A 283,262-nucleotide genomic window follows, 5' to 3' on the forward strand; every position below is an offset into this window, starting at 1 on the left:
CCCACCAAACGGCCTCTCCTTTCCAGCCGCATCATAAACCAGTAAGCCCTTGGAAAAACTCCCCATTTCCCTGGGCCGTGGTGGAAGCAGCAGCTGCCAAAGCTTAACCCTACAGTGCACTACGGCAGCAGCTCCACCTGCCCCGGGGTTTGACTGCCTGGCACAGTCTGAGTGTGAGGAACTCCAGGGGGCACGACAGCATGCAAGATACCCATTGTAGAATAGAAAAATAAGCTATTTACATCAACAGGCGTCATTATTTTATTTCATTTTTGCTTCATTTCAAAAATAATTAAGGGACACCATAACCAGCAGTAGGCACGTCAGTGGGGTTTGCAGTTTGAGTCTCTAAAGACTGGATCTCTCATGCCAAGTGCTGTTACAGGCACAGCCACAGCGAGCCACTGTTGGCTTCAGGATGAATATCTCCAAGGCATTCAGGGCCCCAGCCTCACTCAGCTGAAATCACTATTAAAACTATGAGTAGATTAAAAGGAATGCAGACAGGATAAAATAGGTGGGCTTCTAAACATTCCCTCCCTCCCTCAGAAGAACATTGGAAAAGATGCATCAAGCAACACGAGGAAACTGTATTTCTCCATTGTCTTAGTCCGGTATCTTAACTGTTCCCTGCCCACCTCTGTCCTCACCTGACCCAACACAAGCAGAAGCATCGTGGGAAGTGTGGCTGAAATATTGTAGCATAGGAAGGATCAAGCTCTGTAGCCTTTAGGAGCTTGTGAGCCATTCGAGTCAGTCCTGGTCACTGTAGTTTATGATTTCTTTTATCTACCAAACCAGAGCCACTTCCAGCTCAGCAAAGCAATCAAGATCACGCTAAAGAGTTCAAAGCATTAAAAACCCCACAGGATTGGTTCTTTAGGAACACAGGCAAGTGTCTAATCAGTTCAAGTCCTGCTTTGGACTGCAGTCTGCTCTGGGTATCACAAACCACAGGAGCTTGGCACATCATCCCCCAAGAGGAGGGTCTCCAGTTTTGTGATGTTAATCATTATTGTAGGGGTTTCTTGAAGAAGATACCCAAGGGTCAACCTGCTAGTGCAGATCTCGGGTGGTGCTCCGGGCTTCAGCGGTCATTCTCCGAAATTTCTGCAGGTAAACAATGATGAAGATAACCAAGATACCCTGGAGGAAGAGGAGGATGAAGAGACAGAGCTGAGAGAGGAGAGCCAGGCTGCAGTACCAATACTGGCACGTGGAGTTGACCTCGTCCTCTGTGAGGTAGGCAATGACCCGGTCCTGCAGGTGTGTCGGGGAGCTGCACCTCACATCCCTGTACAGGGTCCGGTTCTGCTGCCACTGCAGCCAGGAGCGCAGGTAGAGGATGTCACAGGTGCATTCCCAAGGGTTGCCCTGCAGGTAGACTACCTTGAGGCTCTTCAGGTTGTCAAAGAGCCCATTGGGAATAGAGGTGAGCCTGTTGTAACCGAGGTGGATAATTTCAGCTGAAGGACGGAAAGCCACGGGCAGGTTTGCTACAGTGAGGTCTTTTGAGGTGCAGTCAATGATGGTGCTGGTACACTTGCATGGCACAGGGCAGGTGGGTATCACGAGCGGGAGGAAGCCAAGCAGGGACAAGAAGAGAATTCCCCTGTTCATCTTCACCTGCAAACACTTCCCTGGTGAGACTGAATGAGGTGAAGACCAGGCAAGCAGACACCACACGCTCCAGGACTGACACCACAGCCCCGGGGCCTCTGTTGGCTTGTTCTGAGGATGAGTTCCCAAAGCTGGGGGAATTTGGTGTCCTTCACAGGAGTGTGAGAGCTCTGAAAAGAACAAAGTTAAAAGAGATGTGCAAAATCTTGGTCTCTCTTTACAGGAGAGGAAATGTTCCTGGTCTTCCAACCCTGTATTTGAGGAGGGATATGAACACATAGCTACTGGGAAGCTTGGCTGCAGCCATCAAATACATTTTCACTAGTCCTCCGAAGTGTACAAGAGCTGCTTGTATTTTCAGCATTAGTGAAGGTGAATTACTAGAGCAGCCAATAAAATTTCTGTCAAGGAATCAAAAACTAAAATGTGAAACAGCTCATGCCTTATCATAGCTCTGAATTACACCTGTAAGCAAAGCTTAGTTCATGCAAACTGCAAGAGGAGATGCAGAAATAAATCTACTGTTACCACAAGCAAAAAATTGCCTTTCCAGTTTTGGAAAGAAGTGATGAACAGTCCTAGGCCACAGAAAGGGTACTGATCACTGAGGGTGGAGGCCAGTGGAGTTTTCCACGGTAGACGCTGCTCCAGCAGGTGAATAATCTCCTTCTGGAGCTGTGGCTGTGCTGGAAGACATGGGTCAATGGGCTGTCTTTTTATTAGCCTCGTGCCACTGATGAACATGAGCTGCTATAATTCTGCAGAACAACTACACGTATCTGCAGCAAGGCAGGGCTTTGCTGTGCTGTCAGCCAAACAACGAGAAAAACCCAGAAGGCAACTGTGGACTTACCAGAGGAGTACAATGCCTGCTTTCCCGCTGGCTTTCCAACACAAGAGGAAGGTCTTCAGGCAGCCCAGCCAGTGCAGGAGTGTGAGCAGCTGCACAGCTGAGCTCCCGGATAATGCCCTTGCAGCTGGCTGGCCAGATAAGGGTCAGGCTCAGCCCAGGGGCCTCCCACACGAGGCCTTCCCCAAGTCTGTGTGTGTCAGCAGAAGCCGATCCTTCATGAGCAAGTCTTCCAAGAAACAGGAGCTGGCAGTGCCCACGTGTGCTGGGAGCGATGCTGACAGCCCTGATGACTGTGATTCTGGGCCCAGCACAAACACTGCACAGTCTCACTGCACAGTAACCCAGAGTGCACTTCAACCTGGAAGGTGGCACTACTGCTTGGTACTCCCTGAGCTCTGGGGCCTTTGGCTTCCCATCTCATCAGGAAAACTGCACTTGGCAAAGGGATGAGAACTAGCACTTCTCCAGGTGCTGACCCTCAGGCTTCCCTTGAAACAGGGACACAAATCTACTCCTACTTAGTAGTGTAAGATCTGCTGATAGAAACGAGAAAGACTGACACATGCGTTATTCTGAAGCTGCATTACGCAAACACTCAAACAGGTAAGTCCAAGGGTCAGAATACATTAGGTAGAATCTTGTGTTCTCATGGCCATCACACCCTCACAGACAATTCTGTGCCACCAGCCTGACCAGGCATTCACTGTGCTCCTTAGGCTAAGGCCACCAGAATTACGCTGTGAAACTGCTGCCCCGCTGAGCACAACTCTTACCTTGTGCTGTGCACATCACGGAGCAGAAAGGATGAATGCCCTGAATGTGCTCATGTTGAGGAGAACTGAGGGTGCAAACAGTGGCAGGATTTGGCCCCAGGAAAAATTTTTGATGCTCTAAAGAAAATTAAGCTTTAAATTTCTATGAAGGTGGGGCAGATCATTTCACTGTGGTGGGCAGGCAGAGTGGGAGAGAGATCTTAGGCCAACAAACCAACCCAGTTCTTCCTGCAGGGCACGCTTTCCACTTGGGAGCAGCTCAACTGCTACAGGTTAAGTTTGCTAAGCAACCCTACCTCGTCTCGTGCATTTGGTGCTGTGTTTATTCCAGGCAGGTGCTCAGGCCAGGTGGGCATGGAGCTGATCCAGAGCCAGGTCCACTGTGGCTCCGCATGCACAGACTTGGCAGCGCTCCTCTGGCTACTTACAAACTGCATTTCCTGGGGCTGCATCCTGCCCAGCTGCCCACTGCTGATCTACACACCACTCCTAAGGGAAGCCTGAAGACAGAAGAACTTGAGGATCAGCTTGCTAGCTTCTGGCACAAACAGGCCAGAAATCCCATGCAGGAAGTCCTGCCTGGAGCCTGTTCTGACAGAATTAGATAAAAGGAGAAACAGGGTGAGTTTTGCTCTCTCCTGCCCACAATGTATCACCAGTGCCGCTGAAGAGGGCTGAAAATTAAACAGAAAGAGGTTGGGTTTTTGAATGTATTTATTTCACTGATCAATTCAGGTAGTAAACATTAATAATAATAACAATAATCATTTAATAAAATGGATATGTTTTAAAAGGTTTCATTTTTCTTTGTTCACAATGACAAAATGTTCAAACAGAAATTTACAAAAAAATATAATTATAATAACCCAAGAGATGGAGAGGAAACAAAGAGCCTAGGAATGGAGCAGGGGGTGAGGAAGGTGCATGGCAGGAGCAAGCCAGCAGTACAGCACAGCAGAGTTTGGGAGGAGGAGCAGGGAATGCAGAGCATGAGGAGTGGGATCCCCTCCCTGGAGGGAAGGCATGCAGGGAGGCTGCAAGGACTGACAGCAGGACCAGCACAGCAGGACCAGCACAGCAGCAGCACACAAGGACTTCATGCCATGGCTCCATCCCAGCAGGCACAGGGGCAAGATGGACCGACAGCCCCCCTGGGGAGAGGGACACTGCCCTGGAGAGAGGGACACTGTCCCTGGAGAGAGGGACACTGCCCTGGAGAGAGGGACACTGCCCTGGAGAGAGGGACACCACTCCTAGAGAGAGGGACACTGCCCTGGAGAGAGGGACACTGCCCCTGGAGAGAGGGACACCACTCCTAGAGAGAGGGACACTGCCCTGGAGAGAGGGACACCACTCCTAGAGAGAGGGACACCACTCCTAGAGAGAGGGACACTGCCCCTGGGGAGAGGAACACTGCCCTGGAGAGAGGGACACTGCCCCTGGAGAGAGGGACACCACTCCTAGAGAGAGGAACACTGCCCCTGGGGAGAGGGACACTGCCCTGGGGAGAGGGACACTGCCCTGCAGCCACTCAGGCAGGACAAAGCTGGGCAGAGGCAGGGCAATGTGCCTGGGGTGCAGGATGGCAGAGGCAGGGCAATGTGCCTGGGGTGCAGGATGGCAGAGGCAGGGCAATGGGCCTGGGGTGCAGGATGGCAGATGAGGCTGTGCAGGGTTGGTGAGGGGAGGTGTTAAATTACTCTCCTATCCACACTTCTCACTGCCAGAGCCAAATGGCCAAGCTACATGTGTTCAGGAGTCTCTTTGCTTACTGTGTGACCTGATGCCACAGTACCCTTTAATAAACACATGCCACCTTCCAGGCACCTCCCTGGAGCCCCCAAAATCAGTCTCTAATCCCTTTCCAAGCAGCCCTCAAACTCTGGCACTGTAGGGAGCCTCCTACACGGAGATGTGATTTCAGTGGTACTACTGCCTCTCTGCAGAACCATCTCTGGTGCCCCACTCCTGGGTGTTTTTTCCTAAATGCAACTTGAACCATCTTTGCCAGCTGGTAGCCAAAGACTTCAGCTCTCTGTAGAGGACAGACTTGTGACTGTCAACTTGATGTAGGAGCCACGTGCACTGAGCTGATGGAGACTTCCTCAGAGGGACAGGGGCCGATCCACCCTCAGCAACCCCTCCTGCCTGGGACCAGTGTGCCTGTGCTCTCACCAGCACACAGCACCTCTGTGCACAGCCCACAGTAAGAGCTGCCAGCTGCTCTATGTCCTTGCTAAAGGGAAAAAGTCTCCTTTATCTTCTAGGAATAAATGTGTTTGAAGGAGGAACATCTCCAGATGGAAGGGCTCATCTGCAACAGAACATCCTCCTCACTAACAAGACTAGTGTAAGAAAAGAGGGGACAGGTAATTCAGGGTGTTCCCTGTTACACCAGCACAGAAAGATGAGAACTCAGTAGACCTACAGCTTTGGCTAAAAGCAAACCAGCTCCAGAAAACCTGGGAGGAAGGTTTGCAGCCACTCCACTGCTCAGGTAAGCACACTGCACAAAGAAAGGTTTGTTTCCTCCTTAGGCACCTTGGTCCTGCATGTTATTGAAGCCAAGCTGAATCCTTCTGCTCTCCTAGGCTGGCACTGCCACTTTTGAGCCCAAAATAGGGGAGAATGAAAAAACCCAACATTGTTGGACACTGCTCTTGCCCAGCTTGCACAGTTCTGCCAAAGGGCTTCTGCCCTCACTCTGCCCTTCCACAGGGTGCCAGGGCCTCTCCCCTGCCCCTGCAGCCCATGGCTAAGCACAGGCTCTGTACAGTGAATAACTGGAACCAGCCAACCTACTCACCACTGGACAAGCCCTGAACCAGGACTCTAAAGCCCCACAGAGGAATCAGACAAGTGCAGTGCCTAATAACAGAATTTAGGGCCTGGCTATTCCTGGCCAACACTTCCTACCCAGGGAGATCCACTGGGGAGATCCAGAGATGGAGGAGCAGATACAAAAGGGCAAAGGGGATAGAGGAATCAGCCAAGGAGCAGAAGGGTCCAGCCCATGGGAGAACTCCCTGGAGTCAGAGAGAAGAGCCAAGTGTCTCTCCCTCCAACAGCCCTGATTCCTGTGAGCGTGGCAGTGTTGCTGGCGAGCCCTGCCCTGTCAGGCACATCACACTCCAGGGCTCTGCTCTGGCTGGGCTAGAGTTAAAAATACTGCAGGAAGCAAGAACAAGACAGGAGCTGCTGCTCAAAAGAGTGCTCTTATCTCTGCCCAGCAGATCCACCAGCCTTCCCAGCATTAAGACAGGAAGAGCCTTGGACTAGGGAGGGGGAGAGGGGCTGAGTCCCAGGGGAAGGGCAGAAGAGCAAGTGCCAAGTCTGGTGGGCTGTGCTGAGCCCCATGCAGCGACAATCCTGCTCCTGCCACACTGAGGGAACACCTGCCTGGACAGGCAGCCTGCAGATCTTGGGTACAAGCCTACAAAAACTGCCCCTTCCCCCAGGAGAAGCTCAGAGCCAGCAATGTGCTCATGGGACTGCAAAGCCTGGAGACAGGACACAGGTCTGTATTTGGGGTTGGATTTCAGCCCTAGAGTTCCTACCTCCTGCAAAGCAGTCCTGACCAAGCACTCTGGCTGCCACGGTGCTTTTCAGAGCAGACACTGAAGACACACTGCAGCTGGATGACCAGAGCTAAACCAAGAGATACCCTCAGCCAGCTACTGCAGGGCCCTGGGGTTCATCTACCAACACCTCCAGCCTGCCAAGGAAGGAAACCATGGCAGTGAAGGTGCTCACTCCCATCAAGTCCTTGCAGGGAATAGACAACTCATCCCCTCTGCCAGAAAGACATAACTGGGAGCAGGAGAAGCATTTTCTTCTAACCAGCCTTGAGAGATTCAGTCCCTTGCTGCTCAGTGCAAATATCCTGGAGCTTCTTGATAGGAAGAACAAAACCAACCAACTAAACAAAAAACCCATAAAAACCTAGAGAGGAAACCAGGCAACCATCAGTACCCCTGAGCAGGTCAGTGCACAGAGAAACCCCCAGCCCCAGCTGTGTGGGCCAGAGCTGTGCCCAGGCTGGGAAGGCCGAGCAGGTCAAACTCACAGGAGGGTACGGCTGCCTTGGCAATGCTGGCCCCAGACAGGGGGAACAGGGACAGGGGCACAGCACCTCAGTTTTGAGTAAACACTTACGTGCATTGACACAGACAGTCTTGAAGTTTGTACACCAGAGAAACCAGGACTTTAAATACCAGAGCATTCCCAAACAAGAGATTAGTACACGGGAAAGGGGGATCTTTTTCTTTTCTTATTTTTAGGATGCCTTAGAGACTTCCCAGGCTAGTTTCTTTAAAAAAAAAAAAAAAAAGAAAGAAGGAAAAAAAAAAGAAACAAAAGCACATTAAAAAAGAAAGAAATACACTTCAGTAAACTGTTAAGTGAACAGCCTCCTCCATAAGCCAGCTGGCCGAAAAGCCAACATTGCTGCTAATAAATTAGAGGGTGCGGGTGCAGCTCTTGCCCACAAGTCTCTATACAACAGGAAACCTTTTCTAAACGTTCACAGCTCTTGCCAGGTCTCAGGTGGTCACTGGGGGATTCCCTCTGCCCTCTGGGTACCTGCCTCTCACTGATCCTGCATCTGCTGCTGCATCTTCTGCAGCATCTCTTGCATCCGCCGTAACTGCAGGAGACACAGAGGAGAGAGTCAGAAAGGGACCTGCTGATCCTTTCAGGGCAGCCCCCTGAGCTGGCCAAGGGATCCCTCAGGGAGTGTTAACTCCTGCATGCACAGAGGCACCTGCAGCTGGGCTGCAATTAGCTGCATTTCCCTGACAGGCAGCCCCAGCTTTCACAGCCTGTCCTGCAGCAGGAGCCGGGCTGGGCAGGACTGGGCAGGACTGGGCAGGACTGGGAAGGCTCAGGACAGCTCTCTGGGGCAATGCTGGAGAGACACCTTAGACTCCAGCTCCAGCACCAAGGAGGAACAGGCAAAACGGGTCTCACCTCCTCATCCTTCATCTTGATCAGCTTCTCTGTCTCAGTGTCTGGTGTTGGCAGAGGCAGGATAGGAATGGGGCTCTCTATCCTGTTGTCCTGGGTCAGCTTGCTAAAGAGACACAGAGAGAGGAGCGCGGTCAGTCGTGGGGCAGGCTTTGGTGTCACCACACAGTGACTGTCACTGCCCATGGCAGAGCAGCCAGCAATGCAGCAGCATTCACCCAGCCAGGTGGAAGGGCTGGGGGCAATCCAGCCCAAAGGTGTGGGATGCACTTGGATACAAAATGTGCCGAAAGGCAGTGACAGTTTTCAAAATACAAGTGTGTGAGTAGCTAACAGAAAATCCAAACCAGAGGTTTACACTGAGAGCAAACACAGAAGGGCTGATATTTCCAACCACCTTTTGTAATTGCACTGGCAAGCTGAGCAGAGATATTAACAAACAACTTATCTGGTCTCTTTTGGCTCTTCTGTCTGTGTGCCTACACATCACGCAGCATCAGCACAAACCATCAGCATCCCTAGTGCACCACATGCTCACCATCACCCTTTTTTCTCCAGGAAGATAAAACCAGAGGAACAGTTCAGTTGCTGCAGGTCTAGTAACAAAACCTGCCCTCCTATTCAGGAGGTGGGAGGCAAGAAACAGGCAGGGCACAGCAGTGTTGCTGTGAGGGCTGGGGAGATAGAGAAAGCAGGTGACTTTCTTCCAAAAGTCAGAGGAGCTCTCAGTAGGTGAGGAGGGGATGACAGTAGCCACTGACATCTGGGCCGAAATTGGAACTTCAAGATGTCACTTGCAGGCGTTCACCACTTGGAGTCACCGCTGCCTCATTATTGAGACAATTCCAGCCCTGGAGCTTGGGATCTACTCCCAAAAGGACTCTCTAGAAAGGGCCCTGTTCTGGTTCTTTGAGACTTGTTCACTGGCATGGTGTGAGAAATGGCACCAAACTGTAGCTTCTCCTAAGCTTAGCAATTGCTTTTTCACCGTGCTCTTCTTTTAATAGATACACAGCCCACCTAAACAGCAGCTGTGACACTGCTCACACAGCCCTAGCATTTAACATAGTTATTTTGGGACTCCACATACTCACTGCTGAAACAAACAGGCTTGTCTGCTATGCAAAAGGACTGGGATACGCTGTGTGTCAAGAGGATGTGCCAACCTGCACGTCGGCACACCCCAGGACTGCTTCTTGCTGAGGCACAGCCACTTCTGCTCTGGCCCGTGGCAGCACAGACACCTTTCCATGGCAGCACAGACACAGCACACACACCCTGCCATGGCAGCACAGACACCCTGCCATGGCAGCACAGACACCTTTCCACGGCAGCACAGACACCTTTCCACGGCAGCACAGACACCTTTCCACGGCAGCACAGACACCTTTCCACGGCAGCACAGACACCTTTCCATGGCAGCACAGACACCCTGCCATGGCAGCACACACACCCCACCATGGCAGCACAGACACCCTGCCATGGCAGACAACACCCTGCCATGGCAGCACACACACCCTGCCATGGCAGCACAGACACAGCACACACACCCTGCCATGGCAGCACAGACACCCTGCCATGGCAGCACACACACCCTGCCATGGCAGCACAGACACCCTGCCATGGCAGCACAGACACCTTTCCATGGCAGCACAGACACCCTGCCATGGCAGCACAGACACAACACACACACCCTGCCATGGCAGCACAGACACCCCACCATGGCAGCACAGACACCCTGCCATGGCAGCACAGACACAGCACACACACCCTGCCATGGCAGCACAGACACCCCGCAGGGCCGGCAGGAAATGAAGGGGCTGGTCCTCAACAGAGAAGCCAAGACCTGCGTCTTTTGTCATGTGTATGTCATGTGTTTGACTTTTGTCACCAGTGTATCAGTCGTGGAAGGGAGAAGGAAAACCAGAGGTCTCAAATGAGAAGCCCATTTGTGTTCTCCCTTCTGTTTTCTGATCACTGTGACTAAAACCATGGAGAATCAAATGCAATGGGAAGACAATGCAGAGAAATCTTTGGAGACGTGTTGTCTTACTAATTGCCTGGGCTTTGTTGTCTGAGAAACAGCAGCGTCCCAAGGGTCATGCTGTCACTTGGACAGAACTGCAGAACACCTTCCTCTTCAGCAGTGCACACAGCTATCGGTCACCAGAGATGGTTTATCCCATTTTATTAGGCTGGATGTATTGCACCCAGTGCCAGAAACAGCTCTCCAAAATAATCTGGGAAACATGCTTGGATTTGGTACTTTAGTCCCCAGTGCCCCCACCCAGGCTGCAGCCCAGCACGTCCCCAGCGGACCCACAGCCCCCTGACCCATGAGCTGTTGTGAGACATCCCTCCCACCGCAGGGGGCACCCACCTGGTCATCTGCTGGATGCACTGAGCGCGATAGTTCTCGTAGTGGACGTCGCAGGTGACGTCCTTCAGGTCGTGCATGTGTGTGCGGATCAGCATGTTCCGCAGCTTCACGAAGTCGCAGTGCGCCTGGTTTTCCACTGAGAACCAACACGGAGAGTGTTTGCACGTCACACCTCACCAGCTTACTCCAGGAAGCCCTGGCACCCAGGCTGCACTAAATCCCCACCCCAGGGCTCCCTCCTCATCCTCCCCACCCTCCCCTCCACTGCCCTGGCACGGCCTCCACGATGCTCTGCAGTTCCCGATGCTGAGGCCAGGCTGCTGAAGTCACTGTGTTCCCAGGACTTTTTCTGGGTAAAAGGATTAATTAAGCATGAGAGAGGACCCCAGGTACACGGGATGTCGCTGTTGCAGCTGGCGCTGCAAGCAAACTGCCTGTCTCATCAGAATTCAGGACTTCTCATAAGGCCCCTGCAGACAAAATGAGCCCGAGGGGCAAAGCCAAGAGCGGGAGGGAGAGCTGAAAGAGCTGCTGTTGCCATGGGCAGCCTGGCTCCAGACAGCACTGTGGGAAACGCTGTGCCTGCCACGGTGATCTCCCTTCACCTCCCCGCGGGGCTGGGGGAGCCAGCTGTGTCAGGCACAGGCACTCACAGAGCTGATCCTACTGCCAAGTGCCAGCATCCCAACAGGCCCAGTCCCCTCTGGAGCCAGCAAAGGACCAGAGCCAGCAGCTGGGCAGCCAGCACCACCAGCCTCGAGTGCACACACAAGCTTTTGGGATCTAAAGCTGCAAGGCCTAAAAGCAACAAACCAGCATGAGGGAGTCAGCAACAGCAGCAAAAGCCATTCCAGGGCTTTAGAAAGGAAGGAAGTTGGAGACAAACACAGCCTCCAGCCCAGCAACTCCAGGCCTTACAGGAGAGGCAGCAGAGGAAGGAGTGCAGGAGGGTTTAGCATTGTTCGGCTGAAGGCAACAGCTTCTCCCTGGAAACTAAACGGGCAATACCTGCCCCCTTAATAAGAAGCCAAATCCTAGTGCACAATAAAGCCCAGGCATTCTTCCATTCACACTGGAGCCTCTCTTCAGCCCGTCGTGGCAGGGTTATTATTCACTCCCAGTAACAGACCTCCCGAGCTGGTCCCTCTGCCTCGTGATCCCCGCACGTGCCAAAGGCGGCACAGACAGCCCAGCTCTCCCTGCCACCCCTGTTGTCAGTGCCCTCTCCTCTCAGTGCCAGCTCCCAGACCGCAGGCTTACCTTCCACAATGCCCCAGGGGTAGAGCCGTCCTCGGACTCGCTGGCCTTTGGCCTCCACCACGGTGTTACTGCCGATGACGGCGAAGGGAGCGCTCTCCTGGAAGCAGAGGCACCGCTGAGCCCCTCGCCCCCCGCCCACGGCCCTTCCTCCAGGGGCCAGGTCAGGCACCGAGGAACAGGAGGAGGAAGGTGCCGGTGGGAGAGGATGTCCACACGTGCCACCGAGCAGGACACAACTCAGCTGGCAGAGAAAAGCCTCAGGCACTGGGATCTACAGGCAGCCTGATTGCCAGCCGGACCTCAGCTGCCCTGGGGGAAGCTGTGTCTCTGCAGGTACCTGCAGCCCTTCTCTGAAGGGAAGCTGTGCAAGGAAGCCAGAGCAAAGAGGCTGGGACACCAAGCAAGGGGGACAATGTAGGGGAAGTCCAGGCAAGAATGTACAGGCTGTGCTCCTCTCTGCTCAGAAGGGAGTCAAAGCCCATTGCCCCCTCTGACAGGAGAAACAAGGCCATACTTCCTGCACTCACAGGGCTGGCTCAGCTTGGGAGGGGTCAGGACTGGGCTGCTGGGGCCTCCAGACATGCCTGTATGATCATGTGTTCCCCCATGCACCTTGTGTGTCACAGTGGTGTCTAATCACTCGCAGCTCTCCTTGCTGATGGCATCACTCCGAAACAGGTGCTCAGAAATGCTGTACAACCCAGCCTTTATCTTAAATATACAGGCTGGAGTAGATGGAGGACTGACACTGCCTGCAGGGAGAGCAGAAGTGCCATGTCTTCATGCCACACTGGACTTCATGGCACCAACAAGGACATCTGCACCTTCTCCAGGCCACCTACCACATGAGCCAAGGCTGTTCCCTGGGTCTCCATAGCAAAGGCCTTTGGCACACACAGGGTAGCTCTGGCTCCTTCTGGAGCAACCCACATATCCATGGAGTCTGAATTCCCAGCCCTCTGCTGAGCGGGTTCCTTACCTTCAGCTCTCTGTCCTGTTGCTTGAACTCTTCATCTTCATCGGAGTCACACTCAGGAAACTGGTACACTTTAATGCCAAATTTGTCAATCTCCTCCCGGATCTGTGTCCAGGCAAGACAAAACCAAAAGAATTTAAAAGTGAACAATACAGAAATACTGGGTTTATTCTGTTTGTGCTACCAGGGGTTTGCTAAAGCCTACAGATAATAAAAAGATTTGATGTTTCTTCTAGAGCTGGCCTCTCTGCTGACACCACTTCCCTCTCACAGCAGAGCACTGCTGCAGCTACATTTGCAGGTACTGTCTGTGCACAGATGTATCTGTACACACAGACCAGCTCTACAGACATATAAATACATACCTACCTGTCTCCCCTCCCTCCTCAGCCCTGTAGAGAAAGGGCACCTCACCCTCTCCTTTAGCTTCCGGATCTCAGAGGGGATCAGGCAGTCGGCTTTGGCAATCAGGGGCACGATGTTGACCTTTTCATGCAGAGCCTTCATGAACTCAACATCCACAGGCCTCAGCCTGCAGCAGGGATGAGGACAGACACAGTTAGGAAGGGCACACTGGGCAGCTCCCCCTGCAGCCTCCCTCCCCCACTGAGCACAGAGTGGAAAGGACAGCGCTGACACGAGGGCCTGCAGCAGCACTGGGACTGCCCTCAGCTAGGGCTGTACCTTCAGGAAAGCCATCTCCAGTTTCAGCTGCTGAATGCCTCACAGAGACACAGGCTGGGTATTGGCTCCCCTGAAGGCCAAACACTGCCCAGCCACAGCCTGGGGTCTCGCTCCAGCTGTCCTGTGCCACGGGCAGCTGGCACGGCCCCTGCACTGCTCGGGCTAGGCTGACATGTGAGCCAGCAAGGGGCAGGGACAAAGGCAGCTAAAACTCCCTTTCCTGTGCATCACTCAGGCTCAGCTAGATAGGAACATGCAGGTCTGCGTGGCATTGTTTCTTCTGATGTCCAAAACAGGCTGCAAGGCCTGAGGGAGATCTGCTCTGCCTGATCACAGGCAGCCTGTCATGCCTGCGAGGGACAGGGAGTGGTGCGATGCTCAGCCGAGGGAGAGCATCCAGACAGCTCTTCTCCTGTGCCAACAGCCCTGCCAGTGGACAAGCTGCTATAGGGCAATCCTGGGGCACAAGGGACTTCCCTCTGGACTGAGTCACTCTCCAGGCCTGGAGCGTGGGCTCTCACCCGTGCCCGAAGGGGGAGATGAAGTAGAGGCAGCAATGCACTCGGTTGTCCTGGATGTTCTTCCGGTTGAGGCCACTCTCATCACGGAAATACTGCTCAAACTGCTGGTCAATGTAGTCGGTGATGGGCTTCCAGCTGGGAAGAGAATTCAGTCAAAACAAAACCATGAGTTCAACAGGACAGTGTCTCCTAGAGACTCAGAAGCCAAGGACTCTAAGGAAAGCAGCAGTGCCCTGCTCACCACTCAGTGTTGTTAACAGCATCTCCAAAGCCTGGTGTGTCCACTATGGTCAGCTTCAGCTTTACACCCTTCTCCTCAATGTCCACCGTGTGCTTGACGATTTCCACTGTTTGATTGATTCTCTCTTTGAACAGGAACACTGAGTTAAAGCCAGGCAGTAACACTGGGGATCCCCTCTCACACCCACAACAGGCCCGCTCCCTCCTTATCATCCAGCACAGGGACTAACATGGGTCTCAAAAAACCCCAATCATCCTCTAAGGAGCCTCAAGGGAGTGGTACTGTGGAGGCCAACAGCAGGCAGACAGACTTCAAGAAGACACCCAGACCTCTGAAGTGCCTGTAGCCCAGCTGTTCTGAACATTTGGTCCAGGCTCTGGGGAAGGGCAATCCCTACCACACTCCAGCATCCAAGAACTAAAGACAAATCTGAACATCTCAGCCCAAAGGGTTAGTGCTGCTTTGCAGCCTCATCTTCCCTTCATAGGATAGAGGAGGCCTACAGCCAAAGCCTTTTTGCTGGAATAGCAGTGCCTCTGCAGACACAGAGGAGAGCAGAGCCACAAACAAGAGGGCTGGGATCCAGATGAGCCTGTAGCTGCTTCTGAAGCAAGGAATCAAAGTACTAGTCCTCAAGAGAGCCCCATTCACCCTCTTTGTCCCCAGCTTACCCTCTGCATTGAGGAGCTTTCTGTCCTTGTAGAGGTCTGTCAGGAACAGGCTATTCACCAGCGTGGATTTGCCCAGACCCGACTCTCCTAATTGACAGAGCGCAAAGGGGAGGAGGAAGAAGCAAGCAACATGACCCTCTAATTGACTTACAAATGAAACTGAATGAGGCTTTGAATCCCGAGCCAGAGGAAGTGAGAGAGACGAGCTGTCAGGAGCTATTTATTGGCATTACATTTTTCCAGCAGTGGGAGGACTTTTGCTGCAAGATGTCTCAATCCTTGTACAAATGTGATCTCCCAGCTCCCCCACCCTCCCTCTCCTTCCTTTCCCCTGGTCCCTGTCTCGCCCTGCCCTCCCCACCCAGAGCAGTCACTGCTGGCAGAGCAGTTTGCTGGATTGAGTTGTGCGGGGTCAGGAGGGGCCTGTTCCTCCTGGGGGAACTGCCACAGGCTGGGGAGGAAAGCACGGCCTGAGACAAGACCAGAACAGAGCGAGGGCAGGACCCAGGCACTCTGGGAGCACCTAAGGGAAGTGAGGACAGCTGGTTCCCTCCACGTCCCCACCCCGTGGCCCATGGGCAGCCTCACCTGCAACCATCAGGGTGAAGTCGAAACCCTTCTTCACGGATTTGCGGTGGACCTGGTTCGGCAGAGTGGCAAAGCCCACGTACTGCTTCTCATGGTCCTGCGGGGCACAGGGGATGGCAGCAGGTCAGGCGTGCCAGCCCTCCTGCTGGAGCGTCACAGCCACAGGGAGCGGGACTCAGAGAGCACCTGGGGCAGAGCCAGGGGCTGCAGGAGAGGCCAGTCCCTGCCCTGGCTGCAGTGTGGGGCACACAGCTCCTCTGGGCTCAGGGACTCTGCCCTTCCCACAGGTGGGCACAGAGGGACACCTGCTCCCAGCCACAGCCCTGCTCAGCTGCTCTCACAGCAGCTTCCCGGCACAGAGCACAGGGGAAAAGGCACATCCCACCATTCCCAGGAGAGAGCACTTCTGGGGCTGCTGCTGACACACAACCTCCCTCTCTGTGCTTCTCCTGCACAGTTGAAGGTACCCTTCACAGCAGGGTCACCAAATGCCACCTCTCCCCAGGTCATTTCTACATCCCTCCCTCCAGAGGCACACCAGGTACATGACAGAGAGCTCTGTAATTAGCACCCTGGGGCTTGTGGTGTTCTGAGCTGTGTCTAAAGGAAGATGCAGTGGCTCAGCTTCTGCTTGACCTGAGAGGGGATTATTTCTTGCTGTGTCACAGCCACCCCTGGCTGAGTAAGAGGAAATCCTGAATAATCTCTTGTGTTATTTCTGAAGAGACTGAAGTTTAAGGGAAGAGGGAAGATGTGGAAATACTGATAACACAGCTGAGATACTTTTGGTGAGGATATTCCATTTAGTATTACAGGGGTGTTACCTCTGCCCAAGCACCCCCAGCCGCAGCGCTGTCACTGCGTGCTCCCACAGCCAAAACCCAAAGCCACCCCACAAGCCTGGCACATGCTCTGTGCAAACACACTAAGCCACTCACAAATGCCTGAGCTAGAGACACGACAGACTCCACTTTCCAGCATCACTGACAATAATCATACCCCTGTGGATCCAGAGAAAAATCCACGGAGCCAGGAGCTCCTCAAAAACAGCCCCAGCTCCCACTCAAAGATCACCTGCTCTCTCCAGTGACCTGACACGTGAATTAGTACTCTGTGCTAATAAAACCAGAGCTGAGGTGCAGGGTGTGTTTCTCCTGCTTTCTTTGGGTTTTAACCTGGATGACTAAGGGCTGGCAATGGAGACTCTGGGGAGCTGAGCTCTGGTGCAACTCCCCTTATTTCTGCCAGGTGCAACTGGCTGAACCTGATCTCTTGTTTCTGTTCAAGCCCAACCAGGACACCGTGGATTTACCATTCCTCTGGCTGCCTCCCCATAGCTCGGTGGAACCACCACCTTCAAAATGAGCAGATCCCAGCTGGTGATGGACACTGCCCTTTGCCAGTGACTCACACAGTCATTCCCCTCACAAGAAAGGAAGGTCAGTGCTGAGCCCAGTACCAAGAGAGGAGCTTCCCTCACTGTGGGAGGCAGCCAGAGCTGCAAGGGGAAAAGCCCCGTCCTCAGCCAAGCCTCCCTCTGACAGCCATGGACGCACTGCAGAGCCCTGTCGGGGGCTGATGGTCAGTGTGTCTGCCAAGGGCAAAGGCAAGAGATCAGGGGGAATTGGAGGAGGGAGCCCCTTCTTACAAGAGCCCTCTCTCACGGGCAGCAGTGTGGTCCCTGCACCATGGCCAGCCTTGATCCACAGTTCTTCAGCAGGGCTTTGAGGTCCCCACTGTGTTCCTATCCCAGCCGTATTCAGGCACTGCGACAGGCACGTGCCGCTGTCTCTGCCAGCGTGCCACCAGCAACAAAGCACTTAAGGAGCCCAGGGAGCCTCCTGAGCCATGTGTGCCCTGCTCAAAGCTCTACACCACTCACTACCTCCGTTAGGCCCAACAAGGGCAGTATATGCAGTGCAACTGTGCATGGGATGGAGAACACTGAAGAGAATGCCGAGGCCTGGGAGGGCTACTGAAGGAGGCAGGAGGCTTTTTGGGTTGTGAAAAGCTAAACTCATTAATTAGATGAGAGGCCTGGACTGAGGGAGTTCCTGGAGGCATCACTGCCCCCTCGTCACAAGCCAGCTCCCATCAAGCTGACACAGGCCAGGACAGCTGGTCACAGCACCGCGCTTCCCTTGCCAGCTCCAGCTGTCGGGAAAGGGCCCGGCCAGCCGAGCCAGCGGCATTCTGAGCCCCTCTCCCCACCGCCAGCTCCGTGGTGCTGCCTTTGTTCCTGCTGGCATCCCGCTCCCACATGCCTGGAAACGTGCCCCATGCACCACAGCAGAGGCCACCCAGAGCAGCGGCCAATCCTGGGGACTGTCACAAACCAAAGCCCCGCAGGCCAGAGCAAACCACGCCTCGAGACGTCCCTCAGCACACACTCCTGGTTCGCCGGACATGACAGCAACATGTCACATCCTCACATCCTCCACGGGCTGCCAGGCAGGCAGTGCTCTCCCTGGGAGCCCAAGCCAAGCAGCAAAGCCCTGGTGGGTTCAAGCCCTGTTCCTGTTGGGGGACAGAAACATTTGGGGTCTGTTGCTCAGAGGAGAAGCTATCCTGGTACCAAGGTGTTGGCAGTGCTGTCTGTACCTCCAAGGCAGAGCATGCTGCACAGCCTCCATCACTCCTGTCCTTCCCAATACCCTCCTCACCTTTCTGGTGGAGATGCTTTTTAAAACAACCCAGGACTCGTGACTTCTCCATTCAGCCAGGGGATAAATGGGGCCTTCCTGGGTATATTCAAAAGGGCTAAAATTAAACATGATGGGACCGCAACAAATATGAAGAATAGCCCCTATCAGGGTCTGGAGCAAACCCCAGGAAGGATGGAGCTGTGCTAGGATCCTGGTACTTCTGGCTCCACTTCTTCAGGGAAGGGGCCTGTCGGTGTCACAGCCTCCAGCACAAGCCATCCAGCCCCGGCCCGGGCGGCCCTTCCTCCGGCCGGGCACGGCCGCGCCTGCACGACCCAGCCCAGCTCTGCGGGACAGCCAGACCCTCCGCCTGCTTTCACTGCACGGAGCTGCATAAATTCGAGACGCAAACAGCCACGGGGCATCTGCCGCGGACATCTGCCGCCTCGGGCCTGGGGCTGAGACCGGAGCCTCGGCAAAGCCACTCGCCCACCAGCACTTGCTGCAGAGAAGGAACACGGGCCAGCAAAGCACAGCATTAACACGCTGCTAATTAATACAGACCGGACTGCGTATGGGCACACAGCGCTGACTCCCGCCCTGAGCCCCCCCAAGCGCACAAACGCCATCCACAGAGGGAATCACCGCATCAAATAAGCACACAACAATGTCGCCCATCTCCCAGCTGCGCCACTCGCCCCTCGGCCCCGCTCCCGCGGGGGCTGCTGCCCTCCCTTCTGCCGCCGCCATCCCTCCCTTACCAGCGTCTTTCCGCTCCTCCGCTCCTCGGAGGGCTCATCTTGTGCCGCACACGCCTGCTCGGGCACCATCCTCCCCCCCCGTGTCCCGCTGCTCCCCGGATCGCGCAGTGCTATAAATACCTCCCGTACCTTCAGCCGGCCCGGGTGGCTCCGCGGTGCCTGCGGCCGGGGGGACAGCAGCCGCTCCACCAAGCGCTCCTGCAGGATGATCGCGTCCATGAGCGCGGCTGGCAGGACGGACGGACAGACAGCCACCGCGGGCCAGCCACGGAACCCCAACCCATGTGTTCCCTGCCAGCCTCCGCCAAATCCATGCGGCAGCCCCCCCGCCCACGCGTGCACACACACGCGGGGCTGGCTCGGCTCGCCCGGTGCCGAGGCGAGGCGAGGAGGAGAAGCGAGGAGAGGCGAGGGAAGGCTCCCAGGCAGCTGCCGGGATTTCCTGCCTCCGCCTGTGCCGCGGGAGGAGCCTGCGGCAGGACAGGACAAAGGCCGGGGCGGCCGCGGCGATGTCGCCGCAGTGTCCTGCGGAGGGGCTGCCACGGCCCGGATGCTGTCCCTGCCACGAGCCCGACGCCGCCCGACAGATGGGCTCATTCAGCTGGGGATTTCATTAGATATCCTGCCTGACGCGGCCGAGACAAAGGTTTGCTGGAGGAAACCTGCCCTCAGCAAAGATGTGCTGATTATGGCTGCGTGGGTGAAGGTCGCAGGGGTCCAGAAAGCTCCCAAAAAGCAGGGCCCAAACGTAGCCCCCAGATCGTAGTCTTGCTTGATGTGGATCTGCTTCCACACGGTGCAGGTTCATCTGTTGTCCAGACAATTGCAGCCTCATCTCTGAATCCAACTGGAATAGCAAAACAGATGTATTCTGGACCTTAAAACCACTAAAGCTTTGAAGACATTTCAGAACAAAGAAGTATCTGCGTGTTTGTTAAGCAGACAAACCCAGCACACCACAGAAGTAATTTAAACTTCAAGTCTGGGTTCTGAACCTACCTATAAGATCTGCTTTCCACCTTTCTGTGCAGCCATAGAAACCAGCTGGGGGGGTAATACCACAGCATGTATAATGAAGTGACAGGAGATGACGGCACTGGTGCTGCTGGAGGAACCTGTCCCTTGCCAAATGGCTTCCTGAGCAACTCTGCTCACCAGCGGGAAGGACACATTCAGCCATACTCCTGCCTTGCTCCCAGAGCTCCCACTGCTTCTCTGGGAACTGCAGGTCTCTGGCACTGGCTCCACAGAGCACCTGATTTGCAGGGTCAGCACTGGTCACCCTTGGGCCACAACGCGGTGCCTCCAGCCTGCACCCCAGGTCTGGCTGACCCTGGTTCTGCTACAATGTACTGAGCCATACAAGGGCCAGTGGCCCCAAGTCTCGGAGCAGCTGAGAGAGGAAAGGTCTTAGAAATATATCCCACATGCTGAAAAAAAGGAAAGAAGAGGGAAAAACCCCCAGTGCTTTCCCTATGCTGCCACCCTGTAAGCTGAGGGAAGGCAGCGTCACAGGCACAAGGTCCTAAAGGCTGAGAAAAATAAATGGAGGAGAACTGGGAAACACTTCCAGAGCAGGAAAACTCCCACCATACAGCAGCTGTCATACCACATGCACAAAGCTCTTCTCCAAACCACCCTGCTCTGCCAACAGTGTCCTTAAATTACACCCACTGGGTTTTGCCCCCAGTTGTTTCTGCATGCAGCAGAAGGCCTGGACTGAGATCCAGGAGTGGCAGGAGTTGCCATTGCTCAGAACACGTCCCCATTTGGCAGCTCTACCCCTGCTCTGCAGTACTGCTCCATTCTTTGGGGAGCTGACAGCCCTGCATGGGTCTCCCAGCCCAGTGCCAGGTCAAGCCATGCTCATGACACCTTTTTTTCCTTCCCAGATTCCCAGCAGCTAATCCTTGCTTTCCTGGCCAGAGGACTCAGCGCTGGGGCCTGCAGCTCCACAGGAGCGAGGAGCAGTGTCGGTACCGCGCTGCCTGCACTGGGCAGCACGAGCAGTGGCTTGTGGCTCACCAAAGATGCATCTCACGTGAGATAACAGGAGGTTTCACACCAGTCCTTCTACACCATAAACCACAACAGCTGCAAGCAAACCTTCTCCAGCCCCCATGATTTTCATGGCTTGGAAAACCCTTGTCTGAGGGCCACAGGCCACACAGCCACCAACCACAAGTATCTTCTAAGTGCACATGGAGATGTGCTGTGTCCCCACGAGCCCACTGCACCAAATCAGAGCATTCCTCTGAGCTGGGATCACAGATCAGCAATGATTTAGTTACGACAAAATCACAGTGTTGTTCATGGTCCCAGGAGCTGTGCTGACAGTGCAAAGGAACAAGGAACTACTGTCTCCTGAGTGCCTTAAGCTCTCACACATCATGCATGCTCTCAGGACGGGCAGTCAGGGAGGAATTCCAGTCAGAATGCCACGTCTGCGAACTCGGAGGGCAGATTAGGAAAAGAAACTCAGAAGAGTAGGTCTTGGCTACAGAGAGCATCTTAAGGCTGAGTGGCCAATGCAATGGCTTCCAAAATGATGAAGGACACTCAACTGGTCCCAGACTCAGCCTCTTCTGTCCCTCCTAGAGATGCTCATCTTGCCTCCTCAGAGTCACCAAGCCATAAATGACAGACTCGTTCGTGTCCCTCAGATGTGCCCCATGACACTCCCGGAGCTGCTGGCTCAGGCTGGGCTGTGCAAACTTCTCAAAGACAGATGAGCCACTCTTGTTTTGCCCCTGTCCTGATTACACTCCTCTCTTTCCACACAGCCCCTGGAAATGCCCAGTGTAAACCCTGGCCTGCTCCTCCAACAACAAATCAGATGTATGACATCCTCAAGACAGGAAAAACAGCACATCGGGCCTGAGCAGCAGAGCTCAGCAGAGAAAATCTTTGCCCCTTCAATATCTAGAGCAAAACCTACAATGTTCTCTTGCACTGGCACCTCTAAGCTACCCTCCAGGTAGGTGTTAGCAGCAGCACTCAGGGGTGAAGTGGAAGTCCAGACTGTCAGAGCAGAGCCTGGCCTGGCCCCACCCTGCCAAACAGTCAGCAAGGGCTTGGGGTGCATCATCCCACCTCACGGACCAGTTCTTCTCTGTCAAACTGTGACAGCAGAGAGAGGTCCCCCACCCACAGGGAAGCTGGTTTCTGGCAGATATGCTAAGTCATAGGGGCTGCAGTGCTCAGGCTCCATCCCTGGTGAACAACAAGGAGCATGCCATGGAAGGAAAAATCTTCAGCCTGATCCAGACAGACGCTCTTGAGCGGCACAGAGCTGGGCAACAGGAACAGGGTGGCACCAGGGATGCACCCAGCCAGGCTGGCCTGAGCAGAGCAGCTGCGAAACTGCAGATCCATGGCTTGGCAGGGGCAGCAGAGCCATGGAATAACAGCATTTATGTTTTTTCCTCTGAAGCAGACAAAGCTATTTTCAGAATTCCCCACAGAAGGGCAATTTTCTTCCTGGCTGTTTTCTAGGACAACGGGAAGGGCAGTTCCAGAGGAGCTGTTTGCTCAAGTTGAACAGGAGCAGCAGCAGGCAGTAAAAGCACTCCCAGCTTGGACCAGGCAATGGAAGATGAGGAACTGCAGATATCTTCCTTGCAGGTGCAGAGCTGGGAACCTCCAGGACTTAGTTCCCACCTTCTCCTGCTGCCTCCTCTCCCACTCCATGGAAAGTCAGTGCTGACTTCAGATGGATGAATCTCATGGGTATCACGAGGTCTGAACTCTGCTGCTCCATCACCAGCAGAGCTGCACACTCACCCTGAGGCTCCTGCTGGCCTGATCCAAGGGAAAATGCCTTGCTGATCTAAACTCTGATGATTAATTTAACCTTGAACTTGCAAGCTCCATGTGAGTCGCTACTGGAAGCATCAGAGCCCTGACACTTTAGCCAGGCTTCATTCTTTGATGCTCAAGGAAAAGCAAGATAGCAGACCAGAGATGAAGCAATCCCAAAGCACAGGATTAATACCCTGTACATTCAGTGCCACAAGCACAATCCACACAGCAACCAGATCTTGTCTTTTCTTTTACCTACCCCACAGGTCAAGATTTAATTTCCGCTCAAGGATCACTGCTGTTTTGTCACCTAATCCCTCCAGAAATCTATCGAATTCCATTTCAAAGGTATTTGTGCTCCCTGCTTCCACTTGAAGTGCCTCGTGCTTCCCAAGAAGCACTGTGTGACTCATGCCATGCTTCCACTTCCAGCTCTCAAAAGGGACCAACAACCATAAATTGCCTCCTGCTTGTTTAAACTCGTGACTCGCTCTGGAGTGAGCTCACAGCGCTTCTTACACCCATCTCCTCATTCAGGACAATCTGCACGGTGTAACCAATTGGGCAGGCGTGGAGCTGGCTGGATGTCTTCCCAGCTGGGTCGCAGGGGGTGCGGTACCAGCGCGTTCCACGCGAGGGAGAAGCCGGCCCGCGGAAGGGCCGTGTGGAGCCCGGAGCGCCCAGGCGGCTTCCCTGGCCACGCAGACATCAACGTGCAGCTCAAACCTGCCTCCCTCCTTGCTCCCACCTCGCACGGGGTCACAGGCACTGACATCTCTGACTGAGAACGCATTCAAAGCCTTAGCACAGGGCAGAGGTTTCCAAATTTAGCCCGTTCAGACAGGAGGAGAAACCAAGTGGCGCAGGAAGGTCTGCGGCAGTCTCAGCACCGCCACTGCTCATCTCTCCCCCTGCTTCATCCTCCAGCTCTGCAGCACAAACCAGGCTTAAACAGAATCCCAGGCTCTCAACTCAAAGCTACAGCTGGGAAAACCAGAGAGAGGCAGAGCAGAGCCCTGCCAGCTCTGGGAAGCCAGGAACAGCAGCACTTGGGAGACAAACAGGTACACATTGCTCTGTGGCACAGAAGCTGGCTGGGCTTGGAGCTCTTTGGCAGGAGAGGATGGAAAATAATGGTGATTTATCCTCTGAAGTGCAAGGGCACTGCTTCTTCCAGCTCTCAGGTTCTCCATCCAAATGGCAAGAGCACCAGCAGTTTTGGAAGCTCTCGATGCATGTTAGCATACCTGAACAGGAAAAGGCTGGGGACAGGATCCCACAGAAGGTCCGGTTTAAGTTACAGGTAGTGGTCCCAATCCTGCGATCCTTACTCACCGAGTAGTCCCTTTGAAATAGAGACGACTGCTCACGTGAGTAAGGGATGCAGGATCAGGCCTGTCTACCAGAGGCTGAATCCTGACCCGGAGAGGACAGCCCGGCCCCTGAGCACCGTGAGACCCTCCCGCCTGGGCCAGCGGGAGTGAACCCAAAGGCATCCCCAGGGAACACGATCCAGGGTGGGGCAGCACCCCTGCAAGCAGCACACTGAGCACTGACATGGGAGGCAAGGCAGGGGCAAGTAAGATGGGAAAAGGGATGCTTCACTCAATCAGGGATGCTTCTGGTTCATCCCCAGTTCACCCATCTCACAGATACTCCCAGGTCTGCAAGGTCTTTCTGAACCCAGCTGTCCTCCCAGCAGGCTCCTGAAAACAGTACTGGGAGAATAAAAGCAAACTGTCTTGGGACGGCTCCCAACCTCTATCTGGATCTCCCAGCTACAATTAACAGAACTTTCGGAGTAGCTGACGCCCACAAGAGAGGAGAATAAGCCCACTCTTAACTCACCAAGTAATTTTTAATTCCATTAGTTAAGGGGTAAAAGGCATCTCTCTAAAGCAACCTTCACTCCTGGGAAGCACCCAAGGAGAAGAAAGCTGGCTTTAGCCCGGGTGAGCAATAACCCCAAAAAGCTCTGCAGACAAGGAGGTAGAAGCACCTTCTCCTTCCCAGGGCGTCTCCTGCAGGTCTCCATTCAGTGCTCAGACCTCCAGGCTCCCACCCTCCCTCCCTGCTGTCACTGGCCCTGCGCAGTCACACCGAGGAGCACAAGGCACAGTCCTTGTGCACGCTGAGCTGGCAGGGGCACACGGGCACCTCCACCTTCCTTCCCTCACCCTTGGGCTGGTGGCACCGGCCCACCCGACCACGGGGAGCCTGCTGAGAGGAGCCAGGCACGCACCCTCCTCCCTCTGCCCCCGCACAGCATGGCCAGGGCTGGCTGCAGAGCCTGTCCCTCACAGCCCAGCACGGGGCAGTGGGCCCGGCCACAGCAGCTCTCTGGCTTCAGTCTCACCTGGCTGCCCATGGTGTGCGGGACCACCTGCAGAGGGGACCCCCAGGAGACCCTTCCCAGCCCCACCACAAAAACAGTCTGTGCAAACGTCACTGCCCACACCAGTCTGCCCAGGCTGGGCCCTGCATCAGCACCAGCGTCGGTCTTTGCAGATGGATAATTAGATTCCCTTCCCATTTCCTTTCCCCTCCTGATGGTTTCTCTGGCTGGCAGTTCCCCGCAGCCCTGCACAATCCAGCAGCATTAGTCAGAGGGAAATTCTGCTCCCTTCTTCCCCTGGATGCTGCTCTTGGTTCAATACAAACAGCAGAAATGAACTGTATGAGGATTTGAGTGCTTCGCTGCAGCAGCATTTGTCCTTTTCAGCCTGGCAAACACAACTTTCCCTCCCACACCTGCCCCTTCTCCTCGAGTAACACAGAAATCACAGCGTGAATTCAATGACCGTTGTTGGCAATTGGAAGCAATTAGCTAATCCCCAGGAATAACAGTGAGCTGGGCTGGGGTTGCAGCACACCTCCATTTATGAGCAGTGGTGCAAACACTCCTTTTGGGCAGGGCCTAAAGAAGCGTACCTGATTCTCAGCCATCGTGTGAGGTGCTCTCAGAAAAAGATCATAACACCCTCCTGCAGGAAACCTGAGGAAGAGATGGAGCAGTGATAAAATTGGGGTAAATCAACACAGAGCTGCCTCTCAGAGCTCCCAGAGAAGGGAAGGGATGTGTGCCCAGATGAAGTATCCACAAAAATCCTCACTGAGCATACGTGTTTGTCCTCCCCTGCCACTAAGCAGTGGCTTTCTGGGAAGCAATATTCGTACCTGAAGCCCTGGTGGTTGCACAAGCAGCCCCAGGACCTGCAGAGATGCACAGACACATGGGCTCCACCTGACAGAGGACAGCAGAGGAGTTATCCTGCTGGGATTAATGACTCCCCCACAGATCCTCCCTCACAGGAGATGTACAGCCTCAGGTTTCCAGGGACAATCTGTCAATTCTGATCTCCTGTACCCTGTAACATACTGTGTTCTCTATGGGCAGTGTCCTGAGTCCATGCAGAGCACAGATCTCACAGCTCTCCAATGCCAGCTGTCCAGACATCCAGCATCCCCACACTGCTGCCTGAGCTAGACAGCTTCTATTCTGCACCTGGCTGCCCCAGGGAAGGGGCTCTGAAAAGCCTTTTGGAAGATTTCAGGAGCTTGCAGCTGACTGTCTCCCCTCTGATCTGTGCCAGCCCATTGCTGGCTGCCCACCAAGAGCCAGCTGGAGCACTACCCAGCTGTGCCAGGCTCGCAGACACGAGGCCTGAGACACTGCAGCCCTTGAGCAGTAGGTGCCTCTTCCACCGTTTGCAGCCTGGCTGGCCTGGCACACACCAGTGACTGTGCTGGATCAGAGCTGCTGCTGCACAGCAGGAGTGTGGCTCGGTGTTCCCAAAGGCATCACAGTCCCGGTGCCCCAGAGGTGCCCAGCACAGCTGGGGGGCCCTGGACAGAGCTGCAGGACCGGCCAGGCAGGCACAGAGCATGGCACTTTGCTGCATGAAGGAAGAGGAAAAGGTAAGGGCTGCGAGGCAGCTGGGGCCCAGGATTGTTCCCCACTTGCCTGCAGCTGTGCAGCCACGCAGTGTTCACCCCAGCTCCTTGGACCAGCCAGCACAGACACTGCGGCCGTGCCTGGGGGAGCCGTCAGAATAATCAAAAAGGGAACTGAGATGCTCTCCAACACCTTTCTCTCCCCTTCTCCCTCACCCACTTGCTCCAGCAAACACCAAGCCTGGTTACAGCTTTGCCACTTCCCTGTGCCCTGCAGCATGACTGGAGATTCACATTTTATTAAATGTTGTAATGATGGGAGAAAACTTCAAGTCACCGAACATCTAAATCAAACTGTGCTGTCAAAGGGAATTTAAACAGTTTCTTCCATACTTAAGAGTAATAGTCAGTAACTGCTGAGTGTTGCTTCTCCTTATCAGAGAGATGCTTACCAGTATGGAAAAAATGAGACTAGTTAGTCTGAGTTTGTAGTGAAACAGAGCAAAGACCTTGGATGAAGAAGTATCTGGCTCAGAGTCTCAGCAGAGACTGTGTCAGATAGCAGAGAGCCCCCCATGCCCTTCCACAATGCAGGTGTGAACTGCAAGGTCTGGAACCCAGACTATGGACCCTGACAGGTCCTGATGGCTCTGTGGGGCCCAGATGAACTCCCTGCCTGAGGCTGCTGTGGACACAGCGCAGCTCTCGGGAACGGGAGGCGGGCTCAGCAGTCACAGCTCCTGCAACAGAGGGGTGATGGCAAGCACCCCAGGCACAGAGCCAGGGCCAGCCCCCCCACCAGCACAGCAGCCTCGTCTGATCAGTCCAGCCCCAAACTTCTTCAGCAGTTTTGCAGCAGTGAGAAATTCCTGCTGACCACTGAGATGGTGCCATCTGTTTCCATTTATGTGCTGGCTCACAGGAGCAGCTCCAGAGCAAATGACTCCAGAGAGACTTTGCTCTCCTGAGCAAATAGGGACTGAACAGACAACCAGTTGGGAAATCTTTACCAAGACACCCTTTTCATGCTTGCATTTTTATGTGCACCTGCTTGGGCCAACCAACATACCCACCTGCCCCAAAAAAGAGCAGGATGTACCAGTGGTGCTTGCACAGCTCTAAACAGCACAAAAAGCACAGAAAGCAGAGAGTGGAGATGAAAACAGCAGCGTGTGGCATGGGAGAGTCTAGGCAGCTTCTGAAGAGAACAGCAGGAGGAGGAAAGGGATAAAAACTGGGGACACCCTGTGTGGGGAGGGCTAAGGAAATACTGGCCCTGTCTGGCAGCTGAACTGAGCGAGGACTTTGCCACCTCGGTTTACCAGTCACACCTGCCTTGGGAGGGAAAATAGTCCTCTTGCTCAATAGGAGGTTTCATACCATAAAACAGATTGCTTAATTCTTGGCAATTTGTGTTCAGCAACTACCCTTTTCCTGTGGTTGCTGCTTCCTCTCTGAGCACACATTTTTTCAGAGCCAGAAGAGACATTATGCTGGAGGGCTGGGGGAAGTCTCTTGCTAGATCCTATGAATGGTTAAACTCTCCCCATTTAGCAGTGTTGTGAGGGGAATTTCTCTCCAAGTAAGAGCTGATACCACCTGGGATGAGGCCAAGAGAAAAGTAAATTCCTTTTGTGAACTTATCCCCCTCTGTACTGCCTACCCAGCTCATGGAGCTTCCTCCACAGCCACACAGCTGCAGGGACATGAGAAAAGACTGTTTCTATCTTCCCACCCATAGCCCACCACAGCCCAGCATCTATTCAGCTTAAGCTGGAGCCAGAAGACAACTATGCTTAAGGGGAAGTGGCTGGCCTCCCCCACAGGGCTCGTGAGACAGCATTTGGAAGCCACCCTTACTGGAAAACACGGCCATTTCCAGAAGCCCAGAGCTGTGCCTGGCAGACCAGCTCCAGCAGCCAGGGTAGAGCTGGCTGGCTGGACACTGGCAGACCCATGGACTCCAGGCTCCAACTGTGCAAGAGAAAATCCTGGCCACCTCAAAATAGCAGAAATCGAGGCAGGAGGAAGAAGGGCCCTTTGCCATGTCAGGAAGGAGAAATCTCTGGTTGTTTCTGCAAGCAGCATCTGCCTGTGGTCTCCTGAGCTCCCCACCACTACCTGAACCTGGAGCTGACACCCCAGCTGGCTCCCACCCCATGCTCCAGATCCTCAGATCTCCCAGATCTCTCAGTGACATCTCAGGTCCTAAAAAGCAAAGCCTCCGGGCTCTGATTCCCTCTTCCACTGATCCCTGGGGCCCTCGGATACAAAGATCCCAGCAGGGACTCTTCCAGCCAAGCACATGCCTTCAGCACCTTTCCACACCAACACACAATTGCACTGAGCACATTTTGCAGCCAGGCACAGCTCAGCGCCCTGCAGGACAGGACAGGACTTTTCATCAGCCCACCTAGCCAGGTACAGCCCTTCCCTCAAGCAGACACACAGGGCTGGTTCCCAGCACTGGTGCTGCTCAGGGCTGTTCTCTCCACCAGCACAAACAGCACAACACCACACCTCCTGTCCCCTCCCTGAAGAGGCCAAACCACTGCAGAGAGCAGCCCTAAATCCTGCCAGCTGGGGCAGACACGACCTCCTAGGGCTGGAGCTGCATGGCACCATACCCACACCCAGGGGGCTGCATGGCACATACCCACACCCAGGGGGCTGCATGGCACATACCCACACCCAGGGGGCTGCATGGCACATACCCACACCCAGGGGGCTGCATGGCACATACCCACACCCAGGGGGCTGCATGGCACCGTACCCACACCCAGGGGGCTGCATGGCACATACCCACACCCAGGGGGCTGCACGGCACCATACCCACACTCAGGGGGCTGCATGGCACATACCCACACCCAGGGGGCTGCATGGCACATACCCACACTTGGGGCTGCATGGCACATACCCACACCCAGGGGGCTGGCAGGCTGCAGGAGGGCTCGGGGTGACAGCCCCCTGTACGTGCCCAGGCTGAGCAGGAGGCACAGGGCTCTCCTGGAGCCCCAGCCCTGGCCTGGCCGTTCCAAGAGCAGTGTGAGCTCTGGTGGTGCCTCCAAAGGCTGCTCCACCTCAGAGCTGGAGACGGATGAGGTCATCTCCAGTCTGAAATCACTTCCCTTCTCAAACTGCTCTCAGGACTGTGCCACAGATTAAAAAGAGCGGGATGGGTGGGGAGGGAAACCCAAACCAACCGAGCATGTTCCCCATTAAGAGCTCAGCACTTTATTTATTTCTGCCTCCCAGTCGACTGCCGTCTGAACCCTCCACCCTCCCTCCTTCCCCTGCAACAACAAACCTGGCAGGAAGTGTTTCAACAGCAGGGGATGGCACAAGCTGCACAGGACTACACTTCACCCCCAGCTCCCCAGATCCGAACCCAAGCAGAGCAGCACTGTCAGACCAGACCAGCCACACCCCTCTGCCTTGTGCCCAGCTCCGCAGCAGCCCAGCTCTTTCTCCACACACACTGTTGGAAATGGTTTGTACTGGCAGTGCAGCACTGAGCACCAGCACCACAACCCTGTGGTTTCTGCAGCACAGCCACATTCTCCACTGTACAAGTGCCACACCACTCTAGGTGGCAGCGGGATTCCCCTACCTGAATCAGGCAGTAAAGTGCCTGAGGAAACACATTGAGAAAGGAAAGTGAAAATTCAGGTCACCAGCACAGGGGAACCCTATGGAAAAGAGCCTTGCAGTGGTCACACTTGGCCAGAAGAAACCAGACTGACAGATTAGTGGCATTATTTTAAAAACACACTGACCACAGATGAATCAGTGCCTCGTTCTTGGAAGCTCTAACCCGACCACAGCACCCAGCAGCGCCTCAGGCAGTAACGGCCAAGACATCACTGGCACACAGTTCCCTCCTACACAGTCATGGGTTTTCCCCCTCAGCCCAGGTTTTGCTCAACACAGGAAGGCACTAAGGTTCTGGCCTCTGCCAAAATTCCCAGTCTCCCTGTGATGGCAGATATTGGATGGGGCCATTTTGTGAGCAAATGCAGCTGCTCTGATCCTACACGCTTTGGACCCAGCCCCACTGCAGCCCCCGCACATGGCCTTGGCCTCCCTGGTGCCACACCAGTGACTGGACCCAGCCAGCCAGAGCTGTTCTATCCTGGGCTTCAGTTCTGTCACCTCTAAAGCAGAGGGAACTTCACTGCAAACACCCACACCTGACCTGGCTGGGCCAGAAGTGCCTGTGGATCCCTTGAGGATCCAGGGCTGGAGGGCACTGAGGAAGGTCTGCGCCCTGCAGAGCTCTGAGCTGTGTTCTCTGTCCCCCAAAAACCCCACCAACACCAGCTGTAGGAAAGTCCTGCTCTCTGTCAGCTTCACTCTTTTCCAGTACCCAGCCTTGTGTGCAGGAATGGACAGACACTTCGTCTGCAAACAAAACGTAAATAATCCTGCCAGTGAGAGCAGACCTGCACTGATGCTGACACAGAGTCTTCCTATATGTTGAGGGTTTTCTCTGTTTATTATTTTTATTTTTAAATTGCTCAATATGCAGGTAAAAGCATTCAGACTGAAAGCAAAGGCTTCACTCAGGGCAGCTTGGTAAGGATGGGACTGTACTGTATTTGAGGAACTGACAGATAAGATACGGGTAACCACACAAAACCACACCCTGAGGTTTCCAAAACTATAGGCTGGAAAGATTCACTGAGGGACTGTTGAATATTCTGGGCAGCAGGACCTGAGGATATGGAAGAGATGCTGTGAAAACATTACTATATTAAGAACAACATTAAGTAACCTAATTCAAGAAAAGACTCTCTTCCCAGGATTTCTCTCTGCAAAGGAATTCCACAGACGTAAGGACTTTGGTACCCTGGTGAAGTCAGAAATGAAGGTTTTATTTTCCTTTTCCAGCAATACTTAGATTTAACTATATAAACTGTTCCCCTGGGAGCAGATCCTATTTCACTGTTTATGCAAGAGCCTTAGAGCTGGACTTTAAAGGTGAAAGCACCAACTGCCCAACTGCAGGGAGCCCAGTCAGTACAGATGTTCTCGCTACAGCAAACAGCTGCTTCACTGCAGTTCTCTCAGTTCTCTGCCCTGCTGCCATTGGCATATCCAGAAAGAGCAGAGCCCAGGGGGACCTCAACCAGGCAGGTGTGGCTCAGTTATCAACAATGCAAAAGGTGAGATCAGATCTCCAAGAGCAAAGCCTGCGAGGTTTTCCATGCTGTGAGAGTCTGGTGAAGCAGAGACAGGCACATGGGATGCAGGAGCATCCAGCCTCAGGGCAAAGCTGGCTCTCAGCCTGGAGCTGTCACCCAGAGAGGGGGCTGCAGGCAGGGACTGCAGGAGCACATCCCCACGGCAGAGCAGAGCAGAGCAGAGCAGAGCAGAGCCCATCCTGGCCACAGCGGGCTCTGCGCCAGAGCAGACAAGAGCCAGGCACAGGAGCAGTCAGAGCACAGCCAGTGTGAGGAACAGGGACCACCCACCAGCCAGCTGCTGCCAGCACACACAGCAGGGGTTTAAAGACGAGTTTGAAGGAGGGTGAAGGGGACAATTTTCAAAAGAAGCAAGGTAGGATGAGGTTAAGAGCACTAGTCCACAACGGAGCAGCTCTACCAAACAAAGTCCCTAAAAAACGAAGCAGCATTGTAAAACTTTCAGTGTCAATAAAGAAACCAAAGTGTTAGAGCTACAGCTCTCACTGGTTTTTTTGAGGCAAAGATGAAAGGGCCATTCAGAACAGCCTGGAACATACTTCCTGCAATATTTTCACAGTTATTTTCCTACTTACCCCTTTCCTGGACCTAATCCATGGACCACGGCACATGAAAGGCAACTGCAAGCCTGGCACCAGGTATGTAAATTCCACAGCAGCAGCAGCAGCAGCAGCATCCTCATGAGAGGGTGAGAGCTCTGGCTACACAGCAACCGAGATCAGCCAGAGGGATGGAGGGCAAGAGCAGTGGCAAGGCTGCTCCCCAGAGCCAAATTCATAAAAATACAGGAGGTACCTCGCTCCTCTCAATTTCAAAGGACTTGGGCACTTTCATCTGTATTTAAAGAAGGCTGCCTCTTGGTTCATGTTATTGCAAACTGAAAAATTTGCCTTTAAAACAACTATATTGTACAATGGCCTTTGTGGAAAAGCTTATGTTTCATCCTATAGCCTTTCATCTCCACACCACCAACCCAGACAAGGGAAAGTGTCAGCTCCCTGGTTAATCCAGAATATATATATATAAATATAAATATATATATAAAACTGTCTCAGGCACTGCGAGGAGGATCACTTCAACTGGGGCAGGGACAGCCCCCAGTTCTGGGCTGGCACAGGGGGAAACTGCAGGGCTGTGGCCCAGGAGAGGCTTCACAGACACCATCACCACACAAACACTCAAGAACCCTGCCATTGTGCCACAAGGCCACATCGAGCTTCACACTAGAAACAAGATCAAAGCTTATGGTCTTCCAAAAAAAGGCAGGAGCTTAGAACCCAACTCTGCCATTTTGGCAAATTTCATCACTGATGCAGGATAAATATAAAATACTGTGGCCAGACAAGGCAACCCAGTTAGACCAGGACAGACCTGGAATACCAACAAAGTCCTGACTAAGTCTCAGGAATGGTATTTTCTACCAAATTCGAGTTTGCCATTTTGCCTCTCTCCTTGCCAAAAATCACAGGCTTAGGAACAAACCTTAGCATCCAACTGGATTGCAGGAGACAGAGACTGAAGAACTAAACTTTGCAGAGGGTCATTAAAAGACATGCATTCGAAATTATATTGCTCCAGCCCTCCTAAAACCCTTTCCACCTTCTCCCCTGAAAAAATGAGGGAGAAAGCAATCACAAAAGGTTAGTGCTGAATAACTGATGTCCTTGCATCAGGGACACAGCCCAGTCACGGAGCAAGCTGGGTTCTCCATGACATCTGTTCTTTGTAGATAACACCGCTGTGACACTGGTTTTTGCTGCTATTCCAGTCTTGATTTCCACTGGAAAGTTTATCCAGTCAGAGTCATCACTATACTCTCTACTTGCCCTGCAGCAAAACTGTTAACAGTCCTGATCAGAAGGAACAGACTATTGTGGAATCCTTCCTCCTGTATGTTTTTCAGTAATATTGCTGATTTCATAAATCTCTTTCTGGGGTCCACCTGAAAGTAACAAAAAGGTAGAGTGCATGAGATATAAGATGGGAGATGCTAACACAGCAGGCACTGGAATAGCAGAGTTCATGAAAATGTCACCTTTGAAATGATTATAATGGATTTACAGAAGTCAGAATGAAACTGGACTAAAGAAGATATTAGACAAGACAGAAAGTCATCTGACTGTAAACGCTGTAGCTGTTGGACACACAAGGGGCAGCAACACGCCACGTGAGAAAGAACTTGGAAGCAATGGAGTGGAAAGAATTGCATTTGCTAGACTGTGTTTTCCTAGGAGGCAACCAGAGGAAATGGAAACAGCCACAGAGGTAGGGCAGGGGAGCAGGCAGGGGGAGGAATGGTCAGCCCTGTCAATAGGTCAGTGGAGAGCCAGCACCCATGCAGTGTCAGCTCCAGCGACAGCCCCAGCAGCCCAGAGGAACCTGCCACTCACAGCCCTCCCACGAGAACGGGGTGCAGGATCAGACAGCTACCCACAATAGCTCTGGGGACCTGCAGCCAGCGAGGCAAACCTTCATCTGTCTGAAGAATCCAAGGATAACTGATGTCACATGCAGAATGAGGAGGGGTTTTCTTGGGCTCCCAGCCTGGGCTCTGGGACCAAACAGCGATCTCTTGGGATTTATTCTCTGTGTGGGATCTTGTCCCACGTGGGAAACATGCCAGCCCCTCCCAGACATGCTACATGTCACACCACACAGCCAGACTTGGCAAACTGAGTCCCCAGTGCCCCAAAAACCCTGGCTTAACCCAGAGACTTGGCTGTCCCTGCAATTCACAGTAGCTTCATGTACTCCTAGAATACATCAAGTTCTTTCCCTTCTTATCACCAATTTCAAGGGTGTAAGAAGGGAAAGAAATATCTCTAACACGAGGATTTCTAACCTCCAGTGCTGAGGGACATGGCAAAGATGGAGTAGGTCTGGTTCTGTGAGCAAAAGGGAACATGCTCCCTCACCTGCACACCTGTGGAACACACTAATTCCCCTGTACAAAACCAAATCAACAGTGTCAGGCCAAATTCATGGCCTAGTTTTAAGAAATTTTGATAGGACTCTTTCTTGATGTAAATCTGCCATAAGTGGGGAAATCAGTTTTTCTTTTGAGGCTCATTTTTAAACCATTGCCTTGCAAACACAAAGCAGGATCTGCTTCCTCTGCTGGAGAAAACACAAGCTGGCCCATTACTGCAGGATGCCAGCCAAGAGGTGGGTGGATGCCCTAATTATTTGATTTTTTTGAAAAATAATAAAGGAAAATGGTTAGTTGTCATGAAGGAAAATCCATAAGCCCCTCAGGGACAAGCTCTAGGTACCCAATACACATGGATTCACTGGAGCCACAAATGAGCTCGGCCCTGGGGCATACTCAGGGTGTCTGAGGAAGCAAGAGCAGCAGTCTCATCCAGACATTTCCTGGATGTCCACTGTCATTAATGTCACAAGTGGGACCTGAGCCCTTCAAATGCCCATATCTGTGCTGTGAGCTCTACCTTGCAGGGACACATTTCAGTACCAAACACACCCAGAGCGAGATGCAGCACAGGAAGAGTACACGGGAAGAGGCATCCACACACTTCACAAAGAACCAGAAGATGGCTCATTAAGCTTTCAGACTAACAAGGCCCATGATATCCCTCATTAGCAACCCCATGCACATAGTGCACTGCTGCCACATGAAGGGCAGTTCCAACAACACCATCGCTTGTTTACCAAGAGAACAATTCTGCTATTGCCTGACACCTGCCCATGACAGTGCGACCACGAGAGGAGCAGGGAGATGTTCAGATGACACTGAGCATTCAGACAAGGCAGCAAAATGCCTGGCACTGCCTGGAACCTCTGAGCAGCTACTGAGGACCAGCCCCACCACCTCAAACAGAAAGGCTTTCACTGACATTAATGAGAGCTGCTGCAAATAATGCCATCCCACAGCTCTGAGATGGCAGCAGCCTCTGTCTGGGGACTGGCAGGCTGCACAGAGCGGGCACTGAGGAAGGGAACGCTGGGCTCCATCCAGTCACTCTGGTTTGCTCAAACTGCTGTGAAGTCCAGTGCTGTGAACCTGGTATGAGCCCAGTGTGGTGGGGCAGGGCAGATGAGGCTCATCCCAGCAACAGGAGGACATGCTCCTGCTGCTCAGTGATGGTGAGCAGGGTCCCCAACAGGTCCATGTGACAGTGCTGGGGTGCACACAGCAAACACCCCTCTAACTCACTGAGCTCCTGGGCCTGTCTGAGCCTCCCAAGTGTCAGCCCCAGGGCTGCCAGCAGACCAGAGCTGATGCAGAGTGTTCAGCTGCTCACTGAACCTGGAGTGCTTCCCAGGCATGTGCCAGGATTAACTGCTTGGTAAAAGCACCAAGTCCTTTTCAGTAACTGTCCTCTCTGATATGCACTTCCCTCGTAAATACATGCTCTGCCAAGGGCTCCTCTCAAGGGGAGGAGAGCCCTTTAAAGGAAGGGACGAACAGGTATTAACCTCAGGAGTGAGACAGGAGCACTCTCCTGTCTGTGAGCTCCAGCTCAGGCTGCAGCTGCATCACAGAACCCATCTGTAAGTCGGGGCTGCGAGAACAACCCATGGGAGATGAGAGATGAGCAGCATCTCTGCTGTGCCGATGACACATCCTGCTCCTCTCAGCACTGTGCAATCACAGCAGCGAGGCTTTGCTGCAGGCCAGCTGCAGCACTTGAATTTTAACCCCTGATGCCTTGATTCACCCCACTGCCTACAAAACAGAACAAACACCAGCTCCTGAGCTCTGATGCCTCTCATTACTGTCTGATCCCAGCTGGCACCAGACCTTCTAAGCAGCAGGAACCTCTGAGAATCTATAGCATCCTAAAAGCCATAAATCTGCCTGACAATTTTTACATCAGGCCTTGGGCAGAGGGAAATTACTACTGGTACAGATGAGCATTTCCAATACTGCTTATCCACATTTCCAGGACTTCACCTCACTTAATACTCAAAGCAGAGACTCAGGAGAGCTTTAAACTAAACAGAAAGCACAGCCAAGGGGGCCATGTATGTAGGGCAGGCAGATAGCAGATGTCTCTGTGACTCACGTTTCACCCGAATATATAATTAATGCAGTATGTAATTTATTTGAAAATAAAAGTGGATGTAAAACTGCAGGATCTAAAGACACTGCATGTGTGTACATATCACACCAAGAATGAGCCCAGTGCGTCAGGCAGGATTAAAATAGTTCCCACACTGAGGAAATAGCCAGGAGACATCACAGGAGGCTGAACCAAAGCGACTTGCCTGGGAAGTGATCTTAAAAATACTTGCAATACAAACTAAAGCAATAAAAGGCCTGGCCTGTGCTCTCATGTGTCTGTTCACACAGCTCCAAGCACCAGGGAAATGCAAGGGAAAATGAGACACAGTCACTGGAGCCCTGACCACATCTGTCCTGCCACGAGCTTTGCCTCACAGCAAGCAGGAGGAAGATGTTCAGCCCTTGGAGATCTTTTCCCACAAGTCGATGAGTGGATCTCTCTTTCCCCTCCCTTGCTTCTGCACTGAGAACGTCCAGAGGTCAGTGGGCCGGGCTGGCTCCTCATGGCCAGTCTCCAGGAGCTAGCACTCATCATCCTGTGGTTTATTTGCTCAGCCTGCACTCCCAGCTCCCCGTTTCCCTGCCAGGAGTCATCCTGGGAGAACGGCACCGACTGCCTGGGGTGGGGTCAGGCAGACACTCTGCACACACACCCTGGACACACTTGATAACAAGCTTGAAGACAAACAGGGCACTCCCAAAGATCCCTCGAAGAGCCAGGGCTGAGCTGCACAGAGCTCAGGTCTCCCCCTGCACAGGGCTGGCTCAGCCCGGGCAGTCCCGTCCCTCCCTCCGAAGTCACCCCTGTCAGGGTGAGCTCGTGAGCCGTCACTGCCATCAGCCAGAGCCACCCTGCAGAGACACAGCCCAGCTTTCAGAGCTCAGTGAGAAACTGGAGTTAACTTCTATGAAGGGCTTCCCACCTCTGACTGACTGACAACCACCCTGGCTCACAGCCCAGAGAGCCCCAGGCCAGCCTGAAGCGCAGCCCAAGATCCTCCTGCGTTAGCCCTGAGCCTCTGTCAGCCCCGGCTCACAGCCCAGAGAGCCCCAGGCCAGCCTGAAGTGCAGCCCAAGATCCTCCTGCGTTAGCCCTGAGCCTCCGTCAGCCCCGGCTCACAGCCCAGAGAGCCCCAGGCCAGCCTGAAGTGCAGCCCAAGATCCTCCTGCATTAGCCCTGAGCCTCCGTCAGCCCCGGCTGCCACGCAGGGCACCAGGCTGGGGCAGTCCAGGGCTGCACAGCTGTGCCCACAGAGCTGTGTGCCACCTTGAGCATCCCTGCACTGCCCTGCACAGCACAACTACGTCCCTCTTCTAGAGCTCAACTTCAGCCTCAACTTCTCGTTTTCCTTTTGACTTCAGGAGTGGACAGTTGTATTAAAGCCAGAAACTGAACAATTCTCCTCCCCCTCCTGGCATTACACCCTTGCAGATGCTTGTGCAGGGTTTCACTTCCTCTTCAGCTCTTGGCCAACACTTAGCCAAGCTCTGCTCAGCAGCAAGCCAGTCCCTGCATCCTTCCAGCACTCTTCTCTCAGCCACCCCTGGCATCACTGCTGTGATGCTGCCGGACCAGTGGCAGGGGCTGGGAGCGATGACCAAGGGGAGGGCCAGCAGTCTAGATGTGAGTGTTAGCGGGCCCTAAGAGATTTCACTTAATGCACTGGAAATACAGAAGAGAAGGAATTAAGAATATCACCCCATTCAGCCCTCAAAACAAAGAGGACTCTTACTTAAGTCAGGAGCGACAGATCTGCTCCATTTCCTGCAGCCCAGCCCCTGTGGGCAGCACTCCATCCAAATCCTTCCTCTTGCACCCTCAGTGCCACCTCCTGCTGTTGATGCTGAACAGTGTTACTGGAAGCCCCAGTTTTGGATGAACAGCAGCCCACATACACCCTGATGAGGAGCATGTGTTCTGGCATCCCATCCCAGCTCCTCAACACTTCTGTGGGAACAAGATGACTGCAAACCTCTTCGCAGCTCTGGGGACAATTCTCTGGGAGAAAAGGAATGTTTAACAGCAGACAAGCATTTTTGCTGTGCTTCAAGGCTAACCACACTGTAGACATACACACACATGCACACTCACAAAATCCAGCCCTTATGGGAATTACTCCAGTATGCTGTCAAACAACTTGCATATGCTTCACAAACAACTCACACACACATTAGACATGCCACATCCTTCTTTCATGGGTATTAGAGGTATATCCTGTGTGGTTTCACTGTCTCAGGGAAATCTCTGCTTTCAGTAAGAAGGGGACAAAGGCTTAGCGTTGGTCAGGCAAGAAAGCTCTGCAGGTAAGCAATGAATGTGTATTCCAGTTCATGCTCTGCTATCCAGGAAAAAAAACAGAGGCCACTAACTGGAAGAGGAACAATGGGAGAGGAACCCTTCTGGTCTAGCCAAGAGGTATCTCAGCAAGAAGTGCCTCAAGGATGAAAGATGGAGCAGATCTCTCCAGGCCTGATTCCAGCCCGTGTGAGCAGTAACTGCAGCATCGTTACAGGAGCCACCCCTGTGGACAGGGGAATGTCCCAAAAGGGCAAGGAAAACCCCATTTAAAGCTAATTTGGCAAAGCTCTAGAGATACACAGCAGGGACCCCGCCTGGCCTGGCACACTGAACAACCAGCTGGCTGAGGTGGAATCTCCCCTGGCTTTCCAAGATGTCCATTTTACTGGTTATTTAATGAACAGCAAATTAAACTGGAACTGGGAAATACAGGTTCTAGAAGAAACTAAACTGCACCAGTTGTTTCTCTAGACTTGCCTTTCCTCAGCTTTTCCAGGGAACTGCCATAACAACCCCCTTACACTTATTCCTAGAACCATCAAATGAAGAACAGCACCCGCATGAAGGCAGTAACATTGTTGAGAGCGTAAGTGGCTGTAAGAGACTCCTCAACTTTGAAGACTAAAAGCACCTAGGGACTGTTTCTCCTTCATCCAGATGGCAACACTTTCTTCTCCGCAATTGTGAGCTGCCTTTTGCGAAGCCCCAGCAGTCTGCAACCCCACAGCTGAGCAAGCATCACAAGCGTCTCTTGGGGTTAAATGAAGGTTGTTCCTACTTCCTTAATGTCAGCAAGGATCAGGCCCTAACATCTGTCAAACTCACACATTTGGTTAATGTTCCTGAAATAGCAGCCCTGCACAACTCACACAAGAGCAGCAGAATTTTGCATTTGCACACAAGTAGTTGGGCGGGGAAATTCAAGGGACAAAAATCCCTGTGCAGGAAACACTTCCTTCTCCTTTCTCATAAACTGCAGATTGCTACTTGCACTGAGGGCTGAACCTCTCCCTGCCCTGCCCTCACAACCGTTTCAACCATTTGGAGCATAAATAATTGAAGAGAGACATCAGCAGCAGCAGGAGGCAGATTCTGTGCCCAGCTCTCCAGCAGTTCCGTTTCACCACCGAGTCCGTGTGCTGACCTCTTTTTACAGTCCTTTTCCAAGATGCCGAGCAAAGAAGGGGGGGGAAGAAGTGCCCAGGACGGGCTTCCCTGCCCAGCCCAGAACAGCCCATGTGTGTGACCCAGGCCTCCTCAGCAGGGCTCTTTGCACAGATGCACAGCAGAGAGACAGGCAGGGCTGGACCTCCTGACCTGCTGCAGTCCCACCCAGATCCCGACACTGTTCTGAGCACTGAGCCCTTGCCCAGCTTGGAGGGCAAAGGACCAACACTGTCTTTTGAAACGGGCCAAAAAAATTAATGAACCACACAAGGCTTTTCACAGAGAAGTAAAAGCTTCCACTCCTATGCTACGTCTGACCAAGATACACTGAGACATCAGAAAAACAAGCAGGGATGTGCTGCTTTAAGAGTGTTTCCAGTATTTACGTTCAGATTCTGTGACTAATTTGCTACTCCCTTTCTGGCAGGCGCATCTTGGTAGCCAGGATGCAAGACCAGGGTTGGAAAACACAGAGGTTGGAAGAGACATTAATGTGGGGAGTCAAAGAGAAACAGCCTCACCCAGGGCGAGCTATGACACAGTGAGAGACCATCCAGCTGGGGTGAAATATCCCACTAGACAGCTGCAAATATAATTTTGCTTTCTCTGAGGAAAAAAAAAAAAAAAACCACAACAAACAAAACCCACGTCATCACAACCACCCTGAATTGATACAGAGCATGACAGGCAGCACAGGAACACAGACCCATACTGCTGCTCCCAGTGACTCAAAGAATCACAATTATAAATAATAGCTTTAACTCCGAGAAAATCAGAACAGTCAGTGATACTTTGTTCTGCTTTCAGGTTTCACGGTTTTCCACACAAGCAAGAACTTTCCTCTAGTTTCAAGACTACAAGAACTGTTATTGTAAGGAAAACAGCAAAAGACAGGTGTCTTTCTTAGGTGAAAGACAGCAATGACTCAAAGTTACAGGGCAGGTACAAATCCTCTAAGCTGCTCCAGCAGAGACTTTGGAGAGGTTCTGTAAAGACCAAGTTCTGCTTCTGGTCTTTCCTGTACTGCTGCTGTCCAAGGGAACCTCGCACTCACACGGTACTTCTCATCACACACGTCACAAAACTCAGCTAATCCATCTTCCCCACATGGGCACCTACACAGAAAGCGAGGGTCACAGCAGGTCATCCTCAGCCAGCTCCAGACAGGAATCACCCCCTCTCCCTCCTCCTGATCTGCTCCTGTCACCAGCAGCCTCCTGCACGGGACTTGTCCTCAGTGTCCAAGGGCAGTACCTACAGCCCCCAGGTGCCCCTGCACTATGCACAGTGCAGCTTTTCAGAGGATAAACTTTCTTGTAAGCCCACCTGGGATTATTTTTCCGTAAGCAGAGAAAAGGAGAAGGCAGTTCAGCACACACTAACAGGGAACTGGGGGATTTCCATCAGCCCATGTTCTCTGGTAAGCAAGGGGTTGAAGGTTGACCTTAAAGTGATGCACTGTGTTGGCACAGTTGCTATTTTAGATAGAAGACATCTTTGCTGTTGCAATATCTACTGTTTCAAGAAAGATGGAAATCTCTGCTCTTTTTTTTTTATACAAAAAACCCAAAGGAGTCTGAATACAAGTTTTTAAGATATAAACCCCAGATTGTCAAAAACTGAAACACAAAAGTAATGGATTAAGTTCTCAGTGTCTCACAATGACTGGCACTAAAATCACTTCTCCAGTCAAACTACCTTTAGCACAGCATCTTCTCTATACACAGCACCCCATTTATATTTTTACTGACAAGGAAACCACTTCAAAATATGTTCAAGTAGGAAAAAAGAACCAAGCTCAATACAAAAGGCACAACCCTGTAATTTCAAACCCACTGAAAGAACTGGATCCACCAGATAGTCTCTTCTCCCACACCCAAACAACTTTGCAAATTGATGGGGTGGGGAGAGATCAACTTGGGAAGGAGAAGTTCCCATCCTCCTGATTTAAAAAGAAACAATTACTTCAAAGAACATTAGAGACATGGGCCTGAATGAGCAAGAGCCAGTTTCAGAGACAAGGCAAAGTAACACCCCAAACACACACACGCCAACAGCACGAGCTGGGAGGCATGTTCTGCAGGAGTGTGCCAGGACACTCCAGTTTAACTGGGTACTTGGGTGGTTTCACCTCTACTCCTCCCACAGCAACCTCGGGCTTTGGCAGAGCACCCACCCTCTCTGCACTTGCCCTGTTTGGTTCTCAGGTCAACAGTCCTGACAAATTGCAAGGTTTCCCTCGCACGGGGCCCACGCACCTGGGACATTTGTCACGGCTTCAACTGCCGACCCGGCCTCACCACGGGCACCCTCGCAGTGATGCAGGAACTGCTGGAGGCAAACCAGCCCTCTCCAGCCGAGGAGCCTGGTCCAGCAGGGAACTGCTGCAGAGCTTCACACCAGAGACTGCATCCCCCCAGCCCGGGCTCCTAAACCACAACCCCTGCCCCTGGAAAGCTGGATGCTCTGCACAGAGACCAGCAGCGAACTCCAGGGACTTCCACAGCACCTGCGTTCAGTGTCTAATTAATCAAATAAGAGGTTGGAAATCAGAGAGGTGGAGAATCTACCGTTATTTTTCCTTCATAAATGGTAGTAATTAGGAGCCCAACCTGCAAATCAGAGTCCCCCGGAGCCAGAGAATGTATCAGCCCTGACTACGCTGGGAAGGAGGATGAAGATACATTCTTTGACACCACACTGTTCCATTCTTTGGACTCAGTAAGTCCTGAACATTATTAAGACTTACCCAAATGCTACTCTGCTTACATGTGACTTATTGTACTGCTCTCTCAGAAACTCACTTTATTTTCCAACTATTCATAAAAAAAAACCCATACATTTTGAAAAATTGGTTCAGGCAAGAATCACAGCTTTAGTACATCTTTTTAATTGTTACCTGCTGCCAGATGTGAGCAGATTGGGGAAAAAAAAAAAAGGGCACAGGAAAAAAATCCTGCTCTTAAAGGATGCTAAATAAAGTTAAAATTAAAGTGAACATACAAACCCACAAATTAACAGATTGCTTTGCGTTCACAGCTCATTTTCCCTCCACCACCCACAAGTAACATGGTTGGTCCCAACCCATAATGAACTGTGCTCTGTCATGCAAGGCTGGCTCCACACTGAGCGGAAGATACAGGGACACACCTCTGCATCTGAGGGAAGCCCTCTCTGGCCCCAGCAGAACACTGCCCTGTCCTGCAGACACGGGCTCTTTGGGGCACAGACTCCAGCCCCTCTCGCCTATGCAGTGTGACCAGGGCCTTCAGGAGACACGACAGTACCTACAACAGACTCCTCTGATCTCTACCTCGCTTTTTGCCCTGGGGAATGAGCAGAACGGAGCCTTATACCTAACCCGCTTCCCTCGTCATTTAAAAACAACTGAACTAAAGAACAGCATGTTTCCAGTGGGTCACAAAGCTTCTCCCCAGTTCACAGCTCACTAAATGTTCTGCCATTTCAGAACGCGTTCTAGAGTGTTTTCTTCCAGAAATAAAGTAAGAATTAGCTGCAATACTCAGAAATAACTACAAAATACTAGCGAAACTTTAAGTAGCTTGGGAAAAATGCATCTGGTGATCCCATTATCCTATTACGCCTGGATTTACTTTGTTCTTCTCATCGCTGCCATCAGCAGCTCACAAAAATGCACAAGCATCTTTTCACAGTGCCCAAGTCTGCATTATACAGGGAAACATCACCTCTTGCCATGGCCAGGTGAATGCCCAAGTTGCTACAATGCTAGTTTGCTTTTCTGTGGCCCAGAAAGGCTGTGCAGTACCAGGGTCTCAGCAGGCAAGGTGTTGGCTTCAAGTGGAATTGGAGCCTCAGAGAAAGACTGGCCCCAAAGGCAAGCGTAAGCCAGGCTGAGAAGGGGTGGGCTACTCCCCCTGCTGTGTTACCATCGCCTCCATCCCCACCCTTGTGAGACAGAAAAGCTCTTCCATCATCACAAAAAACCCTCTTGTCTACATCACGATGATGGGTGCTAAGGAACACACACGACTCTGATAAGCCCTTACCTAGGCATTCAAGGTCTGCAGAAAAGGATTCCTCTTCCCGTCAAATATTCTAAATCCCTCCAAAGACCAAACAGAGAACAAAAAACCTGTCGATGTCATCTGATTGCATCACTCCTCCTCTCTCTCCGGGACTCAGAGGCATGTCTCCAAATAGCTATAAGCCTTGCAAAGCAAAACAGATGTTCCCTAACACCCAAATCCTGGCCGCCTGCGAGGTGCCGATCGGCTGCAGCACCGAGGAGCGGCAGGACTGGGGTTGTGTCTGCGCATCTGTGCTGCGGAGGGGAGAGGGATGGGAGACGTGCTCCCAATACCGAAACGCCTCTGCCAGCCCTGCGCTGCCTTTCTCCATCCGAACCCGCTCGACACACCCAAAGGCAGCGACAAAAAAGAAACCCAACCCAGGGATGCGGCAGGCAAAGCGCCTATTTCCCGGCCGAGCCCAGGTAGCTGCCGCATCCCGCGGAGAGCCCCGGCCGGAGCCCACGTACCTGCTTCTCCTCTGCGGGGCGGCGCGGCCAGGGCGGGATGCCCGCGGCGGGGACCGGCGGCGGGGAGAGAAAAGGAGACACAGTGAGGCGGGGGGGACACTCCGGGCCGCGGGGCGGAGCGGCCGCGCGTTCCCCCCGCCTCACCTGCGCTGCCCGGCTTGCTCTTGAACCGCATGCCCGTGCTCATGGTGCCTCGGCCGAGCCGCGTGTGCGAGCGCGGCTGCGGGGCCGGGCGAGGCTCTGAGAGCGCCGGGGCCGCCCCGCGCCGACAGCGAGGGGCCGGGGCCGCCCGGGGCCGCCAATCCCCGCAGCTGAGCCCGCCCCGCGCCCGCCCCCGGCCCCGCCGGGCACGGCGGCACCGAGCACCGGAGCGACCCCAGCCCGGCCCCGCCGGGCACGGCGGCACCGAGCACCGGAGCGACCCCAGCCCGGCCCCGCCGGGCACGGCGGCACCGAGCACCGGAGCGACCCCGGCCCGGAGCACCGGAGCGACCCCAGCCCAGCCTCGCCGGGCCACGGAGCGACCCCCGCCCAGCCCCGCCGGTGACAGCGGGCCGGGGGCTGCCGGGGCCGGGCAGGGTAACCCACCGGCCGGAGCATCGGCGCGACCCCCCAGCCCCTCGGTGTGCCAGCCCGGCCACCCGGAGCGACCCCCCAGCCCCTCGGTGTGCCAGCCGGGCCACCCGGAGCGACCCCCCAGCCCCTCGGTGTGCCAGCCGGGCCACCCGGAGCGACCCCCCAGCCCCTCGGTGTGCCAGCCCGGCCACCCGGAGCGACCCCCCAGCCCCTCGGTGTGCCAGCCCGGCCACCCGGAGCGACCCCCAGCCCCGCCGTGTGCCGGCGCAGCCCCGGGCCCGGAGGATGTGCAGCACTAATGCCCCTGCAGCTGCCCCTGCACGTGGACACCTCCACGAAGGTTTAAACACTACAAAAGGCAGCACTGCCTGCTCTCGACACAAACACAACAGCCAGAAGAGGGAATACAGCGTTAAAAAATAAGTAAATACAAAACCCAAACACAAATTGAATAAATAGGAAATGTGTTTCCAGATTTAGCGTCTCGAAATACAGTGGGAAGCCCTGAATCATACTGCAACTATGCTGGGTGAAGTAGGAACGTGTGCTCTATTTCCATTAAAAAATTTTTAGAGAGGTTAGATGGAAAGTTATTTTAGGTAAAAGCTGTCAGTATAACTCTTAAAGAAAAAGCAAGAGAGAACTCAAATGAAAAGCAGTTGCACATGATTTGAGAACAGCTCATAGAAACCTCAACAGCAGAGGAGACAAGTGGGATCCTTCCCCTGCCTTCCACGGCTGCAGGGAGGGGTCATGTCTTCCACATTCCAAGAACAGGTAAATTATCAGACATGAAACTCTTCTCAAAATTATCAGACATGAAACTCTTCTGAATACAGGACAGGATAAGCTTGGCAGGGTGATGGCTGCACAAGTGCAAGGGCACTGCCCTGCCTTGGAACAAATCTGACACCAATGCCACAATACTAACTTTTCAAATCCTTGCAGTCATCAGAGCATTTCTCTTGGCATTTCTTCCACCATCTCATTCAAAACATCCCTGGTATCTAAACAAGGAGACACTTCCAAGACCAGAGATTGGTAATCCCAGGGCCATACATTTTAAAACCCCATTAGCTCATTCTGAGTTCACTTTTAGCCTTTGATTCAATGTATCAGAAAAAAAATAAATCAGGTAATTGTTAGCAAATTTTCTTGTTTTTAAACACTAGAGAGCCACAGACCATTAGAGACCCTGCACCACCATTAAGGGCACCAACGAGGCAATCAGCCTTTCCTGAGTTGTTTTACAGTCTGCTTCAGTGTTCCAAAGCTAATGAAGACAAAGGACCACAGTCAACTCTCCTCACAGTCATTAAAATAGTTACATATGGGGACTTTGTCCCAGTGCTGGAAAATGTCAACCTGGAGAAGGCCGGGGTGGAATTCCAAGGAAGCAACTCGTCTTCCATGGCCCTGGCACTGCTGACACCGATGGGAGTGGAAATGCAAGGGCAGAAAAGTAAGTTCTAGGCAGTGTCCTCTATCCAGAGATCTTCATACGAGCAGAGACTTGGCTTAACAACTACACATTCCCCCAGTAAGCTGTGAAGTATTTTAACAAAACCACGTTTCAACGTAACTGAAAATTAACATCAGACAACATCAAAGAAGTAGTACAAAGCATATGGGATCAGTAGTACTGCAACCCTTCTGGGACAATTATTAAAATAGATCTCAGATTTTGAGCCAAAATGCTCCATCTGGAATCCACAAGCCCAAAGAAGGTAAAGACTACCAACTCATAATCAGTATCCACTAGTGAAAATCTGTTCACTAAGGCTTCCCACATGAGAATTGTGACAGTGACAATTGTGACAGTGACATTAGGCGCCTTGCTTTGAAAAGAGGGAGGGAAAACCCCTCTGTTTTTTAATAAAATTAAAGACTGGATGCTTTTGAAAGTCTGCTTGCCCATTGTCCTAGCTGGCTTTGAAAGGTGAAGCTTTCATATATTCCCTTTGCTCAGAGAGCCAATCCAGCACACAACCAAGGTCTGGAACTGAACTCTGGGTTTCTCAGGAAGGGTGTGGCTGCCCTGGCTTTCACAAGCACAAACGGACAGCCTATCATTTTAACAAGGTTGCAAAATATGGTGCAAAATTCTGGAAGAGAAACATTAAGAAAGGTGCAAATAACAGCAAACTACCAATGAGATGCAGTTTTCCATTAAATGTCTCCCCTTGGCCCTCTGGACAGACACACTTAAAATTCAAATCTTCATAAAACCTGAAGAGACCGTGTGAATGCAGATCTGTCACTCCATTTCTTCTGCCGCCTTCATGATAGCAGCCACGGAGGTAACAAGGAAATGTCCTTTTTATGCAGTTCAACTCCAAACAAGCCAAATCTGCATCCCTGTGATGCCAATCATTTGTGAATCCTATCCTGAATAAACACTCATTGCTAGACAGCAAAATTAAGGCCAATCATTACATGAGAGACACCCCAATTTAGTACAGAAGACAAAGTGTCTCAATCCCCTATTTGCAAAGTAATTTACACTTATGCATATAAAAAACACATAAGACTACAAAAGCATGCAGAAGGGAGCTATACACTCAGTAATGACAGAAAGGAAACACTTTATAAATTCATGAATGTTGCTAAGATGTGCAAACAGATTTTCCAAGGTATTTACCCACCTAAAAGACATCAGTAGGTGCCTAATGAACTTTGGGAAAAAAGTGGATGCAAAGCCTTGCTACTTAACTTCCAGGTAAAACACTTTTATAGTTATTTCAAAATGAAATCAAAGCAGTTTGTATGCAAAGAAATTTTAGAAAATGCCTTCGTTCTCCAGAGTAAACATCACCATTCCTTTGAATACACACTATCCACAACACCATTGCAGCATTTCACAGATTAGCTTGGAAAAGCCAAAATACAATAAAAGAAGAAAAACAAACCCCTCCAAAAAAAAAAAAAATCAACATTTTCCACATTCATACAATTTATTACAAAACTTGAATGAAAATTAGTGTTATGGAATATAAAAAGTTGAGTACATGCCATCGCTCAGCTGACAGATAGAAATGCCTGTGACAAGTTCTTGCCATCGACACTTGAGAGCCGCAGCCAAGCCCTCAGAGCACTCACGAGTCGTGGGTGTGTGCAGTGTCTACGGGACGTTAAGGCACGACAATTGACAAAAGTCAGCTTTTCTGTACCACTGGTGAATCATCAGCTTTGCACATTTTCTCATACAATCACACAAATGCAAATCACCAGAGATGAAGCTTCAAAAGCAACAAAAGCAGAGAGAAAGTTCTGAAAAACCGATATGATACATAATGCTTTAAAATGGCAGGTGAAAGTTATGATACTGTGCAAACACACATTTTACTGTAAACAGGCCACAAAGTCTTAGTATTAACCACGAAACTGCTCAGAACAACCTATCAGATACACGATTAACTCCTGAAACGCACCACAATGACTAGGCCATACAGAGTACTCTTACCAGCTTCTGAGAAAGAGATACAGGAAGGATAATAAACCCACATTTATAAGTATGAACACAGCATTATCAAAAGAATCCAAAGAAGATACACTACAAGTTGGATAACATTGGATATATAAAACAAGCCTTTTACAACACGTTCTTCAGCCTTTGTTTGTTTTAGCAGGTCTTGGTCTGTGGCATCCAGCTTTTGCACTGGAACGGTCCCACTCGGGCAAAGAAAACAGAGCACCCATCCACTTAGAGAACCGTCTGCTGCTGGGAACAAAATGGAAAACAAAGAGCATTAGAAAGGACAAACTCCCAGCACTGTCAGAGCAGTTGGGGCAGCCTGAGCCCCTCCAAGCAAAGCAGCATAATCCAGGGAACGAGGAGCTTCAGTGCCTGCATCACAGGGACCTGCCTTAGAATGAGATCAGCTGAGCAGTTTGGCCCCAGATGTTTACCACAAATGTCTAATAAGAGCTAATAAATGAGAACTTATTTTTAGCTACATACTTTCTTAAGCACCCACACCCCCTCTCTGCCTGCAAGAACACTAGAAGTGAGTTACAGCTCAGCCCCAAAGTGCTGCACACCAGGCACCCAGCTCGCCTGTTCTGTCAGGCATTACTGCTGCTGGAGCAAACCAGCCACCCAGACAAACAGGGCTGGAAGGAAGCAGCGAGTCTGATGTCATGCACCAACACTCCTATGACACTGCTTAGGTAAAACAGCAAAGAAGATTTTTTCCAAGCATTTGTACAGCAGTATTCCTAAGAGGCAGAGTGCAAGGTGCCACTGCACATATTCACCAGAACTGGGAATGCCACTGCAGCCACCACGCTGGGGATTTCATCTGTCCCAAGGCACCCACACACTACTGAAAGCAAATAAATGTAATTCCATTCACCCCTGACAACAACAATTTCTATCAGAAGTCTGTTCTCTAAAGGAGACAAAACCTTGTGCCAGCCCGTCAGTGCAGGGTTTGCTGCACAACCCCCCAGGCAGAGGAGCTGCAGAACGATGGTGCCCCCCTGGCCAAGTCTCTAAGCCAGAGGAGCTGCAGAACGATGGTGCCCCCCTGGCCAAGTCTCTAAGCCAGAGGAGCTGCAGAACGATGGTGCCCCCCTGGCCAAGTCTCTAAGCCAGAGGAGCTGCAGAACGATGGTGCCCCCCTGGCCAAGTTTCTAAGCCAGAGGAGCTGCAGAACGATGGTGCCCCCCTGGCCAAGTCTCTAAGCCAGAGGGGCATCCACCGGCAGTGCCACGCAGTTGTTCCAAATACTACAAATTTGCCCAAGCTTCACATTCTCCGGGTTCTCAATTTTAGCTGCCAAAAACTGCAGCATGATCTCTACTTCCTCAAATGACATTCTCATCAGATCAGTTCAGCATTCAGCAGCATCGTTTGAAGGCTGGTTGCTATGACAATGCTTTTGTGTTCTTCTGTTGGATGATGTCAATTCATTGGTAGAAAGAAGGGGCTGTTTAGTGTCTTTAGCACTGTTCTTATCAAGAAGCAGTGTTAGCAACCTCAGGAGGCTTTAAAATAGTTGTGGAAATTACAAGCTATACTAAAAGAATTTTCAATATCCGACAGATATTTTAAGTGCAAGATGCTTGGGTTTCTTTTTTATCTGAGCATATTTCCCTAATTGCAGCTACATTTCCAGATGGCTGTATTAGCTTTCCATAGCCTGACTACTGTCACTGGCTTGTCCCAGGATGATCTTGAGGTTGAGTGAAGACAACAAACCAGATTTGTAGTAACAAATAACAAGAGGAAAACAGATTGCAAAGAGGGTTTGCAGAAACAGAGAGGGAAAGGGAAGAAATATCCTCCAACAACCACTTAATTTGATAAAATATTTCCAGCTTTTCACAATAATTGCTCATCTGAGATGGACAAGTTCATAAACTGGTAAATATGCTCCTGGAATTACTGCAGGCTTATTTCAAAAGCATTTTGTATTGGAGCACCCAAATAAAACTAAGCCTGTTTTAGGTTTTGGTAACTTACTCCCCCTTCCATCTTTCTCTTCAAACCTTTATTTGAACTGTCAAGTATAAGAAACTTCTACATTTCAGAGCAGTCTTGTGTTTTAGAAGAAAAAAATCCAAAAAATATTAGTAAGGTGAACCTATCAAAAGTTAGGGTAAAAAAAACTGTTACTGCTTATTCCAAGAATACTTTGGTGTCCAGCTGTGCTCTCACTGCCTGCTACAATCTCCTCCACTGCACTGCTTGTACACAGAAGCTATGAAATGTTTCGAGGAAACAGAAGGGCAGGTCACACACCTTTGTCAGGCTGCACTGGAGATCTGCCACCACCACCTGTATTCACAGGCCTTTGTCAAAGCCTGCAGCTGCAAACAGGAATGGCCAGTGTGCCAAAATCACCTTCCCTTCCTCCCCTAACCCAGGCTCCACCAGCATTCCCTTCCCTCCCTGTCAGGATTCTGCTTCCCTAGAGCGAGAGATGTGTCCATGCCCTCTGGGAACCTGGAGCACATTCCCTGGGACAGTCTGTGCTTCTGTCCCTCTCCATGTGCTTCTCCTGCTTCAGCCTTGGGAGCAAAGGAGACTGCTGGAAGGAAATCCTCCCTCTGCTCTTCCCACAAACCCTTTAAAGCTGCCCCTATTCAAAAGGGATCAGGCAAACCAGACCTTCCAGTCATCCCATCTACGCAGCACTTTATGGTAATATAGACCTGTCGGTCTTTTTGGCAAGGTTTTAACACTTTTGAATCATTCTGCAACGCCAGACTCTTCCAGAAAACCCCAAAGCATCCAGCAATCTCCTCCCCACCCCAAAATACGTCTGAAACCAGAAGTGGGTATTTCACATACTTGGATATCAGCACATTTCATGACCCTACTGCTTTTTCTCCAGCTCTCATCTCTGAAGATTTTTACACCATACTTCTCTTTTCCCAAAATACCCCAAAACATCTTTATATCTGTGCTTTATGTAGGGAAAAATATTTTAAGGGACTTTTGAATAAAATAAAAAAATATGCATGTATCCAAAATTAAAAGGAGTGAAAATGGTAAATTTTATATAAACTGTCTATAAAGTCACATACTTTTCTCAGCACAAAGGGTGTAAAAGAGCAAATGGAAAAGAGACTGTGCTTTCAGTAGCAGAGCTGATCCTTTAAAGTTCTTGTAAAACTAGAACCCGAGAGATGTTCAAGATAAGCTGCGACAGAACAAAAAGATTGATATCAAGTGTATTTAAATTTGTTGTCAGTTTGTTCTGTTAACCACCGTGTTAATTACAAGTTTCCTGGTTTCTCTAGAAATAGCAAGTTAAATAAAATACAGCAAATAAATCTGATGGGAATGCTGGAGGTTGAAGTCCTTCTAAACTGCAAAGTCAGTTACCATGCATGAGAGAAACCTGCCTAAGGGTAAGTTCTGGGTAAGGATTCACCTCATCCTGCTGCCAGCATCATATAACAGTACCTGGTTCAGCAGGACTGCAGCTGCAGTTCTGACTGGGCATACTGGCCAGCAAATTACACTAAGAGTCTATCCATCAGCATCTCAAGGGTAACAAAAAGTAACTTCAAAACTCCTTCCTGAAAGCCATCTGTCAAACATGATTTCCACAGCAGCTGCAGAAATGGAGCTTAGCAAATTCCAAAGAAACAGCAGGACCTCCACGTTCAAATCCTTCTCGAATTTGTCCCCACTCGGTATTTCAGACCAATTAACTTCCTCGAGATTTAGTTCCACAACAGGATCATGGAACGCTGAGTTCAATCTGCAAAGCTCTCCTGCTTAGCACACGCAGTGGTCCCAGCTGCACCCAGGTCAGCAGTGTGAGCTATCTGCAGAGGAACACTTCCCTTGGACACAACCAGCACGCCCTGAACTCTGTTCACTTGTGCAGCCATGGCTGCAAATTCAGCCTGGGACAAACTATGCCCCTGTTCATTTTATAAACACCATACCCAGTACTGGCAGAAGCTCTGGGGCCATCAGTGGGAATACCACATCCCATCAGCCCTCAGATCCCCATTCCACAGCAAAGCCAGGATCCAGGAACTCAGGAGAGAACTCTGAATGTATTTGCACCATTTGCCATCCTCTGCTCTGCAAACAACTAAGAACAAGGTTAGCAGACCTACAGTGGGTTTTTTCTTACTGAATATGAGTTTAAAGGTGCCACACATGGTTTGTGAGCTGCACAAAGAATTGAGCTCCTTTGCAAAAAACAATCACAGCCATTTACAGGCTACGTGAGCACTCCTGCAGCAAACAGCCATTGTCACAAGTGCCCCAAGTTTGGCCATGTGATAACAAACCAAAGTCATCAGAGAACCTGGAACCTTCAGTTCAGACTGTAATATTGACAGTACTGAACAGGCTGCCCAGTGAGCAGCTTCTGCCCAGGGAATGAGGGCTGGCTGTCAGACCCTGCTGCTGCACACACTGCATGGTCAGCCAGAAAATTATCCTCAGGGTTTACATTTCCAGCTCTGGGAAAGCACATCTTAGATGGAACTTGGAAGACATGATGTGAAGACTCCTCTACCTTCAGCAGCTGGAACTGTGACAGTAAGAAACCTGAGACTGAATTACTTATTTCCCTTAACTACTTCACTCAAAGATCACAGTGAACATACCAGTGAAACCATCAACTTCTGCTTAAATCAGAATTCACTGAATAAGTTTATTTCTTAAACTTTTTTTTTCTTCTTTATGTAAACAGGAAGACTGAAGGTTCAAATAAAGGCAACAAAAAAAATCTCCTTATTTTAGGCTTGGAATGTTGGCAGCTGCCACAAGGTCATAAGGGATAGTATAATCCATTTTATTCAAGCTTTACATTCCACAAGACCAGCAATCACAACTAGAGTATTAAACTGAAGTATTAAGCAACCAGACTCCTCATATCCTTCTGTTTTTCATTCTTGCATTTAAAAGAAAAACTATATCAGAAGGGCTGCATTCTGAAGAAAGAATTAATATTTGCTACAAGAATTCTTTTCTTTGCTCACTCTGATCCCCCCTCACACGTCATACACACCATCAAGGGAGTCTGTATTCACTACACCTGACCAGTTTGTAACATTTTGTTTGGTTCTTTGAGAAAACCTACATATCCCAAACACCCTAGCTTTTGTTTACATATAAACAAATTAATTTTCTGAGCAGTTTGTGCTAACAGAAACAAAGCCACATGATCAAAAAATAAGGCACTGAAGATAAGCATTTACAGGTTTTAAAAACAGCTGGAAAGGTAACATTTGCACAGACCTCCTTTTGCAGTCTACCCAGAACACCACTCAGTTCTCCCCTGTAAGTACTGAGAATGCAAGTCCAAAGTGCAATTAACAATAACCACTGGAAAAGTCTAATTAAGAGGAGTGAACAAGTCAGAAAAGCAGTACCTGATGCATCCAGCTGTTACACACCCTAGTCATCCCCAGGCTTCATCCTCATCTGGGCTTGCATCTGGGCAATCATCTCCTGCATGCGGCGCAGCTGGAACAGAGAGACACCCACGGGTTTAGAACAGTGGCAGCACAGGTCCAAAAATCCAGGAAACCATACATCTTTTTCTCCCATGGTAGAATGCAGATCCTGTTTTCTCCTTCACAAGCTGGAAATGTTCAATAATTCACACAACTGAGTATTTTTTCCCCCCTCTCACATTCTTCAGTTCATTACATCATATTTTCACAACAGAATACTTATAATGAAAATTAGGCAATAAAGTCCAAATCTTTTGCTGAGCTGTGAGTCCACATTTAATCTCCAGTAAGAAAGGCACATCCTTTTGGTGTGCAGACACACACCTGAGTGAGCCGAGGCAGCTCTGCTCTGCCACGAGTGCTCAAAGCACAAACCCATGTCAGAACACTTAGCCTTGGGCCACCAGAGAACTCTGCAAGTTTTTAGCCACAGTAACAGCTGAACGTGCAGACAGGATTGAAAAACTACTTCAAAAGAGAAACAGACAGATGTTTATAAAATTTGGAAAGCCAGACTAAACATATAAAGCACCAATATTTTTCACGTCTAAACAATGATTTTTCCTGGAAATAACTGTTTTCTCAAGGCATTTTCTTTAACACTTATAAGTTAGTTTCCATCTCATAAAAGGCCAATTATATATAATGGGTTTTTTGTTTGGTTGGTTAGTTTGGTTTTGGTTTGTTTTGTTTTTTTTTTTTAAATCACATTAATTGGAACAAATGTTCCTAAGAAAGAAGAAAGATCACTAATACAGATTTTCAAAATGTATATGCAAATACCTCTAATGTGGTTTACAAATGACTGGTACTTCCTTCCAAATGCAGGTGGGGAAGCTTCACACAGAGAACTACAAATGTCCTACCTTACAAACTGGGGAGGAAATAGACTGCTATTTCCATGCACACTGTATAAAATAGGAGTCTGTCTCAGTTTGGAGGTCATGTAAAAATTTGAGGCTTGTACAGCAAGTTGTCAGCTTATTGAAGTAGTTAGAGAATTGCTTTCAGTTATTTTCAAGGAGGTCAGGGGGGAATTCTAACTCAAAAAGCACCGTGCTTAAACAATCATACTGTACTTTCATCCACATTAACTGTTGTGATAGTCATTACTGCATCAGATTCAATACTGAGGAATCTGAGACAAAGACTTGATTGCATGTATGTGGGGTTGAGTTGTTGGTCTGGGTTGCTTGGAAAAAAACCACAAAATAAAAAACAATCACAAAACAACAAAACCCAGAAACAAACATCACAGAACACAAAAAATTAACTGCAGGTGCCCTTATCACTTTTCCTTGCCTGGTCTCAGATACAGATTTAGGAAACAGTAGGAAACTGAAGATTAACTAAAGAGTAAAAAACAGATTGCAGCATAGCCAGCAGTAACAGAGCTTGCCCAGAACTAGCTGGCTTATGTACTTATCCTCTTGCTGCAGCACAGGGTTCAGGAGAGGCTAATTCAGGTTCCTGTGACTGCAGCAGAGATGCCCTCTGACAAAAGGAGATTCACACAGCAACAGCATGAGATATAGCTAAGTCTGCAAGGATTATTACAAACCCATCTACATCTTTCTGCTAAACACTTAAAACAAAAAGCTCCCGATCAGAAAGGTGGCATAACGCTGCAGGAAGAAGGAAAACAAGCAGAAAGTTTCAGAAGTGAGAGTTGCATTGATTCCATGATACAATAAAAAAGAAGTCTCAAAGATCCATTTGTAAAAATGTACGGCACCTGGTCTTTTGAACTGCCTCTCTGCAGATGTGCCACCAGAATAAAACCAGCTTTTGGGAAGCACTCCTACTTGAGCTTTCCCAAGAGCACTCCAAGCTGAGCATGAAACATTCCCAAAATAGCAACCATTGGGTAATGAGAGGGGAAGATATTGCTGCCCAAGTGTTATGGTGACTGCTCAAACACAGAACTCTGCTAACAGCCAACATCATCCTGTAGCACTCAAATGCAGCATTGAGACTCACATTTTCTAAACCTTAATGGATAAAAATATGCCCATACCATGAGGGAAATCAGGTGCTGCGTATGACACAAATGTAAGGAGCACAAAACCCCCACGAGACCTACTCTGCTCTAACGTTAATATTGTAACAGACTGTCCTTTTCCATTCTCTTGGGCAGTTGGTGAGACCTACTAGTGAAGTCTCAGTCTCATCCATTAGCTAAGTACTGGCAAGTTTCTGAAGCTATTTTAGTGTAATTCAGTAGAAAAACTTCCAGGTACCTGTGACAAAACCAGCAAAACTAGGCACGCTCTTGTCTGCTATGGCCACTGGGAGAGAAGTTCTTTTCCATAAGGAAAGCAGGCAAAAAAAAAAAAAAAGAAAACAACAGAAATGTACTCAAGTACACCTTTTTTTCACTGTTTCCTGGGCTGCATCAGCATCTTGATTTGGTTTTCACTGAGCATTTACTATGCAGATAATGGTGGCTTTTTGCTGTCAGACCGTGGCTCTTGAGCTCTAATCAAAGTTACAACCACCAGTTCCACAACAGCATTGTCCTCAGCAGACAACCTGAGAGCAACGACACTTACCCCACTAAAACCTGGTGCCATACCTGCAGAACCAGAGTGCTGAAGTCAGGGGTAACAGCTGAGCTCAGGCAGGATGCGCACCTTGGGCAGGACATGGTGTGGACAGCAGGAGTCCTGGCAGCTCAGGAGGGAGGGTAAAAAAAGAGAATCCAGCCGTGTTGTGCTCAAGGGGCAGCCAGGCCAGTCTCCAATTCCTCAAGCAGAGGATGGGATGTAAGAGCTGCTCCTCCACATTACAGTACAAACAGAAAGCAGCTCATGTTCACCCTACTGGACCTACTGCACAGACAGAGACAACCCCTGCTATTAAAGGAGAACGCAAAGAATCACACCAAAGGCTGGCACTGATGTCACAGCTGTGTTCCCTTTGCTGCTGGGGACTGCAAGCATCGAGGGCATAAAATGGCTTTGATCTTGCTCAGCAGCAACTCCTCTCACTTGTAAGAGCAGCATTAACACATTCCCATCATCCCCTGAAGAACAGATGTACACCATGACAGCACAGGGCCAATTCCCACCACGGAAAGGAAACTAGGAAACAGTGTCTGGAAATCTGGTAAAACAAATTGTTCCTGTGAGTTCTCAGATAACAAAAGGCAAAAGAATAAACTCAACCTTGACATAAATGCCACTTAGTTTACTTATGTCAGAACTAAAATTTAGTTCAAACTGCCATGTAACTACTGCAGCAACACAGAAAGAAAGCAAACATTCAAGTAAGAGTAAAAATGAACCATGCACCTTCTTAAAGGTATCCCTGCCCCTAACAGAAATCACAGCTACACAGCCTTCATCAGCAGTCATGCTGGCTCTTCACATAAAAGTTTCTGCATTATCTTTCAAGAAAATGCTTCCACATGTCCCTGCACTTCCAGGCAGTGACCTACACATCCTCCTCACACCCTCCCCCAGGCCACTGCTGTCCCCTCTCTGCCTCCCACACCAACCCAGGGCTCCTCATCTCATCTGCCAAAGGGTTAAACAACTCACAGAGTGGATGGACAGGAGAAAACAATCTCAGCACTGTGGTTCACTCTACTGACCAACTGCACGGGAAGCAGTGGAGTGGTTTGCCCAAAGCCTCAGGACAGCTCACTGGAGAAACCAGAGAAAGCTTATTCCTTGCTGTTTTCATGGAATCACAGCCCTGACTGTGTTCTGGAAGTACTACCTCTCAAAACTTTGAAAGGTTTTTATTATGAGATGTTTTCAGAGGAGGAATAATATGGCACAAAACTACACACTTTAAGTTTGTGCCCATTTGCACTACAACATCAAAATAATCTGTATTTACAGTAAGGAACATGAATATCTTTATTCTTATTTTCACTGCCCGCCTCAGAAAAACAGGTCATCACCTGCAAATGAGCAAAATCACAAGAAGATGGAGCAGTAAATCCAAAATGATAGATCAGCAATTCCAGATTGCTGAACTGGGGACCACATCCTTGGGCATAATAAAAGATCATTTAGCAAAAGTGATGCCTTGATAAAGATGATCCTGGCACTTGCCCAAGCATTCATTCCTTCCAAGGTTATATAAACCTCACAGAACTGTAAATAGAACTTCAAGCACCGTTACTGATGGGAATGCAAAACAGGAGGGGAAATGGATATTTGTTTTCTCTGTGAAGGCCATGGAATGCAAGCCCATTTCCTCTGTGCCTCTTTCCTCCACAGATTTTTCCCAGTCTGAACCTGAGGGATGGTTTTGAGATGAAGGGACTTCATACCGGCTTATCTACAGAGGATTCAGCAAAGCCTCTTGATCTCTTTGGGACAGCAGAATGCAGAAGTTAAAAAAGCATTTGTTTTTTCAAGTTCTAACCTAATCCTCTGCAACTTCAGCAGCAATTATTCAGAGATAATTAGCCCCAGAGGAAACTTCCAAAGACCGTCCTCCAAAAAATTCAAAATTTCAGTCTTAAATAGTTCTGAAGGATACCCAAGTTTCTCCCTAACTGTTAGACATGTATGATCTATGAAGTTCAAATAACAGGAGAAACAGCCATGCCTTACAATCTCTAAGTCTACTGCCTGAATCTTGGAAGCACTAAGGAGAAAAAAGAAGAACGAAAAGCATTTTCCAGAACTGCTGCTGACAGTCCCCAAGCCCCGGGACCGTGGCCCTCGGCTGAGGGGCTGCTGCTCTGCACACACAGCACCTCAGTGTGTGCACAACGCTCCTGGGAGGGCACAGCCATCACAGTGCTTATGCTGCTGAGTGGAGTTACACGGTGACGAACACGCAGCTCATTCATGTTATTGAATACCGTGATAATGAGCTGCCGCTGCATTTCCTTTTAGGAACATTTCTTGCTATTTATGTCAATATGCCACGGTTAGCCAATAGCTAACCAGGGTTAGCTATTTTTAAATATGGATGCTGTAAAGGAAGAAGAAAATGCACAGACCGAAGTAACAACATTTCAAAAATTTCCATGTATGGGAGTCATTCTTTCACCTCAGAAACACATAAAACTGCTTGGAGCTCTTTATTTCTTCCTCCAAATCACTGCACATATGTACTGATCTTTTAAATCACACCTTCCTGCACTTAGGGACATGGATCCAAGCTGAATTGGGTAAAAGAAGGATAAACACTAAAAAACCCCACTATCTTGCAACTGGCAGAAAGCCTTCAGTTTTCACATTGCAAACAGTCATAAGCACTGCCAGTGTACTCCTTGAATTTAAATACTGGGATAAAAGTTTGAGTCCTTACAACTTTAGCATAAAAATACTAAGTTGAAAGGCCTAGCATTAACTTGGAACCAGAGAGAGAAATCAGAGTTTGAAAACACCAAATCCATAAGTTGAAGATGCAACAGAAATACTACTAAGTCCAGATTGAGATGGAAAAACACTCGCATTTATTTTATCATGGAATTTTTGAGACTCAGTAGCCTTTTTCCACTCCATAGCCACAAGCCATAAGAAGAAACGTGCTGGTAATGTGCTTGCAGTGAGCACATGCACATCTGAAGTGACATCAGGCTGTCAGTCTATCCCAACACACCGTTTAAAGCAGCATATGTCACCGACAAACATAAATTGATTCCAACATTTAAAATAGCAAATATCCTTATGGAAAATTAGCACACAAACGAGAAGTGAAAAATATCCTGCCTAGCACCAGGAGCCCACGTGCCACCTACCATCCCATGCACCTGCCTGCAAACAGAGCTCTGCACGGGCAGCTCCAGCGCTCGGCCCTGGGCTGTCACTGTGCACAGCTCCAGCTGGACACCCCGTCAGGAGAAAGGCAGTGGAGCACAGCACGTTCACTAAACAACAGCACTTCTACAAGCTCCCAACTTACCTCAGCCTCTTTCTGCTGCAGGATTCTGTCCTTGTCTACCACTTCCTCTTCAACAGGCCTAGTGAAGAAAAGAATGCATTGACAGTATAAAACGCAGAAGGAAAAATCTCTTCAAGGGTCATGTTTCAATTAACGTAACATCAGCAAAGTCTACATGTCTCTGCACAGGGGAAATCGGGACATTCTCCAACTCATACTGCCCTTCTGTAAAAGGCCATCTTCACCTCACAAGCTCCTGCTATTCACTCTCTGTTTCTTAAAATTCAATTTCTTCACTGCTATATGGATTTTTTTGCAATTTAATGAAGAGATTTCCCCCACTATCTACCCATGCTTCAAAAATCAAACCAATAAAAAGCTGCATAGGTCATTTCTTTTTTTCTTTAAGATCCAAATGCTTTGCTAAATACTTAAAGAACAAGTGGAGTATGGACCAGTTGCTATCCATAACGATGCAGCAAAGGTAGATGCATTTTTTTTTGCATTAAGTTGCCAAGGACAGAAATCTCACCAGGAAGAAAAAAAAGAAAAAATAAACTCCATAAAACCCACACACATTATCAGAAAATTTTGACTGGTCTGAACTGGTCAGCTATTCTGTGAAGGAGCAAGAGAACAGCCACCATGGCAGTCCTGCAATAACTGGAGAAGCACTGTCTTCCCTAATCAGATAATCTGTACTTTTAAATGTGCCCCCTCCTGTTTACTTTCTCCAAGCAGACATCATTTAATAAAAACCTATCTTGCTTGCAGCACACTTCTTGATCACATTCCAATTAAAAGCACAGAGAAAAGGGAATGGGCGCAGAACAAGCAGCCATTTGGAAGCACAGCCCCTTGCTGTGCATTACTCCTCTTCCAGAGGAGTGTTTCATACAAGTTTCTTGTGAGAAATAACTAGTTACAGGTGGGATCAGTTGAGAGGAAGAGCCAGTCCAGTGTCCCAGTGGAAGAAGAGACTCCCAAGCAGCACCCACTTACTTGCCAGTGCGTTTCAGCCTCTCCGAACGGAAGTTCTCGTAGTGCAAGTCCTGGGTCACCTCCTGCAGGTCCTGCATGTGTGTTCTGGAACATGCAAAGGGCTATTGAACACTCTGTCCTTCTCATTAAAGGAAAGAAAATCACCCTTTTAATCTTCTATTTCTGTTTTACCTAACAGATGCATTCACCAGAAAAGTAAACCCTTACAGACCAAGCCTGCCATAAAGCCCCCAGAACTCTGCTGTCACACCCACTGGTCTTTAATTCACACCTCAGTGCCCCAGCACTGTTCTCCCCAGACCCAAAGCATGCTGCCCTTCCCTCGGTCACTGCTTTAGACGAGTTGTTTATAGTGGTCTTTGCAGCAATAACAACTTTGCAAAGACAGTTATTCAGAAAGATCCTTTCATTCCTGAAGTATCTTATGACTCTGAGTGCTGTTAAGTATAATTTGTAACTGAGAACTAGGTGGAGCTCCTCGGCTCTCACCACAGCTGACACCGCCTAACAATTTCCAGCTGCCAAGGAAAAGGAAACCCCACTTGCTGCCAATGCCCAGCAGAGGGCAATCCCTGCCCAGCCAGACTGAATTTGGAACGACACAGTGGAATTCCACGTCCAACAACAGTATAACATCACTTTTAAAAAAAAACACCTGAAGCCCATTTACGCAGGCAGAATATCCGTATCAGCTGCAATCAGAAAGGGGCGGGGCATCACGTGTAACAAAGGGCTTCCTACGCTGCCAGGACAATGGCACTTTGCTTTTAAGAATGCTTTTCACTTGGAATAATATTTTAAAAGCCTCCCTGCCCCGCCGACTGCACTGTAACAGAACTTCAGCTGAAATGTAAGGCCATCAAATCAGTTCACATAAAGGCATAAACCCACACATATCTGGCAACGTAAAATACAGAAAATATTTTCTGAAGTCGGAGATCAGAGGATACAGCAGCCAAAGAAGCTGCAGGGGACTAAAACGTCACTCTACACTGCCATGAGAGCTGGCTGTGAGTGAAGGAATTCACGCTGCTGTAGCTGCAGTCACTGCCACCGTTAGGTCAGCACACGGGATGGGATCCCTGCCCCGTTACTCACACGAGCATTGTGCGCAGCTTGAGGAAATCATTGTGCTCTGGATTTTCAACCTCAACGACTCCCCAGGGATACAGGCGGCCTCTGATTTTTTTCCCCTTCACCTCAATTAGTTGATTGGATCCAATAACAGCAAAGGGAATGCTTGCCTAGTTGAGACAGAGAAAGACAAGTTACTGGTTTGATTTTCGGTTGATTTCTGTACTTCGTCTTTTTTTTTTGAAGAAAGCACAAAGACTTAAGGAACAGACAGGAGAGGGGGGAAAGAAATGTTGACAAATGCTGTCTACTAAAATCCTTCATATCAGAAAAGCAACAAATCCTGTTCCAGGCAACACAACCTCTCCTAATGAGCACCTGTAGCTTTGCTGGGATCAGTCTGAAGAGAGGCACAGCAGGAAATGACGCTGTGCTTTAGGAACACACGACTGCTGTTCGAGTACAGTCTGGGCAGAATGTGTCACCTGGCACAGCCCTGCCTGGAGAACACCCAACACAAACACACCTCACATACAGACTGAAGGACTGGACAGGGATTTCAGATACATTCTACTTCTGCAAGTACCACAGCCCAAAGAGGAAATGACTTCAGTAAAACCGTTATTATCTGAGCAAACAGGAGAAAGTTGTTAATTAGTACAGCAACCAAACACACACTCTCTCCCTGCGTGTGTGTTAAAACGTTTGAGTCAGAACACAGACTGCAAATAACAGTTCTTGGTGAACACTGGCTTTTCCCTTAGAAAAGAAGAAAAAGTCACAACACTACCTTTGGAATTCTGATGAAACAAAGACTGGAAGAAAAATTATTATAATTCAGAGTCAACATCCAAAGAAAACTGGAATTTTCAACACCTTGTAAAAGTACCCTTAGGCATACTGTAGACTGAAGAACTGCTGCAGCAAAATAATAAATTAGGAGTGAAACTTGCCTTTAAAACTCTAGTTTGCTCTTTAAACTCCTCATCTTCATCAGAATCTGCATCGGGGAGCTGATAAATTCTAATGCCATGTTCAGAAATCTCATCCAGAACCTGAAAGTTTACCAAAAAGAGAATAATAAATTCTTTTTTTATCAAGAGATATTCAGTTAAAAACATCTATCACTGATTTACTAGTCTGTCAAATATGCACTTGATTCAGTGTCCAAAGTGCCAAATAACACAGGCTTAAAGATTTTTTTTAAAGGCACAAAAGATAAATGCATTTTTAGAAAACATAGCAAGTAAATGATTACAAAATGCCAGGAGATTTACATGGCCCATAATACAGAACAGATAGAAGCAAAGTGAGGTTAATATGAAGAAAGAGTAAAAGCAATGAACTTGGAGAAGGGATTCATTAGTTCCAGCATCAAAACCACTCACCTCATGTCAAAGTATATTTTTGTGCATTTGATGTGTACAAAAATTTAAAAGACAGCTCCTATTGCCTCTTGAATCAAAAAAGACAAAAGCTGATTATCCACTTAAAACTAGAGAAAGTCATTAAAAATCCACTAAGAAAAAAACTGTTCTTAAACACTAATGTCTGAGATCTACATAAAAATAACAGTATCCATATTCCTGTCTGCTCTTTTCCTAATGAAATCACCACAGGGTGAGCAGCCAAATAACTCTGGGCCTTGGGCAGTTTCAAAAGGTGGCCCAAGTCAGTCCTTTCTTCAAAACTGAAGAGACTCTGCTGCTGCCATACTCTGAAAATATCCCAGTCAGCTCGTGTCCCTGCCTCAAACGCACCGACAGGATCGTCTCTCAGCAAAGGGTACGAGGAGAGCATGGAGAACACCCAGGTTCCACAGGGCCCTCTTCAAAGGCAGCTTGGATGTTTCAGCAGAAAAGGTGAACTCTGCAAACTTCCTAGAGCAGTTTTCCCTCAGGAGCTGCAGCTGTAACCCCCCAAACAGCACCTGAACCAAGCAGCTGCACTACTGCACCAGTGAACTCAGAGTGGACAAGGTTTGGGCAAAATCAGGGAGGGCTTTGAGGTCACTGTAAAAACATTCAGGAAGTCTGTGTAAGGACTTGTGATGCCATTACTACACATGTAACTGGAGATTAACTCCACAGCACAAGTACAAGCAGACTTCAAACAGATGAGAGTCTCATTGAGCCTTCTCTGGCTCCTGTTGGGTTCCTCATCCTCTGTCGTGATGGCAACCAACAGCTACGGTGTAAATGAAACTTGTCCAACCAGAACATGACTATCAAACAGCTGTTTAGAATCAAGCAATTCTCCAGACCATTAGAAGAGGAAAGACCATGTATGAAGCACAGCTATTCCCCTGACAGCGTTTTCCTGCCAGGTATATAAACATCCCCCGCACTCACACACACTGAATAAAACATCGTGAGCCCCCACCGACACAGAGAGCAGTATTTTTTAAAGGAAGAAATTTGGGAATAAGTGTTGCCAAGAAGCAATTAACAGCCACCTTGACACAGTGGCATTTAACTCAATGCATGTCGTTACTTTCTGCAAAATGGGAGAGAACTAAACTGTCATCAAATGATAACAGAAGATGCACAGCTGGGATAGGTGGGGCAGTGCTGCAGTGTGATGCCTTTCAGCTGCATAAAACAAGAAAGCACATTTAACCTGGCTGAGATCTTGAAGATAAAATGCAAGTGAAACAATAACGGGAAAGCCAACAGCAAGGGGTGCTAGAATAATATATTACAGCTGTTAAACCTAGTGCTTTCCTGAAAGGAAAAAGAATTGCAATAAAAACAAACTGTATTTTATGGGCCTAACAATGAAACAGCATTTTGCTTCTTCAAATCTGAATTTTATTTGCCTCAGAGGATTCTGTGTTCTTAAAGATTAGCCTTCCCATGGGAAATTAAAAAAAAAAAAATCAAAATATTAGTTCCCCTCTCATGAAGTCATTCTTTTGAGCATGTTTCCTTAGCAGCCTTGCATGGCACAGCTTGTGAAACTGCCCTGCATTTCTTCCCACTCGAGAGTTTTAAAAAATAACTTTGAATTCCAGAAAGCCCAAACAGGAATTACTCCAAGCTGGGTTTCCTCTGCAAGCACCATAAGCTAATCTTGCTGCTTAGTCCACAGCGGCAAAACAAAAACATTTGACTTCAGATTGACGGCCAAATGGCAGAAACATCTAAAAAAAGGACGGCTTCAAGCTGCGTCAGCAAAGCAGCACTTTGATTCCTACTCTTGATTAGAGACTCTGCTGGCCAAGAGGCTTTGAGTTAGAACAATATACAGTAGCTTGGACTTTCAAAGCTTTGGAACCACATTATACATCTGACTTAATATAAACTCAGTTTGCAGAGTGACCTTTGCCAGCAGTACAAAAATAATGAAAACTTGTTTACCTGTTTCCTAACCACTCCCTCAGACTACAGATGCCATTCAGCTCGTTGTGCTCAGACAATGCATAAATGTGGTGTCCATATGTCCAAGGTAAGACTGTTTTAGAGATCAGTTAGTTAAAAGTAACGTTGCTCAAACTAGGAGGAGCTGGACATGGATTAGCACTGAATATGGTCACAAGAAGTTGCCTTCAAATCAATCTGTTCATCACAGGATATGTAAAGTGGGATTCATCTCCCTCTTCCACAATAAATGTACACCATAAACCTTCAATCTAACATTACTTACAGACTGTACTGAAAAACAAGCAATTGCCAATTCATTGGGAAATGTTTGTTTGCCCTGCTGCCACGTTTCAGCTAAAGTGCAATGTTAACAATACCGAGAAGCCTCCGTCAAACAGCTCGTCCACCATGCTGTGCTTGACCCTAAGACAAACCATCAAGCAGCAGATAAAAAGAGCACAGATAAAGAGTCCCCAAAAACTTACAGCAAGTACTGAAACCTAGCAAGACTATGTTCTCTTCATTTCACCTAAGAACTGCTTTTGTGAAAGATGACTGTAGCTAGAACCTATTTAATTCAGTTTATTTTATGTATTTGAACTGTTAGAGCAGAACATTCAAATTCCCAGTGAATTATATTGTAAATTATTAATGTTCCACTTAAGTGCCTCCTTAAAATCTTTCAGCACCATTCTGGTCCCAAATGCTGAACTGACAAGTAAGCACGTATGAAAACTGAGCTGAAGTACACTGCTGAAAGACCAAATACAGTTCCTTTATAAAAAGTAACAGCTCCACAGACAATATTACTCTGAGATAAAAGTCTTTCACCAAGTGGGTACAGACACAGAAAAAGAAAGGCAAAACCCAGCATAATCAGCCACATTCCTGCTTTATGACTTCCCTGAGACTTCTTTCAATTTGCACACAGTGCACCTGTCATTTCCTCACAGCATTTGTGGAGGAACAAAACAGGAGCTCGAGAGCCTGGACAGAATTTCTCCCAGCAAGATCTAGAGGTCCTTTTTATCTCAATCAATGGACTGTTTTTAATTTCCTTCCTCCTTTCACCTCATTGCCCATATGCTGGTCACTTCTCTATAAATACCTCTCCCCCCCTTCAGTGGATGTTTGTCTTTGCAGACAAGGCTCATTCAATCACAACTGTCCCCACTTTAACTTCCTCAGATAGAGGATTTATTCCATTTCTTGGGCAAGTTTTGTGACATCACTGAGCTTTATACAAACGCAACAGCAATGCCAGCAGTGCCTCACCTTGCCAAACTGCCCTACCCATGCTCACACCTGTCACTGTGGCACTGGTTCACTCCAAAGAGCCCCAAACAAATCTTCTCACTTAGGGTGAATTCAGCCAGTGTGCTGGTTTGCAGGTATGATTTTAACTATACTGTTTTCCCAGTTAAATGACACTGTAGTCCCTCTTCAAGGAGACAGAAAAGCACTCCCACAGGAAAGCCCTTGGAATAAAGATCCAGTAACATCTAAAGGCCTATGGGAAGCCAGAGGATCACAATCAAAACAACTGTCATGAAATGTAATATAGAAGATTAAGATGTAATCTTACCCTGAAAAGGTTTACTCTGGTGTAAAATACAGACTGCATTTCAGAGGTACTAATTATCTCTACTCAAGGGGTAAGTTATTAAACTCATACAAATTCACAGGATTGTAGGGTTCGAATCTGTTAAGACTTCACAAGTTAATGTATTGGGTCTGAATCAACTGGTAAAGCACATCAGACTCCAGTGAAGATTTCCCACCTCACACTTCCTGAACATTATGTCCTTGGCCCATAACATTCACTCTCTTTAGTCTGAAATCACTTTCTATTTGGCTTTAACATTGCATGGGCTGCTCTGTTCCCCTGATCAATGTTAGACCTACTCTTCTCTTCAGCCTCTCCCTCTCCTTCAGCGTCAGTGTGTCAGCCTTGGCAATCACAGGCACGATGTTGACTTTTCCATGAAGGGCCTTCATGAACTCTACATCTAATGGCTTCAGCCTGCCAACAAACAGAAACAAATATTTTAAAAAGGCACGGAGTTTTGTGTTGTTTGCTTTTTTAACAGACCAAATGTATCAAAAACTATTTCCAGTGTCTACATAAACAGTATCTCCATAACAAATTAAGTCAGTGCCCTTTGCTTATCACCTTGGTTGTGTAAAGCTTGAGTTGTAATTAAAATTGTCACTATAAGATAAATTGCATAATAAAAGTGCTTATGTTTCTGGGTGATAAACCATATTAGTACTGACTGATTTAAGACAAAATTAAAAGTCAGAAACGGGACAAAGCAGAGGAGAGCATTAATCCCCAGAAGACCATTTTAATTGCATTGGCTTACTGACAGGCTGGGAAGCAACTCAATGAACAGCTAAGTTACCAGTCCAGGTAATGAACAGACTTATGAGCAAGCTATAATCCCCTAAAACACAAAAGCTCCAGAGTGTTTTCTTACCCGTGCCCAAAAGGAGAGATGAAGTAAAAGCAGCAGTGCACTCTGTTGTCTATGATGTGGCGCCTGTTCAGCCCACTCTCATCGTGCAGGTATCGCTCAAACTGGTTGTCGATGTACTGGATGATTGTTTTGAAGCTGTGTATGGGGGGGGAGAGAGAGGCATCTTACATCAGCCTTCAAATAATAAAAGAGGAATCATGAAAAGATAAGAACAGGAGGAGAATCACTCTTTTATTAAAAACATTTCTGCTACAAAAAATTCAACTTCCTAGGATTGTACCTAGTACTGAGGAAAAAGATGTTTTCCTAAGAACCATCAAGTGGCTACTTCTGCCTAGAGCCACGTTGTTCACTGCAGAAAAAGTTCAAGTGCAAGCTCAGAAAAAAGCACTCAGTGCTGAGACAACACAGGCGGGAACAGAAGACTGAGGATTTTTCTGCCTTTTTTTCTGGGGGCAGGGGGTGAGGATTTGTTTTTAAACCAGCTGACAAATGACATATCCCGGATATCCTCTTCACTTACAACCCTGACCCCAGAACCAGGTTTCTGCAGTTACCTATGAAAATTCTGCTATTCTAGTCTGTTTGAATTAAGTACAAATACATTTGCAAGTCATGCGCTTAAGCATCACATGATTTATTAAGCTATTTTTGTTACCTTACAGAATCCTTGTCTGTTGACAAAGAAAAGTAATTCCTACTTAGTTGAAGGCAATTTAAAATATTCCCTGCAAAGAAGTAAAGGAACACAAAATCTGATGACACTGATTGCTGAGATACAAAGAGCAGTGACAAGAGAGAGAAAGCACAATGCATTACTAAGAAGATCGTTTTAAGCTATTCCAGAGCATGCAGACACCTGCAAACATCATTAACATAAAAGGACACTTTATATTAAGTACTGGAGGGGAAGGGAAATGAACACACAGATGCAGATAAGATTAGGCAGATGACTGCGTGTCATGAACATCTCTTAAACTACTTGGGGAAAAACTACATAGAGAGCTTGACTTGAAAAATAGGAATGTCCATATTTGTGCTGAGAAAGCACAAATTGGACCGAGACATTTAAGGGGGAAACAGACAAGATAAAGCAAAAACAATCAGAGATCTGGCAAAGGAAGACTGAATGCTGGCAAACACTGCAACAGGCAGCAACGGGCAACCCAGGCTGCACGGCTGGAAAGAAGACAATACATGAAAGTAATGACAGGAGAGGTCCTGGAGGGAATTTGATTTTCCAGAGTTGAGTAAGCTTTTGGATTGAGACAGAATAAATCCACAGCAGCATATACATATATATATATACCATTTACATCTTTGCAGGATTTGGCTGTCCTAAGTCATACTACAGAGCACAACACAGCAAAACATGGAATTTACGGGGTTTGCTCTTAGTGCTGCTCTTTTAAAAGCCAGCATCTTGATACCTAAACAGGTTGAAATACAGCAACACGGTTTATGTTCCTGGTGATCTTTGATACGCCTCCTCTTAGCTGGTAAAGGGTAATGAGACTGAAGACATACAAATATCGGGTCAGAAAGCAAGCACTAACAATGGAAAGAACTCTCACCCATTTCTCTGGCAGTATCATTGGTTTACGTGCAGTTCTCTAGCTCTAACAGCTATAATTTTCCCAACAAATATGGTGTTAGCATCCTGACTTCCGGGAAACACCTGGCTGATACCACGGTGCTGTCATTACTGAGGAGACAGCACATCCTGGATTGGAACACCAACAACACAACCACTGCATTTAAACCCACTGGGGGAAAATGAACAATATTATCAAGCTGCCAAAACCCACAGAGTATCATTTAAGCCAGCTTAAAAAACCCCAAAGTTTAGCATCAGCCAGAGAGCAGCTCTCCAAGAATGACCTGTGACACTGCAAGCAAGGTGAAACAAAGCGTACAATCAGCACTATCTAACAAGTTCACCTGTGGACTGGTTCTGTCAGCCCTCCTCTTGAGGCCAGATTGCACGCAAAATCTGTGCATCAAGCAACTTTTTTCCTCTCCTGATTAGATCCTCTCTCTTCTGGCTCATGAGATGTTACTTCAAGGACATGCTCCTCTCATGACCCCTGCGTACTTATGCATGGCAAAGGCGTCGAATGCGTCAAACCTCCAACCACAAAGAACTTTGCTGATCTCCAAACTTGCTTAAACTGCTGCCATGAGCAATTCTAGGTGTGCTCTGACTGTAGAATACAGGACTAACACTGAAGCTTCATACAGCACCTAAAAAATTATCACTGTGGTTAACTGTGTTTCTCCTCCACCTTCCCTTACAGGCTGTTTTAAGTACAATGACATCTGTTCAAAAATAGCCTTAGTAAATTCATCACCCTGACAAACAAATCGTGTGCACAAATTGCAGCCTTCCCAAAAAAGGGCTTTATAAATCTTGGATCACGATCAGCACCATCTACCAGTTAAACATGACTGCAGGAAATGCTCCTGAACACAAACTGAAGTTCAACAACACGAACTCGCTCCTTCCTCTGAACTACCAAGGAAGGAAGGTGGTTGCACTGAGTTTGTCTTCACTGCAGCTCAGAACAAAGGGTCTGTCCATCCGAGTCCCTGGGACATCCTGGAAAGATTAACAGACTTGGTCAAATGTGACTCACAGTCTTTTTGTGTGACATAAGAAAGTTAGACTACAGAGATGTCATTAACTGCATCTTTTTGTTTTGCAGAAAGTAAGCACTACTTGTTCCTGTCATGTATTTTGATGTTTAAGATTTGCCCCAGAAAACCACGTACAAACCAGTAAATTTTTCTCGTGGGTCTGAATCACCACGCAATGACTCTATTCAGCAAGCCTCCAAAAAGACAGGGGGAAAATCCCAACACGTAGGTCTCTAAGAAACATCTTGAGAGAATAAACAAAGGGCATTAGAACACAATCAACAGGAAGAGCTCTCAGTAACACAATGCACAGGCTGCTCAGCTCTGGCTCAGCGGAAGGAAGCTCTAGTCAACAGTGCACAAAATAAGCAAGACCATGGTGCAGTCCAGAAAGATGCCTTTGTGTTATTCCAAAAGTTCTTTTTTTTTTTCAACTTACTGAAGTAGGAAAAGTGGGAGGAAAATAAAAATCTCACTAGAGCTTCACTTTAAACTTTCATTTAGTGTCTTATGGAACTTCCCTGCCTTCACTTTTGCTATGTTCCTACATACACACCGTAGAAAGAAGAGACAAACCCTGATCACAGTGTTCTTCAGAATGCTGCAGATAACACAGCATTCTGTCAGTGCAGGACTATAGCACAGTCTATTAGCATTACAGGTATTTATTTTATCAGGTATCTGTCTCTCCCCTGATCTTTAACTCATACTGAAGGACTCAAATCAACCTGTATCAGTTTTATGCCTCCTCCCTCTGCACAGTGACACTCTGTTTGCCTTTGGTTTACCACCACCGCCAGAAAAAAGTGTCAGAGGTCAATATTTAAGCAAAATATTATTAGCACTTCTTAAAAGACAATCATGTGGACATTCAAAATTCAGCTTCTAGTTGCACTGGAGTAATTCAGGCATCCTCATAAGCACAGTAATATATTTCACCTTTACTTGAAAAGAGTTATCAGTTTTCCACAGCAAAGGTGAATAATTGCCTGAGTATGATTATTTGGAAATTACATTTTGTTACAACCTGCCCAGTTCCTTCCTAGCTATTTTGTCTTTTTTCACAACCCTTATGCTAAAGCAATTATGTATGTTGTGTAGTGGATCTGTTGACAATTACTTCAGCCTTCAAAGACTACCAGCAATATTTAGGCCAGAGAGAGCTAAGTAGTAACTTCATCATAAAAAAATAACAGCAGCCACCAAAATTGCTAATAGTACATATAAATAACAGGGAATGAAAAGTACTGTCTTAAAAACACGGAAACTGGATGGCCAGAGACACAGAAAGCAAAAGACAAACAGAAAATTCCCGCCCTTCAGAATTTCACCCTATTGGAATGGCCACGGAGACAAAAAGCTGACTGCAGATGTCAGAGAGCCTTACTGGAGGAAAGGCCATTCATTCTGAGGCAGAACCATACAGAGCCTAGAGAACCCCAACCAAACCTTCTAAAAACCGGAGACAGCGGTTAGGAAATTGAAAGTGGGAGTTGTAGAATGTCACAGACACTGGAGCAGAGTTTGTGAAGACACACACTCTATTAACAAAGCAGCATTTCCACACATACCAGTCCTGGCTGTTAATGGCATCTCCATATCCTGGTGTGTCAACTACTGTTAAACGCAGCTTCACCCCTCGCTCCTCTATCTCTACTGTGGAAGCTTCGATTTGAACTGTCCTCTCTATTTTCTCTAAAATAAAGGAACATTGGCATTGTTATTACGCCTATCCATTGCTGCAGAAACCCCTGCAGGAGAGAGCAACAGAGGAGGAGCTGCCATCTGGAGAGTATTGGAACCTACACAACATGAAATATTTTAAAAAAGGAGAACAAGCTGGCAGGTAAAATTGAACACAGGTAAAATTTTGTAAATAAAAGGCAGCAATGCACTAAAAGGGGGGTTATCATAACAATATGCAGAAATAAAATTTGAATACTCAAAAGCATGCTGGACTGTCAAAAGGTAGTTACACCTCTAACCAGGAGTTATGGCATTAGAGGCAAAAAGCAATAGAGGAAATGGGAGCAAAGCCACAGTTAGGTATATGGACACCTAAATGGCTTGGGTGTCACTTTTTAATAACAACTGATAAAGAAAGAAAAGCTGAGTCTTTGAAAAGAAAAATAAATGAGAAAATGACAACTCAACAAAACAAAATATAATTTGGAGGATTAAAATACATCTAGACAGCATGAAGAAAGGGTGTCATGGGTGAGGTTATCAGAATGAAGCAATGTTAACTGAAAGGACATGAAGTTTTATAGGATGTGTGCTGGAGGAACTGCAAAACCACATTTACCTGCAGCTCCAGGAATATAACGCTCTGGATAAAGATCAGTCAGGAACAGACTGTTAATTAAAGTGGATTTTCCTAAGCCAGACTCACCTACAAACAAAATAATTCAGGTTATTAGGCATATAAATGTCTTACTCCAAGCTTTTTAAAACCCCTTATCCTTCTTCAGGCCCACATTATCGAGGAAAAATAATTTGTTCATCAGGATCCACCCTAGCTTTTGATATGAAAACATCAAAGGTTCAGCTAAGCACTTTGAAAACACCGGAAAAACAAGCCTCCAGTGTTTTCATGAACGTTACATGAAAATTTCAATTTACCGTAATAGATGTCACAATAAAAGCTGAAAGGTCATGCAGCACTTTGGCTGTAGATCTAGAGATAGGTCAGTTACTTAAGGGAAATTAAAACTTCTTCATTTAAACTTACAAAAATTGGGAGCTGTAGCTCTCCCAATGGAAATTTCTGAGAGCTTTATGGTTTTCCTAAGCTAGAAACTGAACCTGGAACAGGGTTAGGAAGGAGAACAACTAAAGCAACCCCAAACTAACAGTCAAGGTTTGAGTTCAGCCTGTGTACGTTCTGTGAAACCCAAAACCATTCAAAATTCCCCTGAGAAGTTTTATAATTCTGTAACTTCAAGTCATACAGATTTTGTCCTACATCAAAGTAATAAACTTGTAAATGTAACTACTAAATCTGAGTTTCAAAAAAACACTTTTTTCCTAATCCAAGGAATCAAAGGAGTTGGCATTTAGAACAATTGGCCATATTACTCTAGATGCTACTAATCTGCTCTTGGAGATGGAAAAGTTATCTATCATCACAGACTACATGAAACAAGAACTCTACCTTAGCACAAATTGCCGATTTATCTCACAAACGCTGCTGAACACTGCCACCAAATAATCCTAAAGAGTACTACAGAGCACAGGGGAAAAGATGGAAGTGTTCTGCATCTCTTCTCATTTTCATTTTCCAACAACTGCTACAGAAGAGTGACAGTACTGTGGGCTCCCTTCGCACTTGTATTTATATATGTATATTAAACTGATCCAATGCAGATATAATTCAACCGTCACTTAGAAGACCTTTGTGCCTAAAGGACTCTCCATCAAAGACACAGATGCTCATTAAGAGAACAGGCAGGGTTTATTATTATTTATTATTTATTAAATTACAGGTTTATCTATGATACAAAAGTGAGCCAGTACAGAACAGCAGCAAACACAACAGCAGCATCACCATTTCAACAGCAAGATATTGGCCACGTGCATTCAAGCCTTGAATCAGGGAAGAAGAGTCAAAGGAAGATTAAACAACTACCCCTATCATCTGACAATGAGTCAGGAACACAAAAATGTCCTGCTGGCTCAAAGTCATCATCTCTAATCACTACAAATACTCCCAGGAAGTAGAGAGGTTCAAAGCTTTTTCTTCTGTGTAACAGTCAATTGCTAATAGGAAGAGAGATACATCTCTGTCAAAGAAATTTTGTTGTTGTTGTACAGCAGTCAAAAATACTTAAAGAAGTGCCTTACCAACCACCATCAGTGTGAACTCAAAGCCCTTCTTCACAGATTTCCTGTGCACCTGGTTGGGCAGGTTAGCAAAGCCCACGTAGCCTGCCGAGTCGGAGAACTGACAAAGAAACACAGGTTGGGTATAAATGAGACCCTCTGTCCCCTTAAAGTTGAAAACAAGTTCAGCTGATCCTACACAGTAAGGTGCAGACCATGAAACAGGCCCCTTTACCAAGCAGGCTGATGTATCAACAGGAATCAGGTAAGTACCTTGGGCTACACAAACAAAAGTCTCCCCTTGCAAAAACTCAAGATCTGCAAGCTTGCAAGAGCACACTATCATCAATCTTAAGATGTAAATACAGCTAAAAATAGAAAGAAAAAATCTGTTCAAATTTAGTATTTGCTGCTACTATCTGCTATAAAAACAATGGATATGCTCCCAGGTACAATACAGGGACATTGTACCAATGTAGGGATTACCGAGATACAGTCACACAGAGATCTACCTCTTGCTTGATAAGGTGTTCACCTATCGTCACAATCTTTAACTTCTAACACAAAAGCAGGAAAAAGAAACATGCCTGAAAAACTTATCAAAGAAATCTGGGCTATAAACAGAGCAGGCTGCTTCACCATCTGTTATCCATTGACTGAAAAACCTGGTAGGAGCCTAAATGAGAACCGCAGCCACTTGATTTAGGGACCTATGAACTACCTGGAACCAGAGGTTTTGTTCACAGATGAATTTATGATGAGAACATTTTTTATACCAGTGCCAGACACTTCCAGTGGGGCAGGGGGATACAGCTTAAAAGGTAATTATTTATTTGCTAACAATCCTCTTGTTTGTTATTTGCTAAGCCCACCCAGGTGTCAAAGGAAGTTTCCTGAGGTAAAAGTAGCATTTTAACTGTGGAAGCAAACACAGGCAAACACCAGGAAGCCTCTGACGAGAGTCACATGCAAGCTCCGTTTCTACTAAACAGTTCCTTTAAGGAACACATCTGCAGCAACAAGGTATCATTTAGTCACAATTTTACCACTTCATTAAAACCATGAGTATTTTCAGAAGTTGAACAGATTCTAAACAAAATTTTGGCTATGCAGCCATCTCTTTACCTTCACTTTTTCACCTGACTGAGACATGTTTCGTCGCTCCAAGTTTCAGACGCTGGGGAGAGAAAAGCCATAGTGCACATTAGCTGACTTGAAGATTACATTAATTTTAATTCTGAACTGATCATCTGCATATAAAAATCACATTCTATTCTAGGAGAATGAAATGTCACATACTCAAGGATTACCACAATAAACAGGCCACAATCAAAATGTCTGCTTCTGAAAGAAGTTACACAGGATTTTCAAAGCCAGAATACTTCATTTAAATACTTAAAAGTTTCAAAATGGAGGTATTCCTTTAGAGGGCAAAATATTAAAATTCAGTATCACAACAAACTTTCATCCATCCTGTCTTTAAAGAAGGAAAATTATCAACTGAAAGCTACTACTGAGTATGCATGGCACTCCTGATAGAATGCTTTTTTAAGTTCTCTGATTCTGCAATTAGCTCATGAAACCTGAAATTGAAATAGTCTCTGTTCCCAACCATGGTTGGAATATAACAGCACAAGGAGATCCTTTTTCTTTCAATTTTTACCCTTCTGACTTACTATATTTCTCTTAATATGGTTTACATCCAGGTGAACGTAATGTAACTGTTCTCCAAAAATGACACAATAATTCCCATGAGAACAGGACACCCACATGATTCCCAGGTAAGGGTCAGAACATAACATTATTCCCACTCACTTCAAAGTCCTGTTGCTGAAAAGGACACACTTGGCTGACCCATTCTGGGCGTGAAAACTCACCCTGACATGAAGAACGATCAGAAAGATTTGTTCTCTGGTTTCAGACACCCAGATGAGCTGGGTTTTGGCAAGGCCTTATCTCTTTACCCAGGGATGTCAGCTGTGCTGTAGATGAGTTTTCAGGGCAGCAGAGAGGCCCTTTCATGCAGAGCAGGGGCAGGAAATGCTCCAGTGGCAGGAGCACTCCTCAGCTTGGTGTGTTGGCAGTGCAGCCCTGGCCTGGGAAAGCAGGGAAGTGACCTGTGCAGGCACCTGTGTGCTCAGACAGAAATGCTTTCCTGTGGGGCAGCAGGAGTCATTTTAGCAGGATACAGGCCAGTTTCTGATACTGGCTTTTTGACAGTCAAATCCTAGCAGAGACACACTCTGGACTGAGGAGAAGCAAAGCTGGTGTAATTGCCACTTGGAGTTTTAAAGCAAACATGTTTTCAGCTCCCACGGCATTTCCTTCGCCCTGCAGCAGCATTTACAGTCCTGGCAGCTGTGCAGATGCCAGCCACCCAGGAAGAAAAGGCGGCCTTTTCTTCCCCAGCTACTTTTCCCCTGTACCCAGCTCGGTTCCTTGCTAATGAAAGCCTAATAAAACAGCTACTGCCTGGAAAATAGGGAGGTCCTGATCCTCACCATCTTCTGGCAGCCCCTAACTGGGTATTCCTCAAAACAGTCTGGGAAGCTAGCTGTTAAGAAACCCTTAAGAATGGTTTTGAAAAAAACAGGGCTTATTTTTCTTTGACCAATATGCAAGGGCTCACTCCAGCCTCCAGCCAACCACTGCTCCAGATCCTTCAGGACAGTCACAGTCTCACTGACAGGTGACTGGCCACATCTTGTTTCTGAGTTTGGAAACCTCTGCTGTCTCCTTGTCTATAAAGACAGTAACATAATTCAAGAGTTTAGAAAGGTTCATAAAAAGCCACTGAGTGCTAATGCAGATAGACCTGGCCTATTTCCCACAGTGATGCCAGATGAGAAGCCCCCAAACCAGCTGTCTGTGGATAGGAGGAGGAACAATTCAAGTCTCAATATGTATGGCAAATTGTCTAACTGCTTCTGCTTTAAGCTGACAGTAGAGTCACATCCATTGTGGCATCACCCAAGTTATGTGATTAAGAAGCAGAAGAGTCAAAATCATTGTCAGCTGACTATGACACATTTGGCTTCAAAATTAGTCTCTCATAAAAAGCTACATTTACAATAAATTGTTCCACAAATATAACTTTAAAAACCTATTTCCTACAGGGCAAACCATATTCACCTTGTATCTTCCTCTGACCAAAAACTTTCTGTAGCCAAAGCTGCAGCACAGCTGCTCTGATCACATCATGACTGCAGCAACAGGCAGCCAGGTGGTCTTTTCCCACTGTATCATGTTAGAATAGAAATATTCTAACTAAAAGTTACCTCAACAACAACCATAAAAACACACACACACACACACACAAAAACACTCACAAAAAACACCTGCTGTTCCACAACACTTAAGGCACCGGGGTTCATTGGGGAGCTCAGTTTACTCAGCCACACTTTGCAGTTCCTAATGCTGCCCTCGTGAGGTTTGCTGGAAAATCATTCAACCAACCCCCTTCCCCGGATGCCCCTGTGCTGTCCTCCCCACACAGTACAAATGGAAACGTTATCACTGGCAGAACGCCCCTGTTAAATCTCCTCGCAGCACTCACAGCACCGCTCCAAGGGAGAAGCCGGTGCTGAACCAGCCTATGCTGGGCATCAGTGACCCCTGAAATCCAGAGCTGTCTGCACACAGCTGAGGCAAACTGCAGAACATGGGAGGGTGAGCCTCTGACTACACTCTGGGCAGTCCCTCAACTGCAAACTGCAATACTTAATTTCTCATCAGTTTTCCAGAATAAAACGTACAAAAAACATAACTAAGGCAAACCAGAGCCTGTTCTGTTCTCTTTGGATTTTCCAAGTCCTGTTTCAATCAGTACAAGATAAGCAAAGCAGCACATGCAAAATAGCACACAGAGAAAGGAATAGTAAGATACAAATGCAATAACTTGCAAAAAGCAGAGAAACTTTATTTGTAAATAATTCTGGGCCCTATCTAACAGGCCTAGAAGGAGAAAAGGACACTGTGCTCCAGTATAGGAATGTCCAGATCTGTTTTCCAATGGGGCATAGTGTAGCAAAGTTTCATTTCAGGTCCCAGCAAATTCCTATCCTGAACAACGTGATGTCTGGCAACCAAAGGGAGCAAACTGCAACTGAGTTCAGCTCCAGCTCCTCCTCTGCAAACACAGAGCCCTGGAACGTGCCATCCCTCCCTCTTCTGCTGAGAACAGTATTCCAGTGAGAGAGAAAGAGAGGGGAAGGAAAATGGGTCATTTCCTTTGTTCCTGTCAGGATGCAAGAAGTAAACTGTTAGGAACAGGCAGACTGGGAGCTTCTTAATAGGAACCACACAAAGCAAGCACCAAGAAACATGTTTCCATATAAGGGTATCAAACAACATTTTTAAATAATCACTTCAGAGTGACCTTACAACCATCTCTACAAGCAGAACAGCCCTCCCCATATCTCAAATGAGGCTTCTTTCTTTCCATCTGAGATTATCTAACCTGATATTTTTCAGAAGTATTTAATAACCTAACAAAGAACTACAGAAAGCAGTAAAGATGTAAGCAGGTTTCCCAGGGCTGGAAATGGTCTCAAAAACATCAGCAGTCTGAAGTCACTTTTCAGACTCAAAACAGACAGAGAAACACCAGGAATATGTCAGTGAAATACCAGTATTTGCGGTTTCTCACAAAAAGCACTACAAAACCCCAGGAAGAAATGTCAGAGTCAAGTACTGAAGCACATCAATAGGAATAAAAATAAAAAAATAACTTTGCCAAGTGTCTTGCACATAGAGAAACAAAGAAGTTCCTTGAAAATTAGACATTTTCTCACTGTATTCCAAGCTGGATACAGGGATACAAATACAAAGCAGTTAACTTTTTTTTTTGATAGCTTACTCATTCAAGTTGTGTGAATCACTGAATTCTACCAAACAAGTGTGTCCAGCAGAGCCTGTTCTGTGTGCCTTGCTTTGTTCCTGACACATCCTCATCTCTGAGGGGGGGGAAACCCCTCCCCATCACTCCCCCTGAATCAACAATCACTGATGATTTCATTTTCCTCATCAGAAACAGGTGTTACCAACTGAAGGAATTCTCTTTTAAACATTAGCCATTCTGCATTGCTCTCACTCAGGAAAATGACTGCATCGTTTTCACCAAGTACAGAATTGACAGCAAATGCCACAACTCAGCTGTGACCTTTGCAGACAGACCACCCCAAGCATGAGCCACTGCTCTGGCTCTGCACTAGAGCTCAGTGCTCACAAGTCCCACAGACTTCACTCTGGTGCTGGATTTGAGCCAGGGACACTCCACACAGATTATTACTGGGAATGCATCAAAACCTGGAACATGCCTGTGACTTCCCAGCACACGCACAGCACGAGGAGCAAGGACCGGGCAAGTTAGGGAGACCCACCTGTGTGAGCACTGCTCGGGAAAAAGCAATGCATGAATCTAAAGCTCTGATTCTAAACATTTTATTTAAAGTTCCATTTCAACAGTAACATAGTACTCTAGACATCTTCTTTCCTTGCTGTTATATCAGTGAACACAGTTACTTAGAAAGCACAAAGGAGGCAGTGATACTGTTCTCATTAACGATCAGCCTTAGGATGATGTGCTTCCTGTGCAGGCAGCTTTTGACGGTATTTTTGCAGTTACTGTGTCAGAAAATTACTGTGAAACAGACCTGAAAACATGAAAAGCAGGGACTTTTTCAGACGAAAAAACCAAACATATTAGCCACACTCACTCATCAGAACACAAGTAGCTCTGCCTCGCACCCACAGAATTTAGGTACAGTTGTGTGTACATACTGGCAACGCACAGCAAACTGATAAGTTTGTATTTTAAATCACTTCCAAATCACGCCTAAGTCCCGTGACACCATGGAGCCTCCGACCTGCACGTGAACAATAATGAAAGACTGAACAGAACCAAACGTAAACAGCAAAGCGGTGGCCGGGTGTGTGCCCGCCCGCGGCCCCGCGGCTGTGCCCCCTGGGCAGCACTGCCCGCTCCCGCCGCGGCCGGCCTGGAGCCAGCCCAGGAGCTCCATCCCCGGAGCTCCATCCCCGGCCGGCCTGGAGCCAGCCCAGGAGCTCCATCCCCGGAGCTCCATCCCTGGCCGGCCTGGAGCCAGCCCAGGAGCTCCATCCCCGGAGCTCCATCCCTGGCCGGCCTGGAGCCAGCCCAGGAGCTCCATCCCCGGAGCTCCATCCCCGGCCGGCCTGGAGCCAGCCCAGGAGCTCCATCCCCGGCCGCAGCAGGCCGGGCAGCCCCGCGCCAGGGCCGTGCCACCGCTCACGGTGACTGCGGCCCGAGGCGGGCGCGGATCGGGGCCCCAGCCCCGCGGCTCCTCCCTCCCCGCACCGGCGGCACTAACCGGCCCCGCCCGGGCCGACCCCGCGGCGCTGTGCGGGCGGAGGCCGCGCCGGGCCCGTTCCCCGCTCTCACCTGAGCGCTGGGCCCTCAGCCCGGAGCCCTCAGCGCTGAGCCCTCAGCCCCGACCCCGAGCCCTCCGCCTGTGGCCGCTCCGCCGCGCCCGCCAGGCCGCGATCCGCCCGTGTCCCACACGGCACCGCGGCCGAGCGCCCGCCTACCCCCCCGCTCTGTGGCCCGGCCCGGCCCGCGGCAGCAGCGGGAGGAGGGACGGAGCGGCCCCCGCCCGGCGCGGCGGAGCCGGCACTGCTGCGGCGGAGCGGGCCGGGCTCTGCCCCTGCCCACTGCCCCCTGCCCACTGCCCACTGCCCCCTGCCCACTGCCCAGGCCGGGCCCTGTGCCCTGTGCCCTGCCCGGGGCCGCGGGCTGCACGGGCCTCCGCCTGCAGCAGGGCTGGTGATCTGCCCTCCGTGCGAACCCTGTCGTAGGAGAATAGCCACGGGGAAATGCAGCTTTGGGCTGTCACGCTGTGTGTAACATCAGCTGCTTGCTTTTCAGCTGCTCATTCACACAGGGAGCGAATTTCTCTCCCAAACACTGTGCAGAAGTTCCAGTGTCCTTGTTTTACTCACTATACCCTTCCCTCACAGCATTCCCTGGGGCTCAGTGTCATCGCTGAAGGCGCTGAGGGACTCCAGCTGACAAACCCGGGGTGTCAGTGATACCTGCAGTCAGAGTACAGAAATAAATCCCTTTCTCACAGGAAACTGTTACACAGCTCAAACACTCAACACTGTCTAAGCTAGAACAGTTCAGGGAAGGCTTTTTCCAACCTTCCACCTGCAGGAACTGTGTCCAGGAAAGTTCCTGGCAGTCCATGCACACATTCTGCAGAGGGCAGTTTGTATGTGTGACCCAGCAGCAAATCTTTTGACTTACAATTCTGAACACCAAGCAGCACATTTCTGTTTTTTCTGCATTTCCATCCATAAAGCAAACAGAGTTGCAGCTCACAACAGGAAAACGTGGAAGTGAAACAAATTCTGCTGAAGGCAGAGTGGCATTATTTGCTAATTCACGTTGTGCTCATATTATCAGCTGTGCATTGATGTCATCTGAGTAAGAACCAGATAAAAGCCAAAGAAAAGCACAACCAAGTCCCCTTTCCTGGGACAAAGTGTAATGTTGTAACACCGAGTTCTGTTACGCAGCATGTCCTTGGAGGAGTTAAAAGATGGAATTTCAGTCTTCTTTAGAAATTAAGGTGTTATTTAAAATTACTCCATGGATTTCCATCCAGGTGTGTTGTACTATCACCAGAGGAACAACCAAGGCAGTTTTTTCTTTCCCTAAATTATAACACTGTGATGGACACGTTTTGCACACGTGCACTGCTATTACAGGTAACTCCCACTGAAGAAATGATGTTAACACAGACAATGCCAAGCCACAGACTGCCATCAGCACAGAGTCAAGTGGAAGTCTGTGCCATCCCATGACTGTCACTCCTTTCCTGTGGCAGGATTTAGTGCAATGGGTGAAACAGCCTCCAGTCATTTCAACAGCCCATTCTTGAGGCAATAGGGGTGGATTTCCCAGGCCATGGCTGGATCAGATTGCTGATCAGCTGTCACACAGAACGTTCAGGGAAGTCACAGTCCTCCTCAAAAATCCCACTGTGCCAGTGATGTAAGGAAGGGCAGCTGGGGTAAGAGCAGAGGTCAGCTCCAGGCAGAGCCTGCTCTGCAGGGCCCAGGAGCAGATGCTGAGGATCAGATAAAAGCAGCTCCGTGCCTGTTTCCTCCCGACGCTCTGGAGCTCGGCAGCTTCCTGAGCCAGAGGGTTTATCTCGGTGGGTCTGTCTTCCAGGAATTTTTCTTCTTGCTTTTTGAACCCATCTCAGCTCCTGGCATTAAAGAGCATCCTGTGACAGTGAGTGTTACAGTGTGCTATGCACCTGGAGAAAATGTGCTTTTGTGACTTTCGTGACCTGTTACGAGACCCGTTATGAACCACAATTGTAGGAACTCCAAGCAGCAGAACTGGAACTATTTGGGGGTGTGGCTAAGAAATGCTGAGAACTGCAGAGCCCTACCGCAAATGCAGGCCCACAAAACACGTCCTGCATGTCCCTGGCTTCTCACCCCAGTATTAGCAGAGGTGCAAACAGAAGAAATGGCTCTATTGGAGACTGTTCTTCCTAAATGATTAAACAGTCTAGAAAAGTTCATGCTGTGAACAGCAGTGACTGTGAATCACTCATTCCCAGAATTATTATTTCTAAAAGAATTTTGTTTAATTCTTCCCTTGGAAGTTCCAATGCCTTTTATAAAAGTTCCTGATACATCTGGGTTTACATTATCAAAAGCACAAAGTCCTTCCTTGAATTCAAATATTAACTTTGTGTGGAGTCACATCTTAGCAAGTTAGAAATACCTCATCCATTCAGCAAAAGATACTACCTGTCTTTTGTTCTGGTCCCTACCAGAGAAAATGGTGTCTTACTGATTATAATAAAATAAATATAAGCATATAACTGAAAACTAGATTGAGTTTTAATAGATAAAACAACTCCACGTTCCTTGGCATTATTTCTTTTACATTAAAGAAAAAAAAATTATGCTGCTTAGACAAAATAAAACTGTCTTTTTCGAGCTGTAGGATACCTTTTAACTTATCTTTTAATTCAGTCTGTTCCTCACATAGCTGAATGTTTGAAGTTAAACCTAAAATTTTGTGTGATTGCTTTGATGACTGCACTACAAAAGCAATTCATGAAGATATTGGCCCACTACTGTAAGACACTGAGCATCTTGAACTCTCCCAATCCTCCCTGGAGATAAAATTACTCAAGTCCTGATTAAACTACTTCTTCTTATCCATATGCATAAATTCTTTTCATTTCCATAAGGTTTCAGTTTGTTTGGTTCAGAATATCTGTGTGTGCTTTGCCAAGTTATAGTCCATGGCTCCAGGTCCAAACCTTTCCAAAATAAATATGCAAGAGCTGCATACTGTAGGTGACATCCTCTGTTAAAGGATTACCAGAGAAAAAAGTAGTGCATGTCAGACCCAGTAACATAGATACTCCCTGTTAATTGTTAGGATTTGGGTGTGCTGATAGACAGAAATTTAAGGGCAAACTTCCCATTGTCTGTTCATATTTGGGAAACTGCTGATTGGATCAAAATGCTCTTCTGTGTAGGGCTTTATCTATGGAATCACTAGCAGGAAGAACCACTCTAACATCTCAGATTTTCTGTGTTTTTACAGAAGTGCTGCATCAGCAATCAGAAATATCAGGCCCACGGAAAGCTCAGCTCTGCTGAGCCCTTTTGAAGCCCTCAGCTCTGAGCTGGAGCTCTGGCAGGGCACAAACAGGAAGCCACTATCTGTGGATGTACCAGGATTTATTGACACAAGCTACTTTACAAGTTATTTAGAAATCTGTAAGAAAATCTGCAACAGATAAGTATTTTCCCTTGCTGCAAAAAGAACCCCCAAACCTCACTTTTAGTGACACGCTCCAGGAAATGAAGATTATGTTTGACTTACAGCAGTCTCAGGGGGACAGAAGTGTTTCTTTTGCATTGACAAGCATGTTCAAACCCTCCTTTTCAAGATGTTACCTATGGCAATGAAGAAGCAGTAAAAAGAACCTACAAATACTCTCCAGTGTTAGTTTTACATCTTTTCCCCAGTGACAGCCATACTTTCCTCTTACTGGTAACCACGGTCACTTTTAGGAAGGAAGTCATGATTGACAAGACAGATGCACGTTTTTCCCCAGAACAGGGCTTGTCTCAGACATGTCTTGTTAAGAATAGGGACAGCACTGCTGAGAAGAAATCCCTCACAATGAGAGGAGATGTGCCAAACCTGCCAGGTGTTCTCAGGAATGCAGATTTCCTGGGACACAATATCAATGTAGTACCTTTCCCATCACTAACCCTGAATGGGTTTCAGTAACTTCATGGTCATGTCTTTACTAATTCCTTCCAACATTTGCAGTGTGTATTTAAAACAATGGCACTGGTCCTTGCTGACTTGTTGTTTACAGACTGACACCTGTATGTCAAGCATCATGTGATTTCCCAAGAATTACATGGGACAGAGATTGCCAGGATGCTGGAACACTACAGTCTGTGGAAGGAGGCAAACTCTGGAGGGGACAAAATTAGCCTGCAGCTCTCCTGAAGGAAAGGTGAGGTAGGATGGAGCATTAGGCATGAAAAAATTTATATTCCCATTCCCCCCCACACACTTCCCACCTATCCAGGCTTTAATACATTCCCAAGAGCTGTCCATAGCATTAAAGAGAACTATTCCAGTGGCATGGCCTGAGCATATTCAGTGATCTTTTGATGAGCAGGATGATCAAACCTTTTATGCCCACCTGCAGATGTGACATTCTAAGCTTTGGGAAAGGGCTCTCATTCACCATATCAGCTGTCCTGGAACACCATTAACACAGAGTTATGGCTGTCAGTGACACTGCAGTGTTCTCTGGAAAGCTAAATTGAGGAAACAAGGTGCTGAAGGGGTGGGTGCACAGCTCCTCACCAGTGCAGCCCAGCTGGTCCTGACCAGGGTGATGGGAAACGCTCCCATCAGGGCATGCTTTAATAACACACAGAGACAGGAGGATCAATTCCAGCATTGGGAAGCTTCAAATGCTGATCAAGAAACTTGTGTGTAGAGGAATTCAGGTAGGAAGATGCGGAACTTAGTTCTGATGATGGTTTAGCACAATGAATTCCCTCCTTATGTGAGGAAAGTGCTGTAAGGCTGTCTCAGGATCCCCACCACGCATGGCCCAGCCAGACCCAGGCTCCTGGCTGCCTCCAGGCAGAGGGTGTGTGTAAAACAGGGCTGGGCCAGCTGGTTGGGAAGGGATATGCAGCAAATCCATGAATGCTGGAAGCAGGTTTATCACCTCTTTCACTATTTTCCCAACTATATATCTGTTTCCTTCTTTCCTTTTACCCGAGCCTTGTCACATCACCACTGAGGGGAACAGCAGCGTGGGCACCCAATTCTCAATCCTGAAGGGCAGCAGCAACACTTGTACTAAAAAAAGTGTTGGATTCATCATTAGCACCACTCATTGAGCTCTACTGGTTCCTCTTGCAAAATCCTGGCCTGACTTTTAAATCACTGTTTCTCTTTGCTCAAAAGATGATCTAAAAGAGGAAGTAACAATTTCATGTTCACCACTTCTGCTTGTTTCCAAAATAAAAGATCTTTAAATAAGTCCTGTGGTGAAATTGTGCGCTTTCCTTTTGTAATAACCTGCTCATTTGACAAGGACTCATCCCTGTGTGCCAGTCTCCTAATGTGTAACACTGGTCTGAAGACACACTGGCACTGCTGACATGCAAGAACTTCCTGGAGCCCTATCTTACTGTGGAATGTGCACTCAAACTCCAACTAAATCTCTTCTCTTGGGAAAAGAGTTAGAGTTTAAAGGATAATTCAGAAAGAAGTAATCTTCACTGAGAAACCTCAAGCTTTCTAAATAAAGAACAGCCCTTGCCTAACCACTCTGTATTTGTAAATCTCCTTGCCTTTATTTCAGCATTAATTAGAATACAAAATATGGCACAAAATCAATCTCTAATAGGATTCCTAATTCTTCACCTTTGCTTATGTCTGATCCAAAAGTTATGGTAAGCTGTCTCGAGATCACTGGGCTTTCAATTAATCCTTTGACTCATACTCCATCTTGTTCACACAAACAATACTAGGTTTGTGCATAAGATTGATCCTGAATGTCATTTTCCTCTCTGCCTTCTAGATGTTTAATATTTTCAGGATGAGAAAGAGTAGAAACACTTGGGTAAGGGACACTCCAGAAGGTATAAACCAAGCATGCAGACTGCATTTCAGGTGCCCAAAGGCAAATCTATCCCAGCACTGCTGGTGGGATGCCTTGGGGCTGAGCACAGCCCTGGCAAGCCTGGAGGGCTGAGCACAGCCCTTCTGCCCACGGGACAGGGTTCGTGCCCCAGCACAAGCAATGCTGGGGAGAGCCTGGACCCCCCTTAGCAGCCCTCCCAGTAACTCTGTGCCTCGTATTTGTCCTGATTATGTCAGGAAAAGAGCAAAAGCACAATCACCTCTAATCCCAAAGCCCTTCTTGCTATAGCATGGCTCCCGTGCAATTGTTCTCAGCTTGAATGCCGCTTCCGCCCATTTGCACGGGCTGTAAAGCCCCCTCAGCATCCCCCCAGAATAATGTAATTAATACATAGCTGGAGCAGAAATAGGTGGAATTACATGAATGGTCATTTGTTAGAGTTACTTTGCTGCAAGAACATTGTGCTTTGGAGTTCAAAGGAATCCAGACTTTTGCAGCAAGGATTTAACTTACAAGTAGCGATTTCCTTTACTTACCATCCCAAGTAAAACATCATGCTGATGTGTGTTTCCTTTTAAGAAACAGACCCTTTCATTTCTGAGAGTTTAATTCTCAGTGTTGTGACATTAACAGCCATCAGACAGCACGATGTGCTGAAGCTGATGGGGTCCTCAGGCCCCCAGCAGCTGTGCCAGGCAAGGTACCAGTAAGTCAAGTGAGCAGACCTGTGAGCACCTTGCACCCACGGTCTCATTCAAGGTAGTCTGTGCAACAGACGTTTGGGATCAGGGAACAGAGTAATTAAAATGGAGGTTCTTGCCAGTAACCAGGATAAAAGCTAATAGCTGGGGTAAGGAAAAGGAACAAACAGACAAAGGTGACATACCAGCACTGGAAATGCCTGTAAGCAGAAAAGTCCAGTTGCTGTGTGATTATTAGGCATGCATTTCCCCAGAGAAATAATTGCCTTGGATTAAGTGATTTGTAGGAATCGGTTGCTGGGTTACAGGTAGCAAGGAAAGGTGGGGTGAGGGCTGCAGAGGTAAAACAAGCCTTGCAGCAGTTTCCCTTCTCAGCCCCAAGACTGGGCAGCTGCACTGGCCCCGTCGGTGCCTCCCGGCCGGCACAAGCCATCTATCGGAGGAAACTCGGAGTTCCGTGCTCTGGGCAAGTGGCAAGGGTGGGGCTTTCCTGTGCTTGAGGGCTAAGATAACTGGCATTTCTCACCCCTTTCTTAATTGTTCTTCTTTGCCGTTTTCTATATAATCATGATTATCATCATAAATACAGATGTTATTCTGTTTCAGTCTGTGTTCTGGGTTTCTTCCTGTTCACCTCTGAGACATCTCTGTCTCTGTGGATGCTTCTTTTGCACATTCTCCCCTCCCTGACACCAGGGACTCTTCTGAGTGATTGTAAGCAGCCTCAGTTTGACAGACTGCACAGCCCCAGTCACACATTCCTCCTGGACTTGCACACTGGAATTTGCAGTTTTGAATAACTGCAGTAAACTGTATGTATTTCATATACAGCTAGAAGAGGAGATAAATCCTCTGAACTCCGTTTGCCAGGCAGTCTTTGTTAGGAAGACATTTTCCATGCTAGAAATGTTTACAGCTCCTCATGCAGAGATAATCAATGGAAGGCTGCAGCTGTCATGGTTCTGCATGTCCTACACCACAGTCCACAAAGCTGCTGATGGTTCTTTTGTTTCCTTTCTTTGGGTGTCTTGTGGCTAAAAGTTTGTCTTCTGGTTGGGAAAAAAAAAGAAGTGGAAGGCCATACGCAGTGTACTGTGACCTTGTTGTCATCCTCCTGTTACTATGCCAGGGGCTTCTGCAGAAAGTCACCACTCAGGATGTACTCAGGGCACTGCTCCGTGTCACCTCAGCAGTCACATCCTCAGCTGGCAATCCATGTGACTCCTGTAACCTTGGCTTATCCTTTCTTCTGCCGCTTCTGCTTCGCACGGGGACTTTTCCATTCACGCTGCACTCATATCAGTCTCAAGATTTCCATCACAAACCTCTGCATGCCACAATACATGCTGTAAGTTACTGTGCAACAGAGAAAACCACTTATGTAGGGGCAGGAAACGTGTTATTTGCAAACTCTGCAATCTCCTCTACGCTAGAAGGGTACTTTGGGCTAACTGAAACTAAATCCACCAAAAGCCAAACCAATTCAAAAGTCAGTGTGAACATAACTTTCGGTTTTGTCCAAAACATTTAAAACTTACTGCAATCAAAACAAGCCTTTCTCAGGACACCCAGTGGAAAGCACTGGGGCACAGTGAGTGAACATCTGTGAGTGCTGTGAGGCAGCTGTGGAGCGGGTTCTGTTTCTGCTGCACTAACACAGCAGCAGTGTTACATTCACAGGCAAACATCGCTGCCAGCCCGGGGGGCTGTGAGCTGCTGTTGACTGCAGGGAGCAATCCAAAACACCAGTGGTCCATGAAGAGACTGTAGCAATTAACAATGTCTGCATGGCCCCACGATGAAACCTCTTACAAATACACCCTTTTTGATATGGGCACATAACTCACCGACATACCATAAAGATTCCAGCGTCTCCAGCTATTAAAAGAGTAAAGTCAAGTTTGGAATCTTTGTGGTGACATATTTAAATGGTATGCTTTGCTCTTGGCTCCAATATCAGAAAAAAAAAACAGTTTCACACCTGGTGTAAGCTAAGAGCAATTATTCTTCAGGGACCAAACTGAGAATCTGTCTGCTGGTACTGACAGGTGACATGCAGATCCCATATTCAAAGCTCTTCCATTTTCAGGGTGGTTCCTAAGCACTGTAGGTGAATATTTTATTCTGGAAGAGCAACATTAGAAATATCAGCAAACGTGTAGGCAAATGCCACAGTATTTTATTTATCTAAGTCTCACTTAAGTAGAGAATATGAGACTAATTAGTTAAAAAATGTATTTTGAAGGTATTTTTCCTGTCAGAATTAGTGGGGCTTGTCTGTCTTCCACTATAGACCTATGATAGTATCATGGTTGTGGGTTCAATCCCTGTATGGGCTATTCACTTAAGAGCTGGACTCGATGATCCTTGTGGGTTCCTTCCAACTCAGAATAATCTGTGAAATCTGTTTGGTGATGCTTTTTCAACTTTTGCCTGTCACAGTGTGCAGGAGAAAGCTGTGCAGGTCAGTCAGTACACTTGGTGTTCTGGGAAATGATCAATTAGACTCTGATAACCAGGACTTCCACTGCTGGGTGCCTGCGCTGGGGAAAAACCTCTCCGAAGGTCTGGCTGCGGACTTTATCAGTAAATAGGAAATACGCAGATAACGGCACTGAAAGGAATTCGAGCAGATGAACTCCGTGAAGGGATGCCTGCAGCCCCACGCGTAACTGGGAGCGGGCAGCGTCCCTGCGAGCTCCTCCCGGAGCAGGGGGCCGGGGCGAGCAGAGGGACGAGTTCCCGGCTGCGGCGGGACCCCCCGGGCAGGAGGGAGCTCCGCAGCCCCCCCGGCCCCGGGAGTGCCCCGGGGCGGGCGGTGCTGCCCGGCAGGGCAGGGCAGGGCCGGGCCGGGGGCGGAGGGCGGGCGCCCCGCGGCCCCTCAAATAGCGCTGCCCGCGGCCGCGGCGCTCAGAGCCCGCTCGGCAGCGCCCGCGGAGCGCAGCGCAGCCGCTCCCGTCCTTCCTGCCGAGCCCCCGGGGCAGCGCTGGCAGCACCATGACTTCGGCGGCGCTGGAGATTCTGGGGCTGGGGCTGGGCATCCTGGGCTGGGTGGGGGTGATCCTGGCCTGCGGGCTGCCCATGTGGCAGGTGTCGGCCTTCATCGACGTGAACATCGTGGTGGCGCAGACCATCTGGGAAGGGCTGTGGATGAACTGCGTGGTGCAGAGCACGGGGCAGATGCAGTGCAAGGTGTACGACTCCATCCTGGCGCTGCCGGCCGAGGTGCAGGCGGGCCGGGCGCTCACCGTCATCGTGGCGCTGCTGGGGCTGGTGGCACTGATGGTGACCGTGGTGGGCGCGCAGTGCACCAACTGCATCCGGCCCGGCAAGATGAAGTCCCGCATCGTGATCGCCGGCGGAGCCATCTACATCCTCTGCGGGGTCCTGGTGCTCGTCCCGCTCTGCTGGTTCGCCAACATCGTCATCAGCGACTTCTACGACCCCACGGTGCCGCCGTCCCAGAAGCGGGAGATGGGGGCCGCGCTCTACATCGGCTGGGCGGCCACGGCGCTGCTGCTCTTCGGGGGCTGCCTCATCTGCTGCTGCTCCTGCTCCCAGCGCGACGAGACCTCCTTCCCCGTCAAGTACTCGGCGCCGCGGCGGCCCACGTCCAACGGCGAGTACGACAAGAAGAACTACGTCTGAGCGGGGCCGGCCCGCTCTCGGCCCCGCGGGGCACGGACACACGGCCGCGGGCCGGCAGCGCCAGCGCTCCCCTGCCTGGAGGCTCTTCCCGACGGGGACCCCCGTGAAGCGGCGGCCCCGGGCAGGGCAGCGCCCGGCGGGTCCGGCCGCTCCGCTGCGGGCAGCGCGTCCCCGGCCCGGGGAGCCGAGCGGTCCGGGGAGCCGAGCGGGCATCACCGGGACGCCCCGCGCGGCTCCCGCTCCCAGCCCTGCCTCGGCGATGCCCCACACTCGTGAGTATTTCACCGCCCGCTCTCGCTGCCCGTGCCTCTCGGCTGCCGGGACCGGCATCGGGTGTGCGCGGTCGTCCAGCAGGAGCTTCCCATCGGCGTTCTCCCTCCTGAAAGCCTGGCAGTTCCCGGTGGGACTTTAACCGAGTAGGGGGGTTTCGATCTTCTGTTTGGGCAACTAAACTAGGGATCCTGTCCAAAGCTTGTCACTAACCTTGATCCTTAATCACATAGGCTGTTTGGAGAAAGGTATTTGACTCTCTGCATTTGTTTCAGTCCCTCGGAGAAGTACAGTGGTCTGTGTGTCTTTGAGACCTTGAGCTTTCAGGTAGTTGCTGTCCTTTAGTGGAATACAGAGCAGATTACACCAGGTTGCCCTTGAGGTTCTTCATCCCCTCTCCTCCATCAGCTTATGTTCTGTTTTTACTTGAATATGAACTCATTGCCAGAATTATCCGAGGCCTAGAATCAGAGCTCTGGGATATCACCGTATGTCCTGGCTCGAGCAGGGTCTCTGCTCCTCTCATCCGCACTACAGGAGACTGGAAGCACAAAAGTTGCCCCAGATACTGATGGTTGGGAGGGATGATGCTTTTGTGGCCTTCCTGCCAAGCCCCGCTTGCTGCCAATTCTGAATTGTGTGCTCAGTTGGACGTGCACTTGGTTGGCTCCCCACCATGATTTTGTTAACACGTGCTTTCCTGCATTTACCAAATCAAGCAAAAAATTGCTAGAAGAATTTTACCAAAAATATCTTGACTGAGACTTTGTCAGCTGATCAGGAGATGTGAAGTGCTGGCTCTCACAGCTCTGCACTCCTGTGCATTGCCTGGTAATGCTCTGCAGACTGGAAGGAAGATGCATTGGGTAACATTACTCCTGATTTTCTGAGCTCAACAGCTGCTGAAATTCACCACAGCCTGGAATACCAGCTTACTCTTTTCCATTTTACGCTGCAGAGACAAACGTTTTTCAAGGGAGGGGTTAGGGGGATGTGTGATACTCCTCCACACGAGTTACTTTAGATCAACACAGGATCCTGCTACCGCCCGTGGCAGCATCTGCATTGCCATAAGGAGATTTCTGCCAAGAGTCAGCGAGGAAATGTGCTGTTTATGTTCCTCAGAACACAACACTACAACCTCACGGGTCCCTCACAGTCCTGTAGCAGTACAGTGCACACCTGACCTGAGCATTAACTCTTATCTTTCTGATATCTCCAAGACTTGTGGACTAACCATAACTGTGGGGCTGCGACAGATTTACATGGACTGTGTTCCTGCCTTGCTTAGCAAACTTAAAACCCCAGGGGTATCAACATGTTCACAGACCAGAATGAGAGACTAAAGCCTTGCCCCTGCAAATTGTGATGTTGAATATTGAGCACAATTTACCCTTTTAAAGATAACTGCTTTCAGTTTTTAAACACATAAATAGCAGGGTCTGAGCCCATCAGAGAATACAAAAGCAGAGCAATACATCTACAATTAGTTTTTTTCTATAAAGAGGTGCGGTTTTTATACTGTCTGCATTTAAATAAAAGCCGTAATATTTTTGTTATGATGTGATATGTAGTTTTGGTACAAGAATGAAATAATCCATATTTCATCATTGCAACTTTTTTAAACAGTGTAACCTTGTAAACCTTGTAAAAATGTATTTAAATGCATATATTTTGCAAGAAATCTACCAAAGTTGGCTTGCTGTGTGGTTTGGTGCCTTTATTTGTTTCATGATTACTTTGTTTTTACTTTAAATGCTAACGTCCAGCTGTATTTGTCACCCAGCCCACAGACACACTGCACCCTCGCTCAGAGCTCTCTGATGTCTAGCAGACATCAGCCCAAGTCCTGGACCTCCCTCTGGTCTCCAGTTAAAGAACTGAACCCCACTGACAGACATGTGTGCATGTCTCTGTAGAGCAGAGCCTTCAGAAGTGCTGCAGAGTTTGGGGTCTGTCCAAAAGATTAGATCTTTCTGGACAGTGCAGCACTAGAATTTCAAATCAGATCAAAACCGGTGTCTTTGGTAGAGGGAGGGAAACCCACACCTTCGAAGGGAATTTTCTTCAACAAGCCAAACTTCTTGATACGTGGCTTTGTGTCACAGCAGAGCTGGGTCCTCTTAGAACCCAAATCTGAACCAATTACCCAAGAGCTCTTGGAAGAAGCCAGTGCTGCCTGTGCATGTGCCACCAGGCACAGCGTCACCCTGCCAAAACAACTCACTGCTGCTGTAACGAGGTTTTGCTGAGGTCAGTGGGGCAGCGCCCAACAATACTTGCAGGAAGTGGGGCCCATTTTTAAAAATGTTTTTATATTTAATCTCATCCTTCTTAGTTGTTGCTGTGCTTTACAAGATAACCCAGATGTTACTGTTACTGATATCTCTAGCTCAGAGTAAAAGTCAGCTGGTTTTCCCTGTGATTTGTTTTCTAAGAGCAAAGACCTAGATCTGAACTTAAAAGCTTGGAACTGCTCAGGATCAGGCCAATGAAAAGTCTATAGCACTTGTTTACTATTTTTATTTTGTATTTATGTTTTCTCATAAAAATAAAACCACGTAAACCAATCCCTGAGCAGGGTTGCTGTTTTTTTGTGGAAGACGCTGGATTGTCTGGCCTCAGAAGATGGGGTGTGATGTTGGTGCCCAAAGGGCAACCTTTGAGGGGAGAGCTGGGCCACCTGTGGGGGAGAAGAAAGGACTGCTCCCTCGCAGGGCAGGCAGCATCTCAGCTCTCCACTGCAGCTCCAGACAAAAGAGAGCAAGGAGCAGCAGCTGGTCTTGTGATGTGAGCACATTGGGAAGTGGAGTGTGAGCCCCAGCTATTTTCAGAACAGCTCTAAGCATGAAGCTTTTTAAGCTTTCAATTCCTACTCGTTTAAACTAAAAGGAAAAAAAATCCTGCTGCTGCTTGGATCGGCCCCAACCTGACCAATACCCTAATCCTTTCTGCCAACCATTTATTTTTTTTGAAAAGTGTATTCAAGCTGGGGACAAACATTTTCACCGATGCAGTAGAACTGAACCTGCAAAAATAATGACTGCTAAAGGAAACTGTCCAGACTAATTGCTAGTGGAGAAATTTGCCTAAGTTACTTGATTGCCAGGGAGGATTTTCAATATTTTGCAGATTTTTTTTTTGCAAGAATTTCAAGCTTTTCTAACAAACTGTAGCTTTAAAAATGAAGAAAAAAACATCTTCAAAGCCTTCATTTTGCAGCATTCTTGCCAGCTGGGTTGAGATTAACAAAAGCTCCTTGCCACCCTCCCATTGCTAGGCACATGCTGAGCTGGAAAAGGGGTGTCTGTGGGCTTGGCCTTTGTCCTGCTAAACGAACCATTTCATAGTTATGAATTTGAAATAACCTGCAGTTCATACCCTGCAGATCTGGTTAGATCCTGTCTGTGCAAAGAAGGGAAATGCAACAGGCAGAGGGAAAAGGAAGCTCAATCAGTCACGTTTGCTGCAGGATGTTTAAGGAAATGTTTCCTTTTCCTGCACAAAGATGTTTGTTGGGCATCTGCTCTTTAGAACATACTGAAACATTTTACTCTAGAAGTGAGAGAGCTGTGTAACTCCAGATTTTTATTTAAAATCTATTCTCTGATCAAATATTATGCAAGGAATTTGTTCTTTTTCCTTGGCCATCTTTCAAACCCCAAATGCAGGTCTCATCCTGACTGATTCATCTCTCTGTAATGCTAAAAGAGAATCCTGCCTGTCAGAAGCCACATGCCACATGTAAGTGCCATATTCATGCATATGTTCAGCAATATCTCTTAATGCAGTGTTCAGCATCAGATGGTACCCACAATGCATCCCTTTTTGTGTGTGTACTGAAGAAGAAAATCATTAATTAAGTACACGTGTTTGAGGATTTGCTTTTATAAGTCTGCTTGGTAAGAGACAGCAAATATTCCTGCTGTATTAGATTAATTGGGAGAGGGCAGATGAATCCAGGACAAATACTGCCTTTGTTATCTGTGGCCTGATTGTGATAGGACAAATCAGTCCAAAAGCAGAGCCTCAAGAGGGTCTCGTATTTATATTTTGGAAATAACCGAGTCCTGTCACTCTTACTCAGATCAAACCTTTGTGTGTGTCTGTGCGTGTGACTGCTCCAGACTGTTCTTGCTGACTCTCTGCAGGAACAGGCTCTCTGTTTGGAAACCCCTTCTCCCCACTACAACCTTCGGTTGTAAGAAAAGGACAATTTCAACCCCTGCGTCACCGATAAAACCTCCCATGGCAACAGTGGGGGCTCTGCAGTTGCTTGGATATACAAGCCTTGCTTCACCTTTGCTTTTTCTTAGCATCACAGTCTGTTTTAAAAGTTACATAAAAGATGAACATATGGATGAGCTTGGATGTTAAACATCCTGAATAGAGTTAATTGATACATTTACTGAAGTACTGCCTTTGGCTTCTTGATTTGAGAACAATGGGATCATACAGCATGGGGAACTGTACCTACAGCACTAACCAAAGCAAAGAGCAGGCCTCGAAACCACTATCTGCTGTTTTGGTTTCAGTCTACAAAAGGAAAAAAAGGAAAACCACACCTTGCTCCACAACCTACAGCCTTTTCAGCAAGGCACACAAATCTCATTACATCAATAAAGGAGAGTAAATGACAAGACCACCTCCAATACCCAGGACAGAACAGTACAAAAGGACTTTGACCAACTAGAAAACCAGGCAGAACATAAAATAAGCTGCATTTTGTCCTTTGAAACTCCTCAGAGCATCCTGAATGGCCAGGGACGCTCACACTGACTAAAGCCCTGGCAGCAGCTGGCAGGGCATTCAGAGCAGGTACAGGGTGTTCCCGAGGCCCAGCTGACACGTCATTCACACAAGTTACAATTTCTCTGGGGCAAAATAGGCTTGGTTTAGGCAGGCTGAAGTGCCTCAGTGCTGTTATGGCCAGCAGTAGTGGTGGATCCATCCCTTCCTACACCTCAGCTCCAAATGCAGGGAGGTTCCCTCCTGGTGGATCCTCCAGTCCGGCAGTTTGCAGGACTCAGGGAGGAGCTCTGGTGTACACAAACACAGCAAGCGAGATGAAGCCAGCTCGTGTTTATTTACAGTGGAGAACAAAAGTAAATGTTTAAAATACCTGATTTTTCCAGGCAAACAGCAGATAACCCCCTCAAGAGTGACTCAGATCCAGTGAGCAAGCTGTGAACTCGGTGCCAGTTGTAACACCCTGTGCATCACCGGCTGTGTCCTGCAAATGTTCCACGTGGGCACATCTTAGGTCTTACACATCCTAGCACCAGCTGTGCTAGAATGAACATTTTTTTTAAGATAAGCAGAAGATTTCCATGGGTTGAACAAATGCACTAAAAGCTAGGAGATGCACAAAACCAGATCCTACAACAACAATTTTAATCTGGTAGCAAAAGTAGTTTGCACTTTGGATTTCAGCTACGTCTGTCCTAAAGTTTCAGCCAAAGCAGGTTATCTGACAGAGCCCAGAGTGGCATTCCTCTTGATCTCTTACCAGGAACTGTGACAGTTAATCTGACCACATGTGGGTACCTGTGGGCTCTATTCCCACTCTCAGACACGTTCTGAGCTGAATCCATCCCTCTCTGTTACACTCATACACAACTCATTAACATTAACTGTATTTGTTATCAGAACACTTCCACAGAAGGTTAAACCCTTAGAGAATTTAGGCTTGGGCACAAAAGATCATTCAGGAAAGAAAAATAGGCACTTCTTGACAAGAGCATATGTGAAAGCTCAAAATGGTACAATTCACTTTCAGTATAGCTTCACATATTTGAGGGATGGGGGAAAAAACCAACAATCAGTTCTTATCAGGGCTAACAAGTGCCTAGCACGGCAGAATTCCTGCACCGTGTGTATTTTTAGATTACTCTTCCAGTTTTCATGTTCTGTCCTTACTGTGTATCTTTTGTTAGAATTAGGATATCTGCTGCAGCAGCCTGGATAACCTTTAGCCCCAGCTACAAAACCTTTAACAGTTTCCAATTATAACAGCAATCTTTCATTCTATAATGCAAATAAACCCAAATGTTATCTCCACACAGAAGACTCACCAGAATAACCAATGACTGTAGAATGCTTTCACCATTTTTTTCCTCTATAATTTCCTGCTATTATTTCACTGGAGGTGACTGCCAAGATCCAAGCAACATAATACATTTCACTGTTTACATTTACTTTATTTTTGTTATACTGTTGGCATTTTAAAATGTTGACATGCAATACTGAAGTTTTAAAAATTTAGCATCTACTTGAATCCATTAGGTTCTTGGAACCTCAAGTTATTTTTCAGCTGTCCCATTTTCTCCTGATTTTTTTGTCCTGTCCAGTTGAGAATATCTATGTGCCCAAATACCTGCCAATTTTATAAAAGTCTTAACTCCTACAGACTGTGCCATGGGGGAGAGGTTCTTGTTGTTCAAAAAGATATAAGACACACTGATGTCTTTTTTCAGATATATGGAAATAATTTCTCCATGTAATGTCTGTAACAAAGTGGATTGAGCAGCAATGTAGAGAAAGAGCTATTTCCATTGGGTGGTTTTAGAAGAAACCAGACAAAGGCACTACTAAATAGATACTGGATTTTCCCAGAAGCCAAAATCATACTAAGAGGGTAGGGGTAAAATGCTGCTGTTTGGATAACATTAAAAGAGACCCCTTGTCTCCTTGGGGTTATTAATGACCACGACTGTCCGAGTCATCCATGTCATCATTAGAGTGTCCCCCTGGAAGGAAAGCATTATCCATGGCATCCTGCCCACATTCCTCCAGAGCTGATTACATTCTTTGTAACTGCACTCTTAGTTCAGTCCAGCAATCCTGCCCTCACACCTGGACACTGTCTGGGCTCATTTCATGCTGCCATCTGCCAGAAAGGCTGATCATCAGTCCCTTTGTCTCCTGCCTCTCTCGCAAGGGGGTAGATTTTTTGGCTTGCTGTCTGCAAAATGCATTTGCAGCCTTGCAGCAATGGCTTTTGGCAGATTGCAGCGCAAGTATTGAGCTCCACTGGTGTAGAAAACAAGTCCACATCAAAGGTGGGGTGGGAGGGGACAGTAAGTTGTAAGACAAAGTTTTTTCCCCTCAGTTGTTACCCAGGAATTTGTACCCTGAAGAAAAGGCCAAACTGCAATTCTTCTCCTGAACCAAAATCTCTTAGGCCTGTCCTGCCCCGATCCTGCATTGTGTCCCTTGTGTAAGGAAAGGACAGGGATGGGCATATCAAACATGTGCACACAGACACCTCAGCCACCCCGGAAAGTTCTAGAGTCACAAGAGTAACAGAGAAGGCTCCAGACAGAACCGAAGCACAATTGTCTCAGAAAAGATGTAACAGCAGGCAAAGAACACAAATGATGGAACCCAAGGGAACAGATCCCATAGGATCAGTCATGGACCAGCCACATTCTGTCCCCTCCCTTGCTCTGGCACATGTGCTGCAAGGAGGAGACCAGCTGGCTGAGAGCAGACCCAGCAGAAGAATAAGCAGAGGTTTTCTTTGTCTGGCCACCATCTGACCACTCCACACAGTAACACGGGCAGGCAGGACGCAGGAGCATCTGAACTGCTGGGACATTTCACTGTGTGACCTTGCACGGGAGTTGGAATCAAACAGAAGGGTCTTAATGCAGAGGAATAAAAAGAAAAGTCATAATGAAAGTGCTTTATAATGAGCAAAGGTGGGGTAAGACACCACCCTGCTGTAGGCACCAAAGTGGGGCCCGAGGAGACAGGAGGAGTACAGATCCTGCACGCTGACCAACGGTGAACAGGAATGAGTCTGCAACGAAGCGAGCGCTCCAGGGCAGGGGCAAAACTGAAGAGCTCCATTAACTTGAAATGCAAATGTAGAACTAAAATGGGTCTGTTTCAGAACCGTATCCAAGCTGAAGGTACAGGAGGGAAGAGTCTTTTAACAGACTAGGAAGCAGCACGTTGAACACTGTGTAGGTGAGTGTGAGTGTCCTGGACAGGGAGGGGGCTTCAAGACTAATTTCAGCAACATACATGTTTTTTGTTCTAAAAAGGATAGAACTAATATGAGTGATTGGACAGCAGATAAAACCCAGCACAGGTTACTGAATACAGATGGCATGACATGAGACTTGATACTGCTTAGCTAATAACTAATTGATCTGTCACAGCCATGTCCTTTTGGGTCTCCCTGTCCATGTGAATGAGGCGCTCTCTACCATCCTCCCTGATGAAGGAAGAAGGTGAGGCAAAGAGGAAACAAAACCAGTTTGAGGTTTAATGAAATAAAAACCCACAAATATGTGCTGAATAAGGAAAAATGAGGGGTCATCACATTTTTTTCCTAAGGGCTATAATCAGGGAGGAGGAGGAGTAGCAGCAATTCCTAAATAGTTTCTGCCAAGTCAGTGCAGTACTCTTGGAGCCACGCACTGTATTGCTGTCTTGGAAAGGCTCAGACAAGATACTCTTTCTAAAAAGGAATCATTTATTGCTTGTTTGGAGATAGTGGAACAGATGAGTGAGCAGATAGATACGTATGTGGAGACTTGTCAGAGTGGGACATTGGCCAAGAGCACAAACAATATCTACGTTTGCCAGTAAAAATTCCCCACAAAGAAGAGTTGAGGGTTTATTAGATAATATGAGGGGGAAAAAAAGACAAGCAATTAAGACAAACAATGCTGGCATCGGCTTTTAACCATTTCAAAAAAGATATATCTCTTCCAAAAAGGTCTTGTTGGCTCCTATAATCCATTTGTGCAAAGAGATGAGGGTTTTCAGACTGGCTGGATGGCCCCTGTGCAGCTGTGCTACATTTCATTCCCCCTTTTGTTGCAGAGGCAGTTTAGTGGGACACACTCCCATATCCCAGTCCCCTTCCTGGGTTATTCACAGCAGAACCTTTCACTTAGCATTTCTAACAGTGCCATGTAGTGCTGTCATCTCAGGAAATGCCTGGCTGTATTCACTGCTAAATCAAGCAGGAGTCGTGCTGGCAATTCAAGGAACACCTCATCAGAGGGAAAAAAGCAATTGCTGCTGAGCTATTGTTTTCCATTTCATTTCACACACTCAAAGGGCTCTGGTGACCACCCAGTGGGTGCCCTGAAATACAGATTCCAAGACACCTTCCTGAGCTAGAAAGGCAAACCGGATTTACTGCTTGCCCTCTATTGTTACTCAGTCTCTCTTTTCCTGTTAGTTCTTTATTTTCTATTTTTGCACTTCACCCTGTCATTTTCAGTCCTTTTCAGGTTCCCTTCTCAGTTTTGTGTGCAACAGTTGGAAAGCTCTGTCCCTTTGACCGTGTGCTGCACTCAGGGAGTTGGCTGAGGGGACACTCCACAATAGGAGCCAGCAATTCAGTGTGAGTCAGAAAAATGAGTCAGAATTCAGTAGCTTTCGCAAGGAAAAAGTCTCATAAAAAGGATGTGTTCATTAAGTTATTGTTCTAACTACTCTGTCCTTAACACTGATATCAGCTAATCTACTTACACAGCTACATCTGCAAGTGGAACCAGCTGAAACAACAATACTCTTCCCCTTCTTCATGTTCATGGAGCAGCACAGACTGGATTTGCAAAGCAGGTAACCCTATCCAACAGCCCTGCACCAGCAAACGCTGCTTCTCTGGATGTGAACAAACTGCTGCCAAACAACAGGAAAAGAAAGCAGAGGGAGGGTCAGCCCTTTGGTAGGAAGAATGGAAGGTAGCTCAGTGTAACATCAGACACAGATAACACGGGGATAGAAAAACCTCTCGAGGAGAGAAAGGCAGAGAGGGAAGCTGCAGGATGGTTTGGCTTGTCCTCAGGATGCTTTAGGGGGACACTTTCCCTCCCTAGAGCAGACATGTCTGGGAAATACTGTGAGTGCTTTACAAACTGCATACAGGTCTTGAAAGGATTGTGCCTAATTTTTCAAAGTGTAGCTTTTACAGAGTCCAGAAGTGGTGCTGCTCTGATAGCACACACTTGCAGTGCCATTAACCTAAAGAGTAATGCATTTTACTGACACCAGCTATAAATAATGAAGAACCTACTGGGTTTTGTGTGTTTAGAGTTGGAAATGTTTTCAGCCATGAAGATTTTGGCAAATGAGAAGGTGAAGCTTGAAATGACAGATACTGCCTTTAGTGACAAAATTCCCAAGGAAGACACCACTATGAGCACTGAGTGTTGAACTGGTCTAGTACTAGTTATCTGAACCCTCCATTTTAGATTAAAATTAAACCTGAATATTGATCTCACCTATTTAGAACATCTAATTGAGGCGGTCAAACACGGGCATTGAAATGCACTGACCAAGCTCCAGCTCTGTTTGGAAGGCATTTATCTGAGCAGGGCAGTATGTGCAGTGCAGCACCTACCAAACCTCATCCCAGAATTCCCAGCTAAAGCATCAGGTTGCAGAATTATATTACAGCACCAGTTCTGCAACTGTTCAGGTCGAGATCTTATTTCCATTTCCTTAGGAATTTGTCTCCGTGCTCTAAGAGCAGCCTGGAGAGCAGGCTTGCCTCCTGAGACTGCAGGGCAACAGCTTCCCAAACTTGCCATCCTGTAAACAAAAGCTCCCAAGACACCTGCCCCAACCCTAGGGATCAGCCAGATGTAGCCCAAGGCTCTTTCGAGTTTCTTTGAACTTGACAGTTTACCACTGGAAAAGCCCAGAAGAAAACTGTTTGGAGAGCATCTCTTTTTACTTATTTAATGTTTATTAATTTTAACAGCTTCCATATGATGTAACACTTGCAGTTAAAAAGGAAACTGAAGGAGACTGAAGGAAACCCAGCAGCCTCAGGCAAACACTTACAATGGTAATTTTTTTAAAGATGAACATCATCCTGTGCAATAGGGAGAGGAAATTTTGGTCAGTGCACGTGTCTGAGCAGAGGAACATGCGAGGGGCCCAAGGGCAGCTCAGACCTCAGAGCACGCTCAACCCCAGTGCATGCTGCTGTTCCCTGGGCATGAGACACGTGTCCTTGCACAGATCAAGAATGCCACACCTCTTAAAGGAAGATTCTTCACCATCTCTTTAGAGCTTTGTCCTGCCAACTGCCCCAGCCCGGATCCTGGGACTTCTCAGGAGAGCTGTTTGTGGTAACTGTAACAGCAGACACAAACCAACATGATCCCAAAAGGACCAGTGGTTTCTCAACATCATCCCTTGAAACAGAATAATTGTAGGTATTCCTGCAGTATTATAAGATTAATTGCTACCTCTAATATTAAAAATATGCAATGCTGATTAGACCTACTTTGGCAGTATTTTGAAAATACAGACCAAGTCTCTTGGAGGAATGACTTAAAGTCCTGTTTATTCCCTTCTTCTGAAATGCCTTATAACAGCCACCAAAAAGGAGCCTATAACTCACCAAAGAGCAGCTTTTCCCAAGCCACAGAAGGGAGTCATACCCCTATCTCTGCCTCCACTTATCCTACTCTGCATCAATTTGAAAATGAACTTATTTTTCCTTCCTGTTCTGCAACACTGTGTAACATAATACAGAAATACTAAGGAATGCACCAATCCTTTAAAAAGAGCTACAGCTCAAATATTCAGGCAGACTGCTAATGGCAGGCAGTTGCCATAAGACAGTGTAAGAGCCTGATGTGTATCCCACAGCCTTGTTCTTTGAGTCCTGAATTACTGCACTGACCAAACAATGCTTTAAAAAATACCATTTTACATTTCCATTCCTTACAGGCTACTGATCCAGCCAGACTTTCAGATCAGACAGCAGGTCATTATTAATGGCATTCTTATTTCAGGAGCCCCTTGGTGGCTTCTTTCAGCAAATAAAAACACACCCAGAGCTGACTGTCCCTGTGAATTCTTTCCAATTCAGTGGCAGGTACCTCTGATTTTCCACTGACATGCTGCATATGAATGATTAAATGAAAGTAAATTCCACTGAGCTAAACAGTGGAAAGAGACACCAGAGGGACTGAGAACACAGACAAGTTACAGCAATGAGAAGAGATGACTCTAAGCGCTTCACCCATTTAAAAGGACAGCACCCCTTGTCGTCAGGGAGCAAGGCCAGGAAGGTATAACCTCAATTAAAACTGGTTGGGAAAAAACCCACAAAGGACTGAGAATATCACAGTACTTGTCTAACACAGGCAAATCTAGTTATTAACACGAAGGAATATCCTAAGAAGTCATCTACAGTTGTTTAGTGAGTGACAAAGACTTAGAGAAGTGTTGTTGAACTGAGGAATAAAAAAATGCCCAGATCTCGTCATATGATAAACCCAGATGCAGCACTGGAACAGCTTGTGATACAGCTTGTGCATACATTTGACTTAGGTTAGCAGGTATGATTAGGCTTGCCCAGAGTTTCCTCGGGGAAGCCCTCTCTGATTTGAGGAGTCTCCTGAGCCTTCAGCTCATTGCAAGCAGCCCGGAGCAGTGAGTGCTGGCTGCTCCTTGTGGTATCAGATGACCAGAGCACTGTCTCATTACACTGCCCAGACACACGGGGCAGGAACAGGCAGCATGCCAAGGTGTGCCAGGAGAGCCTCCCAGCAGCCACAGCTGCCCTGGGGGCAGAGGGAGTCCAAATGACTGCCCCACAGCAGCGCTGTCAGAGACTGCTCTGTCAGACTCGGGGATGTCAGGAGTTTGCAGACAGCTGAGTAAAGGAGCCCTTCCCTACTTTGAATGTGTTTGACCTTTGTGTTGCTTCTCTCATTCTGCCACCTTCTTAACGACAAAAATCACAATGCAATTGCTTGAAGAGAAGGAGAGTCCAGTCTGAAATAAAAGTTCCCATAATTTGCTTTCCCTAGTGAATGTTCTGCAGTATTTCCTGCTGAGAAAGTGTTTATAACCCAAATGCTTGTGCATAAAGGTGGCACTTTCAAACTCCACCCTGGGCAGCATTTTTTCAGTCCTTGAATCTGATCCAAAGGGAACTTTCAGTACCACCTTGAAGCCAACAATGGTACACAAGAGCCAAGAGGGACTTCAGTTTTTCCGTTTAGAGAACAAACATTTCACTGCTTTCTTTCCCTCTGACAAGCCAGACTTACCCACAAAGGACCTTCCAAAGGAATGTTTTCAAGAATATTCCTTCTGTGAGGGAACCAAACCCATGGTGATTGACAGGTGTACACAAAATCAGCAAGCAAATGAGGTTGTTTACTGCTCTGAGAACAGTCCTGGGGTTTTATGTTTTGATTCCTCCTCAGCTGTGATTACTCCACTTCCCTTTTAGTAAACCCTGCTCTGTATTACTCCCACCTTTACAAGTCAGCACACCCTGAGTGGCCAATTCAACTCAAAGCCATCTTCAAAGAACTCCCCTACAAAAGAGACTTGATTTTAAAACTTCCTCTTTCAGACCTTAAAACTGAGGCCCTGCAGTCTAGTGATTAGTGATCTCTCCTAGAAAGATGTAGTGTTTTATTACGTTATTGTAGTATAAACCACATTTTTGCATAGAGGACAATCTGAGGATACACATATATACTCCTCTAGATCAAGGGAAAACTCCCTAATATCTCCAAATATTCAACACAGGAATATTTTCTGTCCTCTATAACAAGTTTTACAGTAGCAAGTAAAAATAGCGAACATTTACAAATTAATTTGCTTAGAAATCATTATGGAGATTTTAACTTTCATTAACAAGAACATGGAAAACATAAACAATAATTTCCCCAAAAAAATATCAGTTCTAAAATTGTAAAAAAATTTATTAATTCTTATATTACCATTAAGTTCTTTCAATGGTTTTGCCATCTTATGTCACCAAATGATCAGAATTTACTCTTTCCATACACTTCTGTATCATTCAGTGATGCAGAGTCTGGATTTTTTTTTTCTTACATGTTTTTTTACCACCAGTCTTTCTGTGCAGCAGACTAATCGTGCTCTTGCTTTGACTTGGAAAAATAACCACCAGGGAACAGATTGCTTCCTGTACTGCTGAGTGTAAAGTGATGCATATGGCACAAAAACCCCAAACCAGCAACTCTTGGGACCATCACCAGTCCCAAGCAGGGTGCTGGTGTCACAGCAGCCACGTCAGCAGGTTGGAAAAAGGACTAACAAGTTGTAGGTTCTCATGCAGTTTCTGGCCAGGCTGCAGATCTGCTCACTAAAGATATTGCACAGAGGTTTGCAAGGATCTGGAGGAAGTCATTCAGATTCACAGATAACCACTGACAGCTACCAAATACACAGCAACACACCTGGCTCAGGACGTCCTTGAGCACAAGGACTGGGAGAGCACTTGTTTGTCTCTGGAAGGAAGCAGCACAGGCAGCTGCTTTGTTTCTATACATTTGCCCAGCACCTGCTTTGCACATTATAGCTGCAAGACTAAGTGGCCCTCTGGCCTCCCCCCATGGCTGTTATTGCCATGCTTCAAGTGGCACACACCCAGGGACTCTTCCATACAAGAAAACTGTAATATCCTTTAATTCTCCTGGTTTATTTCCTAAAGAGAAATAGCAAAGAAGGTAAGAGTTAATTCTTACCCACTATGTAACCGTGACAAGGTAAGTAAGTCACTGCAATTCTTTTGTGGAGTGAATCACTTTAATTCCAACCAAATGAGGTCCTTACTGTGCAATTTCAATTATGTTTAAATTTATCACCCCATAAAGAAAACTGCCATGAATCACTGAGCAGGAATGGTATAAATCAGCTTGTTCAGCTAGTTCAGTACTTTGGTATTTAAAGATTTTCACTATTTTATTTTGCTAAAAAAACCCTAAAACCTTTCAAAGGATTTGTTTCATACTTTTATTGCTCTCTAAAGCAGATTAGCAGTGCAGAAATAATTTGAAGAGCTGATTAGGAGGCTACTATTACAGCAAGCAAACACAGTGGAAGGAGTTTCTGCAGCTTCAGTATAATCCCCAGGGAATGTTTCTATTTGCATTCAGACATGGCTACAGGTGGAATATCACTGGACATTTAGGAGGCTACCTTGATTTCTTAGTGCTCTATTTTTTTTTTAAATTACTTGTTAGAGCCACATTTTCTGTTCAGGAAAATCACTCAAACCCATAATTATCTCCTCATGAAGAGATGTCAAGAGTTCTTGGCAGAGTCTCTGTCCAGCACTGAACTGTAAGAAATGACCACTGAAACGAGAGTTTCAGTGGGTCACTCAAACCAAGTTACTGCTGCTGAACAGAACTGCTCCTCAATTTCCTCATACAATGATGCTCCAAGTAATATTAACATTTTAATCTACAAATTCTATAGCACAGAACAAACTGCACAAGGACCATCTGGTTCATTGCACATATTGTAAAGTGCTGACATGCAAAAGTTTTATCTACTGGCAAAAACTTCTTCAGGTGTCTATGTAGATTGAATAACTTTCTTTTCACACAGCATTCCACATTCCTGACTGATTTATGGCTACATTTGGTTGGCCTGGGGATCAGTTCAACAGCTGATCAATTCTAAAATTTGCAAAAGCATTCTTGGCACTTCCAGTAATCTTGGGGAAAACAGAACCTTAAAAACCAGCAAACTCCTGAAAAAACAATAAAGGAGGGACAAGGAAAGCTTATATTTCATGTTACACATCTGTTTGGTCAGAGACCCTGCCCGTATAGCAATTGCCAACACATCCCAGCATAGAAACCAGCTCCCACTCCTCATCCTGCCAGCATCATGAGATATGCTGGAGAAAAGGTGCATGTGCATGAAAACTGTCCCAAAACACACAAACACGGGCAAGATCTGTGTTCATCACAACAGCAGGACAACCCAGACATGCCCTGAAAGGGGAATGGAGTAGATGCATAAACTTGCAGGAGAGGGACAGGGCAAACAACAGCAATGAGAGATTTGCTGAGGTGAGATGAAGGAGTTCACACAGATTCTGTAGAGAGGGTAGAGGAAAAAAAAATGAAAACCAACCCCCAAATAAGAAGATAAAGGTAATAGCTTGCTCAGCTTTTGTTTGAATAAAAATATATAGTTTAATTAGGTTTCTGTTGGCTACATTTAAATCATGTAATATTAAATTAATCTGTATTAAAATATGTACAAAATTGATGTAATGATGCATAACCTTTATATATTCCTTATAATACATGAAAACATTGAGGTCACAGAGAATTCAAGTAAACATTGCAAGAAGAAAAGAATTCCAAATGTACACATTTACACACTCACCAATGCACAGCAGGTTAAGGCCAACAAGCCATTTCATTTCATATCACCAAGGTACAATGAAATCTGTTGTGGAACAGGATGAGCTACGCTGTCAACATTTATATTGCTACAGAATCATCATGGTACTTTAGGATCTTTCCAGGAAAATTATTCCCAAAGTCAGGCTACAAGTGACAATACACTATCACAATGCATGACTAAAAAGGCTTTATTAACACTGGAAATCCTCAAATTTTGCATTGGGTATTTGGCAGTTACTTGGTATTTGGATTTTAAAAGCCCTAAAATCTTAGAACTTTTCTCACCAGACAATTCTTTTCATTAAACTACAAGACTTCAACCTGATGGTACTAAAAACCTGTTTCAACATTCTAGAATTTCAGGTAGAGTCAAATAGTTCATTTAAAAAATAAAAAGCATTCAAGCCAATTTTAAAAGCACATTTGAATGGTAATATAAATATGGAACTTCTTCAAAACCTATTTTCATTGTTAATCAACAACTAAACGTCACAGGAGCACGGCTACTAATAAAAGCAAGTTTGACAAACAGATGTCCTATTTACGAACACCCCTTATGGGGGTGGATGTTCAGAAAATGAAGTGTTCAATATCTGAGTGCTGAGGTCAAAATCCTTTTGACCTCCCAAGAGGCATAAAAACAACAGTCCAGGCCTGTACCAGTTCCTAAGATAAAGCAAGATCCATCACAAGTGCAGCACCAGGAACTTTGGAACATCCCAAACAACTGCGGAGGGTCTGATCCTCAGCGTCCAGCACTAGGAGCCAAAGAGCACCACTGTGTAACGAGGGCAGAGACCAAAGGAAACCATCAGCAGTCAAAGTGCAAAGAGAGAAACACATGGGGGTAGAAATCTTGGAAGCCATGCATGACTCTGTGTGTAACAAACAGCCTCGAACTAGTGTTCACCGTGTACTAACAGTCACACCTACAGACAGACTCATATCTCCATCTCTGTTCCAGAGAAAAATCACACACTGGCATAGGCTACAACCTTAACACTGTGAAAGAAGAATATTCTACAGGTTACTAGCTTGAACTGTAACTTATTTTTTAATTAATCCTCCTTATAGTGTCTTACCATTAGGACAAGAGGGAAATGAGGGCATCCAGGAACTTGCTCCGATCTTCTGTTTTCAATTCAATTACTAGAATACGAAACATTTTATTACAAGATGCAAACAACTGAATTATATGCCAGATGTCACATTTGAAGAACAATAATCCTGAGTATACTAATTTATATTCTTACTCAACTTTAAGAAGGAGAAAGAAAACCTATTTACTTGGACAAAACTAAAGCACACGATTTTGTGTTTAGACTTCAGCAAGCTCTGATTTCTAGGTGCTCATTACACAATACAGCAGGCACTTTTTAAATCTCAGCATGTTTCTTTTTGTGTTCCCCACACCTACATAAACACATGTTAAAAACTGCCTCTTTTGTAAGCATGTACAAAGGTGGGCAAATGCGTGTCTCATCAATACCACAGGTGGTTTGGCTGCTGAACATAACCCCCCTCACAGGTAAGCTCGCCGAGCCAGCAGTGCCCCCTGGGGCAGGGATACTCACTCGACATGTCGAAGTGGTTGTGCAGCGTCCTGGAGCTGGTGCTGTCTGCAGCCTTCTCAAAGGCCCTCCCGAAAAAGCTGGAACACAGACAAGCATTATGGAAAAGGATGTATTTACTGAGGTAGGAATGTGGAACCTTTTCCTTGCTGAGAGCTGAAAACAGCTTCTAGACGTGCCTCAGGTGCTGTGTATTCAACACACACCTTGCTTATGCGCGTGCAAAAATCTTTACATCTTTAAATCTTTACATTTTAGAAATGAAGCCATGGGCCACATAGCGAACTATTTGCCTCTTTTAGTCAATTATTTCCCTCTTTTAAGAGGGAGGGGAAAAAAACCACCTTGCAAGGAAGGTCCTGAAGACCTGTATCCTCTGTCAAAGGATCTCGTGCACGGTGTATGCAAAAGACGTGCTCTTCTTGACGATTCAAGTCAACAAAAAAAATGTTAAGTAGATACAGGAAAGATACATTTGCCTCAGAGACAGGAAAACTCTTGGGATAACCTTTAGTAAGAACTTATAAACATTGTGCTTACTTCTTCTTGTCCGAGCTCTCTGTCTCTGGAGGGATGCCCACCATGATCACAGTTCCCTGCTCCACATCCATGGGTGCAGCCATGACCAGGGGCAGCAGTTTGCAGCGCTTGTTTTTTGTCTGCAGGTCAGAAAGCCTCTTTGTTAGACAAAGCTCAGGAACCAATTTAGTATCAACTCTCCACATGAGATGGTACTACAGGCATTCATGTAAGGGTGTAGCTGTAATGAGTTCAACTGAAGGTGGTTTCTTTACAAGATCTCTTAATCCCCTTCTGCTTTCCAGCAAAAGTCACTTTAAGGACCAATAGAAATTTCAGTGATGTGTCCCTCGAAACTCAGAAAATTACACAAAGATTTAGACTGTGATTATCTCAGCAATGAAAACTCTCCCTAATGCTGTGAAGTCTCCCAGATAGGTATCTTTCCTAGAGCAGCATGTACAGATATGCCAAAATTATACAATCAATTAGCAGAAAAACATTATTAATATTTTCATATTATGTTTCTAATAATCAACTGCAAGTATCCAACACAACAGTAACTACTACACTGGCCAGAAGTTTGTGAGTCAAAAGATTTTAATTTACTTACAGAGCAAACAAATGACTTGAGTAAGTTTTTGCTAAGCAGGCACAGAGACACAGGTTTGGAAAACAGTTTCACATCTGGTGTGCCCTAGGAAAAGAGGAATTATTTCAATTGCAGTACAAGATGATTCTTACACCTATATAATTTTACTATCTACTGACAAGTCTAGAAGCTTTGTGTGGCTCAAGGAACATTACAAGAACCATCACAACCCAGGAGTTTGGACTCCCCCAGCTTTGCAGTGATCCCTCCCCCCTTGTGAGGGCTGGTTCTTCCTTTGGGAAGTTCAGAGCAGATGTCAGTGTTGACCCATCAGAGCACAGCACAGGATATGAAACAGGTTCTTTCTCCCAGTAATTCCTATGGAATTAGCAGTTAGGAAAAGTGTTATTCAAGGATGATAGAGACAAAAAGGAGAGTCAAATGAGCAGCTGAATATAGAATGCTGACCTCCATGAGGCAACAGTAGAGAAATGGCCCCTGAGAAATGACGAGGTTGGTGCAAATACAGCTGGCCACTGTCTGCTGGATGGCACGGAGCTGCTTCTTGGCCAGGTCCAGCCCTTGGTGCAGCTTGTCCAGGTTACCCCTGCAACAGAAAGCACAAAAATAGACATGTCCTTATAAGAATAAAGCTTGTCACACAAAAATGAAATCTAAACACTATTCACAGAGATAATTGGACTTTTCTTTAATAGCTTATGAAGCAACAATGCAGATTTGAGATACACAGTCCACGTTCCCTAAATAAAATTGCAAAAGAATGAAGAGACATATTTTCAGTACCTGGAGAGACTGTCCAAAGCTTTAATGAAATTAGTTGTTTCAGGCCCCTCTTTCTCTATATTCTCCATGAGAGAAGTTGTTGCATAAACTATATCACTTGCCGAGAACTTGTTCTTAAAGCCAAAGTGAATGCTGAAGGTCTGAACTCTTAAATCTTTCATTCTGCAAAATGAAATAAACCCAGGAAAGTTCATTAACATTGTCAGTATTAGCATACTGAGGAGACAGCTGGCCAACATTAAGAGCATGAAGACAAATCTCACCCTAACATTTGCAATGAGCCCAGTGTTACTTTGTCAATCAAAGAACTGTATTTTTTAAAAACAAGATGTTGGAACTTCTTCATGCAAAAATATTTGAACTTAATTGAAAAGTATTTTCAAATAAAACCTCTGTATTTAAAACAATTTACCCAAATTTGTTTGCAGATTCTTCAATCATTTCCCGAAGATTTTCTTTCAAAGATATGTCCATGGAATTAAATTTCTGTTTCACTTGCTTCAAAGGCAAACTAAAAAGAGAAGGAAAAAAATATGTGAATAGGCATGCCAGAGGAAAAAATAGTTTGCCTTGTTTTTTGATAATATTTTCTTAATTATTAGATAATTTAGCAACCTTAAGTCTGACAAAACTTGTTTGCATTAATTTTTCTTTAGTCCTTAAAAGGCAGATGTGAGAAAGCAGAGGTTACTTGCCAACCTGCCATTCCATGCATAGAGCTGAAGTATTGCTTGTAAACCAACAGACAACTGCCTCACTCAACTCAAAGAGACACTGCCACCTACTCAGAGCCCCACAATCATTTAAAAACTAACAAGTTGACTATTTATGAGCTATATGCTGAATATTTTCCCATAATTCATTGAAAAAATGATCCTTTAATCAAGATACAGATTTTTATAACTCACCCCATGTCAGCCAAAAACTCCTGGAGCCTCTTCTGCCCTTGTACAGACCAAAGCTTAAGTCTAGCAGAGGTGTATGAGGTATTACAGAGACTTTCGTAAAGAGACCAGTGCTGATACAGGGCCAGGCGCAGACTGGGCAGGAATTAGGGCAAATAACTATAAACAGTCATTTGAGGCTACAAACACCAACAAAACTCCACAAGTTGTGGTTAAGTATTCAGTTGCCCTCACATGTCACGTCTCTGTGCTACAAGAAATGCAGTGAGAAGCTGCAGGTGATGTAACAGAAGGATTCACATCCAACAAAGCATTCAAATCTCCATTTGTTGTAACTGCCTCTCAGCAGCAGAGCCAGGGCAGGGATATTGGGATTGCCTCTCAGCAGCAGGGACGGGGCAGGGATATTGGGATTGCCTCTCAGCAGCAGGGACGGAGCAGGGATATTGGGATTGCCTGTCAGCAGTAGAGCCAGGGCAGGGATATTGGGATTGCCTCTCAGCAGCAGGGGCGGGGCAGGGATATTGGGATTGCCTCTCAGCAGCAGGGATGGGGCAGGGATATTGGGATTGCCTCTCAGCAGCAGAGCCGGGGCAGGGGTTTTTTTCCCTGGATCGAACCTCCAGAGGGGCTCAGCACATGGGCAGGGTGCAGCTCCCCAGCCCTGGGCAAGGATACTCGTACTCAAAGGCTATCCTGGTGCAGTCGATGGACAGGGAGTTCTCCTCGTCCTCGTTGCGGTGGTTGTGGCGGGACACGTGGCGCTGCAGGGTCCCGATGTCCGTCACGTACTTCATCCTAAACGACAACAAAGCCCTCACTTCACACTCTTCTGGGGAATTTTGTTCTTGAGTACGAGAAAATGTTTGGTACAGTCAGCAGCATGAAAACATCTCACCCCCCAGCTTGCTAAAGGATGGTTTTCCAGTGTTCAGCCATATACCCAGGCAATGGAAACTCAAACAAACCCAATGCTGAGAGACAGACCGAGAGACTGGAAGTTACAGAACATACAAAAGCTTTTCCCTTTAATAAAACTCTATCAAGTTCATACTTAGGTAAACTACTATTAAACACCATTTCTTCCCAGATCAGAAGTGATTGTTTTATAATTTTGTGGAAAATAAAGTTGGTTTTAAAATTCTAAATAGTAGAAAATACTTATTCCCTTAGGTTTCCCGATCTCTACTAATTGCTATTAGTTACTCCCAAACCCAAAATTTTAGAAGGTAGACAAATAAATAAGAAATAATAATAAATATAAATTAAAAAATCTTCCTTACTGAGTGATTTTATCTTGGACCCATTGATCCGTAAGGCCAACAATAGCCCACCTAAAATTATTTGGGAAAAAAGGAACAGGAAAAAAAAGGTTAAAGCAACAAATATTCCAATATAGTATGTTATATTTAACCCTCTAAGTGTGTAACAGAAAAACCAGAAACACTGTTCAGCACCAGTACCCAGAAGCTCCTAGCAAAGCTGTGTACTGTTGTTCCCTCTCTAGCAGTCGTACACACGTAGCACCTACAGCATCTTGCTGCTTGTTATTCACTGACACAGAAGTGACCTCTAGTTGAAGATGTGCATTCACTCACACAAGCTGAGTAATTCTGGGCAATCCTGCCCGTCTTTGCTACGGGTTTAAGCTGCCAGCCTCTCTGGAAAAGGATGAGGGGAACATACCACAACATGTCGTTCAAGTCCTTAGACATCATCCACGCCAGATCAAACATCACCATCGCAGACTGCAAGGGGGGAAAGCAAAAAGACAGCATGAACAGTCACAGGATTCTCACTTCATTAAACAGACAGAACACAGGTGAATTTGCCAAGTTTTAGCATGTTATTAAAGCTCTAGGAATCACGCTGGAGTCTGACAATCTGCCAGGGTCTTACTAAGATACTAAGGAGAAAGCAAAATGTTTCAGAGAGCTCTGTGAACCTGTATTATATACAAAGCAAACACTTAACAAAATATAAAAACAATCAAAGGCCAAACAACATAAGGAACAACATAAGGAAGTTTGATGTCCCAAGTGCCATGTATGGGATATCCTGAACTTTGAAAGACAAACAAGTCCCTTACATGTTCAGGTCTTTTTGTGAAAGTATCTTGTACAGAGATAGATACTTTTGTCAAGACCTAAAAATCCACCAGAAAACATTAAACTAAGTTAAACCACTTATATATATATATACAAAAATAACAAAATGTAACAATATTCTATTGCACATTATTATTAGATAATTATATAGTTGTAATAGGTAATTATAACCTCAGATATTGTCCAGTTACCTTTACATTGTCACCTCGGGTTTTTATGGCAAACAAAGAGTTTATACTTACTGAGGTCCCATGGTATTCATACTGCTCATAATCAAAGAGAATTTCTCGTCTAAAAAGGGGAGAAAAAACAACACATTTGACTAAAGGATGAACTGGTCATTGGATCCAATTGAAAATATAAGTCCAGAGTTGTGAATAATATCTCAGATTCATTTTAGCAATGAAAGAAATTAAACTCGGGCTAGAAATTGTGCAAGGCAAACAGACTCCAGTAATAACGTGGAAACCACTCTGAAATGTACCCATAAAGCAAAAGGAAAAATTTATTAAATCATTATTCCTCAAAGCCCATTTTATCTGATTTGCTCCTGCCTGTTCCTATTAATGAGATTGTAAAAGAAGACAGAAGCACAGACTTCACCCTAGGACAGGCAAGATAAGAATACCACAGCTATTTCAGTGAAGCAATGCACCTATTGCTACTCAAATTTTAAATTACTATTTACAACGTCCTTCATCTAAACATTTTAGTTTTATACAGTAAATATCCCTCTCAGCTTTCTGAACAAAACTAGAACTAAAGCATCTTGCAAATCACAGCTTGGGATCATATGTTTGCATTCCTAACAAGATTCCGGTCAAAGATTAAGACAAAGAGGTACAAGCAACATAAAAACCAGTCAGCACACCTGCGCGCTTCCCATTCTCGCCTTTGTCGCCTTCTCATTGTCCTCTCTATCACATCCTGTGAATTAATTGGGATGGTAAAAGCTAGGTTAGCATCTAGACACTTTAATGATTAAATCTTAATTAAAAAATGTAATTAAGGTATTCATTATAAAAAACTTTTTAAAAGAATTATTAAAAGAAAGAATATTGCTATGAACAACATCTCATGAGAGAAGTGTTAGTATCAAATATTTTTCCAAGGAACACAGTTGTAAGAAGTCATTAAGCATAATCAAATTCAAAACATCTTTTTGTGTTAGGAGAAAATATTTCTGTGCAGTTCAGATAAATAAACCTTTGTTATATGTGAAACTCTACCTGATTATTTTTAGATCATGCACTTGAATTTGTGATCTAGTGGAACACAATTTTTAAAGTGAACTACAAGTGTTTGATGCAAAGTATAAGTTTTAACAGTTTTGTTTTCTTTATTTTCACAACAAAGTAGCAGAAACACACCTCTTCAAAACGTCTGCGTTTGTCTGAAGGTTCTGACCCCTCACTTTCCTCCTCTGAATCCTCTTCTTCCTCCTCTTCATCTCTGAAGATATCATCATAAGCAGGAACATCGAGATCATCATCCTGCTTGACTAACAGCTTAATCTAGCAAGAAAAAAATGTAGTTAGGGAGTAAAACATCTTAAATGACATATGAGAATACTTCAGTATTCTTACTAAGAGAAACTAAAAATTCATTTTTATTTTATAATGTCATTTTATAATTCCAAGAGTATCAAAAACATTGGTTTTGAATACAAAGACCATACTGATTTATACAAAGTAAGGGTAAAAAAAACCATATTCCTTTTTTTACAGCATTACTGGATGAATTATTTTTACTTTTTTTTTGATTGTTAAAATCAAATAATTTGTGTTTAATACTTGGAATTCTAGGTGTTGCTAGATGCTGAGATAATACATATTACATTCTGGAGGATGTTTATCCCCTGATTTATGGCAGCTTGATTTATAGCACCAAGAGTAATCTGTGTTTACTACTGACAGCTCTCACACTGCTAACAGTATGGATTTTACTACAGAAAACAGGGTTTTTTTTCTGGTCATGTACATTGCTACTGCAAACATTCATTAATGCTGCTTCCTGACCTACTACCTAATGCTGGAAGCAGTTTTGCCCTACACCACTCACCAGCACACTGTGGGGAGGTTTTTGTCATGAAAGAAAAGTCCTTACCTGTGTGTCATTGTAAACATTCACTACATTAATAGGTCTGTGGCTGTCACATACAAAAAAAAAGGTATCTTCTTCAGGCTGCAGGATTTCCAGGAGGTCAACATTGGCACCACAATTAATAAGAACAAAGTATTTGAACTGGAAAAAAAAAGGAGGAAAAAAAAACCCCTTGTTACTTAAATTAACAGGGGACATAGAAGACTGAAAATACCTTTACAAAGCCTTCAAAACACTCATCATCACCAAAACTTGTATTTGCTTTCTGATATTTGATGTCTTCATAGCAGAAATTTTTTGTAAGACAAAACACCAAATTTGGGGACATCCAATACCACCACTCTTTTTATCTCAAAAGGTATGCAAATCTAATTTGACTCTATCAAAATTATAGCACATTAGTTTGACCTGATATGAAGAACTTAACAAGTTTGTTACTGGTATGATAGAATGTCACCACAGTTTTGAGGTAACCATTAATAACAAGCAGTTTAAAAGCTGACATGTTAAATGGGAAAAGGTAAGAAGTGCCCCTCTTTAAAAGATGAGCTGCAGCTTAAAAGGTTTCCTGTCTTTTGTCACCTGGTCTTTGTGCTCGAGAAAGGCCGTTTCCAGCTCCTGCCATCCAGACACTGGGACCAGGGTGTACTGCACGTGGTCACACTGGAACAGGGCCTGAAGGGAAGCAAGCGGCTGTCAGGGGAGCTGAAGGGAACAGCCTCTCCTACAGTGCCAAATTCTGTCCCACACAAATCTTTCTAGTAAAGACATCCCAAATGCCAAATCTACAGGAACCCAGAGTGTGACTCACCAGTTTTCCGTGTCATAACTCATGGAAAAAGTAAGTTACAAAAGCAGATTAAACCTTTACCCTTTCTCTGGTTCAAACCAGTTAAAAGGATCCCAGGGTATATTTTCTTTTACTGCAGTGATAATGAACCAAAACTTACCTGGAGTATTTTACAAGCACATAATGCATCAACATCTGAAGCAACAAGAAGAAGAACACGCTGCAAAAAGAACAAAACAAATATATTAATACAGGTGTTAGATCTGATGTGCTGGAACATAAAATGCATAGACCACTGCGAGACCAGAAATTTAGGTAGATATCATTATAAGCATGAAATGGAATTGCTTCTGAATGGACACTGCAACCAAAATTAACCAGTTTGGATCCCTGTAAATATGAACAAAAAACTCCAAAGGATACCCAAAATACGTCAGCTGCTTTAGGGAAATGTAACTACTCAGGCTGCTCTGAATCACTCACTGGTTTCAAGCTTCACAAGTAGTCAATCCCTACAACTATTTTAATTGTGTCTAGAAAGGCCTTGGTTTTCAGCATGGCATCTGGAACAACTTTGACTACAGAAAATCTTACTAAAGTAAGAGCAAGGCAACGTGTGAAATAATTGTGTTGCCTAAATCAAGGTTGACTGGTGGATTGGGTTTTTGTTGTTTTCAGTTTTGATGTTTTTGTTTGAAAAGGATGTTGCTGTGTTGGGGTTTGGGTTGGGGTTTTTTTTTTGAGATTTTGCTCACAGTTGGGGAATTCAAGAGAAATACTTTCATTAGCACAGTCTATAATATAGGTTCACGGGCAGCAGTGCCAAACCCCTGTCTAACAAATCTTTACTGCCTCGGTGTACAAATCTGCTGTGAACGCAGTTAAGCAAAACAGGGGTTAAAAATTAAAGCAGCCAACCAGACCTGCTAACGAGCCTGTAACAGAAACCCTAAAGATGACGGAATCTGGGTGAACAACAATAAAACAGTTAAACAGAATAGAAACAGAACAGCTTAGAGACATCACGGTTAAGCACCAGATCCAGAACACCAGAGCACTCCTGAGGGAGCAGCACTGCAATGGAAAGCCCTGGCGAGCCCTCGCCGCGCTGGCGCGGTTTTGTGTCGGGTTTCCAAGGGCAGGGAAAGGGAAAACTGCCCGGGGATGTTTACCAGCCGGGGGAGAGGCGCTGCCCCCGACCCCCGGAGCGCCTCAGAGCCGCCTCAGCGCCGGGACAGCCCGCACCGCCCCGCTCCGTGAGGGGAGCGAACCGCGGGACCCCGAGGAGAGAGAGAGAGCCCTGAGGGGAGAAAGAGAGAGCCCGGAGGGAGAGAAAGAGAGAGCCCTGAGGAAGGGGGGGGGAGCCCCCCGCCCCCAGTCGCGGCCCATCACCCGCACCTGGGTGACGATCACATCGTAGAATTCCCGGCGGCAGTCGGAGATGAACATGGCGGGAAGGAGGAGCGGGAAGGAGCGGCGGGAATGAGGGAGCGGCGGGAATGAGGGAGCACCAGCGCCGCTCCCGGGCCGGCCCCGCTCAAACTGCGCGCCAACCAGCCCTGCGCCCCATTGGTCGGCGCCTCACGACACTGGCCAATGGGAACGCGGCAGCCCCGCCGCCGCGACGCCGACTGCCCAGCCCCTTCCGGGTGTCCGCCAATGGAATTGGAGGGAGGCGGGGGCGGCACGCGCGGCCGGCCAATCCCGAGAGGGCCCCAGCCGGAAGCCCCGCGCTGAGGTTGTGTAGCCGTGCCCGCCATCTTTTCCGCGGGCGAGGTGTTCGTCCTGCCCTTAGAGCGAGCCGGGCCAAGCGGCGGCGGGGCCGCGACAGCGCCCGGTGACCCGGAGGGGGTCGGCAGGGCAGGAAGCCCCGCGCGATGCCGCCTCAGGTGCGGGGTCCCGCCTTCCGCCCTCACAGGCCATGGCGGCGGGCGGCGCGGGGCACGCCGGGAGGGGCGGGGCGGGCCCGCAGAGCCCGTGAGGCGGAGCAGCCGCCCCGGCCCGGCCCGACCCGACCCGGCGGCCCGAGGAGCTGCGGGCCCGGCACCGCCGCCATGGTGAGCCCGGGGCTGGCCACGGGCACGGCCATCGCACCGCACCGCGCCGCGGCAGCGCTCGGGGGCTCTGGCGCTCCCGGGGCGGGGGGCACCGATTAACGCGTTCTTCTCTTTGTGTTGTTTTTTTCCGCTCTAGTTCTCGTTTAACATGTTCGACCACCCCATCCCCCGCGTGTTCCAGAACCGCTTCTCCACCCAGTACCGCTGCTTCTCGGTGTCCATGCTGGCCGGGCCTAATGACAGGTCAGATGTGGAGAAAGGCGGGAAGAGTATGTGCATGTTTTATTTTGACTAATAAACCTGTTGGAAGGGTGTTTGTGAATGTTGTCGAGTAACGCAGCTTTTGGCCGAGCCTGCAGAGACGTTGAACGGCAGGAGACAGCTGAGCACCCTGGGTGGGGCCCTGAGGAAGGAGGAGGCGTCATCTTCCATTGCCTTGCTCTGTAATTAAAAAACTTCCCGAGTGAGTCTGGGTTTAGGAGGGTTAGAGTAGGACAGTCTTATTTTTTGAAGTCGCTTGTTTCGATCTTGGATCTAGTGTAAGCCATGGAAGTTTGTGACTAAGAACTTTCTCCCCCCACCCGGTTGTTGTGCCTCCCTTAACTTGAACAAAGAATAATAGATTGGCTAACTTCATTTTCAAGCTGTCGGATCGATGCTGCGTTGTTTTAAGTTGGTGTCATTAAAGAGCACCTGTGAGCCCAAACAAGGAAAATTAGCTTTGGAAAATGTTTGCCTTAGCACTAAATACTGTAAAACCTTGTCTCCTCTTTTTCTTTCTTTTTTCATTAAATTCTGAATTATCATTAGCTTATCATGACTGATTCTACTGAAATCTCTGGCTAAAAATGAATTTGCAGGAGATTTTAGAATATCTGTTTTTTTTAGAGGGGGCTAGAGAAAGGAACGGTAAAATTTTGTTATGTACTCTTGTACAGGTGTACTTTTCCTAATCTTACATTTCTCTTCATCCCTGCAGTAATTATGCCACCGTCGGCTTTGGATCAACTCAGTAAGTGAATATTTTATTCTGGAACAGCAACATTAGAAATGTCAGCAAACATGTAAGCAAATGCCACAGTGTTTTAGCTGTCTCTGGAAGTCTGACTTAAATCGAGAATATGAGACCAAGTAGTTAAAAAATGTATTCTGAAGATGTTTTTTTCTGTCAGAATTAAGGGGCTCGTCTGTCTTCAATACAGACATTCCAAGTGTTGGGCTACCTGAGGTGTGAATCAATGTTAATTAACTATTAATAGTGTACTCAGGATAATGGTTACAGTTAATCTTGTAAATTCTTAATCTCAACCAGGTTGTCCTGGATAATGTTGTCTGGAGCAAAATCTGTTTTAAAAACAAAAAAAAGTGATAGTTAATTTTGAATTGGGGAAAAGATAACCAAATCAAAAACATAAAGGGTCTTTTTGGCCTTTTTAACTAAGGGGTTTTTTCCCCCCCTTGGAGTTTTAATCTTAATAGAATTTCTCTGAGAAATTACTTTAGTAATTTAATTTTAAAATAGGCAGGACCTGTTAGAAGCCATTAGGTAGATGCTGAGTGGTGATAGCACAAGGACATAACAGTAATAGATTCCTCTCTCATTCCTGCTGCCTGCTCATGTTTGAGCTTGGGGAAAGGTTGGGGGAGGATTTAAAGCTCCAAGTGTGATGCCAACACAGTATTTGTGTATCTGCTTTCTCTCCTGGATTTGTAGTTTGGAGCAGTTGGGATAATGGTGGGAGGGGAATCCCCTCCTGCAGTCTGGCCCATTCTCTTGCTGATGTTTGGAAGCTCCAGCCATGTGTTGGTGGCTGCTGACCAGCAGAACTTTCCTGTCCTGTGTCCCCAGGCCGCCTGAACATCACTTACCCCATGCTGTTCAAGCTGACCAACAAGAACTCCGACCGCATGACGCACTGCGGGGTGCTCGAGTTCGTGGCTGACGAGGGCATTTGTTACCTGCCACACTGGGTGAGCTGCTCCTGCTGGGCTGACAGAACCCCAGCAGCAGCATTAGCAACTTGCCAGTTTCATATTAAAGGAGTGCAGTGTTTCCTGAATGTGTCTCTGCTGCTCATGTTCCAGCAGCTTTCAGTCCCAGCTCAGGTTTCCCTCTTCGAGAGGTTAACTAAGCAAAGCAGCCTGTGTTTAGGATGCACCTGGCTGTTATTCCTGAGATGAAACCAGGGTAAACACGTCAGGGAAGATGGTGGCCCCAGCAAAACCAGATATGCACAAGGAAAGAGACTTGAAAACATCTGACATACTGACAGTGGTTTGTATCTTTGTTTCCGTTCTTGCAGATGATGCAGAACTTGCTGCTGGAAGAGGGAGGCCTGGTGCAAGTGGAGAGTGTTAATCTGCAGGTTGCAACTTACTCAAAATTTCAGCCCCAGAGTCCAGATTTTCTTGACATCACCAATCCCAAAGCTGTGTATCCTTCCTATTTGATGATGGAAAAGATTTTTCTCCCAAATTGGAACAATCAGGCAGAGCTAACTTTCCAGCTGAGGCTCATGCTCTTCTGGTAGTAGGTGACTGCTGGTGCTGCTCCTTCTGAAAACAAAAGGGATGGAGAGCTGTTGTACAGAGATGTGGCCAGCTGCTGGCACAAAGTGTGGCCTGGAGTGAAGCAGCAGGAATCTTGGTTTAAAAGTCCAATGAATTTTGAGTGTCCCTTTGAGGAACTTGTACACCCTAATGTTTACTAAAAGGCTACCTCTGGTGTACTGTTGATTTGTAAATCATGTTTGAGAGCCCAAGGATCAGAGGTCTGTAACACAGTAACTTTAAAGCTTTGCTGTTGCCTTGAAAACAAGTGTTTCATCTTAACATGCCCTGAAGATTAGAAAATGCATTGAGAAACTTCGCCTGTCTAACGACTGGGGATGTTATTGCCATCAACTACAATGAAAAGGTACAGTAGAGGGTTGAGGGCTGCGGACTAAGTTCAGCTGTTGGATGTTGGTGCTAAAACAGTCAACCCAGAGCTGTGCAGTGTTGTTGACAAGTAATGCCAAGTGGAAGATTTTGCAGCTGGTTTTCTCTTGGAGGGGAAAAGTGGTCATTTAAGCCTTTCCCTGAACTGCTGTTTAAGCTTTCTTTTGACTCACAAGAAAAGAAGCCGTTGCACTGTTGAAGTTTTTACAAGCCAAAGGAGAGAATTTATCCTAATTTGTTTTCAAAAGTGCAGATTAAAGTACAGTAAGAGTGCAGTGAGGTACAGTAATAGGTAGGTTCTCTCAGTTCTGAGTTAAAAACCTTTGCTCTTAAGTTCTGTAGAGACCCTGCAGTATCCAGTCCTCAAACTAGAGCACTCCCTGCAGTTTTCTTGAAGCTGTTTGAAGGGAAGGGCTTACATGTGCTTTTCTTGTACATAAAGCTGAGCTTTTTCATGTGCAGTCCTAAAACACCCATTGGTGTTTCAGATCTATGAGCTGCGGGTAATGGAGACCAAACCGGACAAGGCCGTGTCCATCATAGAGTGTGACATGAACGTAAGTGAAGGCGATGTGGAAGGTGTGCCCTGACTGTGTCCTCCCGGGGGAGGGACAGTGCTGTACGTCCAGCACCTCTGGTGCTGCAAAAAAGGTACAGGCAGATGGGTGGGGAGGGTGACTCATCTGAGAGGACTCCCTGTGCCTTTGTAACCACGCCCGTGGTCTAGAGTGGCACTTGATGTACCATCAGGTGACGAGTGCATGGTTAGCTTCGATGTGCCTTATCTGGGTTGTATTTAATAGCCGTGTCGGGGATACTGTGGTGCTGCTGTACTGCTCTGTTTCAATTACATGCTAAGGCTAATTCCTGGGAGGCTTAGTCTTTTTTTAGTTTTGAGTTAAAATGTTCAACAAACAAATCTCAGTTCTTTCTAGATCTAATACAGTGATGATAGTTTGTGGAGTTTGGAGGAATAGTAGTATAAAGCTTATGATTAAAAGAAAAATATTAACTGCATTTATTTTCATGGTTTTTGTGTAAATAGGTGGATTTTGATGCTCCTTTGGGGTACAAAGAACCAGAAAGAAGTGCACAACACGAAGAGACCACAGTAGGTCAAGTTTCTGTTCTTCCAAAGTGTATTCCCTAGAAGTCAGCATTGCTTGTGGGGAAGCAGTGAGCCCCAATTTCTTTTTTTTTTTTTTTTTCATGAAACAAGTTCTTAAGGTTAAATTTGACTTACCAGGAGCTTTTGCATGTGTTACTTAGGAGATGGTTGTTTACCAACTGTTGGTTTTGTAAAGGGATTGTTCTGAGGTTTGGTTTGGTCAGAAGTACATGGGACTGTTTCCACGTTGTGCATGTCACAACACAAGCACAATGAATTCCTTGTTTTCTCCCTCCCAGGATGTGGAAGCCGACCACAGTGGATATGTGAATGACATAGGATTTCGTGTAAGTCCCTTATTTCTGCTGGTTTCTGAATGGTGTAGAATGGTGAGGGAAAGTTGTTTCAAAGAACTGCGAAATACTAATGTCTGTTCCTAGAGGCGATTGTCATTTAACTAGTGGGTACCTGCAGTTGTTTTATGGTGATTGCAGCCAGGAACTGGATGACTTGCTGTCTGTAAAGGTCAGTCTGTAAATGGGAGACTGAAACATACTCCTGCAGCCAGGGTCCATCAGCTTACATGCACCAAAAAGAAACATGCCGAATCAAATAACTAAATAAAAGTGACTGTGAGGTTGCACAGATATATATATATATATATCTATAGTGTCCCTGTGCAGTGAACGTTCAAATACCACAAGTTACATTAAAACTCATTATGTATCCATAGGCATTCTCTGGTTCTGGGAACAGACTGGATGGCAAGAAGAAAGGTGTGGAGCCTAGTCCCTCACCGATTAAACCAGGAGACATCCGAAGGTATGTTTCATTTGTCAGCAAGTGAAGAATCAGTGTTTGAGTAGAGTTTTAGGGTTTTTTTCCTGCTCTTGCAACATAAACAAACTAATTTCATCATAAACTTGCCTTTAGAAAATAAGTAGTCTTATCTACAGGCTGCATGGAAACATGGCCCTGGCCAGGCTTCCACAGCAACTCCAATATTTGGTTATTTACCTCATGCAGTGCATGAACCTTTGGAAAATAATTCAGTGATTTAACTCTGGAATTATTTAGTAATGGAAATGTGCAGCAAGTGTTGGTACAACACTGACAGACATGAAAGAGTTCTCACTGTGTTCAATTCCATGGTAGGTATAAAACTTCTTTCATAATATCTTTATACTTCTTTTCCAGAGGAATTCCCAACTATGACTTCAAGATTGGTAGAATCACATTCATCAGAAATTCACGCCCACTGGTTAAGAAAGTTGAAGAGGTAAATAAAGTTGAGTGCTCCCAGTCTTGCACAGAATTAGAACATTAGAACTAAGGTCCAAGTGTGTGGTTCCTCTCTCCATACTTAATATTCACAGCATGCTTCTGTTAAAAAGTGGTAGCAGTTAACTGGTGTGAGTTAAGTAAAAGCAACCTCTGGTGTCCTTGTGACTGATGTAAAAAGATGGGCCTGGTGTGTAATGAGCCAGTGCACCCTCATTTCAGGTGGCTGCAAGGCCACCAAAGTACTCCTATTTTATTTTCAGGAAGAAAATAGTTAATATCTAGATTAAGGGTGGGGAATGTCTACAGTCAGTGGCTGCTCTGATGGAATGTTCTTGCTCATGATTGTTCAGCTTTCATCACATGCAAGCTCTGAGCAAAGAGGTAACAACCTTTTTCCCCTCTTTCCTTTCTCCAGGATGAATCTGGAAGCCGATTTATTGCCTTTTCAGGAGAAGGCCAGTCCCTGCGCAAAAAGGGAAGAAAGCCCTAGGCTGTGGGACCTTCAGTTAGTTAGGAGGAAAATAAAGTAACAGTTGCAGCATATTGGATCTTAGTTATTGCAGTTAGAGGAGAGATCTTCTGCAACATAGGAACCCTGTTCCTGGTTCTGGCATGTTTAAAACCAGAGCTGTCAGACTGTCTTAATTTTCAGTTGAAAATTGAGTCCTGAGCTTTTCGTGTGTGTTGTGACGAGGGGAACGTAGATCTCTGATCAACCTGAGAAGTAAAACTAACAAAGCTCTACCTTACTAAAGATCCAGTTCTTAGACTACATCCTCCCCTCCTATCCTGAGTGATGATGGTCTCATGTCGCTCTTTGCTTGGTATTTTCCTCCCTCTCTATATAATTTTGCCACAATTTCAGGTAAGCTTTTTTGGTGTGGTGCGGGTGAAGGCTGACACTTGGGTGTTTAGGACTTTGGTGCTCAAGGAGTCTCCTTGAGCTTTAGCTTCAGGTGTTGGGTTATCAACCATTTTAAGCAAACCCCTTGTAAGTGCTTTTTATATTTATAATTATTAACATGCCTTTTAATAGTTCAGATGCTATAACGTAGCGATCTAATGGCAGGTGTAGGGAGAGGTGAGACCCAGCTGCGCTGCCCTGCTTTGCAAGGCGGTGTGGGTGTCACCCCATGGTAGGCGCTGTGCTGAAAGGTCAAGTAAAGGATCCTGGTAACCATCTGTGTCCCTGTGTGGTGATTTGGATCCTGGTACCCGGCTGCGTCCCTGTGTGATGATTTGGATCCTGGTACCCAGCTGCGTCCCTGTGTGGTGGTTTGGATCCCTGTGTGGTGGTTTGGATCCCTGTGCGGTGATTTGGATCCCTGTGCGGTGATTTGGATCCCTGTGCGGTGATTTGGATCCCTGTGCGGTGATTTGGATCCCTGTGCGGTGATTTGGATCCCTGTGCGGTGATTTGGATCCCTGTGCGGTGATTTGGATCCCTGTGCGGTGATTTGGATCCCTGTGCGGTGATTTGGATCCCTGTGCGGTGATTTGGATCCCTGTGCGGTGATTTGGATCCCTGTGCGGTGATTTGGATCCTGGTACCCAGCTGCGTCCCTGTGTGGTGATTTGGATCCCTGTGTGGTGATTTGGATCCCTGTGTGGTGATTTGGATCCCTGTGTGATGATTTGGATCCTGGTACCCAGCTGTGTCCCTGTGTGGTGATTTGGATCCCTGTGTGATGATTTGGATCCTGGTACCCGGCTGTGTACCTATGTGGTGATTTGGATCCCTGTGTGGTGGTTTGGATCCCTGTGTGGTGATTTGGATCCTGGTACCCGGCTGTGTCCCTGTGTGGTGGTTCGGGCGAGGCCGAAGCGGGCCCTCCTTGCCGGGGTGCGCTGTGAGGGCGCTGCTCGCGCGCCGCCTGGCGGGCAGCCATTGGCTCTGCTCTCGGGGCCGCTTTGTGCCGCCCCTCGCCATTGGCCGCGCCCGCGTGTGCGGCCGTAAGCGCGTTGGCCATTGGCGGGGGCGCGGCATGGCGGACGCGGGCGGCTCGTGGCGGGTGAGGGGCGCGGGGCCGGGGTGGGGGGCTCTGCTCGGCCCGGCCCGGCCCGGCTCAGCCCGGCCTTGTGTCCGCCCGCAGCCGCCGCGACCGTGCGAGGACTACTGGGGGGAGTGGAAGCACTGCCGCGGGCTGCGCCACGCCTTCCACCACTACTACGCGCACGGGGAGCTGCCGGCCTGCGGGCGCTGGCGGGAGGACTACGAGGCCTGCCGCGCGTGGGAGCGGCACCGCGCCGCGGCCGCGCAGGTACCGCCGGGGCTGCGGGGGCCTGGGAGAGCAGCCGGGGAGGGTCGTCCTGACGGCCGTTTAAGGTCCAGGGAGTATTTTCAGTGTTATGCTGCAAAAGCCCTTGATTTCAGTTATTCTGACGTTCCCTTCCTGATAGGAAAAGCTGCGACGTTACAGGCAAAAAGCGTTCCTGCGGTGTCCAGAAATGCCTCTGGCTCAGCCCCACGACGCTGGAGGACTCGGGCCCTGCAGCAAAGGCTACAGCATAACTGCTCAGCCAGGCAGGAAAGCCCTTGGTGGGGAGGGCTGCACAGAACTCGCAGTGTTCTTCCTCATGCAGGAGTCACAGGCAAAATATGACTTAGTTAAAAACCTGTGTCCTGGCTTACTTAGATAGCATTTGGCACTTCTGTTTAAGCACGATAAATTTCTTTTTCTCATGGGCTCTTTTTCTCATGGGCTCTGGAATATCCAACGCTATCAAGGTAATATTTTTCCTCTGTTTCAGGAAGCTTTGTGCAAGAGTGAAAGAGCTCGAGTCATGGAAAGCCAGAAGTACGCTCCTGTGTGGACACTCAGGAAGAGCCCCCCACCAGATTGGTATCTACCCCTTGACCAGGACAAACCAAATTAGGAAGATTGTTTGCTGTGTTTAGTCAGTAACTTAATACATAATTCAGAACTGTGCTGCCTTTTTTCCTTCCATGTCATCTTGAAGTTATACAACTGTAGCTCTGCCCTGCTGTACTTGAGCACTCCTTCAAAAGTACTGAGAGTTTATTTAAACGCTGAGTATTTTTTAAAGGGAGACTTGAGGTGCTTAATTTGTCTCTGGTCTTGTATTGCTCTTACACTTTAGGATTTTGTCTCAGCAACTCAGCAGACAACTCCCAAATTAATGCAGACGTGATCCAGCTCCTCTTGCTAGATGAGGGCCTCTTCCCTTCCTGCTGGTGGTGTGCACTTTTGGAACAAGGTACCCACCCCAGGCCTGCAAGACGGGCAAAAAACAAGCCAGGAATCCTCCCTCCAGTTCAGGACAGTCCCAACCACTGGCATTTAAAAGGCATTTCCCAGAACAGGATTGTTGTGGGTTAAGAGCTTCTCAGCTGATGGGGAGGTGCTGCAGACCCTGAAACTGCCCCTTTGTGGAACTACTCTTGAATGATGGTGTGTGTGGTGGTAGTATTCAAAACTACAACAGAAATAAATGTTTTAACAAATGTAGAGATAGATCTGGTTTGGTTTAGGGCAAAACCACGCAAACTTGATTACACAAGTTACGTGGCAATTTAATAAAATAAAAAAGCTGGCTTTGGCACTGGGTAAGGTTGTGTATAATTCTTAAAAAAATCCAAACGCACAGATACTTCACTAATATTTTATTTACAGTCCCACACCTGCAGCACTGGAACCTGCAGGAAGAATTGTGTGTTCTCTCTCCCTTCAGTCCGTCCGTCCTTCAGTCGCTGAGCAGCTCCTGGCAGGAGCCCCTCGCCCTCCTCACTGCGTGTACACCTTGGTGATATCAACACACTTCCCCTCGGGGGGGTCATAGCCAGGAAGGGGGGGGGTGTAGGTGGGTCCATCCCTCTGGAAGGGGAAAAGCCCCTCATCCCGTCGGATCGCTGCCTGGTACAGCTCCTCGGATTCCAGGCGCAGTTCCTTCAGGGCCTCTTGCTGAGATTCCACAAGGCTCTGGATTGCTTTCTTTTCTGCCTCATCTTGTTTCTGCTTAAACAAACACCACTTCTTCAGAAGTAAAACTCTTCTTTCAGTCTCTTCAGGAGACAGAGGGGGAAGGCTTCGCACCCTGGCAAAGAGTAGGGTAACATTGTGAGGGAGAAATAACCTGACTTCAAAGACCAAATAAAAAAAATCAACCCCCAAAACAAAACAAAAAATTAAACCCACAAAAACAAAACCCCAGAGAATACATTTAATTTACTAATAATTTAGTCTGTCTGCAAAGACATCCCCATCATTCTAACAGGAAATTCCTGTTACTTTTAGCAAGAACAAATAACATTTCCTTTTCACATTTTTGTCCTTATGGAAGTGGATAAGGTTTTGTACCAAGGCTGGCTGGAGTTGTGCAGAGAAATTCACTGCAAATGCAGGCACGTGGTAAAACCAGAGTCACTGACCTGTTGCTGTCCGAGTACTTGAGTGGAGTTATAAAATCCTCAATTGGGATCAGTTCTGGGGCAGCTTTTTCCAATTTTTTAAGCTTCTTTTTCATACGATCCTTCTGTGCTTGCTCTCTCCTAACATCCACTTTCTTCTTCTTCTTTGGTTGTGCTCTACAAGGGAAATAGTAAATAAAAGAAGGTATTTTGTCCTTTGATTCAACACCAGCAACTTCCACTTCAGTTTTCCAAGGACTGTTCCTTCCCATTGCTTAATTTGGTCCCTTATAGAAGTTTCCTGCCATGAGTTTTATTCAAGTAGTGGAATTTCCACAAGACAGTGACTTGTCTGCAGAGAGAGCTGTACTACCCAGGAAAAGCTACTTTGTGCTGAACATCAGAATGATTTGAGGACATTCCCCAAAAATTGAAGTGGAATTGTTTTGCACTAGCTTGGAATGCAGCAGAGCAGGTAACAGGTTTGGAGTGGAAAGGACCTTAAACCTCATCTGGTTCCAACCCCCTGCCATGGGCAGGGACCTCTTCCACTAGACCAGGTTGATCCAAGCCCCATCCAGCCTGGCCTTGGACAAATGTTCTTGTCATTTCATGTTAAAGAAGAGAGTGGGTGGTTTTACTGCTTCTAAAATTTGGAGCCAAATTCAGGCTGCAAATGTTACTCCTGTAGTACTTCTCCATGCAAATCCTGTATACCCAAGATACCGTGGCCCACTCCACAAACTGACCCTCACAGTGGACATCAGGGTGTCATTCCTGCCTTGCAGACTAACCAACCAACCCCTCTCTGAGGGTACCCAACAGCTACCAGGGTACTTCAGTGCATCAAAACAAAACACGGACACCAAAATGAAATGCACGTGGGCTGCCTTTGCCTTCACAGCAAAGCATTGCTGCTTCAGCTTTCACTGCCTGCTTTCACAGCAGGGACTTCTGGAGTACTGCATAAATCCCAGTGTGTCCAGCTGCATTCAGTGCCTGAGAAGCAAATGCTGCACAAAGCACAAAGTGGTAATTGTGTCACCTCTGAAGGGCCCTCGAGAGGCCAGCAGTCCTTAACTGCTTTGGCATTTGGAGACTCAAACACGCACAGGTAAAGCTAATCTGGACTTGGGAAGATCTGTGTTCCCCCGCAGATGAGAACACCGCTCTGTAACTCCAAGGCAGCCGCACTCACCTCACAGGGAGGGACGTCCTGAGGGTCAGCACAGAGCTCTGCCAGTGACTCCCTCGGAGCGGGCCCCTCTGGGGCAGCAAGGAGCTGCAGGAGGAAAAGGAACATAAAGCATGAGGACAAACCGACTCTGGTGGCACAAGAGCTACTTGTTAGTCAGAAATGAGTGATGAGTTTTGAACCATCTCAGCTTGGGGCAGGATCCAGCGTTTGCCCAGAGATGACCTCCAACTCTTCAGCGAGGTCACTGACCCCAAACCCGGGCTGGTCGGTGCCGGATCCCCCCGGGGGCAGTGCCGGGTCCCCCCGGGGGTGTTTCGGGTCTCCCCGGGGATGTTTCGGGGTCTCCCCGGGGATGTTCCGGGGTCCCCCCGGGGTCAGTGCCGGATCCCCCCGGGGGTGTTTCGGGTCCCCCCGGGGTCAGTGCCGGATCCCCCCGGGGGTGTTTCGGGTCCCCCCGGGGTCAGTGCCGGATCCCCCCGGGGTCAGTGCCGGATCCCCCCGGGGGTGTTTCGGGTCTCCCCGGGGGTGTTCCGGGGTCCCCCCGCCCGTACCTGGCCCGGGCCCCGCGCAGCGCTCGCGCCGCCGCCCACATGCCCGCGGTGCTCTCGCGGCCCGTCCGCCCGCGCCCCTGCCCCGCGCCCGCCGTTCCGGCGCACGAAGGTTCCGCGCGGCGCTCCGCCCCGCCGTTGCCGCCCGGCAGGGGGCGGGCTGCGCGAGGCGCGCGGAACGCCGCGCTCGGGGGCGCTGTTTCCCGCCGGGCCGCTGAGGCGCGGGCCGGTTCCGGCCGTGCCGGATCGCCGGCGGGCCCGGCCGGAGCGGGCTGAGCTCCGTCCGCCTGCCCGGCCCGAGCGCGGGGCTCGGGCGGGGCCCGGGGGGGCCGGCGGGGCCCAGCGCGGGCCCGGCGGGAACAATGAAGCTGCTGAAGCCGACCTGGGTCAACCACAATGGTGAGGCCGGGCAGGTGCGGCGGGGAGCGGGGCCGCGGCACTCGCGGGGTCCCAGGCCGGGCCTTGGGCCGCCCCCCGGCCGCGCCCGCAGCCCCGCCGGGCCCGGAGCGGCCGCAACAAGTGCCGGTGTGTCCCGGAGCGGGGCCGGGGCGGAGGGGCCGTGCCGGGGCAGCCCCCGGGCCCGTCCCGCCGCCACGGCGTGTGCAGCCCGGCCAGCTCCCCGGCTCGGGCGGGGACGGCTGCGGGGCGAGCGGGGGAGCTCCCGCCGGCCCGGCGGCTCCGTGCCTGAGACAGCGCGGAAGGCGTTGGAGCGCAGGGCGGTGGGCGCTGGAGGTGCCCGCGGGGTGAGGGCTGTCCGGGACACGGCACTGACCGCGCTGCTCCCACGGACCGGGGCGGCTTCGCTCTCCCAGTCCCCACACGCGCTAGGCTGTTTGTCTCCGTGGAGGAAAAGGTTTCTCCCAGCACTACTTTCAAAACAACTCCCTGAATTTCTATACTATCCTGTCTGCCAGTCCTCTGGGGATTTTGTAGAGATCTGTGAGCTCAAACGCTTTCAGAGTGAAGCGTTGGTATTGACAGAAGGCTCTGTGCTTCCCTAGTGTGGAAAATACGGGGTAGCATCAGTGTTATGTACTTAGAGCGCTTAGGATGAGTTTCCAGGTTAATACCTGTGCTGCTCCTGGTGAGGCAGTGAGAAGAAATCTGTCGTGAAGAGCTCGCTTGAGTTTGTGTGAGTTTTGTCCTCAGAGCCGTGGGTGCAGCTCCATTTCCACTGCAAACCGTGTGCCCTGTGAGTGTCTAAATGTCACTGTGCACTCACGCAGCTGAGTGGGATCTAGAATAAGACTAAGCTGGAGACCAGCTTACTCAAGCTGGAAAAGCGTGCTTCGAGTTAAAAACCACAGACACAGCTTTACAGCTGCCTTTCTGCCATGGTGTTGGGTTTGGGTCCGTGCTGCAGAGTTTGTAACACTCACTCAAGCCTCGAGTTGCCGTTCACCTGCATCTGTGCTCGGCCTGCTCTCCTGGGGCTGTGTAGGCAGCAGATGGATCCAACCTTGTAACCAAAGGTTGTAGTGAAGTGAAAAATTGTGGAAGTACTTTATTTGAGTTGGTTTTTACATTTCTGCTTGGTTAATCTAAACGAATGTAGCATTTGCATCTTAATCTCTGTCTGCCTGTGGGCAGAACGTCCTGTGCCTCTGTTTATCTTCAGTGGGAGCACACTTAGGAGCAGCTGAATAAAAACTTTCAGCCTAAATCTAATCTAAGAGATTAGATCTGTGAATTCTTTCCTGATTTCTTTAAAGGATGCACCTTTTGATATGGGTATGTCTTTGAAATGTGTAGCAATTTAAAACACATCCAGCCATTGCAGAAAACAGGCTCCAGCCAAGCAATTTGCAGCAGGGGTTCATTTGGAGAGCCCTGGGATACTCTGCCTGGTGGATAATGTGCTACCCAGGACCTCGATAGTCCCAAATTTTATTCCCGTTTCCGCTGATGACCTGATGGGATGAGTTTGGCCGAGTCACTTTGTCAGAGTTTCAGCACCTGCAGAAGAGACATTCGGCACCAGCTCCACCTGTGAAGCGCTGTCAGTGGTGCCAGGGGTGCAGGACTGTGACATTGCCACGCTGCTGGCCTTGGGGCAGGGAGTGCAGGATAAAATGGGGACTTCAGTCAGCCCCTTTAACCCCCAGGGTTGCGGATCCTCCAGGCATCCTTCGTGCAGGGAGCCTCCCTTTGGCTCTGGAACTTCTCCAGAACAGGGTCAGGAGAGTTTCCCCTGTGTGTGCTGGAGATGGATCATTTCATCAATCATGGCGTGATTCCTGCAGGGGCACACAGGGCTGTTCAGTGCTGCTGGAGCAGGGCTGGCTCTTGCACACTCAGACCCCGCTGCGTCATCACAGCCTTGCCCTCTCCTCACTCAGCTCCGGGGTTTTTCCTTCCCTGAGTGGACTAGAGAGAGTGTAAGGATGCTTACAGGTACCTGTTCTCCCCAGACACTGGAAACCAGCTGGGGCGTTCAGCACACCTGGGAATTGTGTGCCGTGTATTTATGGTAAAAACACACTTTGGCTCCACAGGCTTTTTCTTGGAGTTCTTAATGTCACTTATCTGAGTACTTATTGGAAATATTTCTTCTTCAGGTGCATCTTCTGTAAGCTTGTCCTGCACTTAATGTGGGTCTATTAGATGTTGCGTGAAATTCTCATTATTGTTGTGTTCTCTTCCGTGTTTCTTTGGCTTAGAGCAAGGTAGAATATTCAAAGTGCAATCTAATGGTGGGGGAGGAACAGATGACTGTAAGATACAAATGGTGTGATTTGCTTCTCCCCCTGGTGTTCCACTCAGTACCTCTCTGAAGAGGAATCTGGGTGTCTGGACATATTCTGCACACGGGGTTCTGAGAGCCCAGGTGCCTAAAGATGGCTCATGCAGGCAAACACTGATCCCTGAGGGAAGGGAGGTCCCCTGCCATTCCAAGAAACCCTGGCAAGCCCCAAGGTGCTGTTCATGTATAACAACTTGTAGGAACTGGAGCCTGCTCTTGTTTAAATACAGGCACAGAGTTTATCTCTCCAAGCTGTAATGGTGGAATGTAAATATTTGAATTGATCTGCGAGTCACATTGGATGTTGTGTTAGATGGGCTGAAAACAAATTGAATAGAAACTCATTAATTTTTTGGTGGAAGTTTACTTAAAATTGTGTTTATGGTTCATTGATTACAAACAAAAATTTTTTTAAAAGTTGAGACCTTTTCCTTGGGTTTCAGTTATCTTTCTTGTATCTTTTTGTTCCAAGCTTGTTTCATTATTGGTATTTCTTTAAGTACATAATGTATATTTAGGGTCTTTAAACAAACAAGCCCACGGGACATGTGGTCTATGATAAGGTGTTCTAGTTTTAATGAACCTGGTTTGCTTCCTCCTGCAATGTGATGCTGGAAGCTTCAATAGTTTAAGCTTATTTTCTTTTAGATATTATCGCAAGAGGTCAAAATGTCTGAAAACACACCATGTTAGATTTGAGTGTTGCTGCTTAAGTACCACTTGCATTTTGTTTTGATGCACCATTACTGCTGGGAAGTTCAACACAGCTCCAGTGGGAAGCATGGGAGCGCTTTGGTCACTGGGAAACGGGGACCTTGCACCTTTTGGGTTGTTTCCACAGGATGTGGCAACATAATCTGATGAAGGCATGAGCCTTGGGAAGAAAGTGGCTGCTATCAAATTGTGGCTCCTTCTTTATTATTTTGAGATAATGAAGGAAGTGAGGAAAAACCCAGTGTCTGTGCTCAATTTATAAACCACAGGGAGTATGGAACAAGTCTTCCAGCTTCAACCTGTGACAGTTGTCCAGCACTGTAAATGGCATTCCCTTGATAATGGTACCCTGGAGGAAAGAGCACCCTGGCAATGACTTTGTCTTGCTGAATTTCTGTCTTGCAACTACATCATCTGTGGTGATTTTTTTAATAATTTGACATTACTAGATTGATAAGACTGAAAACAGATATAAGTCTTGGTTTACTTAGGAAAACAATCTAATAATTATTTAACTTATTTTGTGTTTTAAGGAATAAACATAAAAGTGCAGAGAGCAGACTAACTAAAAACATAAATTCCTTCTCAGTGCTGAAAGACTTAACATGCATTCAGAAGCAGGTAGCTTTATTGGTGATTTCCTTTCTCAAATCTGGATAATCCATAAGTAGTTGCTTCACTCTTTGGGTTGCTCTTGTCAGGCTCAGTTAATGCTTTTTGCCACTAATACGATGACTTCAACTCACAGCTGAAGTGGAAGAGCACAGTGAAAGTGCTGGGGACTGAAAACTGCTCTAGCACCTGAACAGCCCGTGTTTATTACCCTGGATCTAGGGGCAGTTTGTAACAACATCCAGGCTGACTTGTGAGTGTTCCTGTGTGCCAGTGTGTGACACGGCATTCTGCAGCTGCTGCTGGGGTACTGGTTAATGCAGAGGCCTGGTGAGAACAGGGTGTAGTTTGACATGGAAAATGGAAGACTTTTATCTGTACAAAATCCTAGGATTCTGGAACTTGATTTAGTAAACTAATGTAGTAGGGAGAAAAAGCATATCCTTATTGGTTAGCCACTGGATGCATCTGGACACTGCTGGTGAGATGGAGATGTATGAAACCAGTCCTATTTACTGAGATTTATCCATCAGATGGAAACAATATTTCCATGCTTCTTACAGGAAATTAGTTTGATGGGCCTTGTTCACAGGTTAAGCTCACTGGCAAATGCTGTGGAAAAGCCCAAGTTTACAGATAGATCATTGTGTATGATCAGTTACCTGTGGAAAAAGATCCCTCCCTGCATCACAGCTGAGCCACGTAGGAACCTTTATTTGTTGTTGAGGGCTTCAGTTATTACCACTGCCTTTCCTGGGTGCAAAGTCCATACCGCTTTTAAACTTCACATCTAAAATAATGCCCTGTGACCTGACAGCTTCCACTGAGGTCTGAGTTTTTAGGATTATAATAATTTATGAAAATACCTGCTCAGTGCTCATTTAATTGAACCCCAAATTTAATGCTAGAAAAAAAACCCCAAAATAAAATGTTATCTGGTGTGTAAATATATGGATCGTTTGTGTTTGAACACGTGGTCTTGAATGGCAGTTCCCATCCATGTCATAAAAGAGAGGAGAACTGTGGGTGTCTCAGGGTGACCAGAAGTGTCAGCAGTGTGAGACAGCTCTTGTACAGGAGAGGCTCTTTGGGCAAGGGCTGGGAGCGCTGAGCTGGGGCCTGAGGAACACAGGGAGAGTCGGGAGTGGCAGGGAAGGGAGGAATATCGAGCAGTTTTCACCACTGTCCTCCTGTACCAGAATTAAGGGGTGTTGAAGTAGCAGCCAGTGCAGATACATGGAGTAGGAGGTTCTTCACAGAGTCCTTGGATGAGCACTGGATCTCTTTGTGTGGAGACTCTTGTGGTAATTACGGGTCTGAGAAATGGCTGATTGAATTTACAGAAGAAAACTCTGTTGAGGGCCTCTGATTCAAGAAGTCTGAGTTGGAAATTCGTTGGAATTGTAAGATTATCCTAGAAAGAAGCATTGTGTTCTTACCATTGTACAGATCCCTAGGGATGTATCTAGTGCTGGTTTCTGAACACAGAGTACTGGGCTTGGTGACGTTTTCCCTGGTGTGGCCAATTTTAAGCTTTTATGGTGAATTTGTAGCTAAGTTACCTCTGGCTCTATAAGCAAAATAATATGCTAAATTTTTCAACCCCATTTGTGAATCTGTGAAAAATCTTTGCCCAGGAGGAGGCAGAGGGGTGATGTTACTGCTCCTGTAGAGTTGTGCTCTTAAGATAAAGCAGAAATTGGAGAGGCTATGGGAGTTTTAAACATGTAGTGAAGGAAAGGAAAATTGTATCACATCAGTAAGTATTGCAAAGCAGTGGGTGCAATTGTTTTGGAATGTGTAGCATATCTGCTTTGCCTGGGTAATAATGTCTGATGTTCCTGTTCTTTCTGATTTGCTGAGCAAACTTTCTCTTGGTGTAAATGATACATAGGCAAAACAAACCAGGGTAGTAGAGTAAGAAGGACTTTGATGACTGGCTTCTTACTCTCCTCTCCTCTCCCATGGCAAATTTCAGAGTATATGCAGTCTTCTTGCCCAAGACTGTTGATGCAGATTGAAAAGGTCTCCCCTTCCACTCATAAGTTCTACAGAAAGGCCTGTTTCTGTGTCAGTGGGTTCAACTAATTCAAATGATACACTGATTTAATTTAAGGGAACTTCCACATTTTGGGAAGAACAAAATAAATGTTTCTTGCCTGTGCTTCTCTAAATATTCAGCTTAGCCCTCAGTGTTGCATTCAAGTTAATAGAGTAAGAGGGACAATAGGGGACAAGCTGAAGAAAAGTCACAGCTAAGTCTCAGCTCGTGTGTTTTGTGAGGTCTAAAGGACTTGGAAGGAATGTAAGTTGAGTGCCATCTTTCTGTACTTAAGGTCCTTGCTTGGCTGCCTGTAAAAATGTTAAGGGAAATCATGTGTCAGAGTTGCAATACAAATCCAAATAAAACAAACCTTGGAACAAGTCAACATAATATAAAACTTGACACGAAGCAAAATGTGTATCCCTCAAAAAGTAAGAAATAGTGGGTATTTGGATGAGGGTTTTATTAGCAGTTTAGTGTCAAGGAATTCAGATGCTACAGTTGGACATTAACTGCTGGATAAATTCTCCAGGTTTTATCTTTTATCCTTAACACCTCATGAAGATACAGGAGTTGGGAAATGTATCAAGTCATCTTGGTGGGTGCATGCTGGTTCTTTGGGCTGTTTGGTAAATGGCCTTATTTTATCCTGGCACATGTGTGGTCTTGCTTGCAGAGCCATTCCAGTTTGAAAGGGTTGGGACTGCTGCCAAAAATGATTTGAATGTGGAAATCACACGTGTGTTTTCAAATAGTCCTCAGTGGTGGCTCTTTGAGCATCACTGAAAGGCAGCAAGTTTGCTGCTCTTCCTTCTCCTCCTGCAAAGGTTAAAGGAAGTGTGAAGGTGCAGGACAGGAGGGTGTGTGTGATCCAGTGGCTGGGCAGAATAGGCTGAAGGTTGTCTGGTTTCCAAAGCTGTTCCCCAACTGTGTTAGTTACTTGTCATACAGTTTACATTTTAATAAAATTGTTAGGTTTCTTCTGAAAGATGTAGCATATGGAGAACTGGAGGATTTATGAGTATTATTAGGGTTGGTTAGTCTTCCTCTGTCAATATGGAAACCATAAAATCAAAGCTGATCTGTGGGTAGAAGAGTTTCATAACAACAGAACTTAAATTTGAGACGGGTAATTGTGTGGCCAGCAGATGCAACCTGAGATCAGGGAGGATTTTGAAAAGGCAAAACCAGAAACCAAAACAAAACTCGCTTCAGGTCATCAGCTAATGAACTGTAGAAACCTGGAAGAAATTCCTAACTCAAATACAGTTTTGCCTCCTTGGCACTTGCTCCGTGGTATTATTTTGCTTCTGAGGTGTTTGGCATGTCCTGCTGGATTAAGTGTCCTTGGTTATCCCTGGTTTGTTGTGGAATGGCTTTTCCTGGGCTGCCGTTTTGCCAGCAGGCTGCTCTCAGCCCCTGTCCTTCCCCCAGCAGGCTGCTCTCAGCCCCTGTCCTTCCCCCAGCAGGCTGCTCTCAGCCCCTGTCCTTCCCCCAGCAGGCTGCTCTCAGCCCCTGTCCTTTCTAGGGCTGCAGCTTTTAGAACAGGAGCGTTGCCAACCAGAGGAGTTAAGGTGACTCTGCAGTCCTGCCTTCTCTTGACTGTAAAACAACTCAGTGTGTTGCTGCTTGTTCTCCCATTCCAGGAAAGCCAATATTTTCAGTGGACATTCACCCAGATGGGACCAAGTTTGCAACAGGAGGACAAGGTATGTCTGTGTACTGAGAAAAAGCGGAATTTTGGGCTATAATAACTGTGTGCCTTCGCAGCTCTTTAATCAGTTTGACTCTTTTAAGGGGTCAAAAGAGCCTTTTAAAGACATCGCTTTTATCTCTAAGAAACAAATGATTATGTAAGTCATTAAAATGTATTGAAAAGTGCTGTTGTTCCTGCAGAAGGCAGGGTTCCATGTCCTGATGTGCTCATCCTCTTGGACATCACTGAGGTAGTAGCTGCAATAGTTGAGTCGTGGTCAAATTTCTTTTTTATTTGAAGAGGAACTGAATATGCAGTTGGGCTTTTTGAGTTGCTAAGTAGTAGAACTATTGGGACAGAAAAATCCAATTATATTAATGGAATAGCTTAAGAAATACATGCAAAAATATCACTTGGTTCACAACAGTGAATAATTTTATGTTGGCTACAATAATTGCAATTTAGTATTTGAATATATATTTTCTCTTTTAAAATACAGTTTTGTTATAAGTAGTTGTCCCTATAGTTGGTATCAGTTAGGTACAGTATGATTTTTGAACTGTATAAATTTATTTTTAATAGCTTTAAGAAAAATAAAGCACTTGTGACTTGGTGTAATTGTATCAAAATGGCATCTGTATTCAAATGTTTCCAAAAGTCACACTGCAGTAATGCCTATATTTTAACATCTGTTCTGGGACTGAGATTAATTTGAAAAGCTTTTTTGCGTGTATTTGAAAGGGGAGGCTTTTTTGGTCTCTTACAGGTCAGGATTCTGGCAAAGTTGTGATCTGGAATATGGCTCCTGTCCTGAAAGAGGAAGATGAAAAGAATGAAAATATTCCCAAGATGCTTTGTCAGATGGACAATCACTTAGGTAACAAAGATTTTTTTTTTCCTATTATTTCTATCTTTTTTTACTGCCTACTGGTAATTTGCCAAAGCTTAAGCATTGCACATGTGTAATTGTAAAAACTGTGCTCTGTCCAGTGATGGAGAATCAATAAATACTTTGGCTATATACTTCTGAAGATATTCAGTGGGAAATGTTGTTAAAATGTGGGGAAATATGCAGAGAAATATAGATACCTTTGGAAATCTCCTCTCTATAAGCTTTTTCTCAACTGTGACCACAGAGTAATTGATAATGCACATCCTGAGAAACTGGGGAGCTCTGAAGGAAAGGACAAGAGAAGAAATAAGAGTAAAATAAACATCATATGAAGTATATTGGTTATAGTTCTAAATTATTCTGGCTTTATTGCACATTACATTTGGAATTAGTGAGGGTACCTGACAAGTTGTCCCTTCTTATTCAGGATACAGCTTTCCTTCTTTGCCCTCTTAATCCCACCTCATTTACCAGGAGCAGTTTCTTCATTAGATGAATATTAATGTTTCTCCCTTTGAGCTACTTTTGGTGAAGCTTTTTTAGATAAGGAGTAGAGTTTTTTAAGTGAGAAGTTCCTCAAGTGCTATGGAAGATAAGTACCAATTCATTTATCTAAAGCAGACAGAGTAACTGCTTGCAGTGGAAAAAGCACACTTAAATCCTAAATGTCTCCCATCAAGTTTTGCTTGTTGTAATCTTTGTCCCAGTCCAGAACACTTATTCACATATTTCATCTTCCAAACTTTTCTTTTCTCCGTTGCAGCTTGTGTGAACTGTGTGAGATGGTCAAACAACGGCGTTTACTTGGCCTCGGGGGGAGATGACAAGTTGATTATGGTGTGGAAGCGAGCTGCGTAAGCATGTTCCTTTCTTCTGTTTTATATTGGATTTCAAGTGGGTTTCTCTGTCACATCTCAGTGTTTCCTGAATGCTGGCCTTTTATAAGCTCAGTGGTGCTCTTGGTGCATGTGGAACACACCCTGTGACACCCCATCCCTGGTGCTCGGTCCCTGTCCCGGGCTGACAGCCCATCCCTGGTGCTCGGTCCCTGTCCCGGGCTGACAGCCCATCCCTGGTGCTCGGTCCCTGTCCCGGGCTGTCTCCCCATCCCTGGTGCTCGGTCCCTGTCCCGGGCTGTCTCCCCATCCCTGGTGCTCAGTCCCTGTCCCGGGCTGTCAGCCCCATCCCTGGTGCTCAGTCCCTGTCCCGGGCTGTCTCCCCATCCCTGGTGCTCAGTCCCTGTGCCGGGCTGACAGCCCCTCCCTGGTGCTCGGTCCCTGTCCCGGGCTGACAGCCCCTCCCTGGTGCTCGGTCCCTGTCCCGGGCTGTCTCCCCATCCCTGGAGTATGGTCCCTGTCCTGGGCTGACAGCCCATCCCTGGTGCTCGGTCCCTGTCCCGGGCTGACACCCCATCCCTGGTGCTTGGTCCCTGTCCCGGGCTGTCTCCCCATCCCTGGTGCTCGGTCCCTGTGCCGGGCTGTCTCCCCATCCCTGGTGCTCGGTCCCTGTCCCGGGCTGTCTCCCCATCCCTGGTGCTCGGTCCCTGTCCCGGGCTGTCTCCCCATCCCTGGTGCTTGGTCCCTGTCCCGGGCTGTCTCCCCATCCCTGGTGCTCGGTCCCTGTGCTGGGCTGTCTCCCCATCCCTGGTGCTCGGTCCCTGTCCCGGGCTGACAGCCCATCCCTGGTGCTCAGTCCCTGTCCCGGGCTGACAGCCCCTCCCTGGTGCTCGGTCCCTGTCCCGGGCTGACAGCCCCATCCCTGGTGCTCAGTCCCTGTCCCGGGCTGTCTCCCCATCCCTGGTGCTCGGTCCCTGTGCCGGGCTGTCTCCCCATCCCTGGTGCTCGGTCCCTGTCCCGGGCTGGCCTGTGTGGCTGCCTGGGCGCTCTCTCCTCTGCAGGAGCTGACACGTTTGCTTCTGTTCTTGAGCAAAGCTTCCTGGTGAGATTTGAAGAGTCACCCTAAATAGAAATTGTACATTTTATTGAAGCTAATTTTTTAATAGCTGCAATTACTTGATCTTAAAAAAATGGGGTTTTCCCTTCCATTTTTGTTGTAGGAATAACTGCCTATAAAATAGAAGTGCACTGAGCAGCTGATTTTCTTTACAAAGAAGAACTTGAGGTGGTGCTGTTGCTAATTGTTTCTGTTTTAATTAGGTACATTGGACCTAGCACTGTGTTTGGTTCTAGTAGCAAACTTACCAATGTTGAGCAGTGGAGGTGTGTATCGATTCTCAGAAGCCATTCAGGGGGTAAGTTAGAAGGTGGTGAATGAACGTAATTTCAATGTATTTGGAAGAAAATAGTTTTTCAGTGTCACAGGGTTTTGTTCAAACCATTTATATTTGGTGGCAAGTCAGCAATTCCTTTTAAGAGCAATAATAAAAATCTAAAAGAAAATACAATATTTAATCAAATGCGATTTTCATACAAGTAACTTCTGGCAACTATGCAACAGAAGAATTAGCTACTAAGAAACTTATGTTTTGCTATTTTCTAGCTTAAAAATAAATCTGAATAAAGGAAGATAAACTGTATTTTTATTTAAATGATTGTTCACACTGGCAGCGAATAATCTGGTTGGCAAAGGATGAAGATTTTATAAATCAAAGAACGTTAATGTTTATTTAGAAAAAAAAATAACTGAAGAGCAGTGCAAAAGATGAATAAACAAGTAATTTCCAATGCGTTTTGCACCTGCTGACATGAGCTATGATTAAAATCAAGATGGCCATCTCTTGGATCACTCCACATGTTAGAGCGAAGTGAGTGCATTGCAATAGCTTCTGTTACTGTCTCATCCAAAACAGGACAGAGTTCTTTGTGCAGGCATTAGTACTTCCTACAATCACTGAACATTGCATTCTCTACCTTGGGTTTTTTCTGATCCCATTGAACACTGTAAGCTGGAGATCCTCGCCCCCAATGACTGTTGCTATGTTCTGTCCTACCTTCCACTCTGGTGAAACCATAATAATTTCTCAGTGAGAGCAAAATGTTGCCATGCAAGTTCTTTCTAAAAAGATTTTTGGATTTTCTGATTACCATTTACCTCTCTCCTAATGGAAGTTATTTTGTTCCAAACAGATGTGATGGACGTAGCGTGGTCTCCCCACGATGCCTGGCTGGCATCCTGTAGTGTTGATAACACTGTTGTCATCTGGAATGCTGTCAAATTTCCAGGTGAGAATTCCTGGGTTTCAGATGTGCAAGTTTGTAAAGCGTTGTGACAAACTCTTCCCTCCTTGGGCATATTTCACTGGCTGAAAATCTCTCTGGGAATGGCTGGCTGTCTTTAGGAGGACACACTTGCAACCTGGCAGGTCTGTCCAGGTTTGGATGGCAACGAGCACTGGGTTCCACCCTGCTGTAGATGACAGCTGCACTCAGACTGTGCTGCTGAGTTTACATGACAGTCATTATTACGTGTATTTTATTTACACGCCATTTATTTCAAGCTGGCTTCCAATGCTGATACCAGAGTTTTTACATCTTGAAGCTGGCTGTGTACCCTCTCAGCCTCTGCTCCCACAGTCTGATAAGCAAGAGAGTGACTGAAAACAGGTTCCCAGGTCTGCCAGGCTTGTGTGTCTGTTGAGTCAAAACTTTGACTTAGTTCACATTTTCTGCACAAAGATGAATTTGTTGTGATAATCTTTGGGTGTGGAGAAAAGGGTGAATGTTTAACTGAAATTCCAGTTAAAGTGCTGCTTTTCTGCAACTTCAAGTTCTATTCTGAAGTGCCTGGGCTTTGTTGGTCTTTCTGCTCTGATCTGTTTCTTACAAAGAGTTTTGTATCCCTTATTCTGGACAGAGTTCTCTTCATCACTTTTTTATATCGGTGTTAGCTTAAGCACAGGTTCCAGTTTGGTGGTTTGTACAGTAAAAACATTGTATTTAATACTCTGTTTCAAAAAGATCTGGTAAATCTTCTCAACAGTCTGTCCTAAAGGAGATTTCAGTAACTACTCCCTGTTCTCAATTTTTGCCTGCACAGAAATTCTGGCCACTTTGAAGGGGCATTCTGGCCTGGTGAAGGGGCTGACCTGGGATCCCGTTGGAAAGTACATTGCCTCTCAGGCTGATGATCGGAGTCTGAAGGTGTGGAGGACCATGGACTGGCAGTTGGAAACCAGCATCACAAAACCCTTTGATGAGGTACTTCAGAATGTGGGACTATGCAAAGTGAATTCCTTGGGAATGAAAGAAAACTGGAACAACTGTGATTCTACTGACACGTGAATTAATTTAACAGTGCCGAATCAAATGAAGTTCTCAGATGGCAAGTTCAAGAGGGGGGGGAAAAGAGCTCCTTTCTCACACAAAATGGGGTTGACTGGAGACTTTCATTGCCCTTGGATATTGTGAATGCCAAAGGTTTACATGGGTTATGTAAACAATTAAGTAAATTTCTGGAAATGTAGTGGTTATTCCAAAGAAGTATTGGCACATTGGTTGCAATAGTCTTACCTGCTTTTCTAAGCATCTTCTATTGGCCACTGTCAGAAATCACAGGGCTTTGATCAAGAGACCAAATACCTGGGGACAGAATCTGGTGCTTAGTGAGTGGAGTCTTTTGCAGTGATCTCGTGGTATTGTGATTAGTGCAGTCACTGTAGCAGACTGTAACTGCATAAATTCATGTGTGAGTTGACGTGGCAAGCTGAAGTCTCATCATTAGCAGTTACTGCGCTACAGCCCTGTCATTAGCTAGGACTGTTATAATTACTGAGGGAACAGTATCCAGAAAGATGTAACATTTTTATTTGCTTTAAAAAAGTTCTGTGGGCTCCTTTCCCCCCCTTTTGATAGGGCTTCTTAAGTTACGCTTCATCACCTGTGTAAACATGGCCAAGTGCTAAGAATTGTGTGTAAGATCATTAATCTTCACAAAAAACTTACTTTGTAATAATATTCCCTAAATCTAAAATTTAACTAGTTTGTATTATCTATTCTAGTTCGTTTGCCAAACCCTTCTAAAGCTGGTATGGTTTTTCTTGTCAGTGTGGAGGGACAACTCACGTGTTGCGTCTTAGCTGGTCGCCTGATGGTCACTATCTTGTTTCTGCTCATGCCATGAATAATTCTGGACCCACTGCTCAGATCATTGAGAGGGATGGATGGAAGACCAACATGGATTTTGTAGGGCATCGGAAGGCAGTTACAGTGGTGGTGAGTGAGTGATAGTAATTTACCCCTGAAGTAAAACTTCTGTTATGCACTTTTGGATAATTTTATGTGTAAATGGACAAGAGGTGAAGCTGGGCATCAAGATTAGTAAAGCCAATGCATGGTGGTGGTTAAAAAATGTCAGCTTTACATGTTGGTAGCAATCAGCTTGCTGGTGTGATAAGAGAACCGGATGGAGATGACCAAGACAAGGGGGAGTACAGGAGCATGTTAGGAATGCTGAACACTGGCTTTGTTAGCTCTTCAGTGACTTGGTTAAAGTGATACAGGTTTACTAGATCCCTAGTAAAGTTAATATTATTTGCCATTCCTGTTAAGGCATTCAAAAAGCCCCTTAAGAAAGCTCCTGCAGCTTTTCTCAGTGCTGTTATAGAGTTGGTTCAGGACTTTGTTCCTATGAAATGTTTCTTTTTCACTCTTAAGTGGAAAATTAGCCTTTAAAGCAGATCTTCTGCTAAAATGTAATTACTGTAATAAAATTTGGGCATCTCATTTGTTTAGAAATTCAATCCCAAAATCTTCAAAAAGAAACAAAAGAATGGGAGCTCCACCAAGTCAAGTTGTCCCTACTGCTGTTGTGCTGTTGGTAGTAAAGATCGATCTCTTTCTGTCTGGGTAAGTGTTTTCTTTGCTGCCTTTGGACTAATGTGGTTGCTTGGAGAACTTGGGGGTTTAGCACAAAGGTTACGTGGACAGCAGTAGGTCTTATATTTAGGTGCATTTCAGGGGTTTTTGTTTCTGTTGTTGCAGGTTTAGCTGGGGGGGAAGGAAGTGGATTGCTATTACTTTCTCTAAAGCCAAGAGCAGTTAGGAAGCAGTGGCAGAGTATGTGCCCTGGGAAGGGGGAGGAACTGTTAAGGGACATAATGTGTTTATTAACCACAGTTAATAAATTCAGCCCTATTTCCTTCCTACGTCTTTTACTTATCTTCTGTCTTTGCAAAGGAAAGGAATGTGGAAGTGAATAAGGTTTTTAAGTATACTTTTGACAAGCTTTTGACATCTAGTTTGGGTTTTACTTTAAAATCTACGCTAAAATTGTTATTCTGCCTAAGAGAAGAGTATTTGTTCTCACGTTTATAAATGCAAGGCGGGTTGTTTGGCAACTGCAAAATACAGGGAATAAATTTAACTGATTTGTAAAACTTTGTGATGAGAACATGTGCCAGAACACACCAATTGCTAACTCCAATCTACTATTTATAGATTCCAGTGTGATATTTATCCATCAATTGCTGGATGCATAACACTGAATCTGTTTCTGGCAGTGCTGCCAGCGCATACCCATTTCAAATACTCGGTATATTTTGCTGTCTATTTTTACTATAAAGATTTCATTCGGAATGGCTGTTGAGGTTACATTAGGGATTACAGAGATGCACAGTTATAGGCCATCTTTGCCCTGAAGAGCTTAATAGATATGTATAGAGCACAGACCCGTGGAAGCATAGATAAGGACCGAAGGTGGCACCTACACTGTGAACCTGTGAGCATAAAACTTCCTCAGCCACACCAACTGCTCTTGCTCCGTTTCAGTTCTGCTGTACACTATAGATATTAAGTCCATTGGTTAACATTAAAGAGCTCAGAATGTCTGATTTAGAACAGGTTATTGGGAATTTTCATATTCAGTTCTTTATTACTAAGCTGATTCGTAAGTGCAGAGGGATCCTCTTTAAGAGTAGTTGTGAGTCAGATTCCCTTTGCTCTTCATAGGCTTTACTTTCTTAGACAAGTAGAGTGAGTGAGGACAAGGATACCTAATCTGTTTTCTGTCTTCCTCTTGTGCTGGCAGTTTGCAACCCCCTTATCTCAGAGCAGCTGAGAATAGAAGCGCTCTTTCGCATCCGTGGAATTGCTTTTTGAGTGGTAGAGGGTGTTCTGTGACTGTGATGTAAGGAAAGATGGTTTAGAAATTCAGTCTGTGTTTCAGAAAGGGGAGTTGAATGTCATCTATTCCTCTCCAGAGCTTTTCCGTCCCAGCAGTGGAAGGGGGAGTTGGCTCTTCAGCTGCACCACCAGGCACGCAGCTGTCTCTGGGCCACAGCTTGCTTGTGGATGTTGTTAGGCTGTGGGAGAGTGCTAATGAGGTAATATCTGTGGTAGTGTAGAGCTTCCACATTTATCAGTGCTGTTTATTGGTTTTTTTTAGCTCACATGTCTGAAACGACCTTTGGTTGTCATACATGAGCTGTTTGACAAGTCAATCATGGACATTTCCTGGTAAGTTCATTTCTGCTGTTTGGTACAGAAACCAAAGTATTGTCATCAGCTTTAGGTGTTTTCCAGAATTATCTGGAAATTCCTTAAAACAGTACAGATTGTGATTGGAACACAAGTAATTGGTTCCTGAAGGTTTTGGTTCTGCTGCAACATCTTTGGTAGTAACATTAGCGATTAGTAACAATCCCTGGAGATTACGTAACATTAAAACTGAATAAAGACTGATGTATTTAGTAATGACACAGTAAAATACTTGTGGAATGAGTTCCTGCTTGTTGTGATTCGCTGACATTTTTTCACAGAATGTGTATTTTGTAACATGACGTGGTGGACTTGGTGAGTTTTATGTGTTACATCTGTGAGAAGTTGGTTGGACCATCCACTTTCCCAGCGCTCTACTGTCCCAAGCCTTATTTTCTTCTTTCTGCAGTGAGTGGTACTCTCTCCTCTCCTGCTTTCTTCCTAAGGCCTAGTCATAAAAATGCAGAAGTTAATAGTTCTTCATTCACTGCAAGACTTAAAGAATAAGGGGAAAAAAACCCATGAGACCACTCAGTAAAGGGCATTTAAAAAATACTCTGCACCTATACAGCAGGTGATTTAGAGAGTTAAGGGTTATGTACAAGGTAATACTTAATATTTTTTCGTAATAGCCACACAGCTGATTACATAGGCTGTCTTAATTCTATCACTTTGTGACTTCTGAAAATCTACCTTAATAGTTGTAACAGTCTTGGTGGGTTTATGCTGAGAATTTCAAAGCTTACAGTATAACTTCCTGGTTTCTGTCTGCTGTGTGGATTTTGCCATGAAGCTCAGTGAACCACGATAAAGTTTTCAAAACCAAAACATTTTTATTTCGTTAGCAGATTAAGGCTAGAAAGCCAGCAAGTGGAATATTTCATGAGAAGTGCTGCTATTGTTGTAGTACAATAGCTTTGAATAGTTTTGTTTTCCTGCAGTGTTTTTTGTTTCTCTATCTGCAATTTGCACATTTTTCATGGCATGAAGTCATTGGTGCTAATAGCTGGTTAACATTTTGCCATTTCTGAGGAAATGCTTTTGTGGCATATTTGAGAGACAAAGGATCATCAGGAAGCTTGATATTGTATATCCTGTTTACAAACTGAAACGGATGGCTAAAATGTCAATAATATGGAATGTTCCCAGAAACATGCTCCATTCTGAAAACAGACTGAGTAAATTCAGAGAAATCTGATACTTTTATATTCTTATCTCTCTATCATTTCTATTTCAGAGTTTTAGTCTTGGATCCATCATCAGAATATCTTGAAATGGTTATGTTTTCACAGAACAATTGCTTGGTTGCAGAGGTCAATAGGAGCTCAGCAATTTTGTCTGCTAAGAAAGCAGAAAACTCTCAACAAGATGTTGCCATTTGCTAACTTGGAGTACTGTTGGTTTACCTAGTTCGTGGTTCCAAGGCTGACTGCTGTGGGTGTGAATGCTGTCAGGGCACCAGCCACCACAAAAATAGCTATTTCAAATGCCTGTAGCCACGATGCACATAATACATTTTTAAGCCTTGCTGGAGTAACTTGGATAGGATTTTGGAGTTCTGCCAGCTTTCCTTTCCTCTTCCCTTCTCTGTAACAAATAATCTTTAAGCCACTGTGCTACTGTCTCTGTGAGCTCTGTAACTGGAAGTGTCTGGGTGGGCAGTCAAAATTCATCTAATACTTTTTAAAATCATAGAATCATAGAATTAACTGGGTTGGAAGAGACCTCTGCAATCACCAAGTGCAACCCTTGATCCAACCCCACTGTGATTACCAGATCATGGCACTCAGTGCCACATCCAGCCTCACCTTAAAAACCTCCAGGGACGGTGAATCCACCACCTCTCTGGGCAGGCCATTCCAATGCCTGATCACCCTCTCTGTAAAGAACTTCTTTCTAATAGCCAACCTGAACAACCTGCTCTGGTTTCTCCCTTCAGAAAGGTTTTCATGGTGCTGAGCGTGCCATGGGTGGGTGTATTGTTCCAGTGCCACCTTCCTGTGTGCAGTCTGCCAAGGACCTTTGGCACACAGACTGCTGCTGCCCTTCATCCCATCTCCTCACTGTCCCACTCCTTTGGTTCCATCAGGTGATGCTGTGATAATAAACCTTATACTAAGGTTTTTATTGGGCACTTTATCATATTACTCCTTTGGATCAATGAAAGAGATTGAAAACAAAGTTGGACCTTTATTTCCTTCAGGACCCTTAATGGACTCGGTATCCTGGTGTGTTCCATGGATGGATCTGTGGCATTTTTGGACTTTTCCCAGGATGAGCTTGGGGATCCGCTCAGTGAGGAGGAAAAGGTACAGTGAGCACTCAGAGAACCTGTGGTCATATTTAAGGGATGTATTGATTCAGTTAAAATACTGGACTATGTATAGAAGTATGGAGTGACTGGTTTCCATATTACAGAAAATGTGTTCTTGTCTGCTTTACAAATCATTAAAAGAGAGGAGTCAAGAAGAGAATGTGTCATATTAGTTTCTGTTCTGGAAAGAAAGTATTTGGAAAACATCCACTTGCTTACACATCATTATACACTTGAAGTAATTATTTGGCCAAGGAAACAAGGAGTGGGTGCTTCAAAACACTTTAAAATTACTCTTTGACTTGCATATATGCAAGTCTTTTTAAACTGATTACTGTTGGCTGTTTTTCCTCTCATTGCTATTAGCAACTAGAGCTTTGAGTTGCAATTATTTTACATATTGACTTAGTTGAAAACACAAAGAAAGAAAAAAATCTAGTGTGTAAATGATACAGAGGGCAGTTGGATTTTATGGATTCCATTAGGTTTTGTGATTCCATTGTATTATAATTAGTGATGCCACGGTAGCAGTTGCAGTCACTCACATCTCTAACGCCCACAGAGCAACATTCACCAGTCCACCTATGGTAAGAGCCTGGCTATAATGACTGAAGCTCAGTTGTCCACCACCATCATTGAGAATCCAGAGATGCTCAAGTATCAGCAGAGGCAGCAGCAGCAGGGGGATCAGAAGAACGTGTCGGTCCGGGAAGGATCTGGGAATGCAGCAGCTCCCAAGGTGGCGAGCATGGTTAATGGGGAGAGTTTGGAGGACATCAGGAAGGTAGGTGCTCTTGGGTAGTGCCAAGTACTAAGCTGGTAAACATCAAACTGCTTATGACAGAACCAGTTTCTGTGTCCCTGTTTTGTGTTGAATGGCACCTCTCAGCCTGTGAACGGTCCAGCTGACCAAGTCACTGGGACTTGTTGAAAAGTTAAAATGCTTTTAAGCAGAAATAAGATCGTGGAAAAAGGCTTGTGGATGTTTCTGCAACAGGTACAAAATTCTTGGTGTGCAGAAAGGAAACCCGAAGTAGCTCATAAGAGGGAAGCTGTAGACCTGTGCTTCAATTTCTCAGAGACGGGGGTTGAAAGTTTTATTTAATTCTCTCCTAAACATAAAACATGACCTCTGATGGAGGTCTTGATACACGCAGATGAGAATGTTTTGGACTTGACTCTCTACTTGTGGAGAGCAGATTACATTCACCACAAATGCCTTTTCTACACATGGTTGGGTTGAAGATTGGAAAGGTGTGTGTTCAAATTAAAAAGAATGTATATTATTGTACAGGCTGAGAGCAGTAATCACAATCAGAATTCTGTTGTACTTTGTACTATGTGAGCTTCTACTTAACACCTATTATTGGTCAAAAAAAAAGTTATGGTATTGAAATACACTTGTGTTATTAAAATGTAGATTGGCTATGCGATAATAGCATGGTTCAAAGATGAGATGGGAAAAAGTCTTTGTTAGCAGATTTTTAATTGAGGCACATCTTTCTTCTATTATACCTATTCTTGTTTGTTTGGAAAAAAAACTAAAAAAGCATTTCCCATTTATCAGAAATAACGATGAAATGTATTCCCAACAGAATCTCTTAAAAAAACAAGTGGAAACACGAACAGCAGATGGTCGGAGAAGGATCACACCTCTCTGCATTGCTCAGCTGGACACTGGGTACGTTTGGAAGTCATCTTTAAAATCCTTTCGTATCTTTTTTAATCTTCTTCTTGTTGTTGTTGTTCCCTGGTGCAAACTCAGAATTCTGACTTACAGCATCATAAAGCATGTATTGGAAATAAGTGTGTGTCCTTATGAAAGATAGTTTTGACCTGTGTTCCCTTAGCTGTAAGATCTCACTTCTAATATCTCAGGCTAATTCTCATTATCTACCATTATGTATTGTAGATTCATATCTATACTAGTACTGGCTTTAATGTCCTTTGGACATGAGAAACAACTCTGGAAAGTTAAGTGTTGGTGGTTTATTTAGGTTGTGTGTGAGTATCCATATGTGGAAAAAGGAAGAATGGAATAAGTAGTTTAGTTAAAATTACTATTTTTCAATTATTTTTTACGTGTTTTTGAGAAATATATTTGTTGTTTGTCCTTTTGCTTAGGGATTTTTCTACAGCATTTTTCAATAGCATCCCAATCTCTGGAACTCTCTCTGGCTCAATGATGTCTTCTCAAAGTAACCAGCAGCTCATGTCACTTGATTCTAACGCAGCAAATTCCCTTAATACTTCAAAGCCTTCTGTGGAGCCAACAGCAGCCAGTATAAAACCAACAGATGATGCAGCCAATAAAGATGGGTCAGTATTTGCAGTTTTGTTTTTCACTTCCCTGAGTCTGTTTAGTTTTACATTTTTGTTTATGGTTCTCTGACCAAGAAGTTATTAAAGTGGTTTCCTGAGTGCGAAACTCTGAAATCAAACCTTCCTGCAAACATCGAGATTTCATTAGCGGTGGTTACTTTAAATAGTGGTCAATCAGGAACGAATAAATCCACATGCATAGTTCTGGCAGTGAACTCCAGTGCAGTGAGGGATGCAGTTGATTGCTAAGGCTCTAACAAAATGACTTGCTTATGGATTGTTGGCTTGCTATTGGTAAATAATAGAAGGGTTTCCAGTACTGGAAGTAGTGAATCCTGTTTGACATCAAATTCTGTCCTGTGTCCTCTCTTTGAACGTGGTGATCCTTCTTTCCTGTATAACAACCCCTCAGGGCGCAGTGGCACTGACTTGTCAGTGCACGTGTGCTTATTGGCCAGTGTGTCTTTCCAATTTAAAATGGAACAGCTCAATTTTACTTGCTTTTCTCTCAGTGACCACTGACTTGGTTTCTTCTCCTCAGTATGTTTTTACAGTATTTGTAGCAGCACAACTGCCATTGGAACTCTGCCTATCCATCACATCAGTTGAAATTGGCCCCAGATTGAAAGATGAGCATGTAGACTATGAGAAATGATTGACAGATGAAACTAGTCTCCTTTTCTTTGAAAACTGTACTTTTAGCAGCTTTTTAGTACAAACATCAGTTATGTTAGAGCCGTTTTTTCTTTCAGTTCATTCTCCAAATTCATTCTCTGAATGAATTGAAAAATCTCTAAAGTAAACAACTATTCAAATAACAGATCCCTGGAATGCTTTAGTGTGGGGAAAACACATTCCTTTGCTTTAGAGTTATGCTTGGAAAGGCCTAATAATCAGGTTGGATTCTTCAATAACAAAACTCTAAACGTGGCATGAATTGTTTCAGCCCAAATTGTTTGATTGATAAACAGTAGAATATAATATTGTAATGGAAAGGATTTTCTAACCTGAACAAGGGATAAAAGCAGGAACCCCAGTGATTATTGAAAATAGTGATCCTTTCCCTTTGGGTATATAAATACCAGCTGTAAGTATTGTTCCTTAAAGTTTCATTCCTGAGTTAAAAATACAAAATGAATGAATGAAGGGTGTTTTAATCTGGACGTGGCCACATGAAGCTCTGAGGTGTATCACAGACAGTTTTTGAGAGTAGGCAAAGCATTGAAGATACTGTCACATGAAGGGGTGACACAAGCATGTCATAATTCATGATGTATTTCAGTGAAAGGTTTTCAGCATAGTTTCTAGCCAGTGTAGTGAATGCTAGCTAGCTGTAATGACAGTGTAGGTTACCAATACTAATTTCATTTCAATCCTTCTTTTCCTGTCTCTGTTACTGACAGTGTAAATGCTACCTCTGCCTCAACTGCTCCTTCTGCCTCCTCTGTGTTGACAACTCCATCCAAGATTGAGCCTATGAAAGCATTTGATTCTAGATTCACAGAACGATCCAAAGCCACCTCAGGGACCGCTGCTGTAACAAACACAAATCAGACTGTTGTGGACAGGTAAGACGTAGCCTGGGGAGGGGGAAGGGAGTGATGCAGAGAGTTGAAATGCTGATTCTCTGTGCTGTAGATGTCATGGTGCTGGGGCTGTAGAATTTGTCTTGGGGCTCTTCCTCTACTGAAAGGAAGGGGACAGCTGCAAAGAGGGAAGTTCTCTGCTGGCATTAGCCACTTGAACATTTGTCCCTGGCATTTTGGTATCAGGCAGATTCTTCAAAATGTTCCAAGTTCAAACTCCTGTTGCAAGAGGCTGTGTGTGCACATGCCTCCCTGCTGTGGCTGTGTGCAGCTGTGCTTCTTGGAAGACAAAAGCAGCCCAAAACAGCCAGCTTGCATCTCTGCACAGCAGAGATTTCCTTCAAGATAAATTGCCATACTTGTCAGCAGACAGCCTACCATCATTATAGCCGCAGTTGTATTTCAGTTTTGTGCCTTGAAGGCATGTGGAGAAGGCTCTTTGATTTTAAGGAGTTTTGGCTCTGGATCCACATGACTTTAAAAAAAAAGACAAGCCTTTGTTTTTGTGGCATACAGTGCTATGGCATAAGTATGCCTGCCTCATCAAAACACGTGATAGAAAAAATAGTGGTCTTGAGAAAGAAGTGTCTGGTTCCCCAACTTATTATCTCTAAAACATGGTTTTATGTCAATATTTTTATGTCAAAGGGTTTAACCATGTGATACAGAAGAAAGATGCATTTAATTAGTCTCATAATTGTTTCTGATGTCTCAGTAAAGTATGGATAAAAGTTTATTGTTTGACATAATTCAGATGCCAGAGGAAAAAGGTTTGGATTATGTAAAGTATTTCTGTGAAGCCAAGCACTTAAGGAATAACTGGCAAAAGAGTGTGAGTTAATAACCACCTACTGGACAGAATGGGAAGAGTATGATTAAATGACCTATTTCAGGGTATAATGGCTAACAAGAGAGTTCACAGGGATTTGTACTTAGTATTTAGTTATATTATATTATATTACATTTAGTTATATAAGGACATGGGCCTGTTGGAGCAAGTCCAGAGGAGGCCACGAAAGTGGTGAGAGGGCTTTAGCACCTTTGCAATGGAGACAGGCTGAGAGTTGGGGCTGTACAGCCTGGAGAAGAGAAGGCTCTGGGGCAACCTTCTTGCATCCTCCCAGTGCCTAAAGGGGCTACAAAAGAGCTGGAGAGGGACTTGGCACAGGGGTATGTAGTGACAGCACAAGGGAAGATGGCTTCAAACTGAGAGAGGGCAGGTTCAGATTAGATAATAGGAAGAAATTCTTCCCTGTGAGGGTGGGCAGGCCCTTGCAGAGGTTGCCCAGAGAAGCTGTGGCTGCCCCTGGATCCCTGGAAGTGTCCAAGGCCAAGTTGGACAGGGCTTGGAGCAACCTGGGATAGTGGAAGGTGTCCCTGCCCATGGCAGGGGTTGGAATAAGATGAGCTTTAAGGTCCCTTCCAACCCAAGCCATGCTGTGATTTCATGATACTGTGTTCCTGAAATGGAAGCTGGAGCAGTGAGGTCATTTTTATGGTTTGCAGATATACATTTTACAGCAGTCAGAGCTGAATAAGACAATTTTTGGGGATAGACAAACAGAATGACAAAGGAAGTTCTACATGAGTAAGTAGAAAGTGTAATGTCTATTGAAGAGGAAAGGTGAACTACTCTTGCATCTTAGAGTGCTGAATTCTTTGTATCAGCTCAGGGAGAGAGATCTGATTGTAATTGGAACTGAATGCTAAAATAAGGTTGCTCTTTCCAGCTTTCCCCTGTAGCTAACTGCTGGTTTGATTAGTGTTTTTTAAAGGGGAGAGTATGTCTGATCAGCTGTTCTCCTAGAGACGATTTGCCAAACCTCTTCAGCTACTTCCTCTTGCCTTTGTGCATTTTGAAATACACTCAAACAGGGCTAAGATTGTATCTTCCTATCTACAAGAATTCTGTGCATACGATATGTGGCAGCTTTTGGAATCAGCTCTTACAAAACATGATTTTTTTTTTTTTCTTTTACAGACTGAAGGATCAGAATTTAATTAAAGACAGTAAGCCCAAGGATATTCTGGAGAGCAGCAGTGACAGCGAGGAGAAGATTCCAGCTGTTAAACCACTCAGCGTCCCCAAACGGAAACTGGAACTTGAGGGGGAAACAGTAGAAAAGAAGAAAAAAGGAAGGCCTCGGAAAGACTCCAGACTTGTGCCAGTAACTTTAACTGTTCAGGTGAAAGAAATAAGATTCGTTGTGGCTTTCATAAGTCAGTCCAGAGTTGACTTGTTCCATCAACTGAGGGGAAACCCAAGTAGTATCAGTCCCTCAGAATTTTTAGCCATCCCTCTTCCATGCCTTTAAACTTACTCTTTTTGGAATTTAGGATTAGAAAAAGCAGATGCACATGGTGTGGCAAATGTGTCTATGTTTTATATAAATATACAGCTACTTACTGAACAGCACCAGCGTGCCAAACAGTGGCAGCCTGCCAAATAACTGTATAGAATAATATCAAATGCCATCAGTTTAGGGTAGTGTGTGGTGGAGAGTGGCCCAAGCACAAGAAAGTGACTTGAATATGATGATTTAAAATATAAATAAATAGATTCAAAATAAAAAATAAAAAATTTCCTCAGAACCCTGGAGTGGTTGCATTAGAGTTTCCATCATTTTAGGGCATATAGATATTCTGTTTTCAGTATTTAGAGCTTATATTTTCCATATAATATACCAGAATTTCCATTAATTAGTTGCAGCTGAAAATGGGGGGGTTCAAAAAAAAAAGGACCACTTCAAGTTTGTTTTGATTATTTTAATTCTTAGAAACTATTTTTAAAAACTTGTATTTGTACAGCTAATTGGAAAAAGACTTAATATTTCCAGTTGGCATTGTTTGGAATTTTTAAAAAATCCCTTTCAAATCAATCTATATGGTACAATAGCTTTGGTTTTCAACTTTTTTTAATAGAAAAATTTAACTACTTCTGCAATTTTTTCCAGTCCTCAGCTGCACTGGCGTCTGAGAAGGATGCTGCTTGCATCTCTGCACCAGCATTAGCACTTAAACTGCCAACCCCAATCCCACAGAAATCCTTTACTTTACAGGTAAGTGGACTGTAAGGAAAAAGGCTTAAAAACAAACAAACAACAAATCCTGCTGGTCTTTAAATATTGTGAGGTTATTCAGATCCTTTGCCAAGGTAACATCTGAATGGGTGTATTTGTTCAAGCAAGCAAGGTGGTGGGGTACTGTAGCTTCTGAGAGTATGTCTGGATGAGTGAAGTTAATGGCAAATCAGCTCAAAGAGGACACTTCTGAACTAAACTGGAAAGAGGAATGAACTCCTCTGGTTCATCAGTCCCTCCTGGTGAGCCCAAGGGAGGGGTGAAGGGGTCTGTGGCAGGAGGAGCTGCTGCACTGTTACTGCAGTGTTGGTAGAGCACCCCTGAAGAACAAACACAAACACTCTCAGAGCTCTCTGGAGCTGCTCTGCGGCTGAAGAGACTTGCAAATAGTATTGCTTCAGGTATGTATGAAATGATTTTTCTGTGTGTTCAGGTTGTGGTAGTCTGGTTCCAGCCTGGGCACATAGAGACTTGATGTGGTGCCCATAATTCGGAAGCACAGACAGAACCTTTCCTAAGGTTTGTGCTTCAAATACAAAGGAATTATTTCTGTTTTAGCCAAGACTGATTTTCAGATGTCTGCTTCTTTTGAAGTGCCACAGTGTATATTTTGAAGCCATATTAAACAGAGAAGGCAATACTTGAATCTGTTCTTTAAGACTGCACTGTCTTGGGTCTAATAGTAGTTGGTGCTTTTCTGAGTAGGTTTTTATCTCTTCCAGAAATTATTGTTTAATTTTTTGTATTTCAGATAAGTTCAGATCCATCAATGTACCTTGAAGTGGAAAATGAAATGACCACAGTGGGAGGTTCAAAGCTGAGCAGGTTAAAGTGTAACCGAGAAGGGAAGGAGTGGGAGACGGTCCTCACCAGTCGAATTCTCGCTGCAGCAGGAAGCTGGTAAGGGAGTATGTTTTGGAGGAAGAGGGTCCTGAAGGCCAGAAAACATTTTTAAGAGTACAAAATTACATTTACAGAAAGTTAAGTGCACCTAAACCCACGTATTTACAAAGAAGTAGACGCTTTAAGGCCTTTGCCTACTTACTTAGAAAAGTTGATTAACTGGGTCACTTCTGTTAGGGATTTCTGTGATTCTTTGTGCTTGGCTCAAGATGTCCTATTTTTCTTCCAGCTACTTTGGTTTAATTCATTCAGGCTCTTAAGCTCTTACCCTCTGGAGTTTTTTGTAGGGATTCTGACGTTTCTGTGTTGCCTACTCCTATTTGCTGGTTTTATCACAAATACACACCCACTCTGAAGTTTTCACACAATTTTCAAAATAAATATTTGTGGATAAAAGCGTGCACTGTTTTTAGTCTCAAGACCAGTTTTGCGTCAGGTGTTAGTTCTATGCAGTCTTAAAACATCACAAATTCTCATTAGCCACTTAAAATAATTTTCCTGTGTATTTACATTTTTTCTTTAATTTCTTCATTAAATTTGACTAAATCACGTTAAGTGACAGTTGTTCAAGTGCTAAAGGATATCTTGTGATGTGGAAGTATTTTCCTGAATTTTTTTGCTATTTTTTCTCTGTATTTTCCTAGTTTTTGCTTAGTTATAACCTCAGAGTTTAAATTAAAAGTATATTTCTAAAACCTGAGCCATGTCCAGGTCTGAAAAAGAAGCAGCAGATTTTAAAGCTAAATTTAAGTACAGGCCTGAAGACCTTGTGCATACCCAAAAACCTTACTGCTATTTCCAGCTATGCCCCCTGGTCTAATAAAAGATTTTATCTTTGCCTGCAAACTTTCTCTTGCCCATCTCCTTGTAGATATAATCAAATTAAGGAGACAGGGAATGCACAGATATAGATAATCTGTCTAGTTTGTGACCTTACCTTCTGGTAGCCAGGATTTTCTTCAAAGGTGTAATAGTGACTTTTTGGGGAATTGACCCAAGTTGTACGACAGCTTAAGAATTCAGTCTGGTTTTATGCTACTTGCATTTGACAATATGTAAATGTTTCTTTTTGATATTCCTTTTTTTTTTTCAGTGAGATTGTAACTGTGGCCTGTGAGAAGCGAACACTGTCGGTGTTTTCAGCTTGTGGTCGTCGCCTCCTTCCTCCCATAATATTGAACACCCCCATTTCCACCCTCCATTGCACAGGTTCCTGCATCATGGCTCTCACCACTGCTGCTACGCTGTCTGTTTGGTGCGTGCCGCGGCTCAGCTCGTGTTTGTAGCTGTGTGTCTGGAGATCTTACAGGCTCGGGTGCAGTTGTGGCAGAGCATTGCTGCTGAAAATGGGGCTTAAACCACAGCAGGTCTGAGCACAGGGCAGCTTTGGGTAGAATATGAAGAGTTAACTGGGCAGGACTTGAATCCTGTTTCTTCTCTGTTCCAGGTCTGTAATATTGCATGTGATTCTAGAAGTAAAATAAGGGCATTTAGATCAGCTCGAAGTTACCGGGTTAAACAACCTCCTGCGGGCAGACTCGTCACACACATGGAATGGACTGGGGGGGGGAAAACATGGGTACTTGCATCTTCCATCACACTTAACCAATCAAGTACATGAGTTTCAGAGTTAGAGGTACTCCAGCCATCTTCAGGAGGCCAGGATAAAAACAGCAGTAACTCATTTACAGTTGTTGAATTCAATCTAATGTCTCGTGCGAGTCAGAGCTCCTAAAGGAGTTGTTTGGATCCTCGGTGTTTGCTTAGCTCTAATGAGGTTTCCTGATAAAGAGTCATAAAAATTGTTCTCTGCTATTGAATCCTGCCTTGCTGTAAGGGTCAGGGGTTGCCAAAATAATTTTGTCAAAGCAATGAGGAAAATGTCAAAACAAAAAAACAAACCCAAACAAAGTCCCCAAACCCTCGACTTTGTCATCCATAGTGAAGAAGTGCATTTGTTAAATGATGTTGGAGTTTTCAGTTGTTTGTAAACTGCAGACTTGTCCTTTTGTCTGTTTCAGGGATGTCCACAAACAGACAGCCATCGTTAGAGATGAGTCCTTGCAAACAATATTTTCAGGTAATAAAAGGGGTCACTTAATTACTGACCTTTGAGCCCATCTGTCTGATTTAGTGCCAGTTATGAATATGCTGAAATTTTATGAAACCTGAAAAGCCTAAATAAATAATTTCCCTTCATTATTGTGTAATAAAGGGAAGTTATTGGCAGAGTTGATATCCTGTAGAAATATCACCAAACAGCAAACTTGTATGGAGAATGTTTCTGTTTTGTATAAATTGCAGAACCAGGACCAATACTGTGTTTTGCAAAATTGATGTTAATGCTGCTGCACTGAGACTGGTGTGTATCATCATTAGCTTGTCTTGGTCTTCCTGTCAGTGCTTGGGAACAACACGGAGCCTTTCTCTGTTGGTTGCTATCTGATAATTAACAGTGGGTTTTGCCATTATGAGTGTTAGGAAAGACTCCAAAAGAAACACTTTGGTCTGATTTGACTTGTAGGAAGTGATGCAACTGTCTCTCAGATCTTGCTGACTCAGCATGGAATACCTGTAATGAGCATGTCTGATGGAAAGGCATATTGTTTTAATCCTTCTCTTTCTACATGGTAAGTCATCTATTATTTCCTGCTTTTGCAGCTTAGAGGAACTAATGTGTATTCTGACTTACTGTTTCACTTCAGATTTTGCAGGTTAGTCTGAGCAGGATCACATACCAGGCTTTGTTTTGCTTTGGTTCACTGTGTCTGTCTAGGCATTGCTCTATTATATCCTTACGCTTTTTTATGTTTAAAATAAACTTTTAAAACATAAACATACATCTTATATACTTCTGCTGATGTACATCAGTTGAATCTGTCAAGAACTTGGCCATGATTAGAGATAACCTACCCTTAGAATACCCTTCCTTTAGGTAAAAGAATGCAGTTCTGGAAAAATTATCAGAACAATTTTCAGAGTTTTGTTGGAAGTTTTGGCATGTTAAAATAATTGTGCTCAGTTTGCAGACAAAGTAGCACCTGTGCTCTGCAGTTCTGACTGTGTATGCCTGACTTGGTCAGTCCCCATCACCCCTTAGTGCTTTTTTGTGTCTGATGACCAGTCAAGGTTTGAAGAGAGCTCTTTGTCTCCGAGATGTAAAGGTTTAATGAAGATAGTAAGTCAGGTAGGGGAGGAGGGAAGAAATTGTTATACCTTAGGGAATTCCTGTGGGAGTGTCGTTGCTGGCATCCCAAACACAAGCAAAGGCTACACAAGAGCCTGTGTCTTGTTGGGGATCGGACAGGCTTTACCCATGGAAAGCCATAAATTCCTATGAAAAATGTCTGTGGTTAAATTATTTGCAGTGTCTTTCCAAAACAGGTTCTTTGTTGTTTTTCTGAGAGGAAAAAAACATGTTGCAGTCTTAATGTAATTGTTGTAATTAGTGTAATGAGCATGCTTATTCAAGGGCTTATTTTTTTAACTCCTCCTTAGAGTAATTGTTGTTATTCAACTACTTGATGTGAATCCTCTGGAAAAGAAAAACACCTTTTTAACTGAGTAAGGAGCAGAAGACAGGCTCTCAGACATAACTCTGTTATTTCTTAGTTTGTACCACAGCTTGGGAAATCTGTGAAAGAGCAATCCTTTCAGTCGTCATACAAATTTAAACATGGTAAAGCAGCAAAGGGTATTTGAAATGTCTGTGCCATTTTCCCTCTGTGCTGTCTGAAGGTCTAAACTTAGCACTGGTTGGAGCCACTCTTTGCCCTGGCATCTCAAGCCAGTGAAGATGATGTCCTTGCTTAGGTGTGGAAATGGCAGCTCCCTCCATGGGAAGGAATAGCTGCAATGTATAGGAAAGATTGTCAGCACGTATCTGATGGGTGGGGAGACCTGACCTGGGGTAAAAACAGGTTTTTCATGAGAAAGTCATTACCTGTATTCACTCCAGGCCCCGTTCTGGGACCTGGCTTCATATTAGATTGGACAACAAGTAGAAAGTTCATTTCCTTCAAAGCTAATGCTAAATTGCATTATACATGTAATGGATTAAATTTTAAGGGTGGGAGGGACATGGCAGAAGCAGAATTTGGACAGGGAGTGGGAATAGTCAGGGTCTATGGAATTCCTGAGCGCTCCAGTGATATTTTTTTGATTATCTATGAAAGTCCCAGTCAGGCTGTGAGGCAGAACAGAGCTGGCTCCTCTGACATCACTGCTTACTGTCCTCAGACTTGTTTTGTGTTTGTTTGCTGTTTTGCAGGAACCTGGTTTCTGACAAGCAGGACTCCCTAGCACAATGTGCAGACTTCAGGACTAGTCTGCCCTCCCAAGAAGCCATGCTGTGTTCTGGGCCCTTGGCTGTGATCCAGGGACGGACAGCGAAGTACGGACACCCGGCACGCGTGGCTGGGCCTCTGCACGTTGTTCCTTCAGTGCCTTCAGTCAGGGGCTCCATTCTGCAGATGCCAATGGCTCTGCAATCAGCAGTTCCTCATACAGGGCTTTTTCAAACCTTGGCACATTTAGAGTCTGTATCTCAGTGTAGTTTTGAGATTGGGGGGGGCAGGAAAGCATGCTCTAAACTTCATCATTTTATGACTCCTCTTATTTGGAGAGGTTAAGTATTGGAAAAGTCTGTCATCTTCCAATTCAAATTCGTGTAGTATTTTTATTAGCCAAACGGGTTTTTTTTACATTTTGCATTTAGTTTTTAGTTTACCAGCTTTCTGGAGTGGCCTACAAATTTTGAGTAGTTCAGTTTGCCTCAAAGGATCTATTTAATGAAGTCTTTTAGGGATTAGTCATCTAATGCGTATTTTTAACATGTGAAAACAGCACCAGGGAATTGTGTGAGCCAGAGCAGACTCCTGTAGGTAGTTTAATAGCCCATCCTCATCCAGATTTGAATTAGATTTCCCAAGCAGATTTCTTTGCTACTTCTGTTCTTCACATCAGAGTTTAATTTTTTTTTTCTGAGATAAACCATATAGAGTTGTATGATTTTATTGCTGTTCTCTTGAGGGAAGGGGAATTAATTGTGAAAAAGATTAGAAATCCAAACAAACACCACTTTCTTTTTGAAAGAAAGAAGATAACTGACTGAAAAATGTCCGTTTTGAAAAAAATTCTAATAACTGCTTATTTCTTCAAATTAGCCTTCTTATGACAATACATTATATGCAAGAAATCCTTTAAATGCTTTAATCTAACTTTTTATCTTGTGTTTGTTTTGTGACTTTTACCTGTGAGGGGCAAAGAAAGACAAAGGCAGTCATCTCAATTTCCTATAAACATTTAGGAGCCCATGGTCACTGATAAACATGTGTTTTTAAAGAGAAGACAAATGAAAGGAAGAGGAATAGAACAGGAGGCAGAAAACCCTCCGTGGACCTTGATACTTGTAAGTGGTCCCGTGGGGTGAAGGCAGTTTGCTGTGAAGTGCTGCCTTTGTGGTGAAAAGCTCGAGCTCTGGGAGCATTAGGTGTCTGACAGAGGAGTGTAGTACAGCAGGTTCTACAGATACATATGCCTTGAACTTGTCTGTGTTTTTCTGGCCAGTTAATCTGTTTTGGTTTTGCAGTTCAGGAAGGCAAGCTGCAAGATTGTTCTCCATGCCTCATTTAGTGCAACAAGAGACAACACTGGCCTACCTGGAGAACCAGATTGCAGCAGCACTTATGTTACAGTCCAGTCACGAGTATCGCCACTGGCTCCTCATCTATGCACGGTACCTCGTTAATGAAGGTGAGCCCTGCAGGGCTGGGCTGCCTCTGCAGCTCTGGGCACTCCTGGGAAACACCTGTTCCTGTGGATGTGTGGGATGGCACTTCATGTTCTCTTTAGCTCTTGGCTTTGGGACTTGGGCTTCACTCAACGCCAAAACAAACTGCTGGAGTGCGTTTGCTTCTCTAGGGCCCAGTCCTCAGGGATCCTCTTTGGACACGCTGACTGGGAGCAGGTTGTGGTCTGGGGAAGCAGTGCCATCTGCAGACTTAAATAATGGGAATTGCATTGTCAAAAAGCCCCGTGGTCTGTCAGGCACATCATATGTGCTGTCTGGGAGCAGCTACAGGAATGCCAGCAGCACTTGGTAAAGTATGTGATGTTGCTCAGGCAGCTGACAATTGCTGCCTGGTGTGAAATGGAGGAGCTGCTCAGTCCCTGACACTTTGTACCAGAGCACAGCAAACTGCAGAGAATTTGCTCATATTCCTTGCACTTCATTCTTTTTTTGCATTCTAAAAATTCAGCCACCTGTACTGGTGAGCTTAGGGGTTAAATTCTGTGAGGAAGGAAACCAATGAGAAAGGTTGCTGGTGTCTATTTTATATTAGAATACACTGTCTCTCTGTACTGTTAAATAAGCTAATGTTAAATAAGGTTAACCAACTGACTACGCTTTTTGGATTCTAAAGATCTCTGTTGTATCTCTGCCTGTTTGCATTCCTAGTTTAGCAGTTCCTGTTGCATTAATTCAGCCTTACTCCTCACCATCATAATCACTCTGCACAGAGGGAAGGGAAATGGTTTGTGTTAGGCCACCTCATAGGTGTTGGCAGAATTAAAATCAAGCTCATTAATTCTTGCCTTTTGACCCCTACCTTGTTTAACAAGAGAGCTTGTTGAACTTCATATGGTTCTCTCTGTCCTTCCCCATTTGAAATTAAAATATCCATCTTGGGTCATGTGTTAAGGGGATGGTTGTACTTTTAAAAGTCTGCACTAATTGAGAACCTCTCTGCTGTGTGCTCAGGGTTCATCTGGCACCACGCAGGTGTTGCTGTCTGGTGTGTGTGGGTGGATGCACAAGGAGCTCTGCTTGGCCAGATGTGTGTTGCTGTTTCATTCGTTTTCCAGAGCTGCTGAACTTTGAAAATTGCACATGCTATTATTGACCCATTATTCTTATGATTATCTCAACATGGACTGAATTCTAATCCATTACAGCATCCAATCTGTTATACCTTGATTGGCAAGTTCCTTGCAAGGGAATTCCCCCCTCTGATTTTTGGGTGAATAAAGCTGGCCTGGAAACTGTGTGTGGTTTTATTAAAGGTGTTCTTTTTTAAAAAAAACCTCGTGCATATGGATCCATTTTAGTTTTGTTATAGTGCAATCTGACGACTTTTCCTCTTCGATGATGTTCATCTTGTGGCTTTCCAACTCTTGTGGTATCTTTTTTGGATTCTTCTCTGGCTGCTGAAGTCTGTCAGTTTTCCAGTGTTTGGGGTTTTAAAAGCTGGCATCATTATGTCAGAGAGGGGAGTGAGATTGGGTTCAGGGCAGCTCTTAAAACAAACTAGAGTAATTACTGCAGTTTTTCTCCCAATTTTAGATCATCTTTAGTAGTGTTTCTGGTTTGAGAACTTTAAATAAAACCCTTCAGAACTCTAAAAATCATCTTATATTATCAAAAATTTGCTGTAAGAATAGTAATATGCCTTTTCAGAAATCAATGTTTTAGGCTTTATTTTGTTCTAGATCCTTTAATTTTTTGCTGAATGTTGTCTGTTACTTTGTGGAGTGGTTTTATGTAGTGAAATGCTTATGACTGTGATTTTATTTCTGATAATGTCCAGGGTTTGAATATCGTTTGCGAGAATTATGCAAGGATTTACTGGGTCCAGTCCATTACTCAGCTGGAAGTCAGTGGGAATCAACAGTTATGGTAAGTGCTGATAACAGTTTAATAAAAAACGAGGAAGAGCTTCCTATGGAAATTACAGGGCTTTACCCCTTCCATACTCTGCTCTGATCTCATGAAAGGATTCCCCCCATGGCATCAGATTTATTTCATGTGAAAGCAGAGGCCAGTGCTGGCTGCCCCAGTGTCAGCTCTGCTGCTGGCTCGAGTCTCACGTGGATGGAGTTGCATGCTCAGCTGTGCAGGTTCTTGGGACAGCAGCCCTGGGGACTGGCACTGACGTGTCTTCCCGTTCAGAGCCTGCAGAGGCTGCTCCAGCTTCAGCAGGGTGTAAATGTAAACACAGTTTTTACTCCAGGAGTCGTGTAAGCAGAGTAAGAACATAAAATATGCAGCTCTCTCCAGGCAGGAAAAAGGGCATGAATCTTAAACAGCTCTATGGAATACATTAATGATATCAATTAATAGATTCTCAGGATGCTTTTGTGACTTTTTTTTGTGCAGGGTTTACGAAAGAGAGAACTATTGAAAGAGCTTCTTCCTGTTATTGGACAGAACCTCCGCTTCCAGAGGCTTTTCACAGAGTATCAAGAGCAGCTGGACATCTTGAGAGACAAGTAGCACGTTCCCAGATTTCCCCTGTGGGGCCTGGTCCGAGAGACACTGCTGAACAGCGTTGACCAGAGCCAGGAGAGGAGCCAGGGCCCGGGCAGTGGGACACTCCTGAAGGAGGGGCTGTGCTGAAAGGTCCCCGTGGATTCCTGGAAAGGAGGAGTGCAGGAGCTGGACGCTTTCCAAGTGAAACCATCCGAGCTGTGGCCTCTGTTTCTGTGGGAAGTCATGGATTTGTACTTCAGGGGGATCCTTTTGGATCTGGATCTCATATTAAAGCTAGCTGAGAACTGTTTGTGCGGTTTCTTGGATGTCCTGTGAAAAGCACAGTACTTCAGCATATTTAACCCTGTTTGGGGTTTTTTGCCTGAGGATTTATTGAGGCTCAACACTATATTAAATTAGATGAATGAGCCAGGTAAAAAGAAATTTCGTAAATATTAAGGTATTATGCAGCCAATAGACTCTTTCCTGTGAATATAATAATAATAATAATAAGAGGCTGTTCTAACACATGGACTATTTTTGTACTAGAATTTGCTAACTTGTAATATGGAATTTTATTTGGCCAATAATCAGGCTATCTCTACAAAGTCATCTTGTAGGAAATTTAACTCTAATTACAAAAGCTATGTTTCAAAGTAATTCTACCAAATTAACATGTCATCATCAGGTTTTTAATTTTTAAATGTTTGTAAAAGGCATTTTGGGGGGAGGGGGAGGGATACAATGGGGTGGCTCTTTTTGTAAGTACAAAATAAAAGAACATTGCGTTGGTTTAAAAAAACCCAAAAAGCAAAAACATGGTCTTGAATCATTACAAAGGGCACTGGCATCTCCAGAAATGTCAGCACAGGCTGAATCACGTTACCGTGTCTAGAAATAAATAATTCTGTCTGGATGATCTGTCCTCTGAAAGCAGGACCAGACAAGTGCTGGTGATGTCTGCAGGCAGATACGGCGTTTTCTCCTGGAGCCCCATGTGGGCTGAGGAGAGGGAGCTGTGTGGGAGTGCTCATCGTCTCAGACAGCACAGAGCCAAACAGCTTCCCCTGACTGATGCGAGTGGTCAGTGCTGCAGCAAGGAATGAGCTTCATGCACTTATGGCCATGTTCTTTGTGGAGTGCTTTTGGAATTCCACTGAAACCAAATCAATCAAGCTGTTTGCTTTTCCAGGCCCTACTGTTTGGGTGTGCCCCAGTTTGAGCCTTACTTTGAAATGTTTTTGAGTAAGAGAGTTGAAAAGAGTTAGGTGTATTTAAACCCTTGTAAAAGGGCTGTTTCTCCCCTAAACTTGTAACAATCAGTATCCTTCACCCTCAGCCAGGACAAGGACTGTGGCCAAGGGGACTGACCCCTTTCCAAAGGCAGCTCTGCAGTTCCGTGGTTCTCTGGATCCTAAAGGGGGAAAAGTGTTCTTTAAGGCATAGACCCCCTCATTTGGAGGGCCTTGTGGCCTCTCCTATTCATCTGCCAGACACCACCTCACTTTGTTGTAGAGCCCTTGTGCAGGCTGAACTGGGGTCTTGAAGAGCAATAAAACAACTGCCTTAGCAGGGACTCAGTGTGGATCAGTGAGTCTTCAACAAGCAGCTGGAAATGGAGTGACAACACAGTTTGATGCTGTGTGTATCTGGGGGGGAAGGGGAAGGTGATGAGGAAAGCCAAGTCCCCCTGACCTCTAGTCCAAAAGGTTTAATAGCAAGAACCAGTTGTGGAGGTGCTGTAAATGATTCATTATGCTGTTGCCAGTTAGTCTGCACTCATGGGAGCAGGCCTTGTGTTCCCCAGAGGACAAACACAACAGCAGGCTGTGCTCAGCTTGTGCTCACCTGTGCAGCCAAGGAGCAGCTGATGGGATTCAAACGGGACAGACTCCCTGTTCTGGAGAGAAGGCAGTCTGGTCCAAGGCCTGGTGCAGTCAGTGGGAGTCTGGCTACCCCTTCCATGGGTTTGGCTCCAGTGGCTCTGTGTGGGCAGCTGTAAGAAAGATGGTTTAACAAGAAAGGAACAAATGAGCATGGCTGGGTTTGGAGGTGTTTGATAAGTGAAAGCTCTGGCACAGGTGCTTCTTTCCTCCTCCTAAAGGATTCTGACCATCCTTTGTTCAGCCTTGTGCTGTTTATACCAGTCTTATAATGAAGGTTATTTAATAGCATTTAAAGGCAATTAGCTAAGGGACAGTAAATTCTTTGTTGTTGAGTCTTTGAAGAGGTGCTGAAATATTTTTTGTGAAGAGCTGTCTCCATGCTGGACACCAAGTAGGTTCTTCTCCCCTTTTTTCTTGGGAGATTCTGTCACCGCCTGACAGACCAAGAATATTATGTTTTTAAATTCCATGCAATAAAATATTTAAATGAAGAGGAACAATTTTCTTACATTGTTCATTTTCACATTTGCTGCTACATTCACACCTTGGTTTTGCAGAGGGAGCTGTGAAGGCTCTACCTAAGGCTGTTTTACACTGTGCAAAGGGACCTGCAGTGCCACCAGCAGCATTCTCTGGCCTGGCCTGTAAATGATAAGAAAGTAACCTGTACCTGAGTTTATCTGGGGTACGTGAAACACAATTTTACATTTAAAAGCGGGTAGATCAGAGGTGCAAAACAGCACTCACTTCAAACACACACACTTTCTTCAGGGGAGGAAGATTTGTGACCATTTATTTTATTAAGGGAACTTCATAAAATTTAGTTGCCTTTTTGGAATCATAGAACATTAAGGCTTGGAAGGGATCTTAAAGCCCATCCAGTCCCACCTCTGCCATGGGCAGGGACACCTTCCACCAGCCCAGGGTGCTCCAAGCCCCGTCCAACCTGGCCTGGGACACTTCCAGGGATCCAGGGGCAGCCACAGCTGCTCTGCCCAACCTGTGCCAGGGCCTGCCCACCCTCACAGGGAAGAATTCCTTCCTGATATCCAGCCTGAATTTCCCGTTTCGGTTCCCAGTCACTCCCTGTGCCATACTGCAGTTCCTGACGGAGCTCCCTGTAGCCCTGCAGGCCCTGGAAGCTGCTCCGCGGCCTCCTCCCTTTTCCAGGCCGAACATCCCCGGCCCGGTGCGGCCCCGGAACGCTCCGCTCCCGCCGCTGTTCCCGCCCGCGGCCGTTCCGCGACGCACCGGGGGAGGCGCGGCCTGGGCTGGGCTGGGCCGAGAGCGGGCTGAGTTGGGGCCAGGCCGGGGCCCAGAGCGGGCTGAGTTTGAGTTCGGGCCGGGCCGGGGCCGAGAGCGGGCTGAGTTTGGGCCGAGCCGGGGCCGGGCCGGGGCCGAGCCGCCGCCATGGGCAAGAGACAGCACCAGAAGGACAAGATGTGAGCGGGCGTGGGGCCGGGGGTGCGGGAGGCCGGGTCGGGTCTGGGCCGGGTCGGGTCTGGATCTGGGTCTGGGTCTGGCTGTGGGCCGGGTCTGGGTGTGGGGCTGGGTGTGGCTGTGGGCAGGGCCGGGTCTGGGTGTGGCTGTGGGCTGGGTGTGGCTGTGGCTGTGGGCGTTGGCCGGGCCACCCCTCAGTGTCCCGTGTCCCGCAGGTACATCACGTGCGCCGAGTACACGCAGTTCTACGGGGGCAAGAAAGCAGGTAAAGGCCCGAGGGCCCCCCGTCCCTCTGGGTGGGCGCTGGGGGACCCTCCCCGAGCACAGCGGGTGCTGAACCCCAGACCCCGGGGCTCGCCGTGCTGGTCAGAAATACCGCCTTTGTGCCCAAGCTGAGCGTCCCCACCCTCCAAAAGTCCTGTGTCCACTGGTGGGGCGGAGCCTGAGTGTTGTTAAGCATCAGATTTAAACTCAGCTCTCTTGCGATCTTTTTCTGGCCATGTAATTTCAGGGCAGAGGAGTCTGGTAGAGGTACAAGTTTGTAAGCTTTACTGTGTTATCATTAGTAAATTGTCCATTTACATAGCAAAATGCAACTTTCAAATGTTTCTTTGTTACTTGGAGTGATGTGTTTTTTAAAACTCAGTTGTATGGGTTTTCTTTTCCCATAAACAGATGTTCCTCGAACTAATTTTAGACGTTTATCATTTGATCACTGCAGGTAAGAACAGATTTACATTATCATTCTTAAATGATGCATCTGTTTATCAGGCTGTTGACACTGAACCAAAGCGGTTACTTTCATTGACTCCTGCCTGCTGTGACCCTAGTGTGGCGAGAAAAACTTCAATAAGAACTGAAACAGTATCTACACTTGCCATGTTTAGTGTCTGCAGAGGTGGGAGCTGATGGAAAGAATACACAAGTGATAAAATAATGCAGAACGATGACTGTGTACATTCCAGTCTTTCAGATCTGTGTAATCAGGGCTTGAATCTACTTTTCGCTGCTCAGAACATTCTCAGTCAATCACTCCTCTTGCTGAGGCAGGGATTAGGTAGATTGAGGGAATATTTCTGCCATTTTTTTCGGTTTAGAATTTGCTGCTTAAAGTGGTGGAGGGAAATTGGCAGAATTGGGTTAGAAGTCCTCTTGTAAATTGGGTGGCTCCCTAACAGGGGGTACTGAATGTCGTTGTCAGTTATTCCCCAGCCAGGGAGTGTTTCTGTTGAACCATGTTTGTGCTGCTGAGTCCCAGCATGGCAATGAAAGCAGGTCTGGGAGTGTTACAGCATCCCATGGCTCTGTGGCTGTGAGTGATGGCAGCTACAGGTTCCTGCTGGCAGCACCAGTTCCTCTCATGGATTTTGGTTTTAATCTAATTTATGTAGAATCAGGTGGACATTGGCAGCCACCCAGTATTTTCATTGGTATAGGCCTTGCTTTAATGTGCAAGTGAATCAACAACGTGTAATTTTTCTCTGTCCTCATGATTTCCAGCTGATTTTGCTGACAAGAATGTGTTCTCTCTTTCCTAGTTTGTCTCTGCAGCCATTTGAATACCCAGTTTGCACACCAGATGGGACAGTCTTTGACATACTGTAAGTTCCTGCCTGAACTTACCTTTATTTTTGTGTTGTTGAGCTAGTTACAGCTGTTTTATCATCATTTGGTCTTAGCAAGTTGGCAAGAAAAATGAAAAAATGCCCATCAACAGAGGTTTCTGATGGTGTTTGTCACTTATTACTTTATCCCTTCTTTTTTTCAGGAGCATTGTTCCTTGGATAAAGAAATACGGAACCAATCCAATCACAGGAGAAGTAAGTAACGATGGGTGTATTCACATCAGGTCTTTGCTTTCCTTATGCTCAGCTTCCTGTTTAGTGTATTGGAGAAAAACAATGCCTTGGTGAAAGCAAAACGAAGTTTTAGAGGCAGTGCTGTTTTGAAGATCATATCTGTGAGATCAGCTTTGCTGAAATTAATGTAGAGATTTATGGGGATCCCTTTTTAGCTGAAAAAAGGGGGGCTTTGGGATTTCAGACCTGATGTCCCCTCCCTTTGTCATGCTGATGATCCTCATAGTAGCAAGTACTCTGCCTTGGTCTGTGTGGGGAAGGAAGAGGACAACATTACATGCATTTCTTTTTTGTAACTGGATTGTAAATAGTAGGCAGAAGTGTGTGGTTTGTTTGTGTGAATTTCCAGAAGATCTTAGAGGTGTGGCCTGATGAAATCTACAGAGTGGAAACAGGAGCTCTTTTGTCCCTGCTGGTGCTGCCCAGAGAGCCTGAGTGGTCACTGCTGGAAGGGCTCTGTGCTGTGGCCTCGTGGGAGCAGAGTCCTGGTCTGTGCAGCAGGGGCTGGCACAGCTCCAGCTGGGATTAGACTGGCAGCAATGTTTCCTTACCCAAAGGGTATTTGGTGTGATGCAGATTAAAGAGATTTATAGATGATATTATGAATGGGAAGCTTAAACTACAAAATCTTTTGAGTTATCTTGACAATATACTTCAGAAGGCTTCTCTCGTGACAGTTCACTGTGAGAGTGGGATTTCAGTGCTTTGTGGCTTTCTCCCCACTTTTTCTGCATAAATGATAATTATGAAGGGATTACTTTCTGTAATAGTAAGAAGTTATAAAGCACCAAATAAATATGAAGTAGAGGAAATATTTTCTTGTTGGAATTACATTTTTTTTTCTGATGTGTTTAAAAGAGTACATTATTTTTGAGGGCATAGAGGAAAACTTGAAGGAGAAATTGTTGCCTGAGCTACCGAAAGTTATTTTTTCCTTCAGTGCGTGCAGTTACTTTCCCGAACACTGGGAGGCAGCCACTGCCCAGGATTGGGGGAGGTTTGCAGATGGCTCTGGGCCGTGAGATCGCTTCTGAAACATCTTGTGTTTGATTAAAGATTTTCCCAGCAGACAGATATGAGGAGAAGCTAAATACAGATGCAGCATTCCAAACTCTACATTTGAACAGCCTGTCTGAGGCTCCATATCTTCCTGCAGGTGTGTTTGTGCCATGGAGAGATGATTGAAGGTCTTTCTTCACGCGTGAAGAGGCCAATGTACTGTTGAGAAGGAATGCAATCACAGCTATTTCTTTTGGTTTTGCTACCACCTTACTGCTCTCTACATTGGCTGGGAGTTTTGGGGCGTTGCCAGATCAATTTTTTTCACTCAGAGCAGTTCCATGACACCTGCTCTCATTGCAGACTGTGAACTGTGATGTGGTTTAAAATTACTTGGAGTAAATGCTAAGCAAGAAGTGTAACGTGCCTGGTGGTTTTGGTTAATTTATAGAGAGGTAGCCTGTGAAGAGCATACTTGGTGAACCATAAATGCTCAAATGAAGTCTGGCTTTGAGTTGAGTTCACCCAGTCTTGTGCCTCTCTATTTGTTCTGTAGTGCAGCTCCAGCTCTCCTCAGCATGCATCCCCCCTTTTCCTCTGCATCACTCTGTCTGGGGAGCCCTTTCATCTCCCCTTTTGTTCTGTGCCACACTGCTCTGTCCAGCTCCTCCCCAGGACAGAGGAGTTCAGATCAGCTGGAGTTAAAAGGAGACCCTTGTTCCCCAGAACAGCCCCCAGCCCTGCTGAGTCAGCCCTGTGGAGCTGTGACTCCAGGAGTGGCGTTGAAGGAAGAGGTGTAACTTAGCTTTGTTTCCCAGAGGGCTCACTCAGATTTTTGGGTGGGGGAGGATGGCGATGGGCAGGAAGGGGATGGGGAGAGGTGGCAGAGGCAGTCAGTGGATGGAGCTTGTGCATCTCTGGGCTGTGCTGTCCTCTGTTTAATCTGTCACTGTGTGTGCACCTTCTGTTCCCTGTGCAGCTTGCTCATGGAAAGCAGAAGGTGTCTTCTGTAAGGAATGGGTGACTTACAGAAAGACTCTGGGTTTGTGTAGAAAGGAATTGAGCCAGGTCAGCGGCAGTGCCATGTTTTGTACAGGGATTTATGAAGTTACTTTGCACACATTGGTGATGAGGCTCTGGAGAGTTTTTCCATTTATTTGTCCTGAAGTAAAAAATTATAATGAAATCCTTTGTGGTTTATACTTCTCTTATTATGGTTTGCTACGGGACAGATGCTTTAGAGAAGTCAACAGGCTACTTGGAAATGGCATTGTTAATGGTACACTCTTGGCACTCACTAATTCTGTCTGGCTGTCTTATTTCTGAAGTGGACCCCTCAGTGGAGATGTGTGAGCCTTGAAGTCATTAATATATTTGTCTTCACAGTGCTCCAGGGTAGGACTGTGCTCGTCTTTTATTAATTGGATGTTTGTGAATGATCTACAAGGGACTTCTCTGATTCTTATGAATCCTGAACTATTGGACCAGCCTTCCTTTTAAAGAAATGCTGCAGTGCCAAGGTCACAGTTGTTCTTTGATATATTTAAAATATTTTAATATTTTTCTTTTGTTTTCCTTTTCTAGACTTTCTAATGGCTTATGGTTTATTTTTTCTTGCTTTTCTGAACATTCTCCTGAAGTGCAATAAGGACTCCAATATCCATTTAGGAGAAACATATCACTGTTGACCCTTGCCTAGAGTTTCCCATGAGGTATTCTGAAAATAACTTTAGATTTATAATTTATTCTCCCCCCTTTTTAAAAATGCACTGGGATAAAAAATGCTTATGTTACGACACCAGTGATTTTTGAAGAAACAATGCATCTCTTGCAGCTCAGCTACAACCTGTCAGTCGGCATTGGCTCACTGACTTTTTTTGGCATCTTTGTCAGGACACTGCCCTAGCTTATCTTTACACTAAAATGGCATAAAATAAAAGAGGGAGGTCATAGTTAGCTCATTCCTTTTTACTGAGAGCAGCACTCGGGCTCGGGGAGAGTTGCACGCTCGCCAGGATGTTTCATGTCGCGACGTTCTGCCAGCCTGACCAGCATGCCCACACGAGGCAGCCAGCTGGGCTCAGGATACCTGTTTCCAAGAAGAGAGATGGGCCAGAGCGTGTTTGGTTTGTTGGAATCTCAAATATGAGCAGATGATAGATCAGCGTGCCTTTTGACAGGAATTTCAAGGAAATTGTCCTTTGTTGCGTGGATATGTTGTATGTGGGCTGAGCTATTTTTCTTCCTTTGCATTGTAATGTGTCTGATGTCAATACCTATTTTTTCCACTCTGGTTCAGTGACATTCTGACTGTGTGTGGGCAGGCCAGATTATTGTGGCTGTACTTCAGCCCTGATCGAGGCTCTGTAACCTTGGGCAAATGTCTCTCTTTCCCTGTCTCATAAGTAGCTATTGTCCTTGTCTCTTGTTCCCCCTTTTCTGTGGGAATTTAGTTCTTTTGAACACTGGAAAGCCAGTTGATTCCTGATGTTTGCTTCTAAGGCTTTAGTCCAAAGCCAATTGTGTGATTGTTTTAAGTGCATCTACTTTTAAACTGACGCAGAGGGCTCCCCTCTGTGAATTCTTTCTGCAGTGCTTGGAGCACACTGCAGTCCATGTGTCTGCTGCTCCTGCGCGCCCCAGAGAGCGGTGCCCGTGTTCAGGGCCATGTGCAGCTGTGCTGCTGTTCTGTCTGTCTGCCAGGGCAAGCACAGTGCAGCCGAGTTCATTTACTCGGGCTTAACGTGTGGTGAGGAGACCTGAGGGTGCTGGCTGGTGGATTTATGGGACTGGCAGTCACATCTCTGCTCCAGATGAGGCAGAACACACCGTGTAGTGCCCTGTCTCGTGCAAGGTTAGGATCCACACCTGCAGGCCAGAGAGCGTTTTCTTAAGTGTCACAAGCTTGTTACTGGGTTAAAGAGGACGTTTTTTATGAATTCTGAGGGTTTTTTAAGGGTTAGAAAAGCCTTTTGCCTGGGCTGCCTCTGAAGATAACCATAAAGAAGAGCCTGGTGCATATGGAGAAGTAATAGAACCACCGACATGAAAATGAAAACTAACTTTGGAGTCAGAAGGCTCTGACTTTTCCAGTAAGACATCTGCCTTTTAGAAAGAGGGAGCTGGACAGAAAGTTTTGCTTTGCGTACAACATAAACATTTACTGGTTTTCTGCCACACTTAATCCTGTGTTTACCAAATAAAACTGACTTGGGGTGAAATTATGGCTAACATGATCAGATAACTGTGGCAATGCAGGTGCCCAGCTCGTGCAGTCCCCTGTGTGATCCAGAGCCTGCAGTGCCCTGCAGTGACAGCCTGCAGTGGGCACCTCCTCCCTCCAGCACTGCTCCCCAGGCGTGTCAGCAGGGACCGTCCTTGTAACCGTTTTTTGAAGTGAGGTTGGTAGGATGATGTTTGCCTGAATAATTACAGGCACTTTCAAAACCAATAGCTTCTTACCCTCAAAAGAAAAAAATTGCAACCAAATCTGTTATTTCAAAATTTTGGAAAATCATTCTCAAATACATTCCTTAAATATATTAGTAGCTAAATGCTCTCCCAAATGCTGCTGGTGGCTGTTACTTCATTTTATTGTGAAAGCATGGTTTCTTTTCAATTTGATCAACTAGATTTCAGTCAGTCTCATAGAAATCAGTTACTGGTCTTGCAAGGAAGCTTGCTGACCTGCTTTGATGAAGAGGATATGGAGGAAATTATTTCTTTTACTACTAAATTTATTGATCCCACTTTAAAAAGGAACAAACAACCTTACAGGACTTTTTTTAATGCACTTTAAAAAGTCTTTGGCTGTCTAAGTAAGGGAAATCCTGCCTGAAAAGGATGCAGAAATTGGAGCAAAGGTGAAACACAAAAAAGTGGTTTTACCATGTACGTATTTTGAAAGCATAGATAGAGAAATAGAAAGCATTGATAAGAATTTCTTCACCCAAGGAGTGAACATAATGAGAAAGAGGGATTAGGTATTTTTCCTGCTTTGGCAATATTTTGGCTAAAGAAACTGCAGTGTGGGAAATACCAGGCACAGTGGTAGCAGGTGGTAAAGGGCAGTTTAAGCTCCAGCCAGGGCTTTATGGTTCACTACAAATTGCCTTCCACTGTCTCAGGTAATCAGTGCAGGGCCCGTGTGTTTCAGAAATGGATTCCTGGAGGTGGGTTGGATGAACGACACTCTTTGAGGAGTCACAGGTGTTGAGATCAGGATCACAGACAAAACCCATCCAGCCCTGAGCTGAGTGGAACAAATCTCAGACCTGAACGGGGAAGAGGACAGGTTCGGGTTTCATGTGGCCCTCCTGGGCTAAATCAACAGTGACAATGGCTTTTAATGTGGTTCCTCTGGTCTGTGCAGTAATTTACTGCAGATTACTGCTTTAATTGTGTTATTCCAGGTGTGTTTCTAGATAATGAGCAGCAAATAATGGATGTCATCAACAAGAGCCTGTGGTTTGAAGGTGACCCAGTGCAGCAGTGAACAGTGTCAGGAGAATGTAATAGCTGCAGATAATGTTCACAGGGATGCATTTTCAGAGTGCTTGCCTAGACCTTCCTGCAACATGGTGGTAATGTTACCTTAGGATTATGATGATCTTCTAAAAATGGCACATTGCAGCAGGAGTCAGACATTCCTTGGGATTTTTCTTCTTTTTCTCTTGAAAATTTTATTTACTTACTGTTTCCAAAGAGATTGTTCTTACTTTGAGCTTTTTTATCCTTTCTCTAGATACAAAATGTTGAGAGGAAAATGCTGTGCAGCCTTCCACAGGCAGGCTATTTCCACATCAATTTTCCATATCTAGAATGCTGGGACTGTCTAATTAAGAGCAAAATAGTTTGACCAGCTGAGATATTTTTCATTATGTTGAAGAATGCAGGAGTGAGTCACATCCCTCTTTTGCGGTTTTTTTCCTCAACGTCAGAACACAGCACCTGAAATCCAAGTCGTCTCTGCTGCATTTTCTCCTTGGGGCTTTGGAAATGAGTGATCATTTACGTGGATCAGTAACTTCAGGTCTCATTTGGATGTAATAGGAGTGATGCATAAATGAGAACTTAAATTCTTCTCTAGAGAATGCTTTTCACATACATGCCAGAAGAAGTCGGCACATCTTCAGCTTTGAAATTCAAAGCATATTTCTTAATTTGTCTAATGCAACTCAGTCAGGCCTTCAGATGTTGCTTAAGTTTAAATGGCAATTGCCTCCTTTTTTCCTTTTTGTTAAACTTGCCATATTTTTTCTTGTACATTTGAAGTGAGTTATTTTTCTTGTTTATTTGTAAAAACAGTTTCAGTGGGGGGTGGGAATACAGTTCTGTTCTGGGTGAGTAATACATTATTACAGAGCACAGAACAAAGCTTACAGAAATAAAACCAAGGAAAACTTTGCTGCTGAAAAATGGTTCAGACAAATCCAGCTTGGTTTTCACGTGTTGCAGAAAGAAAGGTGAAATGATCAGGAACAGAAAAGTGCAAGATTGTCTGAGGTCTTTGGCTCTCTCACAGTGTGCCTTGTGAACTGCGTGCTCTGTCTTGAGCTGGTGTTTGCTTTCTGCCTGCTATGACTGCTGAGAGTTCTTTTGATGGTTTCTCATCTGATAGATATCTTCTGTAAATTTTGGGTTTGACCAACTTAGTCTCGTTTGTATTTGTGCCAGAATCGCACTTCTCTCTGTTCGTGTTTACAGCTGTGTGTTTAGCATTTTCTTGTTGAGACTTGTATTTTCCTGTCAGATGTTTTCGTGCCTTTGAGTTCTCCATACCCTAAATGGTCACAGTTGCCCTTCTCCACATCTGTTAAATTTTAATATATCTTCTTTGAACAGAGTTAATCTTAATCATACACAGTAAGTGCTGTCTGAATGCCTGGTAGAGTGGTAGGAAAATTTTCTAATCTCTTCCTGAAATACTTTGATAATACTTTGATATATTACATAAGATAGCTAAGACTGAGAACAGTTTTCAGTGTATCCATTTAGATGGAAGGATGCTTTGAGAAAATGGTAATTTATTGCACTTTTTCTTGGTAAGCTGGGTCCTTTCAGAAGCAGGTACTTATTTATAAATAAGAGTTAGCCAGGATGAGCAGTGTTGCTTCCTTTTCTCTCTTTTTTTTTGTTTTGTTTCGTTGAATGTTGCTGCCTGTGTTTCTGTGGCCTGCCTTTCAGACACGGTTGGTTGCAGCTGTCCTCGTGAAGGTTCTCTCTCCAGGTGCATTTCTGTCTGGGGCAGCAGGCACAGGCTCTGCTCAGATGCCTGGAACGCACTTTGAAAGAGATGGGCTCTTCAGTGTGCAGCAGCTGAGCCGTGCCATCTCACCTCATTGGCCTCAGAAATTATTAACTTTTAGTCAACAGTCTAAGTGAGTTAATATTTGACTAGTGAATGTTCAAGGCTCCTGGGTAGAAACATGTGAGGACATGATTGCTGCCCTGAGGAATGACCAGGAAGTCATGTCTCATAATTGAAAATGGTCATCAAACCCATGGAGGGTCAAGGGGATGAAGGTCCCACTGAGGCTGGTGTCCTGAAAGATGACTTCTCTTTTGCTGGGTTTTCTGAGAATCTCCCACTCTGCTTTTTTACTGACAAACATGGATAGTTGGTTCTTCTTCTAGAGTTGGATCTGTGTGTTTTAGAGCAGTGTACTCAGCACCACTAAGAGTTCATCTGTCCTGAAAAGAGGATTTATTTTTCAATTCCCTGTATCTTTGGGAAGCCATGAGGGTGAAGAAGATGAGATTTGCCTGTACCTACTGTTCAAGTGCTTTATCAAAAAAGACATTTAAAACCCTCCAGTGTCTTGAGTCACTGGCCAAGCTGCTGTGCCTCCTTCCTGCCTTGCTCGTGGGGACTGTGATGGTGTGGGCAGTGTTTGATCCAGTAACCCACCTCTGGACACAGGCAGATACGTGACAGATACATGGCAGATACATTCTAGTGCATTATATCCCTTACAGCAAAAAAGTATTTACATCTAGGTTTTACAGACTGAACAGATGGTCTCTCCTCTTCCTTTTCTGTGTTTTGGTGGAAGTGTGCGCATTGGATGGGATTTTGTGGCTGTGACACTTGGAAAACTAGCAGCTGTGAAGTGCTCTAGCCTTAAATGAGATGCATCATGAGGTTTCCCACAGATCCTTACTTGTCTATTTTTCACTAAGATCGGGGACTAGAGTTTTGGTGCTTCTGCAAAGCTTTATTTGCCTTGAACCGTGTCCTATTTGGCTGTGGGTCTCTAGGTTGACAGACTTCTGACTGCACTGGGGCTGCAGGTTTGATCTTGCACGTGCAACTACACATCTTTTTCTCATGGTAATTTCTGTTAATGTGCTCTTTGATAGAGCAACATTATTGCTGCTCTCTGTGAGCCATGTGTGTTATCAAGCACATCTTTACGATTCTCTGGACAAGGCTTTGGTGACCATATGGTGTCAGTTTAATTAACTTTTAAATATGTAAATACAGTGGTCTGGAAATGCATAATGAAGGATCTTTTGTGATCGTTTCCATACCAGTTTAGCAGTGCATGAAAACTGCAGTTAAGCAGCAGCTTCATCCCAGAGCATGAGTTGAGGGTAGCTTTTTAGCATTTGGGAGGCAATTGTCCACATGATACATGTCAAGCATTTTTACTGTTGAACTGAACGTAGAAACAATACCTTGAATCGTGAGACTGTTCTGGCCTCTTGGCTCTGACCCCAAATTTTTCATGAAATATTAAACTACATGAAGATGGCTTATCTTGTTAAAGCACTGCTGCTGTTTCCAGTCACGTACCCGAATGTGTAGACTTGAGGATTTCCAACACCTTTTGTCGTCACTGAATCCATTTACAAGATCTGAAATAAGTAACATTATACATGGAGTTATTCCAGTAGTATCCGTTCAATTCATATCCCCATATTTTTGTAAGATTTTATAGCAGGGAAAATTGTAAGAGGGCTTCTTAAAATGGGAAGGTTTATGCAAAATTATATGTAACAGGTCTCATCTTTAAAGGAACCAAAGAATTTAGTGCAACATTCATTTGCTTTGTGAAGCTGAATTTGGTACTTGGTAGGCCACATTGTGTTTCAGTATGAGTATTTGTTCTGGCTTTCTCTTCTCTTTACAGAGGTAATTCTGCGTTGCTCGTTTGGGTGGGATGAAAACCCACCAAGCGGCCGCGCCAGCTCTGAGTGATTTTTCGTCAACCCATTGAGACATGGCACATAATTTTTCCCCATGATAGGTTCCTTGGATTTCTGTGTGTTCCTGGCAAAGGCCGTTCAGTGTGTCCCCCAGGGTGCTCGATCCCCAGGTGCTGAACATTTCAACGCTCACCCAGTTGCTGTTGGTAGAGCGGAAGGTCTGTCCTTGCTGAACTCAGCTCTCCCTGCACATCACCAGCTCTGCCCCTGTGTGGAGAGATGGCTTTCAGGCTGCTGTGTATCCAACCGGGCCAGAGCCTCATTAACAAGAGGAACGTGCAGCCACAGACCAAAGAGGTTCAGAGAGTGTAACTAATTGGTGTGTGGGGATTGTAGGTCATATCTCCATGAGACACCACAGCGGTGACAGAGAGGGATTTCATTCCAAACAATCGGCATGTTTCATCCACGAGCTGCCACAGTGCCCCACTAACCTCTGCGTGGTGATGACCCCTGCGTGGGTATCCATGGAGGATGCTGCCCTTTGGGATCCCGCAGGAGCCAGCGCTGTCAGCTGACAGATGAGGGTGCTGGGGCTTCTCGCTGCTGCAGGAAAGTAGGTCATGGCCAAAAGTAGCCTTGGCTGCCTTTGTGGAAGTGTGCCTGGGAGAGAGGAGTCAGCTGAGAGAAGAGCTCACATGGGTTTGCATTTGGTTTTTTTTAGCCCTTCCTTGCTGTGGAGCAGCTGGCACTACGTGCTGTGAAATGCGTCTGCTTTCCAGTATTTCTGCATAAAATATTTTTAAAAATGAATATGCAGCTCTTATTTCTGCTTAGGGGAAGTGGCAGATGCTTGTGGCCTTTTGTTTTCATTAAGAATTTAGAATTTTAATTTGATCAAGTGTTTTTAATAAACACTTTATTTTCCCTTGCTTTCTTCACTGGAGGATGGCTGGAACTGGGTGGTAGGTGTGTGTCAGGGAAACTCAGGTTGGAAATAGTTTTGAACTTGAGCAGTGTATGCAATATTTTTGCTCTCTTATGCATTATTAAGAAATACATGACAACAAGTACTGTAACTCATTTTAGGATTCATTCATTCCTGCTGTCTCTTCCCGTGAGGACCAGTGCCCGTTTTTGGCATAGCGGTCATTTCCATGGCAACAAACTGTGTGATGGTGCTTGGAAAGCTCTGACTTCTGATGGAGAATACATAAAAGGAAATTCACCCCCACACAAGATAATCCTGTTTTTGTGTGAAATTAAGAACTTGAGAGGAAAAAAATAATATTACACGTGTTGCCTGTGTCATGTTCTTTCATACTTTCCTGTGTAGTGTGTAGGTCTTCCACAACTCGACCCCCTGGAAGTCCTGGGGTGTGGACTCCCTTAGCTGCAGCTGCTCTGTGTGCAGTTGCCAGATCCTGCAGCTTGGTCTTGGGCACTGAGCAGTCCTTTGTAGCAGATCATCACCTGGTTTTGCTGTTCTGGGGCTCCAAAGGCTTCCTTTGACCAAACACTAAATCCCCCTCTTGCCTTGCCACAGAGGCCGCAGCACAGAGCTGCATCTTTTTTCCCTTCCCATCTTATTCCTAGCAGCCCTCACTGCTCTTCCTGCTAATAAATCAGAGAGATGGTTCCCCTTCTGGCAGCACACGAGCCTGCCAGTTGGTTGAGAGCAGTTTGAGAAGTGCCTTCCTATAAACAAACGGGTCCAGCTGTCACAACGTGCCCTCTCTGAACTAAGAACATGAGTTTTGATCAGGCACAAGAAGCCCACTGACTTAGTTTCACGTGATTTTGTTATCGCTCTTTGCCGCAATGATTGGAGCAGCAGTGTCGGCCCCCGGCTGGCAGATCTGCACTCGGGGTTGTTTATTAAGAGCTGTCTGCGTTATAAAAACCTCCCTAATCTCTTCAGGTGCATGTTTTGAGAAGAGAACCGATTGTTTCTTTTAAATGGCCTGTGCTGTGTGTGCTTGTAATGATCAGTTTGGCATTGAAACTCTCTCTGACAGTTCCTGACCGATACAGTCCAAGGGTTTGTTGTTATTTTTATAGACCTTGGACCCTGACTCAGCCTTGAGCTTGCTGGGCTGGACTTTCATCTCCAACTGGGTGCCCCAGTCGAGCACTGCCTGACCATCCCAGGGCTGTGGGATGCCCTGTCATGCCAGTGATGTGCCCACATCACATAGTGACCCTGTGGAATGGCTGGCATACGTGGGCCTACCCTGTCACGTTACTGAAGGCTCACTGTTATTTTGGGTGTGTTTGCAGCTTTCGTATCTTAGGAAGGCTGCAGGGAGGGAGCAACCTGATCATCCAGAAATGTTTGTCAGCCCGATAGTTCTTCCCTGGCCGTGTCAGAAAACCTTTCCAGAGAGAGGGCAGCAGAAAATGCCATAGAGATCCTTCTGATGAAGGTGGGAGAGCAGGAACTAGCTTAGTTTGCAGTGTCCACTCTAAAGTTGGAGATTATTCCAACCCCAGCTGCCATCTCAGTTCCCTCTTCCATGGAATTGTTACCTGGGGATTAAGTGGCTGAAAATCTCTCCTGGGACTCCCTTCATGACCTCAAATGCTTCTCCAGGGAACTTGTGTCTCCATCTCTCTTCATTATTGCTGGTTATCATGTAGGCTCTGCTGCACATTTCCTGACTAAAAGGAAAATTACTGTTATTTCAGAAAAGTCATCAAACTTGATTGCCAAAATGGTTTGGCTTTATGACTTTCATCAGAGGTCCCAGCTGAATTACCCCTTCTGATCAGCAGCAATGATCTTTGCCTCTTAGCTTTCCATGCAAAGTCCCCTTCCAGTTTGTGCTAAGACAGTTGTGCAACTTTTGAGCTCATTCCCTGCGGTTGGCACTGTACTGTCTTAAATCCAACCCTGTAAACAAATGTATCCCAGTTCTCAGGCTCTATGAGTCTTGTTTTTGTGGGCTGTCTGTGACTTAAATTCCCAGGGTTCTGATGATTCAGACAACTTGCAATATATTATTAATAAATTATGTACTATTAGAATCCTAACAGTGATGTTACAGTTTCCTTTTATTTCCGTGGTTACATTCTATTGTGATTAATCTTTTTAATGCTTCATTTTCTTTAGAAACTAGATGCCAAATCACTTATAAAGCTGAATTTTGCTAAAAACAGTGAAGGTAAGTGCAGTCATTTTCTCTGATGGTGTTTTGTTGTTTTTTGGGTTTTTTTCCTTAATGAGTGCTTTAATAAATTCTGGTTTATCTTACTCATGGTAAAGTTACATAGTTTTTGTTCTCTATCATGGTTTTATTTTTTGAGTAGAATAACTTCTTGTGAGTGATATGTTTACCTTTAAAGTTCAATTTCTGTTTTTCTTTGCACTGGGGACCTGTAAATTATTCAGCAATTTCACTTTACTATAGCTGCTACTGCAGCAAGCTACTGTTTACTTTAAGGAAAGAATCAGAAAAGGCCAAATTTCTGTAATGTTGTCTTATTTCTAACTTGCCTATGGCAATATTTGCTGTTCACTTGGTTTTGAACAGGTTTTTGTTTATAAAAGGGATTAGACTTAAATGAACACATGGGATTGTAGAAGCACACAAGACATCGAGTTTTATTTCTGCAAGATAAAAAGTCTGCCATCTAAGAGAGGATGCTAGGAACAAAAGAGAAGAGTGGAGATGAATTCATCTGCTGTAGAGCAGATAATGATTTCTTTGAAATGAGAATGGCAAAGATTAGGTGGGGCTACAATTCTGGAGTGTCTGTCTCCTTATCTTAGCAAAATCCATGGACTACAAGCTTTTTCTGTAGCTGATGGATTTCTTCTGCACCTTGTGTTCCATCTGTCTCAAGAGCAAGGTGTTAAAAATTGATCAATAGTTTCTGTGGCCGAGGTTTTCGAAAAATACTGTGATATTGTGCTTTCCTTAAAGAAGTCCAGTTAATAATACTGGAGTGGAATGACAACAGCCACTCAGCCTTAGAAGCCTTTTCCTTAAAAAGGTGCATTCTGTGTCATTAACCGATCAAGGGAAAATGCAACAAAAGAAGAAAATTAAAATGTTGCATTTCTGGCCATCGGCAAACTTTTCTTTAAATCTTAGCATGTAGGATGGTTGCTACATGTGAGGATCTTCTCTGTTCACACCTGTGTGATGTAAAACGTCTTTGGGTGTTGCAGTTTCTTCCATTGAATGATTCCTCCTGAGCTGAGCACCTTCTATGCAGATCCACACGTGTGTGCCCTCAGCAGTTTTGGTTTTGCTAGAGCTGAGAACGTGGGACTTTGCTCTTTTTTATGCAGCTGGAGCGAGGCCTCACCTTTTACCAGCATCTTGCTGTGTCCACCAGTTGGGCCATACCCTGAGGCCACTTCCAAAAATCCCTTTCTAAGCTTCCTCTTGAATGTCAGTCCCTGGTGCCAATGGCTTTCCTTCAGCTCTGGTGGCACGAGCAGAAACAGGCTCAGCTGTACCTTGTGCTGGGGTTGGAGCTGCCTCTGGCTGCTCTGTGGGTGTTTGCCTGGTAAATCTCTGTAGGTGTTTGCCTCTCCTGTCTGCAGGTGCTCTGACAGCCTGTTCTGGCCTCCCTGCTGCTTTTGATTTTCAAGTGGTAATTAGGAAAAAAAGAGCCGAATAGGCCCAACTTATTTCAGAAATCTCACCCAAACCCCCAGGTCTAGCAAACTGATCAAGTATTAATAACCTTTTTCTAATTGCTTTCTGCTGAGATCATCCAGACATTTTTCTTTTTCCTCCTACGTTGCCTCCCATCAGTTTGCTTGCTGTTGACATGCTTAATATTTATGCTGACCCTCCTGGGAAAATGCACAGCTTGATTAGAGAAGAAGCTGGGTTCTTATTGACTAACGTGTTCAGATTTAATGGCATTCTGCCTGCCACATTTGAATACAAATGCTCCACTCCTCCTAAAAGCACATCAGCTGCTGTGAACTTTTCTGTAGGATAGAAGCTGAACTTTCATTCCTGGGAGCAAGAGTGTTACAGAGCACTGGGCATGTTACAGGGTGCAGGCTCGTGTTATCAATAGGTCTTTGATTACAACAATAGCAGTTATATTGTGATACTTCTTAGATGTCAGCCAAGTTGGACAGAGGTCTGTGTTGGGAGATTGAAGGCAACAGATTTCAAAACTGCATTTTCCTTGCTTGTTTTATAGTTCTCTGAAGTGTTACTTTTTCTAGCACTTTATCTGTCACTGGAGAATCCAAATGTTGTTAAAACGCCATTAAATACACACTGAAGTTACACTTCATATTAAAAATTAATGTAAATATTCTCCACAGAGATAAGAGAAATTAGCTATTCCAAAACAGTTGCAAGTCTTCATGTGAAATTTAAACTTTTTTCCCTTTTCTCAGGCAAGTACCACTGTCCAGTGCTATTCACCGTATTCACCAATAACTCCCATATTGTGGCCATCAAGACTACTGGAAATGTATTTGCCTATGAGGTAGGGTCTCTGCTGCATTTCATTATTAATGTGTTATACTTGATGCATTTCATTCAAGATCACAGAATGTTTTAGAAAGACAAATAGATTTTATTCTTATTTTACAGCCAGGGAAATTAAAGTATAAAAAGGTAAACCAACTTCAGAAATTGTTACCCAACTTCTGCTGTCAAAATAGAAACAACCTTAGAATATGAATTAAATTATATTTTTAAAACCTTTTCTTGAAGTTAATCTGGATGCACTGAATCTTGTAGATCAAAATGAGTAACTTTTTTTATGCTCCTTGGTTGAATTAAGAGACAAATCTTCTGTTGTCTTCTTTCTGCTGTCATCAACAAAATACAAATTGACTAATTTTTACTCATATTTTAGGGGGAGCTGGGGAATAGCAGAGAGAATGCCTTAGTGGACACTTGAACTGCATTTGCATTTGAGTTTTGTGAACGTTTATGTGAATCCGGATGGAATTTTATCTTTGCATAATCCTTACTGTAAAAGCAATGTTTATTTATTCTTCAATAGCAAATAAATCCTTCAGTTAATGAATCCATATCCAGAGGTGTAAAAAGCCTGAACACTGAAACATCTGCTTTTTGAATTCTGTTGATGAGAAATTCTTGTGGGACTTTCAGACTCTGAGAGAGGAACAAGTGAAACCATTACAGTCAAGGGAAAGGCTTTTGGAAAACGTGCTCAGGTGCAATTGAAGTGTCTTCATTCCAGCTGTGAGAGCAGTCAAGGTTAGGTTAAACTAGAAAGTCTTCTCTGTTCCTTCTAGAAGCACAGGGCTGTGGTTGCTGGGGTTAAAAAGGCAAGGGTGAGGTTAAGGGTGGTCTCCGTTAAACCCTGTCGATACTGCGGAACTGCTGCTCTGTTTGCTCAATTTACAATACTGGCCTGCCTTGAGAAGCTGTGCCAAGAGGCTCTGTTTCCCACGTGGTACCACGTGAAGCAATAGCATTTCTTGGGTTGCTATAATCATGGAATTAATTTAGGGACCTTTAGAGGTGCTAAAAAATATCATCAGTGTCATCTGAGGAGGACACAGGACATTTGGGTGAATAAGAGAGATTCGGGGGATTCTCTTTTGCAGATAAGAGCTTACAAAACTGAAAGCAAAGTCTTTCTTATTTTGGCAGTACTTTTATGATTAATTTGATTTAAATAATAGGCATAACTGTGGAACAGAGACTGCAAGATTCTTTTTTTAAAAAAATCATCAAGCCACACAAAACTGTCGAGTTTTGTAGGGATGACAGACAAAAGCCTCTCGTTTGTTAAAGCACATAGTGAAAATATTGCATCTGCTGGTTGAGAATGAGGTGAAATTGATTTCTTTGTGATTTGAACTGTAAGATTTTATTGATATCACGTATTTACTTGTAATATTTACCCACAAGAATCCGATTTTTAATATCAGTGTCTTTCACCTGGCTGTTAGGCGGTCGAGCAGCTGAACATAAAACCAAAGAGCTACAAGGACCTCTTGACAGATGAGCCCTTCACTCGGCAGGACATTGTGACACTGCAGGTAAACTTCTCTCTCTTACATGTTGTACCATACAGCTAAATATAACCCCATATCTTTTGCAGAGGGTGAAAGGTTGCTATTCCACTGTTCTAGCAGAAAACTGGAATGATTGAACAGAGAAACTTTGCTGTATTTTCTTTGTTATCCAGGTGAGCTACAACAATGCCATACAACAGTCTGGAAGAGTAGTGAGGTGTCCTGCATGGTCTGTGGCATCAAAAGAAACGTGGTTTAGAATGTGAAGGATTTAAACTTTTAGGAAGTTGACATGTTACATTAAGACTGAAGGTGATTGTCCATCTCACTCTTTTGAAGATGACTAAAAGAGTCAAAGCTTCAGAAAAGCATTTTCTCTAGGGTGTTTCTCTAAAGGAGAGTAAAATAAGCAGCCAATCAGAGTATTTTCTCTAAATGCTTGTTCAGAATGTTTTTCTTCTTAATAAATACCAATGTTGGTCTTTTACTGATTTTAGGAGAATTAAAACCTAAATTAAAACAACATCATAAACTTCAGACTGTAAAAGGTAGTTATTTACGGATGAGGTTTAGTATCAAAAGATCTAAAACTTTAGTTTAAAAGCAGGCACTTTTAAGCTTGCATGATTTGAAAATAGGGGAAAAAGGATTCCAGGATCATTATTATAGAAATTGTGAGTTGGTATGCATCTCATGAACAGTTAATTGCCATTAACCAAGACTAATACAGTCTAATTCAAATAGAAAAATATTTTTCATTTATGTCTAAATTTAAATTAAGTGTAGCCCTTCTTCTCTACTCCCCAGTGCTTCACAGCATGTTTTTAAATATTTTTACTCTGTTCCTTTGGGCTTGTTGCTATTCAGGCTAATGCAACAAAGTAAAATGTTTTTAATCCAATGGAAGCAAAAAATGTAGCTTTTTTTTTCAGATTGAAAGCTCCCAACAGAATTTAATTTCAGTGGAACCGCATGGTTGGTAATGGATTTGGAAAAATAAAAAAGGACAACATGGGTGGCTAAAAATGTGTCTGGGCAGCAGTATGGAAAATGAAGTTATTTTGAACAAATAATTGAAATGTACAGCCACTAAAAAAATATTTTTGTGTGTTTTATAGGGTTGGAATTAAATGTATGTATAATGTGTGTTCCTGTTACTTGCCTAGCTTTGATTTTTCACAGATACTCTAGTCCCCTAAATCTCAAAGGGCAACAGCCAGCACTTCAGTTATTCCCTATGTGGGTTTTTATCACTACTTTTCATCTTCATTCTGTTCTCAGCATGCTGGGTTTCTGTCTTGCTTAGAGGAGTAGCTCTGTGGACTCAGCCGAGGTGTATTCTGTAGCTGTGCAGTCCCCGGGTGTTTGATGCGAGGAGGGCACGGCCACGCATTGCCTGCACCTCCCACAGGCACTCAGGGTGACACCAGTGATGTGTGAGTAGGACTGTTCCTCTGAGGTAAACAGTTCATTAGGGATTGTTGTTAACTTCTGCAGTGCACAATCTTGTGGTAGACTCTTCCTAAATAAGCTTAGAAATAGCAAATGCCCCATCTTGGAATGGGACTGGAAGAGATTTGACCATCTATATGACCAGATAAAGTTTGACCATTCACCAAATTAGTTTTTAATTATTTTTTTCAAGAAAGGGTTTTCAACAAACAGACTAAAATGGCTTCAAGGTGTTGTAGGAGAATTAAGAGCCATTTCCTGCACTGCACATCACCCACTGCAAACTTGCATATATAACTTGACTTCTATTCAAATGCTGCCCTAGTCTGACTTGCTCTGTTGAGGCCAGGATTCAATCTGAAGTGTCATGACTAGCCTGGGCATTAAAACTGCTTAAGTGTATGTGATACAGAAATGTGTTGTTATTTTCTGCTGGTATTTTCTTCATGTCAATTACTGAAAGACAGCCTGATGTCTCCTGTACGGGCTCTCTTGTTGACAACACTGCAGGCAGCGTGGTGGCTTCACACTGCCAAGCTCTGCCACCTGTGGCTCTGTTTCTTAGCCAGAGTTCATGACTGCAATCTGCTGTGTTTCTGTGTTTCACGACAGCTCTGTCTCAAATCCTGCTTCTCTTAAAAACCTTTCAGTTCTGTGTTGAAATTCATCACTTTGTTGTTTTCTCCTTCCCCCACGTAAATTGAGCACTGTGGTATCCGAGAGAGCTGCAGTTGGGAGTGAGTTGGTATCACTGACCCTGCTGTTTGGCAAAAAAGTAGATCTAAAGGAAGTTGCTAGAAAAGCTTTCCTTGCTTTGCAAATATCAGCTGAACAGGGCTGTCTGTAATAGTGTGTTTAGCAGTAGAAAACAGCATTTCCAGAGGCTGACTCTGAATGTCCTAGGAAACAGATGAGGTACATACCTGTGTGTGGTAGTGAAATACAACATGATAAATAGAAAATATAAATAATGTATGTTTACAGATTATTTGTGTTATCACATTTTTCCTTATTGATACCTAAAGGGAATTCCTCCAGCTGCTAGCAATGTTCTTTTACCAGAATAGCAACTGACCTCAAACTTGGCTTCTCTCTCCTATAATATAAAAAAAAAAAAAAAAAATTCTCTTTTCAGAGGAGACAGAATGGCATAATATTATTTTTCTGTTCTAAGTGCTAAACATTATTCAAACACTAATCATAATCCTTCCCTGTTATCTTTTCTGCTGAGCACCATCTCAGCTGGTAGCTTTGAATTTAGTAATAGTTATTTGTGTCCTATTGCTATAAAGTTTACTTGTTAAAAAGGACAATTTTTTTTAATTTGAAACTAAAAAAAGCAAAATCACAACTTTAGTTGTTAATAATACTGTCTTACATCTACGATGTTCTTGTCTTTGCAAAGGAATCCTCAGTGCTTCCTACACATCCATATACAGAAATTGCTCTCCCCCCTGTTGAAATGCAAATGTCCTGGGGTAGAGTGTGGCAGTTTTTCATCAGCATATGGTGATATTATCCAGCCATGCAGGGCAGGAGGTAACGAGTAATACCATACCCCGGTGTGCAAGATAGATTACCAAAACTAGAGTGTAGTTATTCAGGCACAAGATGCCATGGATTCTAGTTCAATATCTTGCTGATAATGACAGAAATACATGTGACGTTGTTCCATATGATACCCCTTCTGGACACCAGCACTCCTAGCATGACTGAATATTTTAGACTGTAGCTCTTTACCTGAAAGATGAAATTTCCATTCCTTAGCTTTGTGATCTTGCCACAAACTCCAGTCAAGCTTTCCAGCTTCTGCAGTGTGGGTCTTACATTGTCCAAGTTTCTCTTTCCTTACAGTTTATTACTATTTTCATATAATTTTTCTCCCAACTCTACCAGTTCATATCTCTTTTAAGTGGAATGTTGCTGTTGTATGTTGTCTGTGTTTCTTGTAAATTTAAACCCAGTTATATTCTTTGCCGTGGAAGATGATCAGCTCAGCCTAACTCAGCACCCCTTGCAGATGTCATGAATGTGCTGCCAGCTGACAGCTCAAGTACTGTAAGATTTCCTAGTTACAGTTAAGGGGTAAGGAACAATGTCCAGCACTTGGAGACCTGGAGGACAGGGGATCTGTGATGGGAAAGCTGAAATGCTTAACTCTTGTTTGCAGTGTTCTTACCTTCCTCTTCTGCTTCCCATTCTGGTACATTGCTGTTCAGGTATCACTTTGCAATTGTTTCCAAGGGAGGATTCAGCATTGAAACAGTTTTGACATAATAAGATTGCATTAGACCTTGGTTCAGAACTGGGTGATTCTTTCAGCTAGTATTCAGTCTAAATGTTTAACCTAATGTGAACTTATCGTCTTAGTACATTTTTTAGGGGGTGTAGTTGAGTGCTAGATCTCAATGTCTGCTGTCCAGCATTTAGTCTTTACGACAAAATCTGGTCAACAGTCTGGTAATAAATTATTATTAATTAGTGTGACTGAATTCCGTGTGTGTTTCAATCCCGTATTTTACAAATTATTCTTTGTGTAATGACGTGGAACTTCATAGCAAGCACATAAATAAGTATAATCTGGATTCCCTCATGTAAAAGTGGGCAGGCTGAAGTGAGTGTCTGCCCCAGCTCAGGATGGAGAGAGGAACAGGGTCAGGTAGTGCTTTGCTGGACACAGTGGTGGACTCTGACAGTGCTATGGACTTCTTCCCATCCCAGCAAGTGTGAGAGGTCCTGAGGAGAGCCAGGTAAGAATGCTGCAATGCCCTGCTTTCACATCCCATTTGGTAGGAAGTGTTCAGAACAACGAAGAGCAATTTCCCCTTTAGTGCCCTGTCAGTTGTCATCCTCCTCTGTGTCTCTGTTCACAAACAAGAGACCAACTCAAATTTGTGAGGGTACAGCAGAAATGACTCCTGCTCTGGAAGCTCTTGGACACTATTGCTGAGCTGTGTGCTGGCTGGGGATTTAAGGAGAAGTGCTGTGCTGCAGGTAAAGCAGAGCAGACATGGTGTGTGCAGTCAAGCCCTGTTGTGGCAGTGGTAGCAGGCACAAAGCTCTGCTGGCAGTCTGCAGAGAGCAGTCTCTAGTAGATCCATGCTAAAAAATGCATCTTCTTTGCACTGCAGAAGTGGAGGGGCAAAAAGAAGAAAAGGAGTCTGGATAAATGCTAACAGGTTTGCTGCCGTTAAAGTTAAAAATAAAAGGCTCGTACTGTTGTGTGCTTCCATCTGTCAGTTTTATTGTTTCTGTATAACCTAATCAACTGTGGACAAGACACGGTTCCCGACAAGCTGTTAAACACTGCTGACATTTGTGGCAGGAAGCATAGCTAATGAGCAGAGCTGAAGGTGGGTGAGCTGCACACTGTTAATTGATATTTCACTCCCCAGCTATTCCTCTTTGCTCTTTGTGCGACAGAAGGTCAGAGCAGATTTCCTCACAATTGTGGGTGAGGGCTCTGCGAGGGCCAGCCCTGCACCAATGGATGTGCAGAGGAGCTGCTAAGGAAGTGGGACGTGGTCGGCATGTGAAGGTAACAGTCCTGACAATAATTAGGGACCCAGCATGGCAAACCAAATGGTAAGAGAGGAATGAGGCCTCTGAGAAATCACGCGGTCTAAAACTGCTGCGTTTAACCTGCTTTTTGGCAAGTTGTGTGTGTATGGTGCTTAAGATTAACAGAGTTAAAGCCGTTTCCCTAAGCAGGGAAAACCAGGAAATGACAGGAAAAAAACAGGTGGAATAAAACTTGAGATGAATAGTTTTCAGAGTGTAGCTTTCAGGAAAACATTCAGTATGAGACTTTTAATAGTCATGATAGTTAGCAACCCTTTGAAGTCTGTATCTGTGCTAGTGATTTGCTAGTTTATGGTTTGTAACCTTAATAAGAAAAACCCTGAGACTGCCAACCATGGTGATTTGAATGCACATTTTTAGACATGCTAAGACAAACAAAAGTAGCCTGAGTTACTCTTCCTGGTTCATCTTCCGTTTCGGTTTTGTGCACTTACACAGAACTTCCTGAAGTCTTTGAACTCTAGCCCTTAATCCTGACAGGATTGGGAACATCACCATGAGTCTGGCCTTTCTCTGACCAGGAGCTTGAGGCTTTGATGATGTGGGTACATCCATCTGCCCATCCCTGCAGCTTCTTGTTCAGACTGCTCTGATTCTGTGCCCAGTAGCTGTCACGGATGCAATGAGAGGAGCTTGGCAGGCTAACTATTAGTGTTTAGACAGTTTTCTTCCTGAAGTGATATGTCTAAAGACTGGGCACATTTCTAAAATTTACATAGTCCTACCTTCAGAAAATGTGTATCTCGTGCTGTAGGACTCAGTACCATCAGTAAGGAAGTGGATTGTGTCTTCTGCAGCACAGGTTGGACTGGTCAGATGTGTTTCTGCTCTTGGGGGTGGTGGAAGCAAATGGTGTCCTGTGTTTAACTTAATGTTCACTGCACTACTCTCACACTTGGCATGCTAATTGGAATTCACACTAATTCTAATCAAACTTCTCCTAGTGTATCATGATGCTGTATTTTAGAGGGAGGAATAAGTATGTCCTAGGTGTACTGTGTAAGCTGATACTTCACTTTCAGCTTGAGGAACCATTTTTGAGGGATTTATCCACTGACAGAAGGAAACCTTGTGCAGAGGACCTCGGTCTCAGTTCTGGGGTTTGGAGTTGTCTCAGATCTCTTGGAAAGCAGATGGATGGCTGTGGTCTGCAAGGAATCAGAGTGCTGGTGTCAGAGGATACAAAAATGGTTAAACGGTTAAAAAATGGGTCCGAATTTCCTATTTCTTAGTAGTTTAATTCAAAGGTTGTCTGTGTCTAATGCAAGATCTTAAAGAGAAAAGCTGTAATTTTTTTGGCAGTCCATGTCTTGATGAAGATCTGTTGGAGGGGTATAGTGGGACAGGCAGCAACAGAAAACTATTATATAGTGGCTGGAAAAGCCCAAAGGTCAACATTAGAGTGCAGAATCACACAGCTTGATTTCATAAATGTGTTTTGATTTTACTACCAACAATAAAACTAAAAAGGCACTCTCTGGTGGAAGAATACCATTTCAGGGGTGAATAAAAGGCATAATTAGATCACTTAATAAGTTGTGGAGCTACCAGCTCTGCTTGTATTACACATTACTTTTAGCACAGATGAAATTATCAGAACTTCTTATCAACAGTGGGGGTCTGAGAAGTTTTGTTAAAGTTATTTGGGATAATATATAGTGTATATAATACTATTCATGTAAGATCATAGTTCTTTGCATAACATGTTGCATTGTTTTGTCCTGACCTTGAAACTATTCCATATTATTCTGTTATTCTGGTATTTTAGTTTGAATTGTTTTCTGTAAGATAGAATTTCCATAAATGACTGGGTGTCCTGGACTGATGTTTTGACCTTTCTGTGCTCCAGAGGAGCTTGAGGAGAAAATCTTGAAGCAATTGTAAGAAGAGGATTAAGGACTGTTTAATAATAGTATAATGTAACCTGGATCACCAGCAGACATTGCTTGTCTCGCTCTTTCTAACAAAAGGTCAAAGTTTTGCAGGAAGTTGCCTAGAGATAGTGTAAAGACTCACGGTCAATGGTCTGTGTGTTTTTGCTGTTTTCCTCCCATGGTCACTAAATTGAGTTTTCATAAGAGCATTTTTGTTGCTTTTTTTTTTTATTTTTAAACATAATTCTGTAGGCATGAGTGGAAAAAAAACCCCACAACTGTCAAAACAGTTCTTACTGCAGAGACTTGCTCTGAGGTTTATTTGTATTTTGAAATGCATTGCCACAGTTCACAGAGCATGTGCAAATCAGGCCCAGGGCTATAAATAGAAGGAGGTGGCTGATGTGCATTTGACCAAACCACAGAATGAAGGGAAGAATCAGGGGGTTGCAGCTCCTTGTTCTTTCTTCTCACTAGGACAGGGTAGACTCTGCTTAGTTCTGTTAGTAACTTCTGTAGGCAATACCTGTGTAATCCTGTGTTTCCAACTGAATTCCAGATCCCCAAGGAGTCAGTGTGAACAGGCTCATTGCTGATGTTGGGTGGGGTTGATGGCTTTATATTTTTTTCATCTTTCTGTGGTTTGAGGAGTATGGAAGTTGTTCTGTCTCCCCCTGTTCATTTCTTGTGGTGGTGTCTGCCCTTCAGACTAGTCTGCTGTGTGGAATTGGTGCCCACCAAGCTCTCTGATATTAGTTTTTTCAATTATTATTTTCAGGATCCAACAAACCTGGATAAGTTCAACGTCTCGAACTTCTTTCATGTTAAGAACAACATAAAGGTAGTGGATCCAGGTAAGGGTGAAATGAAGGTAGGCTGAGAAAACCCCAACCCAAATGTGGAACTGCCTGTTTTCTGGATGGACATCCCTCAGTGGCTGGTACTTGGAAGGCTTCTTGGGAACATGAAGAACTTGTGGAATCTGTCCCTTTCACGTCAAAAAGTGTAAACACATTTTGAAGCACAGACATGATTCTCTGAGGAATCATTAACTGTCTCTGTCGAGTGCTGTGCAAACATGGAAAGCTTTCCATATCCTGTCAGAGTAAGTAGGTACACTAGAGAGAAGTGAGAAGGCCCATTAGCCTCGTCCCAGAGCCAAGGAAACCTGCATCTTCTCACTCCTTCATATTTATCAATTCATAGCATTCATGCTGCCCATCCTTCTGTCTCGAGAACAGTGGGCATCTTCCAAGTCAGATTTTTCTCAAATAATCCCAAAATTATGTTTTTGGTAAAAAATAAAATGCTTTTTTTCTGGGTATCTTAGACATTTGATTCTCATTTATTTTGTGTTTTTTTGATAGCTAAATGCTTAGTAATATCTGCTAATATTAAACTGCTGAAGGAATAAAAAATCTCTCCTTTGCCCTTGTGGGTTCCTATAGACCTGTTTCTAATGAGGTCTAATTGCTAATTCTAAGCAAGGTGTGTTTCTCTGGGTCTTATTCTCATATCTGTTTTTTGGTTGGTTTTTTTTTTTGGTTTCTTATATACTGTTCTGCAAGCAAGCATCTCTTTCTATTTACCTGCTCAGAATAAGTGGGTATTATCTCAGAAATGGCATATATAATATCTAGCAAATAGTAGGCATATCAAGACAGAGAACAAGTGAAACTTTTAAAAATTAAAAACATTAAATTAAAAACTAAATAAATCAAATTCTACGTTTCAGTCCAGCAGCCTCCTCCCCCAGTATCACATGAAAGATCTGATCCTGGGATTTTTGCATCACAGGCCTGGCCATTCAGTGAGGAGATGAAGGACAAAAGTTTATATCCAACTGTATTTTGCCTTTATTGTTCTGTAAAAATTTTACAAGACTTGGATGGACTTAGATAATTTCTAGTGTTTTCAAGTAAATTTTTACGATAGTTGGATTAATTCTTTTTTCATTTTGTGTGCATCATATTGGCATTTATTGTGCTATATTTCAAGTTACAGTGTCATAAGTGTTATGCATTGCTATTTGTCACTGTCTGCAGTAATAAATATAGTAACTAGACCTTTTTATTAACAAAAAAAAAATAAAATTAATACCTGGCACATTTTTGTGTGATTAAATATGTAATAAACTGAAGGAGAACAAAATACATTGTTTCTTTTAACTCTGAAGTGATTTAACTTTTTCTTACCTAGATGAAGAAAAAGCAAAATTAGATCCATCTTACTATTTGAAAAACACAAACACAGAGACCCGAGAGACTTTACTGGAGCTTTATAAGGAATTCAAAGGCGATGATATTTTAGCAGCTACGATGAAGGCTCCTGAAAAGAAGAAAGTGGATAAGCTGAATGCAGTAAGTTGATTAATTGCAGTTTGGCACTGACTGACTTCTTCAAGAAGGTACTAGATGTTTTGCAGCTTAGAGGCTGTATTGCAGCATAACCAGGTACTGCTCCTTCTGTTTTCTGTCACATGGAAATTTGTCACAGATGAAAATACGAGAATGGTAGTGGGATTCCATAGAAAAGCATTGTATGTGTCAGTGAGTTTCTGTTTGTTAAATCATTGTAAATCAACCCACACATTTGAGAACTGGAGCACAATAAGAAGGAAGAGTCCTTATGATGTGGTTATGATGTGTATGTTGGCAGAACCTTTTTCCCAGGTTGTAATCTCTCGCTTTGAATTTGTTTATCACTGCTTCCTGCAGTTATTGGCAGAGAGAGCACACCTTAAGGGCAGTGCAAGTGAATCATTTCTGGTATGGGCAAATATATAAATCATCTACAGCTGCTTCTCCGTTTCTTTTTTCACTGGAATGCAGGATTTTAGTGAAATATTTTAAAGGATGTTCTTCCAGGTGCATGTTACTGTGTGTTCATGGTTCTCAAGAGAAATAATTCATCTGCATCTAGATTTCTTCATCAAAGGCTGTTTGTAATGAGCAAGACAGAGTATTCTTCTGCCCTTTAATAATTCTGGGATGTGTGTGCCTACTTGCTTTGATTACACTTACATGAAAACGAATAGCAACGAAAACAGCTCTTAGTGAGGAGGCTTAGGGATGGATTAGGGAATATATGTGACCAAGGAGGAGAATCACATTGCTTCTTTCTCAGGGCACTGTTGTGTTCTAATTAAAAAACTGCAGGGAGAAAAAAAAGAGGGGAGGGACAATGGTGAGCTTTCATGTGCTGGGGACTCGGATCGTCAGCTAATGAGGTGGATGGGCATAGCTGTAAACTCACCCAGGGTGCAGTGAAACCTTAGGGAATGAGCATTGGCCTGGCCTGGATTCTTTCCAGGCATTGCTGCAAAGCTGCTAAACCTGTCACCGGGTTTATTGGATCTTTGCCATTTACTCCAAAATCCATGTGTGACGTTAACAGTTCCTTTCTGCAGAAGAATTACAGAGCTCAGAATAGACACTGGGAGCCGTGGGACAGAGCCTCTGCACGCAGAGGGTGGGGGCTTTGCTCTCCTCCACAGTGTTTCTGTGGTTCACTGCTTTCCTTCCCCTTACTCAGCAGCACTGGAGACTTTTAAAGATGTCTTGCCAGCAGTGCTCCTTTCCTGTCTCCACCTGTGGACATACAAATAAATTCTCATCATAGAACCTTTGCATAGTGATGTATTAAACTGTAGTGGAAACATTAAGCCCCTTTGGCTCAGCTCATGAGCAGCCTTAACTAGAGTTTCATCAGAGCAAATGTTGTGGGTAGCAGATGGAGAATTATTGCTGCATTGGATATTTGTTTCTTTCAGGAGGAGCTGGAGCAGAAAGTCTGCCTTCAGAAGGATGACATTTTTGTGTTTCTAGTGCTTATATAGTATCTTTAAGAGATAAATTCTAAGATCTAATACCTTTTTCATGTGCTTTTTCCTCTGCAAACAGGCTCACTATTCCACTGGAGCTGTAAGTGCTTCCTTCACCTCCACTGCAATGGTGCCTGAAACTACTCACGAAGCAGGTACCAGAGCTACCTACTTATAAACTGTTTATTTACTTTCCATTTTAAAGTGTGCTCCTTAGCAGGAGCTCCATTTATTAGGACTGAAGGAATGCATTGACAATTGGTCAGTACTGATGCCATGGAAGTGTATTCCTGAAGCAGATACAGACTTACTTTCAAGTGAGGTCATTCTGAAAATAATGGAGCAGTTATGAATTAGCTTTGGCTTTGAATGGCAGTTACTTATGTTGAATGAAAATTAATGTGACATTTTTTATGCTCAGGGACCACAAAGTGAGATATTCCCTTAAGTAAGTTAGGAGTGAAGTATAATCTTTCCTCAAATAGCATGCAAAGTCTTGCCCACCTTTTTGGCCTACCCGAGTATTGGTTAGAATGACAACAAATTTTGTGGTGATAACTTTTGATTTACTGCTTTTCCAGGTAACATGAAAATGCATTTTAGTACAATAAAGTTTTCCTTTTATTCTCCAGCCTAAACAAAAATGTATAAAATTTATTTCATTTGGATATTGATTAAATAGCTGAGTGATTAGTATTTCCAGTTAAAAAGAGAGGTCTGGGTTTGGCACTAAAATTGAGACACCACACACTTAGGCAAAGATTGAATACGTTGCTAAAACTGTGTTTCCCAAGTTCAGTTCCTTTACTTGGTGCATTACAGTGATTTGCAGGCGACTCTTTAAATATTGAAAATATCTAACTAACTGGACATTTTGACAAGGTGGAAATGGAAACATCCTAGATTTATCCTTTGGTTTGACTTTCCAGAAATGTCCAGTAACAGCTTCATTTGCTTTCAGAACTGGGTAGGTCTCCGTATGTCAGCAGTTCGTGGTTGACTGATGACTACCTGCTTGGCTTCCAAGACTGACAAGAAATAATTTGGTTTCAAAGTAAAGTTTGTGGTTGGTAGACATTACTTCAAAATTATAGTTTGCAATACTGAATGCTTCTCTGATTTAAAATATAGATCATATTGTTGGTTCTCAAGGAGTTGGTGGTTTTCTATAATGGAAAGTGTTTTGCACAGAGATTAATGTGAGGTTATTGTAGATAAATCGCAGGGTACAGTCCCTGAAGGCCCAGTACCCAGGGGAAGAGGTCAGACAGGGGAATCTGTGGATTGTTTTCTGATGATTTCTAAAGCTCAATGAGTAAGCTTCCAGAGAGCTAATTGTTTGTCTTTCCCTTTGATGCAGCGGCTATCGAAGATGATGTTGTGAGATACCAGTATGTGAAGAAGAAGGGATATGTGCGACTTCACACTAATAAAGGAGACCTAAACTTGGAACTGCACTGTGACATGGTACTGTGCCCCTTCAAATGTATCTCTGTAGATAAGAAACAGAGTTGGAGCTGGCAATGGAAATGTCCAAGGAAAGGAATAGTGTGTAGTTGCAGTAGATACAAGTAAATAACTAGCTTTCAGTGGTTTCAGTGTATTTTCATCATACACAAAACTCCATTTGTTAAATCTAGGTATTATTTTGTGTATAATACACTTTATGTATAAATGTTCTCTGTAAGTAGTCCCATCATTTTAACAGACTACTTACAACATGCCAAGGTACATGTTTAGAGCTTTAAAGGGACAGGATTAGTGACACAAACAATAACAAGGAAGAGAGAAAAGACAAGTCAGAGCACAGAGAAGAGAGAATAATCCAAGGTTACACAGCAGGTTACTGACAGAGGCAGGAAAAGAACCTCAATGAAAACAAGAGCAGTCTGTCAGCCTGAGTATATGTAGTTAAGATCCCCAGAAATGGTTAGATTTGTTTTTAAAGCCTAAGCTTTACAGAACAGACCTAAATGAAAACCTTAGAATATGTTTTTTACTTCCTACTGTCTCAGTTTTAAAAGTTCAAGTTTTCAAACATCTTCCATTTGCCATTAGGAGAAGTTAATTTTAAAAAACAACCGACGAGTTTTTTTATAGTCTGTACAGTCTGATTCTGGGGGAAATCTGTGGTTCTTAAAATAATAAACATGGCAAGAATTATGATAGATGGATGAGATATGGCGACACTGATGTCTCAGACGTCACTGCTTGATAGTGTGTTTGCTTATTTATTTGTACAGCCACATCTATAAAAGGAAAAAAATTCAACATAAAAAGCCCAAACCTTCCATTGTTTGCTGAGATTTTTTGACTCAGGAGATTATAGCCCTGAAGGTAGATGATTTAGAAAGCTGAAGGATGTGAATAGGGGTTTAGATGGTAAAATTTCTGCTTGCTGTGAGCCTCACAGGGTTTAAAAGTGGTGCGGGTTAGGAGCTGGGGTGTGAAATCCAGAGATGTATTGGGAGAATGTATCCATTTTGGCCTGTGAGAAAGAAAAAGGAGCAAACAGCATAAGCCTTCCAGCTTTCCCTACTCTTCCTTTCTCTCACACGAGTAAGGCACGGGATATGGGTAAACATCTCAAGCTGAAATATGGAAACAGTGTGAGAATCTCCACAGCAGCCTCTGGTGCTGGTGATCTTGGAGGGCACTGTCATCCCTACAGGTGTTTTCCATGCTCTTAAATAGTGACAGTGTAATAAGGCAAGAAGCAGAGGATGTTAGTACAGCAATATTTAGGGGAAGCAGCAGAGTGAGCAGATTGCGTTGAATCATTTGTTTTGCCATATGTTCCCAAACTGGCTCCTGGCTAAAGCAACCTGACTGCAGCTATTCTTATCAGTGTGGGCTTTGGGGCCACATATGTGACCAGTGCCACTCGGTCCTGAGGACCCAGTCTCAATTGCTCATTATAAGCTTCCTGTATGATATCCACTGTGTTCCTTTTTTTTTCAGATGAACTCCTACTCATCTCCCTTTCACACACAAAGCTGGCTCATGTACACATTGGAAGTGTGTGCTGTTTTACACAACCAGACATGCTTGAACACTGGCCTCCCGCCATGTGTTCCTTTTGTGTTGATTAAATCTGGGTGAATTCAGCAGACCTTTGGCGCTGCAGAGGGGAAAAAGATATATATTTAGAATAAATAGGAAAAACTTGCTGCTTTAGGGAGGTTTTCACAACATCCACTTTAGGTCATCATCCTAAGTCTATGAAATCAGTCCTTTCCGGGAGGCACTTGTTTTTCTCCCTTTACTATATAAGGAGTTTGTGCTTCTAACTTTGGTTTTCCTGCATCACACTGAGGTCAGGCACCTAAGGTCACTCAGTGCAGACACAGCAAACATCTGTCACAAACATATACCCAGACCAGCTCCGATGGATCTGTTGAGATTGCAAAGACGTAGAAAATGGAGAAGTGCCAAAAGCTAAGCACTGTTAAACACATCTAGTTCACCCTGCCTGTGAATATGCATGGAAATAGCCTTAATCACATGCCAAGTGTTTATCAGCATTTCTGGCTTATCCAGTGCACAGGCTGAGCCAGTCCTGGGAGCTGCTTGGAGCTGTGTAGTGAGATGGTTTATATACAGAATTTGGTTTTCTTACAGAAGTGTAGAATGTGGGTAAGGTCCTTGAATACAGTCAGGGGGAGCTGGGCTGTAACATAATGCTCCCCCAGATTAATGTGCACTGGCTTTTTCTTCTGATTGCTGAGGGATATCCTGTGCTCTGGTTATTATGGAAGCCACCCCAGCAGTGATCATATTTGCACAGTACTGCAAATAAATGATTGTGAAATGCTTAAGGAAGCTTGAGGGGGAGGTTGCTATATAAATATGGCAGATAAATACTGTGTCCAGTATATACTGTGCAGCATTTGAATTGCATTTTAAAATAGTCTTATGGTTTAGATTTCAGTATATAATTTGAGGTGAAGTCTCCTCACTAGAATAGAGAGCAGCAAGTGACATATTTGCTGTCTAAGAGTGTGTGTCTACTGTGTCTCCACTTGTATATATTCATGCCTTGGGCTGCATTGAAGCAAAATATTCCTGCAGTTGTGCTCTCAGCAATCTGCACTGCTTCTACCCGGTAACTCTTGCCTTCAGGACCCTTCTTGGGTTCTCACTCCCTCTCCCTTCACAGCTGTGTTGTCTCCTTGCTTTCCCATTTTTTGTGAGCTATCTGGCAGTATGGATTGTTTGGAGTTCAGTCCATATGTACACATGGAAACTTTTGTTTAAAAATAAATCTAGAATTCTTCATATACAAGTACTTTAAGGTGTCAGTCAATAAGATTGATAGTGATGAAATTCTTCCTAGCACCAAAAACCTAATCAAGGAATGTTTTATATTGATCCAGGGGAAAAAATCAGTGTTGCAGTGTGATTGAAGTCATCAGTTACTTTGTGACATGATTCAGAAAGAGTATGGAATAGAGCTAGAATCCAGATATTTTCAGTGTTTGAAATCACTTGTTCAGAGCACCAGAAAACTTCACTTATGTGCCAGGAAGATGATGTGTGGTTGAAGTCAGTGTCCTGAAAAAAGGCAATTAAAAGACTCTGGAAGATAAGCTGGATTTTTTTCCACCCTCTTGAATTTGTGCCTCAGATGAGCAGAGACACACTCCTGTTCTCTCCTTGCATCAGAGCGGTGTGCCTACTGCTCTTTTTTGCCGTTTGTTTTTCTCCCAGTCTTCTTACTGAGATACAGCATGTTCCTCCTGATGGGGACTAATCAGGTGGCCATTTGCAGGGATGCTTTCCAGGAAGCTGAGTTCAGCTGTGCATAAGCAACATTTGTTGTATATACTAATTGGATACAAATTTACAAAAATTCTACTTACCAGAAGTAATTCTGGCAAGTACAGAAGATTTAACAAGTGTTATCCTTTCAGTTCTAGTTTATGCTTTGCCAAATAAATAAATTATGAAGAAATAACTGATGAAAGGCAATGAATTTCACCAGATTTCTTGTATTTTATTTACTGTGATTTTTCTAGTCTCCTCAAGTTCTTTTAGCTTCTTTAATCAGGAACAGCTGTATATTACCCATGTGTATTCTGCTGTATTAGTCACTATAGTGATGCAGTTATGCCTTGAAGATGCTGGAGCAGCCATTTTTAAATATATATGTATTATGTATAAATATATAAATGTAACACTCGAGAAGACCCTGTCAAAATTAGGAACCCTTGGTTTGGTGTTCTGTCTCCCTTCTCTCCTTTGTGAGTTCCCCTCATACCAGTGGTCACTCTGGGGTAATGACGTGGTGGTTAAGCACATGCTAATAGTGGTAATTCAGTACTAATCCATAACTGCCGCAGCAGTTTTTGTAAATTCACCTGTCTCTCTCACTTTAAGGTCTAAGGGCAAGTTGACATAATTAGAATGTGAGATGGATTTCAAAGCTCCATCCAGCACTCCACAAATGCTTTTTGAGGTTTTAGGACCTGGCAAACTCTGCTTAATGATGATGTCTTGGCATAGCTACCTGAAGAAGCCATTGCTCAACACACACTGATGTTTTAATCTTTCGAGGCCCTTTGGCCCGTTAAGCACGCCTGTGATGAACAGTTGTGTAATCCAGTTCTTTGAAATCATCTCCTTTTGTGTGAGGGACTGTTCTGAAATCAGAAGCCTGTAAACTTTTATCCATTTCCAGTGGGAAAGAAGTGAGTTGCTGTAAAAATCCTTTGACCTCTTGGCATGATGAGGTTCTCCAGTCTTCCTGAATCTCTCTTTTTCTTTCTGACTTAAACCTCCATTCTTGCTTCCTGTCAATGTCATGTTGGCACTGTCTGGCAAATAACTGGCTGATGTTTTACCAGTGTCTGTTCACTCAGTTAATTTGACTGTAGGGATGAAGTACAGTGGTCTTGGCATCGTTTTAGTGGCTTGTTTCATATTTTTTCATCAAAATAAGTGATTATAGGAAGAGCTGCAACTTTCAACTTTCAGAGTTCTTGTCAACAGAAACTAAAAACAAACAAACAAAGCTGTGCTCTTCCAGTAGAAGAGCATCTGGATAAAAATGTTTGTTGGAGAGCATGTTGTTTCTTCTTGGTGTACTTCTTCTTCCAAGTGCTACCCTAGCAGACAGAGATACTGCTCTTTGTGGTTGAGAGTAGGATGGTTCTGCACAGCCATCTTGATTAACAGGTCATTTCTAGGTTGTTCTAAGTGACTGGCAGCTGATATTTCAAATAGTTTTAACTTTGGGGGCATTAACACCTGCTTGTGGTTTAACCCCAGTCGGCAACTTAGCCCCACACAGCCACACACTCACTCTGCACTGGGATGGGGGAGAGCCAGAAAAGGGAGAAAACCTGTGGGCTGAGATGAAGGCAGTTTAATAGATAAGGCAAAAGCTGCACACACAAGCAAAGCAAAATAAGGCATTAATTCACCACTACCCGTGGGCAGGCAGGTGTTCAACCATCCCCAGGACACCCGCAATGGAGACTTGGGAAGACAAACTCCATCACTGTGAACATTCCCCCCCTTCTTCCTTTGCCCAGCTTTATATGCTGAGCGTGGTGTCATATGGTCTGGAATATCCCTTTGGTCAGTTGGGATCAGATGTCCTGGCTGTGTCCTCTCCCAACTCGTTTTGCACCCCCAGTCTGCTCACTGGTTTGGTGGGGTGAGAGGTAGGAGAGGCCTTGACTCGGTGTGAGCCCTACTCAGCAACAGTGAAAACATCCCTGAATTATCAACACTGTTCTCAGCACAAATCCAAAGCACAGCCCTATGCTAGCTCTGAAGATGAACTCTACCCCAGCCACAGCCAGCACACAGCCGTACTGGAGCAAGGAGGAACATTTTCATGTGAGATGTCTGTAGGAAATGCCTTTTCTGGATGCTGCCATCATGTGCTTGTCCTCAGTGCTGTTTTGCAGCAGTGAAGGGGCAGGGGGAGTCCCTGATGTCCCCCTCTGTCCATGCCTGGATAGGACATTCAGTGTGGGATTGGGGGAGGTGCTCAAGCACCTCCCTGTCAACCTCTCCCTGCACTGTGGGGCTGCTGCCCTGGGCTGTCTCTGCATGGCAGCCTTTGGCACTGGATAATTGGTGGGAAGGCATTTCCACATTTGGACCCTTTCTGCCTTCCCAGCTGCCCTGACAAGCTGGATTTTGGAAAGGAGTTGATTGTTATTGGGTTGTGCCACTTGATTTTTGACATGTGCAGGCATGAGGTGCAGGCATCCCATCCCAGCTGTGTCTGCCACTCAGTGATCCTGAACCCGAGGATGAAGCAGATGGAGTTACACAGCTACTGCTCTTCGTCTTTCTCTGACATGTTCCTTATTTGTACCTTGGCTGCTCTGCTGAGAGCAGGGTGACCTTGGGAGGCTGATGGCTACCAGAGCTTTCCTGTCTAGCATGGAAGTTCTTACAGGTTGCATCTTCTGAAAAGGTGGGATTTATGTACAGTCGGTTGCAGGCTGACGAAATGCCAGGGAACGCCGTGGGACCTGCAATATCCCAAGTTTTACAGCTGCTGGAGGTTGCTCAAGCAGTTAAAGTTGCATCCTTGTTTAGGCTGTGTCTACCAGTGCTATGTCCTGTTTGCCAGCCCCGTCCTCATCAGCACCCAGCCCTGCACTGCTGTCTGACAAGCTCCTCAACCCTTATGTGATGACAAATTTGAGAGGGGTGGGAAGAGGATTGTTTTCTTTTCTACCACTGCAATAAATATAAGTTAAAGTAATAGCTGTGGTTAGAGATGCTGACTCTGCCTCTGGAAAACTAGTAGTTAAAAATGACAGATTAGTTGAGTGAATTAGGTGCCTTATTTCACTTGAATTGTGCCAGCTAAACTAATTGATTGTCCCTGTGTTTGCAAAAAAGTGAGAAGTAAAACTGAAGTGTGTCATCTTTTTACTGGCATCTTGTCTAAGCTGAGCATCTTGCTTAGACTTTGGAAAAGTTTTTGGTAGCATCATGAATGTCAGTATTGTGCAAGAAATGCCTTTTAAAAGTGAAATTTAGCTATCTGCTGAAGTCTTTGCTAAATAGCTAATTAAATTACAGTGGATTTCTGTGTAATGAGAATGCATTAATTCTGCTCTTTGTTCTAAGCAAACTTTGAGGCTTTGAGGTATCAAAATAGGCAGATGTTTGCTGTCAAGTCAGTAATCTATTACCTGAGGCATAGGCTGCTTGTTCTGATTCTTTTTTATTCCCTGAAAGTGGCTGGCCAAGTGTTTTACCCCACGGTGTGCTGGTGCTGTCATCTCTGCAGTGCTCACTCCCTGAGCTGTGCCCTTCTGATCCCGGATCCCAGAGTGGCCCGGGCGGGTTTGGTCCCGGTGGAGCCAGGCTGAGAATGGGGCCCCTTCCCTGAACTGTGGCTTTGTTCAGCTGAACCCCCGCGGGCAGCCGTTGTTTGCCACCGTGACCTGTCCCCAGCCCAGCCCTCTGGCACGCAGCAGAACTGTTAGCAGGAAAGAAGAGCTGGCAGGGAGTGATGTTTAGGTCGGTAGTAAACGTTTTTCCTGCAGGAAATGTCGTGGGCTTCCCGCAGTGAAATTCTTCCTATGCTTCTACACTGGGCTTTGTGGAGCTTTTGATTTTCTTGTCCCTCTTGCTCTGAAACAACAGGAATGTGCCCCTAATCCGTTGGTGCACAGTGAAGCAGGGCAGTTTAAATGGCTTTCCAGAACAGTATTGCACACTGAAATGCTCTAGAAACATTTAGATGTCCAGCTTCTTTCCAGATTTGGAGGAGGGAACAAACACTTGCACCTGATAGGTGGTGATTCCTGAAACTGCTCTATTACAGTTGGCTCTGACTATGCTCTAAATAAAGCCAAGCTTTTATTGCTGAGTTCTCTTCTGTGTGGTTGGTAGGCTATGAGGACTACAGATTGAAAGGGGTGGGGAGAACTGAGTTTAAACCTTACCAAATCACCTATTTATGGGTTCACACATTAAAAGAGTTGCTGAATGAACAATTACAAGAGTGAAAATGCTCTATATGTATATAAAAAAAGGGACATAAACGGATTAAACAAAATCCACCTTGCATTTTAAAGAGGATCTGTGTTTAAAAAATTGAAGGCTTTGTTTGAAGCCTTTGAAATTTCCATCACTAATTCATGCCTCTTAGTAGCAGGATTCTGGCATTTTTGTGATAAGATGAAGGCTGTAGAATGCAATTTTAATTTGTGAGGAATGAGCTTTTCATTATTTCTGCTTTGAAACATAGGGTTAATGAGCATGTAGAAAGGCTCTGTAGTTTAGTGCCATTACTACAGTTCATCCAGTTTAGAGGGAGAAAAAGAAATAAAAGGGAAGTGGAATTAACACGAGAAAATTATACAGATATGTGAATGACAGCTTCTGAATGCTTAGTGTGAAATTTCCCTTCAAGGTTCATGCACATCCTCAAGGGATGGAGCATTTTGAAATGATTAGCTCTTCACATAGTAAAGCCTTCTTCCTTGCAGTCATGGCAACGACTCAGGAGCTCCCCTCTTTTCCCATCTCCTGTACCTTGGCAACAGGAATGCTGCAGGTTTTTAATCTACCCCTGTTGGCTCTTCAGCTGCCCAGTACAGATTCTGAGTGACTTACAGATGTAACCCATTGTTACTAATGCAAAAGGAGAGCTGCAGAGGGGGAAATCAGCTGGGGACATGGCTTGCTCTCACCCCTCAGGTCTTAGGATGCTGCAGGAGAAATGAATTTTGTCTGGTTTGGAGCCACCCTTGCTGGCAAAATGGAAACCAAAATTGGCTTGGTTAATAACTAAAAGTGGAACGAGACAAAACCTGCGTTTATCCTAGAAATCTGTAGTAAGCAGTCAGGGTTTTTTTCTGTTTTGCTTTGGTTTTCTAAAATGTACCTTCCTTTCTTCAGTGTTTTCCCTGTGTCCATGATCTCACAGTCTCCTGTCAGTTATGTTTGCATGGTCATTCTTAGAAGCAATCTCTCTTTAACTCTGAAATTTGTCTGGACCTAGTAACTTCTAGCATGGTGTTGTTTCCATGTGGAGTTACCTGACAAGTGTGTTGGCTAAATGGAGGCTTAAAACCTACTTAGAAAACCATTGGGCTGTTGCCCCATTAAATATACATATCTGTGAACCGAGCAAAGCATTTGTGGCATCTTCTGGGATAAGTGCTCTTCTGGATTCCTGTCTCCAGCCATTTATTAAAATTTTACTGCTTGTCTTGGGTGTGAATTTTCAACAGTTGAAAGACAGTTATCTGGCATCTACAAAATAAATAGGGAGCATAGTTGGAGCAGGTGACTCATTTTTTGTTTGAATAAGGGGTTTTTTCTTACTGTTTGTCATTTGGAGAGAGAAGTGTCTTTCAACTGAAGGACATCATACAGAGACATTGTGTTCATGGTCCCAACTTGACCTGAGAAAAGGAGGATTTCTCAGGGCTATCCTAGCATACTCTTTGGTCAGAAAAACCTTCCAGAATTTTTTAGTTTGTCTTGTTAAGACTACCACTGCATACTCCTGAGAAGATATTGCAGTAGATTTAAAATATGTTTTTCTGTCAGTGGATTTCAGATCAGGTTGACAAGGTGGCGTTTTTCCCTTGACTTTCTTACATATAAGTCTAAGTCATAGTCAGCAGACTAAAATAATTTCGGCTGTTTCCTGCTTAGTGTAGAAGGAATAGAGAGGAAGTTGGCTGTTACTGGTGAGGTCAGCCTGAGAACTGAGCAGAACAAGAAGAGCCAGAGTTAAAACGGTGGCCTGGAGCACATAGTCTGTAATGAGGCAACAAGAAACCTGCCTTGCCTCCTGCATTCCTGATTTCTGGGTGCCTGGACCATCCCTTCCTTCAGAAATGGTGCGAGGCAAGCGGTGTGGAGGAAGTTTCTGAAGAAGCAGACAGCTTTCTACTGGGAGTGTGACATCTTCCCCAAGATCTTACACTCAAATAACAAAGTCAGGTTTGTTTATATACATTTGTCATCTTTGGAACAAAGACTTCAAAGACTGGCCTTGTTTATATGGTCAGTGCAGAACCTTCATTACTGAGGATCTGCACCTTCCCCATAAAACTCAAGCCTTTTTCTCCTGCTTTGGACAGGACACTGCTTTGAAAAATCCCCGAAATATGCTTGGCAGTGTGAGATTTGGCAAGAACATTAATTGCTTTGAATAAATCAGATAATCTGAGCCAGATATTCTATACTGCATGACTGAAACTGGGGTTTGCTACTGATTGAATGCATACCTGTTTATTTGTGTCTACTAAAAAACCCTATAAAAGGTAATGGTAATGTTGCTAAGGAGCTGCTTACCTGCCAAATTTATCTGTATGATGCACGAGGTGACCATGGGAACCAATTTGGTGGCAATTATTGAAAGAAAACCTTGCAGTGAAATGATTATTCCATGTATACTAAATGTTTCTGCAGTTACATTTGAAAATCTTGTTTGTGGGAAAGGGTGTAATAGCTAGAAATCCATTTAGAGAGAAGGGTCAGCATAGGTCCTGCATAAAAAATACATTACTAGAGCTAGGTTTTTTGATGTATATTTTACAAATCATGTTTTGAAAATAAATAGGAAATCTGTATTGGCTTATCAACTTTGTGCAAATTTAAAATGGTTTGCTGTGTATTCCTTGGGGGCTCAGTCTTTTGCCTGATTTCATTTTTTGTAAAAAATTAATTACAGGTTGCTGTATTCCCCCCAGAGAACTTATTAACTATGTCTCTCTCTCTCTGAAGAGTGCTTGGCTCTCCTGAGATAAAGTGCCTTAGGCTAAAAGCTGCTGATTCCATTTCTGATTCATGAAGAATTTTTTTTACCTAATTTTTATCCTTCCTGACACTTTTCACAAGTGATAACTAATAGCACTACATTGGGATCAAGGCTGTTAGGATCTCGTCTGATAAAGGGAGCGTGTGCTGCACAGGTGATTCTTCAGGGCTTGAATTTTACTGGAAAGGTTAAATACAAAGATTATTTTAAAGCATATATGTCGAATTCAAAGGAAAAATTTTCAGATTTACTATAAACATTGCAACTGTCGGAAATCTCATGTTGCTTGATATTTTTAATTGCATATAGTTACTTAAAAGTTGCCCTCAGGGTGCCACCAAAATACACGTCCTAGTTGCATTCTACCATAAAACCGTTATGGTGCTGTTACCATTTAACTCAGGAGTGAATTGTGCAGGACATCTGAAAGAATGGCTGGTGTAAGATTGCTTAGAATTTGCTTCCTTTTTCACTTATGGCCCAGCTGACATCTGTCATCTGTATCTGTGTAGCAAAATTAAGAAGGAATCATTATAAAGAATTTATAATGGTAGGTAGGGTTTGTTTGGATAATTAAGAGACATTTCAGTGCAAGTAAAGAGGGTTGAGAATGATTGTGTTTCAGATGAGAAAACACACAATATTGAAGTTCTGTAGGGTTCCAGATGAATACTTCTATGGATTGCCTTATCAACAGATAGAGATTATTTCATCTTGAAATGATTGTAATCAGGCTGGCCTTGGTTTTTTTGCTCTGAAGTGACTTCAGGTTGTGTGGCTCAGTCTCAGTGTGTCTGGGCAGCTCTCAGACCAGCAGTGATGTCACACCAGTGCAAAGGGAATCAGTGTCTTTCACCAAGACAAGGCTTGTGTGTTCATTTACAGCCATGCTGGGGCTTTACTTGCCTGCACGGACGACAATGAGGGTATTTTTAGGGCCTGTAACAAATAAGTGAGATGTATTCTTTTGTAAAACTGGAATAGATGTATGCACATCATCCACAGTGGGGCTGGAAAACATGTCCAAGTATAGGAAACCGGCTGTTTCTCTGCTTGTATTTGTACATCAGAAGGTATTTTAGGATTGTGGAGAAGAGAATTCATACAATTACAGTGGAAGGATAATTAGGTAGACAGTACAATTTTTCAGAACGTACTGTTTGAATGCCATGGCTCACAAATTCAAATAAATAACTTTAATTTGCACTGTAAAAGTGAATTAGAAGTTGGCAATGTGTTTAGCATAATTTTTTTTATTTAGAGTTTTGAAGACAAGTTGTCTTTTTTAATTTTCCTGTGTTCCAGTGATTTGAGTCAGTCCCATTTTTACTTCCAAGTGGTGAAGAGGACCAAATGCTTCCCTCCCAGTTAGCTTCAGTTTGCTCTCAGTGGAGCAGAGAAGTGAGGCTCTTTCTTACTCTGGGAAATGAGCTTTTTTCAGTGCTAGCAATCCCCCTTTGGAACAGAATTGTGATACACTGCTGGAATTAAGTTACTTGAAGGTCTCTGAGTTTACCTGCTTTCACCATCATGATGTCAACTGGGAGCTCCAGTTATCTGAGTTACTGTTCAACACTTCTTTGTGCTAATTGGAAGGTCTGGGTTTAATTTATTTAACACAGTGTGTGTCTCTCCAGTGTACTTTAAAGAGCATATATTATAGAGGTTTTCTGTAGACAGACTGTCCTCTTCAAGTCCTGCATGATTGTTTCTTTGTAAGGCACAAATGAAAAGTGATTCTTGTAAACAGTGTAGTGACCAATTGGTTGTCTAAAGGTCTTCCTTAATTAAAACCTCCTTTTGTCTTTCAGACACCCCGAACATGTGAAAATTTTATCAAACTGTGCAAGAAGAACTATTATGATGGAACAATTTTTCACCGATCCATTCGGAATTTTGTGGTGAGTATTGAAAAAATCCTGTCTAATATACAACATGTGATGTTCTCCAAAGATATATTTAGCTTATTTCAGCTTTAGGTTCTTCCACACGTGACAGCTTGAAATAGGTGTATATTAAATGTACCATGAGAACTAGAGGTGTCTTACTTTGGTAGTACTTATTAGTCTTCCTAACAGTTGTCTCTGACTGATGTTGTCCCTTGGAGCATCACTGCATTGCTTTTGCTGGCCTTCCAAACAAAGCCTTTAGGAGTCAGTGCCTTGGCAAGGCTCTTATTGTCTCCCCCAAGCTGTGGGTGGGTTGTTAATGAACAGAAGGAGGGAAAGAGAGAGGGAAATGCTAATTTGAATAAGTAATACTGTGGCCTGTTGAAATCCCGTTCAGATGAAACTTTAGAAAGCAGCTGAATTTCTGTTTCGGGTTGTGGTACTTGGATACTGTCAGATCATCTGTTCCTGACTGTGCTCCAGGACTGGGTGCTTGGGTTTTCTTTGTCAAGGAGTTAAAGAGCACCTTGTCTCCCAGAACATTGTCTTTGATAATGGAAGATCTCTATTTACATAGAGTCCAGGCAGTTTAGGATAGAGTAGCTGCCCTGTATCTTCCTTTCAGAAGAATTAACAGCTTGATCCTGAAGGCAGAGCACATCTTTCAGGGAACATCACTGGATGTTACATTCCGTCCTGTCATCCTACAAAAAGCTTTTTTTTCTTCTGACAGGACTGTATATCTCAGTTCATAGTTAAACTCACAGCTAAAATTGTGCTTGTGTGCTACTAGTATGAAACTGGTCATGTCATGCTCCCTCCACTGCCATTAGAATATGGAATATTATTTTTGTAGATCCTGCCTGTACAGTGATAAATTGTGTTGCTGAAAGATTGGTTTCACATTGGTTTCTACTGCAGATAGTGAGGGGGATACGGGGAAATACAGATTCAGATCCAAAAAGTATTCCATATTCTCTCATTTCTTGCCTTCCCTCATGTGGAGGGTTGGTGGCAAAATGTAAAGCCTTTTCAGTTCCAAAAGCAGTGCATCATCAGTTAAAAAGCGGGTTATGACTCAGCACATAATAGAAAGGATGATCAGGTTAACCCATTTGAGACTGGTTATTTTCCATGTTTACCCACAAGAGACAATTTTATAAAATTGTCATTCTGCTCTTGGATGAGAAACATAAGGGATGACAGCCAGCTGATAAAAGCAGCTCCAAGTAAATAGTAATTATTTCCTTTTTGCTGACTTGTCAACATGACACGGTATAGAAGGAAGAAAATCAAACAACATTGGCTTTTATGGTTTATATTTAATGTCTTTCACATGGATACAAATGTAACATTGATTTAATTTTAATTCTGCAGATCCAAGGAGGTGATCCTACTGGAACGGGAACAGGTGAGGTTGGGTTTGAATCCAGTAAACTGTCTTCACTTTGTGTGCTGTGTTGTTACATTTGTTTCCAGACACTTTGTAAATTAAAATTCTCTAAATGTGTTATGTGGTACATTGTGTTTACTTTAAAGCAGAAGTTTTATTGATATATGTTTATGACCACATTGCCCATGTTAAAAATTTCAGCCAATGTACTCTCAAGTCTAAAGCTTGGGCACTCTTCCATGGAGAATTCTTGTTGGGTTTTTGCTTCCTTTTTCTTTCAGAAAATAAATAAATGAAAATTATAATGATTTTATAGCTGGCCTTCCTGGTCAAAGAACAAAGGAAGAAACACATTCATGCAAAGTTGCTTTCAAATTCAATGTTAATGAAATACTTGAGACCTTTCTCAGAATCGGTGAATGGCCAGATACCATCTGTTCTCCCAGCTAATTGCCTTGTAAAGCTCAGGCTGCTCTTTCTCTAACTTTTAAGGATCACTGTTACTAAATTCTTGTGCCTGTTCTTCCTCCCTTAGCTGGAGGTCTGGTAACGGTCAAATCAGGACTGGTCAGGAGCCAGAGCAGCTGAAAGGTCCTTAGAACATTGCCCACTGCAGGAGATGTGCCTTGTAACATCTCCAGTTGCTGCTATAAATTTGCTCATTTTCCACTTTCCCCTTTTATCTCCCCACCTGTGGATGTCACCAGTGTCCCCAGCTCCTCGCTTGGTCCTGTGGGGTTCTGTGCCTTTCCACTCCAGTTCATGACAGTGTTGTATACGGGCACTGTATTCTGTGTGTGCTCACAGGTCATCCAGGAAAGGTGTTGTTGTAGCTGGTAAATACTTCAGCTCTATTTACTTTGTAAATAATGTTAGTGTGAATTGCCCAACAGCTCTTCTTACAGTGTATGTAATAATCAACCGTTGCAAGACTTGAGACTGGTTAAAGGTTCAGTGTTTGATGGCAAAAGCCCATTAACAAGAGTTGTTACCATCTATGCTTGGACTGTCGAAATAAATGCAATTTGAGTTTTTATAAGGAAAGTTTCAGTTCAAATCCCAAAAGACATAATTAGGAACATCTTTTAAAATGAGAAATTAAAAAGGTGTCAGGAGATGGGAGAGATTTAATAGGTTGACTCAGACACCTCTTACTCTTGCAGGATGGAGTTCAGATCCTGCTGTGGAATCAAAATGAACTTGCTGGTGTCATTCCTGTCTCTATTTGTGCAAATGGTTAAAAGTGCTGTAAGACAGCACAATTAACAAGTGGCAGAGGACTGGCAGCGCTGCTGCACTGAAGGTCAAGACTCAGCTCTATTGGCAAAGCCAGTAGGAAGTGAAATGCAAATCAACCCATATGAGAAAAATCCTTCTACATGTATACTTTAAAAAAAAAAAGCAAGTCTAATGTCCTCTAGTCTTTTCCATCTTGTTTTCCTCTGTGTCATTCTTAATTAAATATGAATATATTGCAGGCGAGATGTCTTGCAAACATCTGTCAGGACTATTAAAGTTCTAATAAAATGAACAGTGTATGCACAAATGGACACTTGTGTTGCAAGAGTGTTGCAAATTTTTAGAGACTGACTGCAATTATTATAGAGTCCAAACAGTACAAGTGTCTTTTTTGCAACTGAATAGTTTTTATTTTATGAAGATAATTGAATTTTTGGTATCTTTACTTAATCACTTATCAAATATGATAATATCACAAGAAAATCTAAATGGACAGGTGGTGGACTGCTGGATTGCTCTGGAGCTGTCATGCCTGTGTGTTTAATACTTTCTTAGATGAATCTGCTTAGGCAGTTCACAGAGTGCAAGTGGTCTGTCAGGCTTTGTTCCTGACTACCTGAGAGATCCAGGGCTCTTCACTGCGAGGCAGAAATTTTCACTTGTGTTTGTCGAGCTGTAAGAAGGTGGCCAGACCTAGGGGCCTGTCTGGCTTGATGCTCTCTCCTTGATATTCCCTGCACAACAGCACAGCCAGAGGAAGGTGCAGCTCAGCAGCAGTGCTGGAGCCTGGCAGATACAGTGATACCCTCCTGGGCTCCCCTGGAGTGAAAGTGTTGGTTTGTGCCTTGTTAATGTGCTCACAGGCATTCATCTTAGGAAAGCTTTGGAGTAAAGCACTGGGATTCAGTACTTTGTGCCCTTTTTACCTGGGACCTGTATGTTATCTGCAGGATAAATTCTCTTTTTTATTTCATTTGGCAGCTGGAAAGAATTTCAGTGTTTCTTTGACTCACTTTCTTAGAAGGAAAAAAAAAAGATGCATCTTTGAAAGCTAAAAAGTCCATAAGATTTAGTGGTCTCTAAAAGTAAATAACTTGACTCCTGTAATATCAGAGAAGCCTATGAGAATAGAATGGGGCTTTCTTCCCAGATTTTCAGTTAGCAATAGGGAGGGTGATGTGGAGGTTACCCTTTAAATGCCAGTATTTTAAACTGTTTCTGTTAGGCCTTTTGTAGGAAGACTTCAGAAAAAACAGCATACTTTGTTTCCCCTTCCACACAGAACCTTCTGCCTTAACTGATGGCCTCTGGCTAAGAGGTTTGGGTTGGTTTTTTTTGCCGTTTTTTTTTTAAAAAAAACCTTTTCCAAACTGATGCATGGAAGGTACATTAAGCCTGTATATACTTTTCTTCTTCTGTTTAATTATTCCTGTTCATTAGTTCAGGAACTAGAACAGACTTGTTCAAATATCTTCCCACCATTTTGTTTCTGTCATTTGACATTCATCCCATGTTCAGCAACAGGTGTCAGGTTTATGGTTGCAACACCCAGATGCTCAGATGATCATCTACTCCATTGCTAACTAAGGCCAGGACTGTTCATCTTCTGGATGGATTTGGGCACACTCAGTACTACATGACACAAGGGTACAAGTCATAGATACACAGACTGCAGCTGTACTCTTAGCTCACCTGAATTAGGTGTGCTTGTGTTTTGGAAGCACTTCACAGAGGCAAATGCCAAGCTGGTGGTCCTTGAGCATCCTCCTCCATGGCTACTCTGGCTAAACAGTCCTCTCTGGAAGCAGCACTGATGCTTACTTTGGTTTTCAGCTCCCCAATATGTCCTTTTTGAGTCTCTTTCGGGCTAAAACTAACCATGACCCAGCAGAAGTGTGAAGGACAGCTGATACTCAGCAGTGAACCTTGGGATGGAGGAGGGTGGGAATTAGCCTTGTGCCATCCAGGAGTTGAGATAGCACACTGGGGAATAGTTTTACTGTAGCATAGCTGGCTAACTTGCACCCCAGAACAGTCAGATACACAGTTCTGACACTGGTTTGGAGGACCAGGCTCATTTTCTACAGCCCTCAACTTAATGTTTCATAAGGCTACTGGGAGAAATTTGGTTGTGCTGCAGCAGCTTATTTCTTTTCTAACAAAATAACCACCCATAGAGGCAGTATTCAGAGCAATAAGCTGAGTCATGGTCATTCTTTGAAATGATTTATTATTTGAAAATGAATTTTAGATTTGTGATTTATCTCTTTTCCTACAGTTCATAACAACTAAGTGGTTGAACATTGTGAGTAATTCTAACTCATGGTCGTGCAAGTGGAGCAGCTGCTCTGTATTTTCAGTGATCCAAATAATAAATAATAAATAAATAATAATAAATGAAGAAATAATAAATATGTAAATATTTATATAAATATAATAAATAAAGAAAATTTGCATGTAGGAAAAATAGGTTTAATATCCTAACCCTTTGGTATGAAAAGGGGAAACTATATGCAAAGTATTATGTTTTCAAAGCAGCACAGGCATTTTTCAGCCACTGTGACTTGCAACCTGTTGGAAGGTTTCACAAATCAGCCTGTGTGTGCCTCTGTCCTTTTATGAATCCTGTTGGCCACAAAGGAGGCATAAAACAGCTGTAAAAGTCCCGAGATAAAATACCACTGGGAGATGGGAATTGCATTTTAGTTGGCAGCAAGAGCTCCTCTGAAATGTCAGTAGCAAAGGGCTGTGGACAAACTCAGTGCAATGTGATGTCCCTACAAAGCAAGTTCCTAAACTCTATCAGTTGTAGAGCCCCTTTTCATGCATGACTGAAGCTCAGCAAATGGGCAAGAGCAAGACTTCTTTATGTGGAATTTACTCCTTTCATGTTGCAGCCCCTCTGCAAATCCAGTCACAGCTATGTGGGGTTAAGAGTACCATGTCCTCTTAGCTGACAGGAGAGAAGCACTTACTGCCTGAACTGAGGCTTTCATATTTGCAAAATGATTCCAGAATCTCACTTGGAAAGCTCTGCAGAAGTGTCAGATGTTATTATGTACCTCGTTGTTCCAAATGACAAGAAGAAAATTACAGAAAGTAAGCCATCATTTTTGTGAATCAGAGCCCTCCCACTTCCTTACCACCGCTTAGCAATTTTTAGGCCAGAAAAAGGAAGGATTTATTTAAAATCACAACTGTCATGAATGATGATTCCCAGCCCACACCTGTCTTTTGGAATGCTACATTTCTGAAGCTTTAGGTGCATCTCTCAGCTTCTTGCAACAAAGTTGTACAAATGCTGTGATTTTACCTCATAATTTTTTTGAAAATGCCTTTAGTAGAAACAAAAACTACCAAAGAGTAATCTGGTTTAGGTCAAAAGATAATTGAAAATGTGGCTTTTTTCTGGATAGTTGCTTAATGTGTGATTGCTTCAGATGTCAGTTTAGATCTGTTCACCTGTTCACTGTCAGCACAAGACGCAGCTATGAGACTGAATAACTAACCACACTTCAGTACAAGCTATTTTAAGTACATTAAATAAATATTAAGTACAAGTATCTTGCCGCTCTGGATAGCCGTGGAAATTATTAATATTTTTTAAGAGTTGTGTGGTCTGTCTCTTTTCATCTCCATGTGAGAATGAGTTAAATACCTCTTTAATTTAAGAGAAGGATTTTTTTAGTGAAAAATGTGTGGAATTGTTTCCCAACTTCCTTCAGATTTGAACCTTGGGTATCTGAGTAGGCTTGGGAGTTTTGTTCTACGGAATTGTACAAAAACTCTTTCTCCTCCTGAAGACTTTGACATGGAACAGGTTAAATGCTGTTGAAGGCCACTGTGTTTCTTGGCTGATCCCAAGCACCTTTCCAGCTTTGTGCACACGGGAGATCCCCATGTGTTAGGGTGTAAGTACTCCCAGCACCACTCCAGCCAGTGGCAGTACCTGCTGAGGCCATGGCTGCTGCCGTGACAGCTCCTCTGATTTTTAGCACAGAAACCCCCTGAATTTTTTTTCCAACACTTTTTGTAATAGGATCTCAGAAACATTTGCAAGTCCAGTAGGCACCACTTGCACAGAAGATAATCTTATCAGGGAGTAAGCTGAGAGGAAGGTGAAGTGACAGGCGGTGCTGCCAGCTGTGAATCCCACACCCAGAGTAAATTGTTCTTTTCCGTGGGCTTTGCTTGTAGGCTGGTACATCAGTGTTGGGGTGAGGGGTTTGCTTTATCCTGACTCCATACATAGTCAGCAGCCATCCGTGTGTGCTCTGAGGAAGATTTGGGAAATATAAGGAGGAGCCTCCTCTCTTTATGGCATATACTTGGAGTGTAACGTGAGAGGGCAGGAGCCAGACACTACAGTGCTCCCACCTCCCCTGTCTGCATCCATCCTGCTTTCGGGAAACCAAGAAAATGGCACAGCCACACCTCCCAGCTGTGTCGAGATTAAACACAGTAAAATCTGCTAGATCCTTCCAAACACCTCATAAATAGTATTATTAGGTTTGCAGCCTGTGAGTGATTTTTCCAAGGTTACACTGAGATCTAACATAGAGAGTAAAATATAAGAATAAAAAATCCCTGTTGCAGCCCCCCTAGCTGATAGGCACTGTGCTGCCATGGCACTAGGCTGATGAGGGATCTGCACTTAATCTTCACAGGGAAGGTGATGCTGGGTTTCAGTAATTAAAAAAGTGCATGCCTGCATCTTGCCATCTTCTGGCTTGCTCAGTCTAGTCCTGCTTCAAGCAGATACTTGAAGACTGGAACAGTTCCAGAGGTTAGCAAGAGTTTGACAAAAAGCATATTCAGGCTATTTGGGATTTTCTCCTTAAAAAAAAAAAAAAAAAAAAGCAAGCATTCTCTTTAAATTATTTTAAAAAACGAAACAAACCAACACCAAAATCCCCAGGCCATGCCTGCACTGCTGTCAGAGTGCCTTTGCCAGACTGCTGCCTGGTCTCCACAGACACTTCAGCTCTGTCCTTCATAGGTCTGGCCTTTTAGGCAAATTCTGCGCAGGCCATTCCCTGTTCTCGCTGCAGCTCCCGGGCAGACAGAATTAGCCTGGCAAATGGCTGTATGGCAGCCAGACAGGGCAGCAGAGGCTGCTGGAACTATCCATTAAATATTAGCACTTACCTGCAGAGAACTGGAATGCACCAAAGTTAAGCCTTCACACGTGTGGGATTAATTCTGACCTGCAGTGCATGATCCAAAATGAAATTATACAAAAATAAATATTTCAAAACGTAGGGATCATGGCTCATTACTCCTGTCTGCAAGCTCTTGGGTCTGGTTGTTTGTTGTGCCAGAAAGAGAGAGAGTCTCTGTCATTCACAATTTTTCTCTTTCCTTTTGAATTATTTTTCTGACCGGTGAAGGCTTTAGGCTTGATTCCACTCTCTTTCAACAGCCTGACAGAACTGTAATTCCAGGATGGGAATTACAGTCCCTGTGTACTGGAAGCTTGGGAAGGCTGTAGCGGACTCACAGGTTTGGCCAGTTGCTGCCATGTCCCATCTCAACGGGCTGTGCTCATGTCCTGTATCCTCTGAAAACTTCAGCCAGCACAAATGCCTGTAGAGCTGGCTGCAGCTGTACCATATGCCTGTCACCCACTACTGGAAAAGACTGGCATATGGGATCAAGCTGACATAATTTAGCTGATCTTAAAATATTGGATAGCCAAGGGTTGTGGAAGTAATCACTCCTCTGCTCCTGGTTACAGGAAATCCCTAGGGGGTTTGTCCCCTTTTGCCACCTCTTGTCAAGTTGCAGGGCAGGCAACACTCAACTCTATTAATAAATCTTTTGAACATGATTAATTGGGATTTTAAGTGGGTCAGTGTCTTCCAAAATTTCTCACTTACTCAGTTCTGCTTTCAGCTGTCCATATGTGGAGCTTTGTTTTCGTGGTATCATCTGAAACTCTTTTCTCATGTAATGCACTCTTGTGATTTTTTTGGGTAAGGTTTTCGGTAGGAGGCTGTTCCCTTCCTTGCTTTTGTTTGCTCTTGCCTGTGCAGCCGTATCATCAAACTGCCTCTGTGTATTATTACATGTGCAAATGGCCACTGAGCACCACAGATCCTTTACTGACCTCCTGCTGCACCAGCGATGCACTTACTCCAGAGGATTCTTGAGCCTCTTCTGCAGATGGACCAGTCTTGCTGTCTGTTTGGAGACTTTTGTTTGTTTTATTTTTAATACTGTCCTAAGGTGAAATACTTTTCATGGTTTGTCAAACAGGATTATGGATTTGACTGTAAAACTATGACTCATCTCAGCCTTCGTTTTTCTTATTAAGAATGATCCTGGTGGAAAGTGCAAATGAAAATGTCAGATCTGTCATAAATAATGTAAAAATGACAGCCAGGAGGAGAGCTCTGCCAGACCCCCTTTCTGTCCACAGTCACAGAAAAGAAATCAGATTTGGAGGGCTGGGACTGGGGTTTGTGCAGTTTTGTCGCCCTTTTGACTTCATTGCATTTAAGTGCTCACATCATCCAGGTATCTAGTCCAAATATCTAATTTATGCCTTTTATTTTGGAGGACCGTGTGTCATCATTCTTGATTGTTTAGCTGGAAATTAAGCATTTGAGCTTATAGCTCCTATCCTTAGTTGATTCTATGAATGCATTTCATCTCCCTGATATTTTATTTCTGGAAGCAATGCTATATTCAGGGCACAATTAAACTAATAATTCTTTGCTCTGTGTTTTGTCAGAAAGCCAATTTAAAGATTTAATGTCTCAAAGGAGAAAAATTACGGTGGACCAGCAGTAAAAAATTAAATCCTTGACAGTTCTTTAGCACAGGATACATAAAGCTGTTGATAAACAGTGTGGTCTGTTGCAGCTGATAGTGTGAAGGCACAGAATTTTGTTGCCACTTGAAAACATCAGATTTCAAGGTCGAGCTCAAATACTGGCCTAGTGATAGGGATGAGGTAACAATGTATGACACAGATAGTGATCCAAGTGCTAGAAACCTTGAATTTAATGTCAGTGCCTGTTACAAAACACAGTGGGGAACTAATGAAAGCAAACATTGTTCTTCTATCATCTTTTCTTTTTTAAGGAGGAGAATCTTACTGGGGAAAACCCTTCAAAGATGAATTCAAGCCCAATTTGTCCCACACGGGACGTGGTGTTCTTAGTATGGCAAATTCAGGACCCAACACAAACAAATCACAGTTGTAAGTAGTCACTTGCCTTTTGTGCTTTATTGTTTCCCTCTGGACATTGTGTCTTACTCTGTTAAGAAAACAAATGACATTTTATGAGCTACTCTTTAAATGCAGTCAAGTGAAGTACTCTGTCGGGTGCTGCATGTTCCAGTCAGGGCTACGGCTGCTCTTACCAATCCAAGTGAAACACGGCAAGAAGACCCACAGATTTATTGCATCATCATTAATTTGTCTTTGCTGGTTTTATGATTTGAAGTTTTTGTTTGTTTTTGTCAGTGTCCCCCCAGTGTTACCCCTGTAAGATCGTACCTATTGACTCTCTTTAAATTTAGCCCTGTATTGAACTTTTTGAAAGGGCTCAGTGAAGTGAAACACACTCTGTGAAAATGTTGCTTCTTTTTAGTCACCTGATTTTAAGTGAATGGGAACAGTTCTGCTCTGTTGAAATGTTTAAACCCAGACATGGCGAAGTGCACGGTCTGGGATTCATAATAACTTGTTTCTCAATGTACAAAAGCAGAATGAGGACTAAAATGAGGAGAAAATGCATAAAGAAGGAGGAAGTGACCCCAAGGAAATGTAAAGATACTGAAGTTGTAATAGCCTTGTTTGTATGTAACATTAATATGGGTGCCATCCTTTGAAAATGTTCTGTCTCTTTGAGCCAACTATTTATTGGTTGCTCCAAAGTTGTTCTTTTATTGGGAGCAGCGGGAAGGAGAGTAAGAGAGTGTTTGTGTGTGTACAATACTGTGTCTTGGGACTGAGGAGGAAGGGAGGGAGTTCTTGGTGTTGGTCTTCACGATACTAAATGCTATTATGGCTTATAAACTCTGCAGCAGTGTGTTTTGCTTTAATTAAACACAAGTGCTCGTCTCAGGGCCTTTAATAGGCTTATTTGCATTCTTGAGGCTAAGCCCATGTTGGGCAGTTTGCAGGATCAAGTTGCTGTACAACTTATTTTGGATTTGAATGTTATTGACAGCACTCAGGTGCTAAATTAGGAGAGAGCAGAGACTTATTTCTTCTTTTCTTTTTAAAAACAAACAAAACCCCAAGCCAACAAAAAAGCAGGGATTCTAGAAACAGAAGTTACAGAGATCATGAGTGATGTGCCATATTGAGTCACATTTGCTGCTGTAAATGTGATTGTATGTTCTCCTAAAATTTGCAAATGTAAGATGAAATTCCTTTATATGTAAGTCCTTAAGAGACTCCAGCTGCCCATATTTATAAAGCTTCCTAGGTAGCATGTAGACACTTCTGGCAAATGCTGTGGCCTTGGGAACTGTGGGAATAGCTCTCCAGGTGACAGGCAGTGCAGGACAGAGGGAGCTGTGTCCCCTCTGCAAGGTGATGCTTCAGTAATACTCAGGACTCCTCTGGGGTCATCCTGAATTATATTAATTCTGTTAATTTTAGTTTGACTGCAGTAATGAATTAGAAGCTTTCTCTGTATAATTGCTACAGCTCAGGGTTTTTTTTATTACAATGCTACATAACTGACCACATGATGATTTGAAGTATTGGATATCCAGGAATAAAGTGGTGCCCCGTGGAGGAGTTTGCATCCTGTACAGCATCTCAGCACTTTTCTCTACGTCTTAATAGATTGTCTAGCACATTACAGCCCCTCCCATTTGCAATCATATACCTTCCTGAGGTAGTTGCTTATATGGAAAAGTGGTTTTGGAATGCTTATATATTTTTAGCTGTCTCTTATGTAGCGCAACAGATGGGGACAGGGAGGAGAGCCAGCACTGCATGTCCAGCCAAGACAGGCCATCGTGGGCTGCAGACTGCAGTGTGGAAACCTCTGTCTCATACACTTGTAGTCCAGGTTTTCCAAAGAAGCATCAAGCTTTAGGGAGAGGTTTTAGTAGTAAAGACTGCTTTGGATTTGTATTTTATTCCCATGATAAAGTCTAAGAATACAGCCCCCCGAATTCAAAGTCCAATTAATTAAAAATCCAAGCTTCACGGGTTTTCATTACTTTAAACACTTTGAAGTAGTATTCTGGGGTGTTTGTGTCTGAAGCACAAGTTTACTCTTTCTCCAGAGGAGAAATGGATCACCAACAGGCCAGTTGAAGGGAAGAGAAACTCAAAAAGGAAATATCCAAAAAATAAAAATTTGCACTGCAGAGACTGTTTTGTCATATAATTGTGTTTGCTGGATAGAGGCTCCCTATCATGTACTAGAAATGTTCTTCCCAAGCAGGATGCACATCTCCCTGCCTTCCCAGAGCCTGCGTGGCCAAGGAGGCAGATGCTCAGATTCGTCTTGGAATTGGTGCAAGGCCCCATGGTTGGAGTATTGTTTAGGGATAAAGGTGTAAAAGTGAGAAGTCAAAACTCCAGAAGTCCAGGACAAAACCCACAAAACTGAAGAGTTAAAGGCTGTTTTGTCAGCAGGCCTCCCAGAGAGGAACCAGAGAGGGGAGGAGGCTTGTTTTTCTCCAAGAGCTTTTTCATAAACCTTCTGTTTTTAAGCACTCCTGGCTGTTGTTGAGGGTCAGTGGGACAATATGGTAACTGTTATGTCTTTATTCTTTCCAGCTTCATCACATTCCGCTCTTGTGCATATCTGGACAAGAAGCACACAGTTTTTGGAAGGTAAGTGAAGGATACTACAGGCAGCAGTATAGCAGAGTTGCTCTCCTGTGTGTCTGAAGCCTAAGGAGAAGAATCTAGTGACTCTTGTCATTGAACTGGAGCAAAATCCCAGCTCACAATCCAGTTCTCCTGGTCATGAGTAGGTGGACAACATCACATCAGTGCCAGTCATCAGACCCTGCCTTTTTTCCTCCTTCCATCACTGTAAGTTGCCTTATTTCCCTTCTGTGGGTGGCCCTCCAGGAGTCATGAACACAGGAATGAACCATGTTAATAATTGTGCATGGTAATTGCTGGGACACAGGAGATCACCTCTTCAATACTGCTTTCATCCTCTTATGAGCCATCAACTGGAAAATTAGTCATGACAGGACTGCTCTTCATCATGGCATAGAACATATGCCACACACAGAACATGCAGGCTTCTGCATAGATTAGGTCTTTTGGTCCCTTTTGTTCTTTTTTGTCCTTTTCTTTTATTCCTGACAATTCTCATTGGTATAAAATCTGTGCGTGTGTGTACATCCATACGTGTTCAGGTACATAAAGATATTACCAATGCCCAGACAGGGAGGGAACTTCATTCCTTACAAAGAAGTCTCTTCTGAAAGTCTTTTCCAGTGAAGCCCTCAGGTGAGGGCAAAATTTGTTCTTTGCTGCAGGTACATGGTATTTACCAAGCCAAGCATAGTGTTCTAAAGCATCCCCAGGAGCACGGTAGGAGGGGGGAATGTTACTAACCTGCTGCACTGGTAGTTCCTGAGAATCTTACAGTCTTTTTAAATGGAGGTTTGGTTTTTTATTCTTTTCAGTTGTATGCTTTTGGAATAAATTGCAATTGAAAATAAAACCATGTGCTGTTTACTTTGATTGGATGTCATGCAATTGTGCTGTACAGTGAAAGTGATATATTTAATCCCATCTTCCCTGCCTGCAAGTTCTTGAGGGCAGAAAATGCTTCAATGCAATGGCACTTTATTTTTGTGCTGTTAGTTCCAATACTGATTCTTCAATAATTGCACCCTGGAAAATGTATTTCTTTTTTACTTTCTCAGGTCTGTCCTAGAAAAATTCAAAGTTCCCTTGTCATTCAGTGGAAACAGATAAATAAGGCAAATTCCAACACTAAAAGCTGAGAGCCAGTATATTCTTGGAGGAGTTACCTTACCTAGGTCTTAAGACAATTTCACTCAAGCTACAATTTGAGTCTACCTTGCAAAAATCCCTTCAAATCCCATACAGTAATGCTGTTAACCTGAGCTGGCCACCTTATCAAATAATATCTGGGTTAGGACAGCTCAGCTGAAAATGTGCCTGTTCTTCAGTTCTGGCTGCAGCCTGGCTTCAGTGAGCGCCCTGTATAGTCCTGCAGTGTCTCTGCTGTGTCTGGAGCGGGCTCCAGTTCTACCATAACTCCCCAGGAAGGAATTTGCAGAGCAGCTGAGCTCCCGGGGGTGCAGGGACTGTGCTCCCAAAAGCCTTTGCACCGGCTGATACCTCAAGTGCCTTATGAGCCAAAGAGCTCAGATGATGTTTCACACTGTACATTGCCCTTTAGAGAGGAATTACTTCAATCCAGGTCAGTCTGGTTAAGTGTCTCTAGCAGAGATTTTTGCAGTTTTAACAAAGACCGTCTTCATTTGTGAATTGTCTTTGTTACTACAGAAATCTGCCAGAATAAAGAAGTGGTGCTGCTTTCTCAGCGCTGCAAATATTTTTAACTGAAATATAATGGAAAAACTTTATAAAAAATGTTGGTTTAGAATCACATTTGGCTCCCTACATGAAAACTGGGAGACATCTTTGTATGAACACAGAGCAGGTCAATTTTACTCTGATCTCACTTGCATGTAAATAAAGATTAATTCAAAGAATGTAAAAAATGAAGATACTGGGATATATGTATTCCAGTCACTCTATATTATTCTACAAATTGAATTCCTGAATAATCAAATTTACCTAAAAATTTAATATAAAAGGTTGACTGTGCATAGCTCTTAAGAGCTATATTCTGTCATCAGAATCCTTTAACTGTTTTTACCTGCATTGTTTTTAAAAGCCATAAAAGAAGATGCCAGAGATTGTACCTCTAGTGAAACTTCAGCTTCAGTTTGCTACTTTAGATCCTGGCTGATTCCAGGATTTGGTGACTGTATCTGATCTTAGACTGTAGAGCACAATAATGGCTGGGAACCATATCTAGGAATAATATCTAGATTTAAGAACAGGATGAACCCATGAAATCAGAATTCTTTGTTTCCATCAGTGTTAAATTGGATTGTCTTGATTGGATGCTTACTGGCCTGTTGTGACTCTCATACAGATTTGAGGATTACTTATTTCAGTTAATATGAAAACCTAAATACTCTGATCTGAACTGTACCCTCAGCTATTGCTGAGTTCCTCTTAATGTCACATAGGTATCTTGGAGAGCACAATTTGACCTGTTTGTAATTTGTATAGAACTTTTCAGCAGGTTTTCCATACTTTGGAGAATAAAAAAGAAGGAAAGAGCAACCATTCCCCACTCCTTTCTTTGGGTTTTTTTTGATCCTGTGTGGGATGGAACACTGGAGCTGTATCTTACTCATGTCCACACTGGTTTGAAACACAGTTTTTGCATAGGAGCAGCTATTAATGTTGGATGTTTGGCTGTTGTTTGGAAAACACACCAAACAGGTGTGGGCAGGGGGACTGTGAAGAGGTGACGTGTCTGGCTTGGTGCAGTGGAATTTTCAAGTCTCAGGAGGAGGGTGCAGCTGGAGGACAGGGCAGGCATCATGTCATGACTGTGCTGCTCACCATGGCAGTGATGAGGATGGATGTACTGAAAAGAAAGGAGATAATCTGGCATGGATGGGGAGCAAACACAAAGGCAGAGAGGGGAAGAAGAATACCTTTCCTTGGAGGCTGCATGGATTTCCTGCTCCAGCAGAGCTGCCGAGATTAAATTAGTAATTACCATTTCTAGTAATTACTATTTCTCCTGACTTAGAGCATGATGTAATTAACATGAAAACTAACTGGTGGTTTTTCTGGGCTTGTAGCTTGCTGGTAAGAGGTTTAATTTAGAAATTCAAATCATGTAAACCAACTAACATGCATTTGCTCTGCACAGAGCGGATGAGAAGCATTTGCAGGGGATGAACTGCTGCATGGGGAGGGTCCTGCCTGCTGCGGCCCTGGGTTCTCGGGGGGGGCCTCCTTCTTACCCTTACCTTGCTACAAGTAGGAGTTCAGCTGTGCTGTGATCTGCATGAGCTACAGGAACATTACAGCCAAACCCACAGATGGGCTCAGATTCCTGTCAGCTCTGCAAGCACATCCCATCCCTGTTGTTATTACATTTTCTGTTTTTCCAATGTGCCACAGCTCTGGTGGATCAGAGACCTGCTACATTTACTCTTTATAAGCAGACTTACAAACATCATTTCTGTCCCTGAGAGCTGTGTAAGTAGAAAAGAGACAGGGAAGTTGTGACAATGACCCATTTCAGCCTACCTTCCACCACCAGTTTACACTTTTTTCAGAAAAAGAAACCCCCAGGAAAAAGTGAAATTGCTTTGTGGATGTTTTTGGAAGCCTATTCCAAAGCTGAAGAGACACATTAAAAAGTGCATGTTTCAAATAATAGTGGAAGGTGTTCAACAGGAGGAGAAAAATGCTTTCGGAATTTTGGGTGAGATTTAGGACAAGCAGAGCATGGTGGGCTTGAAAATGAGGACAGGTTGTAGGTATGTGACATGATAAAACAAAGGGCAGTAAAGGGAGCAAAGTGTTGTGGTCAGAGTGGCAAAGCTGTAAATGATCTAAGCAGTAGTTCTGTGTGTTCATTAGAGCATCACTCGTGTTTGTCAAGAACTGAGAAAAGAAAGTGGCAACTGAGACAGAGACGAGTGTGTCGAGGACAGCTTTCTCCTTTGTATGTGGCTGCACATACCTGCTTAGGTGGATAACTTTTACTGCCTCTCGAGGTTTCTGCTGCTCATTCTTCAGTTCTCTTGTTCCCAGAAATAATGAACAAAGTGGTTTAGGAAACCTCAGATTTGGTCAAATTGAAAGCATCAGTCAGTAGCTGACATTGACTCAGCTTAGTCTTCTCTTTTCTTCCCTTCTCACCTTGCCAGTTGCTTTTGTGGAAGAGAGTTCTTCCCTGGGATCAGTATCACTCTCTATTAAGTATTCCTTTAATGCTTTCTACTGCCATTATGTAGAATGGGGCAATGAAAGTAACTCTTGTCCTCTAAAGTAATTATCTACATAAAACAAGTGCCAGGCATTATTCAGTTACCCAGGTAGGGTAAATAACACAGTGGCAGTTTGCACTTGCAACATTCCCTGTATGGTTTGAATCAGTGAATCCAAATGGCTTCCAAGCTGGAAAACTCATGTTCTTCTTGCTCTTCTGCTTTAGTACATCTGAAGAATGGAGAAATTGTGTGACAGCAGAAGAGCTGATTCTGTGTTGGGAGCCTGACCTAATTTTGCACTGCAGAGTCTGCTCCCCAGACACTGGGATAGGAGGGAAGAGCAAGGTGGGAAAAGAAGCCAGGCCTCCTTTGGAAGCTGTGGCCCCCTCAGCACACCAGCACTGGGCTGTTGGAGCTGCATGAGGGCTGCTGTCACGTCCAAAACAGTTGTATTGTCTCTGGAGAGGGACCTGTGCCAAAGCAGGGAAGTCCTTGTGTGCCAAGTTCTTCTGTTGAGTCTAGTTTCAAAAAGCGTTTTCCTGAGTTGTTTGATTTTTTCTGCACTCTTTACTACCATGTCTCACCTGCTAGATTAAGCCCTTATGAGATATTTTGGCTGCATTCTTGTTGCACGTTGGGATTGCTGCCTCCATTGCAGATTGAGTGTGTGCATAGAAAACATTTTGTCCTGATCGTACGTGTTTGTGCATGTATGTACTGTTCTCTGTGTGTGTGTATATAAATATATGTTCTCCTTTTTATAAAAATAACCCTAAGGGCAGAATGTGTTTACACATACAGCAATGTTTCTTTCTGGTTTCTGTTTCTAGTTCAAAGTGCTTTTTTAAATAGTCCAGACATTGTTCTTGTATCATCCTCTGACCAGGAAACTATTGTCCTGGACTTCTGCCATCCCCACCACTGCATAAGGCTTAATTCCTATCATTCTTTTCTAAACAAAAGTATGAGGAATAGGTTCACATGTCTTTGAGACCGTCATCACCCATGAGGGAGATGCCCTTTTCTTTTGGGCAGCATTAACTGGTGTACAGCGAGACCTTCACTGGCATATTGCAAATGGATAGAGCTTGCTCCAGATATTTCACTCAAACACCACGCAGAGACATTGGCAGTGGTTATGAAGCAAGGTTACTGGGCTACATAAAGGAGCCTTGACAGGAAGGAAGATTTTAAGAACATATCTAAATGTGAAATGCAAAGATATCCAGTGCTAACTTACCCAGTTTTCAAGAAAACAGAATTGCACAATTAAGGGCAGATTTTTGTTTTCATTCCTATGCTAACAGAAAAAAAACCCTAAGTGTGCCTGCCTTGTCATTCATGCTTAGATGTAATGCAACATTTATCAAGCTCCTCTAAAAATACAAGCTGTCTCAGGGATGCTGAGCTAAATATATAGTTGAGATCATCCTTTCTCCGTTCAACATCTAGTGGAAGCACACAGCAAACTCTTGGTTTCACTGGTTGTTCTAATGTAAATGGTGTCTTGAAGGTGTTACCCTTCCCCCTGTAGGATGTCATTTGAACATCTGTTTAAACCTCACTTAGTCAATTTAGGACAAACCATGAGTGGCACCTTATAAAAGGAACAGAGTCAGAAGCAGGGGAAAAGGTTAAATTTGTTTCTGTCCTTCTCCCTTCCCTGCTGGTCCCCAGCTTGGCACAAATGACATTGCACAAGACAGGTCAGCACAAGGAGCTGTCACTGTCTGTGTCACACGTTTAGCACGTGAAAAGACTATAAAGGGATATTAGCTGGACTTCTGGAGTCTGCATAATCTTTGAATATTAGAATACTGTTAAATAATGGCTCTCTCTTTAGAGGTTTGGGGGTTTTTTTGTTGTTTTTTTTTAATGGTTTAATGTACTGATCTAATGTTTTTTTCTACATATGACTTGTATGGGCTTTTTTCTTGGCAAGATGTCCATGGGCTTTTCTTCTTAGACCCAGAGTATGTGTTGTGGCACAGGCAAAGAATCCCCAAAACTTCTCTGGTGTGTTTGTTTCCTCACTATGTGAGAAGCAGTTGCTGTAAATGATGCCAGTGCAGGGGCTTTGACACATTACATGTCATCAAACTGATTTTAGTGCTGCAATGTAACATCATGAGATTTGACAATAACAACGTGTAACGTTTCAAGAGCTTGCATGTACATTGTCTTTCTACTTAGATCAGAGGAAAGCTTGGAAAAGCCTTTACAGTTTGAGACCTTAAGTTGAAATAATCAATTTTTTTACATCAACCTATGACTGCCTTGGTTAGTGTGTAGTTCAGTTTTTCCAGGATGGGTCATGTTTGCTGTCAGATCTTGTCCTTTTTGGATATTAATTTTTAGTGATGAAACACCAACCTGATCCTGACAAAGCTCCCAAGTGCTCCCTGAACAAAAGTGACCAGTAGATTATTTCCAGTCCCTCAGGTCAGAGGTCTCTCCTCTCAGCTGGTGGTTTGTATTCAAATCAGGTTTTATTTTTTATTGGTATAATGGCAGTGTCTAAAGACATTAACCTATACTGAGAGCTGACTGTGCTGACACTGTAACACACATAGAGATACTCTCTGTGCAAAACGTTGGAGAATGCAGGGATGTAAAAAAAAAGGCAATTTTCCATTTGAGAGACAAGAAGTGAAGAAGAAAAGAGAAGGACATGCTCTGCAGGCATAACAACTTTGTCTTGTTTCCCCTTAGTCCTTTACAATCACATCAAAAAAGACTATTTAGGTCATTTACTGTTGACCTGTGAATGCCATGTCTATCACAGCCTTTTAAAACATACAAGTGACAAAATATTCCCAATAAATTTTAATTAGCATAGAGATTGAAGATCTGGGAGCATCACCAAAGTGCATTAGACCTACTATTGTGGGAGGTCTAGCTATGGGCTAAGGGATTACTCAGTTGAGATTGCCAGTGCTTAGCTGATGTGGCCATTTCAAATTATCAGAACCTAATTAAACGAAAACATACGAGCAGATAATGAGTAGAGCTGTTGGCTAGAAAATCCTCCAATATTAAATCAGAAGTTTCCTTTGGGGCAGTTAAATTACAGTGAATACATCTTAGGCTGGGTGTTAATCACCAGTATTATAACTAAATCTGATATTGGCCTGGAGGGAGATTTTAAAATTGAGTTTTTGTTATGAATTTTCCAAAGTTCATGCAGGATCTCCAAGCCCTGTGCAGCCTCCCCCGGTGTGCTCCCTCCAGTCACAGAAGATTGAGGCTGTTCTAGCCTGCATACATGGTTTTTAATTGCTCTGAGAAGCCACAACCTGATTAGAGCACATCAGCACGCCCACGGGGAGTAAAGTTTGGAGCAGCACTGCAATGTGAGCAAGGACAGTTGTGCTGGGGCACGTGCTGAGAACACCCTGTCTGACCTGCCTTGGGTCATTCTCTGTGATGGGCTCTGTCTTTTTGGTTTTAGTGCCTGTTCAGTGCCTGTCCCAGCCGGGGGGGCAGTGGGGGCAGTGGGGAGTGGTGTAGAAGGTCTCTTTCTCCATTGGATCAGGTGAGACTGTGTCAGGTGAGAGCCAGGGGCCTCCTCTGGGGCTGGCTGGGCAGATACCATGGCAGGACTGGGCAGGGTGAAACACCTGTGGGAGTGAGATACCCTGGTACAACTGTATAAAGATGCCTGTGAATACAGTGTGTGTTTCGGTTGAGGCATTGCTTATTTCTTTGATATGAAAGCAGAGGTAGGCGATAAAACACTATATATTCCACCAGTTTGACTTTTTTTCCCCCCACCAGTTTCATCTAATTTGATTTTCCTCCATTTCATTTGCCCAGCCCTTGACAGCCTGCTGGTGCTGGAGTCCCAGTAATCCCAGCAATCAGGCCTTAAACCAGCTGCTCCCTGTGAAGGCTGCAGGGTTGCCCTGTCCCGTGGGCCCTCGGTGGCCAGCTCCTGTCCTCAGCGCTGAGCTGCCGGCCCCAAACTCCTCTGCCTGCAGGAGCAGTGTTTTTGAGAACTACAGCTGCTTCTCATTGTCCCACGGCCGTCAACATGAACTGTATTTTTGTTTCCTGGCCATGTGGCTTGGCTCTCTTAAAACAGATGTTGTCCAGCAACAGCCTGCTTTGCTGATGGATCTGGATCGCTTGGCATCCACAGCCTGTCTTCCTCTTTATTTACTGCTCTTCTAAGAATAGCTGTTTTCAAATATAATTGGGGTTGATGTGAATGAAAGTGTTAAATACCCTGGGACCAAGATCTGATCTCAGCAGGACCCCTCTGGAAATGTATTGACTCAGTGGTTCTTGTTTAAAATTAGCTTTTGACACCTGTCAGCCAATTTGTTATTTAATGTGTGCTGTGTTCACCTCATATCGTTCTGGTTCCTCAATCGAAATATCAGCCGCCTTCCAGAAGTCTGTTCCACGGACACTGTTATCCTTGTTAACCACATCTGTTGTCTCAGTGATAGAAGGTTGTTTGACAGACTGTTTTCCACAAAGCCTTGTTGATTGCTATTACTTATTTCCTTTCTTTCTTAATCATGTCCTGTCTCCACTATTCCATTATTTTGCTGGGATGGATGACAGAATGACAGGATTATAATTATCTGGTTTACCCCATTTATCCCTTCTAAATATGCTTTTCTGGAAGTTTCCCATTGTTCCACACTTTTTTTTTTTTTTGAAAATGAACATGCAACACTTCAGAAAGGCTTCAGCCTTAAACATTTTCAAGCAAGTATTTGGATATGTTGACTTGAGAAGTGAAAGGCCAGGGATCTGACATCCTCCAAAGTAAAAACTGCAGTGAAAAGTGTCCTGCATTACCCTGTGGCTGTGGCTCTGCTGCCTTCCCAGAGCCCTCGTGAGCTCACGGTTGTGATGTTCTCCTGAAGCAATCCTGTGCTTTCTGTGTTATTGCTGCTAGTGCAGACAGCTCTGTCACTGCTCTCCTGGACTGCTGTAGTTACCATTCCCTTTCTTCTTGATAACATCTTCAGTCTGATGTACAATTTAAAAACAAAGGAAAAAACAAAGAGACTTGTTCTTCATCTGGCTGGTTTGTGTGGCTCCAGGGTTTTTGGACAAATGGCTTTGCTTTGCCTCTGAGTGTTTGACTTTTCCATGTTCTGCTTAGTTTTAAATTCAGATCCCATATTTGAGAAAAAAATTTTACCTTCCATACTAAATGACATTTTCTTAGGTCTTCCAAATAGTTGCTGATTTTCCATTCCCCAAGCATGGTGTTTTTAAAATCTACTAGAGAATTATAAATAATAAATTAGATATATTAAATGTAAGGGTGCAGGAATATTTTGTGACAGATGGATATCATGTCTTTCCTCTTTCAGGGTGGTTGGTGGCTTTGAGACTCTGACTGCTATGGAGAATGTGGAAAGTGACCCAAAAACAGACCGTCCCAAGGTACGTGCGAAGCACCAGGGGCTGTGACCTTGCATGGCAGTGCTGCTCACCCTGCTGACACTTCTCAAAACCAAATTTGGGGGAGATGGCACGACTTAATCAGCAGATGGAATTATTGTTCTTCTTTGTGCTCCCAGGAGGAAATACGAATTCAGACAACAACTGTTTTTGTGGATCCCTATGAAGAGGCCGACGCGCAGGTGAGGACGGTTGGTTGGTTGGCTGTTTTATTTGGAAGGCCAAAGCTCTTCTGCGGAGAACTTTGTAACTTAATGCCTTTTCTCTGAACATGGGCAGCCCCCTGGCCCATATGGTTGCCAGCTAAGTTTAAGCAGTTGCCATTCAGCAGTGCCTTGTGTGCCAGGACCATCCTGACTCTTTCAGTGCAGAGTTACTCTTGCAGCTGAGTCTGGCACAGCGCCCAGGCCATCAGCTTCCCGTGGCTTCCCTGCAAGTGTCCACACTGGCTCTGCTTAGCTGCAGGTAAGAAGAAAGGAGTCTTCTTGTAATGGCTGTGGGCAGCCTGTTTGCAGTGGCCATTGAGAGGTGTCTCCTAAAGCCTGCCCTGTAATCACAGCAGTGCCTGTTGCTGGTTTAGAGTGCTTAAAGAGTCAAAGAATTGTAGACATTTTCTCTTTGTTCTGTCTCTTGCAACAGATTGAATATTTTGCTTCCCACAGGTCACTGCTGAAAGAGAGAAGTTCCAGCAGGAAGAAGAAGCAACCAAAACAAAAGCTGAGGTGGTCCCACCACAGAAGGCAGTCCAGACTCCTAAAACTTACCGGCAGGGGATTGGAAAATACATCAACATGGCTGCAGCGTGAGTTCCCTGCCCATCTGATCTTTGCTGAGTGTTTTAGGTTCCTTTCCTGCTGGATGCTGATCCTGTTCACATGTTTGTTTTGTGCTAGCAAAGACACCTTCATGTAGTCCCAACAGTCAAGAGTTTCCTCTCCTGTTGTTTTTCAAGATTACAAGTTACTGAGCATTTCTTTTAGTACTTGAACATGACCAAGTTGGTCTTTAACAGCATGTGCTGACTTCAGAGCTGTAGATACATTTCCAGAACTCAGAAATCCCTAAGGAACTGTATGGTGTCACTTCCCACACTATCTTTTATCCTCTTCCTTTTCTGCAGCTATTTCTGAAGGCCACGGTCCCGCAGATGTTTTTTGTTTAGCAACTTCTCCCCTGCACAAAGTAGTTTCCCTAAGCCCCTGTCAGTCTGCTGCTCTGGTTCCCTGTTCAGCCACACAAACAGCTGGACTGGGCAGAAAGGGGAGCGGGTTCCCAGGCCTGCAGTGGGAGCACAGGGTGTCTGCTGAGTAGCTCCCAGCTGGTTGGACAGGCTCATCCTGAGGCACCCTCTCCCAGACACCCTTTGTACTCCTGTCAGGATTGGCAGCACTGTTTTCTTTCCTAAGGACACTACAGAATCCTGGCTGAGCAGCAGCTTAGCATGTGTTTGGGGAAAATTAAAATAAATGCCTTCCACTTGATTTTTAGTAGACTTCTCTAAAAGCATTTGCAAAAGTGTTGTTGTCTGTCTGCATAAAGGCCTGTATTTATGCATACACAGATCTGGGCAGCTATTTAATCAGCTTGTGTGTGCCTTCGTGACTTACAGACATTTGCCTGATTGTGAGAACAGAAATATGTTAGCCCAGGTGGGTCAGTTTGGTGTGTCAGTAAAATGTTTCAGTTACAAAATATTGCTTGTCCCTTAAACTATGTTTAGCTTAAAACTGCTGACATGTTGCACTATATTTACAGAGGAAACACTGGCTGAGCATGTGGCTCTGTGCAAAGGACCAAGCAGTATAGAAAGGACCAAGCAGTATAGAAAGGACCTTCAGTCCTTGCAGCCTGCCTTGACGCCGGGAGTTTGGTCCGTAGAGCTCTTTGGCAGGTTCAGGGTTCTGTGTTCTCCCTATCAGCTACTGATACCTGACAATAAACCCAGAGCACGTGAGCTGGCTGTGTAATGTTTCCGTGGGGTTGCAAACTCTGCTCAAACAGCAGCAGCAGCTGCAACAGGCTGGGCTTGAGAAACAGGAAAGAATCTGAAAAGCTCGGCCAGCTGCTTTATACCTAATTCCTCATGAATCCCTTTGCTGCCACAAGTGCAGGTGAGGTGGTGTAGGAAGAACTCATGGCTCACGTTTTCATCGTGACCATGCTAAAAAAGTACAGCTGTTAAATCTTCAGCTCCAGCCTGGAGAACTTAATGTGCTTTGTACACATTCCTGGGAGTGTTCAAAGCCTGACCCAAACCATCCCCACAGACTCACGCACTCTCTTTCTTTTTGGGCTTGCCAGGGGCCCCCATGTCCAACCCCCTGCAGTCTCCGTGCTGGCACAGAGCTTGCACTCCTCTCTACTTGACCAGGGATGGGCTAGCTCTGGTGTAGCTGTTATTGGGAGAGAACAGGCATCCAGCTGCCCTGGTCTCACTGAGGAGTAAATAGTCCCTGAGAATTGTTTTCATTTTGGCTCCAGGAAGCGCAGCGCGGAGGATGACGGGCCCTCAACCAGCACAGCTGTGAAGAAAGAGAAAAAGAGCTCAGGCTTTGGGGACTTCAGCTCCTGGTAGCAGCACGGGGAGCCCAGCACTGGGGCAGCACAGCAACAACAGAAAAGGCACCTCCCACGTGTCCCCAGAGAGCCTGAAAGACAGTCTGTCCTGGGGAGGGAAGGCACGGGCCTACCCTTGCACTGGGAAAGAGAACTGCTGCTTTGTTGAGGCCAGTTAATGTGGCTTTGTTTTCTAGAGAGCTCGTCCCCCACTCTGCATCTTCCTCGAAGGCTGTTGTGTTGTTGTTTTGCAAAGCAGGGAGCAGGCAGCCCAGCTCCCCAGGGATCAGCTGGAGCCTTTCTCTGCATGGCTGGCAGCGGACCAGGCAGAGCCCAACCCCACAGGACACTCCTGCAGGGAGCGGCGACGGTGGTGAAAGAGCTCCTTTCACAGGTAATGGTCCCCAGAGCAGACCAGTGTGCCAAGCAGAGGAATGAATGAACGTGCTGGGAGGCGCCCGTGCTGCTGCAGGGCTCTGTGCGGGGGCCCCAGCCTGTCCTGCCCTTCCCTTCCAGCTGCCTCTTGCTGGTTCTCTGCAAGGACCAACTTTGTCTCTCGCTCTTCACGGGCCTGCGGGGATCGTGCCTCAGTCTCCGGAGGGCCTCCCTCGCTCCAAAACGAGCCCCCTCTGAACCTGTTAAAGTGTCAGCAACCTGGGGGAAGCTGCAGATGTAGATGGGGATCCTGGGGTAGCTGCACCACTTGTTGCTCCCAGTGGCTGCCCTTCCCTGAGCCACTGGACAGCCAGAGGGGCCAGGATGCACCAGTTCACACCTGCCCTCAGGACCCAGAGACTACAGCCTAGAACAGCTGAGCAGGAATAGAAAGAGCCACCCCTAAGGCCTGCTCCTTGCAGGGGAACACACCCCATAGTCTGCCCTGATGTCAGGCTCCCCATCGTTAGGGAAAACCACATAATATAGCTGACAGGCGTCTCGGGTATTTCCGTTGCACGCCTGCAAATTATTAGGAATCGTAATAAAGCCTTATGGAGTAAAGGGATATCAACCTGTGAGGTTTTAATCCCAAAACATCTGTGTGTTACCTTCACTTAGAGGCTGCAGGCTCGATCCTGAATGTTACTTTGCAGTTCATCTTCAGTGTTTTCAGATGAGAGAAATGCCCTCCCTACCTCCTGTGTGGCTGAGAAGAAAGTTTTGTTAACCCCCTTTGGAACAATACATTTGTACTCCTGGTTTCATGTTTTAAGGGAAGACTCCACTTATATGAAATTGCTGTAAAAACTTTTGGTAAAATATTTTACATTAAATGCTTTTATTTTCTTTTGACTGCTTGCCTTCAACTGTTCGCCTATCATTTCCAAGATCATGGCATTGCAAAGTTGATTGTTGTACAAGGAAATGATTCATTTGTGCTTTTTAAGATGCTCGTAAGGAATTGGGATCTCTGCGGATATGATTACATCTTTGTTAAATCATAGGAAGTTCTAACTAGTTTGAAAGAATAATGGGGGGGTTGTTTTGCAACATTTTTAAGCGACTAAGTTTGAAATAACATGTTTGATTACTGGAACAGGGGTATGATGGTACTTTCCTAATGCTGAGTTTCTTCTGTCCTGTTGGAACCTCTTATTTCTGCTGGGTTGGCCTTTTCATGATAAATTGTTATTGATTCCTTCTACCTAACTTGTACTTCAGTACATTTTTGAGTCATCAAGTGCACAGTATTTCTAGAGCTGGAATAGTTTCTTGAATCCATAAGGGTAAAATGTTTTTTTTGTACTAGATTAAAATGAAGATTATGATGAAGGAAAGGAGCTTTTAATTACAAGGAAGGCAGCAGAGGTGTGGCAAGGATTCCCATTTCAGCAGGTCCTTGCTGCAGATTGATCCAAGGGGCAGTTTCCTGTGGCAGCAGGAGGCTGCAGAGATAACTGCCCACCTTCCCTTTCTGCTTCAGTTTTTTGGCAGAGCTCAGTGCAGTCCATGAAGGACCACTGCTGTGCACGGTGCTGCCCGTCCAAACACTGCCCCTTTCTTACCATTTCCCACCATAACCTCAGACACAAAAGAGAAACAATTTCCTGGATTCTGGGAAGGGCTGAGCATGGCCCTTTCAGTTTTGCTCCAGGCAGAGGTGAAGCTGTTCAGCCCCCGTTCCCTGAGGGATCCTGGCTCTGGCCAGGGGTGTCACAGAGGCTGAACAGTTTGGCCACTGTGCTGAGGTTTGTACCGAGAGCTCTGTGGGGCACCAACACTAACCCTGCTTGGGCAGCCAGACCCTGCAGCGGAGTTTTGTCCTGCAGTTCCACCCCTCCGCTCCACCCTGCACCTGTACTTTTGTGTACTTGTCAATTAACTTCAACTTGTCTTCCAATTTTCACAATCCATAGGGACAACGAGACACAATCTCTTCTGTAAAAGATGGCAGGGGCACAAGGTGGGTGCTCAGAGAGCCGGGCGGTGTGATGTACCCTTCATTTTTACAAAACCTGGCTCTTGGCAGGGTGACTTGAAGGCTTCACTACCTGAGCCAGGTAGAGGGAGGAAGGAGCCTTTACTGAAACCTTTCCCCTCCCACCCCTTCATCACTTGGTTCTCCAGAAAGGACTGTGTCTTAAGGGAATACCCAACCAGCTCCTGCCACGGCCAGAGGGATCAGCAGGAACTGTGCAGCCTTACTACAGGAACTCACTCCTGGGAACTGCTGTGCTGTTTGGAAGCACACTTCCACATTCTTTGTCTTTGACACTTCTCCAGTAAATGTGCTTAGAGAGCAAAAGTAGGATTTTAACCAGTAGCTGAAGTAGCTTTTGTCTGGCCTTGACTAGAATAACACCAGTACCCTGTTACTTTGCGTTGCTCCACACCTGAGGCGTTTTGCTGAAAAGCACTGTGTGACCATGTGAAATACGACACCACAGCAGAGAGCCAGGAGCACCCAACACCCTCCAGAAGGTGGTGGTGTGTGGTGGGGCTGGCAGCTGGGAACACTCATTTCCACACAGCCACACAAAGATGGGGCTCATGGGCGACTCAGCTCTTCAGCTCTGTTTTTGCCTGGCCCCTCAAGAACCATGGTACTGTCTGTGTGGGAAACAGCATAGACTGAATAGTTTTCAAGCCCAATAGCTGCAGTTCTGTTACTGTGTTTACCAAGAGAAAAACCTAAAGATATTATTGTTCAGTTTCATTTTGCCTGTTCCCCCTGCTCTGAGGGGCTGCAGCCCACTCTCTCAGAAGTAAGAGTTCAGGCTACCAATTGCTCTGCTTCAGCATCACGTGGTAGATCATAGTGGTCCCATCTCACGTGGGGTCACAAACTGAGTAGTCAAACTGTGCTTGAAGGTCTCTAAGAAAATGCTGCTTTTCCCTCCAGCTCCTTTGAAGACAGTAACCAGACAGTGAGCTTTCCCTGGAGCCCAAGCCACCCTCGGCACCAAAGGCCATCTTGGTGAAACCAAGGACTGTGCTAAGCTTTTGTGTCTCCTAGCAGGAAAACCAGAATGAATAGTACAAACATGAGCAACAAAAGCTGCTGTTTATCTGCCTGATTCCTTTTGGAAGAGCCCGTGGTCCTGTTGGAGACCTGCAGCAGCAAAGCCACGTCCAGTGGTGTAGTGTGGATGCCTGGTCTCTGCTGCCCAAATCCTGCATTTGTGTGGCACATGCCCATGCCAGGGGCAGGGGTTCGGCAAAGCAGTGAAGGGCTCAAGTGCTAAATGCACCATCATGGCCAAGCCCTTGGAAGGAAGAGGAAGGCTGAGCACGCTGGAGCAGACGAGTGCCGGAGGGGCCGTGCCACATGGCTGGTGCATGTGCAGCCGGATGGGCACAATCTCGGTGGGTGCAGAGGGCTCTTGCAGCCCCCCCAGGCGCAGGTGACACCAGCATGGGCTATGTCAGTCCCCTTGGCTCTTGAGGGAGTCGCAGGCATGGCCGTGGCCACCCTGCAGCCAGTGGGAGCAGCTAGCAGATAAGCCTCTCACTCAGATGCTGGGTTGTGTCTCGAATATTTCTGGGATCCTCCAGATGCAGCCCCTCACCAGCAATGTTTGGAAGGAACAGGATGTCAGAAACCTGGCACAGGAAGCAGCTTTTATAAGCAAGAGAGGGGATTTGCCAAACACCCCCCCAAGTTAGCACTGTTTGCTTTGGAGAAGGCAAACAAACTCAGTCAGACGCAGGAAGGGGGCGGGCCAGCAGCGTGTTACACCCCATGCTGCAGCCGGGGGGTTCTCACTTCCTCTCTTTCTTCAGCGAGTGTGTTTGTTATCACAGCCGTGGTGGAGGATTGAAGCACCCTGTGCTGTGACTGGGGAAGGGGCTGGAACCAAGGTTGTGCTTGGAGCTCAGGGAGCGCAGCCCCCCTTGCTCTGGGACACAGGTCCCAAAGGTCTGGGATCCATGGGAACGACATCCAACCCGTCAGCTCAGACCTGGGTATCCCATCCCTGCCACCCAGAGGGACCAGGATCCCCACTGCAGTGCAAGGCTGGGACCAGGCTGCGGAGCTGGGAGGGGCAGTGGGGTGCCATCACTCCCTCCTGCTCTGCCACACAACCACCAGTGTCCACCATCCCACGTGGTGCTTGAGCTCACTGACCTTGACACAAACAGCTAGCAGTGGGTTTCCTTCTTGGGCCTTAAACTCTGCAGCAGAAAACTCAGAAAAAACAAAGAGAGCTCAATGGATGGATAAGCAAAGGGAGGGGAGAGGAAGGAAGGGAAGGTGGGGGGGAAGGGCTCCCAATGGTATCAGCCTGTTCACTTCCCTGCTCCCACAGCCCCCACTTCTCACACGTCCTCTGGGCAGCCCAGGTGGGGTTTGGGAGATTGCAGCTGTGGCTGCTGGTGCCCAGCAAGCAGCACTTGTGGCCATGCCGCTCTGTGGCCAGCCACAGTGTGTGTACACGTCCCACACTGGGGGGGCTGACGGGCACAGCATGGCTGTTCACAGCCGAGAGTGTGTGTGCAAATGTGGGTGGGGATTTTTAAACAAAATGCATGTTGTGAGCATGGGCTGGGGCACCCCATGAGGGACATGCCCACTGAAGGGACATACTGCTGTTTGGGATAAAGCTGGGGCCATGGGGGGAGAGCTGAGCCCAGGAGACACACTGCAGTGAAGCCACGCTGACACTTCTGCTGCAGAGCCTGAACCCCCTGAGCTCAGCCCTGGTGCACAGGCCACGGTGGGCTCTGCAGAGCGGGGGCTGCACACGGTGCCTCGCTGAGGCTGGCACTGACTCACCCTCCGCTGAGCTCGGGCGCTGCGGCCCGGTGACTTCATCCTCTGGAAATAGCAACCGAGGAGGAATCGTCTCTCACTGCCATACCCGTGCACACACACAGGCTCTCACTGCTGCCTGCACTGCTGCCTGCACTGCTGCCTGCACCCAGCCCCAGCTGCAAGGCAGGAGCAGCCCATCCTTCTGTTGCCTAGAGCAGGAGCCAGAGTTTGGCAAAGTCTCAGGGCTGGTGCAATACCAGCACCAACTTTGCTTCCCCCAGTCAGGAGGGCTGAGGCAAGCAAGTTCAGTACTCACTGTCACTTGTCCTTCGTGTGCCTATTTGTTCAGGCAAAGAAAATCAACCACCTCTCACAGACCCCTCTGTTCCCTCCATCGGCGTTCGTCCTGTGTCCCTGGCCCAGGGAGTTGCATGTCTGGGAGTTTTCTTCTGTGCACAGCTCCAGGCTGCTTCTTTGGTACTTTCCAGAGCTGGGGAGTGTGCAGGGGCATCAGCCTTCTGACCCTGCTGACCTTGCGCTGGCTTCCCAGCCCCTTTGCTGTTCGTGATGCCGCGGAGAGGCCAAGTCTTCCCTTTTACACAGAAAAGAGGTTCATCAACAATCACAGCAGGCTCGGTTTGACTGCTCATAACTTAATGGCTTTTAAAAAATAGCCACAGCCTGTTTTAAACACTAGTCAAGGTCTCCTCTGCTCTTCCCCCTGGAAAGCTTTCCCATCTCTCACTTTTCTGATATTAGATACTTTCTCTAATCTTTGGCCTTCATTTATTAATGGCTAATTATATCTATTTGCTTTAGTGCCAACATTGTCCTCTAGCTTGAATAGCTTTCTTGCCTCCCTAATGCTTGCTTCCTGGCACTATTTATAGGCAGCAATTGTATCCCCCCGCAGCCGCTGTTGTGCTTGGCTACACAGGCTCTGTGCCTTCAGCCTCCTCAAAGGGCCCCATCGCCCTCCTGCCTCCATCCCTGTCCCCTCCTCGAGTGGATGGGGTCAGGTGGGTGCTCAGCCTATCCCTGGCTCTGGCAGAAAACACTCAGATGTCAGCACTGGCCGTGATGCTTTGGGGCAGGAGCTGGGGCAGAGCCCTGTGCCTCCAGGGAGTCCTGTTGGTTATTTTTTTAGGCAGCTCCATGGGTTTATTCTTTTAGGCAAATGCAGGGATGACTCCAGACTCCTGTTTGTCTTCCCTGTCCCTCCTACCCCATTTCTCTGGAGGGAGAGTGAGCGCCCAGCAGTGCCAGGGCCCACCAAGGCAGCGCAGGGAGTTGTGTGATTCCTGTCTGCGCTTTCATCCCGGATGAAAGGGATGATAGAAAACATTTGTTTTTACGATAAAAGCAATTGACCTGGGAGGAATCTGCCTCACCAGGGTGGCCTGCAGCAAATCTTGGAGACAAGGCACAACATGCAGCAAACACCAAGTGCTTCCAAGGCTCGGAGTGGCTGCAAAGCAAATCCCTCCCCATGTGGAAGGAAACCCGCACTGGGCTTCCACGGCTGATCCTGCGCCCAGACAATGTGGCCGGTGATGGTTTTAGTGGATTTTGTTGGGACAGACCTGCAGAGGACATTTTTTACTTTTTTTTTTTGAATGCCTGGATTTTTTTATTGCTGACATCTTCGCCATAGATTTCAACTGAGCTTTTAATAGATGGGTTCCTCGCCAGCGGCAATTGCAAATTGATTGCAGCAGAAATGGCAAGTGAAGACAAATATAGTGCAGGCTGCCTGCAGGGAGAGCACATGGAGGAAACTTCAGATGCTATTTTTGGTGTTTTGTCTCCACTGCTTACAGTATTTCTAATCTTTGTTTCTCCTTAAAAACATGTTTGGGGTTGGGATGTTTTGAGGTTTTTTCCTTGTGTTAAAAGAAGTTCCATTCTCTGGAAAAAAAAGTTGGGTGCCATGTCCATGCCCAGCTCTGCGGAACTGGTGGGTGCCATGGCCCTGGTTGGTGTGGCAGGAGGGTGAAGGTACACTGGTGATGCTGCCTCCACCCCCTCCGCTGTGACCAAAACCAGGCCCATCTCTGTCCCAGGTGCTGCACAGGGGCTGACACAGAGCCAAACACTGATTTCATCCCCATCCACGGGAACCTCATGGGGGGTGCAGGAAAGCATAGCTGATAAAAAAAGGAAACTCTCCCACGCTGCCGAGCCATCGCTGCACCACAGGGGCCAGTAGCAGCAGCCCCAGACCATCTTCTGCCTTGATTTGATCAAGCTGCAATCTGGCATTCCCCAAAAAATCCCTCTATTTCCCACGTTTGCCTTTAAATAACATAAAAAGGCCCTCTTCAGCAGCATGCTGAATGGTGCTGGCCCCTTCCATTCCTGACCAGGCTGATATTGCGTGTCCAGCACAGCACAGTGCTCATATCCAGCAGCTCAGCATCACCCACCTTGAGCTGGGGTGGGCTGGGGCTGCTGAGCACCCCAGGAAGGAAAAATCCCAAATTTAAAAAAAATTGAAAACCCCCTTTTTTAATGTTTTTAAAGCACACACTAACATCCACATCTGATAACTCTGCACCACCCACCCACCCCACAGTGCTGCGCCCGCAGCCCCGCTGCAGGAAGGATCAGGATACCAATGCCCTGCAGAGCTGCCTGTCTTGCCCTGCCAGGCATCTCTGGAAGAAGGGGCTCAGTGCGACACTGGGCACATGCCCTCTGCCACCCGAGAAGGTTTTCAGCTGGCCTTGCTGATGCTGGTATGTGCAGATGTACCAAGGAGGAGCAGCAGCGCTTGGGCGCAGTCCAGGGTAAATGTCTGTGGTGCCACAGGCGCCTGCCCGGCTCCGGCACTGGCACCCGCCCTGCACCGCTACGAGGCTGCCGACGACCCCATCACTGACGAGCCAAACTCCATTTCTGGGCAGCACACGCCAGCTCAGCCCCCCGCCCACCCCCCTCCAGCAGGTTGTTTCGCAAGGGAAGGCAGCTTGCGGAGGAGGTTTTGTGGCCGGGGATCAAAGACCTTGGCGCCCGCCCAGTTTCCCAGTGTTTCGCTGTTGCTCAGCCCCGCTCTGCAGCTGGGTTGATGTGCCAGCACCGCGGCGGGGAGGCCGCAGGGAGGGGGAGCCCAGGGCTTGCAGGGGGAGAAGGGCTCGGCTGTCCCAGGGTTGGGATATTGAGTTCAGCCTGCTCTCCTCTCCCACCCTGGGCAACGTGGAAAAAGGGTGTCAAGCCCTGTGGCCACCCCCTGGGAGGGCAGGGGGAGGCAGGAATGCTATGGAAAGGGACTGGTGAAGAACAGGATTCCCAGTCTTCAGCAGTCACAGGGAAGCAGCTTTTTTTGCTTTGCCCAGAGATGGAGGCATCGCCTCCGGGTCCTGCAGGCATCCCAGCTAGTGGGAGAGTGGCTGACCTTCCCTGCCCTGATTTGGGCAACGGCAGCCTCAGCCTAGGCAATAATCGTGCTTCCTCATCATCTCCACCAGTCCTGAGCTGTCTCCTGGGCCAGCTGAATAAGCTCATTTTTCACTGTGCTTTGTGGCTGCAGACCTTGCAGAGCTGTGCAAGGAGGCAGGTGGGGACACGAGGAAGACGTTAACTGACTTTTACAGCTTTGTTTAGTTAAGAGCATGTATTTACACAGTGCATAACTGGAGGGGTCACATTTTAAGACACTGATGTATTCCCCCCTCCGACAAACAGCGTGCTTATACCCGCCAGGTCTGTGGGGTGGGACACAGAGCTCCCTTGCCAGCCCCGCTCCCAGTGCGGACAAGGAAACCAGTAACACCACCTAACCCCAACTCTCCGGGGCTAAGTAAACATTCCTGGCTCCTCCTCTGCCCATTGCTATGAGGCTTTTCCCAGGTCTGGTCTTGCAGGGGCACATTCGCTTTCCTCCCACCAATGCCCTCATCCCACAGAACCGGAAAGGCTGGGAACCACCTTCTGATTTCCAGAATAAATGTATTCCCAGAAAATTCCCATCCTGAAGCACTGGCCTATAAACCTTACCTGTCCCTCTTGGTTTTCCATTTCATTGCATTTCCGTTTCATTCATCCCCATTCCATTTCCATAACCAGCTGGAGGGAGGAGGAGGTGGAGAGAGGGGTCAGTTGTCACCTTCTAGCGATTGTAAATGGCAGCAAAGGCCTGCGTATCATCCCTCATTCCCATTGCAATCCAGGCCTGAGGGAGCACGGCTCACCCACACCATCACTAATCCCGCCGGTGTCGCTGCTGGACACTTGTCAGCAGACATTAGGCTGGCAAGAAACCAGGCTGGCACTTGCCACAAAAAAGGCCAGAAAACTGATGGGTTTGGGGCCAGGAGCTGTTCCTACTGTATTATTATTGGCAATTTCTTCTATGAGGAAAAACAACAAAATTAGGAATAGATGTAAAGAGCAACATGTTTTTTTCCTCCGCCCAGCTGAGCTGTCGAGAATAAATCACTGGGTATTTTTGCAAACACTCAGCGAGGCTGGGGAAATCTGCTGGGAGCTGGAGCGCTCAGGTCAGGGCTGTCCTGCCAAGAGATGATTACATCCTGTCCTGGGGACAGAGGAGCGGGGAATGAGGCCAAGAGGTGTCTCAAGTCCAGGAGTAAGATTACAGGCTGCAGGGTCAGCGAAACCCTCCTGTGCTCTGGGCGGCACCTGAAACCTTACCAGAAAGGAAACCACCTGATTCAGCACCACTGCACCTGGCAAATGGCCCTGGGTGGGGGCAGGAGGGCTCCAGCAGCGCCTGCCAGGAGAAAGGTGATGCTCAGAGGAGAATTAATTGGTCAATAGGTGGCATTTCCGCCCAGCACTGAGATGAAGGATCTTGGCTCCTGCCATTTCATGTCCCGGAGCAGCGTGCTCCCCAGACTCAGGCAGGGCTGTGTCCTGCAGCCCTGCGGTTGGGGTGCTTAGAGATGGACAATCTGCTCCCAACCCCCTGCCTAGAGTTGCACAGAGGCAAGGCAAACATCTCCACAGTCTGTGACCTGCACATAAAAACACAGATGCAATGTTCCTCCCCTAAAAAAAAAGCATGGAAAGAGTAGGTTAAACATCCAGCTCAGCACAGTGCCTGGGGTCTATTGCAGTGGTTAATCTATAACAAAACAAGATACATGTTGCTAAAGCTTGGCATGTTTGGTTTTTTTTAGCATCTCTGTGTTTTTTCCAAGGGTGAGGGCTCCCACACACCCTGCTCGCAGCGGCAGGGCCACACGCTCTGTCGAGGAATCGGCGCCAGCCTGAGTTTCATTCAGCTCAGGGCCGTCTCTCTGCCGCCTCCACGCCCCTGCCACACCTTCATTTTCCATTAAAATCAAGCCCATAGCACAGCAAAGCCACAGGGAGCAACAGCAATGCCAAACCAGATGCCACTTAGAGCTCGTACCAAAGAGACACTGCCCGGGGCTGGCAGAAGTGGTGGCAGGATGCTGAGGGATGGGGAACAGGGGCACAGTCCTCTGGTCCCCATTCCTGCCCACTGGGTGACTTCAGCATCCATCCCACAACCTCCTCACACACAGACAAGTCCCTGCCCAGCACCCTACATCCCAACAGGCTGCAAGAAGTCCAGACACAGACATTTCCAGCCACGTTTAGGCAGTGTTGGAGCCAGTGGTGCTGAGCACAGGAGGATTTCCCTAGGAAGACGGCAATGACCTTCACTTCTCTGTCCAGTGTCTGAGGGGATCAAACATTTGGGCAGCTCAGCTTCATGTAAAAATGGGGAAAAGGAGGAAAATGGGAAAAAACGGAGAAGAGAGTAACTATCACCTCTGCTGATATTGCTGCTGACTGCCCTGAGAGCCCTCCGTGATAGGCCATGGTATTGCTGGACATCAGCAGATTGCTCCTGGCTGTCAGGCATTGTCTGATTGTGGCACCGAAGAATGTAAGAGCCAAGGAGAGGAAAGGTGGAGAAAGGAAAAAAAAGTAAAACCCCAAAGAGGAAAAAGCAAGACAAAAATAAAAAAAAGAAGAAGGTTTAAAAAAGGCGAAGAGAAAAGCCAAGAGATACAAAGGAAAGGAATGGCAAGGGGTAGATTGCTGTATGATCAGGGGTGCTGTCAGGGCTGGAAAAAGGCTCTGGGGGCTCCCACCCCCTGAGAAGGACAGCTGGGCACTCTGCCCAAGTCTCACTGCTGCAGCTGCATCTCAGATTATGTTCATTGCACTGAAATAATTTCTCTTTTCAACACCACTAGCCTGAGCATCTAACAGGCCCAGCATAGCGCCTGACAGCGTGTTCACCTAGGCTGGGGCTGGTGTCCAGAGGGAGCTCCCAACTCCGTTGCCTGCTGCCCTGGGCAATGCCTGGCAGCCAAGGAGGCTGACAGCCAAGGAGCTGTGCCCAGGCACTGCTGGTCACAGGTAAGGATCCTCCTGTGCTCCAGCAGCTGGACACAGATCCAGATCTTGATCTGGATCCTGACCTGTGCACACAGGGCTGCTCTGCATCTCTAGTGCAAATGGGAAAAGCAAAGATTAAAAACACTCCCCCACCCTCTGGCATAGCTGCAATCGCTTCGTCATGCAAAACTCTGCATAATGGTCACTGCTGTGCTGATTTAACCAGCCCTGTGTACTGGGTCTCTGCTTGCCAAGCCAGCTGCTGGAGTTCTAGGAAACCAAGGGATGAGGAAGGTAATTTTGACGCATGTTCGTGGCCTGATGAGATGCAGACAAGGACCATGAGCGCCGGCCACCACCCTGTGCTGGGCAGGAGCAAAAGCTGCTGCTGCAAAGGTAAGAAATGAGTGAGAGACATCCACACCTGGAGTTTCAAATGACAAAATGAGTCACTGCCCTGTGCCTGCAGCATCCAACACTGGGGACACACTGGCTCCACACCCCCACAGGGTCTGCTCAGGACGGGATGGGTGGCTGAGCAAGGTGAGGGCTCTCCTTCTGGCTACACTACTCAGAACTCCAGCCAGTAGGACCTGTGGTGGGAGACCAGGATCATGATGTCAGCCCCACAGCTGCCCTGCTTACCTGCATTAGCCTTTGGATAACTTTTTTTCCCTTCTGACACTCTTATGTGCAGTCTGGAGCAGGACAGGACAGGGCACAGGTTAAAAGGTTGGGCGCAGAGCCAGACAGATGCAAAGGAGAGAGGATGGGGAAGCAACAGGGGCACTGGGCTTCACAGGGCACAGGAGGCTTCCTGAGCATTGGCTCAACAGTGTTAGTGAGGGGACAGGGATGGGGAGGAAAGGAACCGCAAAATGAACCTAAAATATAAGGACAAACATGAACAGGGCAATGAGAAAGCAAAACCTTGGGGGAGGCTGATCCAGTCATGATGAGGGTGCTGATGGGGCAGAGGCTGCCATGGTCTCTGCTAACAGGCCATCAGCTGCAGGACAGGGCTGCTCCAGACTCCTTGGCCTCTGTAGCTTGTCCTGCCATGGACAAGCTGACAACAAAGGGTCCCCCCCAACACACATGTGCACACAGACCCAGGTGGATGAAGAGCCAGCTCAGTAAAACTAAGTTCAAGATCTTGGGGCCTCTTAGGGGGAACATGCTAAATAAAGAAACCAAACACACTGTATACACCATTTTCCCCACAACGAGCATTGCAGATGAGCTGCTGCAGCACACGCAGCTGTGCTTGAGGTGGCAAGGGGAGAGGGGAGGTGGAGGGGGCCTTTCCTGGAGAGATGCCCAGTTTTACACATCCCGAGTGACACCAGCAGTGCTCGGTTATTCAGGACTCTCACACATCTCATTTCCCAAGTTTTAGCAAACTTTTCCTGCCCCATCCTGGGTTTGGTGGTAGGGAGGTGCCTTGGTGCACTCACTGCCACTCCCCACCATGATCTTAGTGTGTGATGCCTTTACACCTTCCTATGGGTTCCTGCACACCTGGCTCTGATCAAAATGGCTTTGCAGAGCCCGAGGTGCAAGTGGGATGACAAGCCCTGGGGCACAGAAAGCACTGCCTACCAGTCTGAGCTCCCCACTGCCTCCCTGTCCTGCTGCATCCTCTCCCAGGTGGGCAGGAACACTGAGCTGCATGGCACAGCCCTACAGACCAGGAGTCACCAAGGTAAATGCTCAGATGGGGCTGCACAAGCAGCCAAGACATTGCTGAGCATGGGGACAGCCACCGACCCCAGAGCATCCTCCAGCTGAGCCCCTTTGGGAGCTTCATCTCTCCAGCCAGCATGTCAGATTCTAAATACCACCCTGGGATGCTGGAAGCCTGAGCTTCCCTGACTGCAGGAGATCTCCCAGCCCATTGCCTCGGTGACGCCTCCTGCCTGTGCACAGCCTGCACAGGGAAGCTGCTGTGCCTGGGGAGCGATACATTTACATTTACACAGCGCCTTTTGCCAGAGGGACCTCCGCTAATGCTGCAAATACCAGTTTCTTGTGTGGTGGCCACACACATCAGCCATGTCACCCCATCTCCACAACACATCAGGTCCTCCGAGATAGAATCCCCCTGGGAATGGTGGGCAAGAGGCAGATGCAATTACCCCACATGGAGTCCACACCGTGCAGGGACAAAAACTCTGCTCCTGTGAAGCTGCCCAGAAAGCTTTGACTGTCACACATGATCGGGGCATTCCTATCTAATTTGAAAGCAATCAGACAGGACCAGGTCTTGCATTTGTCTCCAGAAAAGCAGAGATTGCTCTAAGTCTTCACAAAGTACCAAATCTGAGCTGACGTTGTGATGCATTTCTATGCCGACAAGCCTTTGGTAGAGTCCAGCACTCACAGGTGAGGTGCAGGCAGGTCTTGGCATAAACCACCATCACAGATCCATCTCACAAAATACATGCAGCTGTTCCTGCCCACACAGGCATGGCCATCAGTCCCCTGACCCAGTAAATGCTGTAACCAGCAGGGGTTTCTAATAAAGGCCTGGGGATCGTAGCCTGTTACAGTACGGACAGCTTTGCTGGATTAGAAACCTGATTAACGGCCTCAGGGGAGATTAGAAATTGCTATTTTGAGAGGGGGTTTTCATAGCAGGCTCTGTGTAATCGCCAGCCCGAGCAGGACAGTGTTCTCCTGCGCTGGTTGCTTTCTGGAGGAGCCGACACCCCTGGGAGCCCAGGCCAGGGAGGAACATTTCCCTCTGCTCAGAGCCATGTTTATGTTTGCTGCAGTGCTCATCGCTGGCTGATCACAACAATGACACGGGGGAGGCATATTTACATGTTTTGACTCTGAAACACTGAGCAAACAGGGCAAGATAATCATTAACTTTGGGAGCTGTTAACCTTCAGCATGAGTTTTGGCCAGTGAAGGAGAAGTCTGCCAGAGCAAAGTCTCTATTTCAGTAAACATTGAAAGAATGATGTGAGAAAGCTTGTGGTTTTGTATATTATGAGTAGGTAATTATAGGGCATTAATTTGTGTCTCCAGCCTCGATGCTGTGAGAAACTTCTTTATAGAAGAGAAGGGGAAAGGGGAAACATAGCACTGTTAAAATCCATTGGCTTCATCAGCCTGGGAGCAGGAGGAGCAGAGGCAGTACAGCACAGCATTGCTGGAGGGCTACAGGGCTGCAGCTCATACCTGCTCATTCACTGTTGATTATCATGCCAAAGAAATTGTATTTAGACCTAAAACTTGCTGCTGCAGGAGCTTAATCAGTAAAGCAGTGATAGGTCAGGAGCAAAGAACAGCACCCTGTACTCTGCCCACGAGGTTCAAGGACTGGCTAAGCTGGCTCCTAGCACAGGGCAGCACATCCAGGAGGCAGGGTGGAAGCACAGGGGTTGGCTCAGCACTGAATCAAACACCAGGAAATATCGGTCTCCTTCCTGACCACAAGTCCTTAATGCTGCCCCTTGGGTAACACATTCTGGAGGGGAAAGAAGAGGAACAACAAAAAGCAAAATGCTGCAGACTTTGGACTGTTATGGGTATCATAAAAAAGGGGAGAATTGAGGAAGGAGGAAGATAAAAGAGGAAGAAAGGAAAGAAGAAATTGACAAGCAGATTTACAGTCTTATAATTTACACTTGATAACAAAGAAGAGCACACCATCCAGTCAATAGTGCTTGTTTGCCCATCAGTGGGAAACAGATGATTAATTGAGGCCTGTAAGGAGATAATGGCCAGAAACAGCCTCCTGCTCCAAAGAGCAGCTGCTGGGAGCTGTGGGTTCCCCAGTCCAGCCTGACTTGGGGCAGTGCACAGGAGGCACCACTCACTGCCCAGCACAGGTGATGAGCAGGGTGTTTGGGCATCCTTCTCCACAGGCCACAGAAAAAGCAGTTTCATTTGATGTTTAACACAAGGCACAGAGATGGATAGTTTTGGGAGAGGCCTGAAGTGTCACAAAACACCATCTTTTCCCATTGAAGTTCACTTGTGCTTGTTCTTGAGGGCAGGCTGTTAAGAGCCTTACCGATTCAGTTCTTTCCCGGGCAGTAGAGCCACCCTCCCAGCACTGAGGCCAGTACTCACCCTCCTGTCCCAGTGCCCCACATACCTTTCTCACACAGGCTTTACAGCACTTAGCACGTGCCTCTCAAAGTGGTTTCACAGTGTTCAGCAGCTCCAGATCAACAGATCGAAGGTTCACTGCAACAACATCAGCAGGTTTCCCCTGCGCATGGCAGAGAATTTATTAATGTTTGTTTAGGAAATATATTTGTTTAGGAAAGCCCCCCCAGCCCTCAAAAGCACGTGTTTTACAGCTGCAACCCAGCCCTCAGATGTAGCAATTTCCCCCAGGCCCAATTGCAAAACAAGTTGCTCTGGCCCTTGGCAGCCCTGCTCCTTGTCACAAGATCCCAGAGTTCTAGTGAGCTTTTAAAGAAAGTTTTGGAAAAACGTTTGTTTGCACAGGCAATGGCACCAAGCTCCTGCAGTTGGGGTTTGTTTTTTTTTATCTTTTAGTGTTGCACCTCTGTGAGCATGGTTTTGTATGATTCAGTACTAAAATATTTTGAATAATCTTTTCTGCAAAATAAAGCTTATTTGATTTCACTTTTAAATGGACAAATAGCTTGACTCACAATTCAAACAGCTGATTAATGCCATTCAACCAACAGCTAAAAAGCCCTCCAAACTTTTACCACAATCAGGCTCTTCACTCCACAGGAGCTTTAACTCTACAACAATAAAGCAGATTATCATTGCTAATCATGTCATGAAGGTGTTCTGAAAATTAAATAATATTCACAACCCTTTCTGCAGGTATAGGGCAAGCCACGATACTCCATGCAGTGATGGACTTCACACACATGTACATATTTTAATGCCAGGATGCAAACTCTATTTTGAATAAAGGGCTAATTTGGTCCTGCCATTGTTTTTTCACCAAAGTCTATTTGGGCAAGAAGGAAAGTTAAGCTAGGATATTTACTACTAAAATACAGAAATCAGACCATCCATTAAACACTGAAAAATCTGTATTGTCTGCTTTCTAGAGTGATCTTTACTATATCAAATTTGTGGGCAATCAGGTTTATGTGTAACATAAGCGCAGACTAAATTGCTGCAGGGATCACAGAACATCTCAGATCCTCAGCTGGAATCTTATTCAGCAATACTACAGAAATGAATGACCCAAACCCTCAGATTAGCTCGGCCCCTGCTAGAGGAAGAAACAGTTAATGCTCATCAATGCCGCGGCTCAGCGGAGCTGCTTCACAGCCAGGAACGACTCGGTGCAGCCTCAGTTAATCCACAGCTGCTCTGCTCGTGGGAGGTGAGTGCCAGTGGCAGCACAGGTGCTCGGCTCCCTGGGTCAGACCCATCTGGGGGAGAGCCAAGGGCAGGGGACAGAGGAAGAGACAAAAACGGAAAGAACCTCACGTGGGCAAAGCAGCCCAAGTGGAGCCTGAGGATAAGCCCTAGTCGTGACTGTTTCCCTGTGCTGGCTGACTGGGTGCTGTAAACGCAGACCTACAACTGCTCCGTGCCACATCCACAGCGCTTCATGTGTCGGGAGAACCTCAACCCAGACCCCTGTCCAGCTATTTAAATTTAACAGGGGCAAAACCACATCTAATGGAAAGTTCTCAAGCTTTACATGAGGCATCTGCCCACCTCTATCTGGAAGTCAGATATCCTGCAAGTGTATTCCAGCTGGTAAGACACAACACTCAAGTTCACATTTCCAAAATTACTCTAGTAACCCACTTGCTGACGGTGCTTTTATAGTTCCTTTACTACACCAAAATGTAATGGGATGTTACTATGAACATCTCATATCTGAAAGATACTTCTGTGGTATTTTAATCTTTATTACTTTGATTATATCCATGTCAAAAGTTAGGTTTTTACACTATGAATACTATACACCTCAGATCTCCATTTTACCCCCTTTTTTTTTTCAGATGTGGAAAGGTCCTTATTTCGTGCCCCTAAGACAGCACTTGAATAAAAGAAAGGGTAGCAGGCTATCATCCACTTTCTCAAGATGGAAATATGCTTGATCTCATATGAAGAGCAACCCTATCCCTCTGTGAGATTAAATGATGGATTACTGGAGAAGCTGAACAAGTGTGCACTGAATTACTTCATTCTCAGCCTCAGGCAGTCCAGTGGGGTTACATTTGATGCACTGACAAGACGGATAGTCTGAGCAGAGGAACTACAGGAGTTCCTCCCAACCAAAGCAGAGTGAACAGAGGGAGTGCCTGTGCTCAGAGTTCTCCTCCAGTCTACAGCTGACCAAGCTAATGCCAACAAAAAGCATACCACACTTCCTTCAATTCTTCTCAGTTTTGGGCTGTGCAGAGACTGACTCTCACTTCACAGATGTTCCATTATTAGAAACGGGCAAAACCTCTAAACAGACAAAACCTCTAAAAGCAGCAACACAGGTTTCTATATTTTAGACAGATTTGTGAAAGGAAAAAACCCAGAATGTTTCACAGCAGTCTTAAAACCACGTAAAACCCAGATTCAAGCAATTTAAACTCCTAAAAGCAGCTAAGAGCTTTTCTCTCCGGCCTTATCAGAGGATGAAGCATAAGATGAGGAAGAAAAGACAGCACAAAACCAAGAGGTAACCCAACAAAACAATTGAAAGCTTTTATTGTGATACCTCAAGTAGATACAATAGTGAAACAACAAATGATGTACAGTATTGCTAGGACAAAACAGCAACACAGCCATGTCACCTGTAAAAGAAAGCATTTTCAAGAGTTTAAGAAACAATGAGGCACAACTTAACTGCCATTTACGACTCATGCTTTAGACCTTAAGCCACTTGTAACAATCCTTTTAAAAGAAACCTCTGAAACATCTGTTCCTTTTCCAGTAAATGTTTGTACTGCTGGTTGGCTTAACACGAGTCTCAATGAAGTCCAATAAAGTGTCCAGTGATAGTTTGAAGCTTCTTCCGCTCATGGACAAAGACTGGAGATGGTTGAGATTTGGTCTGTGAGACTGTAGGCCACTGCTGTTGCAATCTGACTGTTGAGATGAGCGTGCAGGAGCACGCTCCAGCATTATTTGGAGGGAAGCAGAAATCCACCAAAAATGGTGCCCAGCCTTCCAGAACTCTTGTACTGATATACCAGGAATAAATACAGATATCACTTGGTTATGGGCAGTGATGACTTTGTCAGAGCCTCTGAGGCCAGTTTTGAATTCAAAGAAATTTCATAAACTGCATTCTCCCTCCCCCCCCTGGACTGCAAGCACACAGGCACACCACCAGACTGGTCACTACACTGGGCCTTGCCAGTGGGAAATTAAGATGGAGCTATAACAAACTTCCTTCACACAGTTTGCCACTGTATTGTTTACAATGTGTACACTGTGCACAGTAAACAAGGGAAATTCACGTTCTGGCCCTTTTAACTGGTAGATAAAATTAAGATTACCACACTGCTAAAAGCATATAGCAAGAGTGGTTAGGTTGATGCCTCAGCAATCCCTCACCAAATTCTGCAGTTTATTTCACAGCAAGTTGCAATGTAACAGAATTTTTTGAGATGGCAGGGTTGCCTTTTATTAATAAAAAAGTGACCAGCCAAAGAAGAACTCTAGGGTTTGGAGGCAGACTCAGCCCTGGAACACCACTGTTAAAGCCATTACTTTGGACCTAGACAGAGAATGTGTGGTCAGGTTACTAAAGTCACACCAAATTATAATTAATTACTTTAGAACAGGTGTGGCTTTAGAGGTTCAGTGGAAAAAACTTTCAGTACATGTACATTTTTGCTAGCAAATTCCTATGCAACCCAATGAACATTTCTTCTAAGCCAGCTCATAGTCAGTTCATTTGGTCCAAGAAAGAGCCAGCAAGAAACAAAGGTTCACAAAAGCTTTTTGTTACAGTTTATAAAAACAAAATACAAAATAAATGTTAAGACCAACAATAAAAATAACCAGTACAAGTAACAAAAGTGCTCAAGTTGGAGGGGAAGTAAACTTGCCCAGAGCAAACACATACAAACTTTAAATATAATCTTTAATATATTACAAAAATTGGTTAGAGGGAAAATGCTTTAGTAAAATTTTTTTTTCAAGTAAGTTTATTTTTCTTTCAAATGACTGCTGGATGGTTCAGTGACCAGACTGACCTTTTCACATCAGCCAGCAGCCATTGCTATCTGGATTCGACTTTCACCAAAACCAATAACAAGAACTCTCTACATCCTTATGTGGGGAGAAAATAATTATTGATGCTGCCAAACAACACAGGAAGAAAATTCACATATTCCCTCAATAGAATGAGCCTCAAGAGTCGTTACATGGCAGCAAAAAATTAGCAATTCTGCATTAGTTCTGCTCTTTATTCCTTCTAAGCATCCACTCTTAATAACAGACCAAAAAGAATATTGCTTTGTTTGGTTCTCTTAAAAGCCATAAGCATCACATATAGATCATTAACTCTATGCCAGCAGTCTGAAGCTCTGTGTGCTAAGCACTTCAAGTCCCAACCTTTGGCATCAAAGTTAATTAAGGTTTTGGTGAAACTGTCCAGTTTGAAATATAAATAATGCACTGAAGAAAGAGGTTGAATTTCTAAGAATCAGACTGTTTGTTATAGACAGCATTAGCTTACGAACAAGAGAGCCAAACCCCCAGTTTTGGAGAGAAAAATCCGTAATACTTTACATATTCTCTTTAATTTCAACTCTCTATGGAAAAGCAGTCATTGCTTTTGTATTCAGTCCAGTGTACTGCCTCAACACATCTGTAGCCAGGCAATAAGAAAAGCCCAAAGATACACAAACGTCACACAAACGTGTTCACAAGTATCAACACTGCACAGGACTTTGAAGCCAACACAAGCTTTTTGCTGATAGAAGTTTTAGTACCTTCTTTGTTGGTAACACACATTACAATGGTGGAAAGCAAAATCCCAATAATTCCAGGTCAAAAAGATCACAAGACAGGCAACACCAAAGCCCATCTCGCATCAATCACATTGTTAAAAATGAGACCTCCAAGCCTGATGTGAACATGAAGTAGTAATGTGTAAGCCACAAAATCCAGGTTGAACATGACTGTATCACCTCAGGGCTCTGGACTGAAACCCAACAGCTTCAACTACTTCTCTAATTCTTACGTTTTTAATTCATGGGTATAGATCACTACAACATCTTGAATGCAGTTTACCAGCCTGTATCACAGAGAATGTGTGCACGTGGATGAACGCTCTTCCCACTCCTCCTCTCCACAAAAACACTGGAAAGCTGGTTTTGAAGATCAGTATTGCCTCTACCCATTGGCGTAATTTTTCATGTATGACAATTTCTAAAGTGCACCAGAGTTCAGAAAGCCTATCAGAGATTCCCAAAAACATAACAGCAGCAGCAGCAGCACCTGGGACCAGCTTCACAGGTGCCATATTAGAATTGTTATTGAGAGAAAAGGATTTCGTATTGCAAGGCTTCTGTATTGTTCAGTGATAGGACTCACATAGTGTTAAAGGGTTTTTTTTCCAAACATCTTAGCATTAAAAAGATTCAAATACAAAAAATCCTCAGAGTCTGTTTAATTTGAAAATTAAGTTAGCAAATTTATGCAGAGTGCTTCTTTCACAGTTGCTCACTTTGCATTACACAGATACCAGCAGCTCATATTGTGCATACATTTTCCAGAAGTTTCTTTCATTAACTGATTCCATGAAAGAAACAGCATGAGAACAAAAGAGAAGGTGACTTTCATATAAATTTTTATTATAAAAAGGTACTTGGGGATGATTTAGCCAGCAAACCAGGAAACCCTTTCCCCACCCCCAAATTTTAAAAACTATCCTGCTATTTTATGAAAAAACAATTCAAACCTCCCTTCCCTCTTATTCCCTCTCCTTTTCCTACAGGTACTATATTAATTTTCATGTCATAGGCTCTGGCCATTTATCACAAAAATAAATATTTTTGTTCAAATGTAGTAGAAGCAGAATACTTCAACAAGTTTCACTGACATCAACCTCTTTGTCCAGTGCATTAGGACTATACAGTTACATGGAACCAGCCATAAAACTTTACTGATGCACAAGTCCCTGTTACTGGCAAAGGTACAGTACCAAAACTTTGTTTTTTCCTAATATACCAACTAATGTGTTTTTTTTCCAAAATAGAAGATGCATATATATTTCTTTTTAATCTTGCAAGTTATAGTTTTATAAATTTCTTATCCAGCAAACTCCTTAGGGAATATGTTGGTCTTAAATGAACATATTCTATAGCATTATTGATTTAAAATCTATGTTATTTTGTTAAGATAACAAACCTCTGGCATAACCTTTCCTAACAACTTGAGACCTGCTAATTTCAGTCAGTGCAATTGAAATATTTTCTTTTGAAGTGAGCACTGTACCTTTAACCAATTCACCTAAAAGATGTACATAGGTTGTGGTACACTCAAATTTAAAAAAGAAATTAATAACTACAATACTGCATCCTCTTCACTGCCAAACACATCAGAAATTGCTACATATAATAAAAAAGCACCCCATCCCATACATTCTTTCAGACTGCTCAGATACAGAACTTCTACAGGACTGGAGTGTAGGTGTTTAGGCAAGAAGCATGCACAGCAGAAGGTAGCATTAAAGGCATAGGTCAGAGAGAGATGCTAACCAGTAAAATCCGTTTTCAATTAGTGAACTGTTTCTCTAGTCAAGAGAGAGTTTAGAAAAAGGTCATCCAAAATGTTCCAAAACAACTGTTCACACAATAATACACGTACAAAAAGAGGGAACTTACACAAGGAGAAAAGGCAAACATGGCCTGAAATAGCCACTTACACTACACTACTCATTTGTGAGGTTTCAGAGTTCAGTGATATTCTCAGGGCCACTCTAGCCAAGCTCTTCCTTTACTTCACGTTAGTCTTTGTAAAGCCTGCTCCACAGAATAGTGTCCAAACAGAAGGGAAAAGGTTATGGTTCACTCCCAGCCATTGTCTTTTATCATGTGGGCAAGTTCAATGATAAATTTTCCTTCTTTGTATTTCTGACTGCTCTCAAAAGCATGTTCCTGGAAGGAAAGAAAAAAATAATCAAGACAACAATGATTTAAGCTGGGAAAATTAAGCATTTTAAACATCAAACTTGCATTAAAATTGCAAACATTACAGGAGACATTACAGTTAACAACCCACGTTGGTTACACCGAGTAGGCAGGGAGGAAGGAGAGGCTGAGAAGCATTGAGAAGGAAACAGAAGCAAACTTCCAAGTGGAACCAGCAGATTTACTGCACAGCAGATCTTGCTTTAGAACCTTCCATGTCCTCTCACTGATTAGGGAATTTTAATGCTTTTTTTAAAGTGAAGATTAGGAAATGGCATGTTATGTCTATTGTTTCCTTATTCCCAGAAGTAATGAAAAGAGGAAATGGGAACCTCTTCAAAAGAACTCCTCTATATTCATCATCACAGGGAACGCATCTGGAAAAGCTGTAAGATCTGAAGCTATGCTGAATCAATGAAAATCCTACATGCAACATTCAGAATCTAACATTTGCAAAACATCAAACTTCCAACACAGCTGTGTTACTGGTAACTATGCAAGTGCACAGGTAACTTTTCAAACTGCACAATCAAGTCCACATTAGTTATAAGCAGTATAAACATGCTCAGTACTATTTACTGCAATTCATATTTTTCCTGTATGAACCAACTTTTGCAATCCAAAAAATGAAAGACCCACTTCGACAATTTCTTTCATCTGGTTTAGTGCAGGTGTGCTTGGTAATCTTGAAAAAAGGTATTACAGAAATGTTAGACAGATGTAATTAACAGTACCTATAGCTCATGCTTGATTCCCAGTCCAGAATAAAGGTATTAGCTACTACAGCATTTCTACAGATGGAAGGAAGTAAAACTATTACACCCTGATATAAACAAAAGCACTGGAGCTAACTCACTTAAACTATTAGTATAGGTGTTACTCAGTGGCCTACTCAAATATCTGTGCTTCAACATATAAACATTTATCGAAGATTTAAGTATATTACTTACATATTTCCATCCAAGAGTGGTTTTACAGTTTTCACAATAGATATCTGCTACAGCATGTAAACCTGTCAGAAGAACTCTCTCCTCTGCTGGACCACAGCCCACATTTACCCTGAAAAAAAAGGAGAAATTACATTAACTGCATGACTGTGTTTCTTTTCTTTCTGTTCCCCACCTTTTCTCCAGTGGACAAAAAATAGTTGTGTTTTTGTGGGTTTTGTTGTTTGTTTGTTTTGTTTTTTTTTTTTTTTAAGTGCCTGACTTATTCGATGCATTAAAAGTAACTTCCTCAGTTACACTGAGTACAAGGACAGGAAGAAAATAAGGGTTTGGTTTTTGTTTTTTTCAAGTGTCTAGTGTTGTCACTGTTGGTGATACCCATTCACTCCCAGCAATGAAGACAAGCTACACAGTTAAACTCTCAGAGAACAGAACACTAAGCAGTATCTGGATACTTCTCCAATGTCAGGCTTTTCTTCAAAACAATCTGAGACCCCTGTAATGCAAGTCTGTACCAGTAAATCAGCACCAGCAGCTGAATTTAGAACCAGCTCCAAAATAGCAGCAGGGAAAAAGCCTCATAAATATTTCTTTGCTGCATATCAGCAGACTAAGCCATGACAAACAAACAGCAATATCAAAACAAAACATGCCATGAAGTACTGCACCAAGCTAGGTTTTTCATCAGTAAGAATCTATGCAGAAAACATGAGGCAAGACTAAATCAAGTTTTTAGGTTGTTTTAAACAAGAGCAAAATTTTGCTGATTTTGCCATTGTATTACCAGCTTCTTACTATTACAATTATAATTCAAGTCCCACGTTACCACTGAACGACTCCATATAAAAAGAATTTCAAGGATCTACATTCAAATCCTTTGCAGTTAATAGTTTCATTATCCTGCTCAAAAATAGACCAGGACATGTAACTGCATTACTTTTTCAAAATGTTGCAACACAAAAAACTGCTGAAAAATAAAGACAAAAATGCAATCCTGCAGAGTAAAAACTTATAAAACAAATGCAAAGAGCCTTCTATGAAGGGAAGGACACGTCTAAGATTGCAAATATTGGGCTTGATAAGATCACAGAGACCTTTTGCCTCTAGCACATTTGCAATATTCAAGGTCATTTAAGATGTACCAAGTTTACTGAAACATTAATCTGTAAATGTATCCAACTATCACACTGGGAAATTCTTCTTTAGATTACAGTTGAGTTGTCTAAAGCAAATTTAGAGTCACACAGTATAACTGACTTCTGGAGTATCTCAGAACAGCAACTTCTACTCAAGACAGTTACCACTATATACACAAGAGGAAATTTCACATTAACACCCTTCCCTAATCTTTCAGCTCTTAGCAAAATTACTTAAAATACAAGATAAACTCAGGTATGTGCAAAGGGATGCTTCAGAATCAGCTCAGTAGCTCTTACAGCCAGCATTAAAAGGAACAGGGCAAAGTACAGCTACGCTAATTCCCACTGTTTTCCACTTGGGAAGCACAAAGTTACACTCTACAGGTAACGTGCAGAACCGTAACAACATACTCACACAGAATTGAAGAGGTAGGCTCGTCCCTGGCTTCCCTGGAAGGACTGCATTAAAAAAAAAAAAAAAAAAAATTCCACTTGTTAAAAAAAAGAAGTCCCACCAAAGAAAAAAATAAGTTCCAGAAGGGTGTATTAGTAAACATATTAAGGTAATACAGATATAAACTACTGCAGATCAATCACTTTATACCGGTTCCTTATAGGAAAGCCTCGTCAGCCAAGTCTTCACCCACATTAGATTTTTAGCAGTGATTTTACAATGTTAAGTGCTATTGTTCAGAATTAGATGTCCGTAATGCAAACCAAGCATACTTTTTTCCTACCCCTCTGCAAGATATCAATCTCATCTTCCTAGACATCCTTCATGTTAATTAAAATAATCTGTTTTTAACTCAAAGGAAATTATTCCCATCTCCTCTGTCTTCTCCTGCTGTACCCAAAAGATGATTTATTTCAATGTCATTGCATTATCTGATGTAAAAGCAGTGAAATTATGAACAAAGCATAAATCCAGCATACCGTACTCAGGAAATGCATCTGATCAGTTTATAAGCTCAGCTTTACTTCAATAAAAAACTGTTATCATCAAATGCCTGAACACAGCCATATGCTTTCAAATGTCTCACATTCCTAACAGATTATAGACAAAAGATGACTGTTAAGACTTCCTTGGCTAGATCTAAATAAATGTTTTAGTTCAGAGCAGTAACTCAGTTTTGCATTAAAACCCCTGATCAGCCATGCTTACTGGAGGCCTGGTTTGGCTTGTGGAGCAGCTTCAGTGCCTGGAAACTGCATCCTTGTTCCTTCTGTACAGTCTGAACCAGCAGCTCTTCTCCCAGGCACTCTGCAATGCTAATGCAGGCACAGGGGCCTGGACCTGGGATCAGACGGTCCCGAGCTACCAACACCCTGGGAGAACCTGTGAGCAGAGCAGGCCCAGCCACAGGGAGAACATTCAAAGTGTATGTCAAACAACACACTGCTTCCATCTGTTGATTTGTTCCTTCTGTATTGGATTACTTGATAATTTAGACACTCCCATTATTTCCCATTCAAACAGGATCACACTGAAATGGAGTTTTTCTTTTTTCTCTCTTCCATACTGAATTCAATTTTTAAAAATCCCTAAACTGCCTTAATTTTCTTTTTTTCCAGTCTTTCCCTTCCCTAACCCACTTTCCAAGAAAATTAATGATTTTATCCATGCTGCAGAGATAGTCTTAAAAACAATTGTTTTTAAGAATCCCCACAGTTCTAGTGTTGAAGATCGCAGAACAACTTTTCAGACGCCTACATTAGATCAACACGGAAGGTTTTTAGAAGAAAAATCTCACCTTCAGTGTTTTGAATGGTTTTAGTAACATCAGGCATGGAACCATAGGCAGAAGGACCTTTTTACAATGGATTCTATTTCTGACATATTTAGTTATGCCATTAGAAGTCATTAGAAATCATTATGTATTTTGCCAGTCTAACAGCTAACAACACAACAGCAATAACTGTTGTCTCTTATCTACTTACTCAGAAGAGACTGAAAAAAAAACCCAACAAACTAACACATATGTATAAATCAACACTTTTGGATCAACATTAACCAGATTACATACTGCAACAAAGAGTGGTAAAATAAATCCGTGACTGGACTACTCTGAGTAGCAATGGTGGCACTGCAGTTACATACAGGCCTTAGCTACTGGTAAAATCTTACATTAGGATGAGAAATTCTACTTTACAGTGCTAATATTTTATTATTTTAGCAATCATTTAAAACAATTATTGACAGAACATATTACTGTCCTCTATTAACTACTTGAAAGGAGGTTGCAGCAAGGTGGGCTCAATCTCCTCTCCCAAGTAACAAGTGACAGGACAAGAGGAAATGGCCTTACATTGCACCTGAGGGGGTTTAGATTGGATAAGAAAACATTTATTCACCAAAAGAGTTTCAAGCACTGAAACAGGCTGCCCAGGGCAGTGGTGGAGTCATCATCCCTGTAAGCATTTAAAAGACATGTACATCTGGCACCTGGGGACATGATGTGGTGGACCTGGCATGTTGGGTTTATGGTTGGACTCAATGACCTTATAGGTCTTCTCTAACCTAAATGACTCTAAGGAGGTTCTATCTATAGCAGAGACAAAAGAAAAGGTACTGTCTTCACTCGCCAGAACTGCAACTCTTATTTTTCACAAGGCAATGAAAACCAGGCTCTGCAGTACAGTGAAAGCTGAAACTTCAGGTGCTACTGACCCTGAAAGGGGAGACTTGGTTGAGGAGAGTCTGAACAGCCCTGCCAGAAAGTAATGAATGCCTCTAATTTATGCCTTTAAAACAAACAAATAAAACCCCACCACTAGTTCAGTTCTCCGGAGATACTTAAACACTCATCACAAAACTGGCAGTGTGGTGTAGACCTGCAGTCTGCAGTTTCTACAGAATAACCAGGATTAGAGCCAGTAACTAAGCAGAGAATTCTTACTGCAGATGAAACAAAAAACTTTTCAGATACATACTCTCAAAAACTGCTCATTAACAAATGAGTAACTAGCCTGAGTAAACTACACATTAATCTAGAGAAACCTACAGTTGTGCAATCCCAAAACTTATGAAAAAGCAAAGGGCACACTTTAAAAATCTTCTTATTCATTAAGAAGGAAACTTAAAGCTAGAACTTCCCTGTTTCATGTACCTGAAATTAAGAAAAAGAACTTTCAAAGCCATGATGACCATGACACTTGGTTAAGCTACTGTAAAAATTCTTAAAATCTTTTAAAAAGCTGCAGCCATTTCCACTTGCTTTAAAAACTCCATGTTGTGAATTAAAATTCACAAATCCTCTTTCAAACTACACCAAGAAATCTTCTCTCCTATTAATCATGTGCTAGTTTCTCTATTTAAATGTAATTAATTACACATGCCACATGCATACAAATGAATGTGGTGGCTTGTTGAGGTTTTTTTGTTTAGTCCTACACAATCGCTTTTTAAACTACTTACATGCCATACCTGAAGTTCCTCAACAGGCTGGGAAAGAAAAAACTCCAGAACAAACCAACAGTGAGGAGACTTTCCAAACTATCTTATGCAATTATTTCTGCCAAGTTTATGTTTAGTCTTGACTTAGTATCACCTAATAAAAGCTCTCCTTTGACCCTGCTTTTCTCAGAATTAGGCAGAGGGCAGTAAAAGGATGCCAGGAATAGCACAAAAAGCAGCTCTTCCCCTCTCGTTTCATAAGCTGAAAAACATATCTAGCCAAATGTAATAAGAACAGCAGGTTAGAAAGCACTGCTATAGTTGTTCTTTTCTCCTAATATATTTTTAAAGATGACTTGGCTTTTCTTGCACCCTTTGCTTTGTTGCCCTAAATATGTTGTACTGGCCTAGGCTTATTTCCCCACAGAAATGGCCATCTTAGCTCAACCTTCTGTTTTCGGGATTATCAGGGTAGAGTAGAGGGAGAAGCAACACAGAACCTTTTCCTGTGACAGCGATTTTAGAAAGAAAATCTGTTCATAAACACAACCTTCTCTTATTTCCTGTTCCCAGAGACTGACTGATTACTTGGATGTCATCTTTTCTTACCTACACACATGGTTAGAGAGCATATATTGTATTTACATGCCACAGAACACTTGTTTCTTTGCCCAGCTGCAAAGAGCAAGTTCCTCCACATTTGACAGAATAAACATCACCTATGCAAACACAACTTCTACTTTGCAAGATTTGTTCAGCACTTCCAAGATCACTGGCACTGCATATAAATCATCACTAAACCAGAACATTCTATTCAAACTGAGTCTGAAATACATCTTATCCAGTAGAGAGGAATTAGAAGATGTGGCAAGTGTGATCAACTGTCATCAATAATCATTCACAGCAACCAGGATTTTTACTCAGAAGCTGGACAATTTATCAGTTCAACTAATACTTGCAGTTAAAATTTAAACTTGCTTTAAGGCTGCTTTTTCATGGTCTTCAATTAATAATATTGGATTGATTTATGAGTTAATTTATTCCTTAGAAAATCCACATCTTGGACTAGCTTTTCTATTTATACAGAAAGATCTACAAGATCCATCACGTTTTCTTGTTTCAGCACAGCTTAAAGTACCTAGAATGTCTCACTGAGTCATCAAAAATGTTCAACTGTGCTTAAGAATCACACTAGGGTCGACTGCAAGAAGAGTTTGGAACTATGATCTTTCCCAAGTCACCTGAGAGACCTCTATCAATATATTTTGTAGCAGAGAAGCTTTATACGTGTTTCACTTACACACTAATACATACCTGCAGATTTAGATTTGATCTGTGCTTCTCAGTTAAACCCATCCTTACCTCCAATACAAGGATTAGCTGTTTTACCCAGAAGAAAAGGAAGTATCAGTCAAGCAGAACATGTATTTACATGCTCCTTTACAGTATATCCATTAGGTTCCAAGACTCCTATTTGTATTTCTTTGTAATTTACTGAATCATACCTGAATTTCTAAACAATTATTGGAACTGAACAGCTACAACTCCCTCTCAGGGGCTTCAGAACTTACGTGCTTCAAGTAACGTTTGCCTCCTATAAAATTATCTACTGCTAATAATCACTACCCGTTGTCTACTACTTACAAACAACTCAGAAGAAAGCCTTGCAGTTAAGCCTCTCACAAAACTTACTTCAGAATGGGTTTAAAAGCAGCAAACATGTAACATTTTGTACAGGCCACACAAGTGGCAACCGCCCCTTGTACTTCAAGGAGTCTTGTAGAAATTTTCTCTCAAAACTTAATTATGTTGGGTTTTTAAATTATTATTATTATTAACATATGTCACTTCTTCCGTGTTATTTGAACATTTAAAATCCAGTAAGTGCCTCCTATGGCATCAGTTTTTTGCCATGCTCTTTATTAAGACCTGTGGTTGTTTGCTCAGTTTACTTCTCTTCTGGGCCTGTGGTCACAGTAGGATATGATTCTAAAAAATATCCATTTATTTTTTAAAGAAATCAAAAAAGCTATAGGTTCTTTCCTGCCCTATGAGTGTTCTCCAGTGTAGTGGAGACTGGTATACTCCTTCTCATAGTATTTTTTAAAGTATTTTAATATCCACTTTGAAGTCTTCACCAAAAAAACGGGAAATCCATCACTTGCAGACTTGTTAGCAACGCAAAGCAGTCGTGTCTAACGCCTCCCAACACAACCGCAAAATGTCACTTATTTCAATTAAAAGTCATCTACAGTTTATAAGTTCTCTTATTGTGTATGTATCCTTCAAATCAATGGTATCCTCAAGATAGCTCGGATTTATAAATGATTATGGCAGCTGTTCATACATGTCTGCATGTGTCCAACTGTACAGACTAACGTTTGACATAATCTCTATGGCCAATGACCTAATCTCAACCAGCCTTCTTCCCATTCCTCCCCTTCCCCAAGTTCCTCCCTAGTGGCAGAAAACAAGATTATAGAGTGAAAACATCTAGAAATGTATGCTCTAACCACGAATATCCAAGCTGATTTCAACACTGGGCAACACACAGAGTCCTTTCATAGCTGCAGAGAAAATTAAAACCACCGATAATGCTGAATTCACCTGTGCAGGTAACACACTTCTGTCCTGTCTCATTAGTCTGTGTTCTTATTCCTAAGCCATTGCAAAGACTCTTAGTTGCCATTTTACAACCAGCAAGGGCACAAGAGAAAAAAGAGAGCTTCATGATTAATTCCAAGGCAAGAAAGAGATCCTGCTGCTCCAACAGAACAGAAATAAAACGAAAAGGTGATTTGTGTAGGCTGCCATCCATGTCAGACAAGTGGCATTAACAGTTCTCAAAAGCAGAACTGCAAATCTGTATTGAAGTCTAATATTCTGAGGATCAGAATCAAAGGGATGATTGACAGAAATATGCATCATTCTTTGGTTTTCCCCAACAGACCAACACCACTCGTTTCACAGCACAGCTTATCTTTTCATCTTCAAGTTGGAAACACTACAGTGTCAGGTACAATAAATCCTTATACGTCAAAGCACACTAGAAAGCTACTTGGAGGTGCTTTAAATTAAAAGCGCACCACATGTTTTGGTTCATTTTCCCTGGCCACATAAAAGGAAGCAAGTCACCATGCACACGGGAAACACAGGGTGGAGACCAACCTCCAAAGGAAGCAGCCACAGTCAGGCATTAAATAAATACTGTTTGCCTTTATCTGCTGCAGAGTACCTGTGCCACCATGGGTCTGGAGTGAAAGTGTACAGTAAGCATTTGGAAGAAAGTGAGACAATCTGCAACCAAAAATTGTACTTAGTGAGTGTTAACACAGAGCTTTATGTTTTAACTAGGCCCTCAAAATAAGGCAGTGGGAAGGAAATCAGACTGAATAGTCCAACTCTGCTCCATCAGTAAATCCAAACCAGCCCAGGCACGACACCATTCTTAGTTAACTTTAAATTGTATAGAAACAACTTGCTACACTTGAGGTTGATTTATGTTTTCGCTTGGAGTTTTTCTGGTTTGGGTTTTTCCCCCCCACCCGTGGCTGGGTAGTCACATCATTCTAGATATGTTAGTATAAATAAAAAAAACTTCTCTCTCATCAACCCAAGTTCATTGCATATAATATATCTCAATGAAGGTACTTTGAGAGAAGTTCAGAAAAAAGATTCATAATAAATCAAATTTTATTTCCACCCACCACCCCCAGGCCAGCAGTACTTCTTTTTAATGATCCAAGTGGATCTACTGCTTTGCAGTTGTTTCCATCAGAAGAACTTTTCCAATGTTGGAATATATATAAATTCAGCCTAAGGAAGGTGGATTTTTCAAAGCTATGTGCCAAATACAAGTACAATGAGAAATGTTCTTTTTTATTTTACAAACATAAAAAAAGATATACCTCATATTTAAATGTATCTCACCATACAGATTTAGACAGTAAAATATGGTCAAGAAATCTTGACCAAATACAGATCAGCTGTCAAATAAGCATATGGTCAACCTGCAAGTACAAAGACTTTTGTAAGGTGTCTTCATCAAAAATTAAAGAAGCCAGAAATTAAGCAGAATGCACATCTAACACTCTTGCCAACACCATCAGAAACAACTTTGAAGTAATTATTTGTATTTACTAGATAATCTTTTTTAAGAGTTCTCGGTGTCTTCTTTGAATTGAAAATTTGTTTTTTACTTATGAAGCTGTAAAATGAACACATGTTTTGCTTAAAAATTCAAAATATTCTGTTCATCAACATTCCCAAGGCCTTGGGACTGGCTCACATGGCAACTGTGGCATCTTAGTTGACATGCAAAAATCTAAGTTCACAAAAAGAAGAGCTCCTTATTAAGTCCATGTGCTTGGATTGCATTTGCTCAATTAATACATCTCAAAAGACACAGCAAGCCAAGTCTCTTTCTTCCCATAGGTATCTACAGCCTGAAGTTCAGGAAAGACTGATCCCTCACAGTACTTTTTGGCCCAGAATGCATAGTGAATAATGAAGCTATGAGTGCTTGCAATTTATAATCCAGTTGCAAAAAGGCCTCTTTCACTCAAATGCTGACATCAACATGGAAAAAAATTAAATTCAAGTGAATTCACATTTCTCTTAGTTTTGCTGACCTTAAAACATAGCAAGGTCGATCACAATAAAAAGAGAAACTTTCTTCAGGTTAATAAAAGTTAAGCAAGTCCTCCCTTGTAACTTCATGTAATTCTATGTATGTAGCTTGCTCTGTTTCACATCTGATGTGTCACATCTGCAGTTCCACGCCTCGATACATGTACTACGTTGAGGGAAAGAATTGTCTAGTACACAAGACTGAGGGCAGAGTAGGAGTAAAGCAAGCAACAAACAATAACACTGCCAAGAACTGACACCAATTTTACTGTTTGAATCAAGAAGTTGTCTTGAGATCTAAACAAAAATTAAAAATACTAGTAACACAGGAAGAAACTGTACGAGGAATCCCCATTATTGCCTGATAACCCTCTAAGGGATAAGCAAGCAGGTATACTAACTCCTCATCCAAAGAAAACCTAAATTCAGAAGTAGCAGCATTCTCAACCCTTTCTATTTCTTCAGCACTGAAAAGCAGCATCACTTTAGTGCTGCTGAACACAAGAACAGGCAGGAGCAACAGATAACATTTTTAGTGGCAAACCCTTTATAATTAACTTTATTTGACAAAATAGATATATAGAAAACAATTTGTATTAATATGTTTGAAAAGCAACTGAAGTGTTTTCTCCAGAACACCGTAAGAGTAAATTAATCAGGAGCTTGTTTGAAGCAAAGAATGAACCAGTCTGTCTAGTATATATCCCAAACTTCAAGTTTCCCTACACATATAATACATCACAAGTCTTGGTTTCTTCTGGCAACAGGTAAGAAGGGCAGGCCTCACCTGTTTCAAGGATCCACCTGTCCCCTAAGCTTGAGTTCAGACAATCCAACTATCTTGAACTGCTCTGGCTAATCATATTCCTTAGGAACTGGTATACTGCAGAAGTGTGTTTACAGATTCCATAACAGAAGTGGGACATTCTAGAAAGAGTCAGTTTTGTGACTGTCAGTCCAACAGAGTTGAAAATAATCTCAATCTGGCATAACCATAACCAGAATCATTTCCCTACCCAGAGATGGATGTTTTCTGCTGACAGTTTTCCTTAGCAGACTTTTCAGATAGGACAACTCACAAATAGTACCCACCTGACAGCAGACCAAGGTTGTTAACATGAGGAACATATTAGATCAACCTTTATGTCATATTCAGAAGTTTCCAAAATACATCCAGTTCTTAGTACACAACCCAGGGAAGATAGTGTGAAGGATGTATCAATTTGCATCCCTTATCTACTGGGAAAAGTGACTCAGTGATAACCATTTTGATTAAGAAACAATTCTGGTCTCTAAAGAAACCACTTGCCTTGGAGATCAATTCATCGTGATTGGCGAGATGAGCTCTGCAGTGGATACAGCTGTAGGTTCGGTGACAGTTTGGCAGGTAAGCCTGGAACGTTTTTGATTTTGTCATTTTTACCATCTCTGCTGGTGGCTCCTCACTCAGCTCAGGGCTGGCACTTGAAGAATTGCAACTTTGCTGAACTCGCTGACAAAAGAAACACTGGAATATGCAAGCAAAAGCCGTTGTTGTTCTGGAGTGTGTGTGGCACTTTCCACACAAATGACAGAAGAGAAACAGTCACAACCTGTGGGTGAAAAGAGCAGAACAATTAGCAGCTTACAACAAGGCCAGAGTTAACTTGTTATTCAACAACTCCAGCCATAAAGCAAAGTGTTATTTGGAGCAAATGCCTGGCTGCACTACAGGCCCCTTTTTCTAAGAAGCTGCGCAGTTCAAGTTCCATTCAACACAGTAACAAGCAGCTCTGTTCCACTAACAGCTTCTACTCCACCACACTTCTAATGAGGGAGAAGACTTAAAAGTTCACCAAGAAACACAAGCACTTTCTACCTTATACCAGGTATTCTCTTTAAAACATCCATATAGAAAATTACAGCAAAAAGGCAGGGAATGAGAAAAAGTTAATTGTCTTTGAAGTTCCAGTGGTCATTTCCAATATATCATCTTGGAAAACACTTGCTCTGTCCAATAGTAAACATACAAGACATATTTGCACTTCAGCTTTCAGCAAAAATCTTGCAGTATCACACCTGGCTTTAAGTCAAATACCAAGTAAGATGCTGCCACCCTATTCAGGGATCCGTTCAAGCAGAATTACGCCTTTAGGCAAAGACCTTCTTGACTAGTGTCCTGATCAAAGCTAATTAGGTACTTTCTCACTGTACCAAAATAGTCTTAATAGATGCTACCAAAATCACAGTTAGATACTAAAAACTAAACTCTGCACAGAGAACACCCATTCTTAATTCTTAATGCTTGGAGTGCATTTCAGAGGCAGTACATGTACAGAACACGCCAGACCCTCCCGCTAGGCTGGAAAGCAAATCTCTCATTTGCCTGAAAACTAGATATTCCAAATACTCAGAACAACACCTACTGATCTGTCAGAGGGCAGCAGTTCCCATGTTATGTGCATCAAGCTAATGAGCAATGCAAACATGAAACACTGCCCAGCCACTTATGTCATCAGCTATCAGGTGACTGACAGAGTAGATCAATACCACAAACACAGAAATGAGAGCTCATATAAAGAATTTACAGTATCTCGAGCCAGCTAAGCATGCAAAGCTTATTACAGTTGTAAACTGTGTGCAGGGCAGCAGCTAGCCACTCTTCTAGCAGTCAGATACGAGTAATACAACTACTGCAGATAATGAAAGCCACATAAATTAAAAATGGTTTACAGGAAGCAGTCACTGTGCTTCAGAAGAAGTCTTGAGAAAATAATCTGTACAGCAGGCCTAGCACATGAGACAGCCACAGCAAAATTTAAAGGGTTTGCTTTAGTTGTTTTTTAATCCTAAAATGATGATAACAGGAGAGGAAACTTGCACTACTGAAGGACTTGCTAAAAGAAAATTTCTTATACAAAGAATTGCAAAGGCAGAGATAAGCCAAGAAGAAGACACGTAGCAGAACAACGGCAATCAAAAGAAATAAAGCAACAATGGAATAAAGGAACAAACTCCCATCCAAATTACACATCTACACATCAGAATGATTGGGTTTTTGTCACTGAAAACAAAAACACATTTGATAAGGGATATGTTAATACGTTTGAAGTATTCACCCATTTGGTATGAAGAGCAGAACTTAAATAGTAACACTAACTTAAACAAATATATACTTTGTGTCCCAAGATAATTTAATTACAACTGCAAAGAGAAGAATGATTACATTATTTGGAAAAAACAGTTTGCTTTTGGAGAACATCTAGATAGTAAGTCACATTTATTAGAGGTAAGAGATTATAGGAGGCAGATTACCTAAGAACATGAGGTTCCTGTTAAATTCTCTGTCTGAGTACTTACTGTTAGTTACAGATCCTATTTAGGTTCATATAAATGGACAAAACCAGAATCATAGAATCGACTGGACTGGAAAAGACCTTCGAGACTATCAAGTCCAACTCTTGATCCAACCCCGCCGTGGTTACCAGACCATGGCACTGATGCCACATCCAGTCTCACCTGAAACACCTCCAGGGACGGTGACTCCACCGCCTCCCTGGTCAGCCCATCCCAATGGCTGATTACTCTCCCTGTAAAGAATTTCTTCCTCATATCCAATCTAAACCTCCCCTGGTAGAGCTTAAGACTGAGCCCTCTTATCCTATTGCTGGTTCCTGGGAGAAGAGACCGACCCCCACTTGGATACAACCTCCTTTCAGGTAGTTGTAGAAAGTGCTGAGGTCTCCCCTGAGCCTCCTCTTCTCCAGGCTCAACAACCCCAGTTCCCTCAGCCTCTCCTCACAGCACTTGTGCTCCAGTCCCTTCCCCAGCCTGGTTGCTCTTCTCTGCACCTGCTCCAGCCCCTCCATGTCCTTCCTGACCTGAGGGGCCCAGAGCTGGACACAGCACTCCAGGGGTGGCCTCCCCAGTGCTGAGTGCAGGGCAAGAATCCCTTCCCTGCTCCTGCTGCCACTGATCCTGAGCCAGGCCAGAAGCCATTGGCCCTCCTGGCCCCCTGGGCACACTCTGGCTCATGTTCAGCTTCCTGTCAATCCCAGCTCCCAGATCCCTTTCCGCCTGGCTGCTCTCCAGCCACTCTGTGCCCAGCCTGTAGTGCTGCAGGGGTTGTTGTGGCCAAAGTGCAGGACCCGGCACTTGGCCTGGTTGAACTTCATCCCGTTGGAATCAGCCCATGGATCCAGCTTGTCCAGGTCCCTCTGCAGAGCCCTCCTGCCTTCTAGCAGATCAACACTCTCCCCCAGCTTGGTGTCATCTGCAAATTTGCTAATGGTACACTCAATCCCCTCACCCAGATCAATAAAGATACTAAATAGAACCGGGCCCAACACTGACCCCTGGGGGACACCGCTAGTGACCGACCGCCAACTGGGTACAGCACAGTTCACCACCACTCCCTCAGGATTTCAGAATGAAAGGCACCACATGCAAACATGTGGTTTTTGGACTTTTGGCTTAAACTCCTTTCATCCAACACAAGCCGAATCCTTGCAAAAGTTCAGTAGGTGTTGATGTGGCACTTGCGGACATGGGTTAGTGGTGGTCTTGGCTTAACGATTGTAAGGTTTTTTCCAACCTTAATGATTTATGATCCTATGAATTCCAAAGCTTATTTGACAAAACTGTATTTGATTCAAAAAGACAACTGTGTTCGATACAGATCCTAAGAACCAGAGATTTGTGCTGTTAAAGGCAAAATTCAAAACAAACCATTTCTTAGCTTCCTCTAAAAATAGTGAATAAACCAGTTTCACTTCCCTCTGACAGTTAGGAGCAGTTTCAAGGCTGCTGACCATTACTCTATGGAGAACAGCGTGAAAACCTGAAATAACTATTTACTTCTTAATTTTCTGACCACAACGCAGTGGTCCTTGCCCACGATCTACGCGTGTTCGCACCTACCAGTCCAGCACCCACGGGCACTTCCGGGCGCACCGGCTGCACCGGGCACTTCAACCTCCGTGCTCCCCCTGGGGCCGCCCCGAGCCCCGCGCGTTCGTTGGACCCCGAGGGTCCCCCCGGAGCCCCCGCGGGTGGGCGATGCGCGGCCCGGTCCCGCCGCGTGACGTCACCAGGGAGGCGCCCGGGGCGGCCAATGGGGCGGGGGTGGCCCCGCCCCGCGCGAGGCCCGGATGTGTAAACAAACACCCCGAGAAGTGTGGCGGGGTTTTGGGGGGGGGGACACACGACACCCCGCACGGGCCCCGCTGTGCCGAGAGCGGCGCGGACCCGGCACCGGCCGCGAAAGAGCGGCTTCCTGCTGCGCGTGGGGAGAGGCAAAACGTGTCGGAAATCGGCCTCCCCGAGTCGTTCCTTCTGCGTTTAAAGAAAGGAACGACGCGAAATAAGCTTAAAGAGTCTTTGGGCAGCTGTACAAAAGCGGACACGGCCGGTGCGCGCGCTCTCGCTAACCTGCGGTGTGATTGCTCCAGCAGGTGAAGGCTCTCAAAAGACTGAGCCACAGGAGCCTCATTTTCACTTGAGGTACCGGGAAATAGCAGGAGAGAAGAAGCGCGGAGAAAGTTACCGGCTGGCACTCCGTCCCAGCGCCGGGCGGGACCCGCTGCCCATCCACCTTTCAGCCGTTTCCTCTCACTCCGGAGCACGAAACCGCCGCGCGGGTGACGCCGCCTTTTCTCCCTTCCCCCGCAGCGATTCCCGCAGGACAGCGGCTCGTATCCCCCGCTCCAGCCGCCAGCTCCGTGCGGTGACACACCGCGCCCGGCCCCGCTCCGGGTGGGGGGAGTCCGAGGGGCCCGCACCATACCCTTGCCCGCTGAGCTCAGCCTCGCCCCCCCTCAATTATGTAAACCGCCCCCACCCGCCCCGTGCCGAGAAGGCTGCGGGCAGACAGCGCTGCCGTCATTTCCAGGCGCTATAAATAGCGCCCGAGCCTCCTCCCGCCACCGAAGTTGCCTCGGCGGCCCCGCGTACACGCCAGACCGCGGCCCCCCCGGCCGGGGGCAGCTCGGGGCTCCTCTGGCAGCCGCCCTCCCGCCCCAAACAATAAATCCCAGAGCAAGGGAGAGCGGACGCTCCTCTCCCGCTCGGTACTCACCGCTGAGCCGGCTCCGCTCCCAGTCCGAGCTCTGAGCAGCTCCCGAACCCCTCTACCTTAGGGGCACAAGCAGGAGGGGAGGCGGGACCCCCGGTGCCCGCGCGGCGGTCAGAGAGGGCTCCGCGCCGGGCCCTCACCTTCAAACAAAGAGAGGCGATTTGGGGGGGGACACGACAGCTTCCCTCGCCTCGAAGGTACCGTCTCGGCGGTGGCTGCCGGGCGGGTCATAGACGGGGGCCGGGCGCGCGTGTGCCGCGCCGAGGGCCGAGGGGCGGCCGAGGCATCGTGCCGTGCCGAGCCCCGCGCTCCGCCCGCGCCGCCGCCGCCGCCTTTGTTTTGCTTTGCCCGGCCCGGGGGCCCAGCGCCCGGTAAGCCCCTCCCCCCGCCGCCCCAGCCAATCGCCGCGCGGCCCCGCGCGCGGGCGCCCCTCGCGCCCGGCCCCGCCCCCTTCTCCGGGCTTTGTGGAAGAGGGAGCGGGGCTGGTGGGCGTGCCGAGGGGTTTGGCCCCGCCCCCCCGGCCGTTGCGCGCGCGGCGGGGCGGTGCGTGCCGCCGGGCGCGTGGCGCGAGCGCCCCCCTCTCCCCCCCCCCAAGCCCCCTCGCTCCCGGGGCGAAGCGGGAAACGGGCGGCGCGCGCTCCCTGAGGGCTGAGGCGGTCCCGGCTCTGAGGGCAGAACCGGAGGAGAGCCCGCGGAATCGGGGAATAGAACCAGGTAAACCACGCCCTCGCCGAAGTCAGGGTTTCGCCCGGTGTTCTCAGAGCGGCAGTGTCGGATTGCTCAGTTTGTTTATCGTCCCAACGCACGTAGTGAGGTGCCAGTCTACCTAAGTCATGACGGCATCAGAAAGTATTTACCCTCCGAGTTTCTGCTCGAAGTAGCTAAAACCCTGGGAGGTGACACTGGTCCGGTAAAACTTGAGTGCTCTAGGAAAAACATTAAGAAAAAAAGCACATTTGGAGGCTGAAAGACAAGTAGGATTGGTCAAAGCGCTTGATTCCAGTTTGGGAAGAGCTCATTGCTTGTAACAATTTCGAATATTAAGGGGACCAAAACACAACTCACATGCAACTGTTTTCTGAAGCATATCAAGTCTGTTGGCAATGATAGTGTTTTCCTTAAAAAAGTCAATAAAAGCCAGCCCCTGGTTTATTTGGCTGTACCTTTCTATTTCCATAGGCAGAGTGCAGGGACACAAACTGCCAGAGCCTGTGATGAAGCTGTCATTTACCTGGTACCTCAGGCAGGGCTCTGCTTCCTTTTCTACTCAGTCCTTAAATCTTTTTCTCTTTTTCAAATCTTTATCCAGTAGGTTGTTTTTTTGTTGGTGGTTTGTTTGTTTGTTTGTTTGTTTTACTCACAGGGCTTTGGTACTTGGCAAAATATTAGAGAGATAGAATCCATTACAATTCAGATAGTGGCTATAATCAATAAACCTTGTCCTAGATGATTTTATGCTGCTTATCCACTTTTCTAATATAATTCACATTTGTATATTTTCTGTCATATGCTTCTTCCTTCTTAATGGCAAATTAATGGCCAGTCATGAAGAACAATACAAAAAAGTCACACTTGCACAATAGAAAAGAAATATATTTTGGCGAAACATCAGGAAACACACATCTGTGAGATTTCCAGTAGGGTTTTTATTGCAATTTTCCCATCATTTTTCCAGCTCTAGTGCTGTAGTCTTGTAAAAAAAGGGGAAAGGTGATAATCCTTTTGATTTACTTAGCTACACCTCAGAGTGCACCAAATCCAGCTTCCTAATCCAGTTCCCACAGATGAGTTAAATGAAGTATATGGTAAAGACATACAACAAGATAGTAACTGGAACAGAGAAAAAGGCAGGGATGTAGCATGGTTTAGTAGAGAAGTTCCGTTAAATCTGAGACAGTGCAGAGAGTAGCTAAATCTTGAGATGCTTCCTGAAAAATGTCTCCAGACAGTTCAAAGTTATAAATATACCATAAAGAGTTTTACAAATTTTTAACAAGCTGTTTATTTTACTTCATTTTGAGGGGCCTGTTACAAAATGGACTTACAAGATGGACTTTCTAGTCCATTCTTTTTTACCTAGTCAAAAGATACCTGACTAGATGGATGGCTGTTGTCATCTGGCACAACCGATCCTTTACCACATTTATGCAATTGCCTATAAAAACTCTCCTCTGTGTTGCATTAGGACTAATTGCTTTGACCTTTTCATAACAGTTAATACTTATATTGTACTTAACAGGCTCTAAGTATCATTCCACAGTATGTTTGCAACAGTTCCTACCTTTATCATCTTTTTGAGAATTCGGAACCAGGAATATTGAGCAATGAGCAGAAACTCTTACTGATCTCTATGTTGTCCTCCAAACCCACGTAGTGAGGTGTCAGTGCACCTGTCATGACTGACACCTCACAACTGGCTGAAACCAGGGAGGTGTCAGTCATGGCTTACGTGGCCTGACATCTCACTGTTTCACTGAAGCTGGTAGCAACGCTCCCACCACAATCCACAGTCCCTGACCCTCAAAGCCAATGATGTTACATGTGCATCATGTGTAACCTCTCCATAGATCACAGCTGCACAGGGGCCTGATGTTGGACTGCAGCAAATGCTGCCATATGTCTCACACTCTCTGGGGTTCTGGTGATGCTCTCATTCGGTAAGGACCCAAGAAGCACAAACTTGGAATTGCTAGTGCTGCTGTATGCGCACTTTTCTACAGATATGAACGCAACATCAGGTTTCTCTCTTCAGTTTCCCTCAAGAGATGTGGCTTAGGTGATAGGATCTAACCAGGTAACACAGAATCAAGAATTAAAGTCTACATGAGGAGTAAGAAAATAACCAGCGGTCCAATGTGGAATGTAGAAGTGACTCTCTTTTTCAGAGATGACAAGATGGACAAGGAGGAGAAAGAAGTGTCTGTCATTCAGCAAGAAGGACAGCAAAGGATCCTGAAAGCTGAACAGTGTTTCCATTGTTTTAACACAAGCTCCGCTTCTCCACTGGAAGATCCAAATGACAAGGACACTGAGGGTTTCTTTCTCTTTGCTGTTTGTTTCCCTAGTAACAAATACACAAGCTGCACTGTTAGAATATCATCCTTTCCTCCTTTTTTTTTTTTTTTCAAGATCAAGACATGTTGAGGATCTATTCAGTGCATTCAGTAGCAGGTTAAGGTTGCTGGTACGAATGAACCTCTGATACAGCATGATGTACTTGAAAGGGCTGCATCTAGTCAGTGGCTGAGACAGTGAAATAACTTAAAAAGCACAGAATAAAAATGCTTGCATCTCAATTTCTATACTGTTTAGGTTGTAAACTCTTAGGGTGAAATCTACCTATCGCAGTGGAGCTCTGACCTTGCTTCGCAAAGCAAATGGCACAGTACTACTATTAAATCATGTGTAGTGTCCTAATTATATCCCATTCCTGTTATCATCAGTAACATAATACACACCTTTTGAATGTGACTGACTTTGACAGGGACAACTCTCACCTATGTTTTTGTTGTGAGTTTTGGACTGTGAAACATCTCTTTAAATATATTTCTGTAATGGGAGGGAGTGGTGTTGCTGTTTCCTGTTAGGATTCTAGTTGAGGTTATGGTTCTGGTCTGTAGTTGTGGAATTCACTGGGTTATGAGAATTGGAGAGATGGAACACAGTCATTGTGTGGTTTAGCACAATAGAAATAGAACCGGTAGGTGAATATATCCAAAACCATAAAAAGCCTTTCTGAAAGCGTGACAGGTAGAGGCAGGAAAGACCATTAGAGGCATCTAAACTGAGAAGCAATGTCTGGATCACTCCTCCCTTTGTTTCTTCAGGATATGTTAAGTCTCAAAAGCTTGGAGACTTTAACCAATTTTTTTAAAAATTGCTTGGTCTTAGAATGTCAAATTCTGGTTTCTCTTGTTTTAGCTGAAAGAAGACCACTGAAAGAAAGGAAAAAAAAATTTCTTTTTTTACACTAATTTAACTTCTTTCCTATATGTTTGCCATGCATGTGAGCTTAGTAACGAAAAACAAAAAGTCTGATTTTCTTTTCACAGTTACTTATGTTTGTAACATTGTGTTCTCCAAAGTTCTCCAAGGAAAACAAATATGCATTTATTTCTCTGGCCATGGCAGCAGCTGGCCTAGAGACTGACAAAATTAATATCAAACTTCTGATTACATTATACAAAGATATAACATTATGCATTAATTGTAAATCAGCTTGGTTTTAGGTCATAAATTGTACAGGTATTTGTCACAGTGTATTTTAGTTACATATCTGGAACTGCATGTGTAGGGAGGTATTTCAGGTGAGCAAATAATTTAGTATTTTATCATTTGGGATGCTGTTTGAAATCAGTAGAAGTAACTATTAAATTTTCCTACATATGCCAATGTAAAACCTGCAAACTCAGAAAAGTTGCAGTGGAACTGCATGTTCAGTGTATCAGGGAATATCAAGCAATATGATCAGCTGTCCTGACATACTTTGATATCTCAAGCTATCCTTAAGTGGAGAATAGGCAGAGGAGTTTGTTCGGGGGTTATGAATCAAACAAATCTGTGTCATGCTTTTTATATGAGGTAGACATCTGCTCATATACATATAAATGGGTGTGATGTGGAAAAAAGTCAGTATCAGCCAGTTCTAGATACCTAATTCAGAAGAATGTATGTTCTCTCTAATCAGATGGTTGAAATACACACCACTAGGGGTTAATTTTTCATCAGCAAAGTCTGCATTGCTCTGTTCATCCCCACCATCGCTGTAGAAGATCTACTTTATATCTTGTGTGACTTTTGAAACAGCAAAACCAGATGTTAATTAAACTTTTCTAATATTCAGATTGACAGATGTACAAGTGTCCTGCCTAAAGCAGAGAAGCTCACCAGGAAATTAGGCAGCATAGAAACCCTTCAAGCTTCAGCATGCCTTAGTAGCTAGGTTAAATTTTATTTATTTTTTTCCCCTGAATTTGTTTTTTAATACTTAAATATCAACTTTCACTAGAAAATCTAGACCTTTCTCTACAGGCTAACAATAAGAGTTGAGTTTTGTTATATACTTCTTTTGGTTTTTAAACAAAAATATAAGGCCAACAAAAAGAGTCATCTTGATATAAGCACAGTAATGAAAATGGTGATCATAAGAACAAGTGGCAGCCATTTTTATTGTTGAAAATTGTTTTCTGTGCTAACCAAGCTATGGAGAGGTGAAGTTCTGTCCTCAAAAGCGGAGGCAACTGCAGGAACTCTGAGCTACTCATCGGATTGGATAAGTGGGGAAACCCTGCAACTATTTGTTTCTGCTTTTCCTGCTGGCTGTTGTTGGCTTTGCTGAAAATCTCAAGAGCAGAACAGACAATTGTAGAGTGTGAATACATGTCTGTATCTCTCTCTGTCAAACTTACAACATGTTTTTCTAATGGGAGAATTTATAAAGCTTCCATTTGTGTTTGTGTCTGGCACAGTCAATCAATTATTCTGGAACTAGAGGATTCACAGGTTAGGACCCAAAGGTGAGACAGAGTACAGCAAAGTCCTAAAAGTGAGTGAAGTCCAAACACAAGTGTTTTGACTCATTCTAATATGCTTTAGACCATTACAAAAAAAGATTCAAGACCAAAAAGCAGTACCAAAAATATATATTAAAAGGTCTCTCTATTTTAATTAAAACTGTAGATCTAGGCAGTGGTTTAAGGTGCACATTATATCTCTCAGTCTTAACTCTAGAACTGCAAATCTTACTGTCTGTGTGCAATCTACCTCAATATCTCTGTATGGAAAATAAGCATAAGCATTTTATGTGTCAAATGCGGACTTGTTCTAATAGTTAACATCGTGAAAGCATAATAGAGATGGAAAACAGGATGAAACAGTAGGTAGTCTTTACATTTGCCTGTGACCTGTTTCAGAAGTCAGTATTTGGACTTAATTTCTGATGATGAAAGTGCATTGGTATAAATGATTGAACTAGACAAAATCCGTCGGTGAATCAGAGCCCTACCCCTGTAGTTCAGTAATCTCCCCCTCATCTCTGAAAAAGAAGCAGTAATTATTATTTTAAGATGTCCCATAACTGCTTTGCAAAGAGCAATGTCTAGTTCATATCCAGAGACTGAAAAGACAGAACTATTCTGACACCCTGATAGTGGCTGGGTGATTCTGAATGCAGAGAGGTCTGGGGGTTGTGCCTTCATTGAGACTGTAGACTAGAATCATACTGAAATTTACCGGGAGACTGGAAATGGCATCACCAGTTTTCCAGCTCTTCAATCCCGGTAAGTAAATTACACAGTGCAGTGGAATATTTAGTATGCAAACAGGAGTGGCAACACAATAAACCAGCACAACAAACCCATACAATCTAATTGCACTTGATGAGGACCCTAGCATTTAAAGCACAAAAGCAGATGCTGGCAGAGGTTGTCTGCGTTGAGCAGTAAAGAAAGCTGAAGACATATTTGTCTGAGGCAAAAGGAAAATATAGTAGATTAAAGAGAACTACATAAGCTTTTCAGTGTACATACACATATTAAAAAATCCACCTTTACGTAGGATTGTCATCTCTTTCATGCAGCTACCAACTCCTTGTCTGATTGTTGGCCAGCTGTTGCTTATCTGAGAAGTTAAACCTGTGTTTTGTGAGCTGTAGAAAAGTAGAGATTAATTTTCTGTTGATACATGTTTTGTAAAAACACATTCTGCATATCCTTGCCTATATATGCAAAACAGTTGGCTAGAGGCAGGGATTCAAGCTTTTTCTGTTTTAGGATTGTTCAGTTTGCTTTTTTTTCTTTCCTCTATGACATGTGTTTCTCATCTTAAAACCTAGACATATTTCCATCTTCATTTTCTATCCTGTCCAGATTAGGGCATCCAGCACAAGCATATCCTGTCATTTCACAGATTACTGCAAATCATGTGGTACAACTCACTGTGAGACAGAAGCCTTGTGATTGGTGATACTACTGGTCATTAAACCACAACATCCCTTAGGGAAACATCCTAGAACATCCTGTCTCTACAAATTGTTAATTCCTTGTTCCAATCATTAATTACTCTCATTGAGAAATATATACATATTTCTCCCTTGAATGTATTTAGCTTTATCTTTCAGCTGTTTTTTCCTTCATCTCTCTAAGACAGAGGAAACAGTAGGACTCCTGTAGACATAAGAGCGAGTCATCCCTGTGAGTAACAGCATTTTATAAAACACATTTTTCATTTTCTAGGTTGTTTCTATATCTCTTCTCAGAACCTTCTCCAAGTTATCAAATGATTTCTTGAGCTGTGGATTCCAGCAGCCATTTTTGTCACTGTCAAGCATGGATTGTCCTTTTCCTATTTAGACAGTCAGATGATTCTATCTATTTGTTCACTTAATTGACAGAAGTTCAACTGGTTCTTCATTAGGATCCCCAAAGCCATTTCAGAATTGCTGTTGGCACTTCAAAAACAGGAATACCTGCCTATTCCCACCTTTCTTTCTAAGCCTCACAGCAACTATTCTAATGTAGTTAGCTGAATAAACAATATAGGAAAGACAAAATGAGTGCCACAGATGTTTAACTTTGGTCTTTCCTACAAGCAGTACCATTGTGCAGATCATAAGCTGCACAAACATATCCATATTTAAGTTTAAGGAGTGGGGATATGATCTGCCTGTTCACTTTACAGAGCATTCCTGTCTTCCTGTCCTGCTCACTGGGATTTTCACTGGTATAAATTCACTGTGGTAGCTGCTAGAGCTGCCTTTGCTGGTTTACTACTTGTATTGACACACCTGATTCTGTAAGATTAACTAAATCAAGGGCCTTATTTGCCACCCTTTAATTTTTCCCTCCCCTTAGTCTTTCCTCCTTTCTTTTTCTAAAGTCAGTGTGCTGGCTTAAAAGTAAACCGGTAGGAGAAATGAACCCAACTCTAGAGAGAGTATAAGTTAGAGTTACAATTTACTAAAAAAATAAATTACAATAGATGAAACGATACAGAGAAAAACTGGTTTTAACCCCCAAAATCAGATGTATAACCCAGCCCTCTAGGACAAGAACAGAACAGTGTTCGTTAGCCCCTGTGTTGAGCACCACGTGGCTGCCCTGGGTGCAAAGTAAAAGGAAAGGAAAACCTGTTGGTCCAGATGATGGTGGCAGTTCTGTTAAGGTAAAGATCCTGTCGAGAGTGGCAGTCCTGTTGGAGTTCTGGTCCTCCTCTTGATGCAACACGTGGTACCAGAAGTCCCAAACCCCCTAGATTTTACTTGCTCAGGTTCAGGTGGGAATGTCCAGTACCTCCCCCAGGGCAGGGAGTTTCACAATGGATGGTTTAACTCTGTGAGTCTTGGGATATTTTTGGCGTCTTTGATGGTCTAGGTGTTACAGCTGCCTATTATGCCAGTCCGGTATGGCCATTAGCAGAGATGACCCCTCAGGCTGGGTGTGAAGGTGGTAATTCCTCCCCGGAGGGGAGTTATCACAGCTGAGTCATTAGGTGTGCTCTGGGCAGCTGCTGCAAAGGATCCATTATTAACAGTTCATCAGAAATGATAGAGGGTGTAGAATACACAATCCTGGTTATACCCAAACAGTAATAAACTGGTCCCGGCCCCTGTAACTAGGACAGTCAGTTAATTCCATAAACCCCTGGAGAATGCAACTAGGTCTAAAGACTGATTTTATTTAGAGTCGAGAAAGAAGCATCAGTGATTTTTATTTTTCTTGATCAGATTACCTGTACGTTTCATTTGTGGGTTAGAATGAGTTATATATCAATTCTATACCCTAAATACTAGATATTTATGACTTTTGTTTTCTCTGTTGGATTTTTATTTTCTCCAATGCTATGTCAGTAATTGAGAAGTGAACAATCCTTTTAAAGCTGCTGAAGGATTTGGAGACAATACAGCCTGTAACATTTTCTGTAACTTGGAAGGTGTGCTTGGAACCGTACTGGCTCCACCTTGTGGCTGAAACTGCACGGATTCTTTTGTAAAACAGGTTGACTCTTCTTACCATCAGCCTTACATAAATATTGATAAATGTGTGAACTTCCTTTGCAACTTTTAGAACAAATGGGCCAAGT

At 45.1% G+C, this 283,262-nt stretch overlaps 12 protein-coding genes across 21 annotated transcripts; 6 read left to right on the forward strand and 6 right to left on the reverse strand.

Annotated features, from left to right (window-relative positions):
- Window positions 1-237: 237 nt before the first annotated feature.
- On the reverse strand, window positions 238-3,799 carry GP1BB (glycoprotein Ib platelet subunit beta). The gene has a single exon (XM_050318834.1). It carries the CDS (start codon window positions 1,897-1,899, stop codon window positions 1,057-1,059), a length of 843 nt encoding a protein of 280 aa, XP_050174791.1. The 5' UTR covers window positions 1,900-3,799; the 3' UTR covers window positions 238-1,056.
- A 143-nt stretch (window positions 3,800-3,942) lies between these two features.
- SEPTIN5 (septin 5) lies at window positions 3,943-44,873 on the reverse strand. Of its 5 annotated transcripts, XM_050318826.1 has the most exons (12): window positions 44,358-44,380; window positions 25,671-25,734; window positions 15,533-15,629; window positions 14,945-15,031; window positions 14,274-14,397; window positions 14,033-14,167; window positions 13,242-13,359; window positions 12,831-12,932; window positions 11,852-11,948; window positions 10,592-10,727; window positions 8,215-8,317; window positions 3,943-7,891 (listed from the first exon to the last, which is right to left on the reverse strand). In XM_050318826.1, the coding sequence occupies exons 1-12, from the start codon at window positions 44,363-44,365 to the stop codon at window positions 7,835-7,837; spliced, it is 1,128 nt and encodes a 375-aa protein (XP_050174783.1). In that variant the 5' UTR covers window positions 44,366-44,380; the 3' UTR covers window positions 3,943-7,834. The 5 variants fall into 5 exon arrangements, with proteins under 5 accessions (XP_050174783.1, XP_050174786.1, XP_050174785.1 ...); XM_050318829.1 differs by lacking the exons at window positions 25,671-25,734; window positions 44,358-44,380 and adding an exon at window positions 44,849-44,873; XM_050318828.1 differs by lacking the exon at window positions 25,671-25,734 and having other exon boundaries at window positions 44,358-44,535.
- Window positions 44,874-45,021: 148 nt separating this feature from the next.
- Window positions 45,022-45,723, forward strand: LOC126641757 (basic proline-rich protein-like). Its single transcript, XM_050318773.1, has one exon. The coding sequence runs from the start codon at window positions 45,022-45,024 to the stop codon at window positions 45,721-45,723; it is 702 nt and encodes a 233-aa protein (XP_050174730.1).
- Window positions 45,724-48,359: 2,636 nt separating this feature from the next.
- On the reverse strand, window positions 48,360-81,138 carry LOC126641773 (septin-2). Of its 3 annotated transcripts, none has more exons than XM_050318830.1 (13): window positions 81,010-81,138; window positions 75,714-75,765; window positions 74,610-74,709; window positions 73,072-73,158; window positions 72,338-72,461; window positions 68,130-68,264; window positions 67,555-67,672; window positions 63,241-63,342; window positions 62,312-62,457; window positions 61,214-61,297; window positions 60,233-60,290; window positions 54,275-54,368; window positions 48,360-49,142 (listed from the first exon to the last, which is right to left on the reverse strand). In XM_050318830.1, exons 2-12 carry the CDS (start codon window positions 75,738-75,740, stop codon window positions 54,300-54,302), a joined length of 1,050 nt encoding a protein of 349 aa, XP_050174787.1. In that variant the 5' UTR covers window positions 75,741-75,765; window positions 81,010-81,138; the 3' UTR covers window positions 48,360-49,142; window positions 54,275-54,299. The 3 variants fall into 3 exon arrangements, with proteins under 3 accessions (XP_050174787.1, XP_050174789.1, XP_050174790.1); XM_050318832.1 differs by having other exon boundaries at window positions 48,360-49,145; XM_050318833.1 differs by lacking the exon at window positions 81,010-81,138 and adding an exon at window positions 80,370-80,388.
- Window positions 81,139-90,430: 9,292 nt separating this feature from the next.
- CLDN5 (claudin 5) lies at window positions 90,431-93,983 on the forward strand. Its single transcript, XM_050318741.1, has one exon. The coding sequence runs from the start codon at window positions 90,493-90,495 to the stop codon at window positions 91,141-91,143; it is 651 nt and encodes a 216-aa protein (XP_050174698.1). The 5' UTR covers window positions 90,431-90,492; the 3' UTR covers window positions 91,144-93,983.
- A 14,192-nt stretch (window positions 93,984-108,175) lies between these two features.
- Window positions 108,176-118,432, reverse strand: CDC45 (cell division cycle 45). Its single transcript, XM_050318488.1, has 19 exons — window positions 118,379-118,432; window positions 117,141-117,200; window positions 116,773-116,865; window positions 116,194-116,331; window positions 115,458-115,601; window positions 114,959-115,014; window positions 114,330-114,378; window positions 113,666-113,727; window positions 113,263-113,313; window positions 112,658-112,777; window positions 111,983-112,114; window positions 111,487-111,585; window positions 111,075-111,236; window positions 110,739-110,877; window positions 110,292-110,375; window positions 109,700-109,818; window positions 109,163-109,239; window positions 108,671-108,737; window positions 108,176-108,366 (listed from the first exon to the last, which is right to left on the reverse strand). Exons 1-18 carry the CDS (start codon window positions 118,427-118,429, stop codon window positions 108,673-108,675), a joined length of 1,701 nt encoding a protein of 566 aa, XP_050174445.1. The 5' UTR covers window positions 118,430-118,432; the 3' UTR covers window positions 108,176-108,366; window positions 108,671-108,672.
- A 464-nt stretch (window positions 118,433-118,896) lies between these two features.
- On the forward strand, window positions 118,897-125,549 carry UFD1 (ubiquitin recognition factor in ER associated degradation 1). The gene is made up of 12 exons (XM_050318640.1): window positions 118,897-119,037; window positions 119,174-119,306; window positions 120,017-120,049; window positions 120,887-121,008; window positions 121,341-121,471; window positions 121,882-121,954; window positions 122,466-122,534; window positions 123,023-123,088; window positions 123,385-123,432; window positions 123,819-123,907; window positions 124,283-124,364; window positions 124,785-125,549. The coding sequence occupies exons 1-12, from the start codon at window positions 119,035-119,037 to the stop codon at window positions 124,857-124,859; spliced, it is 924 nt and encodes a 307-aa protein (XP_050174597.1). The 5' UTR covers window positions 118,897-119,034; the 3' UTR covers window positions 124,860-125,549.
- A 109-nt stretch (window positions 125,550-125,658) lies between these two features.
- On the forward strand, window positions 125,659-127,931 carry CUNH22orf39 (chromosome unknown C22orf39 homolog). 2 transcript variants are annotated; one of them, XM_050318644.1, is made up of 3 exons: window positions 126,341-126,381; window positions 126,463-126,630; window positions 127,121-127,931. In XM_050318644.1, the coding sequence occupies exons 1-3, from the start codon at window positions 126,355-126,357 to the stop codon at window positions 127,244-127,246; spliced, it is 321 nt and encodes a 106-aa protein (XP_050174601.1). In that variant the 5' UTR covers window positions 126,341-126,354; the 3' UTR covers window positions 127,247-127,931. The 2 variants fall into 2 exon arrangements, with proteins under 2 accessions (XP_050174600.1, XP_050174601.1); XM_050318643.1 differs by having other exon boundaries at window positions 125,659-126,630.
- Window positions 127,932-127,979: 48 nt separating this feature from the next.
- Window positions 127,980-130,559, reverse strand: MRPL40 (mitochondrial ribosomal protein L40). The gene is made up of 4 exons (XM_050318641.1): window positions 130,488-130,559; window positions 129,937-130,020; window positions 128,760-128,915; window positions 127,980-128,425 (listed from the first exon to the last, which is right to left on the reverse strand). Exons 1-4 carry the CDS (start codon window positions 130,526-130,528, stop codon window positions 128,116-128,118), a joined length of 591 nt encoding a protein of 196 aa, XP_050174598.1. The 5' UTR covers window positions 130,529-130,559; the 3' UTR covers window positions 127,980-128,115.
- Window positions 130,560-130,730: 171 nt separating this feature from the next.
- On the forward strand, window positions 130,731-165,888 carry LOC126641593 (protein HIRA). Its single transcript, XM_050318476.1, has 25 exons — window positions 130,731-130,883; window positions 138,244-138,306; window positions 139,060-139,170; window positions 139,949-140,039; window positions 141,342-141,436; window positions 142,272-142,367; window positions 143,182-143,342; window positions 144,189-144,356; window positions 144,876-144,989; window positions 146,527-146,597; window positions 148,822-148,927; window positions 149,495-149,716; window positions 150,528-150,613; window positions 151,057-151,251; window positions 152,658-152,822; window positions 154,822-155,026; window positions 155,795-155,899; window positions 156,672-156,820; window positions 157,917-158,078; window positions 158,845-158,903; window positions 159,348-159,453; window positions 161,094-161,216; window positions 162,414-162,577; window positions 164,413-164,501; window positions 164,982-165,888. The coding sequence occupies exons 1-25, from the start codon at window positions 130,847-130,849 to the stop codon at window positions 165,096-165,098; spliced, it is 3,060 nt and encodes a 1,019-aa protein (XP_050174433.1). The 5' UTR covers window positions 130,731-130,846; the 3' UTR covers window positions 165,099-165,888.
- A 2,361-nt stretch (window positions 165,889-168,249) lies between these two features.
- On the forward strand, window positions 168,250-236,672 carry PPIL2 (peptidylprolyl isomerase like 2). The gene is made up of 20 exons (XM_050318414.1): window positions 168,250-168,402; window positions 168,616-168,665; window positions 169,076-169,121; window positions 169,939-170,001; window positions 170,169-170,220; window positions 182,522-182,573; window positions 184,784-184,875; window positions 186,320-186,409; window positions 194,072-194,147; window positions 195,493-195,653; window positions 197,196-197,271; window positions 198,477-198,583; window positions 210,686-210,775; window positions 212,141-212,174; window positions 220,485-220,602; window positions 223,153-223,209; window positions 232,736-232,808; window positions 232,946-233,008; window positions 233,489-233,628; window positions 235,308-236,672. The coding sequence occupies exons 1-20, from the start codon at window positions 168,371-168,373 to the stop codon at window positions 235,399-235,401; spliced, it is 1,566 nt and encodes a 521-aa protein (XP_050174371.1). The 5' UTR covers window positions 168,250-168,370; the 3' UTR covers window positions 235,402-236,672.
- A 16,884-nt stretch (window positions 236,673-253,556) lies between these two features.
- YPEL1 (yippee like 1) lies at window positions 253,557-274,507 on the reverse strand. Of its 3 annotated transcripts, none has more exons than XM_050318473.1 (5): window positions 274,188-274,507; window positions 269,442-269,724; window positions 260,525-260,568; window positions 258,974-259,082; window positions 253,557-257,990 (listed from the first exon to the last, which is right to left on the reverse strand). In XM_050318473.1, exons 2-5 carry the CDS (start codon window positions 269,556-269,558, stop codon window positions 257,901-257,903), a joined length of 360 nt encoding a protein of 119 aa, XP_050174430.1. In that variant the 5' UTR covers window positions 269,559-269,724; window positions 274,188-274,507; the 3' UTR covers window positions 253,557-257,900. The 3 variants fall into 3 exon arrangements, with proteins under 3 accessions (XP_050174430.1, XP_050174432.1, XP_050174431.1); XM_050318475.1 differs by lacking the exon at window positions 274,188-274,507 and adding an exon at window positions 273,657-273,816; XM_050318474.1 differs by lacking the exon at window positions 274,188-274,507 and adding an exon at window positions 273,542-273,678.
- Window positions 274,508-283,262: the final 8,755 nt, after the last annotated feature.

This window comes from Myiozetetes cayanensis, unplaced genomic scaffold (assembly GCF_022539395.1).
Source record: "Myiozetetes cayanensis isolate MyiCay16 unplaced genomic scaffold, myiCay2020 scf21, whole genome shotgun sequence".
Classification (NCBI taxonomy): domain Eukaryota; kingdom Metazoa; phylum Chordata; class Aves; order Passeriformes; family Tyrannidae; genus Myiozetetes; species Myiozetetes cayanensis.

What these genes read in the sequence shown, in the direction of transcription:
- GP1BB (XM_050318834.1), bottom strand. Translation starts at nt 1,899, where the DNA reads ATGTGTTCATATCCCTCCTCAAATACAGGGTTGGAAGACCAGGAACAT.
- SEPTIN5 (XM_050318825.1), bottom strand. Translation starts at nt 19,157, where the DNA reads ATGGACGCGATCATCCTGCAGGAGCGCTTGGTGGAGCGGCTGCTGTCC. An exon ending in GCCACCCGGGCCGGCTGAAG is followed by an intron (nt 15,630 to 19,067) that starts GTACGGGAGGTA and finishes TGTGCCCCGCAG; the next exon opens with GACCATGAGAAGCAGTACGT. An exon ending in TCCGGAAGCTAAAGGAGAGG is followed by an intron (nt 12,933 to 13,241) that starts GTGAGGTGCCCT and finishes GCCTGGACACAG; the next exon opens with ATCCGGGAGGAGATTGACAA.
- LOC126641757 (XM_050318773.1), top strand. Translation starts at nt 45,022, where the DNA reads ATGCCCGTGCTCATGGTGCCTCGGCCGAGCCGCGTGTGCGAGCGCGGC.
- LOC126641773 (XM_050318830.1), bottom strand. Translation starts at nt 75,740, where the DNA reads ATGTCTCAGTCAGGTGAAAAAGTGAAG. An exon ending in AGTCAGGTGAAAAAGTGAAG is followed by an intron (nt 74,710 to 75,713) that starts GTAAAGAGATGG and finishes TTTCTTTGTCAG; the next exon opens with TTCTCCGACTCGGCAGGCTA. An exon ending in TGCAGCAGAAAGAGGCTGAG is followed by an intron (nt 54,369 to 60,232) that starts GTAAGTTGGGAG and finishes TCTCTGTTCCAG; the next exon opens with CTGCGCCGCATGCAGGAGAT.
- CLDN5 (XM_050318741.1), top strand. Translation starts at nt 90,493, where the DNA reads ATGACTTCGGCGGCGCTGGAGATTCTGGGGCTGGGGCTGGGCATCCTG.
- CDC45 (XM_050318488.1), bottom strand. Translation starts at nt 118,429, where the DNA reads ATGTTCATCTCCGACTGCCGCCGGGAATTCTACGATGTGATCGTCACC. An exon ending in AACGCAGACGTTTTGAAGAG is followed by an intron (nt 115,015 to 115,457) that starts GTGTGTTTCTGC and finishes ATTAATTCACAG; the next exon opens with GATGTGATAGAGAGGACAAT. An exon ending in TCTACTGTTGCCTCATGGAG is followed by an intron (nt 110,376 to 110,738) that starts GTCAGCATTCTA and finishes CTCTTTTCCTAG; the next exon opens with GGCACACCAGATGTGAAACT.
- UFD1 (XM_050318640.1), top strand. An exon ending in CACAACACGAAGAGACCACA is followed by an intron (nt 123,089 to 123,384) that starts GTAGGTCAAGTT and finishes TCTCCCTCCCAG; the next exon opens with GATGTGGAAGCCGACCACAG. An exon ending in TGAATGACATAGGATTTCGT is followed by an intron (nt 123,433 to 123,818) that starts GTAAGTCCCTTA and finishes ATGTATCCATAG; the next exon opens with GCATTCTCTGGTTCTGGGAA.
- CUNH22orf39 (XM_050318643.1), top strand. Translation starts at nt 126,355, where the DNA reads ATGGCGGACGCGGGCGGCTCGTGGCGGGTGAGGGGCGCGGGGCCGGGG. An exon ending in ACCGCGCCGCGGCCGCGCAG is followed by an intron (nt 126,631 to 127,120) that starts GTACCGCCGGGG and finishes CCTCTGTTTCAG; the next exon opens with GAAGCTTTGTGCAAGAGTGA.
- MRPL40 (XM_050318641.1), bottom strand. Translation starts at nt 130,528, where the DNA reads ATGTGGGCGGCGGCGCGAGCGCTGCGCGGGGCCCGGGCCAG. An exon ending in AGGACGTCCCTCCCTGTGAG is followed by an intron (nt 128,916 to 129,936) that starts GTGAGTGCGGCT and finishes TTTCCCTTGTAG; the next exon opens with AGCACAACCAAAGAAGAAGA. An exon ending in AAGTACTCGGACAGCAACAG is followed by an intron (nt 128,426 to 128,759) that starts GTCAGTGACTCT and finishes ACTCTTTGCCAG; the next exon opens with GGTGCGAAGCCTTCCCCCTC.
- LOC126641593 (XM_050318476.1), top strand. Translation starts at nt 130,847, where the DNA reads ATGAAGCTGCTGAAGCCGACCTGGGTCAACCACAATG. An exon ending in CAGTAACTTTAACTGTTCAG is followed by an intron (nt 155,027 to 155,794) that starts GTGAAAGAAATA and finishes AATTTTTTCCAG; the next exon opens with TCCTCAGCTGCACTGGCGTC. An exon ending in AGAAATCCTTTACTTTACAG is followed by an intron (nt 155,900 to 156,671) that starts GTAAGTGGACTG and finishes TTTGTATTTCAG; the next exon opens with ATAAGTTCAGATCCATCAAT.
- PPIL2 (XM_050318414.1), top strand. Translation starts at nt 168,371, where the DNA reads ATGGGCAAGAGACAGCACCAGAAGGACAAGAT. An exon ending in GGGACAGTCTTTGACATACT is followed by an intron (nt 170,002 to 170,168) that starts GTAAGTTCCTGC and finishes TCTTTTTTTCAG; the next exon opens with GAGCATTGTTCCTTGGATAA. An exon ending in AACACAAACAAATCACAGTT is followed by an intron (nt 220,603 to 223,152) that starts GTAAGTAGTCAC and finishes TATTCTTTCCAG; the next exon opens with CTTCATCACATTCCGCTCTT.
- YPEL1 (XM_050318473.1), bottom strand. Translation starts at nt 269,558, where the DNA reads ATGGTAAAAATGACAAAATCAAAAACGTTCCAGGCTTACCTGCCAAAC. An exon ending in ACGATGAATTGATCTCCAAG is followed by an intron (nt 260,569 to 269,441) that starts GCAAGTGGTTTC and finishes TTTTTAATGCAG; the next exon opens with TCCTTCCAGGGAAGCCAGGG. An exon ending in GCCTACCTCTTCAATTCTGT is followed by an intron (nt 259,083 to 260,524) that starts GTGAGTATGTTG and finishes CTTTTTTTTCAG; the next exon opens with GGTAAATGTGGGCTGTGGTC.